At 43.7% G+C, this 288,358-nt stretch overlaps 2 protein-coding genes across 14 annotated transcripts; both read right to left on the bottom strand.

Annotated features, from left to right (window-relative positions):
• Positions 1 to 64,288: 64,288 nt before the first annotated feature.
• On the bottom strand, positions 64,289 to 187,077 carry sorcs1.S (sortilin-related VPS10 domain containing receptor 1 S homeolog). Of its 4 annotated transcripts, XM_018227212.2 has the most exons (27): positions 186,634 to 187,077; positions 158,544 to 158,611; positions 141,062 to 141,161; positions 127,630 to 127,788; positions 126,461 to 126,534; positions 116,877 to 116,941; positions 112,809 to 112,927; positions 111,435 to 111,524; positions 106,720 to 106,899; positions 106,443 to 106,589; positions 101,725 to 101,827; positions 99,779 to 99,855; positions 99,143 to 99,234; positions 95,737 to 95,844; positions 95,532 to 95,649; positions 94,270 to 94,400; positions 91,813 to 91,926; positions 91,536 to 91,707; positions 88,075 to 88,261; positions 84,136 to 84,269; positions 83,882 to 84,005; positions 82,605 to 82,717; positions 81,084 to 81,215; positions 79,783 to 79,882; positions 74,513 to 74,618; positions 74,297 to 74,429; positions 64,289 to 67,156 (listed from the first exon to the last, which is right to left on the bottom strand). In XM_018227212.2, the coding sequence occupies exons 1-26, from the start codon at positions 187,039 to 187,041 to the stop codon at positions 74,297 to 74,299; spliced, it is 3,354 nt and encodes a 1,117-aa protein (XP_018082701.1). In that variant the 5' UTR covers positions 187,042 to 187,077; the 3' UTR covers positions 64,289 to 67,156. The 4 variants fall into 4 exon arrangements, with proteins under 4 accessions (XP_018082701.1, XP_041426688.1, XP_041426687.1 ...); XM_041570754.1 differs by lacking the exon at positions 74,297 to 74,429 and having other exon boundaries at positions 186,634 to 187,076; XM_041570753.1 differs by lacking the exon at positions 74,297 to 74,429 and having other exon boundaries at positions 64,289 to 67,152; positions 186,634 to 187,076.
• Positions 187,078 to 265,349: 78,272 nt separating this feature from the next.
• On the bottom strand, positions 265,350 to 287,772 carry add3.S (adducin 3 S homeolog). Of its 10 annotated transcripts, none has more exons than XM_018227203.2 (15): positions 287,682 to 287,772; positions 274,954 to 275,168; positions 273,544 to 273,682; positions 272,580 to 272,731; positions 272,382 to 272,462; positions 271,710 to 271,859; positions 270,783 to 270,926; positions 270,367 to 270,465; positions 270,105 to 270,287; positions 269,312 to 269,572; positions 269,104 to 269,223; positions 268,889 to 268,975; positions 268,255 to 268,357; positions 267,873 to 267,956; positions 265,350 to 267,340 (listed from the first exon to the last, which is right to left on the bottom strand). In XM_018227203.2, the coding sequence occupies exons 1-15, from the start codon at positions 287,716 to 287,718 to the stop codon at positions 267,069 to 267,071; spliced, it is 2,127 nt and encodes a 708-aa protein (XP_018082692.1). In that variant the 5' UTR covers positions 287,719 to 287,772; the 3' UTR covers positions 265,350 to 267,068. The 10 variants fall into 10 exon arrangements, with proteins under 10 accessions (XP_018082692.1, XP_018082695.1, XP_018082697.1 ...); XM_018227206.2 differs by lacking the exon at positions 287,682 to 287,772 and adding an exon at positions 286,530 to 286,677; XM_018227208.2 differs by lacking the exon at positions 287,682 to 287,772 and adding an exon at positions 281,374 to 281,522.
• Positions 287,773 to 288,358: the final 586 nt, after the last annotated feature.

Below are 288,358 nucleotides of genomic sequence, written 5' to 3'. Positions count from 1 at the left end.
ACTTTTGCCCTTAACCCACTGGAGACTGAGTGGCTAGAGATATACTCCATGAATCTGATGCTGGTTGCACAGAGGGTTAATGTGCCCCATGGGGTCCCAGTATTTATCCTCTGTCCATATCTGACAGTTAATAACCCCCTGTCACCTGCTAAATACACTCATTTCCCTCTTTAGCTGATGTAGGGGCCCATTTCCCTGCTCTGCGTGTTACATACGGACACCCTATAATCATGTGATTGGCAGTTGGATTACACGGCAGTTGCTTATGTAAAGAATTCTTTATCTGCCGACTGCAAGAATTTCCTTTGTACTTGGGGGAGGGGTCATGTGACTAAAAAGGGGGAGCCCAAACCCCTCAAACTATTCCTAAATATTCAGGGCCCCAAGTATAAAGGAATCAGCCAATGCTCAGGCCCCCCAGTGTCACAGACTAACAGAAATAGAGGCTGAGCAGCTTGATGGACACACTTTACTGCACCATTATGTTACTTGCTCTATTTATTCAACAAACATTTACTCAAACTGGAGTGACAATACGATGAGCTTAAAAATGAGGTTAATAAACAAGGTTTTTGAAGAATGAAAAAACATTTTAATATAAAGATTCTGTTGGGGGGGCTGGGGGGGGGGGTATCATTGTCTCAGTTACTCTTCCCAGGCTTTATTGGATAAACGGAACAGAAGTTGCTCCTTCATCTGTTAAAAAAAACTAAACTTTTATATTTATATTTTATTATGTATTTTTAGTTCACTAAACATTATCACTGGTTATTATCACTGGTTATTATCACTGGTTATTATCACTGTTATTATCACTGGTTATTATCACTGTTATTATCACTGTTATTATCACTGGTTATTATCACTGGTTATTATCACTGGTTATTATCACTGTTATTATCACTGTTATTATCACTGTTATTATCACAATTTGTTATCACTGGTTATTATCACTGTTATTATCACTGTTATTATCACAATTTGTTATCACTGGTTATTATCACTGTTATTATCACTGTTATTATCACTGGTTATTATCACTGTTATTATCACTATTAATATCACAATTTATTATCACTGGTTATTATCACTAGTTATTATCACTTGTTATTATCACTGTTATTATCAGTTTTATCACTGGTTATTATCACTGGTTATTATCACTAGTTATTATCATTGTTATTATGACTGGTTATTATCACTGTTATTTTCACTATTATTATCACAATTTATTATCATTAGTTATCACTGGTTATTATCAATGTTATTATCAGTTTTATCACTGGTTATTATCACTAGTTATTATCACAATTTATTATCACTGTTATTATCACTAGTCATTATCGCTGTTATTATCACTGTTATTATCACTATTATCACTGTTATTATCACTTGTTATTATCACTGTTATTATAACTATTATTATCACAATTTATTATCACAATTTATTATCACTAGTTTTTATCATTTGTTATTATCACTGTTATTATCAGTTTTATCACTGGTTATTATCACTGGTTATTATCACTAGTTATTATCATTGTTATTATGACTGGTTATTATCACTGTTATTTTCACTATTATTATCACAATTTATTATCACTGGTTATTATCACTGTTATTATCAGTTTTATCACTGGTTAGTATCACTGGTTATTATCACTGCTGGATATTCCTCTTGTTGCTACAAATAAACACATCAAACCTAAAATATTCTGTATTTCCATGAAGTTAGCGGTTTCATCATTGGAGCAGCTGAGGGTTTAATCTGTGCCTGATGGAAGGAACATCGGGGAGTAATGGATTAGTTGGCAGAGCAATAAGAAGTAATTATCATACACATTCCCTCGGTGCTACTAATCAATATCTTACATGGAGATCAATGTTACTGTGCCTGTGATTATTCCCTTTCCCAATAAATATTTCAGAGCACGACTGTGAGTAAAGTTGTTACTGGAGAGAAATCACTTCTGTTCATTATCAATAAAATCACACGGATCCCTCGACCCAACATTGTCTCACCTTCTCCCATTGGCCAGTTGGGAATGGTCACTCCAGCGACACATTCAATTGTTAAATCTAGGGAAGACAATAGATAAAACTGAATAATTAGACATTTCAGATTTGGGTAGATAATTTAAACCCTAGTAGACTATTTTAGTATTAATGCACATAAACACATGTGCCCTGAGCACTCCCATTAGCACATACTGTATAATGCTGGAAGTATAAATGTATTTATTGTAAAATGTATGTTCTTATCTCTGTGCCGCTCACTTTCCTTTGCACATAATCTTGGCATTCAGCACCTTGGCACCCAGGTAGCATTAGTAGCTCATTACCTACAACAGGTAGAATATTTATATGAAGCACCAACATGGTCAGTAGTAGGGCAAGATGGAGACAGTAGGGCAAAATGGAGACAGTAGGGCGAGATGGAGACAGTAGGGCAAGATGGAGACAGTAGGGCAAGATGGAGACAGTAGGGCAAGATGGAGAAAGTAGGACACGATGGAGACAGTAGGACAAGATGGAGACAGTAGGACAAGACAAGACAGTAGAGCAAGATGGAGACAGTAGGGCAAGATGGAGAGAGTAGGACAAGATGGAGACAGTAGGACAAGATGGAGACAGTAGGACAAGATGGAGACAGTAGGACAAGACAAGACAGTAGAGCAAGATGGAGACAGTAGGGCAAGATGGAGACAGTAGGACAAGATGGAGACAGTAGGACAAGATGGAGACAGTAGGACAAGACAAGACAGTAGAGCAAGATGGAGACAGTAGGGCAAGATGGAGACAGTAGGACAAGATGGAGACAGTAGGGGAAGATGGAGACAGTAGGACCAGATGGAGACAGTAGGGCATGATGGAGACAGTAGGACAAGACAAGACAGTAGAGCAAGATGGCAGAATAGGCAAGATGGAGAAGTAGGGAAGATGGAACAGTAGGACCAGAGAGAAGGTGGGAAGATGGAGACTAGGGGAGAATGGAGACAAGTAGGGCAAGATGAGACAAAGCAAGATGGAACAGTAGGGAAGATGGAGACAGTAGACAAAGATGAACGTAGAGAAAGAACAGTGGGGAAGATGGAGACTAGTTAGGGGAGAGGAGACAGTAGGGACAAGATGAGACAGGCTAGGGCAAATGGACCATAGACAAGATGGAGACAGAGGACAAGACAAGACAAGTTAGAAAGAACTGGAACAGTAGGGCAAGATAGACAAGGACAAGATGAACAGTAGACAAGATGGAGACAGTAGGACAAGATGGAGACAGTAGGACAAACAAGACAGTAGAGCAAGATGGAGACAGTAGGGCAAGATGAGAGACAGTAGACAAAGATGGAGACAGTAGACAAGACAAGACAGTAGAGCAAGATGGAGACAGTAGGCAAGATGGAACAGTAGGACAAAGATGGAGACACTAGGACAGATGGAGACAGTGGAGAGAGTTGGAGACAGTAGACAGGACAAACAAGACAGTAGAGCAAGATGGAACAGTAGGGCAGATGGAGACAGTTAGGACAGATTGAGACAGTAGACAAGATGGAACAGTAGACAAGACAAGACAGCAGTAGAGCAAGATGACAGTAGGCAAGTGAGACAGTCTAGGATGGAACAGTAGGGGAAGATGAGACAGTAGACCAGATGAGACAGTAGGGCATATGGAGACAGTAGGACAAGACAAGACAGTAAGCAAGATGGAACAGTAGACAAGATGGAGATAGTAGGAAGATGGAGACAGTAGGACCAGATGAAACAGTAGGAAGATGGAACAGTAGGGGGGACAAGAATGGAGACAGTAGACAAACCCAGGGAGCAAGATGGAGACAGTAGGCAAGATGGAGAAAGATAGACAAGATGGACAGTGAGACAGAAGACAGTTAGGACAAGATGGAACAGTAGACAGACAAGACAGTAGAGCAAGATGGAGACAGTAGGGCAAGATGGGCAGACAGTAGGACAAGATGGAGACAGTAGACAAGATGGGACAGTAGGACAGACAAACAGACTAGAGCAAGATGGAACAGTAGGCAAGATGGAGACAGTAGACAATAGGTAGGGAAGATGAGAACAGTAGGACCAGATGGAGACAGTAGGAGATGGAGACAGTAGACAAGACCAGACAGATAAGCAAGATGGAGACAGGAGACAAGATGGAGATAGTGGAGACAGTAGACAGAGAGACAGTAGGAAGAGGAGACAGTAGGGGATGAACTAGGCAAGATGGAGACAGAAGGGCAAGATGGAGACAGTAGGAAGATGGAACAGTAGAGGAGAAGTATGTGAAGATGGAGACAGTAGGGAAATGGAGACAGTTAAGGGAGATGGAGACAGTAGGGAAGATGGAGACAGTAGGCAAGATGGACAGTAGACAAGATGGAACAGTAGGACAGACAGACAGTTAGAGCAAGATGGAGACCAGTCAGTAGGCAAGATGGAGACAGTAGGACAAGATGGAACAGTAGGGACAAGATGAACAGTTAGGACAAGATGGAGACATAGACAAGACAAGACAGTAGAGCAAGATGGAGACAGTAGGCAAGATGGAGACAGTGACAAGATGAGACAGTAGGACAAGGACAGTAGTGAGACACGGACAGGACAAGATGGAGACATAGGACAAGTAGTAGACAAGACAAGACAGTAGAGCAAGATGGAGACAGTAGGGCAAGATGGAGACAGTAGGCAAGATGGAGACAGTAGGACAAGAGGAGACAGTAGGACAAGACAAGACATAGAGCAGATGGAGACAGTAGGGCAAGATTGGAGACAGGACAAATGAGACATAGGGAAGATGGAGACGTAGGACCAGTGGAGACGGATAGGGCATGATGAGACATAGTGACAAGACAGAGAGCAGATGGAGACAGTAGACAGTATTGGAACAGTAGGACAGATGAGACAGATAGGGAAGATGATACAGTAGGCAAGATGAACAGAGACAAGATGGAGACAGTAGGACAAGACAGGTAGAGCAAGATGAGACAGTAGAGACAGTAGACAAGATGGAGGACAGGACAAGATCAGTTAGACAAGAGGACAACATAGGACAGACAGTAGAGCAAGATGAGACAGTAGGTGGAGACAGTAAGACAGATGGGACAGTTATGGTAGATTGAGACAGTAGGCAAGATGGAGACAGAGACAGTGAGAGACAAGATGGAGACAGTAGGATGAGACATATGACAGTAGAGCAAGTGATGGACAGTAGGGCAAGATGGAGACAGTAGACAGATGGAGGACAAGATGGGGAAAGACGTAGAGGGACAGTAGTGCAAGATGAGACAGAGGACAAGATGGAGACAGTAGGGAAGATGGAGACAGTAGGGAAGATGGAGACAGTAGGGGAAGATGGAGACAGTAGGGGGAGATGGAGACAGTAGGGGAAGATGGAGTGCAGTGAGCACTGGTGTGATAGTGTATAAGGAAAGAAGGAGACTGTAGGACAAGAATAGTGAGGTTGGTGACTCAGGAAACAGCTTGTGGAGCCCCATAGGGAACAAATTATTTTTATTTTAAGTATTTGTGCTGTGTCCTCTGCCTTCCCTGTTTGACCAACACATGGGGGTGGGCAATTCAATTCACTCATATGAGCTGAAGAGCTAAAATGTTCTTTTCATGCTCCAACTACAATGACCAACACTAAGGAATCCCCCTGTGATAATGTACGAGGCTGCGCAGAGGGGGGGGCTCGACTCGCCTTTAATTGCCCAAAATACAAACAGCCTCAGCTTAAACACTCACTACCTGCTGCTTCTCAACTGTCACTGGGCTTTTATTATTTTATTATTTATTATTATTTGCTATTGGCTCTGTCGTCTGATCTTCCCCCCGTGTGATGATAAATCCCGTAATATGAGCGTAAGCTCTTTATCCAACTGTGACTAATTGTGTTGGATAAACATAAAGACTGTGAGCCCCCATGTAAGGAGCAGGCAAAGAGGAGGGCTCATACATACAACCTCCCCCCAAGACAAAAACAACTGTAGACCCCTTAGTGCCCAGGGTTTGTCTGCCCCATGCACCTTGTCACTAGTGAGGGGATGGGGACCCCCTACATACACCCCTCCCCCACATGAATACAGTGATGTCTAATGCAGGTGGAGCTTTATTCATGTCTTTTACTTTATCCTTTAAGCTCATTCCCATCACCAGCCTTTCCCTGTAAGTTCTCTATGTAGCCCCCAGCCAGTGTATTTCTGCCCCTAATACATCCGCAGAGACCCCCACACACATTTATTTGAACCAATTAAGGTTTAATATGAATACGGCGGATCTGCTTTGGTTCTGATGGACATGGGGCTGAGGGTTTATCTGCTTCTTCGGCTGTTGGTTCCGTTCCACTCGCCTGCAAATATCTGACACTTTGGGGTGCGATGAGATCCCCTGGGCAGGGAGGGTTACGCCATTAAAAATGGGGAATGAACATTAACCACGTGATGGTGGGAGATCAAAACTAAACCGATTGCACTGGATATTCTTCATCTATTTATTTATTTCCTTACAGAATATTTGTGTCTCTTTATGTCCAATTTGGGCTCCAGTTTGTTGGTTGTCCAGAACATTCCCTCTCTCTATATCTGTATTTTTATCCATGAGACGATACACCATCATGTGATCACTCTCCATCCCTGTGTTGTTGATATAAACAGATAAGTACTACTATAGTTTATATAAACAAGCTGCTGTGTAGCCATGGGGGCAGCCATTCAAGCACAGGATACACAGTAGATAGCAGATAAGTACTACTATAGTTTATATAAACAAGCTGCTGTGGAGCCATGGGGGCAGCCATCCAAGCACAGGATACACAGTAGATAACAGATAAGTACTACTATAGTTTATATAAACAAGCTGCTGTGGAGCCATGGGGGCAGCCATCCAAGCACAGGATACACAGTAGATAACAGATAAGTACTACTATAGTTTATATAAACAAGCTGATGTGTAGCCATGGGGGCAGCCATTCAAGCAACAGGATACACAGTAGATAACAGATAAGTACTACTATAGTTTATACAAACAAGCTGCTGTGTAGCCATGGGGCAGCCATTCAAGCACAGGATACACAGTAGATAACAGATAAGTACTACTATAGTTTATATAAACAAGCTGCTGTGTAGCCATGGGGCAGCCCCATTCAAGCACAGGATACACAGTAGATACAGCAGTATACCAGGTACTAACGGTAATGGAGCCATACAGCACAGAATACACAGTAGATAGCCAGATACAAGCTGCTGTGTAGCCATGGGGGCAGCCATTCAAGCACAGGATACACAGGTAGATAACAGATAAGTACTACTATAGTTTATATAAACAAGCTGCTGTGTAGCCATGGGGGCAGCCATTCAAGCACAGGATACAATAGATAACAGATAAGTACTACTATAGTTTATATAAACAAGCTGTGTGTAGCCATGGGGCAGCCATTCAAGCACAGGATACACAGTAATAACAGATAATACTTACTATAGTTTATATAAGCTGCTGTTAGCCATGGGCAGCCATTCAAGCACAGGATACACAGTAGATAACAGATAAGTTGGTAGTAAACAAGCTGATTGTAGCCATGGGGCAGCCATTCAAGCACAGGATACACAGTAGATAATATAAGTATACTATTTTATATAAACAAGCTGCTGTGTAGCTATGGGGGCAGCCATTCAAGCACAGGATACACAGTAGATAACAGATAAGTACTACTATAGTTTATATAAACAAGCTGCTGTGTAGCAATGGGGGCAGCCATTCAAAGGAGAAAAATCTCAGGTTGCACAGCAGATAGCAGATAAGCTCTGTAGAACATAATGTTATCTGTCATCCACTATTTATCCTGTGCCACATAGCCCTTGTTTATATGAACTATAGTTGTGTTTCTGAAGCAAACAGATCCTTTTTTTCCAGTGCAGGGCAACAGTACATGATATTTTCTTTACTTTTAAACACTTTCAGTTTTTGGTGCTACTGTTCCTTTAAGGGGTTAATTGTGCCAGTCATAGGTTGACAGAAACTCAGGGAAAGCAGAATGGGGATTGTGATATTTGAGCCCAAAGTGCTGCTGGAAAAGACGCCAAAGGTTTGGGTGGGGGTTCAAAATATCAATACCTGGAAGAGCTCAAATAATTGTTTTTATATTTATTTGGGATTTATTACAATATTCTGCACTTCTCCCCTGATACGTTGTATCCCTGATTGGATTCCTCCGCTCAGTGTCCCTTTGCAATGTTCCAATTTATACTTTATACCTGTATAGAGACTCAGTCACCTCTTACCCTTATATCCAATGTGCCCAAATGTTCTGAGCCTGACACTGAGCCCGTGCCAATAGCCCTTATACAGCAACACATCTGCCCTGACGGTGCCCACGATGCCCACGAGCTGACTATACCAGTAGTAATGGGCCAATTTATTCGCCAGGCACGAATTTCCACGTTTCGCCACCGGTGAATAAATTCACGTGTTTCACAATTTTTTCGCCGTTTAATTCGCAAATTTTTTGGCGAAGCAAAACGGGAGAAATTGACCCATCACTATTTGCCAGGACATGTCTTCCACTCAGTGACAAATAAAGGTGGACACCACCGCTGACCCGTTATGTTTCTGTCCAGGTTCTGTGTGACCTCACTAATGAGAAGTCAAAGCAGATTCATTGGCCCCTGGTGATGTCACTGACACATTCTGCTGATCTGATTGGCACAGAGATGGGGGAGTCACGCCAGGAGCTGGATGTGATTGGCAGAGACTTGTGCCGGAGCAGAATGTATCATATTAAACTGACTATGTAACAAGATAAATGTCATTATTATTATTATAGTTATTATAGTTATTCTATATAGTTATTATAAATCTGATGGGCACAATGTGTGGCTGAAACACTAATGGGTCTGGTTTAATTTGGAGCCTGAAATGTATCAAATTATAACTTTTTGTTTCTCCATCTTATTTCAGTATTTTAATTTCACGGTTTATTCTTTTATTGGCCCCAAGGTCTGACTGGCCCATCCTTATTGCAGGGGCCCTAACGTTAGTCTGACGGATCAGTGATCTGGTGCAATGGAATCCCCTGCAGACTCTGTTCCAATTGGCTGATCCATTAGTTGGTCCATTTCTCAGTCGGATCTATGGGGAATATAAGTGTAACTATTGTATCAATTCCAACAGCTGCCTTTAATGACACTCAGGGTCCATAGTTACCCCAATGTTTCTAAATAAGCGCTGTCCCCAAAACCCTAATTGACATTCAGTCTTTATCTCTCAGCCACCAAGGAAAAATGGGGGGACCCCCTGATAGTTTTGCCATAAGGGCAGATGTAATGGAAAGAGGGGAAGATTGATGAGGGTTTCATTGATTTGCCTTGAGGGGAAACTCCTTCTTTCCAAGGAAAAGCCTTTAATGAAAGTTTTTGGTGAGTGACCCACAGAGGTTTCCTGATTTTATGGATAAGAAATATTCCCCCTGTGAGGCAGCCGGGTCCCTGGGTCGGTGAGGGGAAGGACCCCCGTTTCAGACATTGGCGCGACGCGCACAAACTTTACTACATTTATGACAATTTTGGAGACTTTCCCAAGTTCTGCGGTGCTGCTGAGGAAGCTCATGAATTTTAAAACCAAAACGATCCATTTAAGTAGGAATTACTGCCTTTTGCTCCAAATAAAAATGTACATTTTGACACCTGAATGAACCGTGGGAAGGAAAAATTCAATGATTTGGGCAGAAAGAAAATGATTTATTGGCAATGACCTCATTTGCCTCCATTGTGCCAGTTCTATAATGTCATTATGTAATGGCTCCGGTGATGTCATCAACATCCGCATTGGAATAAGTGACTTTTGTGCGAGGTGCAGGGAATTGTCTAGTTACTCAGCGGGTAATTGGGCAAAAATAGGGAATTTTCTAATTATATATGGCAGATGCCTTTGGGATTTATTGGCAAATTGGGCCATTTTATTGTAATTATGCAAATGATTATTATTTTTCAGTGGAACAGGGTCCCATAGGGTTCCCCTGCTCAGTGTCGGACTGGGGTGCCGGGGGTCCACAAGAAAACCTGAGACCTTGGCCCCAATCTCCAAATTCATTTTCTTCCACTTCTCACTCAACCTTTTTTCTTGGTAGTTTTTCTTTATATGATATTCTCTATTTTCCATCTATTTGGCCCTTTTGTTTCTATACAGAATTAGGGAATGAACATGAAATTGTTACAAATGCTTAGAAGCAGGAGGGCCCTCGAATGATCCAAAATTAGAAGAAGGAAAAGGAAGTCCAACAGAATTCCTGCAAATAAACGTTAATTCCGAGTGGGGAAATACACGACATGTTTTGGGTACAATACCCCTTTATCACTAACTCCTGGGCCGCTGGGAGTTTTCCTGGTATCCTGGTGGGCCAGTCGGACACTGCCTCTGCTGATTGGTCAGATGAAAGAAGGGTAGAGGATTTAGAGAAAGGCTATTGGCTGAGGAGGCTGCATGGTGTTGGCTGCCCAGAAATCCTTTCATGATACTCATGGCAATGATGGAGTTAATAATCAATCTTGATATTGACAAGTTCATTAAAATGTAATTTCCAGCCCGGTGCAATTACAGCAGATTCACGGGGGAAGAACATTTGTATGTGCGGCTGCTCCTGCTGGAGACAAATTGGGAATATAAATTTGACTTCCCCCCTTGTGTGACAATATAGAAATGTCTCCCAGCCAATCAGCTCTGCCCGTTTGTATTAAAGCTGCGGAACATCTTCTGAACTGGGGCTAAGATCTAATGATCTGACCCTGTGACAGGAGAAGAAATAAATGAGGGGCCCCAGAAATAAGTCCCTGTGGGGTTTAGAGGGAAGAGTGGGGTCAAGTTTGCGCATTGATCGGTCGCATCTCTCGGTGATAAATTGTTTCTATTATTAGCGATGAGCCCTGATACATTGTCATATTAATGGGCCAAATGTTTCTCCTCGTTACCATTTCTCTTTCACGTTATCTCTGTGTGAATTAATGATGAGCAGGGGGTCCTGTATATATTTAGCACTAGGGAGAAACATGATTATAGAGATTTTTATTGTAAAAATACACTTAATTCAAACATAAAATAATATCAGCAAATCAGCAACAAAACCACCCATATACCCTCCGGCCGCAGAGAGAAACATAATTATAGAGGGAACAGGTCGCGCTGTTTGGATCCAAATAAAGTCCTAATGGGTCTCCAAAATTACCACCATGATGTGCCACAGTATCAGACACTGAACTACAACTCCCAGCATCCCTCAACAGCCTTGTACAACTGCTGTCAATTGAACTTCCAAGGTCAGATTTATATATAAATGGTGCAATGCATAAATATATCAAAATACAGATTAATGCTAACCCTATGATACATTTTATGTTTAAGTATTATTTAAACATTGGGGTTCAGTGGGTTGTGTCGGGGTTCTGTAGGGCACATTGGGGTTAAGTAGGAGCTACTGAGGCTTCTGTGATTAGAAGTTGAGAGGGGCCCATGGGCACCAATCTGTGAGTCTTTGGCCCAAGATATAACGTGGGAAATAAATAACTAAAGGGATATTGATGGGGACTGGATGGGGTTAAAGTCACAATTAACAGTTATTTATAATCCCTTATTATAAATAATAATAATAACAGAGCCAATGTCATTTCTCATTTGGCTGTACTTCAATAGATTCTGCCATGAGATTTCTGGTCTTGTTTTTGTTACTAAATTACACTGTGTACATTGCAAAGATTTCATTTTACCATTTAGACTTTTGTTCTTTGTCTAACTGTAACCTATACATTTATAATCATTTGATTTTAGAAAGAGCCAGAACTTCACAATGGAACTGCTTCAGATAAACCGGGACTTTTATGTTTGTGTGTTATTCTCAATTCTACCACTAGTTGGGAGCATTTTAAGCAATGCAGGTGTCAGGGAGCTCTAATCTTGCCCATCCTTCTGCTGATTGCTGATAGGCTGCTGGGAGGAGTGATATCATTCCAACTTGCAGCACAGCAGTTAATAGAGAATGACACAAGTCACATGGATGAGGGCACCTTAGAAACTAAGCACATGTCAATACAAAGGATTGCATATGTAATTTCCATGTTATATTTGAGATGACTGGCTACACATAGGACAGCTCTGTTTTTTTAAATAGGAAAACCCTGGCTATTTGACACTCTCTTCACAAGAGCTTGCAATCATTTCTTCAGTCCATCAAGGGATTTAGAGAAGGACACACAGTCAGTGGAGTTTTGTGCCTCATTGTGGCAGCGACTGGCAGTTATTGAGACTGGCGACTGCCGCAACAAATCAAAGCAGAGATTTCAGGGGCATCAATGTTGGCATCAGCCGCCGCTCTCTCTCTTTATCTCATAACAATATTTCAGCCCTTCAAATAAAAACTGTTTCTGCCGCTTGGGAATGAGTTTTCTGTATTTAAGGCTGAGAGCGTGGCGGCTTGTGGCACCATTGCAGTCATGCGGGGAATCAATGAATATGCATTAGGGCCCATGCATGCGACCCTGCGCTTCACTGCAGCCTGATTGACTGAGAAGTGACTTTCCTGTTCGTGGCTTAAATGTGAAGCTTTATTAGTCACAGGCAGAATAAATGCAAATTTGCTGAGCTGCTCTATGTAATGTAACTGTGTAATTCACTTTCTCCGCAGTGTGGAAACAATACGAGCCGATGGGCGACTGTAACTCACAGGCACTTACACACCCGCCTCACACACATCTACACAGCGACACCTAGTGGCCATTCCATGCACTGTCTGCAGCTAAAGGCTTTTACTACTGCTCCCCCATATAACCCCGTACACCCCATGATTAGTGTACAGATCAGCCCCACAGTAAGAGACTGGTAACCCTGTATTACTATATATATATTTATATATCAACTAAAATAACCATTTCTCTCATTGTTGTGATTTCCCTGTGACCTTTATTTCCTATCACTAATGTCTCACAAACACAACAGTCCTGCCTCGCTTTATGGCTGGACTTATACACAGGCGCAGGGCCACTATTCAGAATCATTGGGCCCCATATTAAAGGAACAGTTCAGTGTAAAAATAAAAACTGGGTAAATAGAAAGTCTGTGCAAAATAAAAAATGTATCTAATATAGTTAGTTAGGCAAAAATGTAATGTATAAAGGCTGGAGTGAGTGGATGTGTAACATAATAGCCAGAACACTACTTCCTGCTTTTCAGCTCTCTTGCTTTCCACTGATTGGTTACCAGGCAGTAACCAATCAGAGACTTGAGGGGGGGGCACATGGGACATAACTGTTGCTTTTGAATCTGAGCTGAATGCTGAGGATCAATTACAAACTCACTGAACAGTTATGTCCCATGTGGCCCCCCTTATAGTCACTGACTAAAGGTGGCCATACACGGGCCGATAAAAGCTGCCGACAGACCGTGTCGGCAGCTTATTGGCCCGTGTATGGGGCCCCGCGACGGGCTTCACCGATCGAGATCTGGCCGAAAGTCGGCCAGATCTCGATCGGATGGGACAGAAAATCCCGTCGGATCGCGGCCGCATCTATTCGTTGATGCGGTCCCGCGATCCGACCGCCCGTTTGGGCATCGTTAGGATCCGATCGTTGGGCCCTAGGGCCCACGATCGGATCAGCCCGATATTGCCCACCTCAAGGTGGGCATATCGGAGGGAGATCCGCTCGTTTGGCGACATCGCCAAACGAGCGGATCTCTCCATGTATGGCCACCTTAACTCAGAGTTAGAGAGCTGTTTTGGGGGTGTGGTTAGATTTTGGGGTGTAGTTAGCTTGTGGGGTGTGGTTAGATTACAGGGTGTGGTTATATTATGGAAATGTTTAGATTACGGGGTGTGGTTATATTATGGGGGTGTGGTTAGATTACAGGGTGTGGTTAGATTATGGGGGTGTGGTTAGAGTATGGGGGTGTGGTTAGATTATGGGGTGTGGTTAGATTACAGGGTGTGGTTAGATTATGGGGGTGTGGTTAGATTATGGGGTGTGGTTAGATTACAGGGTGTGGTTATATTATGGGGGTGTGGTTAGATTACGGGGTGTGGTTAGATTACAGGGTGTGGTTAGATTATGGGGGTGTGGTTAGATTACAGGGTGTGGTTAGATTACAGGGTGTGGTTAAATTACAGACCATAGGCAGACTGAGTTGCCCTCACTATGGAGCACTGCTTTAGGGGTGCAACGTATTACTATGAGGTTTCAGAAAGCCTCTCTTCTTGCGATTACCATAGATTGCAAGCTCTTTGGGATAGTGAAGTTTCTCTTATTGCCTGGATTTTACAGCACCATTGCCCTGGCACTAGCAAACTCTGGGAATATTCTTCTTGTTTGCAATATAAATGGCTCTATAGGGGCCTCAGTTGAAGCCAAGAAGATGATGGGAGTTGTAGCAACAGCTGGAGGGTTGCAGGTTGCACATCAGTGATGTTTATTTTTTAATATGAGATTTTTTTTCATTCTTTCCCCTGAGTTACATCTTCTCATCTTTGCCCCCCCCATTGCACATATAGGGGTTCGACTGCCCCCCACTGTCTCCCACACCTCATTATATTCGCCAGTTTCACAACAAACCCCCCATTTACTTTCCACTGGGACAAACACTGGAACCTCTTTCTTTGTCCCTGAGATAAAGTACTGGGAATGGAACATTTCTCTCAATAGCTGAACATCGAAAAATATCAACTCTCCCCAGTTATTTGTTACAATGAGCCAAGAGGCACAGCCTGGCACTTAATATATTATGGGGGTACAGCTGGCACTTGATATATTATGGGGGTACAGCTGGCACTTGATATATTATGGGGTACAGCTGGCACTTGATATATTATGGGGGTACAGCTGGCACTTGATATATTATGGGGGTACAGCTGGCACTTGATATATTATGGGGTACAGCTGGCACTTGATATATTATGGGGGTACAGCTGGCACTTGATATATTATAGGGTACAGCTGGCACTTGATATATTATGGGGGTACAGCTGGCACTTGATATATTATAGGGTACAGCTGGCACGTGATATATTATGGGGGTACAGCTGGCACTTGATATATTATGGGTACAGCTGGCACTTGATATATTATGGGGGTACAGCTGGCCACTTGATATATTATGGGGTACAGCTGGCACTTGATATATTATGGGGTACAGCTGGCACTTGATATATTATGGGGGTACAGCTGGCACTTGATATATTATAGGGTACAGCTGGCACTTGATATATTATGGGGGTACAGCTGGCACTTGATATATTATAGGGTACAGCTGGCACTTGATATATTATGGGGGTACAGCTGGCACTTGATATATTATAGGGGTACAGCTGGCACTTGATATATTATGGGGTACAGCTGGCACTTGATATATTATGGGGTACAGCTGGCACTTGATATATTATGGGGGTACAGCTGGGCACTTGATATATTATGGGGTACAGCTGGCACTTGATATATTATGGGGTACAGCTGGCACTTGATATATTATGGGGTACAGCTGGCACTGATATATTATGGGTACAGCTGGCACTGATATATATAGGGGTACAGCTGGCACTTGATATATTATGGGGTACAGCTGGCACTTGATATATTTATAGGGGTACAGGCTGGCACTTGATATATTATGGGGGTACAGCTGGCACTTGATATATTATGGGTACAGCTGGCACTTGATATATTATGGGGGTACAGCTGGCACTTGATATATTATGGGGGTACAGCTGGCACTTGATATATTATGGGGTACAAGCTGGCACTTGATATATTATGGGGTACAGCTGGCACTTGATATATTATGGGGTACAGCTGGCACTTGATATATTATGGGGTACAGCTGGCACTTGATATATTATGGGGGTACAGCTGGCACTTGATATATTATGGGGGTACAGCTGGCACTTTGATATATTATGGGGTACAGCTGGCACTTGATATATTATGGGGTACAGCTGGCACTTGATATATTTATGGGGTACAGCTGGCACTTGATATATTATGGGGTACAGCTGGCACTTGATATATTATGGGGTACAGCTGGCACTTGATATATTATGGGGGTACAGCTGGCACTTGATATATTATAGGGTACAGCTGGCACTTGATATATTATGGGGTACAGCTGGCACTTGATATATTATGGGGTACAGCTGGCACTTGATATATTATGGGGTACAGCTGGCACTTGATATATTATGGGGTACAGCTGGCACTTGATATATTATGGGGGTACAGCTGGCACTTGATATATTATGGGGTACAGCTGGCACTTGATATATTATGGGGGTACAGCTGGCACTTGATATATTATGGGGGTACAGCTGGCACTTGATATATTATGGGGTACAGCTGGCACTTAATATATTATAGGGTACAGCTGGCACTTGATATATTATGAGGTACAGCTGGCACTTGATATATTATAGGGTACAGCTGGCACTTGATATATTATGGGGGTACAGCTGGCACTTGATATATTATGGGGTACAGCTGGCACTTGATATATTATGGGGTACAGCTGGCACTTGATATATTATAGGGTACAGCTGGCACTTGATATATTATGGGGTACAGCTGGCACTTGATATATTATGGGGGTACAGCTGGCACTTGATATATTATGGGGTACAGCTGGCACTTAATATATTATAGGGTACAGCTGGCACTTGATATATTATGGGGTACAGCTGGCACTTGATATATTATGAGGTACAGCTGGCACTTGATATATTATGGGGTACAGCTGGCACTTGATATATTATGGGGGTACAGCTGGCACTTGATATATTATGGGGTACAGCTGGCACTTGATATATTATGGGGTACAGCTGGCACTTGATATATTATGAGGTACAGCTGGCACTTGATATATTATGAGGTACAGCTGGCACTTGATATATTATGGGGGTACAGCTGGCACTCAGAGATGGCAGTTGTATCAAGCTGTACAATGGGGTGTATAGTGAGATGTTTCGGGGATCCCGTGTATAAGAAACACCTTCTGACGTTGGACTTGGGTCAGAACACATGGGGCTAATGTTCAGCACATCACTTGCACATCCCGTGTTATTTCCAGGGAAGTTCCCCCCGAGGGGCAGATCTGTAATTACTAAATTGATAAAGAAGAAAAGTGATAAATATTTAATTAGCAACAACATTAACCCTTTCATCCCTTCCCCCAATTAATCCACAATGTGCTGATCTGTCCCGGGGAAACTGTCTCATTCCTTATTCTTTCCTTTCCCCTCATTTCATTCCCTTCATTCTCCTTCTTCTTCTTTAAATATCAATTTTCTCTAAACAGCAAATCTCATTATGGCGCAAACCATCGTTACACGATATTAATCAGCCGCAGTATTGCAATTAACATAACGTTCAGGTCGATGAGTTTTATTGGCCGATTCTCCATCACTGGAACTAAATGAATGGGAATTTCTTGTGGGGGAGGGGCTGTTAAATTCTGGGCCAAATCCGCTGCTTGTGATTGGATATTTAAACATCACTAGCAATTGGCGTCATCAATGGGCTGTTTTTGGTCACTAAAGGCGACAAGTGGATAACCCGGTGTAGGGCCTGTTTAAGGGGCAGATTTGGGAGATGGATTTACCCCTCCTCTACAAACTGAAATAATCTGAGTTTACTCATCAAGCGATCATTAGAGATTGAGTTACAGATATAAGAGAATCCACCAATGAGAACACTTGACAGTGGCCTAACATCAGGGCAACAACCCCACCAAAAAATCCTTTATTTTAAGGACCCAGAGTCCTCATCAACCTCTGTCTGACCCCTCCCCTCATATAGAGCAGACCCCCCATATAACCACAGGGTCACCTTTACCTTTATTGTTATGAACTTAATTACACATGCAAAAGAATCCACCAATGAGAATGTTTCTCACTATAGAGCTAATTACACATGCAAAAGAATCCACCAATGAGAATGTTTCTCACTATAGAGCTAATTACACATGCAAAAGAATCCACCAATGAGAATGTTTCTCACTATAAAGATAATTACACATGCAAGAGAATCCACCACTGAGAGAGAAGTTCCACCACTTGAGACTGCAGATCTGTATCTCGTGTTCCGTGGGGAGTAACATATTTCCCAGATCTAGCAGGGTATCTGCCCCACAGCTGCCCCCTTGGTGGGGCAAAATTTGGGTTTCAATTGAACTGAAACAGGAGAGGGGACGTATATATATGTGTGTGTATATATATGTGTGTGTGTAGATATATACTGTATATATATATATATATATATATATAGGCGGTAGATAGACAAATAGTTGTTGTGCCAGTAATTAAGAGGAGAAGCCGACAGGATTATCCCTGACCCCATTATAGGAACAAGGTGAGTCTCTGTTCTCCAGTGTGAGAGGAAGATTAATGTCACCTCCTCACTGGGTTCATTAAAGCAGCGGCTCCTTCACACTCAACCCAAATAACCTTGTGCCGCACCATCTGCTCCATTAATGTATTTATCTATTAATGTATTTATTTATTAATGTATTTATCTATTAATGTATTTATTTAACTGCATCATTGGGGAGACCCGGCTCCATGTCTGTGTAACATTAATGTCTGACAATTTTACTGAATTCCTTCTCATAATCCAACAAATCACTCAATTGTCAGTGTTTTCTCCTAATCAAATTGGGGTGCCAGTCACCTCCTTGTCTTCCATCCACTGTCACTTCCCACTGAGAGACACCCTTGCTTCTCCCCTCCTCTGTCTCACATCTCCATCATCTCATGTATGAGCTTTATAGTATGTCTCTCATGCACCCCCTTTTCTCCTCTCCCCCATTTGTCTCTCTACTCCCTAACCCCCTTTCCCTTCTCTCCTTCTGTCTCTCATCCCCTCTCCTTTCCTTTTCTCCCCCAACTGTTTGGCCTTACTCTCCCCCATCCTCCCTCTTCTCTCCCCTTCTATATTTCTCCTCTCCCCATTTGTCTCTCTACTCCCTAACCCCCTTTCCCTTCTCTCCTTCTGTCTCTCATCCCCTCTCCTTTCCTTTTCTCCCCCAACTGTTTGGCCTTACTCTCCCCCATCCTCCCTCTTCTCTCCCCTTCTATATTTCTCCTCTCCCCCATTTGTCTCTCTACTCCCTAATCCCCTTTCCCTTCTCTCCTTCTGTCTCTCATCCCCTCTCCTTTCCTCTCCCCCAACTGTTTGGCCTTACTCTCTCCCATCCTCCCTCTTCTCTCCCCTTCTATATTTCTCCTCTCCCCCATTTGTCTCTCTACTCCCTAACCCCCTTTCCCTTCTCTCCTTCTGTCTCTCATCCCCTCTCCTTTCCCCCAGGACAGAACACTATGAGTGGTCACATCCCAGTAAATGACAAGAAGCCTTAATATCCCACTAGTACATGTTTCTTTAATTGATTTTGGATGGTATGGTGGGTGCTAGTCAGGGGTGCACCACACTGTGATTGGACAGAATAATTAGACAGGAATACCCTCTGCTCTGATTGGACCAATGATTTGACAGACGTGAAGCTCCCAGGGACAGGTAGAAGAAGGGGCAAGGTTGGTTGGTTGGGCAGTAGAGTAGAGGGGCAGGTGCTGTTTAGGCCCAATTTGCCAAGTGCTGGTATAATAATGATAATAATAATGATGATGATGATGAGGATGTTCTTTAGGCCTGAGCTGATCTAGAAAGGGAGGAATAAATTGAATAGTGACAGTGAGTTTGCTCTGGGAATAACGTGATGTTTATTAATGTGAGATGCAAAGTCGGGCAGTAAATACAATGAATAATGACTGTACTGTCCAATAGATAAACTGACTGAGGAACATATATCATGTGACAAATGTACTATATAGGGGGGAAAGTTCAGGGCACCAGGCTGCTGGATTGTAAGTAAAATAATAGAAAAAGCCATAAATCCCCCGTCAGGCTCCCGGCCTATAAACTGCTTCAATAGAGGGAACACGAAGCTTCTACATTTATATAAACCTCGTTATTTCACAGCCTGATCTCTCCCCTAATGTGTTTGTGTAACACACCCCGAGCGTGAAATGCTCCAAACTGACTCCTCTCTTCTGCCTCCATCACTAGCCTACCCAGCCCTGCCAGATAAGGTCCCACCTGGATAAGGACAAGAGAGTCAGCTCCTCGCTCAGCCTGTGATTTATGTTAGTTATTGGGCTCCTCAGGTGCCAAGTCAATTTTTTATTAAAGTCATTTCTCTCTGACACCGGGATCAATAGTTTATTTAGAAAATAAAACAGGGGCTTTGGGTGAGAAGTAGCAGAGAGAAGAGAGAAGAGAGAGAGAGAAAAGAGAGACGAGAGAGAAGACAGAGAAGACAGAGAAGAGAGTGATGAGAGACAAGAGAGAGAGACGAGAGAGAAGAGAGAGAAGAAAGAGAAGCCCCAGACCGGAAGCAATGGACCAAACGCAGCCTCAAACCACGAGTCCTTGGGGCAAAGTCACACTGACAGGGACACACTCAATAAACAGGGGCAAAATCTGACCCACCCTCTGGACGGGGGGGGGGTACCCACCCTCTGCCACCCATGCAACTACCCAATGTCCCAGTTGAGTTGGATGTTGCCCCTCACACCCACCACTTTACTCTATAATCCACTCAATACTCTGTACTGCCATTAACTCACCTTTTGGCTCATTTATGTATGTGCAATTTCACTTGCAATTGGTCTTGATTATCCCCCTACAATTTCCCCAAGAATTCCAGCATCAATGCGGCCGAGCACCAAGTTGCAGCAAAATGAATGTAATTGCACCTGTGTGTATAGGGAGCAGTTGGGTGGGGAGCTGGGGTGCAACATGGGCCCTTATGGAATCTCTTATATAAAAAGTCAGACATCACCAGTCCCATGGGGTCGACAGATTGCAGGTTTAGGATTTATAAGGGGCTTTATATGGAGGCAATAGTTTAAGGAAAAGGGAATTATAGAAAGTTTACACAGGAATGGGCCAGGCCCCTGTGCAGCAATCACTTTGGGCAGGAGAAGCAGAAAGTCCTGGGCAGAGAGTGAGAGAGGAACCAGATAAAGAGGCACCAGGGGGTCGTTTATCCCCGGCTCATTCCTCTGCACAGAATGATTTTATAGCAAATGCTCGATGAACTGCTCATTTTATCCCTTTATTGCTCTCAGCGGCCCTGGCTGCAACATCAGGACTTTTGTGTGTAAATAAAATATTCCGAGTAATTTCCCGTATCCTTCACATATTCTGCTCTTTCTCGTAAAACTCCCGTGGGCTCTAATGGACCTTCCACCCCACCGTTGTCCCCACTGGGGGTTTAACTACAGAGGAATCAGACCCTGTCATATTATCCTAAATCTCATTGATTCATACAAATATAAGGACATGTAAATATGAATCTGGATTTCAATATTGGTCATTATCAAACCTTTTGCTTCCCGTAGTTTTCTGTACATAATGTGGGACATAGATCCATTATATTATTCCATTGGGTGATTATGAGCCTGAGCTACAGAAATGTCCTGCTGGAAATCCCATAATCGTATGATTTCTCCTGCTGTTTGAGTTGGGACAGATATTTACAGTTTTGAATAAATTGAATTATTCAGTTTGTTTTCACACCTCTCCCTCTGACTCTCACAGAACAGCAAATACAATGGATTTTGGTCTCGGAGGAGCTGCCCCTCTGGTTCTACAGATTTCCACAACACCGGCTTCCATTCTCATCATTTCGGCTTCACTGATCCGGCACAGTCAGATGTGAACATTACTTTGGTAACAGCAAATAAAGAGCAGAACCTCCCAAGTTACTCAGATTCATTATGTTTTAGCCTTGGACTGAGACAGAGCAGAGGACACTGACACCTAATGTCAAGCAAAGAACAGCCATAGTCACTGTCACAAACGTCATTTTAATATATGAAATAAGCCCCTCATGTTCACTTTGTAGTAATCAGAACCAGACCATGGATGAGTTAAGATACTGTAGTGTATTTAGGAGTTCAGGTTAAAAATAACTGTCTCAGGGCTCATCTCTTAAAGATCAGCAGCTGTATGTAACAATGAAAGGTAGATAGTAAGTTTAATGGAATAGGGTGAAATATTAGGCAACGTTCCTTTTCATTTAGATGAGACAGTAGGACAAGACTGAGACAGTAGGACAAGATGGAGACATAATGGCAAGATGGAGACAGTAGGACAAGATGGAGACAGTAGGACAAGATGGAGAAAGTAGGGCAAGATGGAGACAGTAGGACAAGATGGAGACAGTAGGACAAGATGGAGACAGTAGGGCAAGATGGAGACAGTAGGACAAGATGGAGACAGTAGGACAAGACTGAGACAGTAGGACAAGATGGAGACATAATGGCAAGATGGAGACAGTAGGACAAGATGGAGACAGTAGGACAAGATGGAGAAAGTAGGGCAAGATGGAGACAGTAGGACAAGATGGAGACAGTAGGACAAGATGGAGACAGTAGGGCAAGATGGAGACAGTAGGACAAGATGGAGACAGTAGGAAAAGATGGAGACATAATGGCAAGATGGAGACAGTAGGACAAGATGGAGAAAGTAGGACAAGATGGAGAAAGTAGGGCAAGATGGAGACAGTAGGGCAAGATGGAGACAGTAGGGCAAGATGGAAACAGTAGGGCAAGATGGAGACAGTAGGGCAAGATGGGGACAGTAGGACAAGATGGAGACAGTAGGACAAGATGGGGACAGTAGGACAAGATGGAGACAGTAGGACAAGATGGAGACAGTAGGACAATATGGAGACAGTAGGACAAGATGGAGACAGTAGGGCAAGATGGAGACAGTAGGACAAGATGGAGACAGTAGGACAAGATGGAGACAGTAGGACAAGATGGAGACAGTAGGACAAGATGGAGACAGTAGGACAAGATGGAGACAGTAGGACAAGATGGAGACAACAGGGAAAGATGGAGACAGTAGGACAAGATTAAATTAGGACATGGACATGGTTAAATGAAGGAATGTTGGCCTGGAACATAGTATTTGTACCTGGATAGAGAACTGGCTAAAAGATAGACTACAAAGAGTGGTGGTAAATGGAACATTTTCTAATTGGACCAGTGTTGTTAGTGGAGTACCGCAGGGCTCTGTACTGTGTCCCTTGCTTTTCAACTTGTTTATTAATGACCTGGAGGTGGCCATTGAAAGTACTGTTTCTATTTGTGCAGATCAGACTAAATTGTGCAGAACTATAGGTTCCATGCAGGATGCTGCCACTTTGCACAGTGATTTGTCTAAACTGGAAAACTGGGCAGCAAACTGGAAAATGAGGTTCAATGTTGATAAATGCAGGTTATGCACTTTGGCAAAAATAATATAAATGCAAGTTCTGCACTAAATGGCAGTGTGTTGGGAGTTTCCTTAAATGAGAAGGATCTTGGGGTCTTTGTAGATAACAAGTTGTCTAATTCTGGCCAGTGTCATTCTGTGGCTACTAAAGCAAATAAAGTTCTTGTATAAAAAAGGGCATTAACTCAAGGGATGAAACATAATTGTGTCTCTTTATAGGTCCCTGGTGAGGCCTCATCTGGAGTATGGGGGCAGTTTTGGACTCCAGTCCTTAAGAGGGATATAAATGAGCTGGAGAGAGTGCAGAGACTAAGTGCAACTAAACTGGTTAGAGGGAGGGAAGAGTTAAATTATGAGGGGAGACTGACAAGGTTGGGGTTGTTTTCTCTGGGGGAAAAAAGGCGCTTGTGAGGGGACATGATTAGACTTTACAAGTACATTAGAGGACATTATAGACAAATAGCAGGGGACCTTTTTACCCATAAAGAGAATCACGTACCAGAGGCCTCCCCTTCAGACTAGAGGAAAAGAAGTTTCATTTAAAGGAACAGAGTAGGGGGTTCATCACAGTGAGGACAGTGAGGTTGGGGAATGCACTGCCGGGTGATGATTCAGTTAATGACTATAAGAGGGACTTGGATGATTTCTTGGACAGACATAATACAAAGGCTATTGTGATACTAAACTCTATAGTTAGTATAGGTATGGGTATATAGAATTTAATTAAAAGTAGAGAGGGGTGTGTGTATGGATGCTGGGTTTTCATTTGGAGGGGTTGAACTTGATGGACTTTGTCTTTTTTCAACCCAATTTAACTATGTAACTATGTAACTATGTAACTAAGATGGGGACACTAGGGCAAGTTGGAAACAGTAGGACAAGATGGAGACAATAGGGCAAGATGGAGACAGTAGCACAAGAGGGAGACAGTAGGGCAAGATGGAGACAGTAGGGCAAGATTGAGACAGTAGGGCAAGATGGAGACAGTAGAGCAAGATGGAGACAGTAGGGCAAGATGGAGACAGAAGGACAAGATGGGGAATGTAGGACAAGATGAAGACAGTAGGGCAAGATGGAGACAGTAGAGCAAGATGGAGACAGTAGGGCAAGATGGAGACAGTAGGACAAGATGGAGAAAGTAGGACAAGATGGAGACAGTAGGACAAGATGGAGACAGTAGAGCTCCAGTATCTGGCCAGCAAGTGGCCCCATTTACATAACTCAGTAAGAGGTAGAAGTTCCCCTTTAATCTGACGGCTCAGTCTCTATAATGTATGCAAAGTGCTCGGTGCCTCATTTTTCTGCTCAGTAAATAGCGATGAGGCATTTGGAGAGGTTTATCTCAGAATATTGCGGCACCAGCTTGAAAACCATCAAAAAGCTGGAAATGAGAAGATTAACATATGTTGCTGGCAGGAGAAGAGCAATCAGATAGAGGGGCTTGTGCTGAGAGTGGGGGCTGCGCTGAGAATATCAATGGATATCAATGTGTTTCGCTGGACAGTCGCCATTTACTATTAAGCAGAAGGGTTTATGGCTCTGTGGGGCCCAATCTGACTTCTTTGGGAGAGACAAAGCCGGTTCTGTGGAGCGACAGAGTTTAATTAAAAGTCACAGTTACCAGGAGGGAGTGGGCCGGTGGGGCAGGTTTTTGGGTCCCAAAGTGCCAGTGCCATCAATATGAAAATGACCCCCTTCAATCAGCACTGTAGCAAAACACTGAAGAAGTTCTAATGAGCTTCTCCCTTCTGGACAAAATGATGGACCCAATAAGTTTATTCTGCATTAAGCTCTGTGTTGGGGGCACTTACCTGCTGCTATAATATGAGCCCTGACACATTTGCACATTCAATTTTGGCCAGAGCAACTAGAACATGGGGGAATTGATTTATAGTGATGGGAGACTGGCAGGCGAAAATTGGGTAACTCCTGGGGAAATAGGGGGAGTTGAGAGGTACGGGAGGGACGTGGAGTCTGTGACTCAAGCAATGGGTGGGACTAGAATGCTCTGACTGCAGCTTATAGGGGGTGGGCAAGAATGTGTATTGTTTGCAATGTAGTGATTGGACCTGCTCTAACGTCCCCGGCCTCTAGATGTCCTAAAATCTAAAACACTACTGGAAGATTACAGGGGGAGGGGCATGGAGTCTGGGGCATGAGCAGTGGGTGGGACAAGAACACTCTAATGGCAGCTTAGACTTTTGTTCTCCATTGAGTAGAAGCAGTCACGTAACTGCCATTGAGAAAACCCTATAACTGCCAGGGTCCCAAACGCAGGGTCTGCTGCATGGTAGTTCCCTCTCTAGACCCAACTGCCGGTTTTATTACCAAGTGGCCAGGAGGGAAGAAGGTGACAGTTGCACACTGGGCCCTTCAAAGTTTTGTGGGGAGGTCTGGCCCCTAATAGTTACTGAGCAGGAGCATTGAAACTGGACTTTTGTTTTCTAAACCCAAAGGTATTTTGTTCAAATGTCCCAAAGTTTCTGAAGTTTGGAGTAAAAAGCAGCAGTGACACATGGAATGAAAATCCTTTAGACACAAAGTCTCTCTGAATTCATTAGATAGAAATTACAAAAAAATCTGATTTAACCAAATTTCAGATACAGCGAATGACATTAAAATAAAAGTTCCAACAACTTCAGACATCAAATCTTTCCCTGTAGAAAGGTTTAAAGTGCAAACGTTTAGTCTTTAGTCAATGTTATCTCAATAAACAGGAGTTCTGGTGCCCACGGGCCTTTCCTCAAAACACGGGAATCATAAGTGTCATTACCCTAAACTTAGTGTCATATAATGTAGCCTTTAAATCAACTGATATTGTCACCTTTGTTATAGAACCTTGAGACTCCGCAATGGGTGCCCTTTAAGGGGGATATGATCACTATATATAAATATATAAGGGGATATGATCACTATATATAAATATATAAGGGGATATGATCACTATATATAAATATATAAGGGGGATATGATCACTATATATAAATATATAAGGGATATGATCACTATATATAAATATATAAGGGATATGATCACTATATATAAATATATAAGGGGATATGATCACTATATATAAATATATAAGGGGATATGATCACTATATATAAATATATAAGGGGGATATGATCACTATATATAATATATAAGGGATATGATCACTATATATAAATATATAAGGGATATGATCACTATATATAAATATATAAGGGATATGATCACTATATATAAATATATAAGGGGATATGATCACTATATATAAATATATAAGGGGATATGATCACTATATATAAATATATAAGGGGATATGATCACTATATATAAATATATAAGGGATATGATCACTATATATAAATATATAAGGGGATATGATCACTATATATAAATATATAAGGGGATATGATCACTATATATAAATATATAAGGGGGATATGATCACTATATATAAATATATAAGGGGATATGATCACTATATATAAATATATAAGGGATATGATCACTATATAAATATATAGGGGATATGATCATATATATAAATATATAAGGGGATATGATCACTATATATAAATATATAAGGGGATATGATCACTATATATAAATATATAAGGGGGATATGATCACTATATATAAATATATAAGGGATATGATCACTATATATAAATATATAAGGGATATGATCACTATATATAAATATATAAGGGATATGATCACTATATATAAATATATAAGGGGATATGATCACTATATATAAATATATAAGGGGATATGATCACTATATATAAATATATAAGGGGGATATGATCACTATATATAAATATATAAGGGGATATGATCACTATATATAAATATATAAGGGATATGATCACTATATATAAATATATAAGGGATATGATCACTATATATAAATATATAAGGGGATATGATCACTATATATAAATATATAAGGGGATATGATCACTATATATAAATATATAAGGGGGATATGATCACTATATATAAATATATAAGGGATATGATCACTATATATAAATATATAAGGGATATGATCACTATATATAAATATATAAGGGGATATGATCACTATATATAAATATATAAGGGGATATGATCACTATATATAAATATATAAGGGGGATATGATCACTATATATAATATAAAAGGGGATATGATCACTATATATAAATATATAAGGAGGATATGATCACTATATATAAATATATAAGGGGATATGATCACTATATATAAATATATAAGGGGATATGATCCACTATATATTAAATATATAAGGGGATATGATCACTATATATAAATATATAAGGGGATATGATCACTATATATAAATATATAAGGGGATATGATCACTATATATAATATAATAAGGGGATATGATCACTATATATAAATATATAAGGGGATATGATCACTATATATAAATATATAAGGGATATGATCACTATATATAAATATATAAGGGGGATATGATCACTATATATAATATATAAGGGGATATGATCACTATATATAAATATATAAGGGGATATGATCACTTATATATAAATATATAAGGGGGATATGATCACTATATATAAATATATAAGGGGATATGATCACTATATATAAATATATAAGGGGATATGATCACTATATATAAATATATAAGGGATATGATCACTATATATAAATATATAAGGGGATATGATCACTATATATAAATATATAAGGGCGATATGATCACTATATATAAAATATATAAGGGGGATTATGATCACTATATATAAATATATAAGGGATATGATCACTATATATAAATATATAAGGGGATATGATCACTATATATAAATATATAAGGGGATATGATCACTATATATAAATATATAAGGGAATATGATCACTATATATAAATATATTAAGGGGATATGATCACTATATATAAATATAAGGGGATATTATCACTATATATAAATATATAAGGGGATATGATCACTATATATAAATATATAAGGGATATGATCACTATATATAAATATATAAGGGGATATGATCACTATATATAAATATATAAGGGGGATATGATCACTATTTATAAATATATAAGGGGCAGTAATGAAAGAGAAAGTACAGAGAAAAGCGACTAAGCTGATAAAGGGAATAAGAAGTAAGAAATAAAGTGAGTAATATAAAAGTAATGATGGGAGATTTCCTGGAGAGAAAGAAAGAGCCGCAGTATCGGTGGTTTCAGGGTCTAATTATTGTTCCTCGGTTCAGACTAATTCTTGTCATTAAGAAATAATTTGCAGGTGGATTTACGTGGGGTTTGATCTCATTGTTTCAGGTTATGAGAAATCGTTTGAGTGTCACATTGTAACACACGCAGATTCATTTAAAGAGACATGCCGCCTCCAGGTGTTTATTCGTGGGGATTGATGATTTTGGCCACAATTAGAGGCAGAGAAATGAGGGGCAGGAGAACGACTGATTCATCGTCTCGTTAATATGAATGTGCCGGGGCGGCTGCGGCTAAATTGATATTTATATAAATTCTTTTGAAGATGAAATTAAATTTCCTTGAAAAAAAAGTCGCAATAAAAGAGATGAGAATCTTCGGCTGTGATACCGCTGCGCTAATAAATCTAAAAAAAACCCTAAATTTTAAAAAAAACTTTCTGAAGTGCTGCTGTTAAAGTGATTGATGGACTAGTGAGCAGTAATTACTAAATGTGCTTCTATAGATCCCCTCCGCTCCTATTGATCCTTCCACCGCTGCTGATGAAAAGCTCATAATTCATTTCTTTCTTGATGTTTAGTAAGGACGAAATTATTTATAACTCACTTCCAAATGTCTCGGCCCAAGAAGTTTCAACTCATTCAACTCGTTTCATTTGCACTCGGCGGAGCTTTCCTTTCTTATTGGAACTGGTGACGGCTTTTATATATTCCTACTGATATAATAATACCAATATAATTATTATATAGCGATAACATTAATAATAACGGAAGAAGAGAAAGGGACAGACACAATGACAGTTACACAGAACTATAAACCCAGTGAGAATGAGGAATGAATGGATATTGGGAAGTTGTATCAGGAGTCAGAAGCAGCAGTGCAGAGAAAGGGACAGACACAATGACAGTTACACAGAACTATAAACCCAGTGAGAATGAGGAATGAATGGATATTGGGAAGTTGTATCAGGAGTCAGAAGCAGCAGTGCAGAGAAAGGGACAGACACAATGACAGTTACACAGAACTATAAACCCAGTGAGAATGAAGAATGAATGGATATTGGGAAGTTGTATCAGGAGTCAGAAGCAGCAGTGCAGAGAAAGGGACAGACACAATGACAGTTACACAGAACTATAAACCCAGTGAGAATGAGGAATGAATGGATATTGGGAAGTTGTATCAGGAGTCAGAAGCAGCAGTGCAGAGAAGAGAAAGGGACAGACACAATGACAGTTACACAGAACTATAAACCCAGTGAGAATGAGGAATGAATGGATATTGGGAAGTTGTATCAGGAGTCAGAAGCAGCAGTGCAGAGAAGAGAAAGGGACAGACACAATGACAGTTACACAGAACTATAAACCCAGTGAGAATGAGGAATGAATGGATATTGGGAAGTTGTATCAGGAGTCAGAAGCAGCAGTGCAGAGAAAGGGACAGACACAATGACAGTTACACAGAACTATAAACCCAGTGAGAATGAGGAATGAATGGATATTGGGAAGTTGTATCAGGAGTCAGAGGCAGCAGTGCAGAGAAGAGAAAGGGACAGACACAATGACAGTTACACAGAACTATAAACCCAGTGAGAATGAGGAATGAATGGATATTGGGAAGTTGTATCAGGAGTCAGAGGCAGCAGTGCAGAGAAGAGAAAGGGACAGACACAATGACAGTTACACAGAAATATAAACCCAGTGAGAATGAGGAATGAATGGATATTGGGAAGTTGTATCAGGAGTCAGAAGCAGCAGTGCAGAGAAAGGGACAGACACAATGACAGTTACACAGAACTATAAACCCAGTGAGAATGAGGAATGAATGGATATTGGGAAGTTGTATCAGGAGTCAGAAGCAGCAGTGCAGAGAAGAGAAAGGGACAGACACAATGACAGTTACACAGAACTATAAACCCAGTGAGAATGAGGAATGAATGGATATTGGGAAGTTGTATCAGGAGTCAGAAGCAGCAGTGCAGAGAAGAGAAAGGGACAGACACAATGACAGTTACACAGAACTATAAACCCAGTGAGAATGAGGAATGAATGGATATTGGGAAGTTGTATCAGGAGTCAGAAGCAGCAGTGCAGAGAAAGGGACAGACACAATGACAGTTACACAGAACTATAAACCCAGTGAGAATGAGGAATGAATGGATATTGGGAAGTTGTATCAGGAGTCAGAAGCAGCAGTGCAGAGAAAGGGACAGACACAATGACAGTTACACAGAACTATAAACCCAGTGAGAATGAGGAATGAATGGATATTGGGAAGTTGTATCAGGAGTCAGGGGCAGCAGTGCAGAGAAAGGGACAGACACAATGACAGTTACACAGAACTATAAACCCAGTGAGAATGAGGAATGAGTGGATATTGGAAGTTGTATCAGGAGTCAGAAGCAGCAGTGCAGAGAAAGGGACAGACACAATGACAGTTACACAGAACTATAAACCCAGTGAGAATGAGGAATGAATGGATATTGGGAAGTTGTATCAGGAGTCAGAAGCAGCAGTGCAGAGAAGAGAAAGGGACAGACACAATGACAGTTACACAGAACTATAAACCCAGTGAGAATGAGGAATGAATGGATATTGGGAAGTTGTATCAGGAGTCAGAAGCAGCAGTGCAGAGAAAGGGACAGACACAATGACAGTTACACAGAACTATAAACCCAGTGAGAATGAGGAATGAATGGATATTGGGAAGTTGTATCAGGAGTCAGAAGCAGCAGTGCAGAGAAGAGAAAGGGACAGACACAATGACAGTTACACAGAACTATAAACCCAGTGAGAATGAGGAATGAATGGATATTGGGAAGTTGTATCAGGAGTCAGAAGCAGCAGTGCAGAGAAAGGGACAGACACAATGACAGTTACACAGAACTATAAACCCAGTGAGAATGAGGAATGAATGGATATTGGGAAGTTGTATCAGGAGTCAGAAGCAGCAGTGCAGAGAAAGGGACAGACACAATGACAGTTACACAGAACTATAAACCCAGTGAGAATGAGGAATGAATGGATATTGGGAAGTTGTATCAGGAGTCAGAGGCAGCAGTGCAGAGAAGAGAAAGGGACAGACACAATGACAGTTACACAGAACTATAAACCCAGTGAGAATGAGGAATGAATGGATATTGGGAAGTTGTATCAGGAGTCAGAGGCAGCAGTGCAGAGAAGAGAAAGGGACAGACACAATGACAGTTACACAGAACTATAAACCCAGTGAGAATGAGGAATGAATGGATATTGGGAAGTTGTATCAGGAGTCAGAAGCAGCAGTGCAGAGAAGAGAAAGGGACAGACACAATGACAGTTACACAGAACTATAAACCCAGTGAGAATGAGGAATGAATGGATATTGGGAAGTTGTATCAGGAGTCAGAAGCAGCAGTGCAGAGAAAGGGACAGACACAATGACAGTTACACAGAACTATAAACCCAGTGAGAATGAGGAATGAATGGATATTGGGAAGTTGTATCAGGAGTCGGGAGCAGCTCGGGGGAAGTTGTGAATATTTCACTAGGGATAATCATTACATTTTGTATCTTTCTGTGTCAAAAATCATCTCTTATTCTATTTATTTAGAGCTCCCGCAAAGACTGCGACTGAAATGTAAATGGCAAATTGTAAATAACATTAAACTGCAGCTCCGGCGCATCCGGGACGTGTTAGAATCAAACGATTTATAATGCGCCGTGCAGATTGTGCTGTACTCATTAGGCGCAGCCCTAACTCTCAGGTTTAAACGTATATTAATATTAATCTTTTTATCTGTAGCTGTCTGAGTCTGTTTTTTGGTGGGGAATCTGACTGCCCTTACAGTAAAGAACCCCTTCCTATACTGATGGTGAGATCTCCTTTCCTCCCCACCAATGAATCACTCATTCCCCCTCTCTTGGTAGGGAATCCCATAACCTGACTGCCCTTACAGTAAAGAACCCCTTCCTATGCTGATGGTGAGATCTCCTTTCCTCCCCACCAATGAATCACTCATTCCCCCTCTCTTGGTAGGGAATCCCATAACCTGACTGTCCTTACAGTAAAGAACCCCTTCCTATGCTGATGGTGAAATCTCCTTTCCTCCCCACCAATGAATCACTCATTCCCCCTCTCTTGGTAGGGAATCCCATAACCTGACTGTCCTTACAGTAAAGAACCCCTTCCTATGCTGATGGTGAAATCTACAAGATAGGAATATATAAAGCTCAAGCCTCAAAACTGTTGCTTATTTGTTAGGGTCAGTGACCCTATGTTCACTTTTAGGCTGTAAAGAGGCAGAATCAGAAAGATAATAAAAACATACAATATATAAAATGAAGACTAACTACAAAGGCACTTCTATAACAAGATAAAACGTTATTTTACTATAACTTAGGAAGTTTATAATTCTCTACATCATGATACAATGGTACATGAGGTGTGTACTTCCCCTTTAATATGATAACGTTATGGATTTTCAGAGCAACTGTGGGACGAGGGGTTGGGAGTTAATGGGATAAACTTTCTGTATAACAACCTCCTCCATATCTGTAAACCTGAGACACAGGCAGCCACTGGATGGAGGAGTTTGCTCAAATAAAACTCATTACAGGGTGAGGTAGAAAGTGCAAAGACATGTCCATAATAATCGAATTCAAATAGTCAAATAGTATTCAGTGATACAGGAACAGAAATCCCTTCCCCTGGGTACTAACCCCACTCACCTGTACAAACCCCACTCACCTGTAAAAACCTTACTCACCTGTACAAACCCCACTTACCTGTACAAACCCCACTCACCTGTACAAACCTTACTTACCTGTACAAACCCCACTCACCTGTAAAAACCTTACTCACCTGTACAAACCCCACTTACCTGTACAAACCCCACTCACCTGTACAAACCCCACTCACCTGTACAAACCTCACTCACCTGTGTAAACCCCACTCACCTGTACAAACCCCACTCACCTGTACAAACCCCACTCACCTGTACAAACCCCACTCACCTGTACAAACCTCACTCACCTGTACAAACCCCACTCACCTGTACAAACCTCACTCACCTGTACAAACCCCACTCACCTGTACAAACCCCACTCACCTGTACAAACCCCACTCACCTGTACAAACCCCACTCACCTGTACAAACCCCACTCACCTGTACAAACCTCACTCACCTGTACAAACCCCACTCGCCTGTACAAACCTCACTCACCTGTACAAACCTCACTCACCTGTACAAACCCCACTCACCTGTACAAACCCCACTCACCTGTACAAACCCCACTCACCTGTACAAACCCCACTCACCTGTACAAACCCCACTCACCTGTACAAACCTTACTCACCTGTACAAACCCCACTCACCTGTACAAACCCCACTCACCTGTACAAACCCCACTCACCTGTACAAACCCCACTCACCTGTACAAACCCCACTCACCTGTACAAACCCCACTCACCTGTACAAACCCCACTCACCTGTACAAACCCCACTCACCTGTACAAACCCCACTCACCTGTACAAACCCCACTCACCTGTACAAACCTCACTCACCTGTGCACCTCTGAAGCTCAGCACTGACTCACAATTGCCAGTTTAGGGCTCTGAATTGCTCTAATTAAGCTGCTTGTAGGAAATTGCTGATTTACTGGGAACGCAGAGTTCATTGCAAGATAAAGAATAAAATAAATCTCCCCAAAAGACAAAGAGACCCTGAAATTCCTGAAAATCTATTTCCTACAGTTTGCAGAAACTATCTCCCCAAGTGCACGGAATGGTCTGAAATCCTCATGTTTTGGTTAAAGATTTGTAAAGGGAACTGAGGATTTTCACTAATTCCAATGAATAATGAATTTATTAGAAACTTTCAGCCAATCACAGGCCTCTGTTACAGTTTCCCCAAAATTAAAGTTTAAAGTTGAATGTTTGTGTCTGGTGTCTCAGAGATCCAGGATTTTACAATTTGTTACATTCAGTTGATAAATTTCACAAGGAATTGGAAAAAGTCTTTATTTCTGGTGAAATGTCTGAAACCAACTGAACTGAATAAAAGTGTTTGAAGGTGAACTTCCCATTTAAAGGGGCAGTTGACTTTGAAGTTAACGTTTGGTATTTAATAGAATGGCTTATTCTTTTTTTATAGGTTTTGAATGATTTTCCTTCTTCTTCTGACTCTTTCCAGATTTCAAATAGGGGTCACTGACCCCATCTCAAAAAGCAAATGAGCCCTAAAACTCACTTGTTCACCACATTTTTGTAGAGTCGACTAAAACCCATTAGAACTTTATAGAAAGTGGAAGAAGGAAAAGGATAAAAGGTTTGTTCAGTTTCCCCTTTACAAAAGCAGAAGCGCTTGGCCTGGTGGTGACACTCGTTACACTTTGAAGGCTCCTTGTTTTACTCTCTCATTATTTCCATGTTATTCCTGAAGGCACCCATACAGGCTAGTGCGTAACCATGGCAACAAGCATTGGGTTGTCTGCGGGCAGGGTGGGCACGGTGTGTGTGGGTGTCACTAATGAGGGTGACCTTCTGCCCAGATTATAATATGGCTCAAGATAACTCAGAGACTACAAATCCCATGATGCACAGGGAGGGAATTGCCCCTAAGAAGGGTAAATGCGCTTGTTGCTGCCGCCACATAAGTCATAGTCCTTCTTGCCATTAGCTATTTTTTTCCCATGATGCATTGTGGGCAGGAGCCTCAGCTGCTGATCAACTACTAATCCCACAATGCACTGTGAGGCCGACACTGATGTGGAAATGTGACCCTGACATTTGGGAATAATTCTTCTGTCATCAATAGGCCATTTATATCCATTTATATCCCCCCCCCCGTCTGCAACAAGATCCCCCTTTCCGGAGGGAAGAGAATTGTCAGTAGAAGGTGGAGAGAGAGGGGTGCAGGGAGTTACAAGGGATATTTGCGTTTATCTGACTGCAGAACAGACACAATGTCAAGATGTTTCATTTGTTCTGTAGATAAAGAGAAGCACCAAGTGATCCAATGACCCAGCGACCCAAAAACCCCAGCGTCCCCCTAGAGTCAGTGGTGTAACTTGATGTTACTGGGCCCCACAGCAAATTCATTGTAGGGCCCCCAACATATCCAGAGGTCGCCCTGTTTAACCAATATAAGTTGAAATTGCTCATTAATTGGAACCTTATGGGGCCCCTATACCTCCTGGACCCCCTGCAGCTGTAGGGTCTGCTCCCTCTGCAGTCAACCCCCTGTCACAAGGGAACATTCCCGCTTGCCCCCCAACAATTTGGAAATAAAAAGAGGGACAAAAAAGTTCCATGCGTAGTGTCTTAACATTTTTGACTACACCCATTTTGTGGCTACACCCCCCTAATTACCATGTTCATTTTACAAAATGTTGTCATTTTATAAAAACACATTTTTTCAGTTATTACAATTTTGCTAATGAAGGTGAATTTCCCCTTTAAGCTGTGAGTCTCACTTCTCCCAAGGGACCTGTTATCTTATATTGTTACAATTACTTATTTGCTTATCTCAAAATTGTTACAAAATTATCTTCTCTGCAGCTGTAGCTGTTCTGGGCTCTCTGCCAAAAGCCAATTAAGTTAGAAACATTGTTTCTTTTCTGGCTGTTCAGTGCAGAGAAAAACAGGACTTTCCAGTACAAATGAGGGACTGCGGGTTGAGCTGTCAAAAGAGGGACTGTCCCTCTAAAAATGGGACAGTTGGGAGGTGTGCGCTTGTGTAAGTGCCGGGGCCCGGTTGCCACTTTCCTTTTATTTGACAATAAGGAGGAAAAGCCGATAGATCCGCCAGTGTCTGATTGGATCACAATTGCATCATTTATGGGACATTGAATTCAATCAGAAGTTTGTTTCACATTGGGGAGGGGCCTGATAATTGGATCTCATATTGTCCAGCGCTGACTAATTATCATTATAAATTATAAATGTGCCTGATAATAAAAGAAACTGCAGAGCCTGAAGGGTTAATGTTTCCTCTTTTAGGAGCCCATTTAGGGCCTCAATGTGCAGCTCAGGCTGGGGGAGTCATTTTTGGCCTCATTATTTTGGGGGACAGAAGGGGCCCCACTGCGGGGCCTGTAGGGAAGGAGTTGTATGAAGCGTCAGACTCAGACCCCTCTGGTGGGCAGAGAGTTAATATTGCGACATTCGGTGTAACCGGAGAGAAATCTCCATAGCAATAAGGAGGGAAATAAAATAAAAACAATATTCGAGTGTCTCCATAATCGCATCACATCTCATTTCCCTCTGCAATAAACGTTGTGTCTATGAATCCGGGGCCCATATTTACCACTAGATTTCCCTATTCCAACTGTCAATTACATTTGGTGCAATGCGGCCCTTCTCTCATTGGCTGACAATTTATTTCTATGTCAGGAATGTCCCGGGGTCCGACCGGAGCGAGACTGACAAATAGTCCCCCCAACTGACTTTGCCCCGGTATTTACACAATGAGAAGCAAAACTGGGTGTCAGTAGGAAATAAAGGAGAAACTTTACTAATGAGAAACTGCAGAATCACCTCAAGGCTCACACTTTAATAACCCCCATATCAAAGGGAAACTAAGTTCATAATACATTATATACAGACTATTTACTTTTGTGTTTCTTTCCCTTTAATTCTCTCACCAGGATTCATTGGATCCATCAGTGAATTATTTACAGATAATTTGTCAGTTAAACATCGGATTAATCTTTTGTCAGGAGAGAGAAACCGATTGTATCTTTGTGATATTGTCTTCCAGCCCCTAATTCAACCTCAGCTGAATCCCCCCCTAATCCCCCCCATCTACTTTTATTATTAGGGGTAAGCAAATGGATCACATGTGGGAAAATACTCAAGATGGAGACAATAGGACAAGATGGAGACAGTAGGACAAGATGGAGACAGTAGGACAAGAAGAAGACAGCGGGACAAGATGGAGACAGTAGGGAAAGATGGAGAAAGTAGGGCAAGATGGAGACAGTAGAACAAGATGGAGACAGTAGGGAAAGATGGAGACAGTAGGGCAAGATGGAGACAGTAGGACAAGATGGAGACAGAAGAACAAGATGGAGACAGTAGGACAAGATGGAGACAGTAGGGCAAGATGGAAACAGTAGCGCAAGATGGAGACAGTAGGACAAGATGGAGACAGTAGGACAAGATGGAGACAATAGGGCAAGATGGAGACAGTAGGACAAGATGGAGACAGTAGGACAAGATGGAGACAGTAGGGCAAGCTGGAGACAGTAGGACAAGATGGAGACAGTAGGACAAGATGGAGACAGTAGGACAAGATGGAGACAGTAGGAGAAGAAGGAGACAGTAGGACAAGATGGAGACAGTAGGGAAAGATGGAGACAGTAGGGCAAGATGGAGACAGTAGGACAAGATGGAGACAGAAGAACAAGATGGAGACAGTAGGACAAGATGGAGACAGTAGGGCAAGATGGAAACAGTAGCGCAAGATGGAGACAGTAGGACAAGATGGAGACAGTAGGACAAGATGGAGACAATAGGGCAAGATGGAGACAGTAGGACAAGATGGAGACAGTAGGACAAGATGGAGACAGTAGGGCAAGCTGGAGACAGTAGGACAAGATGGAGACAGTAGGACAAGATGGAGACAGTAGGACAAGATGGAGACAGTAGGAGAAGAAGGAGACAGTAGGACAAGATGGAGACAGTAGGGCAAGATGGAGACAGTAGGACAAGATGGAGACAGTAGGACAAGATGGAGACAGTAGGACAAGATGGAGAGAGTAGGGCAAGATGGAGACAGTAGGACAAGATGGAGACAGTAGGACAAGATGGAGACAGTAGGAGAAGATGAAGACAGTAGGGAACAAGGGAGACAGTAGGACAAGATGGAGAAAGTCGATTAAGAAGGAGACAGTAGGGCAAGATGGAGACAGTAGGACAAGGTGGAGAAGATGGAGACAGCAATCTTTATATTTGTTTCCAGTCCCTCAGTTGTTGCTGAAATAAAGTTCCGAGCTCACGGGCAGCCGTGACTATTAGTGGAATAGTTGGACTCAGCAGTGACGGGAGTATTAGAGTCACAATGTTGGGTTTGAGTTGTAACAACCTCCAGGTTGTGCTGATTATTATGGGATATTGGGGCAGGAGGGGTATGAAATATAAATAATAGAAATACAATGCGCTGCTACAGGCACTGACCTTGGCACAAGTACTGAGCTCAGGTGTTTGGTTTGTAGGGGCAAAAAGTTACATTTCAGATCATATTGGGGGGGTGAGATTGTGCTGAAGGTGAAATTCTTTCCAATTCCGCTGCTTTAGGAGCCGCAGGAATCGGCACAAATGACACTGAATTATGTAAATTGATTTTTGTGGCAGGAGAAGGGATTAGAAAATCAATTGACATAAACAAACATGAAATAATCAGGTACAAGAGCTCAGGCTGATAATACACGGGATATTGTGGCACAACACAGGGGGTAATGTTATCCCACAGCAAATATTCCTTTAGTGCAGAAATAAATACGACCAACAACACAGAGGGGAGACTCCTCCATTGGGAACGTTGTCTGCAATATCCCTGGGGCCCTTCTGGGGAGCCTGAAATGTGGGGGTAACAATGTAACACAAGCTGAAACCATTGAGATCAGTGATGAACCCTCCCCTTGTGCTGAATGGGTTGGGGGGACTTTTCTTTCTCCACAGGCCGGATTTACATAGGGGGCGCCCCTAGGCCCACTACCGTCTGTCGCCCCTGTCCCCTCCCCTTTCTTCATGCAAATTTTCATCATCAATGGGGATTGGCGCATGGGAAATTTAAAAAACGATTGTATCTCCAGCGCATCCCCAGTGTTTTTTAACCAATGTGGGTGTGATTGGGCAGCATGCCTCCCCCGAAAATCCTGCCGCCCTAGGCCCGGGCCTTGGTGGCCTTTCCCCAAATCCGGGTCTGTTTCTCCATCTCTAGAGTCCAACACCCCACCAGCCTCCCATACCCCAAATCACAGTTCTCATCTATAATTAGCAAATCCCTTCCCCACTAATTATCTTTTTATACCTCCAGACATTGAAATAATCTCCCCTCATTGTTTGTAGATTGTTGGACCGAGGACAGAAGTGCAGAAACGGATCGGTACCATTATCCGTGTGTTTTGCACCATTTACACCCCACACCAAGACCCCCATTCTATTTGCTCTTTTCAGACCCACCCAGACTTCTGGATTGGGAGATTTAATCAGCTGTTACTTCATCGTTATGGTGCCGGGTCCGATGCCATTGATAGAAATATATAATATACAGTATATAATAATAATATCCAGTATATAATAATAATAATATACACTATATAATAATAATATACACTATATAATAATAATATACAGTATATAATATAGACTACTAAACACAGGGAAACACTCAATGCAAAGCAGCAGCCGCAGCCAATGGGACGGGCCCTTCTCTTCACTGATGCCATTTTGATGCCAACGTGTGGGCATCTCGGAGTCTCAGAGATTCTGCCACTGTTTGGAGGGAGATTGAAATCAACCCCTTAACTAAGGCTCCTATGGGTTTGTCATTAAGTTGCAAAACCCCCTGCTCAGTCCTGCCGATCCAGACCCACTACCTGCCTGAGACCTGGTGGCCACCTGAGCTCCCCTGGCCCAATCGCAGCTGTGAGGAGAGATGCTACACTATACCCAGTAAGGGGGTCCCAGTAGGGTCTGCCCCCTGATGCAAAATCCCATGGGCCCCAGTCCCCCAGCCAGTACAATGCTGCTCCTGGTTAATTTAATCACTGTGTTAGTTCAGGTATGGGATCCATTATCCAGAATGCTCCAAATTACAGAAAGGCCACCTCCCATAGACTCCTTTTTATTCAAATAATCCAGGTTTTTACAAATGATTTCCTTTTTCTCTGTAATAATAAAACAGTAGCTTGTACATAATCCCAACTAAGATATAATTAATCAAGGATTATTAATTAATGCCTTATTAACAGGCAAAACCAGCCTATTGGGTTATTTCATGTTTGTATGATTTTCTAGTAGACTTAAGGTATGAAGATCCAAAAAAGATCCGTTATCTGGAAAACCCCAGATCCTGAGCATTCTGTATAACAGATCCCATGCCTGTATATGTTTGATGATGCATAAATCATAACTGGAGGGTATATAAGGCCACACCTCTTCTGATGAAGAGCCCTATCAGATAAGGAGGGCGGATCATGAGAATTATGTAGAGAATTTAATTATCTTGTTGTTATATTATTCATTTGTTTCAAGAGAAACTGCTCCTCTGTCTCTCCTAGGAGACCGCTCAGCCTCCCCTCCTATAGCAGCTCCAGCTCCTCTTCAGGGGTGCTCAGTCCGCAGCGTCCCCACCGCTTAACTCAAACTGTGCCAAAGGAATGGATGGCTATGCCTATGATTAAGGGATTGTATCCCGAAACGCGTAGGGCCTTTTGATCCCTGTTTTAGCTTGCAATAAAGACTTTTTTCCTCTTCAAGTGGAGTGCCGTCCATTCCTTTGGCACAGTTTGTTTCAAGAGAAAGACTCAAATTCCACCACCAACATTTAAAATATTACCAACTGGTGTTGCCGGTGCCACTGGGAGTCCAACTGGAGCTGTTCCTACCCACTACCCACTAGGGAACACTGGCACTTTGTATGGTCGTCCCTACAATCCCTACAATCCCTACAATTCCTACAATCCCTACAATCCCTACAATTCCTACAATCCCTACAATCCCTACAATCCCTACAATTCCTACAACACACACACAGATGAGTCCCCCCAGATCCACATCAGTTGGGTAAATATCATCATACTTTGGGTTTTTTTCTTCATTACTCATTGACTTGCTACACTAATTAAAGGAATAACATTAAGGAAAGTATCTGGCGAATATTTATGTTGTCCCCACCAGCCCCACCATCTCAGCGTTTATTGTATTCGCCATCCATGCGCCGTCCCTATCATTTTTTTAATGATGTGATTTGCCCAATAAACAGCAGTGCTGCACCATCAGATACGACTAATGCTCTGATTAACTAAATGCTGCATGGACTTTGTTTCCCTTTCACAGTCTCTATGTCGTTATACAGAAATCAGCCTCACGCAGGGTTAATTACCATAATAAGCCTCGGACAGTGGCTGCAGTGGCTGGCGGGGCCCGGGGCCCAATGTCTGACAAGTAAGTTAATAAAAGAATTAACCGGACATAGGGTGTCTGTTTTCTTCCTATTTAGACACAAACAGTGAGTGAGGGCCCCAGAGCCCCAGATTAATATTTACTATTTGTACTGAGGATTTTCCCTTGGAAGAAACCAATGTTTTATCTAGAAAGGACATTTGAGCTTGAGCTTTCCGTGTCTTCTCTCTGTTCTTCATGAAATTCTGATAAGCGGCTGCTGTGTTTGTATCCGGCGCCGGGGAGCTGAGCCCAACATCAAAATAGATTTGCCCCCGTCTCCCGGCCAAAGAGCCGAGTATGATTAAAGCAGAATAAAATGGAATGAAAGGAATGAGCATGAAAAGAGGCTCTGCCTGCCCCCTCTCCCCACCCCCATAGGACCCCTCATTTGTACAAGGGCCTCAAAATACATGAAATATACACAGAAAGTAATTGGGAGGCACCAGAACCAGCAGCACTGGCCATTAGATTCTACATCTGCACCTAATTAGGGCTTCTAGTAGCCCAATAAGTACCCCAGGGAGGAGGCAGAGGAGGAGGATCAACCAGGACACAATCTGTATTAAAAGTGATGGTTCTGCTGTTCATATTTGGGCCTGGATATTGCTCTGAGAAGAGTATCAAGATGCAGCAGTACTCAAGGATATACCAAGACTAAAAGTAACAAGAAACTACAAAGAGAAACACTACTCAGGGTCAAACCAAGACTAACGTAACACTACACAAGTTTAACAAATACCGAGAGTAACAGTACACAAGGTCAAACCAAGACTCATAATAACAATATTTAAGGTCAAACTAAGACTGAGAGTAACAGTACACAAGGTCAAACTAAGACTCATAATTACAATATTCAAGGCCAAACAAAGACTAAGAGCAACAGTACACAAGGCCACACCAAGACTGAGTGAGAGCACACAAGACAAAACCAAGACTCAGAATAACACTACTCAAGGCCAAAACAAGACTCAGAATAACACTACTCAAGGCCAAAACAAGACAGAGAGTAACAGTACACAAGGCCAATCCAAGACTCAGAATAACACTACTCAAGGCCAAACCAAGACTCAGAATAACACTACTCAAGGCAAACCAAGACAGAGAGTAACAGTATACAAGGCCAAATGAAGACAGAGAGTAACAGTAGACAATGCCAAACCAAACCAAGTCAAACCAAGACTCAGAATAACAGAACTCAAGGCCAAACCAAGAATGAGAGTAAGAGTATAAAAGACCAAACAAATACTAAAAGTAATAGTACACAAAGCCAAACCAAGACTGAGAGTAACAGTACACAAGGCCAAACCATGGCTCACAATAACACTGCTCAAGGCCAAAGCAAAACTGAGAGTAAGAGTATAGAAGGCCAAAGTAAGACTAAGTTTAATCATACACAAGGCCAGTAGAAGACCAAGTGCAAACTGTACATATGACTTAAACAAGATTAAGTAGTAAGAAAAACTAGTAAGTGCATTGTGTACGGCTAAAGCTAGATCTGCCTCTGGGGGTAGGTAAATCTTTCCATAGGCGACAACAGAACTAGAAATAACCTTTGTCTAAATTCCCTGACTATTTCCCCTTTCAAGCTTCATCTAAAGGTCACACAGGTGAGTAGGGCAATTGCATTTGGTTGATCAGATTCAAGTGGATTTTTCCATCAAATTATAAATGTGCTGTTTTGTGATTTAGCAAAAAACCCAATAACCGGCCCAGTTTGTGCACGAGAGGAGGGAGCAGTGGAGCAGCATAATTTCTCCAAATGTTCTGGAATGTACAAATGAGAATCAGCGGCCGGTTTGGCTTTCTATTACTTGCCATTGGTGCAGGAATATCCGAGCCCAAAGAACATGATGATGAGCTCTCAGTGCACTAATGAAGTCCAACTGATTTACATAGAGAGCTCTGTGCCCTCCGAGCTAATGACTTCTCTCCCCACCCGGCAGCAGCTTCTCTCCCAAATCCTCATCCCCGTTGGCACATTATTCATTCCTGGCCACAATATATTTTTAGCACCTGTTTCTGCAGGGACAGACTTTCATTAGGGTGATACACCTGAAATAGCAGAGGCCTTTAACTTCATCTGGGGGGCAATTTGTAATTCTCTTTGGTTAATGAGCCTTTACTTACCCTTTAACTGGCTGACTGCCGCAGGGCTTTAGTTCTTGTCTGTCAGTTTGGGGGGGGGGGTAAATAAATGCAATTAATGACCTGGTAAAGGCCAAAGCCCATAATGACATTGGGTTTATAACTTTCTTAACACTTTGAGTGCTGAATGAAAATGTCCATCTAACCTGGGTTTTTCCATGGAATTTGAAAGTAGATGGAAAGAAACAGAAGCAGCACCAAGTGATGTCTCCGATTCTTGTGCCAAGACTGAATCCTCTCAGAGCTCCAAGGGATTGTGGGTAATAGCAACTGGGGGGGGGAGCAGGAGTTGCAAACAGCCGTTAGGGGTGAGAAAGTATAATATAGGGGCGGCATTGCACCAGTACCCCCAAATATATAAACTGCCTGTTGCTCTCACAATGCAGATCCTTCAACTTCAGGGTGTCCAGCTCTCAGCTTCAGGGACCCTTAGGGCAGTTACAGAAGCCTGAGACATTCCATAATGTACTGGACACATCCACCAGTCCAACCAAACAGATCTTAATGGAAGTGAGAACCCCTCCCCCACCTTAAATTTGCTTTTTAATGATCCGAAACCCTGGGGCAGCAGAAGCCCTGAGATATCAACTGTGATCTGACACAATGACCCCAAGGTGTCTATACATGGGCAGATGGTTGGCCAATATGGTTCAAATCAGCCAACATGTCCAACTTAATTGTTCTTGATCTTTGCTGGTCTGGGATTTAAACATACCCCCCCCCCCAATCCCAGGCCATTAGTGATTTCCCCCCACCACAGGAGATGTATCACCCAACAAGGTCTCTGGTCCATGTTAATAATCCAAATCAGAATGAAACAAAAGCATTTGGGGCAATTTGTTTGGTAATGAACATCTCAGAAAACTTGTTCTACTTGCAGGAAATCAATTCAGATGGTTTATACTTTTACTCCTTCTACAAAGAACTGGTGTATTGACTGTAGCAACCATGACAACCACACAACACTTATGTACATTGTTTCTATGTCATGGGATTGTCGCCGCCTTAAATCTATCTTGAAAAATAACACTTTTAAGGGGGTTCTTTAGCAATCGACCCCCATGAAATAGTCACTCCTCAGTTCTGTGCAACGTTCCAATTGTTTTGTAGGTCACACGCATAACAATGATCTTTTGTGATGACTTTGTTACACACCGACTGGGCAGATACTGTATGTGGGCGGCAATCTATACTTTGTATGTAAATACAGCATTTTCTGTGCCACAGAATCGTATGTCAGAGTCGTAACTCAAGTGCCCCCATAACATGGATATTGGGTGCCAGAAAGTGAGCCAGAAATGAGAGTACATTAAATGAGAGTAAAACCAACAAATTCAGTGGCTCGTGCTGCTCCCCCGGGCGAGATTCTGGCGACATTCTTCTAGTGAGAGGCGATGCTCCAATTGTTCTATTTCCCCTCTGAGACTCATTGTCAGGTGAAAGTCTCTGCTAAAAGGCTTCATATAATTTAGTTACACAGTGGGGAGAAATCCTTCCTTTCCCTCTTTATTACCAATTCTTTTGGGTTCTAAAGAAAAGGCTCAGCCTGTTACCCTAGAAAAGGCCAAGAACCTGTTTCATTCTCCCGAGATCCACAAGATAAGGATGAGACTCTGTCGGGAGCAATGAGGTTCCTTAGTCATCAACAGTTTTAAAAACATCATCAATAAACCTGCCCAGGGGTCAACAGACGAAACCACAACATTCTACTATAAATCATGCAGATCAAGCAACTCTTGTCTGTTTCAGAGAGAGGACCCCAAATCCCTTATACATGAACAGAGGGTAAAGGGAAAAGAAGATAAGGTAGAGAGACAAATGGGGGAGAGGAGAAATATAGAAGGGGGGAGAAGAGGGAGGATGGGGGAGAGTAAGGCCAAACAGTTGGGAGAGAAAAGGAAAGGAGAGGGGATGAGAGACAGAAGGAGAGAAGGGAACGGGGGTTAGGGAGTAGAGAGACAAATGGGGGAGAGGAGAAATATAGAAGGGGAGAAGAGGGAGGATGGGGGAGAGTAAGGCCAAACAGTTGGAGAGGAAAGGAGAGGGGATGAGAGACAGAAGGAGAGAAGGGAAAGGGGGTTAGGGAGCAGAGAGACAATTGGGGGAGAGGAGAAATATTGAAGGGGGGAGGAGAGGGAGGATGGGGGAGAGTAAGGCCAAACAGTTGGGGGAGAAAAGGAAAGGAAGGGGGATGAGAGACAGAAGGAGAGAAGGGAAAGGGGGTTAGGGAGTAGAGAGAAAAATGGGGGAGAGGAGAAATATAGAAGGGGAGAGAAGAGGGAGGATGGGGGGAGAGTAAGGCCAAACAGTTGGGGGAGAAAAGGAAAGGAGAGGGGATGAGAGACAGAAGGAGAGAAGGGAAAGGGGGTTAGGGAGTAGAGAGACAAATGGGGGAGAGGAGAAATATAGAAGGGGAGAGAAGAGGGAGGATGGGGGAGTGTAAGGCCAAACAGTTGGAGGAGGAAAGGAGAGGGGATGAGAGACAGAAGGAGAGAAGGGAAAGGGGGTTAGGGAGTAGAGAGACAAATGGGGGAGAGGAGAATATAGAAGGGGGGAGAAGAGGGAGGATGGGGGAGAGTAAGGCCAAACAGTTGGAGGAGGAAAGGAGAGGGGATGAGAGACAGAAGGAGAGAAGGGAAAGGGGGTTAGGGAGTAGAGAGACAAATGGGGGAGAGGAGAAATATAGAAGGGGAGAGAAGAGGGAGGATGGGGGAGAGTAAGGCCAAACAGTTGGGGGAGAAAAGGAAAGGAGAGGGGGTGAGAGACAGAAGGAGAGAAGGGAAAGGGGGTTAGGGAGTAGAGAGACAAATGGGGGAGAGGAGAAATATAGAAGGGGAGAGAAGAGGGAGGATGGGGGAGAGTAAGGCCAAACAGTTGGGGAGAAAAGGAAAGGAGAGGGTATGAGAGACAGAAGGAGAGAAGGGAAAGGGGGTTAGGGAGTAGAGAGACAAATGGGGGAGAGGAGAAATATAGAAGGGGAGAGAAGAGGGAGGATGAGGGAGAGTAAGGCCAAACAGTTGGGGGAGAAAAGGAAAGGAGAGGGGGTGAGAGACAGAAGGAGAGAAGGGAAAGGGGGTTCAGCCAATCCAAATGAAAACCCAGCCCCATACACACAGCCCTCCCTACTGTCACATAAATGATATATACCCATATCTATACTAACTATAGAGTTTAGTATCACAATAGCCTTTGTATTATGTCTGTCCAAGAAATCATCCAAGTCCCTCTTATAGTCATTAACTGAATCATCACCCGGCAGTGCATTCCCCAACCTCACTGTCCTCACTGTGATGAACCCCCTACTCTGTTCCTTTAAATGAAACTTCTTTTCCTCTAGTCTGAAGGGGAGGCCTCTGGTACGTGATTCTCTTTATGGGTAAAAAGGTCCCCTGCTATTTGTCTATAATGTCCTCTAATGTACTTGTAAAGTCTAATCATGTCCCCTCACAAGCGCCTTTTTTCCCCCAGAGAAAACAACCCCAACCTTGTCAGTCTCCCCTCATAATTTAACTCTTCCCTCCCTCTAACCAGTTTAGTTGCACTTAGTCTCTGCACTCTCTCCAGCTCATTTATATCCCTCTTAAAGGAGAAGGAAAGGTTAAAACTAAGTAAGCCTTATCAGAAAGGTCCATCTAAATATACCAGTAAACCCCCAAAGTAATGTTGCTCTGAGTCCCCTGTCAAAAGAAACACTGCATTTCTTTCCTTCTATTGTGTACACATGGGCTTCTGTATCAGACTTCCTGCCTTCAGCTTAAACCTCATTGCCCTGGGCAAGAGCATGCTCAGTTTGCTCCTCTCCCCCCACCCCTCCCTTCTCTACTGTAATCTGATCCCAGAGCAGGGAGAGACTCAGGCAGGAAGTGATGTCACACCACATTAATACTGCAGCTCCTATCCTAAACAAACAGAGAGTTTCTAGAGCTGTTTACTCAGGTATGGTAAAACATTCTACAGAATAAATATAGCATTCTAGCTTGCACTATTGCAGCTAATCTATTGGCAATAAAATGCCTCCGTAGCTTTCCTTCTCCTTTAAGGACTGGAGTCCAAAACTGCCCCCATACTCCAGATGAGGCCTCACCAGGGACCTATAAAGAGACACAATTATGTTTCATCCCTTGAGTTAATGCCCTTTTTTATACAAGAACTTTATTTGCTTTAGTAGCCACAGAATGACACTGCCCAGAATTAGACAACTTGTTATTTACAAAGACCCCAAGATCCTTCTCATTTAAGGAAACTCCCAACACACTGCCATTTAGTGTATAACTTGCATTTATATTATTTTTGCCAAAGTGCATAACCTGCATTTATCAACATTGAACCTCATTTTCCAGTTTGCTCCATTGCAGAGTCGAGGTTCCTGTTCACCTTCTCATAAAAGGAAATTCAATTATTTCGATGCGACATTAAGTTTACTATAAATTTTTATTAAACAAACAGAATATAATCCTGAGATCCGTGGAATCGGCGCCAGTAAATATCACTGAATCAGCAAATGTTCAATGTTTCTACTCTCAGTAATTGTGTCATTTTCATTTTTCTGCAGAAATCCAGCGTTACTCCATGGTGTTGCCCCTGTGACAGACACCCCCAATTATTCCGCTACATTAACCCAACACAATAGTTTACATATGAAATAAAGGAGCCCTGCGCTGGAGCCGCTCTAATGACACCACATCCGCCACAAACACCATTTATTTCATAATGTCGCTGCAAAACATGGCGCATTAAGGACATTAAGGAGATGGACGCAACGTGTCAGGGTGGGGGGAATCATCACTTAGTCGAGTCAGGGTTCCAGAAATGGAGAGAAAGTTAAGATGATGAACGAATCTCTAGGTGGTGGAATTGTTGGCTCCCACTTATCTCTATGGGGGACCATCACCCCCACCCTTGTCTGATTCTCAACCCAAGGGGGTTAATATGCAGTTGCCCCTCCCTTTGCTGCTATAACTGCCCAGATGCATCTGGGAAGTTTCCCACTAGATGTTGGAACATTGTTACTGGGAGTTGTTGCTGGGAGTTGCTTCCATTCAGCCACAAAAGCATTAGTGAGGTTGGGCACAGATGTTGGGGATCAGGCTCACAGTTGGGGTTCCAGTTCATCCAACAGGGGTTCAGTTGGGTTGCCCCTCTCTTTGCTGCTATAACTGCCCCATCTCTTCTGGGTAGGGTCCCACTAGATGTTGGAACATTTTTGCCAGGAGTTGTTGCTGGGAGTTGCTCCCATTCAGCGACAAGAGCATTATTGAGGTTGACCAGTGATGTTGGGGATCAGACTCACAGTCGGGCTTTCAGTTCATCTCACAGGGGTTCAGTTGGGTTGATGTCTCAGTTCTACCCATTTCAGCAAACTCATGGGGTATTATTGTCCTGTGGTGGCATCAGGGTGGCAATGATGGGGAGGCTGAGAAGAGCCATAATTAAAAGGGTTTAGGAAAGGTTCTGCTGCCCTGATGTTGGATTTAGGAAATGGAGAGAAGCCTTTGGGTCTTGCAGGAGAAGGTTAAGATAAATCCGTTGCAGCAGTCGGAATGAGCAGTGAGCACCGCCGAGTATTCCCATTAGTCTCCAGCAGTTCTTTCTGACTAACCCTCAATGTCAGAAGGACTCGGGCACCGCAGAACCTCCGGCGGCACCAACTGATTTGATTTAACTCATGTCAAGTGTAACATGGAAGCAATTTACTGAGGGCAGAGAGGCTGCGAGTCGGAGTCACGGGGGGCAATGAAGAGGGATTGTTGCTTTAAAGGGAACCTAAGTGAATAAATAGCACAACATTCTCTGCTCTGTGTTTCCTGAACCTCAAGGAAATCCCTGGAAAATCCCATAGTAACGGTTTCTAATGTGCGGCACAAAGCCCCAAGCGCACTGACTGCACCATGGGAACAATACGGGGGGAATTTACTGTTATTAGCAGGATCACAGGTCCCGAATATAGAGACTGGGGGGGCAGATTGCGACCTCTGTCTGAATTCTTAGGGGTCCCCCTAATACATCACTCTTGTCTATGACATCATCATTCCAGTGGGATTTTCCTGGAAACATTAATATAGGCTCAGACTCTGTACCCTAAAATGGGCTTTCCTTAAAAGGGTTAATGAGTAGAATGTGCCCCGGTGCCCTGGTTCTGGTACTTGTCCAATTAGACTGGACCGTTTCTATTCTGCTATTGTTGCTGATGCTGCAAAATCAGCCAATGGGATGATGTTTTATTTATTAGGGGTTTATTATTGGCTCATGTGGCGGCAGCAGGGGGGGGGGCACAGCAATTCTTATTCACCAGAATAATAATGTCATTTTTCTCATTTTATATAAAGAAATGAGGCCAAAAAGCTGCATTTGATTCACACAATATATGTGCCAACATTTTCTAATAAACCTTCTTATTGAGCTGCTGCCTGTGAATTATAGATGGGGATTATATGCGCCCACCCAGTAATGTGACCCCCTGCCGGCTGGAACCCTCACATTCATGTTACTGGGACAGGGGGCAGATTCCTGAAATGGGAAACAGTGAGTCCTACAGACCTGGGAACCCACAGGGTGAGAGAGAATAAAATTCTGTCATAATGTTCCTAATTCTCTGAATTGTCAGCTCTGAGGTCACATCCTCCAGATCACTGGCACCATCAGGCAGAGACTTAGGGAAAATCACATCATTTGGCGTCAGCTGAATTGTGGGAGATTTTTTGATTGAGTTCTTAATACAACAAAAGCTACAGAAATAACAGAGCAAATAAGCAAAGGAATAAAACATATTCACACACAGTAGAATAAAAACTATAACCTGACTATTCACATGCATCACAGACACTGCTCTTGTTGCAGCAACTCTACAAACATCGCAATACAAAGCTGCATTTGCTGCACCTATTTACAGATATTGGAATTGGGCCACCCCCTTCCTTCGAACACATGGATGGGGACTCTCTGCACCTCTATTGACTTTCTTCTCATCAGGGGTTTAAATACAGAAGAAGCAGACCAGGAGATATAGGGGTCCCATGAGACCCTAATTCATATACAATTTCAATGAAAACTGCTTCAACAGTTCAACCTCTAGACATTTTGGTGGCCTGAAAAATAATTTGTATGGGGCCCAGTAATATCTAGTTATGGCTCTGCTTCCCGTGATTCCTCCCACTCATTGTCTTATAAGCCTTCTTTTTGGCATATTTAGTTTTCTGGGGTCCCCCCACCTTAATCCAATTCCCCAATGTGTTTTTAAGTATGGAAAAAAATCACACTTGGTAGCTCAGAAGGGGGGGGTCATCTGAACTAACCCTTTGGGAGACTGGCACCGACCACTAGGTTGCCCCCTCCCTCTTCCCCTTTCCCTCGTGGGCCTAAAGGGAGGTTGTGGGGTTTGGGAGGCCGAGATGGATTATGCAGAATGATTGGGTCAGGATCAGGCACAAGGGGAGTCATCACAACAATGTGACCCGGCGGGGCTTCGGACTCAGGCTCCTGAACTTCTCATCAATTCTTTGCCACGACATGGGACAGGAGCCGTACGCATGGCCAAGCACTACGGGCAAGTTGTGGGACAGTGTTTGGCAACAAGACCTACTCCAAGGCACATGATCACATCACAACTGATACTGAATTGCCTGGTGGAGCCACACTTCCAACATTCCCTGGGCTGGCGGGATAAAAGCAACAGACTAAATCCCGGCCAATGTATGCGGAGCTGGGGGACATTTGCCTACAGTGCACAGGCGGACGTTCTCCAGCTCTCCTATCACATGACCATTAGACTCCTCATTGCTGGAAAACTTCTGGATTTCCCTGCTTTTTAGCAATTCCCTGTACTTCTCTTCGTTCCACAACTGCTTGGCATTATTAAAGGATTCCTTTACTTCCCCCATTCCCTTGCCAAGAAAATCCAGTTCCATCACCAGAGTTTGGGGAGCAATTTCCCTTGTACATTTGTACCGCTCGGTCCCCTTTAAGACTGTTTGCTGACACAGCCGGGGGCTCAGACTGACATGAACCAACATTTCCATTAAGTCCCGGGTTTTGGATGAAGGAATATTTATGGCAGTAAATACATCCCAATCCTCCCTTTATGCACAGGGTAACACAGGTCTCCAATTAAACCCCCATAAATGAAGCCCCTGATCATGACAAGCACATGTGCCCCTCCTACAATTAATGTCTCTTTATTGTTACTGTGAGAACGAGTGCCGACACATCTCCGGCCACAGACACACAGTTTACTTAATTCAATTGCATTAGTGATGGACAAATAAATTCGCCAAGTGCTAATTTGCAGTGAATTTCTGTGTTTCACTGCCGGTGAATAAAGGGAAAATGAAGCAAAAATTCAGTGGCGTAAAAAAGAATTTGCATCAGAAAAGTCGATCTCGTCAAAACCGTCGCACGTCCCCATTATCCAGACGCCCAATGACTTTTTATGCCGTGTCAAAATTTGCGTTCCGCGAATTTCGCGGGAAATGCGATAATTTTTGGGCGAATCAAAATGGGACGAATTTGCCCATCAGTAAATTTCATATTTTAATTAGTCACCATGGACCAATATCAGCGAATCCCAAGAAATGTGTTTAGAATACACCCCTTCATTTCCAGTGACATCTGCTCCCCACACCAACATATATTTCTCTGTGCCCCCCGCAATATCACAGGTCACCCACAACATATATCACATGTTATTATTGTTATAAAAAGAGATCTCAGTTAAGGGGGGCTTCAAAACTTCATCTACAAGCAGACGTGTTGTGTAGAACTTTTCCTTTGAGAGTTCCCTGTGTTCCGGGGTCCCCATCCAATGTCCCTCTCAAATGATGTTGGGAAATCAGTGATATATTCATTTTCTTACAATATATTATTCTCATTTAATATTGAACCCCCGTGCGGTGTCGGCTGCTCAGTCTCATGGCACAGAACTGGCCCATTTCGTCTCATCTGGGAATTTTCGGCTCTGTCTCTTTCCCGAGTTATTTGTCTGCGCCGCAGACACGGGGCCCATTTCTCAGGGAGTCGCTGACACCATTAGGATTAAAAATGATCCCTGTAGCCGCTGGCAATCGATTTATAAAGCCGAGTTCTGTTCCGCCAGATTGTGAGCCCGCCGATCTGTTTGTCACATGAAGATTTATGTCTGGGGGTGGGGGGCTCACATTGTATCTCATTCATCAACCAAGGGAAATGAGGGTCCCTCTGATTTGTAAGCTTCAATTATTCATCTGGGAAACAGAAGCTGCTTTAATTAGTGACACATTCTGTTCTGCACGTGCTCCCTAATAACTAACACCCCCCCAGGTGTGCAATGGTTTCACCCTCTCCTTCAGACAAACACTCCATCCTAAAGGCGGAATGAGGCAAATGTTCCATTTTTAGCTCCTTTGCAAAATATTCTAGAAGTTCCCCAATATTGTGCTTAGAGGTGCCTTAAACACATTTTCATAGGGGTAAAATTCATATATTCACATTCCTGCAGTGGGGCCAAAACAGCAACATGTAGGAAAACTGGGAAATTATTGGCACAGTAAGGCAAAATGGAGACAGTAGGGCAAGATGGAGACAGTAGGGCAAAATGGAGACAGTAGGGCAAGATGGAGACAGTAGGGCAAAATGGAGACAGTAGGGCAAGATGGAGACAGTAGGGCAAAATGGAGACAGTAGGGCAAGATGGAGACAGTAGGGCAAGATGGAGACAGTAGAGCAAGATGGAGACAGTAAGGCAAAATGGAGACAGTAGGGCAAGATGGAGACAGTAGGGCAAGATGGAGACAGTAGAGCAAAATGGAGACAGTAGAGCAAGATTTAGACAGTAGGTCAAGATGGAGACCATAGAGCACAATGGAGACAGTAGGACAAGATGGAGACAGAAGCACAAGATGGAGACAGTAGGGCAAGAGGGAGACAGTAGGGCAAGATGGAGACAGTAGGACAAGATGGAGACAATAGGGCAAGATGGAGACAGTAGGACAAGATGTAGACAGTAGGGCAAGATGGAGACAGTAGAGCAAGATGGAGAGAGTAGGGCAAGATGGAGACAGTAGGACAAGATGGAGACAGTAGGGCAAGATGGAGACAGTAGAGCAAGATGGAGAGAGTAGGGCAAGATGGAGACAGTAGGGCAAGATGGAGAAAACAGGGCAAGATGGAGACAGTAGGACAAGATGTAGACAGTAGGGCAAGATGGAGACAGTAGAGCAAGATGGAGAGAGTAGGGCAAGATGGAGACAGTAGGACAAGATGGAGACAGTAGGGCAAGATGGAGACAGTAGAGCAAGATGGAGAGAGTAGGGCAAGATGGAGACAGTAGAGCAAGATGGAGAGAGTAGGGCAAGATGGAGACAGTAGGACAAGATGGAGACAGTAGGGCAAGATGGAGACAGTAGGGCAAGATGGAGACAGTAGGGAAAGACGGACACAGTAGAGTAAGATGGAGACAGTATGACAAGATGGAGACAGTAGGGCAAGATGGAGACAGCAGGGCAAGATGGAGACAGCAGGGCAAGATGGAGACAGTAGACAAGATGGAGACAGTAGGACAAGATGGAGACAGTAGGGCAAGATGGAGACATTAGGACAAGATGGAGACAGTAAAACAAGATGGACACAGTAGAGTAAGATGCAGACAGTACGACAAGATGGAGACAGTAGGGCAAGATGGAGACAGTACGGGAAGATGGAGACAGTAGCACAAGAGGGAGACAGTAGGGAAAGATGGAGACAGTAGGACAGATGGAGACAGTAGGGAAAGATGGAGACAGTAGGACAAGATGAAGACAGTAGGACAGATGGAGACAGTAGGGCAAGATGGAGACAGTAGGACAGATGGAGACAGTAGGGAAAGATGGAGACAGTAGGACAAGATGGAGACAATAGGGCAAGATGGAGACAGTAGGACAAGATGTAGACAGTAGGGCAAGATGGAGACAGTAGAGCAAGATGGAGAGAGTAGGGCAAGATGGAGACAGTAGGACAAGATGGAGACAGTAGGGCAAGATGGAGACAGTAGAGCAAGATGGAGAGAGTAGGGCAAGATGGAGACAGTAGGGCAAGATGGAGAAAACAGGGCAAGATGGAGACAGTAGGACAAGATGTAGACAGTAGGGCAAGATGGAGACAGTAGAGCAAGATGGAGAGAGTAGGGCAAGATGGAGACAGTAGGACAAGATGGAGACAGTAGGGCAAGATGGAGACAGTAGAGCAAGATGGAGAGAGTAGGGCAAGATGGAGACAGTAGAGCAAGATGGAGAGAGTAGGGCAAGATGGAGACAGTAGGACAAGATGGAGACAGTAGGGCAAGATGGAGACAGTAGGGCAAGATGGAGACAGTAGGGAAAGACGGACACAGTAGAGTAAGATGGAGACAGTATGACAAGATGGAGACAGTAGGGCAAGATGGAGACAGCAGGGCAAGATGGAGACAGCAGGGCAAGATGGAGACAGTAGACAAGATGGAGACAGTAGGACAAGATGGAGACAGTAGGGCAAGATGGAGACATTAGGACAAGATGGAGACAGTAAAACAAGATGGACACAGTAGAGTAAGATGCAGACAGTACGACAAGATGGAGACAGTAGGGCAAGATGGAGACAGTACGGGAAGATGGAGACAGTAGCACAAGAGGGAGACAGTAGGGAAAGATGGAGACAGTAGGACAGATGGAGACAGTAGGGAAAGATGGAGACAGTAGGACAAGATGAAGACAGTAGGACAGATGGAGACAGTAGGGCAAGATGGAGACAGTAGGACAGATGGAGACAGTAGGGAAAGATGGAGACAGTAGGACAAGATGAAGACAGTAGGACAGATGGAGACAGTAGGGAGAGATGGAGACAGTAGGACAGATGGAGACAGTAGGGAAAGATGGAGACAGTAGGACAAGATGAAGACAGTTGGACAGATGGAGACATTACGACAAGATGAAGACAGTAATGGAAACAGGAGGGGAAGATGGAAACATCTAATTTGGACTTTTCCCCTTTGGAAGCAGAAATAACAGAGGACAGGGTAAGAGCAGCTATTGACAGACTTCATAAAAAGAAGGCACCAGCTCCAGACAGTTTAAAGCCTGGCCAGCTTGTACAAAGATAGGCTTGTCATGTGCATCATGGCATTTGCCGTACAAGACACTCTATAAGGGTGGCCATTCCTAGAGAAATCTGATATTTCTACCCTGACTCTTGATATTGGGCTGATCCGATCGTTTGCCCTAGGGCCCAGTGATCGTATCACAATGAGCAGAATATGGGAAGTTGTATCAAGGCCAACATCCATGAACTGATGCTCCAAACCGACGAGATTTTTAAACCTTTCTGATCATTTTTCAGCCAGACATCGATTGGGGAACCTCATGGAAGGGCCCCATACACTGCCCAATAAACTGCCAACTTAATCTGTCAGCAGCTTTTATGTATGGGTGTATGGGGCCCAGATGGAGAGAATTTATAATAAACTGATGTTTCTTTCCAATTAATTCTCAATAAAGACACAATAATAAAGGCTCTAGAATTTCTGTCCATGATCTTCTGTCTGCTAATGGGGGTCACCCCTGTTTCCACTCTCACCCCCAGAACATTTCGCTCCAAAGACAAAACTTTATTGGTTTCATTAGATCTCCCCCAATGGCTCCGTGCTAATGGCTGCACTAATGATAGATGGGCTAATTACGTTAGCAAACATTGTGGGACGGAGTTAATTAGAGGGGGGCAGCGTGTTCATAGACCGTTCCACGTGTGGGGGGGGGGATTATTTCCCTGAGTCTCCAGGTTCTTTGTCTTTAATCACTTCATAGAGAAAGGGAAGGTGTTTGGCTGATACAAAGTGTGGGCCCCGTGTACAGGAGCAGGTACAAAGCAGCGGGGGGCCCCAGAGGAGCCAGACTTTAATTTGATTTCCATTAGTCTCGTTCATTAAATGCCATGAAATGTCAGCGGCGCGGCTCCTGTTTTTCAGAGGAAGCAAATAAAGTTCCATTAGGGCCTCTGTGTTTTGCTTCATTAGTCGTGTAACCCCTCGCGTGCCGCAGGCTTCCAATAAAAGGCAAAACTCCCCCTTCCCCCAATGCTTTTTCCGACATTGCGGCATTTGTCTCCTGCTAATCGTCTGAGTGACTCCGAAATGATATTTTAATTGCAAAGCTAATTGGACACCTTTTACAATTATCCTGTCAGGTTCTTCGTTATGTAATAAAATGAGCCCAATTCCTTCTCAAGTTTTCTCTTCCTGCCACAAAGTTTTTTTATATTTATATAAATATATATTAATGTTACTACCGGAATCTTTACCCAAATGCTGAATTTTTACTTATTGTCCCATTTTCCTTTATTCATGGGGAGCAATACCTGGAGGCATGAGGGCCCCGGTAATGTCCGCTAGTGGAGGAATAATGGGCTGGGGCTGTTTCCATGGTTTGGACCCTGGTTCCGGTGAAACCTTGAGGCTACAGGGTACAATGACATTCCTGACAATTCTGTGCTCCCTACTTTATGGAACAGTTTGGGGGGCCCTTTCCATTTTCAACACAATAGTGTCCCCCATGCACAGTGCCAGGTCCCTACAGAATGGGTTTGGTGAGATTGGAAGAACTGACTGCACTGAGACCTCAACCCAACTGAACCCCTGTCAGATGAATTGAAACCCCAACTGTGAGTCTGATCCCCAATATCAGTGTCCAACCTCACTAATGCTTTTGTGGCTGAATGGAAGAAACTCTCAGCAACATCTTGCGGGACCCTTCCCAGCAACACTAGGGCAGTTATAGCAGCAAACAGAGGGGCAACTCAACTGAACCCCTGTGGGATGGAACCTGACTAAGAGTCTGATCCCCAACATCCGTGTTCAACCTCACTAATGCTTCTGTGGCTGAATGGAAACAACTCCCAGAAACAACTCCCAGCAGCAATGTCCAACATCTAGTGGAACCTTCCCAGAAGCACCGGAGCAGTTATAGCAGCAAAGAGAGGGGCAACTGCATATTAACCCTCTTGGCTTGGGTGGGGAACCCTATCCTTGGGCATTTTGTGCTTCTCAGAATTCAGTACATCTATTTAGACCCTTCCACTCCCAGGCAGGCAGTATCTGTGCTTACAAAGGGCCCCACCATGCTGATGAAGTTGAGGGGCACCACTATTTATGTGGGTACCTTCTGCCTTTAGCTCCAGCGCTAGGTTAGTGTCCCTGCCATTGCCAGGGATATAAGTTTGAAACGAGAATATTTGGGGCAGTAAATATGGAACTGACTGATACTGCTGTGACTTCAGGGCCTCAAGGCACTTTATTTCTGCCGGATTAATTAGGATAATAGCCTCTGGAGTTCAAATTTGGGGTTAATGATGTGGGTTCGGGCAGAGTAATAACGGTTGGTAATTGCGGGCGCTGTGATTCCCTGTAAATATCTCGCTTCTTATTGGCTGAGTGGGAACAGAACAGTGGCTACCATAAAGCTCAGGATATGGTTTGTGCCAGGAACTGGGGGCTTTGAATCCCAGGGTGAGAGTTAATTGTAAGCTCTTATGCCCAGGCTTGTATTCTTCTCTAGTAATGTGTACCAGATGACCCCATTCTGTATAGCGATGTGAATCTGCCGCCACTTAGCACAACAGAATAACTAAAGCCAATTTATCCTTAGAGAAACAATCAGGAGACAATTAAAGGACCAATAAGAGCAAAAAACAGAATAATTCATCAGAATTGACCTACAAGTTGTAAAATCTGTTCTCTGCTATGAAAACAACCCCTCTGCTCTATTGTGTTGGTTCGGAACACAAAGCCCTATACAATAAAACTGTTGCTATTGTTACATAAAAGCACCATGAACTCATATTAGGACAATTGGTGAATATTCATATAACGCAATTCTGTTCTGTGCTGTGATTGGCCCTTTAAAAGGGGGGTTTGGCCTTTCTATGAAAATGCACATTTAGTGGATCAGTGATGTCTGAATATTAACTCAAGTTCAACCTCTTTCCCAGGTAAATCCCACCAGAAGCTCAAAGTTAAAGCCCCTGTCATGTGCCACTGTCTCCATATCGTCCTTTTGTCCCTCTCTTGCTCAAACTGTACGGCTGAACCCCCATATGTGTGTCTGGTGCAGTGGCTGGGGGTACCTGATTAAATTCCAGGTATGCCAGACTTTGGAGAAAATGCTCATTTATTTTTCTAAATTCTACTAGAAGCCTAGTTTGAAGGGCATGTAGGATGAAAAATAGGTTGGAAACATATTTCTTGGCACTGAAAAAATAGCACTTTTATATTTGTGTAGTTTGATATGAGCAAGAGGTGTCACACTGCTTTTCTCTTACCCTACTCAATATCCTGCAATCACCATCTTGTCCTTCTATCTCCATCTTGTCCTACTGTCTCCATCTTGTCCTACTGTCTCCATATTGCCCTACTGTCACCATCTTGTCCTACTGTCTCCATCTTGCCCTGATGGGCAAGATGGAGACATTAGGAGAAGATGGAGACAGAGGGACAAGATGTAGACAGTAGGACAAGATGGAGACAGTAGGACAAGATGGAGACAGAACGGCAAGATGGAGACAGAAGGACAATATGGAGACAGTAGGGCAAGATGGAGACAGAGGGACATGATGGAGACAGAAGGGCAAGATGGAGACAGAAGGACAATATGGAGACAGTAGGTAAAGATGGAGACAGAGGGACAAGATGGAGACAGAAGGGCAAGATGGAGACAGAAGGACAATATGGAGGCAGTAGGATACGATGGAGACAGTAGGGCAAGATGGAGACAGTAGGAGAAGATGGAGACAGTAGGACAAGATGAAGACAGTAGAGGAAGATGGAGACAGTAGGGCAAGATGGAGACAGTAGGAGAAGATGGAGACATTAGGACAAGATGGAGACAGTAGGGCGAGATTGAATCAGTAGGGCAAGATGGAGACAGTAGGACACAATTGAGACAGTAGGAGAAGATGGAGACAGTAGGACATGATGGAGACAGTGGGAATTATTTATAAACACTGGGCACCTGGGCAGTAACACATGGCAACCAATCAGATGATTGCTTCCAGTGTTCAACCTACAGCTGGCAGAAAGAAAGCTAACCAGTGTTTGGTTGCTATTGGTTACTGCCCAGGTGCAAATTTGCCCAGTGTTTATAAATGAGCCCCAGCAAGAGAAGATGGAGACTGATACAGTTAATTACACATTATGTTTCTTGCCCAACCTGTGCCCCACTCAGTCTGTTTAGCTTAGACCCCAGCACTGTTATTAAGGGCCTGAGCTGATGAAAGTAGTACATTACCCACAACTGGTACAAACCAGGTGCATTATGGGATTTCTCATCCCTACAGAGGGGAATGGTGTCAGTCTAATGGGGCGTTTGTCTGTAACTGGTCCCACCACTGCCGCTCTACGATATTATTAATCCAATATGTTATTAGTGATTGTTAGCTTATGTACCCATTTCATTGTCCCCTGGTGACCCTCGTTCAAATTGAAATTCACAGATGCAAAACATTAACCTCTTCATTTCATGTGCAGGTACATCACTATAAACTCCTCCCTATTGGCCGGAGCTACTAAGTGAAGGGGAACCTGAGAACCTGAAGTTATTTTTTGCTGCCTCCTCAGCTGAGTGGCCCTCCTGTGCTGCACTACTACTACTGATCTAGTGATTGAACAGCATGGACTGTGTGCTTGTGAGAAAATGAAAGGTTTCAATATGAATCTGTAGCATTGAGAGCTGTAGTTCAGCAACATCTAGTCTGCAGTCAGCCGCCCCTCGCTGCTCAGTACAGAGGGTCATTTGCCTTTATTTCCAGCTGAGCCATTGGGAGGCGGCATGTTCCTCTCCAGTACAAATGCTCATGATATATTGAAGAAGAAAGAATTGCTTGGGCAGTCGCATCTCGCGGTGCAGCTTTATTATACATTTCTATGGAGAGAGACTGTGCCCAAGTGCCCCCTGGCACAAAGTCATTCATGGATTAACTCACACTTCTCCAGAACCTTCTCTGATTTTGCTGCACCTTCAAAATAACTGTATTGTAACTGTATTGGGGGTGCAAAGGAATGGGGGTTCCTGAGTGGTGAGAATTCTGGAAAGAGTGTTAGTATGTGACTGACTGGGGCAGATCAGAGGAGGGTATAGAGAGGTGGGTTTAGAGAGGTGGGTATAGAGAGGCAAGTATAGGTGGGTATAGAGAGGCAGGTATAGGCGGGTATAGAGAGTTGGGTATAGAGAGGCAAGTATAGGCGGGTATAGAGAGGAGGGTATAGAGAGGAGGGTATAGGCGGGTATAGAGAGGTGGATATACAGTATAAATATAAATATACAGACACCTACATGTAGTAAGTTGAGCAGTTTCTCATTGCTTCAATGGTATTTCTATTTAGATATTTCTAATTCCTGGAGGAGAGTCTGTACCGTGGTCCTACCCTGCCACTATCAACCCTCACCTCTAGCCTGTGATTGGCTGCAAGTGTAGGAAGTGTAATCATATGTCACGCTGTGCTGAGCCTGTGATTGGCTGCTGAAGGGCCCAGCGTTATATATGTCTATAGAACGGAAAGCCCATTGGGGTCCCTATGTGGAGGGGGGGGGTCAGTTTGCCAAATAAGTTGTGGGAACCTGAGACTTTTGTTGGACCCTAAACCCTGCAGAGACACATTGGGATGACTTTGTCCCCATAAAACGTCTCCACTGAGCGGCGGATCTAAAAGAGTCGATTAAATTCCATTTATGGGAGAGTAAAACTCCCGCTGACGGTTAAGACAATTTTTCAAGTCCTTGAGGATAAAGAATCTTATTTAGGAATAAAATATTCAGTCTGAGATGAGTTAAGTGGCAATTTGGCTGCGAGGGGTTAGCGTTGCGGAATCAGATCTGGGGGGGAGGGGATTCAATGGGATTTAATTAGTGACAGAATTCTCTTTGGCCGGGGTCCAACATTAACCCGCAGACATTTCCTCTGTTAATTAAAATACCTGCCGCTTAATAACGAGAAAAACTGCTGCCGAATCAACTGCTGAGCCAACGGGAAATGACCAGCCAATGTCTATGGCTTTAAAGTCTCAGGGCTGGCAGGTTCATCTTCAAATGTCTTGGCCAAATGTTTCCATGTATAAGTTCCCAAGTGATTGACCCAGTCCTGTGTTTCCCCATCATCATCATCAACATCATCAGCACCTATCAGGTTGCTTCTTTCCTATGACTTCCCTTAGCCCTCCTGTTGTGTTATATTCCCCTCATCATCATCACAACCACCACCACCTTCTCTCAGGTTGCTCCTTCCCTATGACTTCCCTTAGCCCTCCTATTGTGTTATAATCCCCTCATCATCATCACCACCACCACCACCTTCTCTTAGGTTGACTCTTTCCTATGACTTCCCTTATCCCTCCTGTGAGTAACAGGGGTTAATGCACTGCTCATAAAGCATCTCTATCTTCCAGCAGGTCTCATATCAAATCAACTGTAGATACTGTACTGATACTCAGTGAATAGGGACTCACTTTCTGAGTGCAGACTCATCCAATAACCCCCCCTTACTGTGCATCTCATACTTCTCTCTCATACTTTGGCTGCAGTATTTGCTCTGGCAGCACAAGGCATCTAAACTGTCCTTAAAAGAACAGTCGGCTTGTGTAAGAACTAAACCCATTATATGCTACAGAGCTTACCTGCTATGTAAGGGACGGCACTATGTTATTATATAATAAGTATATTGTAATTACAATCATTTTCAGCTTGTGGTGTTACTGTTTTAGACATGGGGTACCTAAGATTTTCATTAGCCCAGATGCTAGAGCCCAATTGGTGCCTGTGTAGAGTGGCCAATAATATCCGTCCAGCTGTAGAGACACAATGTGTAGCAGGAGCGCCCTCTGCTGGTAGGAAGGAAACTGCAGCCAAAAACAGGTGAGAGCAGTGAAATGAAGTGCTGGGGAGACTGGGCCTCCTATCAGCTCATGAATTGGAACGTGGGGCACTTGTCTCATTGAAATTCAGAATAAATCTGCTAAATATCATTATCATTGTTTCTAGTGTGACCCTCACAGTCAGACCCCCCTACTAGGATTCCACCTCCCCACACTCCACTCTGATTAAAAAGCAATTCATCTGCATCATCATCATCTATTTATTAATATATTTATTTAAATATCACCGACAAGATACCCAGTGCTTTACATGTCATTTAGTATTTTTATTGTCAAATGGATTTTTCTTTGCCCAGGACCCTACCCCACGGCTGGGGCATTTGTATCCATATCCCCCTCTGATGTTACTGACGGTAATTATTAGTGAGAGCAGGTCCCTTGGGGGGACTCAGTTCAGGGGGAGACGTGTGGTTATGTCTCATCCAACCCCCCTCCCCCCGGATTTCTCCAGACTGACACTGAGATTCAAATGATTCTGTCAAAACAAGGGGGAAGAGTGACAGCTCCTCTCTCCGCTCCGGCAGCACATACATATGGGTTGGTAATGGTTTCACTTGATGGAAATGTATCCGTGTAATCCCAAACATTACACTCATGTCTCTTACATTGGCTGCTGATGATTGGGGAGTAGAAACCATCAGTGACTCTTTGGGTCCCAGTCAGCCGCCTCTTCCCTGTCACTCGGCTCCCAGATTGGAAAGTAAGACAAGATGGAGACAGTAATACTAGATTGAGTGGCAGTAGAGCAAGATGGAGAAAGTAGGGCAATAAGGAAACAGCAGATCAAGATGGAGACAGTAGACAAGATGGAGAAAGTAGAACAATAAAGAGACAGTAGAGCAAGATGGAGAAAGTAGGACAAGATGGAGAAGGTAGGGCAGACGGAGACAGTAGGACAAGATGGAGATAGTAGGATGAGATGGAGACAGTTGAACAATATGGAGATAGTAGGACAAGAGGGAGAAAGGAGGACATGGTGGACACAGTAGGGCAAGGTGGAGACAGTAGGACAAGGTTGAGACAGTAGGGCAAAATGGAGAAAACAGGGAAAGATGGAGACAGTAGGGCAAGATTGAGACAGTAGGACAAGATGGAGAAAGGAGGACATGGTGGACACTGTAGGGCAAGGTAGAGACAGTAGGACAAGATGGAGACAGTAGTACAAGATGGAGACACTAGGACAAGATGGAAACAGTAGTACAAGATGGAGACAGTAGGGCAAGGTGGAGACAGTAGGAAAGATGGAGACAGAGGGACAATATGGAGACAGATGGGCAATATGGAGACAGTAGGACAAGATGGAGACAGTAGGATAAGATGGAGACAGTTGGACAATATGCAGACAGTAAGACAAGATGGAGAAAGTAGGGCAAGATTGAGACATTAGGACAAGGTGGAGACAGTAGGACAAGATGGAGACAGTTGGACAAGATGGAGACAGTTGGACAAGACAGTGACAGTAGAGTGAGAGGGAAAAGTACGGTAAAAAGGAAAAACATTCAGCATTAGTAAACAATTTACAACCTCATACCCTTTTCAGTGCACAAACTCCAGACACAATAATAAGTAGACACAATAATAAATACCAATATGTTTTATTCAAGAATGTCTTTTCTACAAATTTGTGGCAAGGGATGTGACTGGAACATGTTACACATTGAAACAAAATGCTGCCGGACTATAGGGGCTCAATAGCTTTACTCTGCCAGTGGGGGTTGGATTCAGCTCCAGTGCTACATACCCCCCTGCTAGAGGGAAATTCTGAGGTAGGTTTATCAAAGCTCAAGGCTTTGTACCAACCTTGTCTTTTTATTGAAAAATGAAATATTTTGTTCTTTTTTTTTCGTGGCCTCTAAAAAGCAGAACAAGAGAATGGGCATTAGTAAAGCAAATATACTTATATAATACTTTTATATTATAGGCAGAACATCCAGGATACATACACCCTCAATTATATTGTATTAAGATGCTTTACTCATGCCCACATGTATTAGGGTGACTTGAACATCCCTACTCTCGAAGCCCCCTCTCTCATCAAATGAACTTTTAATGAAGTCTGAACATCTCTTAATTGCTTTTTTGTGTTCCACAACTTTGAAATGTCAAAAGAAATCTGTAGAACCCAGTGGGTCACACCAACCTGTAGGTCACAAGACCATTAGAACATTCACAAGGTTAGACCAATCTATTGGCCAACACACAGTTAGAACATGGACCGGCCTATACCAAATCCAATATTTCCATCCACGGATAAAAAAAATATGGACAAAATATGAAAAGAATTCATTAAAATTTTACAAAATATTCAGGTCACTTGAGTTTTTGACTTGGGATTTAACATTTTTCTTCTCTGTTACTGTATTGACATTTCACTTCTTTCTGACTTTGATGTTTTCAACCCAGAATGAAGAGAAAGGCTAAAAAAGGTGATTGTTGGTTCCATACAAACAGAGTTACCTTTGTTGTGTGCCCAGACCATATGACCCATTCCTCTATCTATGGCCAAAATCTGACCAACCTCCCCCATATCACTTTCCTAGAAACACTTTGAGCTTTGATAAACCTTCGTCTTCATCGTCTCTACTCATTCTAAGTCATTCAACAGTCATTTGTGTTCCATTTGCAGAACATGCACAGGAAATAAAACATATGAATAATTGATGGTTTATATTATATATATAGCTATAAAAATCACCTGCACAAATAGTTCTAGCATTTTGGCACATGGTTTATTGATAAATACAGAAATAGGCTGCAATTGTTCCTTTTTTTATTAAATATCGGGTGGGGGAGGGATTGAAATATTTCAGTGTTCTGAGAGAGGGAAATTGGAATGGATGAGGGGATATTTACAATGTCCAGAGTGAAATATTAGACCTACCCTGTATTTTTGCCTTTATTTCCCCCATGTGGCTCTTCATTTGGTGGGACACAACAGCAAATGCCCTTGTGTCTTCCCTACAACCAGACCTGGTCTTTGTTTGAGTGAAGGAAGACGGGAGATATTGGGGCTATACCAGTACTATATACGGATTAATTAAGATGAAATCAGCCCACGCAGGAGAGAATCCAGTGCTGAACCCTCAGGGAATCTGAGTGGAAATGAACAAACTCTGTGATTATTGTGTGTTTGCTCTTAGCATTGGGGATTAGGGGTCTGGCATTTGTGAAACCAAGTCTATATTGACCTGACAAATAAATACAGTAAGTGATAAAGAAGAGAAGGGCACAGTATTGGGTGAAAGGCTCTTAGCCTCTGTGTCCAATGGGATTATCAGCGCCCTATCTGTGTATTACAGAAACTCTGCTGACACACACTGAATACTCTTTGTATCACATCAAGTAAAATAACTGCCAGGCTCACACAATAGCCTGAATATATCCTATTGTGCCCAGCATTTTATGCATTCTCCACCAGACTGACAGGGTTCAAGAACTGATTTTGAGCATCATCCAATTTAAAGGTTTCTATTCTTCCTCAGACAATGGCCGGGGACATTGGGAAATAGAGTTGCTGACAGAGGAACAGCGAGTGTTACAATGGGAGACAGAGAAAGGCAATAATAGCAGAGGAAGGAACCGCACAAGTCTTCATTGCCTCTCACTTGTTCTACATTTATATTTCTTATCTTTCGAGCATTAATGTTGGGGCTGTTCTTGTACCCACAGAGCCACCCAAAGAGAAATCAGATCAAACTGAATGAGTTCAAGTCTTAGAATCCTTTCGTAGGTTGTCAAAACTCACATCCGAACATGATGAGGACTCTGAGATCCTTCAGGAGGTTAATCTTCTGAATGCTTGGGGCAAGTTACAAATATCTGGCACATAAATCTACTTTGGCATCCAGGAGAATCCAGCTCTGCCATCCCACAAACACAACATTACAAAGAGTTACATAAAACTTGAATGTTTGTGCCGCAAGTGATCACCGTAAACGCAAGTTTACAAAAGATTTTCTTAAGTTCCCAGAGATAGTGAAAGTGATGTTACAATGATCCTTTCTGAAGATGTATACATTGCTTTTCTTTTAAAGTATTATATACAATTCTGCCCTATCCACCCACAGTAAAAACATCATCGAACCTACCAGCAGATGACCACCTTAGCTTCTGTCCAGGGCTCCTCAAACTAACATCAACCCAAAAAGGCTTACCCCTTCTTCCTCTGTCTGAGGCACAAAAGATGGATGGAAAAGGGAAAACATGCAATGTTTCGGAAAGGAAATGTATTATCTACAGACACAAGTCGTGTTGAATAGAAGATTCCTAAAAAAGGTGGAACCTGCGTGTCTTGGTGCATCTTCTTGTGCAGGTTTAAAGCTAAAAACCACAGTTTGAAGGATTGTAATAGTCCAGGAGATGATGGGATGTTTCTTTCCCATTCAAACGTTTACGTAGGTTGGGTTGTTGTTTGTGCTTTGTATTTCAGCAACTGTGGAAATACTTCCTGGGATGAAGGAAAACAGCTGGTTAAACAGAGGAGCTGAGGGGACAAACCCCAACACTGGGTATGGATATTTCTAGGTGTCGCATAGGGCTGAGACACAGGGAAACATTAGGGGAAACATTAGATACAGATTAAAGTGAGAAACTGCAAGAAACACTCACACAATACAGAGCTGCCCAATTTTGTTGCCTGTGGAGTCTCCTAATCATTGGTCATATCAAATGTTTTATATGTGAATCCATTCAAGATGCCCCAGATAGGTCCATGTTGCCCATCAAAAAATGAACTGCTCCAGGGGTAAACTCCAAAATGTAAACATGGGACTTATTTTCTACAATTAGTGTAACCCCAAAATATGTATGGAAGTATGGTTGTAGCATTCTCACGTGACAGAGCTCCATGCCAAATAGTTTCAGTGTCTTTTTGGGCAGAGGTCTAACTGCCACCACTCTGTATGTCTGCCAGGGCACCTTCTATCAAATAACATCAGAAAAAAAAAAGATGGACAGGGCTGCTGTTTTCCAATGGACACCCCTGTACCACAGGCCATAGTGGCAGTATTTGTCCAGAGAAACAACACACTAACTAGTTAGCACACAGAGAACACAACATTAGTTGATGTATCTATTACAATATAACATTACAGAGTTTTGAATTTGTCATTTTAATCCACCTAATGCCCTGTCCCAACACAACAGTAAAGGTTTAATTTATGTGTTTATCTTCAAACACTCATGTACTGTAGGCTTAATAACAATGATATAATGTTCTCCTACTTCTTCCCATATCTTCTCCTACATCTTCTCCATCTTGTATTACTGTCACAATCTCACCCTAAAGATTTCATCAACTCCTGTCTCAATCTAGCCCACTGTCTCCATTTTGCTCTATAGAATCCCTCTTCTCCTACTCTTACCAAGTAGATCTTGATCTACTGCCATCATATTGTCCTTCTGCTTCCATATTGACCTACTGTCTCTAGCCTGTAGTACTGATACCATATTGTCCTACTGCTATAATTTTGTCCTACAATCTGACCTACAATCTCCATCCTGTTTTACTGTCTCCCTAATTGTCCTACTGTTTCTGCCATGTGCTTCTCACACCATCTTGACCTACTGTCTCCATCTTGTCCTACTGTCCCATCTTGCCCCACTGTCATCATCTTGTCCTACTGTCTGCATCTTGTCTTTCTGTCTCCAATTTGTCCTACTGTCTCTATCTCGCCCTATAGTCTCCATCTCATCCTACTGTCTCCATCTTGCCCTACTGCCACCATCCTGTCCTATCATCTCCATCTTGCCCTACTGTCACATCATGACTTACTGTCTCCATCTTGTCCTACTGTCTTCATCTTGCCCTACTGTCTCCATCTTGTCCTACTGTCTCCATCTTGCCCTACTGTCACCATCTTGACCTACTGTCTCCATCTCTATTTTACCCTACTGTCTCCATCTTGCCCTACTGTCTCCAAGTTGACCTACTGTCTCCAACTTGCCCTACTGCCACCATCTTGTCCTATTGTCTCCATCTCATTCATCTTGTCCTAGTGTTTCCATCGTGCTCTACTGTCTCCATCTTCTTCTACGGGCACAATTTTGTCCTGATGCCATCATGTCCTCATATAGTTGCTATTCCATGTCATCTTTTGGCCAACAACTGCTGCACTTCAGAGTCCTACTATGTCTCTCAGGCCCTGGGAAATTGCCCTCCAATAAGAGCCATTCTGCCCATGGCCTACAGCAAGCTAAGATTGTGACAAGTTAATCCATCAGACAAGACATCACTCACAATCCTCTTTTTAATGACGAGCAGTTGAACAGAATTAAAACCCTGATATATTTAATTCTTCACAAGGAATGGCTAATTCCTCGGAGCAGCTGGATCATCAAATGCGCAATAAAAATGAATTTATATATCTGAGGATTCTGCTATAGTCTCTTCTTACTAATGAAGGTCAGAACAATTAGCTAATGACTCATTTCTCAATGTCATTGGCTCCATGTTTTCCTCTTCCCATTTCTCATGTGACAAGTGTGAATTGCACTCCGTGCCCAGGACATACACCCCTGTATTTAGAACTAATGACTTAAACACAATATTAGAATTCCGCCCACCAATGTAAAGGTCTCCGAGCAGCAAAAGGGTCTCCCACTCAATATTCAGAGGAGTAATAACGAGTGGATATAATTAAGCACAGGCTTGTTTAGGAAAGTCAAGGCTATTTTTAATGATCCAGGATTCCCAGTGATCCTCTCGCAGCTTCAGCATTTCATTTGTTTTGTCAGCAGAGACTTTACATTGTGGGTGTTTCAGCCTCTGTAAAAGCAGCCGATTATCCCAGCAGGAAATATCAGGCAGCCGCTTCTCTATGGCAGTTTGGAGTCGGCCCTCGGTATTTATCACCTGTAAAGTCTAACAGATGGGAAAGCGCCCGGGGGGAGAGGATATTAATTGGGAGTCTTGCTCCAGCTTTCCATCCCTAACCACAAGAAGCAAATTCTGATTAAGTGAAGCTTAGAATAACGGGGAAAGGTTACAGGCGCATTCATAAGGCTTGTCATCTGCCCTCCTGCCGCACAAATATGTCAATGTAATGAGCTCCAAATCACCATGAAACCAGCCACAGGCCATTGTTACTACTTACATTAACAACACTCAACAAAAAAGGTCCCTCCTGTACAAAAATGCTTTCAACTTTTCCTTTCTAGGAAATTCACCATTTTACTGTAGGATCTACTCACAACTGGATCTACTCTCTCTTATCTTGTAGGATCTACTCTACTTTGTGTCAGTCGGTATGCTCCCCATTTCTCTTTAGGATCTGTTCACTCTCAGTTTCATAGTAGAATCTACTCCTCATTAAGCCCAGGGGTGTTGGTGAGTAGGATCTACTCACTGTTTTGTCACAAGGTGTACTTAACCCTAACCATTATTAGAATGATCTGTTTCCCATTACATCACCCATGCTACATGGAATTCGACCACAAAGTTATCTTTGCATTAATATGATTTGTGGATCTAACCCAAGTATTTATACAGAATGGTTGTAGTCTAAACAACTAGGCGTTCCACCATAAACCTTTATGTAGCATCAGATGATATTATGATGAGTAGACAATAAGAAGAGCCTGTGAAGAAAGTGAGGAGATCCTATGAAGATCTTGTGGTGGAAATCAGAGTCAAGAGGTGGAAAGATCAGAAATCAGGGGTCATTTACGTTTCCCTGGGACACAGGTGGTAGAGTGCTAGGGGGGCAATAGTGCTCCCTTATCATTAACAAGCACTTGTGTCCCAGGGAATGCAGGTCTCTGCACTGAGAACCAGACTCAAAATCGGTTCAGAGAGCAGTGTTAAGGGGAAAAGCCCAGCACTGTGATACCACTTGGCAAAGGGCAATTGGTAGGGGTTATTAATGACTGCAAGTGCAGTTGTGTTTGTGCAGATTTGCCTGCAGTCAGTTCTGCAGTTGCATCAAAATGTGCTCCATGTGTCTCTAAAGTTGCACTCACCAGCACTGCCTTTCCTTTTACCGAATCAATGGCTGCTGTGCTTATTGACACAGGAGAACCCTGGAACTACCTCCATTTCTGGATCAGGCAGTAGCTCCTGGGTTCCCTCCTGGGTCCCCTCAGAGCCCAATGTCCACAGGTGCTGTTCATCTAACACCAGAAATGACATCCCCAGGAGCTATTGCACCAATTTTGAGAATCTAATCATCTGTCATTCTTATTGTAGTCACAAGAAGTCACATATCTATTCCTTCCATCAAAGGTTTTACTCACCAATCCATCCCATAATACAATTCATTATATTACAATATATAACCCTCCTTCCACCTCTTCACTTGCTTTCATCAGAATTCCACCATATGATCTTCATAGGATCGTCACACTTTCTTTACAAGATCTACTCACCATAACATGACTGGACCTACTCACTATCCACCAACAATTCATGTCAGGACTTCCTCACCTTCCCACCAGCTACTCTTCATCTCACACACACACACACACACACACACACACACACACACACACACACACACACACACACACACACACACACAATGCCCCATTTCACCTTGTCAATGTACAAGCCATTCACAATCTCAACTGCTCTACTTCTTGTATCCTAAAAGGTTATTCCATCCCAGGGCAGACTCATGGTTTGTTTATGACTTTATCTCTGATTCTACATGGCATTCCAAGTATTAGTACACCACCACTTTATAGACACAATCCCTTCCCGTGGAACTTTCCAACGCAGAGGGTATGTTTGAAAACTGTGATCCGGATGAGCAGTAAAATTCAGATCAGGTCATCCCACTCCACTGTCTAGTTTTATTGCAGTGAGTTGATCTGCCCTAAGCAACAAATGCAATAAAATGAACGAAGGATGTGTGTAAGTTACAAGCCATTGCAGTGTCGGACTGGGGGGGTCTGGGCCCACCGGGGCTGCCACATCAAGGGCCCCCATCATGGGCCCCATGCCCCCACAGGCCCCCCTCCCGAGCCACAAATCCCATTCTCCCCAAGTCCCCCCCCCCCCCGCACCCACCTGTGCTTGTAATTTCTTCTATCAGGGGGTGGAAGTCAGGAGTGCAGGTAGGTCTGAGCCAGCAGGGCCCACGAGGGCTGGAATATCAAGGCCATTGTCCCCCTCCCAGAAATCCTGCTCTGCCCTCCACATCCCCTGCCGCCTCTACCACCAGCGAGTACCGGTTTGTGTCAGGTGGGGTTTTTGGAGAGCAGGCCATGTGAAGTAGGTCTGGGTCAGGCCCACCGGGTTTTTTCCCGGTTTTCCACCATCTCAGTCCGACCCTGAGCCATTGTTTCTTACACCAGTTGTTACAGTTACTGTAGTGATTCGCTGCAGGAATAGCAACAAGGCACTTTCAGCCCCTAGACACACAGTACAGTGTAATAATGCCTAATGGGATTATTAAAGAGAGAAAAATGCCCAGGTACTTTTATCCAGTGGCATGGAGGGGTTGTAGTACAAGTTACTGAGTAGTGTTGTGTTTATTTAGTGTGGAACTCAACTTCACATTCCCACCCAAATCACATAGCGAGTTCTCACTGGTAATTGGTAATTGGCTGCTGTCCCTGGTGCTGAATCTCCTGTTCCTTCTCACATGGGATACTCTTTTGTACTTGCAAAGACAACAATAATCCTGATTTTCTTACTTCCTTCTGTGTATCACTCCCCTCCACAGACCACAATGCAAGACAATCTAACACAGGAGTGAATCCACCACAACTGCTGTTGGGCTGGCATTGCATAACTGAATATGAACTGGAGGCAAGAGCCCAACGAATCACTCCCAATAGCTGAGATTTTCTGTCCTTCAATGTAATGTCAGAAAACAGAGCTTCCAATTCCCTTCAGCCACTGTATGAACTATAAAACTCAACATTCTTAGCCATGACTGACACTGAGTTAGCTAAACACATAACTGGGGACTCCAAACTTGGTGTCTCTTACTTTACTGGCACAGAAGTCTAAGTCTGCTGAGCAGTGCCTGGGGAAAGGTAAGTTTTACTTGAATGTGCAATTGAGTAAGTTCAGAGCAGAAAAATGGCATTTATGGCATTACCCTTAAAGCATCCCGGGAGCTATAGCCCTGTAAGTGCTCCATCACACTTCTCCAACTACCCAGAGCCAATATAACCCACTTCATTGAAGTGTATTTATTGAAGTGTATTTATTGAAGTGTATCCTGTTTGCATTGAGGAATTATCTCCGTCTTGCTCTGTCTCCATCTTATCCTACTGTCTCCAACTTTTCCTACTATCTACAACTTATCCTACTGTGACTTTCTCTATCTTGTGTTACTGTCACCATCTTAGCCTACTGTCTCCAATTTTTCCTACTGTCTCCAACTTACCCTACTGTCTCTATCTTTTCTTACTGTCACAATCATAGCCTACTGTCCCCAACTGTCTCCATCTTGCCCTACTGTCTCCATTATGTCCTAGTGTCTCCATCTTGCCCTACTATGTCCATCTTTTCCTACTGTCTCCATTTTGACATATTGTTTCCATCTTGGAGTCACCATCTTGCCCTTATTTTTCCTACATACAACTTTTACTATCTTGCCTCAATCCTATGCACTGGTCACCTCACCATCATTATCTACTGTTGTCATCTTGGCCAGCTGGCACTGTAGGTACTTTGAAAACAATGGCAACAGGTGGCTGCAGCAGAACAACATGGTAACAGTAGAGTAAGATGGTTACATAAGGTGATATAGATAATGGCGGCAGTAGAGCAATATGGAAACAGTAGGGCAAGAGTGAGACCGTGGAACAGGATGAGTCAATAGGGCAAGATGGAGACAGTAGGACAAAATGGTGACAGTAGGACAAGATGGAGACAGTATGGCAATATAGAGACAGTATGACGTGATGGAGACAGTAGAGGAAGATGAAGACGAAGAGAGTAAGAGATAAAAGAGAAAGTAGTACAAGATGGAGATAGTAGGATACAATGCAGATAGTAGGATAAGATAGAGGAGATATTTTTAACCATTCAATGAATTTGTTCCTAATAGGGATGCACAGAATCCACTTTTTTGAATTTGGCCAAACCCCCGAATCCTTTGCAGAAGATTCGGATGAATACTGAACCGAATCTAAATCCTAATTTGCATATGCATATTGTATATGCAAATTAGGGGTGGTAAGGGAAAAACATTTTTAACTTCATTGTTTTGTGACAAAAAGTCACGTAATTTCTCTCCCAACCCCTATTTTGCATATACAAATTAGGATTAGGCAGAAGGGTTCAGCTAAATCTGAATCCTGCTTTTAAAGGCCAAATCCTGGCAGAATCCTGAACCGAATCAGGGATTCGGTGCATTCCTAGTTCCTAACTACTCTATAGCCAGCAGCTGGTTCTCTTGTTCAGAGCCCGAGAGCATTCATGGACTTGGGTTTAGCAGTTCTCTGAGCTATTTGCGTTAGTCAAAGCAAGGACAGGACAAGAGGAGAAAAAGCAGGAGCTTTCACAGCACTGAGAGCAAAATAAAGGGGGGATTATGCACAGTGCCCAAAGCAACGTCATTCAGATGGTTTTGACTAGTCACTGGGGGTCCTGCCCAGCCAAGCAGGACTAGTTACTGAGGATATTATTTACCTACGGCTGTGTTTCCAACTTGCCCAGCGGCTGATTTTGAGGGTCAGTGTTTTCACTGTTACTGCCTGGACTGACCACCTCTTGCTCTTTTTCATTCTGCATTGGTGCATAAACATTAATTCCAGGGATTTTCCTAAAAACATCAATAGAGACCATCATTGCTGTTGGGAGGGGTGCGTTGTTGGCACAGAGAGGCTGGAGAAGGACAATAATTACCTTTTGAACTTATAGATGACAAAGACAGACAGTCCCACAAAGACCACGGACAAGAGCATCAGCATTGCAGAACCACTGTGACTGGGAGACAGGTCCGCCAATGGAGCTGCAAGGCAAAGGAGCTTCCATTATTCACTTCTATAGACAAGATCTATTCTGCAATTATTTGCACCTACACCCAGGCCGGCCATGTTGTCTAGGGCACCTGGTCAGCTTGGCCTGATCCTGCCACACCTGCAGCACTACAAACATTATTGAACTACAGCAAAACAGTCTCTGACCATGATACTGTATGTACACCCTCTCCCATTTACTACCCCTTCACCCAATATCTTCTCACCTTACCATTCCCACAATCCCACAGTTACAGCCCTTTTCCTGGGACCATCTTGCAAGGAAAAAACAGCAAAAGCAATTTGGGCCCTGAAATGCAACCCATAACACTTTGCTCCAACTTGCTCTAGTGTCTCCATGTTGCTCTGTCTCCACCTTGTTCTGCTGTACCATCTTGTTCTATTGTGCCCATCTACTGTGTTCATCTTACTCTACTGTTTGCATCTTCTCTTACTGACACTGTCTTTAGCTACCTTCTCCATCTTGCATTTAACATATAAAACACATGGAATATCCACCCATTCTAACAGAATTTTTGGGTTCTTAATTTACAAGTGGGGGAATGTTTTTCATGACACATAGCTGTCCATACATTTTGTCAGGCTAAAACACCACCAGAACCTACGAGTTAATTTAAAGAAGAGCTTCCCTTTAACTCACAAATAAACAACAAGCACTTATTTTATATTTTGATGAAACCAGGGATCTTAGTTTCCATCCAGAGAGAAGCATTTCACCCCAAACAAACTTTCCTCCCTCTCTTGGTGCACAAGACCATCAGTGACCACATCTCCATGGAGAGAGGCATCTGCTCAGATGTTGATGGAATGAGACAGGTTTATTTAATATTCGGCAGCATCTTATTAGCACAACCCGCTGGCACACAATGTGGTGCTACACACAGCGCAGTATCAGATCTGCATGTTGTACTTCTCTGCTCAATTGACTTCCCGCAGAACTCGCATGTTCTTATAAATGCGCATGCATCTGCTTGTCCAGCTGGAGCCTCACAGATACTTTGCATATTAGATAAAATGCTTTTTTTGGCTTCTCCCCTTCTACAGATATTGTGGTTAAATAAAGGAATTTAAAGGGGGATTTAAAGCTGCTAAAATTCTCAAGGTGGAAACATAATTTGTGCTTAATATTAAATGCATTTAATTAAGATTCTGCATTCAAGTTATGTCCTCTGCAGGGATCCGTGTTTGTCACATGTGTCTCAAGTTCCTGAGCCTAAATTCACATGTTCATATAACCAGTAGTATTTTAGGCTTGTCATCAGCAGTTGCTGACAGTGCTCTGGATTTGTAATCAATTGTGCTCTTTTTATAATAATCAGTGTTCTAGGTTTATCATCAATAGTGTTCCAAGTTTGCTTTCAAGGAATTTCTAGGTTTGTCATCGTCATTTTGTTGGTTTGTATATTTGTCACCCGTGCTGAGGTAAGTTTGTCATTAGTGGCATCTTGGTGTGTAATAATGTAGGTCGTCAATAGTGTTCTAGTTTGTCTGCAGTGTTCCAGGTTTGTCATCAATATGTCTATAGATTATCACCAGTAGAGGTCTAGGTTTGTAATAAGAAATGTTCTAGGTTTGTAATCAAAAGTGTTCTAGTTCATCTGTAGTTTTGTAGATGATCACATGTAGATGTCTAGCTTGGTAATAAGAAATGTTCTAGGTTTGTCATCAATAGTATTCTAGGTCATCTGCAGTGTTGCAGGTTTGCCATCAGTAGTTTTATAGATGATCACATGTAGATTTATAGCTTTGTAATAAGAAATGTTCTAGGTTGGCCATCAGTCGTCTTTAAGTTTTATTATCAGGGATTTTCTAGATGTATCATCTTGTTCTTCCCATTGTGTAACTACAAGTGACAAGAGTTTCCAAAGACTTGGTTCATTTATGTTCTTGTTGGTGACACTGAATATTACTGTAAATTATTATGTATAAACTAGCAACAGGTCCACTTTGTAAACGGTTGTGTTTAAATTAATCATTTCAATTATTAAATTAATTTGTTCTCTTCATTTTATGCTGCTTTTGTACATTTTCTTTTTAACAACCTTCCCCCCCTCTCTCTTAAGATCTTCCTTTTGGATTTTGTGTTGCTCACATTGTGCCCTTTGTTCTCACCCTGTTTGTTGCCTTTTAATTCTTCACACAAGTGAAATATTTACATTTCAGTGCAAATTCTGAGGAGGAGATTGTCCCTGGCCAAAACGTTGAATGCAAGAGCTGAACTTTGATTTGTGTTAGTAACAAAGACTAAAGGCTTGAGGAAAAACTACAGGTCCTTAGGTCCCAAGCTGTGAGGCTGAAGAACATTATCCATTCTGCAGCAAAGAGTTAAAGTTCTACATCAGTAACGAGAATCTATTTTATTACTAGTGGAGATCCTGAATTCATATATTAACAGCCAGTTTTGGTTGTTAAGCTATAAATATTCTCAAAAAAAATTGATGTTTGTGAGTGAAGCAGCCCCCGCACATTGCATCTTGCTCTATTCATAAGAAGAAGAGAAGGCAGAGGATGCCCTCTAGTGTCAGAATCTTCTCTTGTGAAGAAACATTTTGAAAAAGACAGAAGTTTCCTCTCAATTCATATTCACTTGACCAGTACAACTCATCTCTGGGGAGCCTTTGGCACTGTTGGGTCCAAAGAGTCTTAACAGGAGGAGGAGGAGGAGGAACAGGTCTCAAAATGTTCTAATAAGTCCTGTGTGTTTGCTTTAACCCTAATCCTGCTGAGAAGGTCTCATGTCTGACCGACCTGATCAGAATGATATTATCAGATACAAACGATATGCACATTTCTAGTGATGGGCGAATTTGCGTGCATTTTTTTTTACGCCGGCTAATTTTCTACAGCGAATTTTTGCGGCCGATTTGTGAATTTATTCGCCAGTGCCCGAATCGTGCAAATTTGCGCCTGGCGAATAAATTCGCCTATCACTATCAATTTTCTCTATTACGCCACAACAAAAATGCTTCTTATGAAACGTCAGGAAGAATTTAGTTCTTTCCTGGAAAGAACCTCCCAGGGGATCTTCGCTGTTAAACAAAGTGGAACAATCCATAGAATTTAGCCCCATGTGGGACTTGTTGTGGTTTCAAAGATATAAAATTACTCTCGACAAGTAGATAAATGGTGCCAGCAATGCCAAAATGGTGTGAACCCCAAACGTGATATATAAGGCACTATCAAGTATTATCAGAGACATGGGAACCTCAAGGAACTATTGGCATGACAGGAAAATGTTTCAACCCAAAGCAGAAGCAAGGGAACTATATACAGTAAGAGACATGAGTACCAATCACAATATAATAATGTTTTTATAACATAAAAATCATGAACATCCTTTATTGTATATCTTTATAAATGCTGCTTAGTGACATCAAGTGACTGGGGTCAAGGGACTAAATGAGCCCAAGGAAGCCCAGTTTGGGCCAGTTATTCTGTTGGCGTCGTTTTTGGTACAACAGCTTTAGTTTTAGAGAACTTCTAACGTTCTAACTTTAAGAAGTAAGAAACCCCTTATATTAGGGTAAAGCTTTCTGCTAGATACAGAGGCAGAAATGTAAATAGTTCTGACAGAGAAATGACCCTTCATCATTGTGGAGGAATTTAGAAGCACATTTCAGGGGATGATGGAATGATTTGGAAGTCATAAGGAAATTTGAAAAAACAAATTGGAGAAGAAATGGATCACATGCAGTAGTCACATTAATTTTGTAAAAACATCAACACTATATCCTATTAATGGAAGAGGTAGGGTATTATTAGCAGCAGTCGCAGCGTCTTTATGGGGGTGCAAACATGGGCCCTAGGCCCAATGAATATAATAAGGCCCTGTAAGGCAGGAGTGGTACAGAGAAAGAGGAGAAGATCAGGGGAACAAAAAAGACTAACAGTCTGGTTAGATGACAAAAGTGGGACAATGTGGAGACTGGAGGACAAAATGGAAGTCAGAGAGCAAGAAGGGGCAGTAGGACAAGATGGAGACAGTAGGGCAAGATGGAGACAGTAGAACAAGATGGAGACAGTAGGACAAGATGGAGACAGTAGGACAAGATGAAGACAGTAGGACAAGATGGAGACAGTAGGACAAGATGAAGACAGTAGGACAAGATGGAGACAGTAGGACAAGATAGAGACAGTAGGGCAAAATGCAGACAGTAGGGCAAGGTTGAGACAGTAGGGCAAGATGGAGACAGTAGGACAAGATGTAGACAGTAGGGCAAGATGGAGACAGTAGAACAAGATGGAGACAGTAGGACAAGATGGAGACAGTAGAGCAAGATGGAGAGAGTAGGACAAGATGGAGACAGTATGACAAGATGAAGACAGTAGGACAAGATGGAGACAGTAGGACAAGATGGAGACAGTAGGGCAAGATGGAGACAGTAGGGCAAGATGGAGACAGTAGAACAAGATGGAAACAGTAGGACAAGATGGAGACAGTAGGACAAGATGGAGACAGTAGGACAATATGAAGACAGTAGGACAAGATGGAGACAGTAGGACAAGATGGAGACAGTAGGGTAAGATGAAGACAGCAGGGCAAGATGGAGACAGTAGGACCAGAAGGAGACAGTAGGACAAGATGGAGACAGTAGGGTAAGATGAAGACAGTGGGGCAAGATGGAGAGGGTAGAGCTCAGGACTAAGTGGCAGCACCTAGGTTAAATCTTATAGTTACAGTGCTGATTTTTAACTCTTTAGAGATTGAAAGATAAAAATAAATATCAGTGAAAAGATTCACAGAAAATGGAAATGGAACCACCTAGAAAGAAACAAATAAATATTTTTATTTTCATGCAAAATCTGAAAGCCAATAAGATGGTGCTGAATATAATTTGAGTTCATTTGGGTTGAAATGTCTGACATATCCAACAAAGTTGCTCCTGTCCCGTCTTGTACAAATACTGACTCCAAAGAGCCTCAATCAGCATTTAAACAGAGACCAATCGGCAGGCAGAAGAGAGAACAAAGGGAGTTCCTCTAAGAATCTCATTACTGATCTACTGTACCGGCGGGTTCCATTTGTGAAACAGAGGGAAGGGGATTGGCTGCTTTGTAGTTACGTTGCCAGAGTCACTAAGAGGAGGGAACAGCGGAGCAGAAAGGAAGGAAACATGTTGAAGGGGTCCCAATTACCTGCGGTTAGGTGTGCGGCGTGTACCAGGACTCGGACCCCCGGCTTCAGCTCAAAATGAGCCAACTCTTGGTGCAACTTGTTGATGAAAAGGTCGGAAATCTATAGAAGGAGAAACAAGGAGATGCATCGTATTCTGAGTGGATGTTCTGAAAATATTCATGGAAATTACAAATGAAACTGGACAATAAATGACTGGGCCACAAGCACTGAGTTGGGTTTAATAGAACTTACACCTACACCTGCTGCTCAAATGACAACTCCCAGAACTCCCAATTACCCGCACCATTACCTCCATGATGAAGATCTGACCACGCACCTTCTCTCAGGGGTAAAGCCCCCAGTCGCCTCATCCCCCATCTATTTGTATTGTGTGTGTCCCACTCTCTGCATTACACACTGGTGCCCATAACTCACCAACTGGGGCAGCTTCTCATTTCCTCAAAACAATATCAACCAATAGCGACTTAAGTTCCATTTCATCATTTTATATAAAGTGCCCCCCACATGCACAATGTCATTGAACCCAGAATATTATTATATTAACCCACAGAGTCTATTAAACCCCACAAACCCTGATCTGACTTTCACCTATTCCTCTTCTCTCTGCTCTTCTTTCATTATCATTTTATTCTCTTCCCTCTTTCCCTTCTCTCCCTCTTCTCTCCCCTTCTATATTTCTCCTCTCCCCCATTTGTCTCTCTACTCCCTAACCCCCTTTCCCTTCTCTCCTTCTGTCTCTCATCCCCTCTCCTTTCCTTTTCTCCCCCAACTGTTTGGCCTTACTCTCCCCCATCCTCCCTCTTCTCTCCCCTTCTATATTTCTCCTCTCCCCCATTTGTCTCTCTACTCCCTAACCCCCTTTCCCTTCTCTCCTTCTGTCTCTCATCCCCTCTCCTTTCTTTTTCTACCCCAACTGTTTGGCCTTACTCTCCCCCATCCTCCCTCTTCTCCCCCCTTCTATATTTCTCCTCTCCCCCATTTGTGTCTCTACTCCCTAACCCCCTTTCCCTTCTCTCCTTCTGTCTCTCATCCCCTTTCCTTTTCTCCCCAATTGTTTGGCCTTACTCTCCCCCATCCTCCCTCTTCTCTCCACTTCTATATTTCTCCTCTCCCCCATTTGTCTCTCTACTCCCTAACCCCCTTTCCCTTCTCTCCTTCTGTCTCTCATCCCCTCTCCTTTCCTTTTCTCCCCCAATTGTTTGGCCCTAATCTCCCCCATCCTCCCTCTTCTCTCCCCTTCTATATTCCCCCCCCCTTTACAAGAGAGATTATTTTATACTTGTGAGAAAGGAAAATGTACCTGAACCAGATCTTCGGAATTCTTCTTATTTTCCCCAGTCTCCCATTGGTTGGGCAAAATGAAGAGTTCGGCAGAGGTGGGAAGTCCGGGAAGGACATCGACTAATATCTGTTGACTGTTTACGCCTGAGGCCTGAGATCCAGATAGAAATGGAGGTGATACATTGGGACTTTACATTGAGTATTTGAGGAGTCATTTAAAGGGGCAAGAGCTCTGGGTGGTGCAAAACCTTTAGGGCCCATTTGTTGAGCACTTGTGGGATTCACTGATCTCTGCAGTTTGTGTCGGACTGAAGTTCTAACATAAAGTGCAAAGAGCATGAGTGTTGGGTGCCCAGCAGTGTTGGCAGTAATTTTGGGATTCCCTATAACCCCGGCACCCCCAGCTTGTCTGAATGACACACTGGGTGCTGCTCCCAGACCCCCCCCCATGAATATAATGTGGGTGAGCGCAGAAAGCCCTCCTGAGCCTCTAGGGTGCAAATTGCAAATTACTGTTAGTAAATTTCCCCCTAATCTATTTGGTTCAATTCAGATCATTCTCACTGGGGACTTGAGCTCTCAGTTTCTATTGGATGAAGGCTAAAGTCACATGAGGCATTTAATTCTGCTGTTCTGGGGTAGAAAATGTCCCTCCACCCGTCACTGCTCCGTGTGCATCAGGTTGCTATAGAAACAGAGAGGGGCAATTAGACTGCTGCTGTTGCCCCGTACGACCCAATCCTGAGCTGCAGGTACCGGGGGGCACAGAGGAGACATTGCGCCTGGCAATGAGGAGCATCAGAGGGAACAGATGTCTTACCCTTATAATAAAATATATTAACAAGAAACTGGCAGAGAAGCAGCTCAGGGATTGGGGGGATTAAGGAGGCAAAATATTAACCCTCAGAATGCTGGCAGCGCTGTCACTAAACTGTGGGGTTAAATACATGTGTGGCACCTTCCTGCTGCTTTGCAGAAATGGTTAAACACAGACTCTGGGCAGCTGGGGCCCCATTCATTCACCCACCAGCTGGATTAACCCACGGATGGCTGGCCCTGTGTTGTGCAGTTTAACTCTCACTGGTGGATTAATTGCCTTCACTTGCCGGGCTGGTCATTCAGGGAGCCCGTGGGCATTTCTATACCCCTCACTCGTTCCCTTTCTGACCATTCCATGGCAGTGTAGGGAGAGAAGATTTCAGCCCTACTTAACGTTACAGAGAGAATTGTCAGCTCCTGAGGCAACAAATCAGCTGCATAAGTGTCACTGGCAAACTACTCCCTCTGTTTCCCCAAAACCTTCATCCCCAACCCCTCCCTCATTTACCCCTAAACCCTTACTCCGGCAACCCACTAATAAATGCACCCCCCTAGGCTGAAGAACATTCACTCACTGCACCGCGTGGCACCCCCTCATGATCCCAGTCTTTGGCCCCTCTGCTTTCTACTTAAACAGGTGCCTGGATTCCATGAGATAATGGTCCTTATTATTGGCTTGTGTAGGAAATAGGAATAAATCGCACATAAAAGTTTAACTTACGGACAGAAGCGATTTCTTAATCACATGACTGATGTCTCGTCTCCATTCGGGAATATCAGGATTATAGTCATCCAGGTTTGGTGAGAAGGAAAGACGCAGGGACTGGAATTGTTCTGTTATATTGGGAATAAAGGAGTGAGGAAATACTGGGAATATGCGCAGTTGTGACATCATTGGGTAAAGAATTGGGAATATCAACCAGAGGAGAAACATGAGATCCACAGTTTTAGTTAACTGAAAGGAAGGAAGAGTGGGACAAGAGGGAGACAGATGGACAAGATGGAGACAGTAGGGCAAGGTGGAGAAAGTAGGACAAGATGGAGACAGTAGGACAAGATGGAGACAGTAGGACAAGATGGAGACAGTAGGACAAGGTGGAGACAGTAGGGCAAGGTGGAGACAGTAGGACAAGATGGAGACAGTAGGGCAAGGTGGAGACAGTAGGGCAAGATGGAGACAGTAGGACAAGGTGGAGACAGTAGGGCAAGGTGGAGACAGTAGGACAAGATGGAGACAGTAGGACAAGGTGGAGACAGTAGGGCAAGGTGGAGACAGTAGGACAAGATGGAGAAAGTAGGACAAGATGGAGACAGTAGGGCAAGATGGAGACAGTAGGGCAAGACGGAGACAGTAGGACAAGATGGAGACAGTAGGGCAAGGTGGAGAAAGTAGGACAAGATGGAGACAGTATGACAAGATGAAGACAGTAGGGCAAGGTGGAGACAGTAGGACAAGATGGAGACAGTAAGGCAAGATGGAGACGGTAGAGCAAGATGGAGACAGAAGAATAAGATGGAGACAGTAGGGCAACATGAACAATGAATGCAACAATTTGATTGGTTGCCGTAAGTTACTGCCAATGGGTAAATTTGTCCAGTGTTGACCACCAGTATGACATGGTCAGTGAGAGGTCAGTTACAGAAGTGGAGACACAACAAACTGTTTGGAACCTGTTGCTTTTCAGAAAGGTGGACTGGTATAATTAATATCATATATTACTACATTTCCCAGCAGCCCCCAGTGATCTCTATGTACTGTGTGTGATTGACTTTAGTAGCCTTTTGATTTTTACCAGGATTTTGTAGTGAATAAGCCCCTCTAGGGACAGGGGGTCTCACACATTATAAAGTCCACTGGGAGGGGTCACCAGTATAATAAGAAGCAACGAAATGTTATTTCCCCAGGCTGCGAGTTAAATCCTTATACTCTGTGCCAGGGGGTGCTGGGAGAGGGGTATCTGAGCTTTAGGCAGGTCAGTGGGACAAGAACGCGCTCACCATACACAGCGATCGTCTTCGTATCCTGCAGAATCTTATTCCCGGCCGTGACCTGCACTGTGATACTGTTCATTCCTTCAGCAGAGAAGGTGAAAGAGATGATTCTCTCCAGGGAAATGATTGGCTGCAAGAGACAGTGACACTGAGTGCTGCACTCGATAGGCCAACTGCATATTAGTCAGTCCAGGAAAGAATAGCAGAGAGACAGGTGGGGGATAGACAGACCCACAAGTGGGTGTTAGGGGAGTGCCCACCTCACTGTTATTGCCCAACCACCAGACGTAGGTGACGGTGCCAACGTGACTCGGCCACAGAACCACCGACGCGTTGATCTCCTTGTTCTTTGTGCTGACGAACGGCACCAGGAGGTGAATGTGCTCCAGGGGGGCTGGGGGGAGACACAGGCGATATTTCCAGTCCAATTCTCTAAACACACTTTTTATTTACTCACAACATGACCCCAAGGGGGGGGCACACATGGTGGGGGGGGTACAGCTGGTGGTTGTTACTAAATAGAGGGGCCCCCTTTCGCTGCACAGGTAACAATGGCTACAGGTCTGTGTCCCCCAATGTGTCCCCCAATGCCCCAGCAGTGACACACGTCGTATTCCCACATTCCCACAAATCACATGACTTCACTTCTGACTTCTCATCCAATCAAAAATCATGTTCAGATGTAACGGTCGACTATTTCTTGTGTCTGTTACACCAGCGGCCCCTGCAGGGCAAGAGCGGAACTGCAAGAAACCTCACTGCACAACTACAGGTACATTAGAAATATGTGAGTCTGTGTGTCTGTGTATAAGTCTATGTGTGTAAGTGTAAGTGTGAGTTTGTGCTCTGTGTGGATAAAAAGCCACAGGGATCAGTGAAATTGTGTTAAACACAATCAACCTCTGCACTTTCTGCTTGTGGGCTGAGCCCCACCCAATGCATCCCTGTGCCAGTAAATAAGTCAGATCTACTCTGTGGAGGTTGGTGCCAATTTGTCTCAAGGGCCAAATCCCTTTGGGGCCCTGAGTGTCTGAAACTGAAACCAGAAGCCTCATTATTACTGGTGAGTGTCACTAACTGCACCCCAGTGACCCCACAGTCTCAACAGCAGCACCCACAAGAAGACGCCCCATTAAAAAGATGGTCATTTATTCCATTTGGTTTGTGGGTTTTTCTGCTTTAAGTAAACTTTTAGTATCTTATAGAAAGTCTCATTCTTACCAACTTTGCAACTGGTTGTCATTATTTATTTTTTATCATTTCTGAATAATTTGCCTTTATCTTCTGACACTTTCACTGACTCCCAACAGGCAGAAGACTTTTGGTTTGTGAGCTGACAGTTTTATTCTTATTGTTACTTCTCTATCCCTTCTCTTTATGTTCATTTCTCTCTCTCTTCTTCATATTCTTGTCTCTCGTTCAAACCACTGCCTGGTTGCTAAGGCAAACAAAACCCTAGCAACCAGATAGCTGCTGAAATTGCCAACTGGAGAACTGCTGCACAAAAAGTGAAATAAGTGAAAAACCACAAAAATTTTTAAATTAAAACCAGTTGCAACTTGTGTCAGAATATCAATGTTATCAATGGTAAATAAAAGATGATCTATTCCTTTAAATCAGTTCTGGCTCTCCCATTGCCTCTGAACTACAACTCCCACAATGCTTTCTGCTCTCCTGGCACAGGATTGCTGGGAGTTCCAACTCGCTTTTAATAATGTGTCCTCTACAGACGGGCGAGGGTATTAGGGACCTCAGAGAAACTCTGTTCCTTTTTTCTGTACTGAGAAAGTTGCCTGAACCTTGTGCTGTTTGTGGGGCTTCCATAGTACAGTGTTCTAGGGCTGCATCAGAGGGAACTCTGGGAATTGTAGTCTGCTCTTTGTAACTTTGTATCCGATACATTCAGTGCGGCTTCTTCATGGAACACAGACCCCAGCACTGCTGAGAAACCTGCACCACTTCAGGGGTGTCTATTTATCTATAGAGAAAGTTGGGGAGGGGGCAGCTCATTCCATAAAGAAAGGTGTTGAGGGGGCAGCTCATTCCATAAAGAAAGGTGGGGAGGGCACAGTTCTACAGTCATATGAAAAAGCAGTTTTTGCAGAGGGACAAGTCCAATATTCTGGAGTCCCCCGACTTGAATATCATGGAAAATCTATGGGATGATTTGAAGCAGACTGTCCATGCTCGGCAGCCATCAAATTTAACTTTGATTTTGTATGGACCAATGGTCACAAATAGCCACATCCAGAATCCAGACACTCATCAAAGGTTATAGGAGGCGTCTAGAGGCTGTTACATTTGTAACTAAGTATTGATGTCATATCTCTGTTGGGGTGCCCAAATTTATGCACTTGTCTAATTTAGTTATGATGCATATTGAATATTTTCTGTTAATCCAATAAACGTTATGTCACTGCTGAAATACTACTGTTTCCATAAGGCAAGTTATATATTAAAAGGAAGTTGCTACTTTGAAAGCTCAGCCAATGATAAACAAAACTCCAAAGAATTAAGAGGGGTTCCCAAACTTTTTCATATGACTGTATATAAACAAATTAGGAATTCTTCCTTATAGCCAGCAGGTGGCCCTGTAGGACCTCAGAGTCCCAGGAATGAGCCTCCAAAACTTCAAAATTCCATCAAACAGACCCTGCCAGGGAAGCTACAGATTTGCCCCCTCCCCCAACTTTCCCTACAGAATGAGCAGCAGACTAATCCCATTGGTTCATTGGTTTAACAAACTAGACATATAGGATATTTTAATGTCTTATAATTCTTTATTATAGAATTCTAGAATACATATATTCTAATTTGGATATTAACATCAGATCCATTAATCAAGTTTATGGAACAACATGGACTTTAAGCCTCATCCGATGGAATCAACTGCAAAAAAGTGGTCCATCTATTTACAAAAGGAATTTAAAGCTATTGATTTACCTAGTTCTATTAATAGTTTTGATAAGCTAATTCTATCTGAAGTTTGGAGGGAACAAAACTTTAGATTAATTCATTTACCATACAAAGGGTTTAATTTTAAATCTAAAAATACTAATTTCCTCAATATCTGCCCAAAATGCGAATTTCCTTCTCCAAACTCTTTCCATCTTCTTCGGGAATGTGAAGAGATAAAAAAATGTTATTGTTGAAAATGACCTAAGTAATATTATAAAATTCCAACATTTCTCTATCACCTCAAGGTGCCCTTTTTGGCTTGACTAATCCTATAGATCTGGGATCATTAGTTCGACAATCCAAAGACTTCAGTTCTGCCCGTATCTCAAAATTTATAAAGTTGGTTTTGGCTTCAGCTCGTAGAGTTATATTTAAAAAATGGATTGAAAAATCTTTGAATTCTTTAAATGAGGTTTTATTTGAGTTAAAAACTCTTTACACTACTGAGGCAATTAGTTATAGAGTTGAAAATATGCAGAATTGCCTTAAATTTATATCCAAATGGAAAATTTTCTTTCAAACATTAGATTCTGTAGAAAGAGTTAAATTCAACATTATTCTTGACTGTTCCATGGATACTTAATAATATGTTATTATATTCGAGCCTATTGGTTGTTATACCATAAGATAATCTGAATGATTCAGCTCAGTGCTATTGATTCTTGCCTATGGTGTTTGTATTATTATGATTTATAGTTCATTTGATTATTTGATGTTTAAATTCCATCTTGGAAAGTGCTTGTTTTTCTAATGAAATATGAATAAAATATATTTAAAAAAAAAAGAATGAGCTGCACCCTCCCCACCTTTCCCTATGGAATGAGCTGCACCCTCCCCACCTTTCCCTATGGAATGAGCTGCACCTTCCCTAAATTTCCCTGAAGAATGAGGGAATTCTGGGGAGGGGCAGCTGATTCCATGAAGATAAGTCTGTTCTTACACATTAAGAATTATTCTTTTTACCCAGCAGGTGGCACTGTAGGACCTCAGAGTCCCAGGAATGAGACTTTAACTCCAAAATTTAAAATTCCATCAAACAGACCCTGCCAGGGAAACCACAGATTTGCAGTATCCGGTAATATCTGGTAATGACCCTTATTGCCCACAGACACCCGGTGCTGATCAGGGTTGCTGGGAGTTGTCAGGTCCTGCTATATAAAGACAGAGACTGTCCCTGGCACAACTAAGGAACGGCCCTGCCCAGCTCGGGGCACAAGAAGGGGGTGTTAGTGAGTCCGTACCTGTTATGTGCAGGTAGAGGAGGGCACTGTCTGAGCCCAAGTTATTTTCCACCTTCACTGTCACTCGGAAGATGCCCACATTCTGATAGACGTGCTTGATGCCATCTTCAGTGGCGCTAAGGTTGGCGTAAGAAGCTGCAATTCCGTCTCCAAAATCAACTTGGATATTTGTTTTATGGACGTCACCCTAAAGGAGGAAAGGCAGAGGGATGAAGAGGTGGCTGGGAGTTGTAGGAGACATTTACTCATCCCTTAATGGCGAGTGCAATGCCAAGTCCTACTTGCACCAAACTGCACATCCCCATGGAAGGAACAGACTCTGCTGCAGTAACGCAGGGGTGGGGTACACTGTCAGCATGAAATAGGGACTCGCAGCCGTAACTGGTGCCAACATACAAGGGACTTTTCCCCAAACTCAATGTATTTTAATTGAAAAAGAAATCTTTATTGATCATAAAATTATAGATTCTTCTTCTGCGTTTTTTCCTATTGATCGTTGTGTCTTGGCTGCCGCCGGCACTTTCCTTTCTCCTCAGTCTAAATCTTAATTTTGTGGCTTTTCTACTTGTTAAACGAGAGAGAATATCGAAGCCGCAGCTGCAATAACAGGGACGAGGTGTTAATTCTCTGACACTCACTTACATACAAATTATATTGATTGCTTAGGGGATTTATACAGTTCAGAGCTTCTAGCCAGCAAATATACAGTATGCCCCAAAATGTTCCAAACCTCAGTGGCTTCACAATAAGACTTGCCCACCCTCATCCCTTACTGACTCCATCTTGCCCTACTGTCTCTATCGTTCTCCTCATCTTGCTATACTGTCTCCCTCTTTGTCTCCTCTGTCTCCCTCTTGTCCTACTGTCTCCATCTTCTCCATCTTGACCATCTGTCTCCATTTTTGTCTTAATATTCTTCTGTCTCCATACTGCTCTACTGTCTCCATCTTGTCCTACTTCCATCTTGCCCTAGTGTCTTCATCTTGTTCTACTATCTCCTTCTAGACCTACATCTTGCCCTATTGTGTCCATCTTGTTCTACTGTCTACATCTTGTTCTACTATCTACATCTTTCCCTGTTTTCTTCATCTTGTCCTACTGTTTCCATCTTTTCCTACTGTCTCCATCTTGTCTTACTGTCTCCATTTAGCAATTCTGTTTCCATCTTGCCCTACTGTCTCTATCTTGCACTTCTTTCAACATCTTGTTATAAAGCTTCCATCTTTCCTGACTGTTTCCATCTTTCCTTATTCTCTACATCTTGTCCTACTGTCTGACTCTTCTTTTTCCATCTCATTCTACTATATCCATGAATGAACTCTCTGTATCTGTTGGATAAAATCTAATTTCTCCAACATGCTGTAGATTTTTATTGAAAAATAAGCAACAAAGAAACATACATTGTCTACATTTTTTTTCTTAATCTTGCTGTCAGGACTATTGTGGATTGAATCCCTGGTCTGCAGGTTGACTGGACAGTGCATTCTCATGCTGAGCCACTGGAGGCAGTTGGAGCTCACACCTCAAACTGTCAGTGTAGATTACTGCTATTCCATGTCTCCACCCCTAATCTCATTGAAGCCAGGTGTCGGTGATCTTATCATCAAGGCTCTATATAAGCCATTACCTTTCTGCCAGCCATTGCTGGATCATTGATTTATTTCTGTGTTCTAGTCGCCTTGTGCCAGTGTTCCTGAAATTACCCAGTCCCTGATTCCTGACTTGTCCTGCTTGTTCCTCTGACCTGTTTATTCCTTGTACCTGCTACATCCTTGATCTGATCTCCTGGTTTGACCCTTCGCCTGTTTCACAGACTTGCATTGTTTGCCGCCTGCCACTGATCTCTTGCCTGTTCCTAGGACTTGTATCGCCTGCCGCCCGCCTATGAACTCTTGCCTGTGTACACGGACTTGCATCAGCCTGCCCCAACCTTTGGTTTGTTATAGTTCTCATTTTACTTCTTATTATTTGTCTTCCGTTTCACCAGCACCAATTGTTTATAGTTTACCATTAAACTTCATTCTGAGCACACTTCCATTTCCTGGTTATTCTAACACGAAACATGGTGTCGCCATGTTACCATGCATTTCGGCTCCTACCTGCCAACCACACACTGTTGGTAGATCCTGACACTTGCCCTATTGTCTCCTTCTATTCTTATTGTTAATATTGTGCCATTATGTACTTACAAACCCTCACTTATTTTGCCTCTTAAGTCAAGAACTGATGGTCTATGTGTCTAAAAGAGAGATCAGTTTCTGGATGGACAAAGTACTATTGTGCCCATCCAATAAGGGAACAGTAGAGTAATCATGATAAGTATGAGACTGATAATCTCAATGGACCTGGGACTGATGTTGCCTCGTTCTTCTCTGCGTTGATCTCCTGACAGACACAAGACTGGCAGAAACTGACTTTATATTGATAGATGAGAAATAGACATGTCTAAGGCACTTGTGACTCTGTACTGTGATCCTGATGGACAGAAGACTGAATTTGGATGGACAGCTGCCTAACCCATTCCCAATCCTTATTGATTGGTTTGGAAGAGGAACTCCCTCCTCCTGAGATTAGCGCAGGGCTATTGATCAGGAAAATAAAGGACACATAGAAAGTTTCTAAAGTTCATATGTTAAAAATATCTAGTATTTGATCTCGTTGTCATGCCTGGGTTCCAGAGTCAGTCCCTGGATATGTGAGCTGCCAGACTAAAAGCATAAAGACAGGAACATCTTATTTGTTCCTTATTTTACTGACTCATCTTGGCCAACTGACTCCATCATAGCCAACTGTCTCTATCGGGTCCAACTATCTCCATCTTTGCCTCTATTGTATTCTACTATCTCCATATTGGTCAAATGTCTTGGTCTTGCCCTACTCCATCATGTCCAAATGGTCTCCAAATTGTCCTACTGTCTCCATATTTGTATTAATCTTGTCCTATTGTATCGATTGTGCCCTACTGTCTCCCTCTGGCCCTACTATCTCCATCTTTACGTTTGTCTTGTTCTACTGTCTCCATCTTGCCCTACTGTCTCCATCTTGCCATACTGTCTCCATCTTGCCCTACTGTCTCCATCTTGCCATACTGTCTCAATTATGTCCAATGGCCTCCATCTGGGCCTACTATATTCTACTGTCTCCATCTTGCACTACTGTCTCTATCATTTCCAATTCTCTCCATCTTGTCCTACTGTCGCCAGTTTGCCCTACTGTCTACATATTGTCCTTCAGTCTCCTCCATTTTTGTATTACTATTGTCCTACTGGGTCCATCTTTGAATTAATCTTGTCCTACTGTCTCCATCATGTCCAACAGTCTCAATCTGGTCCTACTGTCTACATATTGTCCTACTGTCTCCTCCATCTTTGTATTAATCTGCCCCTACTTTCTTCATCTTGCTTTCAGCACTTAGAACCCAACAAAGTCAGTATTATTTATAACAGCTATGCATTCACTACCTCCTCCAACTGCAAAACAAAAGTCACATTATGTCCTTGTTCTGCCGTCAGCTTCCCATCCAGAGTGTTGATTCGCAGGCCATGCGGCGCTTTCCCGGGGCACTGCTGTGGTTTGGCCGTGTACTGCTCTCGCACCCCATCTGTGCAGTTATTGGAGACCACCTTCCTGTAACTGAACGACACAAGGTGACTCTAAGTTGCTCCAGCCACAAACGCATTAGAAAGATTAACAGGATCATTCAGGGAACTTACTGAAAATGAGTCTGACACAACTTACCCAGTGCTGTTCAGGTAGCTCTGCCCGAGGCTGCAGTCTTTGGACAGTGAGGACAGATTGTACCAGAATGCTGGCAAGCATTGCCCATTACTGTGGCGCTCAAACCCATAATCGCTGCAAGACAAAAAATGCGGAAATAGATTGGTACTGGAACTTAGAAGCCAGTGCAATGGTGCATGCTCAGGCCGAATTTGCATAGTGGGCACCCCTGGGCCCACTTCTGTTCATCTCCCCTGTGCCCTTCCCTCTATTCGTGCAAATTTTCATCATCAGGAAACTCTCCTACAGCCGAGATACCTCTCACCCACCCACATCCACCTACCCCTCCTGCTCTCAGACTTACTGTCATGAACCTATAGGCTTTATAGCCATTAACTCACAGTGAGAAACCAACCAAATTACATTAACTTGCTTTGAGCAATCGCTAAAAGGACAAATCATGTTATAGTTTCCACCTTGCCCTACTGTCTCCATCTTGTCCACTGTATCCATCTTGTCCTACTGTCTCCATCTTGTCCTACTGTCTCCATCTTGTGCTACTGTTTTTATCTTGCCCATACTCTCCATCTTGTCCTACGGCCCCCATCTTGCCCTATTGTCTCCATCTTGCCCTACTGTCTCCATCTTGCCCTACTCTCCATCTTGCCCTACTGTCTCCATCTTGCCCTACTGTCTCCATCTTGCCCTACTGTCTCCATCTTGTCCTACTGTCTCCATCTTGTCCTACTGTCTCCATCTTGTGCTACTGTTTTTATCTTGCCCATACTCTCCATCTTGTCCTACGGTCCCCATCTTGCCCTATTGTCTCCATCTTGCCCTACTGTCTCCATCTTGCCCATACTCTCCATCTTGCCCTACTGTCTCCATCTTGCCCTACTGTCTCCATCTTGCCCTACTGTCTCCATCTTGCCCTACTGTCTCCATCTTGTCATACTGTCTCCATCTTGTCCTACTGTCTCCATCTTGTGCTACTGTTTTTATCTTGCCCATACTCTCCATCTTGTCCTACGGTCCCCATCTTGCCCTATTGTCTCCATCTTGCCCTACTGTCTCCATCTTGCCCATACTCTCCATCTTGTCCTACTGTCTCCATCTTGCCCTACTGTCTCCATCTTGCCCTACTGTCTCCATCTTGTCATACTGTCTCCATCTTGTCCTACTGTCTCCATCTTGTGCTACTGTTTTTATCTTGCCCATACTCTCCATCTTGTCCTACGGTCCCCATCTTGCCCTATTGTCTCCATCTTGCCCTACTGTCTCCATCTTGCCCATATTCTCCATCTTGCCCATATTCTCCATCTTGCCCTACTGTCTCCATCTTGTCATACTGTCTCCATCTTGTCCTACTGTCTCCATCTTGTGCTACAGTTTTTATCTTGCCCATACTCTCCATCTTGTCCTACGGCCCCCATCTTGCCCTATTGTCTCCATCTTGCCCTACTGTCTCCATCTTGCCCATATTCTCCATCTTGCCCTACTGTCTCCATCTTGCCCTACTGTCTTCATCTTGCCCTACTGTCTCCATCATGCCCTACTGTCTCCATCTTGGCCTACTGTCTCCATATTGTCCTACTGTCTCCATCTTGTGCTACTGTTTTTATCTTGCCCATACTCTCCATCTTGTCCTACGGTCCCCATCTTGCCCTATTGTCTCCATCTTGCCCTACTGTCTCCATCTTGCCCATACTCTCCATCTTGCCCTACTGTCTCCATCTTGCCCTACTGTCTCCATCTTGCCCTACTGTCTCCATCTTGTCATACTGTCTCCATCTTGTCCTACTGTCTCCATCTTGTGCTACTGTTTTTATCTTGCCCATACTCTCCATCTTGTCCTACGGTCCCCATCTTGCCCTATTGTCTCCATCTTGCCCTACTGTCTCCATCTTGCCCATATTCTCCATCTTGCCCTACTGTCTCCATCTTGCCCTACTGTCTCCATCTTGTCATACTGTCTCCATCTTGTCCTACTGTCTCCATCTTGTGCTACTGTTTTTATCTTGCCCATACTCTCCATCTTGTCCTAAGGTCCCCATCTTGCCCTATTGTCTCCATCTTGCCCTACTGTCTCCATCTTGCCCATATTCTCCATCTTGCCCTACTGTCTCCATCTTGCCCTACTGTCTTCATCTTGCCCTACTGTCTCCATCTTGGCCTACTGTCTCCATCTTGCCCTACTGTCTCCATCTTGCCCATATTCTCCATCTTGCCCTACTGTCTCCATCTTGCCCTACTGTCTCCATCATGCCCTACTGTCTCCATCTTGGCCTACTGTCTCCATCTTGTCATACTGTCTCCATTTTGCCCTGAAGCCTCCATCTCATGTCAATTATTTGCCACTGTGACACACTGGATATTTGCATTTTAGAGATATTTAATTTCCAGAAGTGCAGCTTTGCGTCAGTGAATACATTGAGAGAGGAAAGTTTAACCATTTCCTGACAGCCAGGCGTTACTCACCACTCAAAGTCTGACTCTGTGCACACGCAGGGCTCCGAGGAGACGGCTCTTGCATACTTGCCCTGCATGCACTTGTGCTCTGACTTCCTCTTCCTGTAGGTTCTGCGGGCCCCCATAATGCACGTTTCCCCCTGCAATGTAACAGGACATGTTGGGAGATGCTTTATGTCAGTGTTGCAATACCAGCTACAGCCAGCAGTTTATATCTGCTCCATTTGCTGCAGGCAGTAGGACACAAGTAATGCTTGTGAATAACAGGTCCATCTTGCAACCCTCTAGCATCAACCAACTCCCATAACAACTCCCAGCACCCTCATACAGATATCAGTGTAGTTGCACCTCCCTCAATTTCATTGGCTCAGCAGGAACCATTGGCTTGTGTAGGAAAGGTGGCTGGTTGGTTCCCTTTCTCTGGACCTTGGTTTGTAATTGGCCCAGGCTGATGTTGTGAAGCCTACAATTCCTTGAATGCAACATGGATAAACCTAATAACTAGGCTTATACAGGGTCCATTTGGAGTACAAGGATATTTGTACTGACAAGGAACCCAATGTCAATGCCGTACTATTGCCCACCTTATTCCCAGACTGTGCCATAAAAGCGGAGGTTTATTCCAGGAGTGATTTATGGCTTATTGGTCCAATTTTAGAGGCCAATTCTGGAAATCTGGTTCTGGAGGTGGATAAGAAGGCAGTGCTTCTGGGTTAGCCAGACTCCCTTGTAAAGTGTTAAACTTCCCCATTAGAAATGCTGAGAATGTGACAGGGAGCAGTTTGTTATGTAGGAAACACCTTCCCAATCCATCACTGCCAGGCTCTACAATATTCTCCCCCACGCCGGCCCCCGGCCCCCGGCAACTTGCAATCAAATGTTGACAAGCTGCTCTCTGCTTCAACGTGAACGTGTCAGGCCGGGCTGAATGGAACAGAAGCAAGAAATAGAACATGTACTTATCCACTCTCGTCTGTCTGCTCACACACAAACAATAGCCCCGCTCTCACACTGGAGGGGAGAGGAGTTTCTTGGGGTTCACAGGGAGAGGTCGCTCATCTGAAAATGATTCCATGTTATGATGTAGGAAGCGGAACTCTAGGACATGGGATTCCCACTGCCAAATGACTTCCTTAAACAAATTATTAAAGGTTGAAATATGGGAGAATTTGCCCTTTAAAAGAACATGGGGCTAAACTGGGATGGGGGAGACCAACTTTCCTCCAGTAAATATCCGGTAGGGGGTTGCACAAATGGCCACAGAACTGTACCTGGCTATGGAGCTGCCACAGCAAATAATCCTCTGGGAAACAACGGCGCTCAAATATTGACTTGTAGTCCACTTTCACCAGTTGCCACTCGGATCGATGACTAAAATGGCCAAAAACTCTGAAATGAAAATGGAAACCGGCAGGAATATACACAAGTCAAAGGCCGTTGGATATCAGGCTGATGCGTAGAAAGGGAATGACTTACGTCATAATGAGCGTCTCTTCTCCGGGTTCCCCCAAAACACCATCAACAAACAGTGGAGTAGAAGTAAAGGTGTATTTGCTCCATGATCTTCCCTCATCAAAACTCAGCCTGTGGGAGAGATAATCCACCACACAAACTTGCATTTACAGTTGTCTTCTTCTCTGCAACACCCAAATTCTGCACCACATGTAGGATCTCAAGCAAAACTATATCCAGTATTACACAGGGCTGCCCATTCCCTTGTACCTTCAGCTCCTGCTCTGCTACAATTAGAATGGTATTAAAAAAATATTACTTTTACTCTTTCCCCATCTTGTCCTACTGTCTCCATCTTCTTCTACTGTCTCCATCTTACCCTACGGTCTCCATCTTCTTCTACTGTCTCCATCTTACCCTATTGTCTCCATCTTGTCCTACTGTTTCCATCTTGCCCTACTGTCTCCATCTTGTCCTACTGTCTCCATCTTACTCTACTGTCTCCATCTTGTCCTACTGTCTTGTCCTAGTGTCTCCATCATCTCCTACAGTCTCCATCTTTGTATACTGTCTTCATCTTACCCTACTGTCTCCATCCTGTCCTAATGTCTTGTCCTATTGTCTTCATCTTCTTCTACAGTCTCCATCCTACCCTAAAGTCTCCATCCTGTCCTACTGTCTCCATCTTACCCAACTGTCTTCATCTTGTCCTACTGTCTCCATCTTGCCCTACTGTCTCCAGCTTGTCCTACTATCTTGTCCTACTGTCTCCATCTTGTCCTACTGTCTTATCCTACTGTCTTCATCTTACCCTACTGTCTCCATCTTGTCCTACTGTCTCCATCTTCTTCTACTGTCTCCATCTTACCCTACAGTCTCCATCCTGTCCTACTGTCTCCATCTTACCCTACTGTCTTCATCTTGTCCTACTGTCTCCATCTTGCCCCACTGTCTCCATATTGTCCTACTGTCTTGTCCTACTGTCTCTATCTTGTCCTACTCTCTCCATCTTTGTCTACTGTCTCCATCTTACCCTACTGTCGTCATCTTGTCCTACTCTCTCCATCTTGCCCTACTGTCCCATCTTGCCCTACTGTCTCCATCTTGTCCTACTGTCTCTATCTTGTCCTACTGTCTCTATCTTGCCTTTCTCCTATTGTCGCCATCTTGTCCTACTGTCTCCATCTTGCTCTACTGTCTCCATCTTGCCCTCCTGTCTACATCTTCTCCTACTGTCTTAATATTATCTTACTGTTTCCATCTTTTCCACCTCTGTCTGCCTTGTCCTACTGTCTTTTCTTTCAAGGTATCCCGCTGAGACCATCTACCCCTAATCTTTCATGTTACCCCTCTGTTGCCATTCTTTCCCTACTGAGCTCATCTTGCCCCACTGTTGCCATGTTACCCTACTGCACTGGACCATCTGTAACAAGCTTAGCTCAGCACAAAGGATTTGTTTCAAGGGTAACCAACTCCCCAGAGTCACTACCATAGGGGGATCTCTTGTGAGTCTTTACAATATTTGTGTCTTGCACTTTGTTATTGTGCTGGTGCCTCGGAGAAGTGATTTCCCCACGATCCACACTTAATATATGAGTCACTGAATCACTTTATAGAGGACCTCCCTTGTGGCCCCCCATGTACAGTCCTAGAGCTTTCCCCCATTCCCCTAAGGACAGCAGTTATAATAAGAACAACGAGTCAATCTCCACATGAGTGACATATTCTATTGTGCGACGAGTGTTACCACAGAACCAACATATTCAGTATAGTCTCGGCCCCCTTAATATATTCCCAACTGATCCGAGCAAATAGCAGATTCTGTGGGAAACCTTAGGCAAATATACACAAATATACAGATATTCCTGATAAGGGCAAGGGATAAGGAAGCTGATTCCCGGGTGTAAATAATAAAAACCCTCCAATAACAGAAAGAAACAAGAGCTGCCCAAGGAAATGCCAATTAACACACACAAATATTCACCATGGCAACCACTGACCAAAAATAACTAATGTGATTTTCTACCATATCGGTCTGAGCTCAAATCCCTTGTGAGACTCTGAGGGCTCAGCCAAACAGGACGGGTCAGAGCTGGGGAACCAGGTTACACTTTATTGGCACAATAAGCAGAATCTACAATATATCAATAAATTACAAAAACATCTCCTCTTTGGCCTCATTTGTTCTAGTGCGAAGGGGTCTAAAAAAAAGCTCAGAATAAACAAAAAAAACGAAACCCAGGGACACAGACATTTCAACACTGGCAGCTTGATGGAAAGAACTGATGTGTAAATATTGTGTAATTATCTGTCTATAACTTAATCAGCATAGGAAGGGGTTCTTTACTGTAAGGACAGTCAGGTTATGGGATTCCCTACCAAGAGAGGGGAATGAGTGATTCATTGGTGGGGAGGAAAGGAGATCTCACCATCAGCATAGGAAGGGGTTCTTTACTGTAAGGACAGTCAGGTTATGGGATTCCCTACCAAAATAGAGGGGAATGAGTGATTCATTGGTGGGGAGGAAAGGAGATCTCACCATCAGCATAGGAAGGGGTTCTTTACTGTAAGGGCAGTCAGGTTATGGGATTCCCTACCAAGAGAGGGGGAATGAGTGATTCATTGGTGGGGAGGAAAGGAGATCTCACCATCAGCATAGGAAGGGGTTCTTTACTGTAAGGACAGTCAGGTTATGGGATTCCCTACCAAGAGAGGGGAATGAGTGATTCATTGGTGGGGAGGAAAGGAGATCTCACCATCAGCATAGGAAGGGGTTCTTTACTGTAAGGGCAGTCAGGTTATGGGATTCCCTACCAAGAGAGGGGGAATGAGTGATTCATTGGTGGGGAGGAAAGGAGATTTCACCATCAGCATAGGAAGAGGTTCTTTACTGTAAGGACAGTCAGGTTATGGGATTCCCTACCAAGAGAGGGGAATGAGTGATTCATTGGTGGGAAGGAAAGGAGATCTCACCATCAGCATAGGAAGGGGTTCTTTACTGTAAGGACAGTCAGGTTATGGGATTCCCTACCAAGAGAGGGGAATGAGTGATTCATTGGTGGGAAGGAAAGGAGATCTCACCATCAGCATAGGAAGGGGTTCTTTACTGTAAGGACAGTCAGGTTATGGGACTCTTTACCAAGAGAGGGGAATGAGTGATTCATTGGTGGGGAGGAAAGGAGATATCACCATGGGGTTTGCTGAGACAACATAAGAGACAATGGAGGCCTTGGTAAAGCTGAAACAGTGAGCGGCAACAGCCAGTGGAGTCATTCACCTTCCAGCAGAGAAATACAGAGAGAACACAAAATGAAGATAAACTTTTCTTTAACCCAATCTTCCCCAGACACACTACTTGGCCTGATTTAGGGTTGGCAGTACCCACATCACGCACCACAATCCCCTCAGATCTAAGCTGTGCCGCTCTTACCATAAGTGTCGGATGGGGAGGGACGTGTGCTTCATGGCCACCAGAACCCCCCCTTGGTCCAGGAACAGGACACTGTGCTCCTCATCAAAGATCTACAAGAGACAGAACAGGTCTGAGAAAAGGAAACTACAGAAACATAAAGATCAAAGTCACTTCCTCTTGGGAAAGTTCAAAGTCACAATTTCCATCCTCTTCCCGTGGCCCCTGGGAGCACATCAGGGACAGATCTCTCTGCGCCCCCAGACTTAATGCCCCTTCCACACAAATGTCATAACAACAGACTCTCAGGCATCTCATTGGCCTTTGTTAGTGTCGGTGTTAGTGCTCAGCAGACAGAAGTCACATGACTTTCCAGTGCAATTAATGAGGCTTGATTGAGGGATCAACCAATAGTAATGCATCTGCCCGTACCCCAATATTTTACAATATCCTTCTGTACAAACCCTTTCCCCTAATCAGTGTCGCCAGCAATGTCTTCAAACAATCCCCATCTCATTGGTTATTGTCTATAAACTGTCATCCAATCACAGGCCAATGAGACGGACTGTCACTCAGCAGGTCAACAGCCAAATGTTCTTTATGTCACCCTGTGCTTATTATATATCTATATATTCTGTATACACTGTATATACCCACCTGTCTCCATGTATTGCCGGCGTCTGATGAGATGAACATACTGATCTCTGTCTCTGTCAACTCCGATCCAATATTCCCTGAAACACATTGGAAATATTATGTTAGGGTATATGAATGTCAGCAAATTGGATCCGGCTGGATAGAGATTTAACTGGCAGAGACAGAGAGAATAAATCAAGAGAGACCCCACTGACTGGCTCTTCTGGGGGGATAAGCCTGAGTTCTTTAGGTAGATAATTCTATAAAATAGGTTTCTTGCTCATTTTTAGTGATGGGCGAATTTGCGTCGTTTCGCCGAAAACTTTGCGAATTTTGCGAAATGGTGAAAAATTCGCAAAACGAAGCTGGCGTCTCGTTTTTGACACTGGCGTCCGTTTTTTTGGGGAAAAAATTTGCCGCCGTCCAAAAAACGGATGCCGGCGTCCATTTTCTTCGCAAATTTATTTTCGCAAATTTATTCGCCAGCGGCAAAAATCGCGCAAATTCGTGCCTGGCGAATAAATTCGCCCATCACTACACATTTTCCCTTGAGGAAATTTTTAGATTTGTTTATAAAAGGTTCTAAAACTGTCGGGGAACCTCAGAAATTGAATAGAGAGGTCACTGCTGTTTCATCTGATTTGGGAGGAGACAATACACAGTTGTGCAGTTGATGAGAGAGAAATCCATTACAGAGAAGAGATTCTATTATTAGTGGTATTATTATTATTATTATTATTATTATTATTATTATTATTATTAATGGAAGTTTTGACTCTGAGTCAGATCGGGGGTCTCTGTTCTATATGAGTCGGCACAAGTGATTGACAGTGATACAAAAGGAAAAAAATGATCTGCGGAAATTGTGTTTAGTCATGTGAGACCAGGGAGCTGCCTCTCTCCCACCTGCATTGCCCACCCTGGGGCCAAGACAAACGGAACCCAGACAAATGGAACCCAGACAAATGGAACCCAGACAAAAGGATACCAGACAAATGGAACCCAGACAAATGGAACCCAGACAAATAGAACCCAACCAATTAGAACCCAGACAAAGGGAACCCGGACAAATAGATGCCAGACAAATGGAACCCAGACAAATAGAACCCAGACAAATAGAACCCAGACAAACAGAACCCAGACAAATTGAACCCAGACAAATGGAATCCAGACAAATGGAACCCAGACAAAAAGAACACAGTCAAATGGAATCCAGACAGAAGGACCCCAGGCAAATAGAACCCAGACAAATGGAACCCAGACAAATAGAACCCAGACAAACAGAACCCAGACAAATTTAACCCAGACAAATGGAACCCAGACAAACAGAACCCAGACAAATGGAATCCAGACAAATGGACCCCAGACAAATGGAACCAAACAAAATGACCCCAGACAAATGGAACCCAGACATATGGATCCCAGACAAATTGAACCCAGACAAATAGAACCCAGGCAAATAGAACCCAAACCAATGGAACCCCGGACAAATGGAACCTAGATAAATGTAACCCAGACAAATAGAACACAGACAAACAGAACCCAGACAAATGAAATCCAGACAAAAGGACCCCAGACAAGTGGACCCCAGACATATGGAACCTAAACAAAAGGACCCCAGACAAATGGAACCTAAACAAAAGGACCCCAGACAAATGGACCCCAGACAAATGGAACACAAACAAAAGGAACCCAAACAAATGGACCCCAGACAAATGGAACACAAACAAAAGGAACCCAAACAAATGGACCCCAGACAAATGGAGCCTAAACAAAAGGACCCCAGACAAATGGAACACAAACAAAAGGAACCCAGACAAATGGAACCCAGACAAATGGAACCCAGCCAAATGGACCCCAGACAAATGGAACCCAGACAAATGGAACCCAGACAAAAGGAACCCAGGCAAGTTGAACCCAGACAAAAGGAACCCAGGCAAGTTGAACCCAATCAGGAAAAGACGGACCTGAAGCCACAATAATCCCAGGGGCCGTATCCCGGCTGGCGATATTCCCGGTGGTGTAGGGATTCTCCGACACTTTCAGATGGAGGTGCAGGGAACAGTACGGCTGCAGAGAAAATCAACATGTGAATCAAGGGACAGAGTTGGGCCAACAGGTACTGGCACCCCGGAAAATGGCACCCACTCATGTGTCTGGGGGATCACTGAGGATAAAGTTTGTGGGGGCTTGGGGTGGGGCTGTCACTGTGTGCTTGGGGTTGTGTTATGAAATCTTGGGGTTCAGTGGAATGAGGAAGAGAGGAGATAGTGACCATTTACCTGCACAACCCCCTGGGGCCCCCCATGTCCTGCCAGCAGCACCTCCTTTAGGGGGACCCAGCAGAATAGTCCAAATTGGGTCTGGAAGAGGGGAGGGAAGTGGAGGACATGAGAAAACGAGAACAAGGGAAGACTGGAAGGTTTATACCCAGCACTGTAAGGGTGCAGTCTGGCCAGGAAAGGGTTTTTATCCCAAATGAAAGCTCAGCAGCACCTACTGGACCCCCTGGTCTCACTAGTAACAAATATCACAATGGAGGTTACAGAAACCTCAGTTCTAATTGTATCTATCTGCACCCCCAGAACATTGGGGAATATTGTAGAACCCCAGGTAACCTTGGTGACGGTGGTGCCTACGGGAAACCATCAGTTGTGGTGCCAGGCGACTACTCCCAGCACCTTCAGCATTAAATCATCCCCTGCAATAACACAATGTTACTAGAACAGATGATTCCGCTTCCCGAGGTCGTCCGTGTTCAGAATATTCGATTATTATCATGACATTCATAAAGTTATTAAAATCCTGAGAAGAGAAACTGGCAGACAAGCGCAGCCGCCCCCCTCTCTCGGGAATAAGGAGATGCTGCAAGTGTGACTGGCACTGAGCTTGGCACCAAAGCGTCTAATTAACTGAATGTTTATTATGCCCAGCCGAGAGTTGGGCCCAGGGGGCTAAAATGAATTTTATAATTGCAGGTCCGGGATAAACCAGTACAATTCCAGTACATCCCCAGTACAGTGTGAGTATGTATGATTGTGTTAGTGTGTGTGTCAGTGTATAAGTCTGTGTATAATAATATCACACAGGGATAACAACGTAACACTTGAAAGTGGCTCCGGCCTCCTCCCTGAAATTTCTAATGAGTCTCATCAGGTTAAATGATTTGGACAAGACACAGACTCTGGGCCGACCCAGCGCTGGTTCCACTGAGTCAGATCCACTGAGTCAGAAATGTAATTGTTGGATCATTGTTGAACGTGACAGTCCCAGAGTAATACATGGAAATGTCACATTATTTATATAAAGAGGGAGACAGAGCAGCGGCAATTACACTCGGCTCACTGCCCAGTCTTCCACAGTCTCCCCCAGTATCTCCCAGTCACCCCCAGTGTCTCCCAGTATCCCCCAGTCTTCCCTAGTCACCCCCAGTATCTCCCAGTCACCCCCAGTCTCTCCCAGTCTCCCTCAGTCACCCCCAGTATCTCCCAGTCACCCCCAGTCTCCCACAGTCACCCCCAGTCTCCCACAGTCACCCCCAGTCTTCCCTAGTCACCCCCAGTATCTCCCACAGTCACCCCCAGTCTCTCCAAGTCTCCCCCAGTCTCTCCCAGTCTCCCCAGTACTCCCCCAGTCTCTCCCAGTCTCCCCAGTCACCCCCAGTACTCCCCCAGTCTCCCCCAGTCTAAATATAGTTTGTAAATATTCTATCCCCTGTAACATGGTGTAACGTAACCTCTATGTCTCTCCATATACAGTATCATGTATTTGGGGTGTCAGTACCCTTTGCCTCTCTGTATTTCATGTATTTGGGGTATCAACCCCCCCTGTCTCTCACTGTAGATAAAGTATTTGGGGTGTCAGTAACCTCTATATCTCTCCATATACAGTATCATGTATTTGGGTGTCAACACCATCTGCCTTTTATTATATATATTGTATTTGGGGTGTCATTATAATAATAATAACCCCCTAATAATAATAACCCCCTAATAATAATATAATAATAACCCCTAATAATAATATAATAATAACCCCCTAATAATAATAATATAATAATAACCCCTAATAATAATAATATAATAATAACCCCCTAATAATAATAATATAATAATAACCCTCTAATAATAATAATAATCTAATAATAACCCCAGCAGTGAGAGCATTATTCAGTGTTGCTTAGGGCTGTGTTACACGGGTATTTTGATAATATTTCATGGGGTGCCAAGGTCACCCCCATACAGAGTACCCCAATGTATTATTATGTGGGTCTATTCCGCAGGCACCTCAATATCTGCTGGGTGTGACATATTCAAGGCTCAGCCCCATCTGTTCCGCTGTGACAGCTCCGACAACATGAAATTCCCATTTCTCATTATTTTGTGACAAAATGGATTTTACAAACTGAGAATTTTCTCACCCAGAATAAATGTGACAACAAAACTGAGAGAAACAGATTCATTGTGTCACCCCCGAGAATTGCGAGGAAATAACTGGCGCCTTTTATAGGGGTCTCCCCAACACCCCGGGTTTCTCTGACTTTATACATTGTGACCCCCCCCCCAGATCCCCTGATGAGAGAGGAGGCAATAGAAGTCTGCGGCAGGAAAGGGTTAATGAGAGGACAGCGGCTGTCACTATCAGTTACGACTCCTGACTCTAATGATTTGGGAATTGGTTACAATGTAGAACAAGTTGTTTCCCCTCAGCCGAGTAATAAAACAACATTTGGAGCCGATGGAGAGAAGGGTCGGAATTCCGGGAGGGATAATGGGATAATGGCAGAGAATCAATACTGGGTCCCACGGATACATTTGCTCAGGAGTCGTTATTTAAAGTGACAGGGAAACGTCCCATAACGTCCCACTAACGCTGACACTTTACTTATGGGCCAGTGAGTGGGGGTCAATAGCTGTTGCACCGACGGGCAAAGTTGGGGCTAAACGAGATAAATAAAGGTTCAAGTGATGCACCCCCATATTGAGTGTCAGGGCATGGGGGGCATTCCCTAATAAAATTATTCAGAATGGGAAGTTAAAGGGTAACCAAACACACAGACTCAGGTGCATCACTTGTACAACTCCCATCAGCCAGAGATGCAGGGAGTCCCTTAAAGCGACAGTTCACTAGTGTTGTGTGGCTGGGCCTCAGCCCTGTGGGAGGAAACACACCTGTTGGGCAGGTATTCCCTGTGCCGCCGCACCCCCTCAGCACCCATGTTTTTATGTGAACCCCCAGTGCACAGTGGGGAGATTTCTGGTGAAAGATGAGCAAATAGTGATGACGCCCATCTGTTTGGCCTGAGACTCCTCACAAGCAGAAGCGCAGACAATGCACAAGAGCTGACATATTAATTATTAACTTGCGCTGCCAAACAGACACATGAAAGGGATCAGTTCTACTGGGGCTCCAAAACGGGGGGCTTCAAAGTCATCTCCTTTATATCATGGACTCAGCCTGTATCTTCCACATCTCTCTGTACTGACAGTGTTATATATATATATATATATATATATATATAGTAGCACAGGCCAACAAGGGACACAAATCTCTCTCTGCAAAGTGAACTGAAGTAAAGAACCCAAACTCCCACCGACTGCCCTTTCAGTAAAGAACTCCTTCCTATAATGATGGTGAGATCTCCTTTCCTCCCCACCAATGAATCACTCATTCCCCCTCTGTTGGTAGGGAATCCCATAACCTGACTGCCCTTACAGTAAAGAACCCCTTCCTATGCTGATGGTGAGATCTCCTTTCCTCCCCACCAATGAATCACTCATTCCCCCTCTCTTGGTAGGGAATCCCATAACCTGACTGCCCTTACAGTAAAGAACCCCTTCCTATACTGATGGTGAGATCTCCTTTCCTCCCCACCAATGAATCACTCATTCCCCCTCTCTTGGTAGGGAATCCCATAACCTGACTGCCCTTACAGTAAAGAACCCCTTCCTATACTGATGGTGAGATCTCCTTTCCTCCCCACCAATGAATCACTCATTCCCCCTCTCTTGGTAGGGAATCCCATAACCTGACTGCCCTTACAGTAAAGAACCCCTTCCTATGCTGATGGTGAGATCTCCTTTCCTCCCCACCAATGAATCACTCGTTCCCTCTATTTTGGTAGCGAATCCCATAATAAATAGATATAAATAGATATAGAAAGAGAGAGAGAGATATAGAGATATACAGAGATATATAACTTGTTCTTCTAATAGTTCATTAAACAATTCCACATCAGCATGAAAAGAATAATCATGAAAGAAGATTGTATTATGTATTAAGCTGCTGTGCTCCAGCATTATAAATATACTACAAATCCCAGCATCCTCCTGAAATCCACTTAAACCAGTAAATATTTTAGGCCAACTTATAGGGTAAGGGAACAACGGAACTGCACATTAGTGCAAAGCCATTAACACGCCATGTTGGAATGTGTCTGACCCCCCCCCCCCCGACCCTTATTTCTGTTATTTCAGAAGAATAAATTGGTGGCAGTGCACGACAGCCAATCACAGCCTTGTTATATCCCTAACTCCCACCCAAGTGAATCTGATCACTTTTGTTTCATGAAGACTTCATGTTCCTCGGGGGCGGAGTGTCTGACACATACAGGTTTCCTTCATACAGTGAGGGACCTGTGACCCTTTCATTGACATTCTGGGGGCCCCAGGGGGGAGGAGCTTACCAGCTGGCAGTTGACTGCGTTTCCTTTTAGATCAGAGTCGGGGGCCTGTAGCAGGTTCCAGTCTCTCCCCTTATTGTACGTGATGAAAGTCTTCACTTTGCTGCCAACCTTCTTATTAGCCAAGAACATTCCCTTTATCCCTGCTACCTAGGAAAAATGGGTGCAGCTGTAGAGCAGGTCAGTGAGGGACATGTGGGGTGTGATTGGCACATATAGTGGGGACACACATTTCTCTTCACATTGATACATCTGGGCGGGAGCTGCCATACTAACATACCTCGTACAGGTCGATCATTACATTTCCCTCGGGGCCACGGCTGCTCTTCACATTCTCCAGAGCCAAAGTGAAAAATATCCCCCGCGTGTCCGATATGTAGAGGTTGTAGGTCTCGTTCTGGTTCCACTCCTGAATGGCCACAAACACCTGATTCTCGTCGGTGCTGATAACGTGCATGTCCTGGGGAGACACGGGGGGGGGGAATACTGTCTGTGACTCAAACATTCTGTATTTGGGGTCTGAGCCCCATAACATGTATTGTTGCTTCTGCTCCTCGTGGGCGGGGCCTGTAGCAGGTAATAAGAGGAACCAATTGTGCTGTGAGCCTCTGCCCCAGAGGATCTGACCAAATAAAGTCTCTATTGGACACAAACTAGTTCAGTTAACTAGAAGCCAATTAACTGGTCAGTATTTGGAGGGTGGGAGGAAACTGGGGGAACCAACACAGACACAGGGGGGACATACAGTGCCCTGGCTGGAATTGAAGCCCCCAGTTAAACCTTGTTCCATTATTAGAGATAAAAATAACAGACTAGGGCAGCAGGGGCCACATGATGGCTGTTGTGATGGCTGATTCCGTTAATGCCTTTAAGAATGACTTGGATGATTTTTTTGGACAGACATAATACAAAGGCTATTGTGATACTAAACTCTATAGTTAGTATAGGTATGGGTACATAGAATTTAATTAAAAGTAGGGAGGGGTGTGTGTATGGGGCTGGGTTTTCATTTGGAGGGGTTGAACTTGATGGACTTTGTCTTTTTCAACCCAATTTAACTATGTAACATGTTGCTCCAGTTATTTGTAATATCAGATATAGAATCTGGTCTGACCCATTGTCACAGGTGCAATAACTAGTGGATGGGACTTATGGGGGTACAGTTTGTCCCCACTTGTGCAAGTGATACATCTGCTCATATAATACAGGACTGGGCACCTTGACAAGTGAACTCCCCAGGAATATGTTGGTTCATCTGTTAGAGAGACTGGGGGCCCTGGGCCCTTCAATCAGCAGGGAAGTTTGATCCGTTAGATTTCTCACATTTATCGCCTTCTCATTAGGGGCAGATATTCCCCAGGCACTGGCGCTTGGCTGATAGAAATCCGGTACAGGCTGCGGGACATAAAGGCAGAACTTTCCATAAAGAGCAGAACAAAGTAACTGGACCCTCTCAGTTGTATAAGAATAAAAACCCCAGCGCAGCTTCTCTCCTGCTTCTCATTCCAAAGACTTTTCATTCTTCTTTAAAAAGAGGAATTTGTGTGAAGACATTTATTCATTTGTCTCTGAGAAACTTCAGTATTTAGTCTACAAACAGTTTCCCCTGATAATGCTCGGGGGTAACACGGCCATGGGAGGGGGTCTCTTTGTATCGTCTCGCTCTCTCTCTGCAACATTCAGACATAATCCCTTTCATTCTCATTCCTTATGTTCTCCACGTCATTCATGCGATTCACTGGATGTGATTTTATCCCTCTAAATCTCTGCATCTAATCCCCACACATTGTATTAAACACTGGAGCAGCATTACATGTACATCATATGGATTGTACTACAGACAGACGGAGTATCACAGGGAAGTATTAGATAGAATGGGGGTCATTTATCAACACTGGGCAAATTTGCCCATGGACAATAACCCATGGCAACCAATCAGATTATTGCATTCATTGTTCTACTTGCAGCTGGCTTAAAAAGCTAATCACTGATTGGTTGCTATGGGTAACTGCCCATGGGCAAATTTGCCCAGTGTTGATAAATTAACCCCAATGTGTCAGGGAAGTATTAGAGAGGGTGTATTAGAGGGGAAAGTATTAGATACAATGTATTAGGCAGTATTATTAGGAAGGGTGTATTGGAGGGAAAGTATTAGATACAATGTATTAGGGGGTGTATTGGAGCAATAGGATTAGATGCACAGTGTATGAATATTATCTGCTTTTCAAAGCTTATTAATTGGTTGCTATGGGCCATGGGACCTGGATTTGTTGGGTTAATAATCCCCCCTGCAGTTAATGTACAGGTCAGTGGGGGGTGGGCTGCTCCTGCCAGCGAGTCGGTGTCTCCCCCACAAAAACAAATCTGTTTCCCTGACACTGATATCAAGAGATGATTGGAAAGTGGGTTTGTGTTTCACATCAGCAGAAAGTGTCATCTGTGCTGCCTGCGCCCTGACAGTTACTTTTAATAGGAAAATACGTTTCTCTAACGAGCTGGTGGGCGAGCGGAGAAGTGGCGCCGCGTCTCTGATACTTTGTTTGGAAGATCAGAGAAAATGCTGCTCCTCCGACTGCATCTGAGCAACGGTTCTGCCCCGGACCTTGTTCATCTCTAACGAGAAAGGGCAATAAGGGACGGCAGTTTGGCTTCTGTTTCACTGAGACTTTCAATCAGTTTGTGCTGCTGAGTCTCGGCCCCTTACTGACGCCACCAAGAAAGGGAAACGGTGATGGACATCACAGGCTCAGTTTAGCTCATACACAGAGCAAATTACCCCCTACTGCAAATTATAAGGATATTAGAAGTTACTGAGCATTTCTGTGACCATTGTCTCTGTTCCTAGAGCAGGTAGTAACCCTTCCATCACTCTCTATATATTAGGTACCTATCTAGTGTTACCAATCCCTATTTCTGTAGGGAAATGAGAGAGAGCAGACAGTAACCCTTCCAACACTTTCCTCTTGTCTCTATATATTAGGTACCTATCTAGTGTTACCAATCCCTATTTCTGTAGGGAAATGAGAGAGAGCAGACAGTAACCCTTCCAACACTTTCCTCTTGTCTCTATATATTAGGTACCTATCTAGTGTTACCAATCCCTATTTCTGTAGGGAAATGAGAGAGAGCAGACAGTAACCCTTCCAACACTTTCCTCTTGTCTCTATATATTAGGTACCTATCTAGTGTTACCAATCCCTATTTCTGTAGGGAAATGAGAGAGAGCAGACAGTAACCCTTCCAACACTTTCCTCTTGTCTCCATATATTAGGTACCTATCTAGTGTTACCAATCCCTATTTCTGTAGGGAAATGAGAGAGAGCAGACAGTAACCCTTCCAACACTTTCCTCTTGTCTCTATATATTAGGTACCTATCTAGTGTTACCAATCCCTATTTCTGTAGGGAAATGAGAGAGAGCAGACAGTAACCCTTCCAACACTTTCCTCTTGTCTCTATATATTAGGTACCTATCTAGTGTTACCAATCCCTATTTCTGTAGGGAAATGAGAGAGAGCAGACAGTAACCCTTCCAACACTTTCCTCTTGTCTCTATATATTAGGTACCTATCTAGTACTACCAATCCCTATTTCTGTAGGGAAATGAGAGAGAGCAGACAGTAACCCTTCCAACACTCTCCTCTTGTCTCTATATATTAGGTACCTATCTAGTGTTACCAATCCCTATTTCTGTAGGGAAATGAGAGAGAGCAGACAGTAACCCTTCCAACACTTTCCTCTTGTCTCTATATATTAGGTACCTATCTAGTGTTACCAATCCCTATTTCTGTAGGGAAATGAGAGAGAGCAGACAGTAACCCTTCCAACACTTTCCTCTTGTCTCTATATATTAGGTACCTATCTAGTGTTACCAATCCCTATTTCTGTAGGGAAATGAGAGCAGACAGTAACCCTTCCAACACTTTCCTCGTCTCTATATATTAGGTACCTATCTAGTGTTACCAATCCCTATTTCTGTAGGGAAATGAGAGAGAGCAGACAGTAACCCTTCCAATCCTGCTATAGACAGAAGCCCATTTAAGAAATTCAGCTCCCAGAGGGGGCCCATTGGCTGCTGTACAATTAGGGATCACATGCAGATGAGCAGTTTTATATTTGTCAGACACAGTAATTATATGAAATAATAAATGCAAAAGAGCAAGAGAAAATGACTCCTGATCACTATTAAAGCTCTGGAGTCGGCGCAGAATAATAAGGGACCATCAGGCAAATCTGTTTATGGATTTAGGGAACATCAATCTCAGACGTTTCCTCCTTGACTGCAAGTGATTTACTTGACAACAAATGCAAATGTCAGGAATGCAATTACTTTGCATGCGGCTTCGATCAGCCTCCCGGATAGTGAGTTTAGTTGCCGCTGATGAATCCGCGTGAGGCTGAGCGAAGGGCTCGTTAGGGCAGAGATTTGTGCCTTCGTCTGAGCGTAATGGGGCTGGTTTATTAACATGGAAACTGAATTGCACCAGTGCAGTTGCCCTTAGCAAACAATTGGCAATAAAACACAGGGATAAGTTAGAAATGAACGTACAATACAAATCAGTAACTGAATCACAAACACATACATGTAACATATCAAGGTGCATTACATACATGGCGTGTTGCTACAGAAATCAGCAGAGGCAGAACACAGATGCATCGCTGTACCACATGCACCACATGCACCACATGCAAATGTAACGTCTGCAACTGGTGGAATCTCCATTGAAAACTGAGCTTGTGATGCATGTGGCAAAGTGCTGCATCTGTGTTTTGTCTGGTCTCATATCCTTCATGTTTTTCGTGCCCCTAATATACACAGTGAAATAATGAAAGAGCAAATATGTATCCAAAGCTTCTCTGGGGCACAGACTATACTGCCAAGAGCTTAACCCCGCCCCCGCGGAACCAGCCAACATGCCAGGGGCAGCCGGTGGAGGTGCAGTAGGGACACCTGGGAGAACAAGATGGCGGCTATCATTATTACTCAGTACAGTACCTTTGGCATGGAGTATTTGGGCAGTTTCATTTGTGCAAAGGGCTCCCGTCGGTAGGACACAAAGTAATGGGGTCTTCCTCCTGATGTCAGCTGCAGGGGGAGAAAGAGACAGTTCAGAGACATTAGCTACATACAGAGACGTCTGCACCTTCCCCATTTCAGCTCAGAGACTCCCTGTACAAACCTAAACTGAACAACAGAAAGAAAGATAAATAAAGGGGTGTAAGATGGGGGGGGGGATAATGCCGAATGGATTGTCACTCAGGACCGGCAAGAGTTAAATATGGGCCAAGTGATTTGTTATTGGTGAAGATTGTGGAGCTTTACTGTGTCTAGAGGCAAAAGCACAAAGCTCTGCCCCCCACCTGCCATGAAATGTTCCTTCAGTCTAAGCGAATGCCCCCATTAGCCCCCAACTCCTATAATATCCTTCATATTGTTCCTGTTGAGCCAGCAGGGGGCAGTGCGCAGCTGTTACAGTGAGAAGTGCCGTCCCCTGCAGACTGTACCGGATAAGGACATTGGACTGGCGCTGCCTTTTAATTGCCGGAGCCAATAAGGTCACATTGAGACAGTGCTCAGTAAACAGTGGATTTTCCTTTGTCGTTAAACATCATTAATATTCATGTTTCTACCCAATGAGCTGCTGCGCCAGCCACAAACTGCTAATTGATTATGGGGCATTTGTTATTCTTTGGAGCTTCTTCTAGAACCCAAAGCTATTCCTACTCCTACTACTTATTAACCCCAACACTTCCCATTTACTCTTCCTGCTCTCAATGGGCCACTGAGCATGTGGGGTGCAAGGGGGGCTACTGGTACAAAACAGATTGTCACCTACAGCCTCATGCCAAATATTTCCTGGCACAAAGTCCAGAGGGGCCCCAGGGAGTCAATTAGTGCAACAGAAATGAGCTTTTGGAAGTCTAATGAGAACATGTGAGAGGTGCCACTGGGGTTCAGTAGTGCAGCCCCCATTACTAATTATCTACATTTACTGGAGGAAAAAACCCACGGGTCCAAAATAAACCAAAGGAATCACAGGGAAAATCTATAGGCCCCATAGATATTTAACTGCCTTTAGTCCGGCACAATGGATGTGACCCACGGAACCAAAGAACCGACATGTTCACACAGGTCTGGACTGGGAGTCAGAAAAGGCCCTGGTATTCCAAGTACAAGAGGCCCCCCACCAGCCCACGAATTAGTGACTTTCTACGGCATTTTATAGGAGCCCCAGAACCCACAGATTTCCAGTCCAGAGCAACTTGCCAGTTGACTAAAACAAAGATAATCCGGGATTTGTCCCCATTGACTTCCCTGGGGGGGGGGGGGTCTGCCCTGTAGGATCCGTAGGGATCAGGGACGTCTCACCTGCACAAACACATATTCATCCTGTACGATGAGCGAGTTGGTGTCTATGAATCCCGGGAACGGCTTCCCCCTCGCTGCCTCCGAACAGTTGGACATTCGGCACATGATGTACTGGGCATCTGGGAAGAGACAGGGTTAAATGGGTTTGTCATCAGAACCAGACACAACAGGTTCATCCAGAAATCACATTCCAGGCCCAAGCCCACACATCTCATTCCTAAAGTATGGAAAGAGTTAAACGGGGAAAAAAGGAAGAACTGGGTTAAGCAATTAGTGATAAAGAAAAGGGTTAAATGGGGGACAAAAGAAATGGGTCAAATAAAGAGTGGGGGAATATGGGAATATGATAAGGGAATATGGGAAACAAGGGAATATGGGTAACAGGGTTTTAAAACTAAGGTTGGGGTAAATAATGAAAGGAATAGGTTAAATACTTTGGAAAGGGGTTAATTAGAAGGAGGAGACAAAGGCAAGCTAATTATGAATGAGGAAGGCAAGGTGTTAGAAAGGAAGAGGTTAAACCAACCAATAAGTGAAGATATAGAGTAGATTAACCCTTCAGTGACCGCAACTGACATGTCAAACAGTGTAAAGTAGTTAAAGATTTGCTGAGGCATCGCCTGCCCCCGGGCCCCTGGGCAATAGACAACAGTAGAATGAGGGGTGAGGGAATGTGGGTTCATACAAGGAGCAGAATATATATCATTATGAAGTATTTAGGCAATGGGCATGCGGGTGCCATAGGAATTACTAATTATATACATGGGCATCAGATTTCTCTGTACTGCTGGACACAGAAAGATAAATGGGTTAATTTACTCCTTAATGGCACCATGGGAAGCTGCAATGTGTGCCAATCAGTGCCACTGAGATCTGCCCAATCAGTGCCACTAAGATCTGCCCAATCAGTGCCCACTCATATCTGCCAATCAGTGCCACTGAGATCTGCCCAATCAATGCCCACTGAGATCTGCCCAATCAGTGCCCACTCATATCTGCCAATCAGTGCCCACTAAAATCTGCCCAATCAATGCCCACTGAGATCTGCCCACTCTGGTGCTAAATCAAGCAATGTTCCCACAGGAGGGGGGGAGGTTGGCACAAACTGTACCCAGTCCCCTATACCCAGTCACCTTTCACCAATTTCTTTCATTGGGCAGAAATACAGATTTGGGCAGAGTTCTCCTTTAATTAAGGCAGAAATGACAGGTACAAACAAAAAGAAACTCCACAAACTCATCAATGCCAGGGCCAAGCACAGATCTGTGTTATTAACCCTCTCCTCAAAGGGACCAAGCGCAATGGAGCTAAGTGCACTCTCCAGGCAGATATTAGCTCAAAACAGAACTCAGCAGTGGATCAGAGATACCGACCCACAGTGACTCATGGACAGAATCACAAAGATAGTGACAGAGAAAGAGAATTGAAACATGAAACTCATACATTGTAACCAGAATTGAACTCAGCACTCATGTTATATTATATCTTATTATATTATATCATATGATATGTTATTATATTATATGTTATTATATCATATTATCATATATCATGTTATATCATATATTGTATCTTATTATATGTTATTATATTATATCATATTGTATTATATTACATCTTATATAATATCTTATATGTTATATCATATTATATCTTATTATATTATATCACTGTATATCTTTATATATTATTTTATATATTATTATATGATATGTTATATTATATTATATCATATTATATCTTATATTATTTTATATATTATTATATTATATGTTATATTATATGATATCAAATTATATCTTATTATATCATATCTTATATTATATCATATTATAACATATATCTTATTATATTATATTATATGAAAGTTTCTGCTTCTCATAAAGCACTTTCTCCAGGTCTCGCCCCATCAAGGTGACTAATCACTGACATTGCACTGACCTCTGATCTCTATAGAACAGCCCAGAAGTCATTGATCCAACACTTGGTACCAGTATATAATGTATCTTTCCCTCATCTTTACCCTCCTTTGTTCTGTGTCTGTCTCTTTGTCTGTCTGTCTCTCCTCGCTGTCTCTATACATTTGCCTTGTACTCTCAGCTTCATTGCGGAACCTGGAGAAAGTTCTGGAATATTCCTTTACAGTTATTTTGTTTTATCCAAACGCAGAAGTACAAGTTTTTTTCTTTTATCTCCAGAACACAAAGACTGAGTTGTATTGAAGGAAACATTATTGAGGTGTGTGTGTGGCTCCCCGGGGCCCCTCGGTGCACATCAAGCCTCTGACATTATAAAAAGAAAAGGCTGGCACAGCGGGCACCTTGTGGGCAGGAGATTTATACAGATCATTTAAAGTGCCGAGGCAGTCGGGATTCATTCTGTTCTGTTTATGAGACTGAACTTTAATTGGTGCCCGGGGAGAAGGCGAGCGGCAGAATAAGTTCAGGTTTCATTTACTTCAACAAAAAATAAAAATAAATACCCAAATATTTGACTTGAGATGAACCTGGTGCTTCCCCCCTCCCCCCGACAAATGGGACTTTCTGTATAATGAATTGTCTGTGCAACTTCCCAAATAACAAATATCCAAGCCGGACAAGGAGGTCATGCACCCCAGTTAACCCAGCCCCCGCGTCGCCCCCATCACCGCGTGGGCCTAAGTGAAAATGCACAAGTAACCACATCGACTCACCGAGAAGGACTCGTCCGGCCAGACATGGGGTAGGTCAGAGGGAAGGTGTCTACCTGGCACCCCCAAGCAATGCGTCGTAGACATGTGCCTCTTCTGCCCAACCCTACTTCCAGCCTACAAATATCACTGAACCCCCTCCTATTGCTCCCCCATCTCTATCCCCAACTGCACTTCCTATAAATCTCACTCACCTTCCCCTCTGTCTGGGCAGGGTCCATCTGTGGTTCCTCATTGTGTCTGTGCCCCTCACCTTCCCTCTGTCTGGGCAGGGTCTAACCAGGGTTCCTCATTGTGTATGTGCCCCTTACCTTCTCCCTTGTCTGGGCAGGGTCCATCTGTGGTTCCTCATTGTGTCTGTGCCCCTCACCTTCTCTCTGTCTGGGCAGGGTCTAACCAGGGTTCCTCATTATGTATGTGCCCCTTACCTTCTCCCTTGTCTGGGCAGGGTCCATCTGTGGTTCCTCATTGTGTCTGTGCCCCTCACCTTCTCTCTGTCTGGGCAGGGTCTAACCAGGGTTCCTCATTGTGTATGTGCCCCTTACCTTCTCCCTTGTCTGGGCAGGGTCCATCTGTGGTTCCTCATTGTGTCTGTGCCCCTCACCTTCCCTCTGTCTGGGCAGGGTCTAACCAGGGTTCCTCATTGTGTATGTGCCCCTTACCTTCTCCCTTGTCTGGGCAGGGTCCATCTGTGGTTCCTCATTGTGTCTGTGCCCCTCACCTTCCCTCTGTCTGGGCAGGGTCTAACCAGGGTTCCTCATTGTGTATGTGCCCCTTACCTTCTCCCTTGTCTGGGCAGGGTCCATCTGTGGTTCCTCATTGTGTATGTGCCCCTCACCTTCCCCTCTGTCTGGGCAGGCTCCATCTGTGTTTTCTCATTGTGTATGTACCACTCACCTTCCCCTCTGTCTGGTGGAAAATGATTCCCCACAGAAATAGGAAAACCAATGGATCTAATATTTAATTTAGTGCATCTGTAAAGGTCAAGTTAACCCAACCAAACATTTAGAGACTCTGATCTGCTGACTGCTCCAAGTACCATATTGTCCCTCTCTCTGCACTGAAATCGACTCCAGAACCCATAACTGTAACTAACCTACCAGTGATGCCCCCCAGCACCAGGAACCTGCAACTCTAACCAACAACTGTAGACCCCTCCCCCCATAACCAGGGACAGAGCTGGGAGGTTTTAGCAGAGTGAATTGCCCCCATGCAGCAGCCACGCGGTCCTGTTGTTATGCTCAGTAAGATATTGCTCATAGAGCAGGTTATATACATTTATTGTATATCAGTAGCTGACACCATCACAACAATGGGCCACATGGGCAGTGCCAATATCTTAGCTCCACCCCCTATTCCAGCACAGGTCCAATACTTACGCCCTTCTGCAGTTTTAGTCTCCAGATGCACCAGATCCGAGTCCCGGCTAGAAATGGTCACGGTCCTACAGACAAGAAGATAATGAATTAGGTTTGTGGCACCTTTTAGAGCAGGTCTGTCCAACTGGAGGCTCACGGGCCAGTTGTGGCCTCCCAAAGGATTTTTATGACCCCCCAAAGGCTCTATAGACTATACTGTATGGCGTCATCATTTTCATTTAATCCCTCAAACATTCTTACACAGCACCCCTAGTGCTACAACTGGGTGTAACAGTTCATTGCAACATTACTTTTCTTGCTGATAGTTGAAACAATGGATCAGATGCAATTTAATGATAAAAATGAATGAAGAATGAACCATAAAATAACGTTTTCTAATGGATCTGAATGTGGCCCAATGTAACAGCAGCCAGTTCTCTCCCAGGTCTGTTAAACAGCTGTTTGTGCTACTTTGTTTCAGGAGTCAAAACACATCTTTGGCTTGGCCTGGTGGTGGAGCTACTGAGTGGGATTATCGGGAATATAATGAGGGCTCTGCGGCTTCTTCTCCCCCATCAGAGAAAATGTGGGGTTCACACTAGTGGGGCCCCCCCTCAAGCTCTCTCCACCATCCTTACCTCCCCTTCATCCCTCTCTCCTCTCTATCCCTTACTCTTCCCCATCCCTACCTCCCCTCCATCCCTCTCTCCCCACCATCCCTCTCTCTCCACCATCCCTACCTCCCCTCCATCCCTCTCTCCCCACCATCTCTCTCTCTCCCCTCCATCCCTCTCTCTCCACCATCCCTACCTCTCCTCCATCCTCTCTCCCCACCATCTCTTTCTCCCCTCAATCCCTCTCTCCCCTCCATTCCTCTCTCCCCACCATAACTCTCTCTCCACCATCCCTGCCTCCCCTCCATCCTTCTCTCCCCATTATCTCTCTCTCCCCTCCATCCCTCTCTCTCCACCATCCCTCTCTCTCTATACCATCCCTACCTCCCCTCCATCTCTCTCTCTCCCCTCCATCCCTCTCTCTCCACAATCCCTCTCTCCCCTCCACCCATCTCTCCCTCTCTCCACTCAATCCCTCGCTCCCCTCCATCTCTCTCTCTCTACCATTTCTCTTTCTCTCTACCTTTCCTTTCTCTCCACCATCCCTCTTTCCCCTCCATTCCTCTCTTCCCTTCATCCCTCTCTCCCATCCATCACTCCCCACCATCCCTCCCCCCTCCATCCATCTCCTATATCTGCCGTTTTGTTTTCTTCTCCCTTGAACTCAATCCCTGAAGGGACAGAAACATAAATTACAGGGAAACTCATCAGATTCGCTGTATCCGGTGCCGCTCACTAAGGGCAAAGCTGTGTCTGTGCCATGCACCCCCTCCTGCCCCCCCCAGCAAAGCACCAGTCCTGATGCCAATCTGAGCAATAGCCAGACCCTCAGCTCCCCACACAGCAAGTCAGAAGCTTATTGGCCCATGCACAGGCTATCAGTACAGCTACCCCCAACACTAGAGTGATACTGAGTACATTATCCTATGCAGATGTGCATTCCGCTACTCAGTCAGTTGTGCCGCCCCTGCTGGGAGGCTGTTCCCTGTATCTCCTTAGCTCTGCACTGCAGTAAAGCAAGTGAATGGCAGCATGTGCCAGGGAGGTGCAGATCCTTGGCTGGCAGGTTAATGGGCACCTGATCTGATCCCGGGAGAGAATTGAAGCGCAAGTGATTTGTATTTTTGAGCTTCAGTGAGTCTGGAGATGAGAATATCACTGTACCCATTGCACTGGGGCAGAAATCAATCTCCGTCCCCCGGTGAGAGTAAATAGAAATATCTGGGTATCTGGGCTGTGTCTGCAGCTCCCCTGACCCCCCATCACTGGCTGGAGAGAGAGAGAGGAACAGGTGCCCCAGTTTGTGCCCATTCAGCTGCCAAACACGGGCATTTCCTTCTCACTGGGGCAATTGAGCTGGAACTGAATCCTCTGCATCTGCTTGTGAATCATTTCACCCGACAACAACACCATCACCCCCCCCCCATATGGCCCCTTCCTTCCATCTCTTTATCTTCCGCTAACGAGCACTGGGCACATTCCTAACGAGCAAAATGCTCAGAAATCGGCACCTCATTGAGAATGCACTGAACATTCTGCCGGCTCATTAACTGTAAAGAATCTCAAGCAGAACAGAGATAAAAATGTCAGATACATAGAACATGAGCCACTTACACTAACACCAACAACGCATAGAGCACGTACACTAACACCAACAATGTGCAGATCACGTACACTAACACCAATGCAAAGAGCACTTACACTAACACCAACAATGCACAAAACACTTACACTAACACCAACAATGTGCAGAGCATGTACACTAACACCAACAATGTGCAGAGCACGTACACTAACACCAATGCAAAGAGCACTTACACTAACACCAACACTGCACAAAACACTTACACTAACACCAATGCACAGAGCACTAACACCAACAATGTACAGAGCACGTACACTAATACCAATGCAAAGAGCACTTACACTAACACCAACAAAGCACAAAGCACTTACACTAACACCAATGAACAGAGCACTTACACTAACACCAACAATGTGCAGAGCAAGTACACTAACACCAACAATGCACAAAGCACTTACACTAACACCAATGCACAGAGCACTTACACCAACAATGCATAAAGCACTTACACCAAAGCACAGAGCACTTGCACCAAAAATGTACAAAGCACTTACACTAACACTAATGCACAGAGCACTTACACTAACACCAAAGCACAGAGCACTTACACCAACAATGCACAAATCACTTAAACTAACACAAATGCACAGAGCACTTACACCAACAATTCACAGAGCACTTACACTAACACCAACAATGTGCAGAGCACGTAAACTAACACCAAAAATGTGCAGAGCACGTACACTAACACCAATGCAAAGAGCACTTACACTAACACCAACAATGCACAAAGCACTTACTCCAACACCAACAATGTGCAGAGCACGTACACTAACACCAACAATGCAAAGAGCACTTACACTAACACCAATGCACAAAGCACTTACATCAACAATGCACAAAGCACTTACACTAACACCAATGCACAGAGCACTTACACCAACAATGCATAGAGTGCTTACACTAACACCAACAATGTGCAGAGCACATTCACTAACACCAATAATGTGCAGAGCACGTACACTAACACCAATGCACAGAGCACTTACACCAACAATGTGCAGAGCATGTACACTAACACCAACAATGCACAGAGCACTTACACTAACACCAACAATATGCAAAGCACTTACACTAACACCAAAGCACAGAGCACTTACACTAACACCAATGTGACTCTAAAACCCTGTGCAGCCCTTCAAGGAGAACCATCATAACATGTTTCTTTCTTATCTAAAAACATTATATAAATGTGGAGATCTGACAGAATTTTCCATCTCTTGCAGATATGAGCCAAGCCTGGGATCCCCAGACGATTGTCCTAACTAGAAGGCATACAGCAGTGGTACATCCCAGCACTCCCCCAATCCCAACTTGCCTTTCCCCAAAACTGATCCCTTCCATTCCCTTTATCAGCTTCATCGCTCTTCTCTGTACTTTTTCTATTTCATTACTGTCCCTTATATATAGTGATCATATGCCCTTATATATTTATATATATAGTGATCATATCCCCCTTATATATTTATATATAGTGATCATATCCCCCTTATATATTTATATATAGTGACCATATCCCCTTATATATTTATATATATTGATCATATCCCCTTTATATATTTATATATAGTGATTGTATCCCCTTATAAATAGTGATCATATCCCCTTATATATTTATATATAGTGATCATATCCCTTATATATTTATATATAGTGATCATATCCCCTTATATATTTATATATAGTGATCATATCCCCTTATATATTTATATATAGTGATCATATCCCCTTTAACTATCTCTTCTCCAGTGTAACCAATAACACTTTTCAGCTTTACCACTTATGTTGCACGCAGAGAGAAAGCAGAAAATAAAACTAAATAAAAGTCAGTGCATGTTTTCCCTTTAATTTAATGCCCCTACAAACGATACCAATTGAGCACATAGGGAACAAGGGGAGCTGACGGGTAACTGCAGGTTTCGTTGCCGAGGGAGGATTAGTTGCCAAGTGAATCAGTTCTTTTCTGCTCAGTGAATGACTTGTCGGTGTATTGAATTCAGTGAATCAAAGTGATTTCTATTCCTATTGTTTATTTCAGATCTTTCTATTCTTTCTCTACAGATGCATCACTGTAAGTTTCTGCCAATAAAAGGCCCAGATCAGCCCAGTCCATTGGAGACAAAGGGTTCTCAGTAAAAAGGGGGGGGGGGTGTTTTACTTGTGAATGACAGAATTATGAATATGGGGGGGGGGACTTTGTAGTTATTGGTCCTGGGGAGAGAACCATTATCTGCGCCCCATTGTTATCTGATTGTACCACCATTCAGCTCCTGTGCTGCTTCATTGCAAATAATTCATATATTTACCATAATTATTAACATTATTATTTCTATTATTATTTCTATTCTCAGGGAATTCTGAGTATCACTCATGTATTATAAGGGATAATGTACCCCCTACTGTAAATGATAAGGATATTAGAAGTCACTGAGGGGTTGTTCTGTGACCATATAAAGGCACAAGGCTGCAGGCTGAGTTATACAGGGAACTCTGAGTATCACTCATGTATTATAAGGGACAATGTACCCCCTACTGTAAATGATAAGGATATTAGAAGTCACTGAGGGGTTGTTCTGTGACCATATAAAGGCACAAGGCTGCAGGCTGAGTTATACAGGGAACTCTGAGTATCACTCATGTATTATAAGGGATAATGTACCCCCTACTGTAAATGATAAGGATATTAGAAGTCACTGAGGGGTTGTTCTGTGACCATATAAAGGCACAAGGCTGCAGGCTGAGTTATACAGGGAACTCTGAGTATCACTCATGTATTATAAGGGATAATGTACCCCCTACTGTAAATGATAAGGATATTAGAAGTCACTGAGGGGTTGTTCTGTGACCATATAAAGACACAAGGCTGCAGGCTGAGTTATACAGGGAACTCTGAGTATCACTCATGTATTATAAGGGATAATGTACCCCCTACTGTAAATGATAAGGATATTAGAAGTCACTGAGGGGTTGTTCTGTGACCATATAAAGACACAAGGCTGCAGGCTGAGTTATACAGGGAACTCTGAGTATCACTCATGTATTATAAGGGATAATGTACCCCCTACTGTAAATGATAAGGATATTAGAAAGCCTCCCATCACATTGCTTTAGTGACAATATATGTCAGATGATTAAGATTTTAATATTGAAAGCAAATCATTTGGTGGGGGGGTATTCTCCCAAATGCTGGAGGAATTTCCATCCCACGTGTCCTGGACAACAGGAGCCCCAGGAGTGACATAATAATAATAATAATTCCCTTTATTAAACTGACTATAGAGACGCTGCCAATTCTCATGATCACAAAGAAGTGTAGAGAAGAGAATATAAATATAAATATATATAATATTTAGGGATACACCAAATCCACTATTTTGGATTCGGCCGAACCCCCGAATCCTTTGCAAAAGATTCCGTTGAATACTGAACCGAATCCGAATCCTAATTCACATATGCAAATTAGGGGTGGGAAGGGGAAAAACTTTTTACTTCCTTGTTTTGTGACAAAAAGTCACGAGATTTCCCTCCCAGCCCCTAAGATTCGGATTCGGTTCGGCCTGGCAGAAGGATTCGGCCGAATCTGAATCCTGCTGAAAAAGGCTGAATCCTGAACCGAATCCTGGATTCGGTGCATCCCTAATAATATTATCAGGAATGAGCAATAGATCTAAGTGTGAGGACACAATTAGAACACACACTGAGTGACCGAGGCTGTATTTGCCATGGGGGGTACTTTGCAGAGGAATGTTACTATATAAACCCTAATCAGGCTCAGGAGTAAATGGGCTGCCGTCAATCAAACAATCCCTTTCAACTCCCTTTAATGGCAAAACCTTCATTCTTCGGGGGCGATCCCTTAGTTGGGCACATGACACCTACACTAGTCGCTTAATATCCATTCGCCACACGTGAGTCACGGGCTGATAGTTATGAACACGATGGAACCTACTAATAGATACATCTATTTATTTATAGCCCCCCAAATGTAGGCAAGTCATAATCAGGAACATTCAAATATATCAGAAGAATGTTCAGAAGGAAAGTATTTGACAGCAGTGGGAGATGGGTACAGTCATGGGGCCCAACATGACCCCTGTGGGTAGAAAACTGACACTTCTTTAAAAAAAGGGGGGTAGAGCCAAGGCACAGCGTTCCTACACTTATGGTGGGGTGTAACTTGCTAACGGAGTTCAGAGTCACATGGGATAGGGGTGAATTTGATACTTTTGAAGACTATGGTCCAAATGTATCTGCTCTTCAGCCTACAAAACTCTATAAGCCCCACTAATGAAATGCCAGTGGGCAAGATTTGTTATTTCTCCTGCAAGTTGGACCAATAAATAGAACTTATGTCTACTGTGGTGTTTTCCTTGGGTTTCCATTTAAACTTTCCCTTCAGTCACAATGATATATGAGAAAGTTGGGTTTCTTCATGACTCTATCTCATGTCAAACACCCCACCCACCCTTTCATAGTCAGTGAGGGCTTTTTTTTTATTCCACTACTCCACTGAGGACTGTATATCTATCATAAATGAGCCTTATCTGTCCCCCAAACAATATAACTGGACCTGTGTTGGCTTGTCTTCTTTCATGGACTATATTGGGCTTGGAGCAACCTGGAATTGAGGAGCCCCCTCAATGTGATTGAAATGTGATTGGGTTTAACCATCTCTTTGGCCAAGTCATTTAACATCAGACCTAATGGGTCCAGGTCCCGTGGCAAGGAGGATTCATCTTGAGTGGACTCTATTTGTGTTATACAGTTTAGTGCCATTCAAGTCAAGGATATTTCTTGTTCATGACCTGCACGCTTCCCAGATGTTTATTTAGAACCATCATTAAAGGGAACCTATTTGCCAGGGAACAAATCATTTCACAGGTTCCTGACAATATCTATGGAGCTAATAAGCCATAAATACCAGTGGAATGGCGACGTCTACTCAGGAACGCACAGAAGAACGACTCCGACATTATCTTGTCACAAAATAACCATCACATTGCGCTAACAGGCACAAGATAATGGCGGTGTAATTCAATTAGAGGTCATATTCCCAACGAGAGCTTTATCATTAGCAAATATCTCAGCCTCTGTGTGTTTTGTGCATTGGGAATGGGATTATTGCTGTGAACATCCCTGGTGATTACTGTGATGTAGAAAGAGATCCTGAGGGTAAATGTAAATGTCTTCATAGAACGGGTCACGGAATTCAGCTTCTCGCTCTGTAACTACTTTCTTTTTTTTATTTCATTCACATTGTGATTAAAAAAAGGGAAGTTTGCTTGAAAAAGGGGATTGGGGAACTTTATTCACTTGAAGGCCAGAAGAGAAACTCTAAAGGTTTGTAGAGTGAAAAGCTTTTGTCCCATTTGAAAAGAAGGAGGTTACCAATTATTCCTAAGCATATATCAAGGATTGCACATTACATATGGTTTCCCTAGGCAACAGGGCCAGGATTAGGGGTGCATTACTTCACGTAACCAGGGTTTAACAGAGTTGGGGTGCAACAACACCCAAGGAAGGAACTGAGACTGCAAGATGTCCAAACCATTCATTAAAATTTCTTTATCGCATCTATTTCTATCATTGGCTCCTCGACTTTAGACTGCAAGTTTTGGGAACCGAGACCTCTTATTCTCTTCCTTCATTTCGCACCCCTTGCTTGTTTGTTATTGCTTCTGTCTTGTTCTGTTTGTGCAGAACTTGCTGTTAAGATGATGCCACCAGACCAGGCTTTGATGGGAGCTTTGCCTAAGGACTAGATCATGGTGAGAAAGAATACAGATTCACAAGGGCGAGTGGACTGGGACAACATCATTGACAGAGGACCCCGTTGTGACTAAATGAAGAATGTCTTTTAGGGGTTCATGACTGTTAATGCAGCTGAGAAACAGGTCTTCCTCCTGAATGTGCCCCAAAGATTGACTAGAACTAGACTCCAGCCACCAGGATAAATCTACATGGGAAAATACCAAAGAAGATTCTATTTAACAGTTAACACCCCAAAGGGTTCTTGGGCCCCTATCCCCAACAGTTGGCTGAAGGCTGCCTTAAAGGGACCTTTGGTAAAACTGCTCTGGGGTTGAAAAACTCCACGTAAAATCTTTCCTGCCACTGGGCTCCAGCAGAAAACCCCAGACATTCCCATATAAAGGGGGATACAATTCCCATATAAAGGGGGATACAATTCCCATATAAAGGGGGATACAATTCCCATATAAAGGGGGATACAATTCCCATATGAAGGGGGATATAATTCCTATATAAAGGGGGATATAATTCCTATATAAAGGGGGATATAATTCCTATATAAAGGGGGATATAATTCTTATATAAAGGGGGATATAATTCCTATATAAAGGGGGATATAATTCCTATATAAAGGGGGATATAATTCCTATATAAAGGGGGATATAATTCTTATATAAAGGGGGATATAATTCCCATATAAAAGGAACTTCAACACCATCAGGGGCAACTTTGGGATTGGGGTTGGAAGTAAGAAATTATGTATAGTTAATTGCAGGTTGGAAATTTTAGCCCTAACGAGACGAAATCCCATGTCATTATAATGAAGAACCCCTTCCTTTATTGGTGTTTGAATCCGCTACACCTCTCACGGGTTGGCTATGGGGGTCACTGCTGTGGGCATAATGATACCCCATGGGTTACACCAGCTCTGCATGGATTTATTCACCCAGGAATGAGAGTCTCCTGTACTGCGAGGGTTAACTTGACTCCAATTACCCAGCAGCCCAATTAAATAGAATGGAAGGCAGTTTCATTTCCATTCCCTTTAAACATTTCCCTTTCATTTCTCTTACAATATTTTCATAATGACATTTTTTATTTGGCGGTGCGTGGGGGGGGACACTTTGTTCTTCTCCCCCAATCCTGCGCAGTGGGGGGGTGCAGCAGTCAAATGCAATGAACTTAATGATTCCTTTTAGTGAGAAAAAAATTAGGGTTTCAATTAGCCCCAAAACTGTTAATTTCTCTTAGCAGCCCCCCCCCCCACTCATTATACTTCTCTTACAGGTTTTACTGGCCTGATACTTAACCCTTTACTGGTTGAACCCATTGCAGTCACAAGCAGTCAACAGGTTAATGGTAAATGGAAATTCTGAAGACATGGGGGCTTATTCACATGTGCAAGAAGGTAAAAGCAATCAGACTAGGGTGCCTCTCCCTGGAGCAGTGTGGTGCACCCAAACTCTTGTGACCCACGACCTCTCTGGTAACCCCCCCCCCCCCATCTGCCACCTAATGACTCTGTTGTTTTTTGGAAGTTATAAAATCATTATAAGAACATTTAGCAAAAAGATCAAAAGTAAAAACGTATTTACCAATAAAATCTATTTGGTGCCACAGCCTCACTGAGCAGGAGCCAACGTCGGCCAAATTCTGCTGAGCTGAATAGCTGGAAAAGAAAAAGAGAAAATACATATAATAAATAGGAAACATACAGAACAAGGTCTTCTGTCAACGCTGCTGGGATTTATTGGCAACAACCCCCAGAACAAATCTGATCTGTCTTAAAAGATATCCAAGATTCTGTCACTATCTTCTCCCAGTATCACCATAAAACCTCACTGGTCCTACTTTGACCATTCTGCACATCTGTATTAATATTGTCCTACTGCCTGTCTTGCTCTACTATCTCCATCTTGCCCTACTGTCTCCATATTGCCCTACTGTCTCCATCTTGCCCCACTGTCTTCATTTTGTTCCACTGTCCCCATCTTGTCCTATTGTCTCCATCTTGTACTATTTTCTCCATCTTGCCCTAGTCTCCATCTTGCCCTATTGTCTCCATCTTGTCCTACTGTTTCCATCTTGCCCTACTGTCTCCATCTTCTCCTACTGTCTCCATCTTGTCCTACTGCCTCCATCTTGTACCTACTGTCTTCATCTTGTCCTACTGTCTCCATCTTGCCCTACTGTCTCCATCTTGCCCTACTGTATTCATCTTGTTCCACTGTCTCCATCTTGTCCTATAGTCTCCATCTTGCCCTACTGTCTCCATCTTGTACTATTTTCTCCATCTTGCCCTACAGTCTCCATCTTGCCCTATTGTCTCCATCTTGTCCTACTGTTTCCATCTTGCCCTACTGTCTCCATCTTCTCCTACTGTCTCCATCTTGTCCTACTGCCTCCATCTTGTACCTACTGTCTTCATCTTGTCCTACTGTCTCCATCTTGCCCTACTGTCTCCATCTTGCCCTACTGTATTCATCTTGTTCCACTGTCTCCATCTTGTCCTATAGTCTCCATCTTGCCCTACAGTCTCCCTCTTGTCCTACTGTCTCCATCTTGTCTACTGTCTCCATTACAATGGACATAGTTAGGTTCAGAGTGGGGTCAAAATGGGCCTTGGCATTTAAAGTACACAGAGGCCCAAAAGCCCCTCAGGCATTTTCCAGTTTTGAATGTAAATATTATTTAGTATTTTAACTTCCCCTTCCCCCAGTAGACTAGTTTATATCATGTGATATCATATGGTCAATAAAGTCACCTTCTGATCTATGCTGTAGGCCAGGATCCAATCTTCTTGCTTTGGGTGGAAGAGGAGGCTGTGAATGTAGAAATTGAGCCGATACTTCTGGTAAGTGGCCCCTTCATCTGAACTTATCATCAGACTGCTCTCTAGCTCAGGGTCCGTTAGAAGCATGATCTGCACAAGGACAGGAATGGAATTAGGAAACCCCTCAACCCAATACTCTATCCTGCATTTCACAGTTAGACCAAGAGAAAAATGTCTGTTCTCTAAATCAGGACTATACTAAGCAGGGCTCTCCTGACTGAGAATCATGGGAATTGTAGTTATAAGGGCTAGGGTTATAAAACACAAGCCTGTGAACCTTCCAGCTGATGTTGCAGTACAAATGCTGATACATTAATAGACCATTTTATCCTTTTTTAACCTCCCCTTTTTTTGTGTGTTCCTGGCGCAGAGGGGAATCAGCCATTGTCCCTGCGCCGACTCTGTGAGATTAAAAGCCTAAGATTAAAGAGAACCTTCCATTGTGTGTAATTATGAGACGCCATTCAACGAGGCCCTCACCACATGGAGCAAAACATTGGATAAGTATTATAAACCCAAAATGGGCTAAAATTGCCTGCCCTTGAGTAAACACTTGTAGAACATGGAAAATGTAATGGAAACTACTGGGTGAGTACTCACTGGATATGGACAGAGTACTGGTGGAGCAGGGGGTATTGTTAGTGAGGGAGCAGAGGTTGCCCATGTGCAGAAATGCAGGACTGAGTTGTTGCAGCAGGAAAAAGTCAAAGAATAATATGACACTTTCCAGATTGTTGATCTATAACTTTCTGGATCAACAGCCACAAGTTCTTCCTGCTCAATAAAACAAATACAGATCAAAAGTTACTGCTTGGTACAATGTGGTGAGATTTCTGCCATTTCTAGAGGGACCCTCATAAAAACAGGGGGTGAAAGTTTTGATTCAGTCAGAAGTGCAGGACCCCAGGCTGGACCGGGGCACCACACTAATGTAAATCACGGCTAATAATAATAATAATTGTGAGAACTGATTTTATAGGCAGTGCCTTTAGATGATTCATCTCCTTCTGTACAAAGTCAATAAATCCGACACGGACCCCTGAAACCAACTCACAGCAGCAATTCATCATCTTTTCTGCAGGAAGAAGCGCAACCTGCTCCCTCTCTCCAGTGATTTATGAGCCCGGACCTCTAGTTATGGATCAGAAGCTTCGGAATCACCTAGGCCCCCAAACAGCAGCTTCTCCTCTAGTTCCTCCATGTCTCCTGATCTACGTCATGTCATTATTCCTAATCAACTAAACATTATAACCAATAGCGTCTCCAGAGATCCACAGCCAATGGTTCTGCAGCACAAAAGTCCAGAAAACTAAAAGTATTTATGTATTGGTTGTTGAAAGGTTGTTGGTGAGCTGAAAGGTCAGATTTGCAGGTAGAAAAATGAAAAGAATTTTACCCCATCTGACAATTCAGCATTAACGTTCTGCTGATGTTCTGGCACCTTCAAAGAACTCTACAAATCTTTCTATCCTGTCCCAATGATGAGGCAAACGATATCCAAGGCTTTTGCCAATATTAGTCACCTTGTCTACCATCATACACGCACCTAATATCGTATGAAACTTCGTATGAACCTTCAGATACAGATCTTCAGTTGGATCCTTCTACACTTGTCATGGCCAACCCTCAAATCAAGGCTACAGACCAGGCTTGAGACACTGAGGTTGGGCGACCAACTACTGAGAAATGTGCAGAAAGGACAATAAAGGTCCAACTAGAAGCTCTGAGTAGATGGTCAATGTCTAATCAGAGCACTAATAGTGTCACTTGATTGAACCAAATGGACCATGATTCCCACACATAACTCTGAGATCCAATGGAACAGACCAATCTGCTCAACCACATCAAGGGGCAGATAAGGATAAGAGATGAGGTGGTGGCTTTGCAAGGAGAAGATCATTACCTGCTCTTGTGTCTGAGGTGTCTTCTTCAGTTGTCAGTCCAGAGGGGGAGAAAGGACAGACACAAAGACAACGTTCTAACTAATTGGGGGGGGGGGGGAATTTCACCAGTAGACATGGCACATGGTGGGGAGGTGGAAGCCAAGTCAAGATGGAAGCCAAGTGATGGGTCAATTGTAAAAAGTTCCTGCTTCACCCTTGACTAAGCCAAAGCAGGACAATCAATCAAACAACTAGAAAAGTGGAATTGAATTGGGTTGGAGGATCAGAGAAGACTCATGTTCTGCACACGTTGGACACAGGTGGGGCGTCTTAAAGATGGACTTCATCTGAACCTGGTCATGTTTCCAGCAGACATAAGTACATAAGGCTGCAGCTTATACACAGAGCAAGTTCTGTCTGAAGTTCCCCTGCGACCCAATTGTAAGCAAGTTAACAAAGGCTGCGGCGCCGGCCCAGAGAGGCCAAATCATTATCGTGTCGTTAGACGAGGAACGAGCTGGCACTTGCCATGTTTTGGGCATTGCAACAAAATCCAAATAGGAAAGGCTCATGTCTGAATGGGGATCGATTTGCAGTGACATTTCATTACAGAACGGCCCTCGGCTTCCCATCTTGTAAAACTAATTAAATTTACTTTCTAAGTGAAGAAGGTTCCATTAAAAAATACTCAGAAAGTTGTTTTCTACTTAGAAAAATGGGAACTGGGCCCAACAGGGAAAGTGTAGTGGGGGTGGGGTGGCAGTGGGGTGGCAGTGGGGGGCAGGCCAGGACTGGGATCAAATATAGGTCTTACCATTTCAAATTTTAAACAGCCCCCCATCAGCCCAATAAATGGTAACTGTCTATGGCAGGCCTGGACTAGCAATCTGTGGGTTGTGGCAAATGCCAGAGGGGCCAATGTAAGATGCCATAGAATCATACTTTAGATCAGGGGTCCTCAACCTTTTTCACCCGTGAGCAATATTCATATTTAAAAAGAGTTGGGGAGCAACACTACCATGAAAAATGTTACTGGGTGGTGCTAAATAAGGGTTGCGGTTGGCTATTGGTAGCCCCTATGTGGATTGTCAGCCTACTGTATGGCAATACAACTGGTTTTTATGCACCAAAACTTACCTCTAAGACTGGAATTCAAAAATAATCACCTGATTTGAAACCAGTGGGAGCAACATCCAAGGGGTTGGGGAGCAACATGTTGTACTAGAGCCACTGGTTGGGGATCACTGATCTAGATAATTTGGAAGCAGACATTGTACTTTCCACGGATTCCTTGTGAGAAGAAATATTTTTGCTCCCATGGGACTTTCTGTGTGTACAAGTATCCGTTACTCAGTTAGTAATAATGAGTATTAGTGAGTATTAGTGAGTAATAGTGAGTAATAGTGAGTATTGGTGAGTATTAGTGAGTAATAGTGAGTATTGGTGAGTATTAGTGAGTAATAGTGAGTAATAGTGAATAATAGTAAGTATTAGTGAGTATTAGTGAGTAATAGTGAGTAATGATGAGTAATAGTGAGTTATAGTGAGTAATAGTGAGTATGGCAGCAGCAGCCAGTGCGCATGTGCAATACACATTGTTCCTATCGACATCACTCAGGGATCTGTCTGTATAAAGGATCTGAATGAGGGGGAAATAGAAAGTTAATATGTAGATGTTTTGTTTGTAGGAATATCAGCTCTTTGTGTCACTCAGTGGGAACAGAAGCAGCAAAAAGCATCACGTCATCCCATTTGCTTTTCTCTTCCCCACGGCTGGGGGGGGCTGAGCATTGTTTCCTTGCCAAGGCTGGGGGGCTATAACGGCACGACACATCTGTGCTTCTATTATTAATTCTCTTACTTGCTTGTTATGCTGATTTAATGCAGAAATGGTCAGCGACCCCCAGCAGCACAATGGAAGGCTGTGAGTATGGCAGCACCGGGGGGGGGGCAGTTAGAGTCATTAGAGGGGCTGATGTTGCACAATGATTGCACATGTCACAGGTGAAAGAGAAATAAAACCCCCAGCCCATTAAAAGCCCCAGGTGTTCAGATAAAAGACTTTTCTTGGAATTTCCTTCTTTCTGAACCTTTTAGACTTGGCGACTCCCCGCGTTTCAAATGGAATAATTGGACTCAATTTCCTGTTTAATCTTCATTGTTGCAAAATTTCTTAATGTATTTAAAGATCAGTCCCTGAGCCCCTCCGTTTCCATTGCTCATTGAAAAGAGCAGCTCCAATGGCTTCTATCTCCCCAAATAACCTGACAGGGACCCCACCAATATCACCCCCTGATCACACCCCACAGTGACAAGGACAAAAGGGGCTACAATGGGGGCAAAGGACCAAAGTACCCTCCAAACACTCGTCCAATAATCACTCATTCACATCTGCCCCAATTCCATATTCACTTGTTCCTCTGGCCCTTTCTTCTGCTCACGCCTGGTACTTACAGTGGTGGTCTGAGCCTGGTAGGGCCCCAGATAAGCTGACATTTAGGGCCCACTTTGTGCCCCATATGATATAATGTGATAAATGGTACCTGTATTACACAGCTCTACAGCCAATAGGATTTGTCGTACATTAGTGACCTACTGGGACACTCCCTGGTACCTGATAGGCCAGTCCATCTGTGGGCACCCCTATAAGAATGGGAGCAAAGAGAAGCGGGTTCCCATAAAGGTCAAAAGCAGGGCCACAGCTCCAGTTAGAGGGCCCAGTCTTTGGGGTACCTAGCTCCCTCCACTTCAAGTCTCACCCACACTTCTCATCCACACTATGGACTATATGAAGCTCATCCAACCTGTGTAAAAACAACTAAAACTTGGCTGAACCCCATTCCAACACCGGTGCTGCCCTAATATGAATAGCTTTGCCAACAGCATCTCATTGATCAGACGTCCCTGTATTGCGCACGACATTATGCACTGTCAGTTCTCCATACAGAGGGTCAGGGCTACGGTGCAGTCGCATACAGAGAAGACTGTTCCTTATTAACGGCACAAGGACAAACAGATTGAGGCTCATTTCTCCCTGAGACAAGGATAACGGATCAGCTGTCTGGTACCAACATACAAGGTAATGTTATTAAGTTACTACTTTGCCAGTGAAATGTGGTCTGGAAAGATTTAAGGCTACAGTCTCACATATACAGAGCAGCCAGTGAAAGAGTTAACAGTACAGTCTGACATATACAGAGCAGGCAGTGAAAGAGTTAACAGAGCAGGCAGTAACAAGGCCAACACGAGGCACTTTATGCAGAATTACTAAAACAGACACGATCCAAATAAATGGCGCATTGTTAGAGGATCAATATTTCTTCCCGACTCCCTGAGATCTAATAAAGGGGATTGACTTGAGTGACAGTTACAGGCAGATCAGCTGCCGCTTGATAAATTCCTCCCTATTTTGTGAGATATTCTGACCTTCACTTGCACCAGATCCATCTCGTCTCTCTCTTTATATCCAGCCGTGACCTCATTCCTGAGACATCCAATTCTGTCTCATTCTATTCTCTGTCTCCCAAACCCAAATCATCCCATTCTGTACCCGCAACATTGTCTCTAATGTCTGGGGGGGGGGGGCAAGAAACTATCAGTGACATCATTTATAGAGCAGGAGGGTAAGAGAGTAGTGTCCAAACTGTGTATTAGTGTATATATATATATACAGTGAGGAGACCCTGTGAGTCTGCCATCAGTGTGTGTCTAGGGGGAGCATGAAACAATAGGGGGAGACAGTAGGGCAAGGAGTAGACATTATGGCAAAATGGAGACAGTAGAGCAAGATGGAGACAGTAGGGCAAAATGGAGACAGTAGAGCAAGATGGAGACAGTAGGGCAAAATGGAGACAGTAGAGCAAGATGGAGACAGTAGGGCAAAATGGAGACAGTAGAGCAAGATGGAGACAGTAGGGTAAGATGGAGACAGTAGGGCAAAATGGAGACAGTAGGGCAAAATGGAGACAGTAGGGCAAGATGGTGACAGTAGATCAACATGGAGCCAGTAGGGTAAGATGGAGACAGTAGGGCAAAATGGAGACAGTAGGGTAAGATGGAGATAGTAGAGCAAGATGGAGACAGTAGGGCAAGATGGCGACAGTAGAGCAAGATGGAGACAGTAGAGTAAGATGGAGACAGTAGGGCAAGATGGAGAGAGTAGGGCAAGATGGCAACAGTAGAGCAAGATGGAGACAGTAGGACAAGATGGAGACAGTAGGACAAGATAGAGACAGTAGAGCAAGATTGAGAGAGTAGGACAAGATGGAGACAGTAGGAGAAGAAGGAGAAAGTAGGGCAAGATGGAGAGAGTAGGGCAAGATGGCAACAGTAGAGCAAGATGGAGACAGTAGAGCAAGATGGAGACAGTAGGACAAGATGGAGACAGTAGGACAAGATGGAGACAGTAGGACAAGATGGAGACAGTAGGACAAGATGGAGACAGTAGGACAAGATGGAGACAGTAGGACAAGATGGAGACAGTAGGACAAGATGGAGACAGTAGGGCAAAGTTAGGGCAAAACAAGTTACTAATTATTTGCAAATCAGTTTTAATTTCATCACATAACAAATGATTATGTATCATTAGGTGTCATTAAAAGATAAGAGATGAGCTCTTTCTGGACCCAGCGATGGTGGGATATCAGGTATAGTAGGGAGAGATGTGGGCGCTGTTCGTGGGCTTTTGAAAGGTGCAAGTTTCCTGCAAATTAAATCCAAACAACTCGGTGTAATTGGCCTTGGGCAGCGCCGGTGCAAACAGACTTCACTTCACTCGAGCGCACGACTGACATTTATAAACTCCAACCTGACAGTTTAGTCAATTACCACCAGATTCTCCTTGTTCCGTAGAACTCTGCCCTTTTGGAACCAATTAAAAATCTTCCTCTCGCTGCCTGCTCCTCCCCCAGATAAAACAAGATCCTCGTTATTTTGCTTCTCACAATGAAATCTCTGGGTATAAAATGATTTCTGCCCCCCCCCAGACTGAATGAACCACAAATCAAGGCCTAGGGGTGAATAGGAGAGGGGGATGGGGGCAGCCCGGAATGGCAATCTGTGGGTTCTGCCAAATGCCAGAGGGGCTGCTGTAAATCTAAGTACTGCCAATCAGGATCCTTGCCCTAGAGAGCTTACAATCTAAGTGGGTGGAGACAAATAAGAGGGATACAAGGACTGCCAAACAGGATCCTCGCCCTAGAGAGCTTACAATCTAAGTGGGTGGAGACAAATAAGAGGGATGCAATGACTGCCAAACAGGATCCTTGTCCTAGAGAGCTTACAATCTAAGTGGATGGACACAAATAAGAGGGATACAAGGGCAGCCAATCAGAATGGCTGAGGTGCTGGTTTATACGAGAAATAACAGATAAAGAGATTATGGTGGGATGTAGGGGGTGTAACGACTCAGTTGGGGGGTGATGAGGAACATTTGGAGACACAGATGTGGGGGGGTGCGGAGGAGAGAGAAGATTTGAAAGATAACAGAGAGATTTTGCCATTTCTTATTTGCTAAATGGGGGATAATTGGGGCCATGAGAAGACAGGGAAGAGGGAAAGGAGAGCAGGAGGACTCCAGGAGCAGCAGAGAGTGGAGGGGGAGTCGGGAGAGACTATTTATACAACTCTGGGGGGGAATCACACACATTCTATGAATACACAGCTACAATATTAATGGCATGTTTCATCATGATCCAACTAAGTGGGGAGGTCCCCCCACATGTGATGAAAAGGCCCCATATTTTTAGCACTTTGCACCCATCAGCGCCTATGGGGGCCATTCTGCAGTGCAAAACCGTCCCCTCCCCCTATAAATACACTGCTCTCCATGTTAGGCAGCATTGCACTCATGAGGGAAGCACCTAAGCCCCCCTTGTGCCCCTGTGTAATTTACCAACCAGATGTGCCCTATACTTACAGCCCCCCTTGCACCCACAGATATGAGCTCTGCTCCTTTAAATCAGGCGTGAGTTCAGCAACACCCCCGGCAACTGTGCTTATTGAATAGAGCTACGACTTAGAGTGCTAGCACTTGGGGTCAGTTTATCTTTCAATTTATATTCTATTTTGGGGCTAAATTTGATCTTTCGCCAACCTCTGTGTAACTGTAATATTTGGGGGGTTCTGTCAATTGAGGGATTTGGGGGGCTATGATTAAGTCTATTAGTGGAAGGTGACAGTAGTGCGGCTGGGAGAGGATAGGGGCATGGGGCAAAGGTTAAGCAGTTGGTTGATAGTGAGTATGGGACACATCATGGCAAAAGTTTAAGGGGATGGACATTAACTGCTGTATTTCCACATCTCAGGGGCCCCTCCTCCTCTCCCCATAACCCCCGGGTACCAAACTGCCCTCAAATTGTTCCTGGTTTTCATTCATGTCCTTGAGTCCCTCACTGTCAGCAGCACAAGGATATCATTTATTATCTCTAAGGATGGGGGGGGATATTGGGCTCCTGACTGTTAATAAAGAGCAAGTGAAGGAGACAAGGGCCCGGGACAATGGCGGCCTCAAGGCAATCAGTTGTTGAATCTCACTGGCACAAAGGCTTTCACTTCATTTCATTCACCTTCAGACTCTCTGGTTTCCACACGACTCGGGTCTCTGGGGAATTAAATGAGTCCAGTAAATAATGAAATTCTATTGGATGTTTTATTGACCGAATCACTGACGTTTATCCACCACTTCTGCACTGAAATATTCATTACTAATAACCACTCATTAAATATAGAAATAGATTTCTCTCTAATAGTCAGTGGAGATCGGATGCTCATTATGGGGGCCAAGTAAAGAAACGGGTAAAAATAAGGAACAGAAATCTGTAACTGTGCTGAGTGTGGCCCCAGGAAACTGTACTCAAGGGCCCCGTCTTCTTCTCTCCCACCAGATTCTACTTCCAGCTCCCCTTATTTCCTTTCTATTCACCCCAACTGTTTGGCCTTACTCTCCCCCATCCTCCCTCTTCTCTCCCCTTCTATATTTCTCCTCTCCCCCATTTGTCTCTCTACTCCCTAACCCCCTTTCCCTTCTCTCCTTCTGTCTCTCATCCCCTCTCCTTTCCTTTTCTCCCCCCAACTGTTTGGCCTTACTCTCCCCCATCCTCCCTCTTCTCTCCCCTTCTATATTTCTACTCTCCCCCATTTGTCTCTCTACTCCCTAACCCACTTTCCCTTCTCTCCTTCTGTCTCTCATCCCCTCTCCTTTCCTCCCCCAACTGTTTGGCCTTACTCTCCCCCATCCTCCCTCTTCTCTCCCCTTCTATATTTCTCCTCTCCCCCATTTGTCTCTCTACTCCCTAACCCCCTTTCCCTTCTCTCCTTCTGTCTCTCATCCCCTCTACTTTCCTTTTCTCCCCCAACTGTTTGGTCTTACTCTCCCCCATCCTCCCTCTTCTCTCCCCTTCTATATTTCTCCTCTCCCCCATTTGTCTCTCTACTCCCTAACCCCCTTTCCCTTCTCTCCTTCTGTCTCTCACCCCCTCTCCTTTCCTTTTCTATCCCCCCAACTGTTTGGCCTTACTCTCCCCCATCCTCCCTCTTCTCTCCCCTTCTATATTTCTCCTCTCCCCCATTTGTCTCTCTACTCCCTAACCCCCTTTCTCTCCTTCTGTCTCTCATCCCCTCTCCTTTCCTTTCCTCCCCCAACTGTTTGGCCTTACTCTCCCCCATCCTCCCTCTTCTCTCCCCTTCTATATTTCTCCTCTCCCCCATTTGTCTCTCTCCCTAACCCCCTTTCTCTTCTCTCCTTCTGTGTTGATTGAACAGGTTCCCCTGCAGTTAGTGTGGTCCCTTCACTGGGGTATAAAGGGAAATGATACCCCAACATGTTGCAGCTCCTAATGGGCCTTAAAAGATTTTAATTGTATCCATTCTGATACACTTTATTTATTTATTATTCTATTCTCCCAACTGTTTGGCCTTACTCTCCCCCATCCTCCCTCTTCTCTCCCCTTCTATATTTCTCCTCTCCCCCATTTGTCTCTCTACTCCCTAACCCCCTTTCCCTTCTCTCCTTCTGTCTCTCATCCCCTCTCCTTTCCTTTTTCCCCCCAACTGTTTGGCCTTACTCTCCCCCATCCTCCATCTTCTCTCCCCTTCTATATTTCTCCTCTCCCCCATTTTTCTCTCTACTCCTAACCCCCTTTCCCTTCTCTCCTTCTGTCTCTCATCCCCTCTCCTTTCCTTTTCTCTCCCCCAACTGTTTGGCCTTACTCTCCCCCATCCTCCCTCTTCTCTCCCCTTCTATATTTCTCCTCTCCCCCATTTTTCTCTCTACTCCCTAACCCCCTTTCCCTTCTCTCCTTCTGTCTCTCATCCCCTCTCCTTTCCTTTTCTCTCCCCCAACTGTTTGGCCTTACTCTCCCCCATCCTCCCTCTTCTCTCCCCTTCTATATTTCTCCCCCATTAGTCTCTCTACTCCCTAACCCCCTTTCCCTTGTCTCCTTCTGTCTCTCATCCCCTCTCCTTTCCTTTTCTCCCCCAACTGTTTGGCCTTACTCTCCCCCATCCTCCCTCTTCTCTCCCCTTCTATATTTCTCCTCTCCCCCATTTGTCTCTCTACTCCCTAACCCCCTTTCCTTCTCTCCTTCTGTCTCTCATCCCCTCTCCTTTCCTTTTCTCCCCAACTGTCTAGCTCTCCAGTTTGTATTATCAGCAATCTGGTTGCTAGGGTCCAAATTCCCCTAGCAACAATGCATTGATTTGAATAAGAGACTGGAATATGAATAGGAGAGACCTGAATAGAAAGATGAGGAATAAAAAGTAAAAATAATAATACATTTGTAGCCTTACAGAGCATTTGTTTTTTTAGATGGCCCCTATTGAAAGCTGGAAAGAGTCAGAAGAAGGCAAATAGTTAAAAAAACGATATAAAAAAAACAAGGCCAATTAATAAGTTTTGTAAAATTAGCCATTCTATAGCCTACTAAAAGTTAATTTAAAGGTGAACCACCCATTTAAGGATCAACAGGTTTATAGATGATTAGTTGCAGTACCGCCTCTCACCACTTTCATCCGGCAGCCATTCTTTCCATTGGCAGCAACAGAACAGCGCCACCATCTAATCTGTGCAGCAGGTGTTGCAATACACAGGCTTTTAAAGGGGAAGTAAGGGCTTTGCAGGGAGCTGTTGCCTTTGGAAAGGTTAGAAATGTCTGATTTTATCCCAAATGCCTGCAATTCTATACTGTAACTATATAACTCTATATATATATATATACTGCATGAGATACTGTAAATATGTATTGTAACAATGTAAATGCTATTGACTGCCCTGTAATTATGCCCCATAGCAGCTTGTACTGTAACAATGTCATTAGATAGCGTAGGGTTAACTGTGACTATTTCTGTAACCATGTGACTGTGGTAGAAGTAATTAACCCTACGCTGCCCTGTTACTGTATCATTAGTATCAGTGACTGTCACTGTGAGTGGAATGAACATGGAGGAGTATCTCCTATCTGTCAGTTCTCAGCGTGATGACCTTTAGGCCCCAGGAGTGGCCACTATGAGCAGAACTAATGGAGAGATCCCTGTGGCTGCTAATTACCCGGCATAACATTTAGAGACTCTCCTGCCCCATCAGCGCTGACTCCCGAGTGATATTTATCATTTTGCAGACAAACGAAATCTCAAAAAAATCTCATTTATCTGCAGCCGGTCTCATTCCCAATGCTTGGTCAGTACCAGTTCTTTATTGTCAGAGTTTATTGTAATGGCCACAAATGGACCAATCAGAAACCAGAAGTCCCTCTGTGGCCAAATAAAGAGCCAATAGCCTCATGGTCAGAGATATTTGTCTCATGTTGTTCTCCCCCCCCCCCCAATAATACTCACAAATGGTGTTAAATATGCACAAGAAGTGGGTAGCTTCCCCTTTGTATTAAGTTTTCTATTTACTTGTGGGCAGGAGATGCCATATTGCTGCCTTATCTGAACATTTCATTAGGGAGAACCCAAGGTGCACCCTATGAAACACACTGCCCTGGGGCTGCCATAATGCAACATGGAACATGGGATGGAAAGAGATGTGAGTATGGCAGCTCCCACTTGTACATGAACAGAATTCCACTGAACAGCTTTATATTTTAGGGACACATTTATAATCAAATTCTCTCACGTTTCCCCCACTTTCATGGTATCAACCCCCATTCCATAGAGGCCTGACCAATCCCAATGGTTTATGTAACGAGTCAATAGTCGGCATTTAGAAACCATTAACTCTTTAGTCCAAACTTTCTGCTGCCGCCCCATAGCCCTGACCTGGGACAATATTGCCGGGAGTTGTGGGTGGGACACAAATTCCACTCAAATCCGTCTGAACCCCCTTCCCTGAAACAGGTGAGTAGTTAGTGATGGGCGAATATGTGCGTTTTACTTCGCAGAAATATGTGCAAATCTCCAGTGTAATTAAAAAACATGGGAAAATTAGTGAAAATCCACACGCGTTGGGCGCGTGTCAGAATAATCGTGCGGCATAAAAATTGACGCGCGTCAAAATTTTTCGGACCCCCATTGACTTTAATGAATTTGGACAAAATAGGTTGCGCATATAAAAACGATTTTGATGCACGTAGATTTCGACGCCAGTGACAATTTTTCTATGCGCGCCTGTTTTATCTAAATTCATTATTACATTTTCTTGACAGTTTCGCGAATTTCACCATGAATTTACACCTGCCGAATTTATTGTCCCATCAATAGTGAGTATTAATATTCCCGGGGGGCTGCCAAGGTGCCCCCCACCCTTGCCTTACCCTGAGGGGGCCAATCGGGTTTTTAGAGATGGTTAAAGTTAAAAGATTCTATAAAATATTTGTGCGAGAAAAAGCAGTAACTCCACAAAAAGTCATATTTCTGGTCCCACTTCCCAAACTGATATCCAGGCGCCTCCATCAGCCGCACAAAGTGTCAGTTACACGGAATTGCCTCTGCGCCCCCCACCTCACACTCGGGGGAGTATTTCTATAACAATCATAGGGACTGTACCAAGGGCAGAATAGAACGAGGGGGGCACCAGCCAAACCTAAATAATAGGGGCAGACGGAGCTGCTTTAAAAGCACATTGGATATACATGTAACTGAGAGAGATAGTGATGGGCGAATTTATTCTCCAGGCGCTAATTTGGGCGATTCGCCGCCCGTGAATAAATCCGTGAAACTGGCGCGAAAATTCGCCAGCGTCAAAAAAATTTCGCCGGCTTCTATCCAATTTTTCGCTGTTTCGCAAATTTCGCAGGAAATTTGAGAATTTTTTGGCGAAGCCAAAAGGCACAAATTCGCCCATCACTATTGAGAAATTTTCTTTATATTTAATCCATGAACCTCCAACCTGCAGCCCCCCCACCTGTATCTGAGCCTCAGCCCCCCATCTCTAATGACTCCCCATTGGACACTCATTCGAGCAATTGCACCACAGACAGTTGTGTTATTTCTAAGTAAAAGGAGATTTAGGGGAAACAATTTCCAGGATAAAGTGGTCTCACCTTGCGCTTGTTTGTGGGGCACACGTACAGGTAACTGAGAATGGTCTTTAGCCCGACTTTATCATTCAGCTTCTCGTATGTCCTCCCATAATCCGTTGACCTGTGAAATGAAAGGATTAAAGGGTAACTTCCTCAATTAACAGCAGTCTCGACAACAATGACATTTTTTTCACCCATTATATGGGCATCATTTTTGCGGTGAAAGGTGGTAAAAACTTTTGCTCATCACTATGGTTGCTAGGGTCACGCATCTTAGTGACAAGGCTCAGAAATGAAACCGGCTGAACAGGAATAAGAATAAGGGTAACTATGGCCAAACACTGTGATTTCTGGTTGTCATGTGCCACCTCCTTAGCAACCACAAGACATTTTATATTCCAAACTGCAAGAAAAATGACAAATTAGAAAGCACAAAAAAGGAACTACAAGGAGCAAAGTTATGGGGTAAAATGAGTTTTATTACCAATAAAGAGAGGCGGCACTGGCACAAGTACAGTAAGTGAATGGGGCCACCGGCCAAAAGCAGCAAATCCAAATAAAAATATCTCCCTCCTTAAATCCGATTCAGGCGACGTTCATAAGACTTTTATGTGTATTTATGTGAAGACGTTTTGCATTTTGGGAAACGTTTCATTTAATTTGCGTGATGGATGGGACGGCGCGTCGCTCCCAAATCTCCTTCTTCATCTCGTAAACTTTACGGCCGATCAGTTAAATGCGGCAAAACAGCAATTTCTCTGAGTAGATCCACAGAAATGCGACATAAATCTTTATTGGATTAAACAAAGTCAGGAAAAAGCAGAATCCTAATATTAAAATGCCCCTCCCCCCAATATTTCTTTGCATTTATTAAAGTGGACCCGTCACCCGGACATAAAAATCTGTATAATAAAAGTCCTTTTTAAATTAAACATGAAATCCAATTTCTTTTTTTTATTAAAGCATTCATAGCTGTTGTAAACTCTTTTAAATATATCAGCTGTCAATCAAATATTGCCTACCCCGCCTCTATGCCTAGGCATAGAGGCGGGGCAAACAATTACTTTCACTTTCCATTCAGCACTTCCTAGATGTCATCTGCTCTCTCCACATTCCCCCAGCTCTTTTAACAATTTAATTGTGTAACCAGCGCATGGGGATGGACATTGGGTCCCTGTCTCCTGGTGCACAAACAAGATTCTGAGATGATACAAGACTTGTCTTAATAACAGTGTCCACAAAATGGCTCCTTCCTGGTTACTATAATTATGAGTTCCCAGACTGATGGAAACAATATTCAGATAATTTATACAGTCCAATTAAAGTTCATTTTGCTTGACTAACATGATAAAATAGGATTTGGAATAATTTTGTTTGAGTGATAAATAGATAATTCCGCAATCACAAGAAACACTGGGGGCAAAGTGTCACTTCTCACTTAGGGCGCTGGCACATGTGGCTACTTTTGGGGAGATTAGTCGCCCAGCAACAAATTGCCTCTACTTCGGGCGACTAATCTCCCCGCAACGCCTTCCCACCAGCAAGAATGTAAATCTCCGGCGAGACGGCACTCGGATCAATTCGGCTTTTAAAGGGGACCCGTCACTCAAACAAAATTATTCCAAATCCTATTTTATCATGTCAAGCAAAATGAACTTTAATTGGACTGTATAAATTATCTGAATATTGTTTCCTTCAGTCTGGGAACTCATAATTATAGTAACCAGGCAGGAGCCATTTTGTGGACACTGTTATTAAGGAAAGCCTTGTATCATCTCAGAATCTTGTTTGTGCACCAGGAGACAGGGACCCAATGTCCATCCCCATGCGCTGGATACACAATTAAATCGTTAAAAGAGCTGGGGGAATGTGGAGAGAGCAGATGACATCTAGGAAGTGCTGAATGGAAAGTGAAAGTAATTGTTTGCCCCGCCTCTATGCCTAGGCATAGAGGCGGGGTAGGCAATATTTGATTGACAGCTGATATATTTAAAAGAGTTTACAACAGCTATGAATGCTTTAATAAAAAAAAGAAATTGGCTTTCATGTTTAATTTAAAAAGGACTTTTATTATACAGATTTTTATGTCCGGGTGACGGGTCCACTTTAAGTCACCCAAAGTTTCCTCGTGAGGAAAACAAACCAGAACGCTCTGTAACACATAATTGGCCCAAGACCCTTTGCAAGTGCTGTGTACTGTCTGGATCCTACATTCAGACTAAACTGGGCATGCTCCCCAAATGGCACCCCATTGGCCCAGCAGCATTAACTGTGATTGGCACCATTACAACTCATGGCCACATTGGTCCCTTTAATGGCCCGCCTGCCCTATCATGTGACTGGTCCTTCTGGAAGCTGCCTTTGTGGTGAAGGAATCAAACCCTGTTCTACATTTACAACAGGGGCTGCTCCCTTTCTGGCTTACAAAGTTGGCTACTTAGAATTCTAAATTATTAGTCTTTTTACATACATGGAAGTCCACAGAGACTACCCAGCTGTCCCCACATCTTTCAGTAACCAGCAATAGCATTGCCCAACCCTGGCATCACCCACAAGCAGAACTACTGAATGCCGACTGGCTACCATCTAAACCTGTGATATTGGCATTGCCATGTTACAATAAAGAGCTGCATTCCCTAAAGGAGTTGTGTGAGTCCTGCCCTATGCCCAGGTCTTCTCTCAGCAAGGTGTCGTGACATAGGGAGATGGTGCCTATAGTAACAGTATAGTAGGGAGAGATGGTGCCTATAGTAACAGTATAGTAGGGAGAGATGGTGCCTATAGTAACAGTATAGTAGGGAGAGATGGTGCCTATAGTAACAGTATAGTAGGGAGAGATGGTGCCTATAGTAACAGTATAGTAGGGAGAGATGGTGCCTATAGTAACAGTATAGTAGGGAGAGATGGTGTCTATAGTAACAGTATAGTAGGGAGAGATGGTGTCTATAGTAACAGTATAGTAGGGAGAGATGGTGTCTATAGTAACAGTATAGTAGGGAGAGATGGTGTCTATAGTAACAGTATAGTAGGGAGAGATGATGCCTATACCTTGGCTTAACCTCACTATTGGTTGCTATGCGTTACTAGACCAGTAGGTAACTCTGCACCTTTGATGACACTATATTAGGATTATGGAGGTTACATTCAACACCAGCTCATGTTCCATGGGGGGGGGGTGTTTGTTACATAATGAGTAGGGCCCCCCTGACACACCCCTTAAAGATGGCCCCCAGATTCCCTTGAGAGAAGATGAAGGGATTGAATATAAAGGACAATATGAAGGTGATTTCCGTGGGATGTTTGCAGAGAGTTGGCATTTAAATAACTTCATTATGAGACTGACAGTTTTGTGTGTCCGGGTGCAAATGACATTTTCGTTAACTCTAATCTTCTTGCCGCTGCTTAAGTAGAGTCACGAAATTCTATTAATCCCCCGGCAATACACAAGGAAACACTGAGGCTCCGAATGAGATTTTCAATAGCGAGAGGAACACGAGGAGGATTAGCCTTCAGCATCATAAGAGGAGCCAATTAGATACAGGAATATGGGAAAGAAATCGTTTGTTTGTAGAAAGTCGGCACCGAAACACTTCTGGCTTCTTATTCACGGCAAATCCACGAAACCCAGGCTGGAAAGGGATGGACAGACCAACTGGGGGTTTATGAGGGTCCTTCAAGGTTTGGGGGTGCAGGAGTATAGAGGGGACAGTGGGGTTCCTGACTGATGTACAATATCAATATATGTAAGAGATACAGATCATTATCCCAAGGTTTGGGGGTGCAGGAGTATAGAGGGACAGTGGGGTTCCTGACTGATGTACAATATCAATATATGTGTGAGATACAGATCATTATCCCAAGGTTTGGGGGTGCAGGAGTATAGAGGGGCCAGTAGTAGATATGAATGTATGAGGGTGAATCAGGTTATTACCCCCATCGTAGGAGGATGGGGGGGCAGATAGATATATAGAAGGGCATTTAGGGGCACAGTCTGATGTTGTGGGTCTGGCCGAGAGCAGCGCTGGTGCATGGGGAATACAAATGGGATGTCAGGAGTCAGAACTGACAGTGATGATCTAGAGGTGCATCTGGCACGCGCTGCTCCCTGACATCTCTATGAATAATTCAGCAGTTGCCGTTTCATCATATTTTGGATTTCTTTTCCCATCAAGAAGAAAATCAGAACGAGGCGCCGCTCCATCTCCTTCCCGGGGAGTCGTATTTATCATTGTTTATTGGGACTTTAGGGACAGAGATGAGCAGCCGCCATTCATTCTCCTGACACCGAACCTCATGTCTCTCTAATAGAAATGTCACAGGGCTCAGCATTAACCTCTCAGTTGCTGGAGTTACTGACAAGTGCTCTACATGCCCCTGGATTATTCCCTGAAAGTGCCTTCATTTTATTGCTTTATTTTATAATTTTGGAGTAATTCTGAATCTTTACATTTTACAAATGGGGGTCACTGACCCCATCTAAAAAAACAAATGTTTTGTAAGGCGACACATTTATTGTTATTGCTACTTTTTATTCCTCGTCTTTCTATTCAGGCCTCTCCTATTCATATTCCAGTCTCCTATTCAAATCAATGCATGGTTGCTAGGGGAATTTGGACCCTAGCAACCAGATAACTGAAATTACAAACTGGAGAGCTGCTGAATAAAAAGCTAAATAACTTAAAAACAACAAATAATAAAAAATGAAAACCAACTGCAAATTGTCTCAGAATATCCCTCTCTACATCATACTAACACTTAATTAAAAGGTAAACAACGCCTTTAAAAGTTTTGGGGGGGAAGTTGTGACACTTTACACCCAAAAATCGTTGCTCCCCTTTGTTTTCCAGTTCTCGGGGAGATAAAAGCTGTGGAAATGTTAACAAGGCGATGACATGAGGCCAAACATCCCCCCTCGATACAAAACTGTCAGGAAAAGGTTCAATAAAAAACACCCTAATATTTCTGAATATTTAAATCAACACTTTTTCCATCTTTTCAGATTATTTCCGATATGAAATTTGCCTGAATAGCGACCGCCTTTAATGTGCCAATGAAACGGAGTCTCGCCGACAGTTGATGATCAGTGCCGCCTTTTCTCTCCTTTTCTCTTCCTTTTCTCTCGCTGGATCCACGGAGAGAATTGTATCTCTTCCAACACTTTGTCACCGGGAATGAGGCTCCTCACGTCACTTTGAGATTCTCAATTGCCACATCTGAGAATCTCCAGATAAAAGGGACAAATCTGCTGTGGAACTATAAAGAGACACACGGGGATCAGTTCTGGGGGGCAGTTTGACTAAACATGAGATGTTACATCACACGGAGAGAAAAGACCCTTAATTCCTGCTGCTGCGAATTACACTATATTCTGTATATACAGTATGGCTGTACCCTCATTACACTCATTTATTAGCTCATAACAAGGTTACAGATATATAGAAACATTGGGGTGTCACCCTGTTATAGTTCCAGGGGTACCCAGGGTACAAATAATCACTCACCCCAAATCTCCCCCTAACTGACCTTCAGACTGGGCCCCCTTAGCTCGTAACAAGGTTACAGATATATAGAAACATTGGGGTGTCACCCTGCTATAGTTCCAGGGGTACCCAGGGTACAAATAATCACTCACCCCAAATCTCCCCCTAACTGGCCTTCAGACTGGGCCCCCTTAGCTCATAACAAGGTTACAGATATATAGAAACATTGGGGTGTCACCCTGCTATAGTTCCAGGGGTACCCAGGGTACAAATAAGCACTCACCCCAAATCTCCCCCTAACTGGCCTTCAGACTGGGCCCCCTTAGCTCATAACAAGGTTACAGATATATAGAAACATTGGGGTGTCACCCTGCTATAGTTCCAGGGGTACCCAGGGTACAAATAAGCACTCACCCCAAATCTCCCCCTAACTGACCTTCAGACTGGGCCCCCTTAGCTCATAACAAGGTTACAGATATATAGAAACATTGGGGTGTCACCCTGCTATAGTTCCAGGGGTACCCAGGGTACAAATAAGCACTCACCCCAAATCTCTCCCTAACTGACCTTCAGACTGGGCCCCCTTAGCTCATAACAAGGTTACAGATATATAGAAACATTGGGGTGTCACCCTGCTATAGTTCCAGGGGTACCCAGGGCACAAATAAACACTCACCCGAAATCTCCCCCTAACTGACCTTCAGACTGGGCCCCCTTAGCTCATAACAAGGTTACAGATATATAGAAACATTGGGGTGTCACCCTGCTATAGTTCCAGGGGTACCCAGGGTACAAATAAACACTCACCCCAAATCTCCCCCTAACTGATCTTCAGGCTGGGCCCCTTAGCTCATAACAAGGTTACAGATATATAGAAACATTGGGGTACAGTCACCCTGCTATAGTTCCAGGGGTACCCAGGGTACAAATAATCACTCACCCCAAATCTCCCCCTAACTGACCTTCAGACTGGGCCCCCTTAGCTCATAACATGAGATGTTACATTATATATCACACGGAGAGAAAAGACCATTAATTCCTTAGCTCACAGTCACCCTACTATAGTTCCTGCTCCTTAACTAACTAATAAAAAGAAAACAAGTGAAATAAAAAGAAAATAAGTGAAATAAAAAGAAAACAAGTGAAATAAAAAGAAAACAAGTAAAATAAAAAGAAAATAAGTGAAATAAAAAGAAAACAAGTGAAATAAAAAGAAAATAAGTGAAATAAAAATAAAACAAGTGAAATAAAAAGAAAACAAGTGAAATAAAAAGAAAATAAGTGAAATAAAAAGAAAACAAGTGAAATAAAAAGAAAACAAGTGAAATAAAAAGAAAATAGGTGACACAGTTGTAAGGTCAGATAAAATCCTCCAGTGAATGTAAATAAAGAGCTCAGAGTGGATTAATGTGCTTCGTTATGGATCAGATGTAAATGAAGGGCATTTGATTGATAACGAGCCTCGGAATGAGAAGACACATGTAATAATTATGAGCCAGTTCCCATGGGGCCCCATCAGTCTGACAGTAAATATGAGACCAGTCAGAAACTTCTCCCCTCTGTGATTGGCTCGGAGCTTCCTTCCCAAGATGATAGAGGCAGACGGGCCCTGGGCACTGTATGAACAATATCAGAATGAATAAATCAATAAATAAATAAATGAATAAATAAATAAATAAAGTGTATCAGAATAGATACAATTAAAATGTTTTGAGACCCATTAGGAGTTGCAACATGTTGGGGTATCATTTCCCTTTATACCCCAATGAAAGGACCACACTAACTGCAGGGGAACAATCAACACAGAAGGAGAGAAGAGAAAGGGGGTTAGGGAGAGAGACAAATGGGGGAGAGGAGAAATATAGAGGAGGGGAGATCTGCCCCAAATGTTTCTACTGCAACAAAGTCTGTGCAACAGCAGCTCAGCCTTATGTTACACACAGGGACTCACCCACGCCTTTAATTGGGGACTGAATCGAATCTGAACCCTAATTTCATTACTTTTCCTCTGTGATCATATCCCCTTATATATTTATATATAGTGATCATATCCCCTATTTTATATAGTGATATATCCCTTATATATTATATATAGTGATCATATCCCCTTATATATTTATATATAGTGATCATATCCCCCTTATATATTTATATATAGTGATCATATCCCCTTATATATTTATATATAGTGATCATATCCCCTTATATATTTATATATAGTGATCATATCCCCCTTATATGTTTATATATAGTGATCATATCCCCTTATATATTTATATATAGTGATCATATCCCCCTTATATATTTATATATAGTGATCATATCCCCTTATATATTTATATATAGTGATCATATCCCCTTATATATTTATATATAGTGATCATATCCCCTTATATATTTATATATAGTGATCATATCCCCTTATATATTTATATATAGTGATCATATCCCCTTATATATTTATATATAGTGATCATATCCCCTTATATATTTATATTAGTGATCATATCCCCTTATATATTTATATATAGTGATCATATCCCCTTATATATTTATATATAGTGATCATATCCCCTTATATATTTATATATAGTGATCATATCCCCTTATATATTTATATATAGTGATCATATCCCCTTATATATTTATATATAGTGATCATATCCTCCTTATATATTTATATATAGTGATCATATCCCCCTTATATATTTATATATAGTGATCATATCCCTCTTATATATTTATATATAATGATCATATCCCCCTTATATATTTATATATAGTGATCATAACCCCTTATATATTTATATATAGTGATCATATCCCCCTTATATATCTATATATAGTGACATATCCCCCTTTATTTATATATAGTGATCATATCCCCTTATATATTTATATATAGTGATCGTATCCCCCTTATATATTTATATATAGTGATCATATCCCCTAATATATTTATATATAGTGATCATATTCCCTTATATATTTATATATAGTGATCATATCCCCTTATATATTTATATATAGTGATCATATCCCCTTATATATTTATATATAGTGATCATATCCCCTTATATATTTATATATATAGTGATCATATCCCCTTATATATTTATATATAGTGATCATATCCCCTTATATATTTATATATAGTGATCATATCCCCTTATATATTTATATATAGTGATCATATCCCCCTTATATATTTATATATAGTGATCATATCCCTCTTATATATTTATATATAATGATCATATCCCCCTTATATATTTATATATAGTGATCATAACCCCTTATATATTTATATATAGTGATCATATCCCCCTTATATATCTATATATAGTGACATATCCCCCTTTATTTATATATAGTGATCATATCCCCTTATATATTTATATATAGTGATCGTATCCCCCTTATATATTTATATATAGTGATCATATCCCCTTATATATTTATATATAGTGATCATATTCCCTTATATATTTATATATAGTGATCATATCCCCTTATATATTTATATATATAGTGATCATATCCCCTTATATATTTATATATAGTGATCATATCCCCTTATATATTTATATATAGTGATCATATCCCCTTATATATTTATATATAGTGATCATATCCCCTTATATATTTATATATAGTGATCATATCCCCCTTATATATTTATATATAGTGATCATATCCTCCTTATATATTTATATATAATGATCATATCCCCTTATATATTTATATATAGTGATCATATCCCCCTTATATATCTATATAAAGTGACATATCCCCCTTTATTTATATATAGTGATCATATCCCCTTATATATTTATATATAGTGATCATATCCCCTTATATATTTATATATAGTGATCATATCCCCCTTATATATTTATATATAGTGATCATATCTCCTTATATATTTATATATAGAGATCATATCTCCTTATATATTTATATATAGTGATCATATCCCCTTTATATATTTATATAAAGTGATCATATCCCCTTATATATTTATACATAGTGATCATATCCCCTTATATATTTATATATAGTGATCATATCCCCTTATATATTTATATATAGTGATCATATCCTCCTTATATATTTATATATAGTGATCATATCCCCCTTATATATTTATATATAGTGATCATATCCCCTTATATATTTATATATAGTGATCATATCCCCCTTATATATTTATATTTAGTGATCGTATCCCCTTATATATTTATATTTAGTGATCGTATCCCCTTATATATTTATATATAGTGATCACATCCCCTTATATATTTATATATAGTGATCATTTCCCCTTATATATTTATATAGTGATCATATCCCCCTTATATATTTATATATAGTGATAATATCCCTTATATATTTATATATAGTGATCATATCCCCTTATATATTTATATATAGTGATCATATCCCCCTTATATAGTTATATAAAGTGATCATATCACCTTATATATTTATATATAGTGATCATATCCCCCTTATATATTTATATATAGTGATCATATCCCCCTTATATATTTATATATAGTGATCATATCCCCCTTATATATTTATATATAGTGATCATATCCCCCTTATATATTTATATATAGTGATCATATCCCTTATATATTTATATATAGTGATCATATCCCCCTTATATATTTATATTTAGTGATCGTATCCCCTTATATATTTATATTTAGTGATCACATCCCCTTATATATTTTTATATAGTGATCACATCCCCTTATATATTTATATATAGTGATCATTTCCCCTTATATATTTATATAGTGATCATATCCCCCTTATATATTTATATATAGTGATAATATCCCTTATATATTTATATATAGTGATCATATCCCCCTTATATATTTATATATAGTGATCATATCCCCTTATATATTTATATATAGTGATCATATCCCCTTATATATTTATATATAGTGATCATATCCCCCTTATATAGTTATATAAAGTGATCATATCACCTTATATATTTATATATAGTGATCATATCCCCCTTATATATTTATATATAGTGATCATATCCCCATATATATTATATATAGTGATCATATCCCCTTATATATATATATATAGTGATCATATCCCCTTATATATTTATATATAGTGATCATATTCCCCTTATATATTTATATATAGTGATCATATCCCCTTATATTGTTATATATAGTGATCATATCCCCTTATATATTTATATATAGTGATCATACCCCCCCTAACTGTCTCTTCTCCAGTGTAACAATCCCAACTTGCCTTTCCCCATAACTGATCCCTTCCATTCCCTTTATCAGCTTAGTTGCTCTTCTCTGTACTTTTTCTATTTAAATATAAGAAGGCAGAACAAATAAATTCAAACACATAACATGGGAGGGCAAATAAAAGGTGACAATTTCCCTTTAAACCATTGTTACATATTTCTCCACTGATACTTTGAATATATATATATTTGGGGGGAGATTTATCAAGGGTCGAAGTCAATTTTCGAAGTAAAAAACGAGGTCAAAATTTGATTCAAATTGAAAAAACTTAGAAAATTCGACCACTCGAAAATCGAAGTACTGTCTCTTTAAAAAACTTTGACTTCAACACTTCGCCACCTTAAAATTGCGGAATTGCTGTTTAGCTTATGGGGGACCTCCTAGAACCTCCTAGAAGTACTCAAATTCGATGGTCGAATCTTGAAGTTTTTTAACTTCGAAATTTGATCCTTGATAAATATGCCCCTTAGTGTGAAACAAGAGGAAATATTGGGGAAGGAATGAGCATGTGCCCCTTCAGACTCACCCCTGGATTTGCCCTGTGAGGACTGAAATAAAGGGCACAATAAATGGCAATATTTATAAATAGAATAATTGCACATTTCACGTTGCTCTAACGACACAAATTCTCTGTTTTGCTCCCGGCACAGAATCCTGAAACTTCTCAGCTGCAAAGTGAATAATAAAGTGAATAATAAAGTGAATAATAAAGTGAATAATAAAGTGAATAATAAAGTGAATAATAAAGTGAATAATAAAAGGCAGTGCCAGGCCCTGGGCACAGAGTGGCAGAGATTGTGCTATAGAAGCAGCAGAGAAATAATGCAAATAAAGCGCAGGCAATTACAATAAGAGGCGCAGTTTAGTACATAGGCGCAGGTACGGCAGAAACGAAAGCACTTGGCGAGCGTTAAACTGCGTCTGTAGGATGGAGATTTCAGTAAGAGCCGGGTTAATTACAGCTAATTACATGACAGGCTAATGAAATGGGCGGGGCCAATTCTAGGAGTTCAGAGGTGAAGATGACTGGGGTCGATCTGATTGCTGCACAGAATTGGGGGTCATTAGCTGCGGAAGCCACAGATACTAAAGAGAAAAGCACATTTAAATGGAAGTATTTCCTCCTGAATTGGGACCTGGGCCAAAGGGTGGCCCCTGTTAGAGTGATGGGGTGGGATAGGGGTGCTTAGAAAAATGACTCCCAGAATAAAGGGGCTGAGAGACACCCTATACTTCTGCTGCCCCCCATCTGCTCTCTCTCAGATTTATTATAGGCTTTAGTTCTTGTATATCAGAGTCTTGTGCTGCCGACCAGACCAAAATCACGGGCCCTAGAATCTGGCCAATATCATGGGCCCTAGGATCTGGACAATTTCTTGGGGCCAATATCATGGGGCCCTAGGATCTGGACAATATCTTGGGGCCAGAATCATAGGGTACTAGGATCTGTCCAATATCTGGAGCCCCTACAGTTACACTTAGACATAGATATGGATAGACAGACGGAAAGGTTGAATGGATGGGTTAGGTTGAAACACTTTTATTAGCCCATGTGATCTCTATGGGAATGATTTGAGCCAATGGGACTGGAAGAAGCAAGTTGCCTCCTCTTTGGGCAGAAAAAAGAATAAATTGACCTTTTTGCAGCTGATTTAACATTGTGCAAATCACTTTATATCCAGCGAGACGCGAGCGACACAAACGTTCGGGTTAATGAGGACAATGGGTTTATTGAGCATTCGCTCTCGGCCTCAGATTCTCTTGGACGGAAAAACGAATGTGACAATGTCCAACCAGGTGTGAATATTCAGACACAACTCCCGGCATCTGTCCTGCCCAATTCTGCACTTTCAGCTCTTTTGGGCCTAATTAACAAGAGCAGATGTATCAGTGTTACTTCCAGTGATGTGATCATCTCATAAAGATGTTTAACAGGACCTGGAGTTCCAACCCTAATGGGTCAGTGAATACCCCCCCCCCATAATCTACTGCCAGTTTTAAATGCATAATACACCCCTGAGTTTCTACTGAGTACCCCCCACATGTTGGAACATTTATTAATGTGTTTATTATTATTACTTTATTTCCTTTCTAATAAGCAGCTACAGAGGTGACTATACCATTGGCGCAGTAGGAAGGTCATCGTTGGGCTGGTTCCTTTTGGGAGAGCAGCTGATGTTACCAAAAATCCCCTTTAATTAGTGTGAGAATGAGCCCCCATGGGAGCCCTTGACCCCACAGAGAGTTGCAGATAATCCTGACCCCCAGCCAATGGGATTTTTATTAGGCAGAGGGGCAGACATGGTACAAGGGTGGTGGGGTGAAGTGTTTCCCTCTATGAGTTTCACATCGGAAAGAGAAAAATCATTGATTTTTATGATTAGGAATAAAGGCAACGGCCTGGAAACGATTATCTCTTTAACGACACGGATTTGCTTTTTATTCACTAAATATCTGTCGCTATTGCTCTCACGTGACGGGAGTAAATTGATCCAATTATGCTCAGCTGCTCTTGCAATGGCCCATTTACCCCACAATGTGATACCACAGAGTCAATGGCCCGTTGGGTGGGAAGCTTTATTGAGGCCCCGGCCTGGACGCCAAATGATCAGTGATAAATGATGACACGCGTTGAGCTGAGATGTTACAATTAAAGAGCAACTAGTTGGTTACTTTGTTTCACCAACCCGTGGAGCTGCTGTGTGTGTTTAGAGCTACAGTATTAGATGATACCTGAGAGATTAAGCCCTAATGGATCTCTGCATATGTGACCCTGACACTGGGGGAGGTTTGTGGGCATTTAAGTGCCACCCCAGGACCATCATTATATCAGCTGCATAATAACAAGTGTTACTGTCAATGACACACGTGCATCACAGCATGATCTACATACATGTTGGTAATTGGGGGGGGGAACTCAAAGGAGCACCTCCCAAGGTTCACAGGCAAACTTTTTAAAGAAGATGTTGGAGCATATGTATGAGCAGCCTCCACCCAAGACCTTTCTTCAGGAGCAAACCCTTTCCAATGGATAAGATATAGAACTTTACCACTGGATCATCAAGGCTCCATGATATCTTCAAATTCCTAGTGAGGTAAGGTAAATAAAATACATGAGAAGGATCCTAAAAGAATGGCCGAGCTTAGGAAATGGCTGATAAAGTCTGAATGCCAAACCTGAAATTTTGGGCAAAGATGACAACATTTATCTGCAGCTGCTTTTTGAAGAGCAGAAGATCTACTGAGTCAGTTTAAGGACTTGGAACCATTTATCTTCAAGGTTTTGGAAGTAGGAACATCAGCAATGTCAAGGGTAAGAGGATAAAAGTTATAGACACAGAAGAATGGCATTGACATTGTTATGCACAAATTCAGCCACTGGTGGTAGTTTGACCCAAATGTCCTGTTTCTAAGAGGTGAAGCAACAGAGGACATTTCTAAGGAGTGGCTGGTTCCTTCAGCCACACCATTACTTTGAGGGTCATAAGCTTAAGAAAAATTAAACTTAACTCCAAGTAATTTAAAAAACAGCTCTGAAGATCCTGGAGGCAATGGAAATTGGATACTGAAGAACTAATTGGTCAGTAACACAAAGATCTCCTTGGTGTCTATTTGACCTAAATCAAGATCAGATTGAAACATTTTTAGTAAAGTGAACCATTTTGAGCACCTGCTACCAGAATGGCTGAATGAATTTCAACAACAAAGTTCACAGCCATGTCAATCCAAAGTTGATTTGGAATATGCAAGTGAAAGAGGAGACAAAAAGTACATTTTAGGGGTGGGATGGGATACAATGGTCTGTTTGGCAGCAATAGATTTGGATTAAGCATCTTCTTCCTCTCAGAACCAGGCTAATAGGAAATTACAAAATTGAGCCTTGAAAAGAAAAAAGCCCAAATTGCTCTTGTGATCCATGAGGATAATTATATGTTCAACAGAGCCTTCCAAGTTCAACAGCAAGTTCAACAGCCCACAGTAAGGCCCACAGGAGAAAAGGCCTCCTGGTGATACATATCTCATTCATGGCCTGTAGACTGGCCTCTCATAGATGCTGAAGAACCTGTCTACCCTGATGGTTCTGTTTTGGAAAGAAAAAATAAAATATAACCCAAGTAAATAACAATTGTATCCTTGGAATACATTCAGCATGTCCAAAAATTCATAGCTACCGAAATAGTGCAGGAGTGCAAGGCCTTTAGTGATACACAAGGTTAAAGGCTGCCATTTTTCTTTTGGCAGAAGAACCCGTCTCCAGAAATTGTCAATTAGATGTTCTTCTAAAACCCTTGGCTACACGTTCCTCTGCATAATCTCTCATGGACTGGGTCTGTGGCCCTTGGAGAAGTGGAAGCTGAGCCCTTACATTATACCACTAAACCTAAAACTGGGATTGTGAGTTGTGAGGACTGGACTAGAGACACATTGGGCAATGGTGAATGAGCGACTCTTGTTAATTAAAGGGAATCAGGGGAGGAGAAGGACAAAGGCTTCCAAGCAGGCTGTGGCTGAAACGAAGAGGGAAAATGAGGGGTTCCATAAAATCCTTCATCCAACTATAAACTGAAAGTCACAGGGGCTTTAATGAGTAAATTAATATGACACCTCCCCTGCTCAGAGTGCTAATTAATTGCCTTTGTGAGTAAATTGCTACACCCTCCAGACTACAGACAGTAGCAATTAATCTCATTAGCGCAGCACCCAATCAACTCTCATCTGCCTCGGAACCCCCAATACAGAAGCAGAGATGAGTGAGCTTAATACTCCATCTTCCATCATATACCACAGGGGGTGTAAGGCAGGTTGGGCACCCCTGCCCCAAGAGTTCGGACACTTTATCAGGGAGGTGCTGGGGTGGCAACGAGGAGAGAGATTCACAGCCCTGATGTGTTGGGGGGTTTGGATAAAAGGGGAGCAGGCCTCAATATGTGGGTTCTGGCAAATGCCAGAGACGCTGCTATAAGGTGCCATCGAAAATCAGTATTTAGTGGGCTGGTGGGGGCTGTTTAGGCTTCTGTGCGTTTTGAATGCCAGGGCCTATTCTGACTCCCAGTCCAGACTTGAAGGGGAGAATGTGGTGATGTTACAAGAGGTTAAAGGGTAAAATCCCTTCCCTCTGTGCTACTGGTGCCCCACTGGGGGGTCCGTATTCCCGGCTCCAGTTACTGCACATGATATGGGGGTAACACTGTGACAGCTGCTCTCTATACAGGCAGTTAATGTAACATGCAGAGAGACGAGAATATCAAGGAGTGAGATTATTTGCACTATTTTACATTACAGAGGGAGATTTTATATCCCTGACGCACAGATACAAAGAGAAAGTACAGAAAAGACTGGAGGGAAACTTTCCCTTTAGAGTTGGACCCATTGATCTGCCGGTTTACTGTTGCGCCGAGAAGCTCAGACATATTTAAGAAGCTCTTTGTGGCGGTTGCTGTTATCAGAGTGACATTTAATGTATCAGACGCTCAGATAATCTCCCTCCTGCACCAACACCCACCGCCTCGGCATTAACCTCCCTCTCTTGTTGCAGAACTGCCGGCAGGTGAGACTTTCCCAGCTAATAACCAGCTTATAACGGCTAATAACCAGCTAATAACCGGCTAATAACCAGCTTATAACCAGCTAATAACCAGCTTATAACCGGCTTATAACCAGCTAATAACCAGCTAATAAACAGCTAATAACCTGCTAATAACCAGCTAATAACCTGCTAATAACCAGCTAATAACCAGCTAATAACCGGCTTATAACCTGCCTGATAAACCTCTGTCTCCTGCGTGGGTTCCACTTGAGACTCAGTTCCACATAGAGACTGGTAGTGTGGCTATAATTTCTCAACATCATAAGGGGCAGTTTTCAATGGCAAACTGTCTAATGATCTTGATCTGTCAGTGTCCTAATGCTCTGATTGGCTGCAAGTTGCTCTTGATCTGTCAGTGTCCTAATGCTCTGATTGGCTGCAGGTTGTTTGGTTTTCCAATTGGTACCACCTCACTGCAGAGAATTGACTATAACATTGTATAATGCATTTTCCTAACCCCAGCCTGGTGGACTTCTAGCCGAGTATCATGCAGGGGGCAATGCCGAGGAGCACCCCCAAATATAAGGAATAAACAGCATTTTGGCCCAAACTGAAAGGCAAAGGGCTATTACACTACACCCTGGGGCTCGGGGGAGTCTCAGCACAAGGGGGGCTTGTCTAAAATTCCACAACATATTGTAAGGTAAACAGTATATCATAGATCTGTTGTACAATATGCAACATATATAAGTTCTGTGCTTTACATTCTGCACCTTCTGCCTTTTATATTCATTTAAAGGGGAAGTAAAGGCTTAACATAATATTGGCTCATTAATAAAATGACTATTCTCATGTGCTCCATCCAGTTGGAATTAATTGGGAGAGGGTAGGGTGCAGTGGGATGGGGCAACAGCGGATATTTTTTCATTTTCAGTGGCCAGTGCAGCCTCTGCCCCATGGAGCTTGCAGTCACTTCATTCTCTGTTTTATATTTACGATCTCAAAGAGTTAAAGACTCCCCAGAGTAATGATGGAGGTTCCTGACAAAGCCCCAGGACTGAATATAAGAAGAGAGAAGACGAGTAGCCCAAAGAGACCTGTCATGAGCCCTGCTACATGGCTAATTACACACAATCCCCCCCAGTCGGAGCCCCTCATGTTTCAGCATCGGTGCAATTACAGTTTGTACCCACCTCCACAACGAGCTCTCCGTGATGCTCCCCAGGTTGTAATCGTACAGCTTTGTCAGGATCAGAATCACCTACAGGCAAAGGGAGAGAAATCACAGTCAGTCTCATACAATTAATGTCTGGGAAGAGCCCAATGGAACCGATCCAAGGAACCTACAGGCGCTTTAATGGGAGTGGGATGTAAATAAGTCTGAAACTGACTGGCTCCTTATTAACCCCGACCAACCGCTCCACTTACAGTAAATCTCTTCTTTATGTAAATATTCCCACTCATTATTCTCTCCTATGGCAGCTCCTTCCCATATCCATAAATACAAATATAATACTCTGTATATACTTATGTACTGACTCCCATTTACACTGAGGATAATAACTGAGATGTAGAAATACCATAAGTCTTTTTTCAAGGGAAAATGTTCCTAAGAAGATTTGCACGGAAATTTCTGGCCAATCAGAAGTCAGTTTTCTATTCAATATCTGAGGTTATATCTCTGTTCTGATAACTTCATTGTTTCCTATGAGGGAGATCGGTGGCCGGGAGCTGGCAGTGTAATCTGACAGTTGTGTCCTGAGCTGAGACTCCCTGCAATGTGTCAGGGCTGCGGGGAATACATCATATTTGCACATGTCTTTTCACTACTCGCTGTACAGAGAGGAAATTATTCCATGTGAACCTCGGGTTCTGACCAATGCTCTCTTTCTATATCAAACAATTTGCTACATGAGTTGATCGATTTCTCAGCAGCATCACAGGAATCCCAGCAAGAACGTATCAGCTGGAGCTCAGGGAGCATGCTCAGTAGGGCAGGACAGGGGTGTTGCACCAATGGGGGAGTTGAGGCCTCAGACGGCAGCACCCAACTGGTTAACAGGGGCAACAAAATGCAGCTCATTGTAACTTATCCCACAAACATCCTGCACCCCTGGACCCCTAGAGCCACATGTGGACCCACAAAAAGGTGAGGGTGTAGGGGAGGGGCAGCAGAGGGTCCAGGATTAATGCATCACTTGGAATAGTTCTATTTAATGGGGTCCCACAGCCAAAAACTTTTTTTTTCTTTGCATAATGAAGGAAAATAGCAGGTAACAGGCACCAAGCAATGAACCACTTCTGACTCCATACGGACTGGGCCCTTGAGTGACAGACCTGACTGGTGGATCTGGGTCACTGAATGGAGATGTGACTGTTCCAGTGATGGATTTGGACTTTACATAAAGGGTGGGCCGGCCGATTGGGACTACGAGGAAGGCTCAGTTCTTCCCTAAGATTATGTACAGAGCCCCCTAGAGCTGACTGGGATTCACAATAGGCCTTGACATTCCAAGTACACAGAGGCCCAATCAGCCCCCCACCAGCCCACGGAATAGTGACTTTCTGTGGCAACTTATAGCAGCCCCCCTGCCATTTGCAGAACCCACAAATCGCCATTCCGAGTTACCCCACACCTTAAGCCTTTCAGCACTATCCTCTCCACAAACAGTTGCCCTCCATAAATACAGCAACAATGGCTTATTGACATCTGGTTGCTCGGCTCAGTGACCTTAGCAACCATCAAAGAGATTCAATGTGAGGCTCAAGATCTATATTATAGGTTTTGTTTTTGTCATCCCTTCTTTCTGCATTTCTTTCTAGCATGTGCCTAAATGCCTGGTGGTTGCTAAGGCGGCACTCACCTGGCAACCAAGAGTCAGTTACATAGAAATCCTAAATGATTCCAATCATATAAAACACTGAGAATGTCCCTGTCCCCTTCAAGCTAAAAGTCAGGACTGAGATGTGAGACCTGCCCTGTATTCACCTATTATTCCAGCAAAGGGTATTTCCATGCTTCTTGTATCTCTGCTTTACTACAAACAGTAGGTACAGTGAGTGCCAGTCTGAGTGCCAGGCCGAGTGCCAGTCTGATTGTCAGGCCGAGTGCCAGTCTGATGGCCAATTGAAACAGTGACACGAAGGTGGTGACGTATAATTGGCTGTGACTCAGTCCAACAAATTCATTGTTTCCTCGTTGGTTTCTTGCCACTCGCAGCACAAGCCAATCTCATTCTCTAACACTGGGCAACTTGGGCAGTAACCCATGGCAACCAGTCAGTGATAAACTGCAAGAAAAGCAATAGAAAACATTGGGGCATCCAGTAGGTGTTCTGAGGCTTTCCAGAACTGGGGTTCAAAGAGGGGTAACTGAGAGAAAGTGAGGGGATGACATGTGGGTGAAATTGCAGGGTAAGACAGAAGCAGTAATAAAACCCATGTGTTGTGCCTTTACATGAGCTTAATATGAACCTGATTTTTCAGTGAATGGGTTTTATGGATATTATTTCAAGTCCTCAGCAGCCACATACAGATATTTTTATTGGATTCTGCTTTCTGTCAGTAAGCGGATCGGGCAGTGAGAACTGATAGTGAGAAGTGACAGCAATGGATTGAAATCCTGACATATCAGCACTGGAAAAAAAGTCATTAGGGTGAACTTTCCCTTTAAAAGAGACCCAACGAGGCAAAACAGCTTCTTCATGTGACCCAACCATGAGATAATTCAGAAGCCTCGGTACCCCCATGCCGGCCAGTGAACCCCCCAGGGCTAAGGGTGAAATAAGTGGGTCTCAGTGCCCCCCTCACTGGCTGTCGGATCTGTGTTTCCCCTGCGCCCAGACAATTAGCATGTGATGAATAACAAATCATGCGGCTGCCGCAATATTTAGTGGAGCCATAAATCAGCCTTTCCCTCCCTGTCACCAGCACGAGACATCACTTGGCAGAATTAATGAATGGTGCCCGGGCAGCAGCGCCAGTACAAGGCAGATAAGAGCGCGGCGGGTGAGTAATGCGTCTGCTCCTGCCCCCCGGGGAAAGGAAGAGAACAATTAAATGACGGGGGGCTGGGGTAAGGGCACATGCTAAGATTGGGGGCATTTAGTTGTCTGGCAACAAATCGCCTCTTCTTCGGGCGACTAATCTCCCCAAAAAGCCTTCCCACCAGCTACAATCTAAATCGCTGACGGGATGGCACTAAGAGCACTTCATCTTCTGAAGTCGCCCGAAGTTGAAGGAAACTTCGGGGGACTTCAGAAAACGAAGCGATCCGAAATTCTCCCCGTATCTTCCCCTGTGTCTCTGCCCTAAGCCTCATCTTATTTTTCTGCGGCCGTAGGAAAAGGAGGACCTGCATCTTCTTTTTCTTTTTTTGTCCATTCTTTCTTTATTGTTTTTATAAAGGGAAAAAAGGTAGGGTACAGAAAAGAAAGGGGTTTCTAATAATATTAAAAAGTAAAACAAAGTTATTTGAAACAATTAAGCAGCAATAAGTCATTGCTAAGACTCTACTAATGAATCAACGACCATGTGAATAAACTTACCTTCATTTCCATAGGTTTCTAACAGTAATAATTCCCAGCCTAGAGCAGTAACATAGTCATCATTTTCTTTTTGCCACTTAATCATTCGCTAAAGAGTTTATCTACTTCCAGATGTTTCTATATTTATCATGTAGCTTATGGGTTAACTATTCCATACGTCTTTCTACTTCTGATATCCCTTCTGTGTATGTGAGACGGGCGATAAAGAAAGATATAAACTATGAAGCTCTCCCAACCTATAACAACCCCAGACATACAAGCCAGAGTTTAGCCCAAGTATGGAGAAAGGCTCCATTGATGGAGGGCTAAATGGGATAATAGAACTACAACAATAAGTGATTTTATTAGAGACAATAGAATGATAACATTAGTTGAAATACAATAAAGATGGGGTACTCACCCCAGAGACAATTGGGGTTCTAATCAATTGAATGGGTATATTCAAGCAAACAAATAAAGCAACTGGAACAGGCCTATGACTCCTTGTGACCGCTCTATACTAATAACATCAGATACAGGTATGGGACCTGTTATCCAGAATGCTTGGGACCTGAGGTTTTCCGGATAACAGATCTTTCTGTAATTTGGATCTTCAGGATTCGGTTCCGGATTCGGCCAGGATTCGGATTCGACTGAATCCTTCTGCCCAGCCGAACCGAATCTTAGGGGCGGGGAGGGAAATAGCATGACTTTTTGTCAGAAAACAAGGAAGTAAAAAATATTTTCCCTTCCCACCCCTAATTTGCATATGCGGATTCGGTTCGGTGGTATTCGGCCGAATCTTTCACGAAGGATTCGGGGGTTCGGCTGAATCAAAAATAGTGGATTCGGTGCATCCCTACTTAAATCTACTAGACGACCCTGTAAATATTGAATAAACCCAATAGGCTGGTTTTGCTTCCAATAAGGATTAATTATATCTTAGTTGGGATCAAGTACAAGCGACTGTTTTATTATTACACAAAAAAAAAATCATTTAATAAAAAAATTGGATTATTTGGATAAAATGGAGTCTATGGGAAATGACCTTTCCGTAATTCAGAGCTTTCTGGATAATGGGTTTCCGGATAACGGATCCAGTACCTGTACAAGCAAACTACTTTCAAGGGTTTACAAATGACTCATTTCAGCTATTCCACACAAGTCTATGCATTTCTGCAAGATAACTATATGGGATAGTTTGTGGAATTTCATATTCAAATCTATTCCTAAATCATCGAGAGCCTCTAAAAGGACAAAGGAGAAAACCTATAAAGTGAATACACAATACACAACTGAAACTTAGTAAAATGTTAGTGACATCTTCTAACAACACCCATGAAGGTTCCCGTATCCCTATATTACCTGAACTATAAGTAACTACAGCTAATAATCTGATTGAGAATCAAGCTTTAATTGTGCATCTCCTTTTTCAGTGTTGAACTAGGGGTGGGCTGCTATTTGAGGTACCTGCCTGGTGACCCCAAACTTTGTGCCTTAGTCAGGTGCCTCTTCTGCCGACCCCTAGTTCCGACCCATGACACCTGATTCTTATGTTACAAGTCCATTACAGGTTCCAACACAACCCACAAACTTAAGCTGTTCTAGGCTCCCATTATCCAATTCCAGGGGCCCCTTGGGGTTCTCTAGTTCCAATCCAGCGGCACCAGCCTGGGCTTGTGACTCAGTCTCTGCAGTTCTGGGACTGATTTAGAATCCTGAGATGTAAATGTTCTGTTTAGCCCAGAAATGTCAGCACTGAGTCGGATCAGTCTACTGAGGCTTCATTTGTAAGAAACGAGATAATTGCTCTTTAATCGCAGCTTTTAGTGCAAAACTCCCAGCGCCCTGCGCGCAACTCCTCCTCCCCCCTAAACTCGTCTCCTACTAAATGTCACCTCTGACTGTCACTCTTTACTCATCAGTCTCTTGTTCCCACTCACAGGGGAAATTCAATGTACAAACCCTGAAAAGCAACATGTTGGTGGGCTGAGGGCCTGGGGGGCAAACACAAAAGAGTCAGGGGAATTAGGGAAAAGAGCTTTGACTCGGCTGGAAGGACAGAGTTGAGTTGCAGGAAGTTTGGGAGGATTTAATGGATGACGAGGAAGATGATGAGGAACACTGTTTGGTGATCAGCTGTTTGAGCCCTATTTTATCCCCCATCCTTATAAAAGGGGGGGGGGGGGGGGTAGTGAAAGCTGTTGCCACTTACCCCAAGTTTACTTTTACTACACTGCAACTGCCACTAAATTCCCTCGTGCCGGTAAGTTCATCAGATCCGGATCTAGGGGGAGGCAGTGGAGAGGGGAGGGATAGAAATGGGGGGTTGGTATGGAGGGTGTGCTGGGGAGTCATGCTGATCACATAGAGGGTGGGGGGGTAGTCAGGTAGGGACTTGGGTGCCAATATTACTGGACCTTGCTCTAACATTCATTACACAGCACCCCAATAAGCACACAGTGTACCCCAATACCCCTGTACTATACAACAACATTCTCTGAACCCCCCAGAAGGCAATGACATATAGAGGCAGTGGCATCTCAGCTCTTCTCCTTCCCAAGTGCCCTGAGCATACGGCAAGTACAGTCTCTATATCCCGGGTGTACAGAGCGGACACACAGACACACCCTGGCAGGGCAGAGCTTACAGGGTTAATGGGGGAGGGGTGAGTAGTAATTCCATTATATTATATCAGTGGCACCCAAACAACTCAGTCCAACAGAACATGTGCCCAGAACAGCTGATAATGCGATTTCCCAATGGGCCCAATGTGCACCCCGGGAATAGGAATAATATGGGACCTCTCTCCTAATCTCTCGTTACATCAGAACGGAGCTCTGGGACTTACTGGGGTAGGAAAAGTCATTTTTATAGTGAGTTTTATTGCCGGTAATTTGCAGCATAGCACAGCACTGTCACTAAGTGAGACGGAGAATCAAAGGTTGGAACTGGGTCTGACGGTGCCACCTTGTGCCATGAGAACAAAAATAAACTTGAGGTACACAGAACAGCCAGTCGCTGCCCCCCAACTCGCCCTTCTATTAACCCAATGAGTTATTAAGTCAAGTCTCTCCTCCCCTCAGCACATTCTGGGGGTCTGTCATGCCTACAGCAGGAGTGGGCTTTCATTAGGGAGACAGAAATGGGTGCTGTAGGAATCAGGACTTCTTTTAGTTAATTGTGGGACACCAGAACCTCAGGTTCCACTTTAGACTCCTCTAGGGAGAGATTTAGCAGAGGTCTAGTAATAATTACAAGTGCTGTTGGGTGAGAGACCCTTCAGGGAATAAAACTGGTAAAATAAAAATAACTTTACAGCTTCCAAAATCTCCCATTAGTCCTGCACAAGTGTGACATTCCCCCAGGCCCAGAACCTAAACCAAGATACAAACAGGTGAGTGTAGGGTTAATGTTCAGACCTTTCTTTAATATTTAGCTGCTTGCGGGGGGGGGGGGGGGGGGGAAGGGCACTAGAGAGGCACAACTTTCAGCTCCCCACTTTCTTACCATTAACCCTTCCTACATTCTCAACTAATGAGGAATACAGTGTTTGGGGAGAATCATATCCTGAACACTATTGTCTCCATCTTGTCCTACTGTCTCCATCTTGTCCTACTGTCTCCATCTTGCCCTATGGTCTCCATCTTGTCCTACTTTCTCCGTCTTGTCCTACTTTCTACATCTTGCTCTACTGTCTCCATCTAGTCATGCTGTCTCCACCTTGCCCGTCTGGCTCCATCTTGTCCTACTGTCTCCATCTTCCCCTACTGTCTCCATCTTTTCCTACTGTCTCCATCTTGTCCTACTGTCTCCATCTTGTCCTACTGTCTCCATCTTGCCCTATGGTCTCCATCTTGTCCTACTTTCTCCGTCTTGTCCTACTTTCTACATCTTGCTCTACTGTCTCCATCTTGCTCTACTGTCTCCACCTTGCCCGTCTGGCTCCATCTTGCCCGTCTGGCTCCATCTTGTCCTACTGTCTCCATTTCGCCCTACTGTCTCCATCTTGCCATATTGTCTCCATCTTTCCCTACTCTCTCCATATAGTCATATTGTCTCCATCTGGTCCTACTGTCTCCATCTTGTCCTACTGTCTCCATCTTGCCATATTGTCTCCATCTTTCCCTACTCTCTCCATATAGTCATATTGTCTCCATCTGGTCCTACTGTCTCCATCTTGTCCTACTGTCTCCATCTTGCCCTACTGTCTCCATCTTGCCATATTGTCTCCATCTTTCCCTACTCTCTCCATATAGTCATATTGTCTCCATCTGGTCCTACTGTCTCCATCTTGCCCTACTGTCTCCATCTTGCCCTACTGTCTCCATCTTGTCCTACTGTCTCCATCTTGCCCTACTGTCTCCATCTTGCCCTACTGTCTCCATCTTGCCCTACTGTCTCCATCTTGTCCTACTGTCTCCATCTTGCCCTACTGTCTCCATCTTGTCCTACTGTCTCCATCTTGTCCAACTTTCTCCATCTTGTTCTACTGTCTCCATCTTGTCCTACTGTCTCCGTCTTGTCCTAATGTCTCCATGTGAATGAGGGTGTAAGTGTCCATTAGTTTATGGGGGAGGAGAATGGCTGCACATCTGTTACATTAATGCGAGCAGGCAAACTGCAACAAGAGTTAGGGAGTTGGATTAAGTGCAAAGAAGGTGTTCGTGTTCGAGTGGAGCGATGAGGCAGCCCCAGCGCAGGGAGTTGTCACTCTATACAGCAAACGACCTGCTCTATACGTGAGATTGGGGATTAAGCTCTACGGTTGCGCCGGCTCAGCTGTGATTTGGAATATCTTTGCCAAGAGACGATGCTCTGAAAGCAATTGGGTCTGACACAGTCATTTGCTTCTTCTCTTCATATAACAATAATAAAATATATGAAAAAGTTTCAAGAAAAAAGAATATTCTAAGGTCCCTGACATACTTGAATTTAATTCTGCAACCACCCCCTCCCAAAATAGAGCCAAAAATGAAAGCCAGCCAGCCAGGCCATTGGATTGTGACTTGTGTTTGTGTCCCACATGTTTGCACACCCACTCCTACACACACAGTGCAGCCTGTATATATATATATATATGTATCAAAGAATAGCCCAGTTAGGCTCTAGTCAGTCTCTGCACACAGGAGGTCATAGAATAAAGCTCAGCAGATAAACGTCACTAGTACAGGGGTATAGTTGCCCTTTAATCCTGGATACAGATGTGGAGCAGTTTGCAGGGCTGACACTTAATGAGAGAGCGCTGGTGGCCGGGTGGCAGTTGCACAGAGAGGCAGATAGGGAACAGCTGGGAAGGCAGCGGATCATTAAGTGGCTGATAGATAAGGAGCTAATTGTTGGGAATAGAATTGATGGGAATAGAATGTTCTGTATCTGTCAGGGGAATCTCCGTGTTCTGTGCGGCCCCTTCTGTCTGCGCCGTCTGAAATCTCTCTCCTTGTCGTGCGCTAAAGGTTAATGGGAAGGGAGGGGGTGTTGGTACCAAACAATCCAAGTCTGATCCAACAGCTGCAGCCCTAGCGCTCATTCTGTGCAACCTGCACCCCAACAACTCCCTGCATCCTCCCAGCATCCTCCCTGCATCCTGTCTCCATTCTGCCTGATCTCACACACTGGCCATGTCCCCTTCATACACACTTTGCACCTTCACTCATTAGCCAACACTTTGTGCCACTCCATGAATCCCTACAGCAACACCATCACCTGCATTATAGGAGTATGTAGCGCTGACAATTGTGTCTTCCCCCAGGAACATTGTCTGCCTTAAAGGAACAGTAACACCAAAAAATGAAAGTGTTTTAAAGTAATGAAAATATCATATACTGCACTGGTTAAACTGGTGTGTTTGCTTCAGAAACACTACTATAGTTCATATAAACAAGCTGCTGTGTAGTCATGGGGGCAGCCATTCAAGCACAGGATACACAGTAGATAACAGATAAGTACTACTATAGTTTATATAAACAAGCTGCTGTGTAGCCATGGGGGCAGCCATTCAAGCACAGGATACACAGTAGATAACAGATAAGTACTACTATAGTTTATATAAACAAGCTGCTGTGTAGCCATGGGGGCAGCCATTCAAGCACAGGATACACAGTAGATAACAGATAAGTACTACTATAGTTTATATAAACAAGCTTCTGTGTAGCCATGGCGGGATTTGAAAAAAGGCTATATATCACAGGTTAAATAGTGGATAACAGATAACAACATTATGTTCTACAGAGCTTATCTGCTATCTACTGTGTATCCCTGTGCTTGAATGGCTGCCCACATGGCTACACAGCAGCTTGTTTATATAAACTATAGTAGTACTTATCTGTTATCTACTGTGTATCCTGTGCTTGAATGGCTGCCCCCATGGCTACACCTGAGCTTGTTTATATAAACTATAGTAGTACTTATCTGTTATCTACTGTGTATCCTGTGCTTGAATGGCTGCCCCCATGGCTACACCTGAGCTTGTTTATATAAACTATAGTAGTACTTATCTGCTATCTACTGTGTATCCTGTGCTTGAATGGCTGCCCCCATGGCTACACAGCAGCTTGTTTATATAAACTATAGTAGTACTTATCTGTTATCTACTGTGTATCCTGTGCTTGAATGGCTGCCCACATGGCTACACCTGAGCTTGTTTATATAAACTATAGTAGTACTTATTTGTTACACACGGAACTCTGAGTATCACTCATGTATTATAAGGGATAATGTACCCCCTACTGTAAATGATAAGGATATTAGAAGTCACTGAGGGGTTGTTCTGTGACCATATAAAGGCACAAGGCTGCAGGCTGAGTTATACAGGGAACTCTGAGTATCACTCATGTATTATAAGGGATAATGTACCCCCTACTGTAAATGATAAGGATATTAGAAGTCACAGAGGGGTTGTTCTGTGACCATATAAAGGCACAAGGCTGCAGGCTGAGTTATACAGGGAACTCTGAGTATCACTCATGTATTATAAGGGATAATGTACCCCCTACTGTAAATGATAAGGATATTAGAAGTCACTGAGGGGTTGTTCTGTGACCATATAAAGGCACAAGGCTGCAGGCTGAGTTATACAGGGAACTCTGAGTATCACTCATGTATTATAAGGGATAATGTACCCCCTACTGTAAATGATAAGGATATTAGAAGTCACTGAGGGGTTGTTCTGTGACCATATAAAGGCACAAGGCTGCAGGCTGAGTTATACAGGGAACTCTGAGTATCACTCATGTATTATAAGGGACAATGTACCCCCTACTGTAAATGATAAGGATATTAGAAGTCACTGAGGGGTTGTTCTGTGATCATATAAAGACACAAGGCTGCAGGCTGAGTTATACAGGGAACTCTGAGTATCACTCATGTATTATAAGGGATAATGTACCCCCTACTGTAAATTATAAGGATATTAGAAGTCACTGAGGGGTTGTTCTGTGACCATATAAAGACACAAGGCTGCAGGCTGAGTTATACAGGGAACTCTGAGTATCACTCATGTATTATAAGGGATAATGTACCCCCTACTGTAAATGATAAGGATATTAGAAGTCACTGAGGGGTTGTTCTGTGACCATATAAAGACACAAGGCTGCAGGCTGAGTTATACAGGGAACTCTGAGTATCACTCATGTATTATAAGGGATAATGTACCCCCTACTGTAAATGATAAGGATATTAGAAGTCACTGAGGGGTTGTTCTGTGACCATATAAAGACACAAGGCTGCAGGCTGAGTTATACAGGGAAGTCTTTAGCATATGGTTTTGGCTGCGGAGCTAACAGGGGGGCTTAGCTTCTGTTCAAACAAGATTTGGGAAGGAGAGACTGAAGGAATGGAAGGTTGTACAGTAACAGTGAGTGAGGGGTCGTGCCAGTCTATATAACACATATAAATATATCTATATATATAACACATATATAAATAACACAAGACTCACTGTTGGGCCCTCAAGAACCCAGGACTTTTCCTTCCAAAACAAAGAGGGAAATAATCCGATTTGAACCACCAGGCTAATCCCTAGCAAATTTATAATCCAAATAGCACAAATATGAATAAGTGGAGCAGTTTAATCCCGGGGGGCACAGTGACTGCCCTCACATATTAGGGTGCACAGCTGTAAGTGAATGGGACACGGGTGAACAATGACTCAGACAGCTCAGCAGATTCTCTAATTTAATGCACAGAATGTGGAACCAGCTATTGGTGCAACTGGGAGAGAGTGGGGAGCAAATTAGGAACAACAATGAGGCAAAACAGTGAGAAGGGGCCACAATTGAGCCCCCTCTGGTGCCGCACAGGATTTTCTATGGAAGCTCCTGGAGTGGAACGAGCTGAGAAGCGGCTGCTCCGTTGCAGGGAAAACTCTGACAGTTTCAGGGCGTCAGGATGAGGAGACGGAGCTGAGAGGGGCCCCTGGGATAGAGGAAATGTGTTAAGGGTTTGAATCATGAATATATTTATCACTCAATCCGAATCCTGTCAATTACACTCAGCTGAAAGGGCTCTCGGTGGGATCTCAAGGGGCTTCGTCTTCATTCTGTTGGTCACGGCCTCCTCGTCAGCACCATGAACTCTATTATGGGCTCAAAGAAGCCGTTTTACCCTGAATCTCATCATTTCATCAAATAGAAAATTCTCATCTTCTTACATTGCCTCCTCTTCTATCTCATTCCTTATTGGGGTCTTCACAGCTCTGATCTTGCCCCCTATCCTTTGCCTCCACACTAATTCCTTTAGGAACAGGATACATTATATTCATACCCTGCATGTAAATCTACATGGGAACCAGACAGCAAACACTCTGTGAGCCAACTCTTGAACAGATGTACCCAGACTGCACCAGGGCTCCTAGTTTCTGGGCGGTGGTAAACGATATGTCTTTGGGGTGAAATTGGGGGTAACACTTGCAGTGTGTTCCATAAAAGCAAGCAGCGAATTGAAGAAAAGTGCGGACAGCAGGTAGAGCAGACAAGATGGTATCATTAGGAGAAGTTGGAGACAATGGAACAAGATGAAGACAGTAGGACAAGATGGAGACAGTAGGGCAAGATGGAGTCAGTAGGGCAAGATGGAGACAGTGGGACAAGATGGAGTCAGTAGGGCAAGATGGAGTCAGTAGGGCAAGATGGAGACAGTAGGACAAGATGGAGACAGTAGGGCAAGATGGAGTCAGTAGGGCAAGATGGAGACAGTAGGGCAAGATGGAGACAGTAGGACAAGATGGAGACAGTAGGACAAGATGGAGTCAGTAGGGCAAGATGGAGACAGTGGGACAAGATAAAGTCAGTAGGGCAAGATGGAGACAGTAGGACAAGTTGGAGAGAGTAGGACAAGATGGAGACAGTAGGGCAATATAGAGACAGTAGGGCAAGATGAAGATAATAGGACAAGATTGAGACATTAGGACAAGATTGAGACATTAGGACAAGATGGAGACAGTAGGGCAAGATTGAGGCATTAGGACAAGATGGAGACAGTGGGGCAAGATGGAGACAGTAGGGCAATATAGAGATATTAGGACAAGATGAAGACAATAGGACAAGCTTAAGACATTAGGACAAGGTGGGAGAAAGAAGGGCAAGATGGAACACAGTAGAACAAGTTGGATTCAGTGGGGCAACATGGAGACAGCAGTGCAAGGTGGAGACATTAGTAGAAGGTGGAGACAGCAGGGCAAGATTGAGAGAGACAGTAGAACAAGATAGAGACAGTAGAACAACATAGAGACAGAGGGCAAGTTGGATTCAGTAGGGCAACAAGGATACAGCAGAGCAAGGTGGTGGCAGTAGGGCAAGTACCCAAAAAATGACACAAGTGGTGAGAGCAGGAAATCTAACTGTACATTTGTGTGACCCCTCTGCCTGGGTTTTTGCCCAATCAGCCTCGGGTGAGACTGCAGTAGAAGTAAATCATCCAAAATAGGGAACATGATCATATGAAAATTATATGAAATTATATTTAAGTGCAGGGGTCACCCTTCTCCTTCTGAATGAATCATCCCAACAGATGTCTACTCACCCCATGGGTGACCAAACTAACCCTCTTTGTTTCTGGGGGCTGGACCTATGCCCTAAATACATAAAATTACCTGTCTCCATGTTCATTCATTAACCCTTTATTTGCTGTGCAATATTCAGAGAAATGGAGCATGGAAGGAGCCGCATGGGAAGATGCACTGTAGCTTTAAATGTGCTGAATAGAAAAAAAAATTTCGTTAGAAACTGCAGAGTTTTAGCAGCTTCATTGTATCAATTATTTAGAGAACAGTAATGATTAATTAATCACGGCAATATTGTGTACCGAGAATGGGGCTGTGTGTTGATCCAAATGGAACGAGTCAGGCTGATAATAGAGAGGCCACAGGATCAGCCCCACGGGGAAAGGACCCGGCACTGCTCTACACTCACTGTGTGTTTATTTACTCCCTGCAATCAATGGGGGCACAGGACGTTTAGGGGTTAAGGTAAAACAATACAGATCCCCCACCTGCCATACACCTATACACACACACACCTATATACATACCTATACACACACACACACCTATACACACACCTATATATACACCTATACACACACACCTATATACATACCTATACACACACACACCTATACACACACACCTATATACACACCTATACACACACACCTATAGACACAAACACCTATACACACACACACCTATATACATACCTATACACACACACACACACCTATACACACACCTATATACACACCTATACACACACACACACCTATACACACACCTATAGACACACCTATACACACACACCTATAGACACAAACACCTATACACACACACACCTACAGGTATACACACAAGTATAGGAGAAGGAAGAGGAACTCCAGCAGAATTACTGCAAACAACTTTTTATTCCAGGCAGTGGTATCAAGTGAATAAAGGGTATTGAACCCAAAACATGTTGTGTTTCCCACTGCCTGGAATATAAAGTTGTTGGCAGTAATTCTGCTGGAGTTCCTCTTCCTTCTCCTATACTTGGATCATTTGCAGCAGTTGCAGCACAGAACAACTAATAAGGAATTGGACGCATATCATTTGGAAAAGCTGTGCTAACCACCATCCCCCTCTTCTATTTGGACCTACACACACACACCTATACACACACACATATATATACAAACCTACACACAGCCAATCCTTGTGGAGTTTTACTGATGTTTCAGCCAATCAATGATGTGGAAAAATATTTATTTAAAAGCTTTGATCCAAATGTCAGAAAGAACATGTTTTCTCTAGCGCTGCCCTTAGTGTGTCCTTTCCTGCACTTACACCCCTTACTTCTCACATTTAATCATCCCCACAGCATTATGAACCCCCACCCCCCACATTACAGCAACTCTAGATCACCCTTTCTCCGTATTACAACTTTTTAGGGATCATCGTGTCCTACTGTCTAAATATTGCTCTATTGTCTCTTTCTTGCCTCACTGTCTCCATCTTGTCCAACTGTCTCCATCTTGCCCTACTGTCTCCATCTTGTCCTACTGTCTCCATCTTGCCCTACCGTCTCCATTGTGTCCTACTGTCTCCTTCTTGCCCTACCGTCTCCATTGTGTCCTACTGTCTCCATCTTGCCCTACTGTCTCCATCTTGTCCTACTGTCTCCATCGTGTCCTACTGTCTCCATCTTGCCCTACTGTCTCCATCTTGCCCTACTGTCTCCATCGTGTTCTACTGTCTCCATCTTGTCCTACTGTCTCCATCTTGCCCTACCGTCTCCATCGTGTCCTACTGTCTCCTTCTTGCCCTACTGTCTCCATCTTGCCCTACTGTTTCATCTTACCCTACTGTCTCCATCTTGCTCTACTGTATCCATCTTGCTCTACTGTCTCCATCTTACCCTACTGTCTCCATCTTACCCTACTGTCTCCATCTTGCTCTACTGTCTCCATCTTACCCTACTGTCTCCATCTTGCCCTACTGTCTCCATCTTGTCCTACTGTCTCCATCTTGCCCTACTGTCTCCATCTTGCCCTACTGTTTCATCTTACCCTACTGTCTCCATCTTGCTCTACTGTATCCATCTTACCCTACTGTCTCCATCTTGCTCTACTGTCTCCATCTTACCCTACTGTCTCCATCTTACCCTACTGTCTCCATCTTGCTCTACTGTCTCCATCTTACCCTACTGTCTCCATCTTGCCCTACTGTCTCCATCTTGCCCCAGAGTGTCCCCATAGTTCTGCTGTCTCATTCTCCAGTCTCCATGTTGCCCATTTTGCTCTACTGACGAGGAAGGCACAACTATTGTATAAGGAGGAGGTGGAGTCTTTATTCAGTACAGTCAGTGCTTTATACAGTCTATGGGGGCGTCCAGTCATAAGAATAAAACAATGGGCCAAATGAGCAATTGTTGCCCCATTTATTAATTCCCGGTGGGATAGGATAGCCTGTGCCAGCTGAAGGGGCTTCTATTTTGGGAGCAAAAGCCTCTTGTCTGATTTAATTCCCAGTCAGATTTATCTCCAGTGTGACCTGCACCTTCAGACACCGATCCACTCAGACACGTCAGACCTCGTCCAGACACTGAGCTGGGCTCCAATCACAGCCATGGATTTTGGGATTTTACTTTTCAGTGACTGTTTCAATGGGAAAAAACACTGCACTGTGGGAAACCCATAACAATTAGGTTTAAAATTGCACTTGGCTCAGTCCACTCCTAAATGAGCACTTTTATATTATCGATTAATTTATTCCTACATCTGGTCGATCTAATGACACAACTAAATGGTCTCAGAATATCAATGTCTCTCCTGATTCTGAAAGTTGATGAGAACATGAAGTTTCCGTTGAAGGGACGTCCCAGAGAGTTGAAGTCACACGAGGATTCACGGGCTGTGCCAGGGCCCATTGAGCGCAGAGATTAACTAGAGAAATGATTTGATTTCAGGAATTGCTCCTCAATTAAGTCTCATCTCTCTAACGAGTGTCTATAAAGTGTTGCCTCCCAGATACAGTTCTCCAAGGTCAACTTTTCATGAAGCTTCACTTACTCTCCCCAAAGCTTCTCGCTGCCAATCTCCTATTGAACGTTCCTTTAATGGCCGGCTCTCAATTACCTTTAATTACAGGACAAATCCGACTTTTAATTAAATATAGGTGAATCCTCTCATTAACGGTTAATACCTTCAGAAAGCACTTACACCGAGTGAGAGGAGCCAGTGAGTGAGGAGAGGGAATATATTTCACTGGGACACTCGCCTGCGGGGGAAGATAAATGGCCACAGGGCTGACAATCTGACTTGTGCCGCTGATAAACAATAAGTCATTCTGGGCCTCTCACATTTATTTTATCTGAAAGAGAGAAATGGCCCCTCGCATCTCCCCAGTGTCTGCAACAGATTTGTGAAACGTTTACAGTAAACAGGGTCAATAATTTGTATTTGGGACAGAAGTGTCCTTACTGGGCCCCAAGATCCAAATTGCAGCCACACCATAATTATTTGTACCAGTGATACATTGTAAGAAGCACATGTAAAATTATTTCATTTTCATTTCATTCACAGATATTCTCATAATACTGAGGTAATGGAATAAATGATCAACGTTTCCTCCAGGTCTAGTAACCCATGGCAACCCATCAGCAGAGCAACCCCTGATTTAAAGCAAAACCCTCATTGGGTGTTTCCTGCGGTCAGTTCAGTTTTCCTGCGACAAATGCAGAATTGTTACAGTTTATCACTCGTTACATCACCTATAGCTTTATTATAGGCCTATTATTAACCCTACCTAGGCTGTGCCTTAATGGCAGCTGCTCTTTCCACCAGGGTACCCCAACTATGTGGCGCAGGGGAGATTTTTGGGGAGCTAAACTGAAATGCTGAATTAAGTGGGAGTAACCCCCGCACTGCTGGTTACAGAGAATCTCAGGCCGGTGTGCGGCAGTGAAACAGCAGATCAGGCAATTTAGTGGTCGCTCGGTGCTTCTCATTCCAGTCGACTTCAAGGTGCAATTACTCCAGTGATCTCAATCTCATCCAGGCAGAACAATGGTCCTGCATGGGCACAGGTGGGTAAATGGGCACAGGTTGGTAAATGGGCACAGGTGGATAAATGGGCACATGTGGGTAAATGGGCACAGGTGGGTAAATGGGTACAGGTGGGTAAATGGGCACATGTGGGTAAATGGGCACAGGTGGGTAAATGGGAACAGGTTGGTAAATGGGCACAGGTGGGTAAATGGGCACAGGTGGGTAAATGGGCACATGTGGGTAAATGGGCACAGGTGGGTAAATGGGCACAGGTGGGTAAATGGGCACATGTGGGTAAATGGGCACAGGTGGGTAAATGGGCACATGTGGGTAAATGGGCACAGGTGGGTAAATGGGCACAGGTGGGTAAATGGGCACAGGTGGGTAAATGGGCACAGGTGAGAGGAGCCAGGGGCCAGGGCTGAATTTTTTTCAATTTCTCCATAAAACTCCACTTGTCTCAGAGCCGCAATGACTTATATAGTCCCCCCCCCATCACTGCCGAAAGGGACAAAACAAAGAGATTTCATTCCTCACAAGATAAAAAGCTTTTTGAGGCCGTGATTAAAGGGAGCCCACATGTGCCCTGGAAGAAACAGATGGAGAGAGGCTGCGCGTGGCATTCTGGATGGGACTCACCTCTCATACGAGATCATTTCGTTCCATTGTTTCCAGCAGAGCCATTGATCAAACCCACATTAGTGAGACATCTGCTCGTCCGTCCCATAAATAAGTGACATGTCCCTCCGGCTCTCCCCGTGCCACCGGCATGTGTAACACCACCAGCGCCACTCACTCATAATTCTGCCCAAATCACTGGGGACACAAGGGAAAGAACTGGAACTGCGCAAAAGGTTTTTAAAGCTACAGAACATTCCACTGAAACCATTCAGCAACACAAAGGGGTCGATTTCTCAAAGAGTGAAGTTAGAGATCTCCATCTTCAGAGTGAAATTCAGCCTCTCTCATTCATTTCTATGGGATTTTGAAAGGCGTTTTTATCAAAGGATGAACTTTCACTTTCACCCATTGACATCATCAACTGAAAGTTAGACAGGTTAAAAAAAGTAAAAAAGTTGAACTTGATGGAGTCTTTTTTCAACCTGACTTACTATGTTACTATGTTACTGTGTTACTGTCTGTGTGTATATAATATGGGGGTTACATTGTACTTATGTTTATTACATACATTTGTCGCTGAGTCGAAGCAGCAGATATAGGATAATTGGTGGATAAATGGATGAATTGGACTCAGTAGTCAGAACCAGCGCCAGCACAATACGGAAACTGGCAGAGAAAGTGCAGTTCTGACCCGTCTGAGTGTCGCTGTTGGCTGATTTGAAGCTGAGAGATTGGGAATCTGTTCATTATTTTAATGGGCAGAATCAGAGTTTTGATGATAATTTGCTTTTTCTCCGGGTTTCCGGGCAAATGGCAGACAAAGAGCCAATAAAGCTACAAATGATCGGGGGATGGAATTGATGTTACACTCAGTTTGCTCCCAGAATGCTTTGCAGCAGGTGCATGTGGGTACAATGGGGGGATATAATGGGGTATCTTTGGTACAGTGGGTCCCAGTCTCTCACTTGCTCCCCTGAGCCCAATTATAGAATATTCACATTGATGTATCGAGCAGCATAGAGTGAGCTGTTCCTAAAATCCATTCTTATGTGTTGGGGAGAAAGGTTTGTACAGTGGGTCCAACTCACACTTATCACCAGTCCCCCTCCTTGTCCTCCTTAGCAACGGGGCGTCTCTATAGGTCGTGGGGCCAGGACATTGCTTCATTGTGTCCCTCTGTCTCTTCACTCTAATGTGCAGAACTCATTTTCATAACTGTCTCGCACACTCTCTCTTCCACTTTCTCCCACTCTACCCCACTCCACGCAGGAGTGAATACATTTAGCATAGCAGGTTGGGGGTGTAATGAGTGATTGGGGGTCAGTGTCTGTAGGTTCATATAAGAGGAAAGGCCCAGTGTCCGTCTGTCCTGCGTTACTGAAAGTTGCCCCCACATATTTACACTGGGAGACAAGTATTGTGTGAGCATCACCTTCACTTCCAGGCCCTGTAGGTTTGGGGTCAGTTCTTTTACAAGTGTCGCTGCAGAATATCCCCCCCCCCCCCGTTGGTTGTGCCCGGATTTCACTATTAATCCAGCACAATATTGGCAGTCGCCATATCAAATGGCAGTTGCTCAGGCTTTGGCTGTGATGTCGCAGTCATTATGGAAATGCCGAGGAATCGCTGATTTCAGCCCTTTTCTCTCTTCACATAAATTTGGGAATAAGTTTCTGTTTATTCAGAGAGATAAATGCACTTGGCTCCGGCGCAACCATAAAAGCAGAGGAGCAGCATCCGGACATGAGGATATTATTGAGCAGTGCCAGATGAACTGTAACCTCACACTGCACTGAGGGAAACAGTATGGCAGCTCCAGTACTTACACTATGGCAGCTCCAGTACTAATCCACACGCTCACACTAGAGGCGAATCCTATTCCAGTGTCATTATGGGATGGAACCTGTCTGTACCTACCCCTAAGGTGAGTGTGTACCTACCCCTACAGTATGTCTGTATGTAACCCTGTAGCCGGCCATAGACAGTATATACAGATATACAGACCTGCAGCTTTTCCTATTGTAGAGCCCTAACTCCCGACCTGCCACTAACCATTCAGATGAAATAAAGTAGTAAAAGAACAAATGAGATGATGTTCTGGCAGTGACACAATTGTAGGAAATTTATATCTGACAAATAGAAGTGACAGTCACTCAATGATATGGTCAGACAGGCAATACCTGCAGAGATATTATCATTAGCGACAGAAATCTTCTAACTTGTCACCTCGACATCGACTAAACTACAGATCGACATGGAACGAAAAATGACGGGACAATCCACTCCTTGTTTTATGTTTGTACATTTTCTACTCGCTGCAGCCTCCACTGATAACAGCTACAGCCATGACTCTGCTGGGAGAACCCTATTCTGCTTGTTAATGGGTAGAGCCTCAACATCTATTCGACACTAGAATAAATAAGAAAGACAAGTTACAAACTGCCCCATGATTTGCACTGTTTGCACCACATGCTAACACCACATTTCAGAATTAACTTCCCCTTTAACCAGTGGATACACACAGGGTGGGATCAATGGAGTGGTGGGCAGGGGAGGAATAGGGGAAGGGTAGGTCCATTTGTTTGTTAGTATAAGATCAGAGGTAGGTACAGGTGGATAACAGAGCTTGGTGCTTCTATACATACAGATTTGTACTGCAGACCCTCCTCTGCCACAAACAAGACAATTTCAAATATATTGTGTGTAAAGCAGCTAATAACTGTCAGGAGATGCAGGGAGTTGTAGCGCAGATTGGGCTCCAGTAATCTTCCTCCAACCCCCGGGGACCTGTTTCTCTCTATGCGATGTTCCAGCCGCACGGAATTGAGATGTACAACCCAACGTCCGGATTGGAGGCTGAATTTATGTCTCATTACAACGAGCGCAGGACTCTATGGATCCGCTGATTTCACTGACACGATGGGCTGACAAATACGTCCCTGCCTGAAAATGGAAACTATAGCACAAAGCTAATGATAGGATTTAATATGAGGGTGACCTACTTGCCCTTTAATCCCGGGATTATTATTTATTAGACAAAACGGCTCTAAAGTGAGTCTGACTCGCACCATAGACATGAGGCCTTTATCTTCCAAAGGGCCAATGAGAAGCTCAATTAATATAATAACCCACCTGTCCCAGCACATATTATTTTATTATTAGTAAATTCACTGGCACTAACTATTATATATAGGCACCCCCATATATATACACACAGACAGTAAGTGTATAATATATAGACACCCCCATATCATATACACCCAGACAGTAAGTGTATAATATATAGACACCCCCATATCATATACACACAGACAGTAACTGTATAATATATAGACACCCCCATATCATATACACACAGACAGTAACTGTATAATATATAGACACCCCCATATCATATACACACAGACAGTAACTGTATAATATATAGACACCCCCATATCATATACACACAGACAGTAAGTGTATAATATATAGACACCCCCATATCATATACACACAGACAGTAAGTGTATAATATATAGACACCCCCATATCATATACACACAGACAGTAACTGTATAATATATAGGCATAATAATGTTGTGAGTGTGAGAGTATCAAATTATACAGGGCTGAAAGTGTTAACATCTATACCAATGGTAATCTGCCAAGGATGCAGTTATTTGGTTAGAAATAGTTCCAAAAGTCCAAGCCCCTCGAAATAAACTCCCAGAGCCCCTACACCCACTCACAGAGACCCCCATAAACTCACACTAACATACACACACACACACACTCACTCACACACTCAAATACACTCACTCACACTCACATACACTATACATGGCCTTAATGGCAAATTGTGTCTGTGTCCAGGGCAGATTTAACCCCTTGCTGAACGGCAGAGAAATTGCATCTTGACTGTCGGCTCCAGCATTTGGCTCCGGCACAGAAGTTATTTACCCAAAAAGTCCTTGTGATAAAACACTGGTTTGGCAGCGAGAAAGTGACGCTCATTAATGACTTCCATTTGTCTCATCAAACGACTTTGTGTGGAATACGGTAATAAAGAGATAAATATTTCTTTTACTCCCCAAACTGACGAGTCTCCCGAATACCCTCAAACAGTCTCCACAAATCTGCAGGTCAAACCAGAGAGAGGCTATTTAACCCTTTCAGTGTTATCTAGTGCTGATCCATTTCATTTCCTTGTCCTTCCACTTATTGTACTGTGTGTTAGCCTTGTTGGCCAGTCACATGGCACAAACATAACAAAAAGCTGATGATTATTTTTATATGGGTTAATTATTATTAATCACCTTTATAGCATTTAACTCCGCCCCATGCACAGCGCACAGGCTGTCTATGCCACACCCATATTTACCCACTGGCCATGAACCCTATTCAGGGCGGTTCTTCTGCAAAGAGGGGGAGGAGCCAGAGGAAGATGAGTCACTGGGTCTGATGTTCCATGTGACACACAGGACTTGGTGACCTCACCAGCTGGGGGGGGTGAATGTGGCCAGAACTTGAGCCGGGCCCCAATCAAGGGCCAACATGTTCTTTACTAAATATTAACCCACTGCCTCCAACCTCCCCATCCTCCATTAGTCAACAGGGGCACCTCCAGAATGTAAAAGATTTAACCACTTAACTGCCATAGAACCTATATTCTAGGCTACCAGTCAAGATCAAAGAGCTCTGGCGTTTGTAGGGTTAAATGAAAAATAGGGCGAGGATGAAGGAGCCAATGTTGCCCATGAATCCCCCTCCCCATTCACTGTATCTCTGATTCTGGCAGGCGGATGCACGAGAGTCATTTATTTCAACTCAGCTTGTGCCAAAGTAAAGCCAGTGAGGCCCAGTGCCCAGTCCGATTGGTGCCAAATATCCGCTCTATTCACTACCAGGGGGAATTATGGGCCGGAATCAATCAGTAGAGGAAAAACTTGTAATGAAAACTTGACCAGTCACAATATTTTATGAAGTTTTCCTCCAGCTCGATGAGGGCACATTAGTCACCCAACTCAATGAGGAACAAGTTAATCTCACAGGAGCACGTTAGTCGCCCAACCAGTTGAGAGGCATGTTAGTCGCCAACCCAATGACAGGCACGTTAGTCGCCCAACCCAACATGGGGCATGTCAGTTGCCCAACCAGTTGAGAGGCACGTTAGTCGACCAACCCAATGAGGAGCACATTAGTCGCCCAACCAAATGAGTAGCACGTTAGTCACCCAACATAATGAGGATAACGTTAGTCGCCAAACCAGTTGAGAGGCATATAATTTGCCCAACCCAATGAGGAGCACGTTAATCGCCCAACCAGTTAAGAGGCATGTTGTTCGCCCAACCCAATGAGGAGCACGTTAATCACCCAATCAGTTGAGAGGCACGTTAGTCGCCCAACCAGTTGAGAGGCACGTTAGTCGCCAAACCCAATGAGGAGCACGTTAGTCGCCCAACAAGTTGAGAGGCACGTTAGTCACCCAACCCAATTAGGATAACGTTAGTCGCCTAACCAGTTGAGAGGCATATTAGTCGCCCAACCCAATGAGCAGCACATTAGCCACCCAACCAGTTGAGAGGCATGTTAGTCGCTCAACCCAATGAGGAGCACGTTAGTCGTCCAACCAAATGAGGAGCATGTTAGTCGCCCAACCCAATGAGGAGCATGTTAGTAGCCCAACCCAATGAGGAGCATGTTAGTCGCCAACCCAATGCCGAGCACGTTAGTCGCCCAACCAGTCGAGAGCCATGTTAATAGCCCAACCCAATGACGGGCACATTAATCAGCCAACTCAATGAGGAGCACATTAGTTTCCCAACCCACGAGGAGCATGTTAGTACATTAAGTTTATGTATTTTGTTTACATTTGTAAAATGCTGATTTTGCCCCCTAAAACCTCAGATCCATATAACGCTGATGTACAAAGAGAACTGGAGGGGAGATCCACTCAGAACTAATGTTCTGCCATTCAGCCGAGTGCACAATCTCCCCGAGCGCCAGTTGTACAAGATAAGAGCATTTGTGATGTGTCCCTAATGACATGGACCCTGGGATGTCAGGTGGAGCCCCCTCCCTTCCTTACATTAATCTCCTGCCTATCCAGAGAGAAGCACTTTATCCCCCACTATATCCTCCACTATTTACAACATAGATCATTATTACTTTCAGAAAGTCAGAATTGAGTTAAGTGCCTCAATCTCCTCCTCTGGGGAATTAAGTTAAAGTCAATCTAAGAGTGAAGCAAAACACGTTTAAACTGGGGTCGGGGACAGTTCTCCCGGTAGTTGTTCTTAACTGTCACTTTCTTGTTTCTGCTCTCATAACCCTCAGGGTTAAATCATCTCCAGCACATCCCATGACCCCCCCCTCGGGACCTCCTAAACCAGGAACCCTGCCTTAAATGTCTATTAGTTATTGATGGTCTAATGTCACCCTTGGGGCTCCTGGGCATCAGGCAGAGATTAAACTGTGGATAAAATGCTTGTGCCATATTGTGCCACACAAGATCATCTGAGCTTCTCCACTGTCCCACCTGAGTTCTCTTTGTCTTATCTCTGCCCATGCAGTAGCCACCATCTATACATCAACCAAATCACTGGCACAAATATCTACCTGTGCAGTAGGACAATGTGCAGACAGTAGGAGAAGGTGGCAATATAGGACAAGATGGAGACAGTAGGACAAGATGGAGACAGTAGGACAAGATGGAGACAGTAGGACAAGGTGGAGACAGTAAGTCAAGATGGAGACAGTAGGGCAAGATGGAGACAGTAGGACAAGATGGAGACAGTAAGTCAAGATGGAGACAGTAGGGCAAGATGGAGACAGTAGGACAAGATGGAGACAGTAGGACAAGATGGAGACAGTAAGTCAAGATGGAGACAGTAGGGCAAGATGGAGACAGTAGGACAAGATGGAGACAGTAAGTCAAGATGGAGACAGTAGGGCAAGATGGAGACAGTAGGACAAGATGGAGACAGTAGGACAAGATGGAGATAGTAGGACATGATGGAGACAGTAGGACAAGATGGAGACAGTAGGACAAGATGGAGACAGTAGGACAAGGTGGAGACAGTAGGGCAAGATGGAGACAGTAGGACAAGATGGAGACAGTAGGACAAGATGGAGATAGTAGGACAAGATGGAGACAGTAGGACAAGATGGAGACAGTAGGACAAGATGGAGACAGTAGGACAAGATGGAGACAGTAGGACAAGATGGAGACAGTAGGGCCAGATCCACACACGACCTGTACCTGTGTGTTCTCACACAGGTACAGGAGGAATATACTTCCCCCAAGTGACCCATGCCCAACCCTAATCCTAAATGATTGGCTGACATTTGAGCCTGAACTCACTGAAATAGTGCTCCACCCACATATCACTATTACAGACCCACTGAGACCACCAGTACAATTGAGGCCACACATACCTGACACTACTATACAGAGCCACTGGTTATAAACAGAAGCCAAAGCCCTTCAGTACTTTATAAAACAGAGATACTCAGTAGTAATGTACAAGACTCAGAATCAATGTCAATATTGAGGCCAGAAACACAACAAAACTTGTAGTAATTATGATTTGTTTTTAAAACACAGATACTCATCATTACTATACAGTCTCACAGATACTCATCATTACTATACAGTCCTACAGATACTCATCATTACTATACAGTCCTACAGATACTCATCATTACTATACAGTCTCACAGATACTCATCATTACTATACAGTCCTACAGATACTCATCATTACTATACAGTCCTGCAGATACTCATCATTACTATACTGTCCCAAAGATACTCATCATTACTATACAGTCCTACAGATACTCATCATTACTATACAGTCTCACAGATACTCATCATTACTATACAGTCTTACAGATACTCATCATTACTATACAGTCCTACAGATACTCATCATTACTATACCATTCCAAAGATACTCATCATTACTATGCAGTCTCACAGATACTCATCATTACTATACAGTCCTACAGATACTCATCATTACTATACAGTCCTGCAGATACTCATCGTTACTATACTGTCCCAAAGATACTCATCATTACTATACAGTCCCACAGATACTCATCATTACTATACAGTCTCACAGATACTAATCATTACTATACAGTCCCACAGGTACTCGTCATTACTATACAGTCTTACAGATACTCATCATTACTATACAGTCCTACAGATACTCATCATTACTATACAGTCCTACAGATACTCATCATTACTATACAGTCCTACAGATACTCATCATTACTATACAGTCTCACAGATACTCATCATTACTATACAGTCTTACAGATACTCATCATTACTATACAGTCCTACAGATACTCATCATTACTATACCATTCCAAAGATACTCATCATTACTATGCAGTCTCACAGATACTCATCATTACTATACAGTCCTACAGATACTCTTCATTACTATACAGTCCTGCAGATACTCATCATTACTATACTGTCCCAAAGATACTCATCATTACTATACAGTCCCACAGATACTCATCATTACTATACAGTCTCACAGATACTCATCATTACTATACAGTCTCACAGATACTTATCATTACTATACCGTCCCAAAGATACTCATAATTACTATACAGTCTCACAGATACTCATCATTACATACAGTCCCACAGATACTCATCATTACTATACAGTCTCACAGATACTTATCATTACTATACCGTCCCAAAGATACTCATCATTACTATACAGTCTCACAGATACTCATCGTTACTATACAGTCTCACAGATACTCATTATTACCATACAGTCCTACAGATACTCATTATTACCATACAGTCCTACAGATACCCATCATTACTATACAGTCCCAAAGTAACTCATGATTACTATACATTCCCACAGATACTCATCATTACTATACGGTAAGATACTCATTACTAGTATACAGTAAGACATATACTAAGGGTTACTAATATACAGACAGATACTTATTTCTAATATACAGAAAGATACTCATTATTACTAATATTCAGACAGATAGTCATTATTACTAAACAGTCAGCGGCAGATACTCAGTACTACTTTATAGTAGGAGAGAGACTCAGTAGTACTATACAGTCAGATACTCATTACTAATATACAGACGGACAGATACTCAGTAGTACTATACAGTAGGAGAGAGACGCATTATTATTATACAGTAGGAGAGACTCAGTAGTACTATACAGTCAGTGCCAGAGACTCATTACTAATATACAGTAAGACACTCATTATTATTACTATACAATAGGAGAGAGACTCATTATTACTATACACAGTGAGTGAGATACTCATTACTAATATACAGTGAGGGAGACTCATTATTACTAATATACAGTCAGTGAGGGACTCATTGTTACTATACAGTCAGTGAGACTCATTATTAATATACAATAGGAGAGAGACTCATTACTAATATACAGCAGGAGAGATACTCATTACTAATATACAGCAGGAGAGATACTCATTACTAATATACAGCAGGAGAGATACTCATTACTAATATAGAGTGGGGGAGACTGATTATTAGTAAGTGGGTGAGACTCATTACTAATATACAGTGAGGGAGACTCATTATTACTATAAAGTCTGTGAGACTCATTATTATTATAGAATAGGAGAGATACTCATTACTGCAATACAGTGAGTGAGATACTCATTAGTGCTATAGAGAGACTCATTATTACTAAGTGGGTGAGACTCATTACTAATATAGAGTGAGATACTCATTAGTACTATAGAGAGACTCATTACTAATATACAGTAGGAGACAGATACTCATTAGTACTATAGAGAGACTCATTACTGCTATACAGTGAGATACTCATTAGTACTATAGAGAGACTCATTACTGCTATACAGTGAGATACTCATTAGTACTATAGAGAGACTCATTACTGCTATACAGTAGGAGACAGATACTCATTAGTACTATAGAGAGACTCATTACTGCTATACAGTGAGATACTCATTAGTACTATAGAGAGACTCATTACTGCTATACAGTGAGATACTCATTAGTACTATAGAGAGACACATTACTGACATACAGTAGGAGACAGATACTCATTAGTACTATAGAGAGACTCACGCTGCTGTTGTGGCCGGACCAATGGACCATCGCCTGGTTATGGGCCGAGTCTCCGGTGAGGGAGAAGCTGTTGGTTTTGAGCTCAAACTCCTCCGCCCGGAACCTCGTTCTTCTCTCCGAATCCTCGTCCCTCATTGCGGTCACTTTGTCGGGATTCCTCGGCCGATTCCCGGAGATCCAGTCCTGCTCGTCCGCCCGAGAATCCTCAGTCCTGACCCAGGTGAGTCTGCGACCCCCGCTCTTCCCTCTGTTCCCGGTGTCTCCTCTCTGTTCCCCAGCGCGACCCCCCTCCTGACCCGACCCCAAGTGATTCTGCCGCCGGACCGTGAGGAGACCCGAGGGGTAAATGAGGCGCCCGCTGCCCCCCCAACTGCCCCAGAGAAGCAGCAGCACCAGAAGCCCCCACATCCCTCCCCCTCACTCCGACTCAGACTTTAACTCCGACTCCAATTGCGACTCCATCCGACTTTGTCTGAAGCACCAGCGACAGCGACTGTCCGGCCCCAGCGCCAGTGTCGCTCCGACTTCTTCTTCTCAACTGTCAGACACGGGGAGGGGCAGCCGGGGGGGGGCAGAGCTGGAGGGGAGCGGGGGGGCAGTTGCTGCTGCAGCAGGAGGGGGGGCGGGAATGTGGGGGGAAGAGAGAACAGGTGAGTGGGGGGGGTAAGAGGAGGATGTGCAGGTTTGGGGGAGTATGTGGGTGGGGGAGAAACTGGAGAGAATCCTGTGGGGGGGGGGGACATGACAGACCGGGGCAGATAAACTGGGTATTTGGGAAATGTGGGGGGGGGGGTATCAGAAACTTTGTATTGGGCACGTGGTGGGGGGGGGAGTTGGACAAATGAGAAGAGTTGGAGCCAAAGCATAAATAATAGAGAGGGGGGGGACAGACCAGTGGAGCTGAGGGGAGAGGATTGTACTGGTGGGGCAGTGTGTGGGGGGGGGTGAGATCAGAACTGGAGCAGAAGTGACACAGAGTCAAGTGAAGTTTAACAATGGGACCTCTTATTAGATAGAAATTATTAGATAGAAATTATTAGATATCAATTATTAGATAGAAATTATTAGATAGAAATTATTAGATATAAAGTATAAGGGGCAGTAACTTGTCCTTGAGCCAATACTGGGGGCACTGGGCAACAAAACTGCATCTGATGTGGGCAAAAGAGGTGCTGACCCATTATATTATATAGTGAATAAAGTAGCCCCTCTTGTAAAATATAAGGATAATATAAGTTACCGAGGAGTTTCATGACCATATAAAAGTACGAGGCCGAAGGCTGAGTGTTTTTATACAGGTCATGGAACTCCCAGGTAACTTCTAATATCCTCATATTTTGCAACTGGGGGTACTTTATTTATTTTAATACACAAATTTAAGTGAGTCATGTGACAGAAATGACATCAGAACTCACCGTTTATAACTGATGACATCAGAACTCACTGTTTATAAGGATATAATTTACAGGATATTCATGGCTTTTGTGTATTATATTATATTACACTTTATTACATTACATTATATTATATTATACGTTACATTATATGACATTATATTATTATATTACATGATGTATTACATGAGAGTGAATGGAGGGGATTCTGGGGACAAAGTAAACAAGTCACAGGCTGCTCCAATAGTTTCTAGACCTTGGGATGTGCAGACCAATCAGAAGTCAATATGTTCCTTTTCCATTAGGGTTTTCCTCCAATAGTCAATGAGCTTCTGCTCTGCCAGATATTGGTCGAGGGCATCGTATTGGCCAAACACAACTGTCAACTCAAAGTGTCGACACATTGGCCAATAGAGTCTGACAATTAAGCAAATTATTCAGCCAAGTATTGGGCCCTCGGGGGCGGGTCTGGGCTGAAAACAATCCACTTATTTGTCAGGCAGGTCCCACTATATCAGGTTCATGAGGTCCTTGTCCAATAGGGCTGCTTTATAATCTGCTTGTTGGGCCCCCAGCCAGACATGCACCAAATTTATTGGGTCTCTTTTATAGTATGGGAAGTGCTGGGGGGGGGGGTAACTATCAACTGCCCACGTGCACTCACAGCTGGGGTTCTGGGAATTGCAGTTCAGTTGCAGAGCTGTAGTGATGTGACAAATGTCCATTATTTCTGCTTCCAGTCATGTGACTCCAGCTCAGTCCCACCTAGAAAAGAGTCCTGAGTCTGGGTCTCTCTGTAATATGGACCACTGCTTGCTAAAACCATTTCAAACCAGTAGGATTTATTTGCCCCCAACATAAAGCTACACTGAGTAGCCCCTGCCCAGTACAGGACAAATCAGCCAGAGATGAGGCATATTATCTAATAATAATAATAATAATAATTGTCTAATAATAATAATACTAATTGTCTAATCATAATACTAATTGTCTAATAATAATAATAATAATATTTGTCTAATAATAATAATTGTCTCATAATAATAATAATTGTCTAATAATAATAATACTAATTGTCTAATAATAATAATAATAATTGTCTCATAATAATAATTATCTAATAATAATAATAATAATACTAATTGTCTAATCATAATACTAATTGTCTAATAATAATAATAATTGTCTCATAATAATAATAATAGTCTAATAATAATAATAATAATTTTCTCATAATAATAATTGTCTAATAATAATAATTGTCTAATAATAATAATTGTCTAATAATAATAATTGTCTAATAATGGGGAGATGGGAAATGTTTCTTATTTTGTGTGTGGGGGGGGTGGCATTAGTTTCACCAGTATAGCGTATGGAGGTGTCAGCAGAACCTGCTCATATATAAGGGGGGGGTGAGTACAAAGTGCCGAGTATCACACGCCAGGGAACGCTGTGAATTATTTAGCGCCGATCACATTAATTATTAATTAGCGTCTCGGGATTATGGGGATTTGTCACTTTCCAACACATTTAAACAATGAAACCGCAGAGGAGTTTTGTGATGGGAGGGGTTCAACCCCTTGTGAATATGAATATGACAGGGGGTGGGGTACCCCTCTCAGGCCCGGACTGGCAATGTCTGGATTTGGGAAAATGGCAGAGGGGCTAGCACTCCATTCCTGTGTGTGACAGCTGCCACCTGTATGGACACTACACAGAGGGGGAATACCAACAACGTTTTATGGAAGTAGATCATAATGGGACAACATCACTAAAAGTAGCCCTCGTATTAGTAAAGTATGGGCATTACTGGTATATACCCTCCTGCTCTATATACCCTCCTGCCAGGACAGTCTCCTGCTCTATATACCCTCCAGCCAGGGCAGTCTCCTGCCATATATACCCTCCTGCCAGGGAAGTCTCCTGCCAAATATACCCTCCTGCCAGGGCAGTCTCCTGCCAAATATACCCTCCTGCCAGGGCAGTCTCCTGCCAAATATACCCTCCTGCCAGGGCAGTCTCCTGCTCTATATACCCTCAAGCCAGGGAAGTCTCCTGCCATATATACCCTCCTGCCAAATATACCCTCCTGTCAGGGCAGTCTCCTGCCAAATATACCCTCCTGCCAGGGCAGTCTCCTGCCAAATATACCCTCCTGCCAGGGCAGTCTCCTGCTATATATACCCTCCTGCCAGGGCAGTCTCCTGCCAAATATACCCTCCTGCCAGGGCAGTCTCCTGCCAAATATACCCTCCTGCCAGGACAGTCTCCTGCCCTATAAACCCTCCTGCCAGGACAGTCTCCTGCTCTATAAACCCTCTTGCCAGGACAGTCTCCTGCTCTATATACCCTCCTGCCAGGACAGTCTCCTGCTCTATATACCCTCCTGCCAGGACAGTCTCCTGCTCTATATACCCTCCTGCCAGGACAGTCTCCTGCTCTATATACCCTCCTGCCAGGACAGTCTCCTGCTCTATATACCCTCTTTCTAGAAGAAAGAGCAGGGTTGGGGGAGGGGGTTTCGATAGATGGCAAACAGGAGAGTGAGTGGCATCTGTAGGATTTGCTTTGTGACACAGGTCTGACTTTATCAAATATTTATCAAAACCAAAATTCATAGATTGTAAGCTCTTTGGGGCAGGGACCTCATTCCAACTGTATATTTAAACCCGATATAGCTCAAGTTTCAACATGTTTTCAGCACAATTCAAAGGGTTTTGTCTGAGCTCAGCCTTCTGTTCTACTACAGAGTAAGTCCTGTAACACTCACTCCAAAGGACCATATAATGAGGAAAATAACTGATTAATCACATGTCATGTCTTGGATTCCCAGATATCAAAAAATGTCCATGTATTAATAGACAATAGGCAGGTAACTAGTTAATATAGGTCTGTCCTGAGAGAAGTTTTAGGTAACAGCACAGGAGGGAAAAAAATAGAAATGCTGACAGTTAAAATCTGGGCTCTTAAAGTTTTTGCAAAATCACAGTAGACAGCACCAGTCTTGAAGATTTGTTTAAAAAAGCCTTTATTGGAACTTCATGGCTTTATCATCTGAACAAACGCAACAACGTTTCAAGCCGCATGGGCCTTTATCAAGTAAAAGTTATCTTAAAGTTTTTGCCACATGTAGTGAAGTGTCACCTGGGGCAGAAGTGGATATAAGTGTCAGTGTGTAAAATGTTCTCTGTACCCAAAAACACCCAACATTTACCTAATCGATTCATTTCCCTTCCCTAATATCCCCCTGTTGTCTCCAGCCCCCTCTGTGGCCAGAACCTAACAATGCAGCAACACTCCATCTTCCAATGCGGCAGAACATAATGCGGCTTCACACTCATTCCTGGTTGCTAAGGACACTCCGCCTGGTAACTGGACAGGGGCTTACATTCCATAATGGGGGGGGGGGCAGAGCTATAATTCCAACTTAAAAAATGACAATTAATAGCAAATTGTCTTTAATGTTTATAATATGATGATAGTGTTTTGCTGAAGGGTGAGCTGCCCCTTTAATGTGGGGCTGATATTGCAGTGGCGCAGCAGATAAATACCCCCCATGTGACTGTTCATTACTGCTGGTTCCCATTCCCCATGGAGTTAATTACAAGCTCTTTGGCCACCAAACAACATAATTATGTGGCATCTTTTGCAGCGGAGGCAGAAACACAGTGAAACGTATGAGCAGCGAAGGGGAGAGAAATGCGTCCCATGTTTATTGTTAATTTTACTTTACAGGCTGCGGGGAGTTTGTGTAGTGAGTTCAGTACCAACCGCAGCTCCTCTGATTTACACACTGAGCCTACAGGAGCCATTTATTCTGCTCTCTCAACTCTTTTGGAGCTGCCTGAGGGGGGGCAAGATTCTGGGGTACAGGGTAAATGATGTATTTTTGGGGCAGGCAGGAGAGCCTTTCCTAAGATAATGGCAACCTATGGAATATACCCAGGCCCAGATGTGTGGAAAGACCCCCATGGCCCAGGCCTTTTTAGGGGGCGACATGGCACCCAAAGTGATCTGAAGCTCTGGGGCTGCTCATGAGAAACAAAAGTTTTTTAACATTTCGAGGGATTCACTGAATTCACTATTTTGGATTCGACCTAACCCCCCCCCCCCCCGAATCCTTTGCAAAAGATTCTGCCGAATACTGAACTGAATCAGAATCCTAATTTACATATGCAAATTGGAGTGGGAGGGGGAAAAACCTCTTTACTTCCTTGTTTAGAGACAAAGAGTCACTCGATTTCCCTCCCCTCACCTGGTCTGTAGAGGATTCTGGGAGCTGTAGTTGAAATGAGCGGCACCTAAAGATCTGCTGAGTCTGTTGATAGCATAGGAGCCTGTCGTTTATGGGAACATGAGGGGGGGGTTGGGTTATCCGAGTTTTGACTATAAGGTGGTCCTGTAGTTCAGCAATAGTTAAAGTGGATGGAATCCCTGTATCACTGTATCTACTGAGCAAAGCTACACACATAGAATTGCACCACTGGCAGCACCTGGGAGGTTGGAGGTGGATATGTGACACCTGTAATCCCCCCTCTCACCCACCTCTCACCCTCCTGCAGTGATTTATAATGACTATTCCTCTGTGAGACCCCCTGAGCCTGGGGGTGATGTCAGTGAAGCTGCCTGAGCTGGGGCTCTAATTAGGGCCCGGGGGAGACAACAGAGAGGAATAACCAGATCACCTGCAGCAGGAACAGAACAATAGAACCCGGTTCCTTTAGTTCCAGAGCTGATTCAGTGAGTGTGATGTGAGTCCAGAACAAGGGGACCCAGAGTTGTGTCTATAGGGGCCCCTCTAGAAGTGACTTCTGAGCCTGTGGCAGGAAAGTAATGAAAGTAACGACTATTCCCATCACCTGCCCCAACCTCAACGAATAACCTGCCCAGGACCAGGGGAGGGGGTTGTTTATTCCTACTGAACCTGAACTCGGGGCCCCGCGCCTTCCCGTCCCACAATCATGGGAAATTGTCTTTTCATTAAGTCGGAAGCAAAACAAACAGAGACAGGAGAGATCACGTGTCCTTAGCAATTACTTTTATTAAAGGGGGCAGGGAGCAGCCGAATAAGAAATGAATTGCTCTAAATAACAGCCCCCCAGTGGCCCCCCCGGGTGGGAAAAACAAAAACCGACTGCAATTTAATTTGTCCACAGCACCAGCCTCCTCAAGCCACAGAACAAGTGTTTATCCTGCTAATGTCTGGGCTAAACACTGCCCCCCCCGATACCAATAGGGTTGCCACCTGGCAAGTAAAATGCTGATTGCTGACAATGTTATTAATATGGAAAGGAAGGAGGTGCTGAACCCCAATTCAGTTTAGAGCTCAGAGCTGGGACCCTGATCCATCTTTGGGTTCCCATAATAACCCTGTTAGTGTGTCCCTCCCTGGGGGCCAGACAAAGACCAATCTACATTTGGACCCAAAAATCTGAAGAAGCAACAAGATTAAGAATCTGCCCTAGGCCGGGGCTAATAAGCAATAAGGGGGGAGAGGAATGAAGCCCAAACACGCTGATTTCTTTGCTTTACACTCCTCAGGGGAGGGATCATTTAGCCTTCAGCCAATCATGAGTGAGTGTGTCACATGATGTCTCCTTCATTGCCCTACTGTCTCCACCTTCTCCTACTGTCTCCATATTGTTCTACTGTCTCCATCTTACCCTACTGTCTCAATCTTGCCTTACTGTCTCCATCTTGTCCTATTGTCTAAATCTTGCCCTACTGTTTTCATCTTGCCCTACTGTCTCCATTTTCCCTACTGTCTCCATCTTGTCTTACTGTCTCCATCTTGCTCTTTCTCCATCTTACCCTACTGTCCCCATCTTGTACTACTGTCTTCATCTTACCCTACTGTCCACATCTTGTCCCACTGTCTGCATCTTGTCCTACTGTCTCCATCTTGCCCTACTGTCTGTATCTTACCCTATTGTCTCCATCTTGCCCTACTGTCTCCATCTTGTCCTATTGTCTAAATCTTGCCCTACTGTTTTCATCTTGCCCTACTGTCTCCATGTTATCCTACTGTCCCCATCTTGTCCTACTGTCTCCATCTTGTCCCACTGTCTCCGTCTTGCCCTACTGTCTCCATATTGTCTTACTGTCTCCACCTTTTCCTACTGTCTATCTTGCTCTACTGTCTATATTGCTCTACTGTCTCCATCTTGCCCTAATGTCTCCATCTTGTCCTACTGTCTCCATCTTGATCTACTGTCTCCATCTTGTCCCACTATCTCCGTCTTGCCCTACTGTCTCCATCTTGTCCTATTGTCTAAATCTTGCCCTACTGTTTTCATCTTGCCCTACTGTCTCCATGTTATCCTACTGTCCCCATCTTGTCCTACTGTCTCCATCTTGTCCCACTGTCTCCGTCTTGCCCTACTGTCTCCATATTGTCTTACTGTCTCCACCTTTTCCTACTGTCTATCTTGCTCTACTGTCTATATTGCTCTACTGTCTCCATCTTGCCCTAATGTCTCCATCTTGTCCTACTGTCTCCATCTTGATCTACTGTCCCCATCTTGTCCCACTATCTCCGTCTTGCCCTACTGTCTTCATCTTGTCTTACTATCTTCACCTTTTCCTACTGTCTATCTGGCTCTACTGTCCATCTTGCCCTACTGTCTCCATCTTGTCCCACTATCTCCGTCTTGCCCTACTGTCTCCATTTTGTCTGACTGTCTCCATCTTTTCCTACTGTCTATCTTGCTCTACTGTCTATCTTGCTCTACTGTCTCCATCTTGCCCTACTGTCTCCATCTTGGCATACTGTCTTAGTCTTGTCCTACTGTCTCCATCTTGTCCTACTGTCTCCATCTTGCCCTACTGTTTCCATCTTGCCCTACTGTCTCCATCTTGCCCTATAGTCTCCATCTTGTCTTACTGTCTCCTTACTTTCTATATTGCTCTAATGTCTCCATCTTGTCCTACTGACTCAGTCTTGTCCTTCTGTCTCCATCTTGTTCTACTGTCTCGGAATTGTATTACTGTCTCCATATTGCCCTACTGTCTCCATCTTGTCTTACTGTCTCCATCTTTTCCTACTTTCTGTTTTGCTCTACTGTCTCCATCTTGCCCTACTGACTCAGTGTTGTCCTACTGTCTCCATCTTGTTCTAATGTCTCGGTTTTGTCCTACTGTCTCCATCTTGCCCTATTGTCTCCCTCTTGCCCTACTGTTTCCATCCTGCCCTACTGTCTCCATCTTGCCCTACTGTCTCCATCTTGCCCTACTGTCTCCATCTTGCCCTACTGTCTCCATCTTGTCCTACTGTCTCCATCTTGTCCTACTGTCTCCATCTTGTCCTACTGTCTCCATCTTGCCCTACTGTCTCCATCTTGTCCTACTGTCTCCATCTTGATCTACTGTCTCAATCTTGATCTACTGTCTCCATCTTGTTCTACTGTCTCGGTTTGGTCCTACTGTCTCCATCTTGCCCAACTGTCAGATAAGGGGGTTCCAGATAAGGGGATCCCCGTTCTTTTGGTTATAAATTACACTCACAATATAACTATTAAACCATTTCAGTGATTTCTTCAACCTTAATTAATTGATCTCATTAAATTCATATAAAAACTGCAGTTTTCACATACGTAATGAGATCAATTAATTCAGGTTGATGTATTTATTGCTAATGATTGTTTCTCCTGCAGCAGCAGCGACATCCTCTTAGGCAGAACATTTGCCCCTCCCCCACGTACCCCATTGTGAAATGTTTTATTTGAATCGATCATTTAATCTTAAAGGTTTAACATGTTCCCCCATTAAAAATTCACATCAGTCTCACATCCCCCCTACATTTCGGTTAGATCAGTCTCATGTCCTTCCCTGCATGGCATTAAAGGAGAACTAAACCCTAAAAATGAATATGGCTAAAAATGTCCTATTTTCTATAGTGAATTTATTGCACGAGGCTAAAGTTTGAGCTTGTCAATAGCAGCAATGATCCAGGACTTCAAACGTGTCACAGGGGGTCACCATCTTGGAAAGTGTCTGTGACACTCACATGCTCAGTGGGCTCTGATTGGCTGTTGAGAAGCTAAGCTTAGGGCTCGTCACTAATTATCCAGCAGCAGAAAATGAGCTTCCCTGGCTGTAATATAAGCTGATGCTACAGGTTTGCTGATTATTCAATTCTGATGCTAATTGCACTGGTTTCTGTGCTGCCATGTAGTAATTATGTGTATTAATTACTAATCAGCCTTATATTGTGACATTTCTATTCTATGTGTACTGTATATTGTGAGTGGCTCCCTAAGCTCAGTAAGTGACAGCAGCACAGAGCATGTGAATCAGTGAATCAGCAGAAAAGAAGATGGGGAGCTACTGGGGCATCTTTGGAGACACAGATCTTTACTGCTAAAGGGCTGTGGTTGCCTTGGGCTGGTACAGAAGCACAAAACATCACGTACAACATTTCTAGCTACTTCTTTAGTTAGGCTTAAGTTCTCCTTTAAGATGAGTCTTACGTCCCCCTTGCGTGACATCCAGCAGAGCCCAAGGTCAGATTTGAGAACCCAGAGGTGACTGTGACTCCCTCCTCTGCTAATTGTGCAATAAAATAGAATTTATGGGGTGGTATTGGCCGTCGGGCAGATTTAGGGGCTAATTACGGGATGTTATTTTGCAAGATTGTGTTTATGTGTTTGGGCCGGTAAATCACTGGCTGTTCATTACATAATCCCGAGCTGCATTTCTCAAGCTAAACTGAAGGATCCAACAAGTTCATGTATAAAGTGCATTAAAATGGCGAGACGCGGGCGCGGCACTTTAGCGCCAATAAAACGACTGTAAAACATAACGTTGTGTTTATTTATGGCTGAAATTGGCTCAGTAAATATTTGTCTAGTGGAATTTGGATAAAGTGTTTGGGGAGGAGGGGCAGTTACTCAGGGCATTTATTGGCCAATTAAGCTGCCTGGCCCCCGAGGGTAGTAATGAGGGGGCTACAAGCCGTCTGGGGTGTGTCCTGGACAACAGGTTTATTTAGATACAGTTTAGATGCTGTTCTGCGCCATGTTGTGTTTCACAAGAGGGGCCCCCGCACATAGGGCCCAAATCATCAGCCAATCAAAATATAACATAAGAGGGGGGTCTCTGCAGCCCCCAATCCCCCTGACTGAGTATGTGACTGTGTAGGTAAAGGAACATATGAATTTTGTGCCTGTGCATTTGCTATCAGCTGGGGGTCTCTGCAGGACAAATGGGGGATCCCTCATTTCTGTGTTACCCAGAAGCCTCCAGTCTGTATCCAATGCTTCTGTGCATATGCCCCGCCTCACTCTCTGATTGGCTGTCCTTGTTATGAACTTTATATGGTTAAATATTCATGAGATATTAACCTCAAAGAGAAATATAATTAATGGATATTCATAGAATGTGTGGGGAAATGATCTCCATGGCCCAGAAGCCTTAGCAACTTACTGACCCCTAAATAAATGACCCCAGAGACACTGGCATCGTAGCAGGAGCCCCAATCTGCACCCTGGCACCAATGTGGTTGTTTTACTTGTAGGGGGGCCCTGGCCACCAATGGCTTTTTAGAATTCACGTCTGTGTGGCTTTTTTACTGTGGTGTGGGGGTACATGGGGCCTGTGGTTGGGGTGTGTTGGGTCTGGGTGTGGCCTATAGTAGGGGTGGGCGGAGCCTGGGGGTTCAGAAACTAATTATGGCATCCATTGCGCCTCTGCTCAGTACGTTGCACCTCATGCAGGAAAGCGGGTGCAGTTGGCATTTTGGAGCAAGTACAGGGGGGGACAAGTAGAGACACAAGAAGCAGCGCAAATATCATATAAATGTGCAACATTAGTACTTTACAAATGAGCTTTGTTATATAGAGTTTAGGCTGCCAGTGAGTCTAATACACAGGGGCTTGATCCACAGTGGGACCCCCCTCCTGCACTGGCTGCACTCAATTGACCGGCTGAGCAACCCCCCCGTGAGTCAGTCTGTAACTCGCAGTCTGTGTGGCCTCTCAAATCAATTCCCACTTCTCTGACCCCCGTCTAATGAAATTAATAAATTTCTCTTGTTTTCCACTTGCCCCCTGAGTCCTGACTGGGATTATTGGGATCAGTTTATTTTCTGCTTTAGTACAAAACAGACCTTGGCCTGAGCTTTAGGGCCCCCCCCCCCGACTGCTTCTTCCTCCTCTTCCCTCAACTCTAATGAGATGGGAGCCCCCAGTTCATCTCTCGCTCGTCCCAATCTCTGCAGCTCTGCACCACTCGCTCAATAGTCTTTGTATAAAGGATCCTCCTCGGGAACGTGACGCCGCATCCAAACTGCCGCTTGATTAGGGGGCGAGCGAATGGGCAGATGTGAGCGAGGCTGTAACCCTTCCACTGCCAGAAACACTCCATTCTACCCCTTTACTGGCCGCTCCCAGTATCACTTGTCATAATGTGTCACCCCCATATCATATACACCCCCATATCATATACACACAGACAGTAAGTGTATAATATATAGACACCCCCATATCATATACACACAGACAGTAAGTGTATAATATATAGACACCCCCATATCATATACACACAGACAGTAAGTGTATAATATATAGACACCCCCATATCATATACACACAGACAGTAAGTGTATAATATATAGACACCCCCATATACACACAGACAGTAAGTGTATAATATATAGACACCCCCATATCATATACACACAGACAGTAAGTGTATAATATATAGACACCCCATATCATATACACACAGACAGTAACTGTATAATATATAGACACCCCCATATCATATACACACAGTCAGTAACTGTATAATATATAGACACCCCCATATCATATACACACAGACAGTAAGTGTATAATATATAGACACCCCCATATCATATACACACAGACAGTAACTGTATAATATATAGACACCCCCATATCATATACACACAGACAGTAAGTGTATAATATATAGACACCCCCATATCATATACACACAGACAGTAAGTGTATAATATATAGACACCCCCATATCATATACACACAGACAGTAACTGTATAATATATAGACACCCCCATATCATATACACACAGACAGTAAGTGTATAATATATAGACACCCCCATATCATATACACACAGACAGTAACTGTATAATATATAGACACCCCCATATCATATACACACAGACAGTAACTGTATAATATATAGACACCCCCATATCATATACACACAGACAGTAAGTGTATAATATATAGACACCCCCATATCATATACACACAGACAGTAAGTGTATAATATATAGACACCCCCATATCATATACACACAGACAGTAACTGTATAATATATAGACACCCCCATATCATATACACACAGACAGTAACTGTATAATATATAGACACCCCCATATCATATACACACAGACAGTAAGTGTATAATATATAGACACCCCCATATCATATACACACAGACAGTAAGTGTATAATATATAGACACCCCCATATCATATACACACAGACAGTAATGTATAATATATAGACACCCCCATATCATATACACACAGACAGTAACTGTATAATATATAGACACCCCCATATCATATACACACAGACAGTAACTGTTATAATATATAGACACCCCCATATCATATACACACAGACAGTAACTGTAAATATATAGACACCCCCATATCATATACACACAGACAGTAACTGTATAATATATAGACACCCCCATATCATATACACACAGACAGTAAGTGTATAATATATAGACACCCCCATATCATATACACACAGACAGTAACTGTATAATATATAGACACCCCCATATCATATACACACAGACAGTAAGTGTATAATATATAGACACCCCCATATCATATACACACAGACAGTAAGTGTATAATATATAGACACCCCCATCATCATATACACACAGACAGTAACTGTATAATATATAGACACCCCCATATCATATACACACAGACAGTAAGTGTATAATATATAGACACCCCCATATCATATACACACAGACAGTAACTGTATAATATATAGACACCCCCATATCATATACACACAGACAGTAACTGTATAATATATAGACACCCCCATATCATATACACACAGACAGTAACTGTATAATATATAGACACCCCCATATCATATACACACAGACAGTAAGTGTATAATATATAGACACCCCCATATCATATACACACAGACAGTAACTGTATAATATATAGGCACCCCCATATCATATACACACAGACAGTAACTGTATAATATATAGACCACCCCCATATTCATATACACCACAGACAGTAACTGTATAATATATAGACACCCCCATATCATATACACACAGACAGTAAGTGTATAATATATAGACACCCCATATCATATACACACAGACAGTAAGTGTATAATATATAGACACCCCCATATCATATACACACAGACAGTAAGTGTATAATATATAGACACCCCCATATCATATAACACACAGACAGTAAGTGTATAATATATAGACACCCCCATATCATATACACACAGACAGTAAGTGTATAATATATAGACACCCCCATATATACACACAGACAGTAACTGTATAATATACAGACACCCCCATATCATATACACACAGACAGTAAGTGTATAATATACAGACACCCCATATCATATACACACAGACAGTAACTGTATAATATATAGACACCCCCATATCATATACACACAGACAGTAACTGTATAATATATAGACACCCCCATATCATATACACACAGACAGTAACTGTATAATATATAGACACCCCCATATCATATACACACAGACAGTAAGTGTATAATATATAGACACCCCCATATCATATACACACAGACAGTAAGTGTATAATATATAGACACCCCATATCATATACACACAGACAGTAACTGTATAATATATAGACACCCCCATATCATATACACACAGACAGTAACTGTATAATATATAGACACCCCCATATCATATACACACAGACAGTAAGTGTATAATATATAGACACCCCCATATCATATACACACAGACAGTAACTGTATAATATATAGGCACCCCCATATCATATACACACAGACAGTAACTGTATAATATATAGACACCCCCATATCATATACACACAGACAGTAACTGTATAATATATAGACACCCCCATATCATATACACACAGACAGTAAGTGTATAATATATAGACACCCCCATATCATATACACACAGACAGTAAGTGTATAATATATAGACACCCCATATCATATACACACAGACAGTAAGTGTATAATATATAGACACCCCCATATCATATACACACAGACAGTAAGTGTATAATATATAGACACCCCCATATCATATACACACAGACAGTAAGTGTATAATATATAGACACCCCCATATCATATACACACAGACAGTAACTGTATAATATATAGACACCCCCATATCATATACACACAGACAGTAAGTGTATAATATATAGACACCCCCATATCATATACACACAGACAGTAACTGTATAATATATAGGCACCCCCATATCATATACACACAGACAGTAACTGTATAATATATAGACACCCCCATATCATATACACACAGACAGTAACTGTATAATATATAGACACCCCCATATCATATAGACACAGACAGTAACTGTATAATATGTAGACACCCCCATATCATATACACACAGACAGTAAGTGTATAATATATAGACACCCCCATATCATATACACACAGACAGTAACTGTATAATATATAGACACCCCCATATCATATACACACAGACAGTAAGTGTATAATATATAGACACCCCCATATCATATACACACAGACAGTAACTGTATAATATATAGACACCTCCATATCATATACACACAGACAGTAACTGTATAATATATAGACACCCCCATATCATATACACACAGACAGTAACTGTATAATATATAGACACCCCCATATCATATACACACAGACAGTAACTGTATAATATATAGACACCCCCATATCATATACACACAGACAGTAACTGTATAATACACTGCCTGGCAAAAGTATTCACCCCCCTCTTGGCTTTTTACCTATTTTGTTACATTCCAACCTGTAATTCAAATGTTTCTTAATCTTATTTTATGTGACAGATCTGCACAAAATAGTCTAAGTTGGTGAAGTGAAATGAGAAAAATATATAAAAAATAATTTAAAAAAAAATAAAAAAAAACTGAAAATTGGCATGTGCATATGTATTCACCCCCTTTGCCATGAAGCCCCTAAAAAATCCCGGTGGAACCAATTACCTTCAAAAGTCACCTAATTAGTGAAATGAAGTGCACCTGTGTGCAATCTAAGTGTCACATGATCTGTCAGTATAAATACACCTTTAGTGAATGGCCCCACCACTAAGCAAGAGGCATCACACCATGAAGAACAAGGAGCTCTCCAAACAAGTCAGGGACAAAGTTGCTGAGAAGTACAAGTCAGGGTTGGGTTAAAGAAAAATATCCAAATCTTTCAATTTCAATCAAAACCATCATCTTCAAATGGAAAGAACATGGTACCACAACAAAGCTGCCAAGAGAGGGTCGACCCACCAAAACTCACAGAGCGCGGGGCAAGGAGGGCATTAATCAGAGGCAGCACAGAGACCACAGGTAACCCTGAAGGACTTGCAGAGTTCCACAGCAGAGACTGGAGTATCTGTCCATAGGACCATAATAAGCCAAACACTCCATAGACATGGGCTTTATAGAAGAATGGCCAGTAAAAAGCCAATCACTTAAAGTTAAAAATAAGAAGGAACGTTTTGAGTTTGCCAAAAGGCAGGTGGGCAACTCCCCAAATGTATAGAGGAAAGTGCTCTGGTCAGATGAGAGTAAAATGGAACTTTTCAGCCCCCAAGGAAAATGCTATGTCTGGTGCAAACCCAACACATCTCATCACCCCAAGAACACCATGGCCACAGTGAAACATAGTGGGGCAGCATCAGGCTGTGCTGGGGAGCTTTTTCAGCAGCGGGACTGGGAAACTTGAGCAAAACCTGTGTCAGTCTGTCTGTGATTTGAGACTGGGACGGAGGTTCATCTTCCATCAGAACAATGACAGAAGCCAATGACAGAAGCCAATGACAGAAGCCAATGACAGAAGCCAATGACAGAAGCCAATGACAGAAGCCAATGACAGAAGCCCACTGCTAAACTGCAACACTCAAGTGCTGAAACAGGGGAAACATTTAAATGTGTTGGAATGGCCGAGTCAAAGTCCAGACCTCAATCCAATTAAGAATCTGGGGTCAGACTTGAAGATTACTGGTCACAAGTGAAAAGCCTCCAACATGAAGGAGCTGGAGCAGTTTTGCCTTGAGGAATGGCCAAATATTCCAGTGGCAACTCCTAGAGACTTATCCAAAGCCACTTGCAGCTGTAATTGCCACAAAAGGTGAATCTACAAAGTAATGACTTTAGGGGGGTGAACAGTTATGCACGCTGAAGATTTCTGTTAGTTTGTCCTATTTGTTCTTTGCTTCACAATACAAAAAGAACCTTCAAAGTTGTAGAATCTTCAAAGTTGTTGTTCTGTAAATGCAATGGTGCAAACTCTCAAACAATCCATTTTAATTTCAGGTTGTGAGACAACAGAACATGCCATGGGGGGGGGGGGGTGAAGACTTTTGCAAGGCTCTGTATTTGTGCAGCAGGAGTCCGTTAGCATTAGAAACTCTGACAGGTTGAGATGGGACGGTCAGGTTGGCAAAACTGTCAGGTTTAGGAACTTCAAGTAAAATTTACTTACAAAAGCAGAACTATCAGTGAAAAACGATCAACATGACCCATAGGTAACTTTCAATGTAGATTCATATTTTGAAAACAACATTTTTAGTGTCAATATCACTTTAAGGACTGATGGGGGTTTGGTCTTATTCCTCTGGACCAACCGATAGAGAGTTATGAAAGGGTTAAACTGACAGGGAGGTGCCCACCCAGCCTTAATCTTTCATTGCTCTTACAGACAGAATGGAAGTCTGAGTGCCAGTTTATTGGGCACAATTACTCAACAAAACTTGTTGGAATTGCTTTATGCCAGCGCATTAATTAAGTCCAATTGAATGAGTTGCCAGCGACTGAGACACATTTCATTGGCAGTGCCATCCCTCAGGGACGGAGGGTCATTATTGCACAGAGATATTGATGGGCACACAGCGTATATTTATGTTTAATCACATTGGGCCGTAGCTTTGGGCTGGAGCCAGAGAGACGCGCTGCTTGGGGTACTGGTTCCAGTGGGTAGAACACTGACAGAGGGCACAGACACTGGCACCAATATACAAGGGCAGCAGTGGGGTACAATGTAATAAAGGGCACTTGTTGGCAGCTGTGGCCCCTGAGCAGCAGGTGTATTCAGAGGGAGACAAGGGGGGCTCTTGAGGGGTCATAATGTGCAGGAAACAAAGGGCAAGAAAAGGTGCCACCCGCCATGTTTTGTGCAATTGGCACCCTGTCCTCACATTGAATTGGTTCCAGCATTTCAGCTCCAAATTGGAGAGCAGAGACCTATGTGTCCCCGCAATTAGTGAGGCGCTACCTGCATTCAGTATTTATCAGGGGTTGGAGATGTCCCTTGTCCTGCTGTGAGCTCTGTCTGTTGCTGGTGCAGTCACAGGGCAGTTTGTGCAGTAATTGGTTAATTGTCCTGTGACTGCACCCAAGGTCCGGAGCTTAGGGAAACAATGGAATCCCCCACAATAGTAAAACAAATGTAGTTTTTATTGTCGCTGCTGAACAACAACTCACAGATCCTCCCTTCTGCTCTGTCTGTATCTCAGGTAGAACAGATAAGGAGGAGTTTCCTATACAGGGATTAACTGGAAGGGGGTTATTTCTTCCATGGAGGCACATTAGTGCCCTAGTATATAAGAAGCCATGGTTCAGTTGCACTGATAACAAATATCCCAGACTGGGTGTCAGTAAGAGTATAAGGAGGGCAGTTTAGGGGAGCCCCTTTATTTACCTTACCCTAGGGGTGCCCAAAAGGTAGATGGGGATCTACCAGTAGACCTTTAGCTGGGGATCAGTAGATCTCAGGACACTGTCAACAAACAGCTTGTCTATATCACCCTCCTGTTTTATTCTTTTCATTCAGATATTTATTATGTTATGGTTACACAAAAATAGTTGTTTGTTAAATATAACAATATACATTCTCTCTTAAATCAATATAATAGTAAAAGTAATATTTTCCATGGAACAGAATACTAACAACGCTTTAATGGATGAGGATAATACCAGTCCAACACTAAAAGTAGATCTCACATTAGTTAAGCCTGGGGCACTGCTGCTCTACCCTGTTCCTTTGCACATTCAATCCACAAATAAAGCTGCCCAGTGATTGGCTAACTAGGAGTCAGTGGAGGATGTTCTTATCCAATATCGACTGAAATGGACCAGTCAGATCCATGGGGGAAATTGTCGGGAAAAGTTTAGAATTCTTGATGTTTTTGCTTCATGACGGAATCTTCAAGAGAAAGTTTAGAAGAAAGTCTGACAAATCCCCCCACTCAGCTCCAGTTACTGCGACAAAAGTGAATATTTCATGAGTCGCATTTCATCAGTTGTCGGGTTCCAAATGCTGAGCGCTGTCTCTTTAATTAGTGCAAATCCGGCACAAGAGACGGCAGCACGGGCGCAGGGAGGGCAGATCTGGGCGCTGATTTATTATTTATGGCTGTTTATGATCTCAGTTCTAAGAGACGCACAGAAAGGAATCTGATGCGACAAATCACAGGCTGCGGTTAAATCCTATAAAGCTGGCAGTTTAATTGTAACTGGCACTCGCTATTCTCTTGGCGCTTGGGTAGGGAGTGGGGGATAATGTGCGTGTGGGCATGAATGGCATGTGGGTGCTTGTCACAGAGAAAGTCTCTCAGGTTTAGATTCTTTTCATCTTTCTATCCCTCTCTCAGCAACACATTGGCACTGGCTGTTCTGCACAAAGAACAAATGTATCTGATCCTTCTCTTTATTTACATGAGAGGGAACAACAATGGGCACAGTGTCACTCCACAAGCACCAAAAGGGGTTTTACAGGGAGAGCTGGGAAGTGAATCAGGGGTACAGGCTGATACATTAGATAGGTACAAGGAAGGGTCGGATGCTTTATTCACCAGTAGCTCCTCCCAGCAGACAGGAGGGAGCCAATGAGATTAGAGGAGGGAAAGGGGTGTTACAGGGAGAGCTGGGAAGTGAATCAGGGGTACAGGCTGATACATTAGATAGGTACAAGGAAGGGTCGGATGCTTTATTCACCAGTAGCACCTCCCAGCAGACAGGAGGGAGCCAATGAGATTAGAGGAGGGAAAGGGGTGTTACAGGGAGAGCTGGGAAGTGAATCCGGGGTACAGGCTGATACATTAGATAGGTACAAGGAAGGGTCGGATGCTTTATTCACCAGTAGCTCCTCCCAGCAGACAGAAGGAAGCCAATGAGATTAGAGGAAAGGAGGTTCAATGTTAAAGGAGGAAAAGGAGTGTTACAGAGAGAGCTGGGAAGTTGTGGGAATCACATTCTGCCAGATATCACTTCTCCCTGCACTGGGGCACAAAACTGCTTTTATCACTACCCTATACCTGTCTCACGCTCCATCAGCTCATATATTAGGGTCCTTAAATCCTCAATAATAGGGTCCAGCTTGCACTGAAATCATCTCCTTCTTTTTATTGATTCAACTCTCCCACATTAGGGCACAAGGCATGGGCTGCTGGCACACAATCTGGTTAGATACCGTTAATGCTTAACCATATGGTGCCATTGAGATGTTTGAGGGAAGGTGGAGATTAATTCAGCAAAACAATGTCAAATCCCATTCTGCACATATTCTGATACAACATGTCTCTGTAGTAATAGAGGTGGGGTCGCTAAACTGGCACTGCCTGTACCCCAGACCTGTCACCCAATTGAAACATTTGGCACATTATAAAAGGAAAATACAGAGACAAAAGAGACCCCCAAACTGCTGAGCAGCTGAAATCCTGTATCAGACAAGAATGGGCCAGAACTCCTGCAACTGCTCACTTCCCGAAATGGTTACAGAGCGTTGTTAGAAGAACAGAAGAAGAGGGGGTGCAACACAGTGGCCCCTCACACAACTTTTTGGAAACGTGTTGCTGGCATCAAATGCAAAAAGAACTAATATCGGAAAACAATTGCATTTCTCAGTTTCAGCAGTTGATCTTTTTTCTTTGATCTATATGCCATGAAATATTGGGGTTCATTCAGTGATATATTAATGAGTACTTAGTAAAGGTAAGTACTTCCATTGAGTGTAGATACAGGTAGGTACTCCCAGTGAGTGTAGATAAAGGTAAGTACTTCCAGTGAGTGCAGATAAAGGTAAGTACTTCCAGTGAGTGTAGATACAGGTAGGTACTCCCAGTGAGTGTAGATAAAGGTAAGTACTTCCAGTGAGTGTAGATAAAGGTAAGTACTTACCTAGTACTTAATAATTACGCTCCCTGTTCTGAGAACTTTTATACAGATCATGAAACATTCAGTTGACTTTTACTATCATTCTATTTATTAGGGGTATTTTATTATAATGGTCACATGACAAACACCAATTAGAAGGATTTCATTAATAGAATATTCTGGGCTCTTGTGTATTATATACAGATATATCTCGCACGTGTAATTATACTTCACCATGTGACTGCTGAGGAACCATAGGTGACCCAGTGGGACTGATCAGAACCTGTGATACATGGTACTTGCCCTCTCACAGAGATTAAGAGTCCAATAATGTTGCTGTGAGACCCCCGGTAACTAAATATTCCCTGCAGGAAAGTTCATGACTGGGTATTAAACAGTCACATTGGGATCTATTTACTGAATGATATGAGTCTCCTTTATTCCTATAAATAGTTAAATGCATGTGCTGTGGAGTCAGTTCATTGAGGGGCAAGAAGACTTTGCCCCTCCTGCCCTTGTCACTGAGCCCTGGCATTTCTCGATATGGAAGTTGTCGGATTTTCTCGATTTTATGGAATTTTCATACATTTAGAGTCATTTTATATGTAATTTAAGCAATTTATATAACACCTGGCTACACAGGATTAAGAGTTCACATGGCCTGGAGCAACAGTCCCCCCCTGTTTGACCAATCAGTATTAGGTTATAGAGGAGCAGTGGGCGGGTCCTCGCTGTCCCTTCCCAGCATTCTCAGCTGCTATAACATATGGATCAGGGACCTGCATTCGCCTCATTTAGGGACTGACCACATGAGGGTTAACCCTTCCCTTGCCCCCTGCCTGGTCCCTGGTAGAAAGGGATGATTCTGGGGCTCCTTAATTAGTGGGGGGATATTTCTGTACATGACAGCTGGTGATTATTGGGCCAATGCAGAATGTGTATCTGCAGGTTAGGGGCCCCACGCTCTAACAAGCCTCGTGCTTAATCTTTCCAATTCCACATAAGCAACAGGCGCTCAAACCTCCCCCCCACCCCGGGAAATTCAGCAGCTGCCCAATTACTGCCCAATTACTGCCCGACATGCCCAGCGCCTCCCAATAGCCCAAAGCTTCTGCTCCTTCTATTCTCAGTCTGGAAACAAATCCTGTTCTGCAAGTTGAGAAATGATGTCCAAACATTGGGGGGAAAGCCAGGGGAGCGGCTTGAATTGGCAACTAATAATAGCCCTGCATGTGAACTCCAGCAACAGCCCAACTAGGGCCCCTGACAAACAAACCTCTGAATGAAACAAATTGATCCTGGATTTCTTCTGCTCTATCCAACTGTCACCTGTGTGTCACTCACCTGCCCTCCCACCTGCCATAGACCCCCACAACCTTCTCTGCCCTCATTTCATCCCTCCTAATCCCTCTGGGCCTGGAATACTAGAGACTTATCATTGGATCAGAGGTCGGGATTATATATATTCTATACATTTCTATAGTGATATTTAATAAGGATTGAGCCTTGGATCTTGCGGCCTGAGTGGTTCAATGACGACTGGTGTTTCTTTGTCAGGGGAACACTGCGCGGCTCTAAATAAATTCCGTAGCAATAAAAAGTGAGAAATTAGTGAAGAATAAAGTCCATTTGAGAAGAGCCGGAGGGAAGAAAGACATAAATGCTGAAATTTCTCCTGAGCTGTAAAATCATCATTTATGACATTGGTGCAGCAGAAACCTCTCCAAATGGAGCCAATAAAAGATGCAGCACAAAGTGCCCCTTCCTTACTGGTTATTATGGCCTTTTATTTATAGAGTGTCAGCCCCTTCCTGCAGTGCAACTAATGGATCACCAGGAGCCTCTCACCTCTTTAAATAAATATCCCCCCAGTCCCCCCGATGTGCTCACTTTACATGGAGATCACTAAACCCTCAGCATTGCACCTGCTGCTCTTGTGAAACTGCAACTCTCCAACTCAGGCAGGGGTGGGTAAGACTGTAACAATGGCAACGGCCAATCAGAAAGCCCAGTGGTTACCCCTCCCCCCCAGGCAGAGGAAAGGAGCCCCATGAATCACCCCCCTTGAGGCAGAGGAAAAGAGCAGGGAGTTATAGTTGCACAATGAGCAGAATGAAATGCGACTGCAGATAAAGTGATGCAGCGGCTGATTTCCCAGAGACAAATTGTGTTCCCCCCATGCCAGTTTAGTGGCTAGTAAAGAATTTCTTCATGTTTAAGTAATGGACGCAGAGCTGGCAGTTCTTTCTATCCGAGCATAAGATTAAAGTCCTCCCCACAGATTTCTGATTTCTGACCCCTCCAACCAGCAGTGCTGTAAATTAGCTTTTTAGTAAAGGGCAACTGATCCTCATGTGTTTCAGGCTGACAACGGGGACCTAGGAGCCCCAACCTTTATATCTGCTTTGCAGCATTGGGGGGCAGCATTCACCTCACCTCCAGTAAGTGAGGTCTGGGGATAGTGGTGACAATGTATCAACTCTCAGCACATTTGTATTTCATGCCCACACACACCCACATTGTTACACCACTTCCACAGGAAGTAGAGACAGTCACATGAGTACCAGGAAATACACTCCCCGTGCAAAGGAAGTAGAGACAGTCACACGAGTACCAGGAAATACACTCCCCCGTGCAAAGGAAGTAGAGACAGTCACACGAGTACCAAGAAATACACTGCCCCGTGCAAAGGAAATAGAGACAGTCACACGAGTACCAGGAAATACACTCCCCCGTGCAAAGGAAATAGAGACAGTCACACGAGTACCAGGAAATACACTCCCCCGTGCAAAGGAAGTAGAGACAGTCACACGAGTACCAGGAAATACACTCCCCCGTGCAAAGTAAGTAGAGACAGTCACATGAGTACCAGGAAATACCCTCCCCCGTGCAAAGGAAGTAGAGACAGTCACGCGAGTACCAGGAAATACACTCCCCTGTGCAAAGGAAGTAGAGACAGTCACACGAGTACCAGGAAATACACTCCCCCGTGCAAAGGAAGTAGAGACAGTCACGCGAGTACCAGGAAATACACTACCCTGTGCAAAGGAAGTAGAGACAGTCACACGGGTACCAGGAAATAGACTCCCCTGTGCAAAGGAAGTAGAGACAGTCACACGAGTACCAGGAAATACACTCCCCCGTGCAAAGGAAGTAGAGACAGTCACGCGAGTACCAGGAAATACACTACCCTGTGCAAAGGAAGTAGAGACAGTCACGCGAGTACCAGGAAATACACTCCCCTGTGCAAAGGAAGTAGAGACAGTCACACGAGTACCAGGAAATACACTCCCCCGTGCAAAGGAAGTAGAGACAGTCACGCGAGTACCAGGAAATACACTACCCCGTGCAAAGGAAGTAGAGACAGTCACACGGGTACCAGGAAATAGACTCCCCGTGCAAAGGAAGTAGAGACAGTCACGCGAGTAGCAGGAAATACACTCCCCTGTGCAAAGGAAGTAGAGACAGTCACACGGGTACCAGGAAATAGACTCCCCGTGCAAAGGAAGTAGAGACAGTCACACGAGTACCAGGAAATACACTCCCCCGTGCAAAGGAAGTAGAGACAGTCATGCGAGTACCAGGAAATACACTCCCCCGTGCAAAGGAAGTAGAGACAGTCACATGAGTACCAGGCAATACACTCCCCCGTGCAAAGGAAGTAGAGACAGTCATGCGAGTACCAGGAAATACACTCCCCCGTGCAAAGGAAGTAGAGACAGTCACATGAGTACCAGGAAATACACTCCCCCGTGCAAAGGAAGTAGAGACAGTCACACGAGTACCAGGAAATACACTCCCCCGTGCAAAGGAAGTAGAGACAGTCACATGAGTACCAGGCAATACACTCCCCCGTGCAAATAGACTGCACGATGTAGGAACTGGGGTGAAGAAAGGCTGATGTCAGTACTATCCTTATGTTGGGGTAGGGGTTCCCTATACGCTCTGTTGGGAGAGAACTCTCTGCAGTGGACCAGCACAGGGATCCAAAAGCTCTAGGGGTTGTCTGTATCAGATGATGGGGGGGGGGGTGCTTTCTGAATGAGAAGGTGAAATTGCTTTTTATTCTGGGGGCCCCATAAGGTAATGTTTTACCCTGTGACCTGCCCCCACACATTTTGGAAGCGTTTAGGTTCTCTATTCTCAGAATGTGGCCCATACTCATGTTCTCATTACTGTGGTGCTGGGACGGCCCAGAGTCAGGTTAAGCTGCTCAGTTTGAGATCCGAGACAAACACAACCCCCCTGGATTGTTCTGGGCCCAAAGCAAGTTACTGATTTCTGGTTCTGGCTGGTTCTGCTGTAATTGAGCACTGGGAGAAAAGGAAAGAGAAGAACACAAGTCAGAACATGGGCTTGGAGAGTCCGACTCCCCCGGGGTTCTTGGGTTTGCTGGAAGTTACACAAGAAACTGGATTTCCGAGGCTCAGGTTAATGCTGCCAATGGGGAGAAGTCAGTGCTTTTGGGGCAGGGGAAGGAGACTGGCCAGAACCCGACTAATATTCATTATTCAGCTGCACATTCCCAAAAGGACTCATTTGTTTCGGATTTACTCCTGTACCATGTGATTACGGCTGCTGAGCTCTGGTGCCTCCTGTATCGGATCCAACTCTCAGCACCAGCCTCACTGCTCATTCCCCACACAGACCCGGGAGTTACCGACTCCCTGCAGACTATCAGATTTTTCATTCAAAGTTCTGAACTTTCTTTCAGTGTTTCTGTAACATTCACATATATAACACCCGGGGGGCAATATAGTCGGACTGTAAGTGTTTGGGGCCCAGACAGACGGGCCAGGGATACAGTACATTGGGCATTGGACACACAGTACAGAATGATATTGCCCCTAGGGAACAAATATTCCATGTTTTAGGAACGGGCTGCTTTGTTCCCTTTAATTAATCTCTCAGGATTTCTGTTCCGACTCTCACTCTGATGCTGACAATGAAATTAATAGCAACTTGTTATTAAGTGACAAACATCAATCTCTCGACTCTGTAATAACATCCCCCTAATTAGCAGCTCGTGCCTCGTTATCTTAGCGACAGGCTCTGCCATAGAACTGCCATTATATCACAATATCCTACAATATCCCATTTATATCACTTGGCCCTTCATTGTCATGCAAGTGGGGAGGCAGCTCTTACGGGGTCTTATCTGTCTGTCATCTATCAGAGGTATTAAGTTTTCTGCTAAAAACACAGAACAGAAATAGTTGTCATTTAAACTGATATTAAATCATTACTGTTCTCAATTTATTCCCTTAAGGAGTAAATGTAGAAGCACCAAGAATCACCCTATGTGGCTTAATATAGAGGTAAAGAAGTTAATGGGAAAGAAGAGAAAGGCATTTAATAACTACAAGTCTGTTGGGACAGAAGCTGCATTTAAATAACATAAACACTATAATAAATGTTGTAAAACAGCAATCCTGAAGGCAAAGATAGAAAATGAGGAGTGCATTGCGGCTGAGGCTAAGACTAACCCCAAAAAGTTTTTTGAGTATATTAATAGTAAAAAGATACAGGTTGAGGGTATTGCTCCTTTTAATAATGGAACCAGTATGGTTGTAACAGATACAGAAAAGCTCTTTTCTTCAGTGTATACAATAGAGGAGTCTGAGTTCCCAGGCTCACTTTATAACTGTACTAATGGCTCAGCGCAATCTAGTCAGTGTCTGACTCAGGATATGATCCATAAAACTTTAATAAAAATTAATGTAAACAAGGCTCCAGGGCCCGATGGCATACCCCCCCCCCGGGTTCTAAGAGGGGTTATTTCAGTTTTGGACCAGCCCCTATTGCTGATTTTCTCAGATTCGCTTTTATTTGGTATGTTGCCTATGGATTGGAGGAAAGCTGATGTCATTCCAATATTTAAAAAGGGATTACGATCTCAGCCTGGCAATTATAGGCCAGTAAGTGAGGGAATACAGGGATAGGGGAGATAGCTCATAGTACAAGTTGATCCAGGGACTGGTCCCATTGTCATTTTGGAGTCAGGAAGGAATTTTCCTCCTCTGAGGCAAATTGGAGAGACTTCAGATGGGTTTTTTGCCTTCCTCTGGATCAACTGACAGTTAGGCAGGTTATATATAGACTTACGGTTGAACTTGATGGACGTTTGTCTTCCTTCAACCTCACTTACTGTGTTACTATGTCTATTATTGATCTCTTATCTATCCATTATCTATATATCAGTCTATCATCTATATATCTACTATCAATCATCTAGCTGAATCCGTCTCATCTATCTGTCTGTCTGTCCAGCTGTAAATGTAAGTCTGTCAGGGTCGGGAGTTGTAGGGGGTTTCTGGTTGGTCAAAACAAACATATGTTCTTTCCTCATTTAGGGGTCCCTAGACTGCTCAGTATGTGGGGGTCTCTGTATCTGATGGAGATGCATCTCCTGTACCTGAAATCTCTGCTTTATTAAATAGAAACTCGCTGTTTGTACCAGGATTGAGGTTTTCCTGAGTTAGGGGGGGATTTCATGGCAGAACAAGCACCACTAGGTGGAAATTAATATTCATTTTCCATTGATTTCTCCCATTTGTCATTTTCCTGATTTTTCCCCTTTATCCTCATTATCTCACTCATTCTGGTGCAGAAATTCAAACGCAAATCAACTGCCCACAAATTAGAAACTTGGCAAATTGAAACGTGGTTTTCTTATTGTTCTTTTCTGGGATTTTGGCAGAAATGTCTGAAACCGAGTGAAAAGACCCCAGTGTAACCTGCACTATAAGTCCGACTCAGGGAATTGGGGGAGATTTAGAGCAAAGGCACAAACACATTTATTTGTAAGGAAGATACAAATCCTAAAGGCCACTGGTGTAACTACCTTAGGGGCACCCAGCACTCGTGTAACCTTAGGGGCATGTGACCATAGTTACCCTAATTACCCTGACACCTGACCTGTAGAAATTTGCATACTGCTACCCAGAATTCCCCAGGACAGAAAAATATTAAACTCCACTATTGTTCTTATTATGGTGTCACATGTTCTGTGCAGGTTTCCCCTCAGAGCAGGCGCATAACGGGGGGCGACGTCTCGATTAGCGAGTGTGAAAAAGGTTCTTCTCGGTCTCTAACAACTTGTTGCTCAGATCATAATAACTGATGTGTTATGTGCGGCTCCAGGCAGAAAGGTGCCAGAAAGAACAAATGATCATAGGATGGAAAAAGGGAGTCTGGGCAGCTTGTGAAATATTGTATATATTGCAAAAGGGAGTCTAGCAAGCTTCTTAGATAAATGTTACAAAGGGAGACTGGCTAGTTAGTTAGATATTACAAAAGGGAGACTGGCAAGCTTATAGATAGACGTTATAAAAGGGAATCTAACCAGCTTATTAGATAGACATACAAAGTGAGTCTGGGCAGGTTGTTAGATAGATGTTACAGCTTGGTCGGCTTGTTTGATAGAATCGCCTGGTACCTGGGGCCCCCCATCATTTATAGCTAGAATATGATTGGCTGCAGCTGCTCGGCCCTTTCTGTGTTATTCTATAGAATATACATTTTTGCAGCAATTTCAGGTTATTTTGTGACTTATAAACTTTATTTGGAGGTGAAATCAGCAGACGTGTAGTTTATATAACGTGGCAGAAACCTGAGGCAGTGAGCGTGGGGGGCGAGTATCACCCTGACATTTCCACTGGCTGCTGTCTGACCTTCTCTCATCCTCTTACGTACATTACAGGGCGCTCTCACACCCCCGGGGCTTTAACACTCTCTGCCGATACCACAATCTCTTCTACTCAAGGAAAAAGGTCAATAAAGGAAATCTGTTCTGAAATGTCTCAACTGCTCAACGATCTCTATCGGCTTCCAGTCATAGCAACCAATCAGCATGGGTCACGTGTTCCCAGGAGAGCTCACAATCTAATTAACTAATGAGCATCAATGATTTTGTTTTTAAATGTTTATAAAGCAACAAGTCTGGGGGCAGTTAGTTACTGTATATGTTCCCCTTTAAACTCAGTGCATTCCTAGTCTCAGATTTGGACCTTTTTTTCTGTTCTACAGGAACCCAGTTAGCAGACGAGTAGTCAGCACGACTCTCACTTTCTTCCTTAACTGGGAGCACGTTTTCCAATGGTCACTTTCCACTGGTTAAACTGGTAAGGAAGTTAGTCCAGCTCCCAATACATTTCTAAATAAAAAAGCCTTTATTGGTGCAAGGGCATTACAGCTAATTAGGCTTTTTTATTTAGAAATATATTGCCTACAGGAACCCAGTTCCGTTGGATCAGAACCAAACTATAGGAACCCATTCAGTACTTGCCCCATAGTGACACTCAGTACAGAACAGCACGTGGCCCAGTTCCATTGGATCAGTAACAAACTATAGGAATCCATTCAGTACTTGCCCCATAGTGACACTCAGTACAGAACAGCAAGTGGCAGGGTGATTCAGAGGCCCAATTACAGGGGCGACTCCTGTGTTTTTTCCCCATTACAGAAGCAGTGAGGCGAGTGTGGCATTTGGATAGAGAATTAACGGCAGTTGTTTAACAAGCAGAACATTATTTCCTGAGCACATTAATCCCACTGTTTCCCCTCAGATTCAATCACTGACTCCCAGCGCATATTTAATGGGCATTTCATTCCGACATTGGGGAAAAGGACAAGTTGGGATTTAATTGGCTGCTCTTTAGGATCAGCACAGAGAATGAATTGGAACAGTTATTGCTTTGTCCTGACCCAAGCAGAGAGCCGGGCCACACAATTAATATAAATGCAGCTACAAACTTGTGGGCATCAGGGGTCACTCACTGCCACATGGGGGTCACTGATTCCTACTGGAACCCAATGGGGCTTTTAATTACACCCCTTCCCCACAGCCAGATCCCAATTACCACATTCAGTTTCTTCATATGAGTCACATGAAATAAAACCTCATTAATGACAGTGAGAAGCACAGAGAACTATAGGAATCTGAAGTGAAACTGCAGGAAGTGAAACTGCAGGAAGTGAAACTGTAGGAAGTGAAACTGCAGGAAGTGAAACTGTAGGAAGTGAAACTGAAGTGAAACTGTAGGAAGTGAAACTGTAGGAAGTGAAACTGAAGTGAAACTGCAGGAAGTGAAACTGCAGGAAGTGAAACTGTAGGAAGTGAAACTGTAGGAAGTGAAACTGAAGTGAAAACGCAGGAAGTGAAACTGTAGGAAGTGAAAGAGTAAGAAGTGAAACTGTAGGAAGTGAAACTGTAGGAAGCGAAATTGTAGGAAGTGAAACGGAAGTGAAACGGAAGTGAAACTGTAGGAAGTGAAACTGTAGGAAGCGAAACTGTAGGAAGCGAAATTGTAGGAAGTGAAACGGAAGTGAAACTGTAGGAAGTGAAACGGAAGTGAAACTGTAGGAAGTGAAACTGTAGGAAGCAAAACTGTAGGAAGCGAAACTGTAGGAAGCGAAATTGTAGGAAGTGAAACTGTAGGAAGTGAAACTGTAGGAAGTGAAACTGAAGTGAAACTGCAGGAAGTGAAACTGTAGGAAGTGAAACTGTAGGAAGCGAAACTGTAGGAAGTGAAACTGTAGGAAGCGAAACTGTAGGAAGCGAAACTGTAGGAAGCGAAACTGTAGGAAGTGAAACTGTAGGAAGCGAAACTGTAGGAAGCGAAACTGTAGGAAGCGAAACTGTAGGAAGTTAAACTGCAGGAAGTGAAACTGCAGGAAGCGAAACTGTAGGAAGCGAAACTGTAGGAAGTTAAACTGCAGGAAGTGAAACTGCAGGAAGTGAAACTGTAGGAAGTGAAACTGAAGTGAAACTGCAGGAAATGAAACTGCAGGAAGTGAAACTGTAGGAAGTGAAACTGAAGTGAAACTGCAGGAAATGAAACTGCAGGAAATGAAACTGTAGGAAGTGAAACAATAAGAAGTGAAACTGTAGGAAGTGAAACTGTAGGAAGTGAAAAAGTAAGAAGTGAAACTGTAGGAAGTGAAACTGTAGGAAGTGAAACTGTAGGAAGTGAAACAGTAAAAAGCAAAACTGTAGGAGAGAATAGTGGGGGTTTAGTGGCAGATAAAGAAATCACTATAGAAGTATCAGTAATATTTCGCTGCCATAGTCCTATTGTTATCGGGGGGAGGATCCTGTCAGCGCCGGGGGAGGATCCTGTCAGCACAGGGATAATGAAGAAGCGGTGACAGGGGCTCACGCGTCTCTCAGACAAGCGACGCTTGAAAAAAGACTTGTCAGTAGAACTAGTGGTTCTATCTGCGTCGGCTGAAAATCTCTCGTTTGATATTGAGGGAATTTCTTTCTGTCGGCACCTGCAGAACCATCTGTAGCCGGTGGAGCCTTTGGGGAAATAAATGGTTGTTGGATTGAAGAAGCAGGGGCCCCATTCTGACTCCCCAGGCAATGGGGGGTTAAAATAAGTTTCCATTGAATTAAGACTTCTCTGATCTGCGGCTTGTGCATGTGGAGCACTGGAAACTGCACAGACACAAGTGGAGGAAACATTTGGGGGGGGTCGTCAATAAAACATTTCTATTGAACTGAATCCGGGCTGAACACAAACTCACATTACACACGAGTGTCAGACAAACCCAATAAACCTATAGGCTGCAAAAGCTGCACTGCTGGTTACCCCTGACGAGCAACACTCTCCCATATTCGTTATTAATAATGGAAACCCAGCTGACCAATAAAAATGTTAAAAAAACATGTATTTGTGAATTGTATGAAAGTCCCTCAGTTGACACGATACAAAGGGTTAATTGCAGAGAGAACTTCCCCTTTAAGTTTGTGCAAGTGATTCAGATGGGGGGGCTGGGGGCAGCAGAGTGGAGCGGCTGTAGAATTAATTACATTCAGGTTTATGGGACAATAAAGAGATAAATAGAAGCCCCGGGATCAGTCAGACACAACCTCACATTCAATTGCTCTGACTTCAATTAAACAGATGTCAGTTTGGGGGCTCCCTGTCAGTTAATGATCTCTTCTGTGGGACCCTCTCTCCTGTACCCCCCCCCTGCAGCAAAATGTAGAGACGTCAGTGAATCCCTCACATTGTGTCACATAAAGAGACCAAGGCCCCCCGTTACCAGATGGAGCTGTGTGACCCAAAGCCTGAGACAAGTCAAATGTTCCCTGTTCTATAGGAATAACCAGTAATAATTATGTGATTAATTAGGAACTGAACATCATCAATAAACTGAATTCTGTATTTTATGTTAAATTGCCATTTGTGGCTTCCCTTACTAATGACCTTTACTATTGCCCTGCCTGCTACTAACTACTAGTACTGTCCTTCCCTTCCCCTGTAAGCTGCCATTACACTGCTCTAGTCCCACCCACTGTTTGTGTCACAGACTTTCTGTTCTTTCCCCTGTACCAGCACAGTATTTAGGTCCCCCCCAATGCTTGAGTCACAGACTTCATGTCCCCTGTAAGCTGACAATTTAAAGACTCCCCGTCAGTCCAGCTAATTGACAGCTTGAAGAAAGGATCGAATGCCTTTTTAGCCAGGGAGGAAACTCAGCGTTACTGAAATTAGTACAGTACTGGTCCAATTGCATATTGCACTCCTCTCATTGTATCTGTCTGTCCCTTTCTCTGCACTGCTGCTTCTGACTCCTGATGCAACTTCCCAATATCCATTCATTCCTCATTCTCACTGGGTTTATAGTTCTGTGTAACTGTCATTGTGTCTGTCCCTTTCTCTGCACTGCTGCTTCTGACTCCTGATACAACTTCCCAATATCCATTCATTCCTCATTCTCACTGGGTTTATAGTTCTGTGTAACTGTCATTGTGTCTGTCCCTTTCTCTGCACTGCTGCTTCTGACTCCTGATACAACTTCCCAATATCCATTCATTCCTCATTCTCACTGGGTTTATAGTTCTGTGTAACTGTCATTGTGTCTGTCCCTTTCTCTGCACTGCTGCTTCTGACTCCTGATGCAACTTCTTAATATCCATTCATTCCTCATTCTCACTGGGTTTATAGTTCTGTGTAACTGTCATTGTGTCTGTCCCTTTCTCTGCACTGCTGCTTCTGACTCCTGATACCACTTCCCAATATCCATTCATTCCTCATTCTCACTGGGTTTATAGTTCTGTGTAACTGTCATTGTGTCTGTCCCTTTCTCTTCTCTGCACTGCTGCTTCTGACTCCTGATACAACTTCCCAATATCCATTCATTCCTCATTCTCACTGGGTTTATAGTTCTGTGTAACTGTCATTGTGTCTGTCCCTTTCTCTGCACTGCTGCTTCTGACTCCTAATACAACTTCCCAATATCCATTCATTCCTCATTCTCACTGGGTTTATAGTTCTGTGTAACTGTCATTGTGTCTGTCCCTTTCTCTTCTCTGCACTGCTGCTTCTGACTCCTGATACAACTTCCCAATATCCATTCATTCCTCATTCTCACTGGGTTTATAGTTCTGTGTAGCTGTCACTGTGTCTGTCTATCACTGTCTGTCTACAGTATATTCTCTAACCTGTTGCTTCTGAGTACTGAATGTAACAGTTAAACCTTGTTCCCAGATGTTCCATAACATTTCCTTCAGTTCCTCTTGTCTAGTTGCCCAGGGAAAGGTCATAAACCTGTTCGGGGTGAATGTGATGTTGGTGTTTGAACAGTTTATTAATGAGTCAGAACCTGCAGTGTTTCCTAAGTTTTGCAAAGATAATGAAATTATTTGCAGTGCAATTAACCCAAGTGTCAGGTGACCTTTGCCAGTCTATTGGCTGTTTTAATTTGTCAGCAGCTTGTGATGCATCTGAGATTAGATTCTGTGCTGAGTGAGAAGAAAGTTCAATTCCAAGGAAAGTTGTGGTTTCTCAAAGTTCTGCAAAAAATAACTATTTCTGTCTATGACCCCACACCCATTCATTTATAAAGATGGGGCACTGTAAGTTCTGGTTCTGGTTAAAGACCCTCAAGGTAAATCCAGTTAATAAGCTATACTTTAACCCTTTTAGTGCCCCTAAATGTAGAATCTATGGAGCCTGCATTATGAATCCCATATTAGTGGTGCTGAAGGTGCTCAGTATCGGCACAGGTTTATTTGCACCCATCCTACACCAAGGGACCTGACCAGTGCACACAAAGGGTTAAAGGAAGTCTTGTAATTACCAGGAGAGACAAGTGCCATAAGTGAGATCCCTCTCCAGGCGCAGGGGCCACAATAAAGTGACAGATAAAGGATTGGTGGACATGCTGAAGCGACTCCTGAGTACAAATAGCAGAGATCACCTTGCACAAATCAATAGCCACGCTCAGGAGGAGAGGACAAATTGCCTAATAGTTGCCAGTAATAGGGCTGCTGTGTCTATAAGTCATCCCCAGCCATGGGCTGTTGATAGAGCAGTGAAGGGCCTCACCAATTTCCCTGCACTAATAAACTGCTCAACAAGCTCCCAGAGAAGGGAGAGAGAGTAATTACTGCTCCTGAGTCGCACCCAGCAGTTCCCACTAAATCATCCATTTGTGGCTCGGACTCGCTCAAGGCTTTTGTCCAACTCCCCGATCCCCTTTCTCCCTGAGGTGTCATCATTAGGGGCTTTCTACTCCCAGCCGCCTGGATAACCTGGGGATTAATGCACCAGCGGGGGGGGGGGGGGGTAGGAAGAAAGATACGCTACTCAGTTACACGGTGCTGCACAGCTGGTTCAGACTGAGAATTAAAATAGGCCCTGGCATTTCAAGTACACAGGGGCCCAATCAGCCTTCACCAGCTATAGCCTCTTACAGCACCCCCATCACACGACTCCCCAGATCAGATGTGGCACAACAATTAGAATAAGAATAAACAGAAAGTGCCTGGGTCTCAAGCCAACACAAAGGGCTACACTGTATATTCCTGCTGCTTTGTGACAAAAAACATTGTGATTTCTTTGCTCCTTAAATGTAACTCTATTAGACCCCTCTTAGCATGAGCTGTATATACAATCCATATACTGCCCACAGGCATCAAGCTCATTGGGAGGCAGGTGGGTGACGGGTGTGGAGCTACAGAGTTTATGGGATGTCAGGGAGTTGCACATTCAGAGCCCAATGGGTGCACAGAGCAGAAGTTTATTCTATATCCTATTACACCACCTTTCCCAGGTACCTGATCCAATAACAGGAGGAGGGGGGTATATATGAGATGAGCAGCAGTGCAGTAAAGCCAATAACACCACATTTCTCATTAAATCCAATGATGAGTTTAGGCCCCCCCGGATTCCTAAGGCTCAGATTTGTGTCATCCATGGAGTTTACTTCCTATTAACCCCATAAGCATCAGTTTCTGTTCTGCATCTCAACCTTCTTGTTATTATAGGGGATTCATTGATTAATAGGGGTAAAACATCAGTTTAAATCCTGGTTCCCCATAAATCCTTCTCTGGCTTCATAGGTCAGCGGGTGGTGCTGTTCTGCTGCAGTGTATGGGATACATGGGCCATGGCAGGATAGTGGTGAGAAGTGGAACTGCAACTGATCATCTGTAAATCTCTTTATCTTGACTTATAGGGGAAATCTCTCCAGACTGAGGCTCCTTGTGATGGGGGAGATGAATTACCTGAAAGAAAATTACCTGGCAGATCCCAAATCCACAGAGAAATCAATATTTTATTTATGTAACGGAGTTGTTAAATCCAGGGGCCGAAAAGAATAAAGCCGAGGAAGGAACCTTTGACTTGACGGCGCAGAAGTGGATCACACAGTTAATGTCGCCGCTGCAGAGACGGGAATAAAGCCGAATGTTCTATGATGGGGATTGATCACACAGGCAGTTATTTTAATGAGCGCTGGATCAGATCAATGAACGACTTGATTTTTATGAAGAATAAGTTGAAATACAGAACATGAATTCCTCTCGGGCACTAACGTGGGTATTTGGCACCGGCGCTATTTGTCCTGAACCAACAAACACATTAACATTGTTACCGGCGACGAATTCATAAAATATGAAATAAATGTCTCTCTGCTTGTGTGGCTGCAAGTAATAAAGGGAAAACTAAATTACACTAAACATAACCTTTCCTTGGGCATTCTGTGACCCCCCCCCCCCTACATTACAGGACAATAAGCCCTTCCTCATTGTGTATGTGCCCCTCACCTTCCCCCCTGTCTGGACAAGCTCCATCTGTGGTTTCTCATTCTGTATGTGTCCCTCACCTTCCCCTCTGTCTGGGCAGGCTCCATCTGTGAGTTCTTATTCTGTATGTGCCCCTCACCTTCCCCTTTGTCTGGACAGGCTCCATCTGTGGGTTCTTATTCTGTATGTGCCCCTCACCTTCCCCTCTGTATGGACAGGCTCCATCTGTGGTTCCTCATTCTGTATGTGCCCCTCACCTTCCCCTCTGTCTGGGCAGGCTCCATCTGTGAGTTCTTATTCTGTATGTGCCCCTCACCTTCCCCTTTGTCTGGACAGGCTCCATCTGTGGGTTCTTATTCTGTATGTGCCCCTCACCTTCCCCTCTGTCTGGACAGGCTCCATCTGTGGTTCCTCATTCTGTATGTGCCCCTCACCTTCCCCTCTGTCTGGGCAGGCTCCATCTGTGGTTCCTCATTGTGTATGTGCCCCTCACCTTCCCCTCTGTCTGGGCAGGTCCATCTGTGGTTCCTCATTCTGTATGTGCCCCTCACCTTCCCCCCTGTCTGGACAAGCTCCATCTGTGGTTTCTCATTCTGTATGTGCCCCTCACCTTCCCCTCTGTCTGGACAGGCTCCATCTGTGGGTTCTTATTCTGTATGTGCCCCTCACCTTCCCCTCTGTCTGGACAGGCTCCATCTGTGGGTTCTTATTCTGTATGTGCCCCTCACCTTCCCCTCTGTCTGGACAGGCTCCATCTGTGGGTTCTTATTCTGTATGTGCCCCTCACCTTCCCCTCTGTCTGGACAGGCTCCATCTGTGGGTTCTTATTCTGTATGTGCCCCTCACCTTCCCCTCTGTCTGGACAGGCTCCATCTGTGGGTTCTTATTCTGTATGTGCCCCTCATCTTCCCCTCTGTCTGGGCATTATGGTAAGATTGCAGCATTATGTGGACTTATGCCAACTGGTTTGTTGCCCTATGTGAGCTGCAGGGAGATGCAGTTGAATCCATGAATAAAGGCGTATGAGCGGTACCATTAGGAGCAGGCGGCACAACACCGCAGGCCTTAATGAGATAACGCACGGGAGAATCAATTTAAACACAGCTGCCGAATAAATCGTTAAGGGTGAAACAGATGCAGCATCAGAGCGGCACCCACAGAATCACTGGTAATTGGAAGATAAATTTAATGTTCCATCTGTTCCCCATCAGCTCGCCCCCCTTGTGCTCCAGTTCAGCAGAATTGTGACTCGCTCAGCGTTATTTACTGTATTTCTTCCTAAACAAGAATTCAGTATGGCGAACCCTGATTCTCCAGGGACGGAAGGTGCTTAAAGGGCAAGAGAATTACCTTAACCCTAATACAGAGGATAAAAGGATTTGCCGAATATTAAGCTACAAATTTCCTGGGACAAAGTGTGGGATTTGCAACCTTCGTGTGCGTCTTTGCCCTAACCCTCCTCTAACCTAATCCTTTAACCCCTAACTATCCTCTGATCCCTGAGTAGAGACAAATCAATTTCTTTGCTGCTGCAGAACAAACATATGTACATTTAACTGTAAATAAAATGTGTCCCCTTAATGGGGTTACTGGCTCTTTAATTGTGTGGCCACAGCTGCTGCCCTTGCCAAGGGCCCCCAATAAGATTTGGCCTCACAGGCCGACTCCATCCTTGTAAAACCTGTGCCAGGCGTCAGCTCCCAGGGCACAATCCTGCTGACCTGTCACATTGATTCAATTATCCACCAAACATTCGCCTCCCGGGCCCCAGGCCCCTCTATACAGGATTGATGGCCATTAAATGACAACTAAGTCACAAGCAGTCACAGAACAATTGGTAAACAGAATTGGATCCAATGCTGCATTTTTACTTCTGCAGTAATTCCTCCTCCTCCTCCTCCTCTTCGTTAGGCCATTAGCAGTGATGGGTGTTGTGCCTGCTGGGGGCCCTTTAATTTACAGTCCAATCTACATCTCTCCAGCTATCAAAGAGGATGATGGGACTTGTAGTTCAAATACAGCTGCACATCCCTGATACAAAAAGTCACTTGTACAACCACAAGTGCAGTGAGAAAAGTGCAGTTTTGAGCACAATTGCAGAGTTGACGCACAAGCAGAGATGCCAATGGGAGGGTTGGAATGGAGCACATGAGATTGAGTTTGGAATGAGACAACTGGATCAGAGGTGGAGCTGGGAATGTGAGACCTGGATCAGAAGTGGAGCTGGGAATGTGAGACCTGGATCAGAAGTGGAGCTGGGAATGTGAGACCTGGATCAGAAGTGGAGCTGGGAATGTGAGACCTGGATCAGAAGTGGAGCTGGGAATGTGAGACCTGGATCAGAGGTGGAGCTGGGAATGTGAGTCCTGGATCAGAGGTGGAGCTGGGAATGTGAGACCTGGATCAGAGGTGGAGCTGGGAATGTGAGACCTGGATCAGAAGTGGAGCTGGGAATGTGAGACCTGGATCAGAAGTGGAGCTGGGAATGAAGTGAGCTGGAATGGAGACCTGGCGAAGTTGATGAGACCTGGATCAGAAGTGGGGCTGGGAATGTGAGATTTTGGAAGCTGAAAATCTATTAATTACAGCTGCATTCCAGAGCTCCTTGTCTCCTTGGATGAGGGGATCCAATCCCAATGCAGATTTCCCGGACTTATTCTTAAAGGACCAATAAGGTTACAGCAAATCTAAATAGGAGAAAATCTACCATGCACCGAGCTGATGTGCAGCACACTGAAAGCAGGGGGGCCCAGCTAATCAAGTAAGTGAAGCATGGCCGGGCCCCCCCTAAGACACAAAATCCTGCAGGCCCGAGACAACTGTCCCCCCTGTGACCCCCTGATGGCGGCCCTGCGCACAGGACTCTACCCTAGGCACGTGCCTGTTCTGCCGACCCCTAGTTCAGGCCCTGAGTAGAGACTTGTACTTGGGAGAAGGGTACCGTGACCCCCGCCAGGGTCTGAGCAAAGTTCTACACTGGGAATCTGCATCTGTCATTAACTAAACACCTTCCCATCAGCCACCTTGGCGCTTCCGGCAACAGGACGAATGTGCGAATGTGGTAAATTGACTGAGAATGAGACTCAGAGATAAACAGACCCCTACAAAACCAAATTGGCCAATATTTAAATTATTCATAAAATCCTTGGGCTCAGGGACATCTCGAAAGTGTCCTTTGAGTGTTATTAAAGGGTCAGAGGTGGGGGCAACTTCTTGGCCTAAAGCAGCAACAAATCTCATGATCCGTCAGCAGCTGAAGGTCTGTAGCATTGACTGAATGTTCTTACTTTCCCTTTAAAGCTCCCACTAGAGGAAAGAGAGGCCAGAAGTGCCCCCGTATAGGGAATGTGGTAGAAAGGGTTAACAAGTGCGATTACCATGCGTTTTATTTTACAAGAACATTCCGTGTGGATTCTCCCAGAGTCTCAAAAATCTTCTATTATCTGGGACACGGTGTCTGGGGAAAGAGTGTGTTGCACCCCCGAGTCGGCTAATGAGCAGCAGCTGCGACTGATACAAGGAGCCCCCCAAATCCTCCTGGAACACGACTTCCCGTCACTCACTTGTGACCTAAATTTCTACTTGTCTCCCCAGTCACTCGCAATTAACTGTGACACTCGCCAGGTCCCTGTAGGGCCAAATCAGATATTATTAGGGGGATCCACTGTTAATCTGTGTGGCCCTGGGATGATAAGGGCCACACCATCCATTATCCAACTGTCAAACTGAATCATCAAACACCAAATCTATTTTATTTATCACTTTTCATGTTCTCCTAATTGCAAATTCCTTCTGTGAATTCACCACCTCCTTGGTTTTGGGGCATCAAGTCTGAAACTATAGGCTCAGGGCCCATTAGCACATCTTTATTACCCTGTCTCTCCCCCTTTACCAATTACAATTGTATCCCCTCGGCTCCCTTCTTCTCTCCTTTTTTTGTCTTTCATCCCCCCCCCTTAATTTTCTTTATTGTTTTTTTTTTTGGCTTACCCTCCCCCATCCTCCCTCTTCTCTCCCCTTCTATATTTCTCCTCTCCCCCATTTGTCTCTTTATTCCCTAACCCCCTTTCCCTTATCTCCATCTGTCTCTCATCCCCTCTCCTTTCCTTTTCTCCCCCAACTGTTTGGCCTTACTCTCCCCCATCCTCCCTCTTCTCTCCCCTTCTATATTTCTCCTCTCCCCCATTTGTATCTCTACTCCCTAACCCCCTTTCCCTTCTCTCCTTCTGTCTCTCATCCCCTCTCCTTTCCTTTTCTCCCCAACTGTTTGGCCTTACTCTCCCCCATCCTCCCTCTTCTCTCCCCTTCTATATTTCTCCTCTCCCCCATTTGTCTCTTTATTCCCTAACCCCCTTTCCCTTATCTCCATCTGTCTCTCATCCCCTCTCCTTTCCTTTTCTCCCCCAACTGTTTGGCCTTACTCTCCCCCATCCTCCCTCTTCTCTCCCCTTCTATATTTCTCCTCTCCCCATTTGTATCTCTACTCCCTAACCCCCTTTCCCTTCTCTCCTTCTGTCTCTCATCCCCTCTCCTTTCCTTTTCTCCCCCAACTGTTTGGCCTTACTCTCCCCCATCCTCCCTCTTCTCTCCCCTTCTATATTTCTCCTCTCCCCCATTTGTATCTCTACTCCCTAACCCCCTTTCCCTTCTCTCCTTCTGTCTCTCATCCCCTCTCCTTTCCTTTTCTCCCCAACTGTTTGGCCTTACTCTCCCCCATCCTCCCTCTTCTCTCCCCTTCTATATTTCTCCTCTCCCCCATTTGTATCTCTACTCCCTAACCCCCTTTCCCTTCTCTCCTTCTGTCTCTCATCCCCTCTCCTTTCCTTTTCTCCCCCAACTGCTTGGTCTTACTCTCCCCCATCCTCCCTCTTCTCTCCCCTTCTATATTTCTCCTCTCCCCCATTTGTCTCTCTACTCCCTAACCCCCTTTCCCTTCTCTCCTTCTGTCTCTCATCCCCTCTCCTTTCCTTTTCTCCCCAACTGTTTGGCCTTACTCTCCCCCATCCTCCCTCTTCTCTCCCCTTCTATATTTCTCCTCTCCCCCATTTGTTGGAAGTAGAACCCGCATTCCATGACCATAATTCTTGTGTGATTGGTGCCAATTCGCCCACAAACTCACCAGCTACAAATAAAGTGACTGGGCAGTGCCGGCGTCTGATGTAAGAAATTGTATTTTCAGTAAATTTTTCACTCTCTTGGCCCAGAAGGTTCTGAATAATCCAAAAGAATTTGGAGAGGTCGCACTGGTATTCCTTCATGTTGCCAAATACTGCAGGACTGACACCTAAGGGGCTTTTACTGGGCATCGCCACCATCTATTTAACCTTGGGTGTTGTTACCCCAGGGGCAGAGCTATTTATTTGTTTTTTTTAAGATCTTTCAGTAAAAGTCGTGCAAGTGGGGCTTATTCACATGTGAAAAGAAAGACTTACACTCGCACACCCTGGCCGTCCAGACTTCAGCGATTCCCAGGTGCTCAATGCTAGAGGGAATGGGCAACCTCAGAAACAACGTAGAAATAGGACACACCGGCACAACATGGGTAATTCCAGCAGGTAAAACCTTGCTCGTTTATTGCGGATGCAACGTTTCGGGGCGTGACCCCTTTCTCAAGCAAGCTTATTCACATGTGCCCTGTTGATTAAACAATGAGCCGAGGGGCCCAATGTCTGGCTGAACCTTCTCTGGCACTGAGAGCAGAGCCCCCCCTGGGGCACAAGACAGACAGGTATTACAGCACTGGCCTCTAATAAGCTTGGGAAGTTACAGGATAGGGTTAAATCATAGGATTCTGGCATTTCAGATAATGGGGGTGCTGCTGAACCCACGCACACTCAGCATCATGTGAATTAAACTGCCCAGGGGCCCGAATCACACCAGAAGGAAAAGTGAAACATTAACAAGGGGGTTTCCTCGGGGAGCAGTGCAAATAGGTCCAAGGGGGAGGCAGAATCAAAATCGTGTACTTATAAAAGACCCCCAGGTTAAAACGGTCCCAGGAGGGCCCCCCACGGGTACAATTATCTGTGCCAGTCCAGCTCTGCCCATGGGAATCCCCGTCACTCTGTTACATGTCCAGAAAAATCAGATCAAGTCACAGTTTTCAATTGAGGGGGATGAGAATGGATTGCAGTTTCCCCTATTTCTGCCTGTTCAGTAGTTGCCCCTGCTGCTAATTCACGCCAGCTGTTCAGCAGTGGGGGCCAAACAGTGTGGGGTTCATGGGAGTTAGGGCCACATTTACGTTGGTAACTACTGGGTTCCCCCGGCATTTTAACCCATACAGGTGCTCCACAGAGAGATCCACAGCAAGTAATTTTATGTATGTGGATCATCTGGAATTCTGGGAGGGAATGTTGCATTGTGGGTAAAAAAGACAAGTGTTGCTGATTGTTGCCCCACTTTAATAAAAGACATTCTGTTTCACTGCCTTTCAATAAAAACATGTTTCCCAATTATTGTGATTCTTGCATGATTCCATCACCATGACAACTGCATCATGAGCTTCACGTTTCCAGCAACGGCTGAAAGGTTTGGCCTTTGTGTTACCCCCAAATGCTGGGCTCTTGGCGCGGAACATGGGATAAAAAACAGAAATCTGGTGCTGCGGGTTTGGGATCTCTCACACCCCCTGTCTGTGCTCAACCAGTGCCAACTCCAGAGCAACAAGCACAACTCTTGGCTTCATTCCTCATGTAACCCAACTGCATCCTGGGAAATGGGGGCTGCTCTGTGTAATGATCTCCCCTAAAATACTGCCCATTACCCTGATATCCTGCCCCACTACCCCCTGCGGTACTGTCCCACTACCCCTGACATAATGTCTCACTATCAATGAGCTCTGCCCCACTATCAAAGAGATACTGCCTCACTACCCCCTGAGATATGGCCCCACAACCACCCAAAATACTGCCCCACGAGATACTACCCCATAAGAGAGCTGCTTCCACTGTGGCCCCTTTTTCCTGGCCGGGCATCAAAGCAAAAACGTGCAGCAGCCACATGCTGTGTAGAGGAGGGGGTGTTGCAGTTCAGTATCAGAGGGTTGTTGACCCCACACCTCATTAACAGAGGGAAATTAAGCCCAATATTGTATCTGCTGCTAATTTGGAAAACTGATACTATTTCATTATCCCACCCCCCACTTGGGACCTTTTGAACCCTAATGCCAGATAAGATGGGGAACAATGAATTTGGGAAAGAAATGTCAGTCACAAGAGCCAATGAAGTTTTTACCTTGGGAAACAAATTTCGGGACTGCACTCGGCCCAGTGTACTAATAACGCTTGTGGACTGGAATACTGTTTTGGGACTAGTCTATCAGTGCCCCATCTGGTGGGCAAACAGAAACTCTGCAACAATAAATAATTCAGTTGAAATTTAGGCTCATAATCTGGCACTGAGATCACAAAAGACTCTTCATAACTATTTACATCTTGTTTCACCATCTCCATCTTTCCCTACTGTCTCCATCTCGTCCTACTGTCTCCATCTTGTCCTACTGTCTCCATCTTGTCCTACTGTCTCCATCTTGCCCTACTGTCTCCATCTTGTCCTACTGTCTCCATCTTGTCCTACTGTCTACATCTTGTCCTACTGTCTCCATCTGATTCTTCTATCTGCATCATGGACCCATACCAGCTTATTGTGCAGGGATATTAATTAGCTAATTAGCTCAGGATCAAGCACAGTAAAAATCAATGCTTTGATGCCTTATCCCATATCTGGGAATCAGCACATTAATAAATAGGTGAGTAATAAATAGGTGGTGCCACACAAGCCACTTACCTGTTCTGATGCCGGAGCCAATTTAATAAAACAACCCCATGTGGCACAAATGCATTTCCCAGAGTGCAAATTCTCTTACATGAGCCAAATAAATCTCCCCCCACCATCATGTTTCCCCCCAGAAACAACAACATAAGATTGATTTGTGCCCTTGAAACGCAGAGCTTGACGTGTCCCCACCGCTGCTTGTGAGTTGCCTCAGGCACAGAATAGTGTTGGCAATAAGGGGGGCACATGAACCAAAGACCATACATTGTTATTGTGTGTGAGTCACTGTCTGTCTGTTTCTCTTCTTTTCTACCAATGGATATTGGGAAGTGGTATCAGGAGTCAGAAGCAGCAGTGCAGAGAAGAGAAAGGGACAGACACAATGACAGTTACACAGAACTATAAACCCAGTGAGAATGAGGAATGAATGGATATTGGGAAGTTGTATCAGGAGTCAGAAGCAGCAGTGCAGAGAAAGGGACAGACACAATGACAGTTACACAGAACTATAAACCCAGTGAGAATGAGGAATGAATGGATATTGCGAAGTTGTATCAGGAGTCAGAAGCAGCAGTGCAGAGAAGAGAAAGGGACAGACACAATGACAGTTACACAGAACTATAAACCCAGTGAGAATGAGGAATGAATGGATATTGGGAAGTTGTATCAGGAGTCAGAAGCAGCAGTGCAGAGAAGAGAAAGGGACAGACACAATGACAGTTACACAGAACTATAAACCCAGTGAGAATGAGGAATGAATGGATATTGGGAAGTTGTATCAGGAGTCAGAGGCAGCAGTGCAGAGAAGAGAATAAGGGACAGACACAATGACAGTTACACAGAACTATAAACCCAGTGAGAATGAGGAATGAATGGATATTGGGAAGTTGTATCAGGAGTCAGAAGCAGCAGTGCAGAGAAGAGAAAGGGACAGACACAATGACAGTTACACAGAACTATAAACCCAGTAGGAATGAGGAATGAATGGATATTGGGAAGTTGTATCAGGAGTCAGAAGCAGCAGTGCAGAGAAAGGGACAGACACAATGACAGTTACACAGAACTATAAACCCAGTGAGAATGAGGAATGAATGGATATTGGGAAGTTGTATCAGGAGTCAGAAGCAGCAGTGCAGAGAAGAGAATAAGGGACAGACACAATGACAGTTACACAGAACTATAAACCCAGTGAGAATGAGGAATGAATGGATATTGGGAAGTTGTATCAGGAGTCAGAAGCAGCAGTGCAGAGAAGAGAAAGGGACAGACACAATGACAGTTACCACAGAACTATAAACCCCAGTGAGAATGAGGAATGAATGGATATTGGGAAGTTGTATCAGGAGTCAGAAGCAGCAGTGCAGAGAAAGGGACAGACACAATGACAGTTACACAGAACTATAAACCCAGTGAGAATGAGGAATGAATGGATATTGGGAAGTTGTATCAGGAGTCAGAAGCAGCAGTGCAGAGAAAGGGACAGACACAATGACAGTTACACAGAACTATAAACCCAGTGAGAATGAGGAATGAATGGATATTGGGAAGTGGTATCAGGAGTCAGAAGCAGCAGTGCAGAGAAAAGGACAATGTGAAAGGAGTGGATATTGGGAAAGGGTTTGATTTTGTTTCATACAGTTCTGGATGCAGTTGCCCTTTAAAGCTGAGATTATGATGGAGAGAATGGATATGTTTTTGGAAGGACTAATGATAAGGAAATGTAAATTGGGGCAATACAATAGTTACATGTAGTGAGGAGTTGGGAGGAGGATGAGGGGAGACAAATGAATGTGAGTTTGGTGCTGCGGGGGGATCAGGCAGTTGTATATGTTGCTGTCGCGCTCTAGGGCCCCCAGAGAATGGAAATAATGTGATTTAGTTTTTTCCCATTGTCGGGAAATCTCGGGTGTAACATCCAGGCAGCCTGGGTGAAATGAGATTTCTTTCCATAGAATAAACGCTTGTTTGTGCTGAGGGATTGGGGCAGTGAGAGGGTGAGACGCAGCCCAGAGTTTTATTAAGAGTCGCAGCTTTTATTATCCCAAACTGGCAGGATAAATAAGCAAAGCCGCTCCCGTCCTCTCCCTCCCGGTAATGAAAGGGATGATGGAATATTTCTGCTTCACTTTCTGCTCCGACTTTAATGTGTTTGGGGAATATTCCAACAAGTCGCACAATGTTTCCTGCGATTTATTATGTTGTGAGACGACACAGGGCTGTTGTGTGTCTGTGTCTATATATATATATATTATACAGTTACTGTCTGTGTGTATATGATATGGGGGTGTCTATATATTATACAGTTACTGTCTGTGTGTATATGATATGGGGGTGTCTATATATTATACAGTGACTGTCTGTGTGTATATGATATGGGGGTGTCTATATATTATACACTTACTGTCTGTGTGTATATGATATGGGGGTGTCTATATATTATACACTTACTGTCTGTGTGTATATGATATGGGGGTGTCTATATATTATACACTTACTGTCTGTGTGTATATGATATGGGGGTGTCTATATATTATACAGTTACTGTCTGTGTGTATGATGATATGGGGGTGTCTATATATTATACACTTACTGTCTGTGTGTATATGATATGGGGGTGCCTATATATTATACAGTTACTGTCTGTGTGTATATGATATGGGGGTGTCTATATATTATACAGTTACTGTCTGTGTGTATATGATATGGGGGTGTCTATATATTATACACTTACTGTCTGTGTGTATATGATATGGGGGTGTCTATATATTATACACTTACTGTCTGTGTGTATATGATATGGGGGGTGTCTATATATTATTACAGTTACTGTCTGTGTGTATATGATATGGGGGTGTCTATATATATACACTTACTGTCTGTGTGTATATGATATGGGACTGTCTATATATTATACACTTACTGTCTGTGTGTATATGATATGGGGGTGTCTATATATTATACACTTACTGTCTGTGTGTATATGATATGGGGTGTCTATATATTATACACTTACTGTCTGTGTGTATATGATATGGGGGTGTCTATATATTATACACTTACTGTCTGTGTGTATATGATATGGGGTGTCTATATATTATACACCTTACTGTCTGTGTCTATATGATATGGGGGTGTCTATATATTATACACTTACTGTCTGTGTGTATATGATATGGGGGTGTCTATATATTATACACTTACTGTCTGTGTGTATATGATATGGGGGTGTCTATATATTATACAGTTACTGTCTGTGTGTATATATATGGTGGTGTCTATATATTATACAGTTACTGTCTGTGTGTATATGAGGTAATTTTTAGGGCAGAATCAATTTTGCAGTCCTCCATTATACATTCCCATGCACATCGTATATTTCCTATATAATGAATTAGCTCTAATATCAAGGTCTCCTACATTATCACGAGAAACCCCTGTGTCTGGTTTCAGATCTGAAGTAAATAGGAATATTGTGGGACAGATCCAGAGCTAAGAGTGAAGCCATGAGGGGTTCAGGGAGTGGGTTTTCTGACAGTGGAACCAGGTGGGGTACAGGGAGTGGTTATTCTAAAAGATTTGGCACAATCCACACATAAATTAATTTGCAAATATAGGTACTGTATGGTTACTGTATGCGTACGGTATGTTTATTGTATGGGTACTGTATAGTTACAGTTTGGTTACTGTATGGTTACTGTATGTTTATTGTATTGGTACTGTACGGTTACTGTATGAGTACTGTACGGTTACTGTATGAGTACTGTATGGATACTGTATGGTTACTGTATGGTTACTGTATGGTTACTGTATGAGTACTGTATGGTTACTGTATAGTTACTGTATGAGTACTGTATGGGTACTGTGTGGATACTGTATGGTTACTGTATGGGTACTGTTTGGGCACTGTATGGTTACTGTATGGGTACTGTAATGTTTTGGTACTGTATGGGTAATGTTTGGGTGTTCTATGTGCCCCAGCACATTTTCACAGGCTGAGAAATCAAACTTGCTCTAAATTTTGTTCATTTTGGAAGCAGTTAAAAATGAAGAAGATCTTTCCTGTTATTTCTCAACGTTTGTCAGGCTGTGGGTGTTGGGAGTATCAGGGAACAATGAAACCCACTTTTATATCCTCTGCCTCAATTAATGGACTTGCTGAAGCCACGAGCTGTTCCGGAATCATTAGCCCACGGGAATCCCTCAGCGAATGAAGTGATTTCACACAAAAATTACTTATCTCTTCCTTCTTAACTGATCCAGTTCTGCCGACCCGAAACTCAGCTGCTTCAATTCTTTCTTTCTGCCCAGAAACTGGAAATGGACAGGGAGTCTGCAGGTTTTAATGAAATAGACTCAAACCTCATCTTCTCCTCTGCCATTGTCCCTGGGTCTGCTGTCTGCATCCAAATCTCCCTTTTATCTACTCAAAATAAACATTCACCAAGTGTCACTCACTGGACTTCTGAGTGTCCTTAAATAACATGAGTTACCATTCCAGCAGATTCACTTTCCTATGGCTTTTCTTGTATTATTCTACATTTTCTGTCCGTGTATATATCACCTGGGGGTTACACCATTCCATATTATACAGTTACTGCCTGTGTCTTCAGATATGCTGGTTTGCTGTATCCTTATGATTTACTGTAGGGGGTACATTATCCCTTATAATACATGAGTGATACTCAGAGTTCCCTGTATAACTCAGCCTGCAGCCTTGTGTCTTTATATGGTCACAGAACAACCCCTCAGTGACTTCTAATATCCTTATCATTTACAGTAGGGGGTACATTATCCCTTATAATACATGAGTGATACTCAGAGTTCCCTGTATAACTCAGCCTGCAGCCTTGTGCCTTTATATGGTCACAGAACAACCCCTCAGTGACTTCTAATATCCTTATCATTTACAGTAGGGGGTACATTATCCCTTATAATACATGAGTGATACTCAGAGTTCCCTGTATAACTCAGCCTGCAGCCTTGTGCCTTTATATGGTCACAGAACAACCCCTCAGTGACTTCTAATATCCTTATCATTTACAGTAGGGGGTACATTATCCCTTATAAAACATGAGTGATACTCAGAGTTCCCTGTATAACTCAGCCTGCAGCCTTGTGCCTTTATATGGTCACAGAACAACCCCTCAGTGACTTCTAATATCCTTATCATTTACAGTAGGGGGTACATTATCCCTTATAATACATGAGTGATACTCAGAGTTTCCTGTATAACTCAGCCTGTAGCCTTGTGTCTTTATATGGTTACAGAACAACCCCTCAGTGACTTCTAATATCCTTATTATTTACAGTAGGGGGTACATTATCCCTTATAATACATGAGTGATACTCAGAGTTCCCTGTATAACTCAGCCTGCAGCCTTGTGCCTTTATATGGTCACAGAACAACCCCTCAGTGACTTCTAATATCCTTATCATTTACAGTAGGGGGTACATTATCCCTTATAATACATGAGTGATACTCAGAGTTTCCTGTATAACTCAGCCTGCAGCCTTGTGCCTTTATATGGTCACAGAACAACCCCTCAGTGACTTCTAATATCCTTATCATTTACAGTAGGGGGTACATTATCCCTTATAATACATGAGTGATACTCAGAGTTCCCTGTATAACTCAGCCTGCAGCCTTGTGCCTTTATATGGTCACAGAACAACCCCTCAGTGACTTCTAATATCCTTATCATTTACAGTAGGGGGTACATTATCCCTTTTAATACATGAGTGATACTCAGAGTTCCCTGTATAACTCAGCCTGCAGCCTTGTGCCTTTATATGGTCACAGAACAACCCCTCAGTGACTTCTAATATCCTTATCATTTACAGTAGGGGGTACATTATCCCTTATAATACATGAGTGATACTGTAGTTCGCTGTATAACTCAGCCTGTAGCCTTGTGTCTTTATATGGTTACAGAACAACCCCTCAGTGACTTCTAATATCCTTATTATTTACAGTAGGGGGTACATTATCCCTTATAATACATGAGTGATACTCAGAGTTCCCTGTATAACTCAGCCTGCAGCCTTGTGCCTTTATATGGTCACAGAACAACCCCTCAGTGACTTCTAATATCCTTATCATTTACAGTAGGGGGTACATAATCCCTTATAATACATGAGTGATACTCAGAGTTCCCTGTATAACTCAGCCTGCAGCCTTGTGCCTTTATATGGTCACAGAACAACCCCTCAGTGACTTCTAATATCCTTATCATTTACAGTAGGGGGTACATTATCCCTTTTAATACATGAGTGATACTCAGAGTTCCCTGTATAACTCAGCCTGCAGCCTTGTGCCTTTATATGGTCACAGAACAACCCCTCAGTGACTTCTAATGTCCTTATCATTTACAGTAGGGGGTACATTATCCCTTATAATACATGAGTGATACTCAGAGTTCCCTGTATAACTCAGCCTGCAGCCTTGTGTCTTTATATGGTCAAAGAACCCCTCAGTGACTTCTAATATCCTTATCATTTACAGTAGGGGGTACATTATCCCTTATAATACATGAGTGATACTCAGAGTTCCCTGTATAACTCAGCCTTCAGCCTTGTGCCTTTATATGGTCACAGAACAACCCCTCAGTGACTTCTAATATCCTTATCATTTACAGTAGGGGGTACATTATCCCTTATAATACATGAGTGATACTCAGAGTTCCCTGTATAACTCAGCCTGCAGCCTTGTGTCTTTATATGGTCAAAGAACCCCTCAGTGACTTCTAATATCCTTATCATTTACAGTAGGGGGTACATTATCCCTTATAATACATGAGTGATACTCAGAGTTCCCTGTATAACTCAGCCTGCAGCCTTGTGTCTTTATATGGTCAAAGAACCCCTCAGTGACTTCTAATATCCTTATCATTTACAGTAGGGGGTACATTATCCCTTATAATACATGAGTGATACTCAGAGTTCCCTGTATAACTCAGCCTGCAGCCTTGTCTCGTCTCGTATAAATGTCAGTGTATTTTTAACACTTTCCAAATGTCCTAAATAATTGATAATGAAGTGACAAGGAGGAGGAGGAGGAGGGGGAGGAGGGAAAGTGAAGGGAAGCAGACTTTTATGAGGACTTGTGTTGCTGCTCTTCAAGGTCAAACTGAACTTTATTTTCTTCCATTGTGATTGCGGCGTGACTATGCAATTGGTCACTGCACTAATATATTTAATTTTCTACTTGTCTAGTACGGCCCCCCAGCCTGTTAACCATTTCACATTGATTATTGGAAAGTGACTGGAATAAAACGTCTTCTGGGGGGGGGAGGCAGAAAGGGGCCCGAGGGGAACAACAGTCCCTGAGTTCTGCCAAATGGTTTGACCCAAAGCAAAACAAACAGGACAAATGAGAATGTGTTTTCCCAGACGTCGGCTCTTGTTTTCCTTCCCTGGTGCACCCCCCCAACATTGACATTTTTTTTATTTCATCATTTTAGCAGATTTCTCAGTCTATTAAATGGCTGATCCTGCGCTTTCACAATATACAGACTTTTATGTCTGCCAATAGGTTTCTGCCCACAAAGCAAAACTGCTGCAAGGGGCACATTTATATAGGTGAGTAAAACAACCCTCGTCGTCATCATCATCATCACTGGACTTCACTAAGTAACATCACTGCTACACTGCTGAGTATTAAATGTGTAACTCAGGGAAACAGTATAAAGTTGTTCAGTAACATTCTCTTCTTCCTGAACTTTCCTTTCACTTTAATGGAGCACATGGGGTTGGGGTACAATCCAGCACAGAACCAATTTTTGAGACCCGGACCCAACCCAAACTCACAACCCATGTTTACCATGCTTGGACCCGCTACCCTGCCCACAACGGCCTTATCCACAACTAGTCGGCCACCATTATACAGGAAGTGCTGTTGCTATGAACCCAAAGTATAGGGCAAGACATAGACAGTAGGGCAAGATGGAGACTGTAGGACAAGATGGAGACAGTAGGACAAGATGGAGACAGTAGGACAAGATGGAGACAGTAGGGCAAGATGGAGACAGTAGGACAAGATGGGGACAGTAGGACATGATGGAGACAGTTGGGCAAGATGGAGAAAGTAGGACAAGATGGGGACAGTAGGACAAGATGGAGACAGTAGGACAAGATGGAGACAGTAGGGCAAGATGGAGACAGTAGGACAAGATGGAGACAATATGGCAAGATGGAGACAGTAGGACAAGATGGGGACAGTAGGACATGATGGACACAGTTGGGCAAGATGGAGAAAGTAGGACAAGATGGGGACAGTAGGACATGATGGAGACAGTAGGGCAAGATGGAGACAGTAGGACAAGATGGAGACAGTAGGGCAAGATTGAGACAGTATAACAAGATGGAGACAGTAGGGCAAGATTGAGACAGTAGGGCAAGATGGAGACAGTAGGACAAGATGGAGACAATAGACAAGATGGAGACAGTAGAAAAAGATGGAGATAGTAGGACTAGATGGACACAGTAGGAGACAATGGAAACATTAGGGTAAGATGTAGACAGTAGGGCAAGATGGAGACAGTAGGGCAAGATGGACACAGTAGGACAAGATTGAGACAGCAGTACAAGATTGAGACAGTCGGTCAAACTGGAGACAGTGGTACTAGATGGACACAGTAAGAGACAATGGAAATAGTAGGGTAAGATGGAGACTATAGGACAAGATGCAGACAGTAGGGCAAGATGGAGACAGTAGGGCAAGATGGAGAAAGTAGGGCAAGATGGAGACAGTAGGGCAAGATGGAGACAATAGGACAAGGTGGAGACCGTACGGCAAAATGGAGACAGTAGGATAAGATGGAGACAGTAGGATAAGATGGAGGCCATAGGACAAGATGGAGACAATGGAAACAGTAGGGTAAGATGGAGACAGTAGGACAAGTTGAAGAATAGTAGGGCAAGATGTTGACAGTAGGGGAAGAAAGAGACAGTAGGGACAAATTGAGTGCCACTTGAAACCTACCTGTGACCTGGGTGCTAGTTGTAAATTCAAATTACAACTTCCAGAATTCCCTAAAGGCATAGGAGCTATAGTACTAGGGGTAGGCGATATGACTGTACTCATATAACTGCGGTTGGTGTGAGTGAAAGTTAAGATCTGTTGGTGCCAATAGCAGCTTTATATATATTGTATATATAATATTATGATATTGTCACTCACATTAGAGCTGAGCACAACGAGCGGCGACTGCATTGCTGCTAAACACATTTTATTGGTGCCGCCTGTTATAAAATACAACCTGTTTTATTCCCAGGCCCCGCTGGAAGGAACATGCATTATATCACACAATAAAGGCCTCACAGGGACATGTCCCAGCCAGATAATGCTGTTAGTTCTGCCGAGGAAACATTTCCATCCATGCGAGAAGAATTGCGCAATGCAAATGCTGGCACTGGAATCCAAATACTGGCACTGGAAGCCAAATACTGGCACCGGAATACAAATACTGGCACTGGAATCTGAATACTGGCACTGGAATCCAAATACTGGCACTGGAATCCAAATACTGGCACCGGAATCCAAATAATGGCACTGGAACCCAAATAATGGCACCGGAAGCCAAATAATGGCACTGGAATCCAAATACTGGCACTGGAAGCCAAATAATGGCACTGGAATCCAAATACTGGCACTGGAAGCCAAATAATGGCACCGGAATACAAATAATGGCACCGAAAGCCAAATACTGGCACCGGAATACAAATACTGGCACTGGAATCTGAATACTGGCACTGGAATCCAAATAATGGCACTGGAATCCAAATAATAGCACTGGAATCCAAATACTGGCACTGGAATCTGAATACTGGCACTGGAATCCAAATAATGGCACTGGAATCCAAATAATGGCACTGGAATCCAAATACTGGCACTGGAATCCAAATAATGGCACCGGAATCCAAATACTGGAAATGGAATCTGAATACTGGCACTGGAATCCAAATAATGGCACTGGAATCCAAATACTGGCACTGGAATCCAAATAATGGCACCGGAATCCAAATACTGGAACTGGAATCTGAATACTGGCAGCGGAATCTGGATACTGGCACCGGAATCCAAATACTGGCCTGATCATGGTCAATATGATTGGTTGAGAGGACATATAAAGTTTAATGACTCTTGTGATTGGCTGGATCTCTGTGCTCTATGGCTGTCAGTAGAAGTCCATCCAACCGACCCAATAAAGAGATTGAAGAGACTTTTATAGTGTGCAATTAAGAGCAAGTCCCTGGCTCAGCTCGTTAGTATTCCCCCTGCTAATCAGATGGCTCAGTAATAAGGGATTAGGCAGTTAGGAGAATGGCAGCGACAGCAAAATGTGAGGTTTGTGTGCAGATCTGGCAGATCCCGGGGGGCCCATGAAGCTCATTCACCTTCCAGGGATTTGCATTTCATTTCCTTATTGACAATATTGAGTGAGTGTGGGATTAGCAGTGATACCAACCTTCTCAGCAATTACCCCCCAACCCCAGTGCTGAAGGAATCCTTGTTAGATCTCTGCAACACTAAAGGTGGCCATACATGGGCCGATAAAAGCTGCCGACAGACCGATGGGGTTATGATTTGGACACTCTCTTCTTAGTCAGCTCCGTTTTTTTCTGTTTTCTCATATGGTTTTAGTGAGTAGCCCAATCGTTTGCTTTACTAGGAATGAGAGCTCTGTAATGTTTCTATGTAATATTGTAGAGTTGCCTATAAAAGGAGCAATACTCAGTAATGTACTGAATGTGAGTTTTAAGGCCATACATCTGCACTAGTCACATAACAACTGCAAATTTAAACTATTTCCATTTTCAAACATCTTGGAATATATCGTCCTGCTGATCTACATAGAGAAAACTCATTGAACTTTACCCCTGTGATAAAACATTGTATACTTCTGTGACAAATACTTCAATTCTGCTCTGAATGTAAAAGACAGAATTGTCTCTTACAAAACTTCATATAATGTATTTGTTTTTCTATTGCATATGAACCTGATTAATGCTTTTGCTTATTTGTTCTGTAGTTTCATGAGCTTTTGTTGGGAGTTTGTATCATAGAAGCTGTGACTGAAAAATACTACACTTTTATCAATATATTTAGTTCAAACATTTGTGCTACCGAAACCTACCGAACTAGATATAAATGTTGATTTTACACTTTTTTTCTGGGGGCAGATAAATAACTTGTATGGGGTCCCGGAGTTTCTGAGGCAGCCCTGCACATGTAAAACTGCAGAAGAAGGAGGTGGCTTTATCTTTATGTAGAGACTGCATCACTATATATTGCTTTAGTTCCCCTTTAAAGAAATGAATCAATCAATTCCTGTAGGAATTGGATGTCACTGGAAGGGGCCACAGGGCCAGTATAAGAGGCAGAGAGTGGAATTCCAAGTGGCTATTTATGATGCTGAAGAGTTGGCAGTGAATTATCTCCACTCACGGGACATAATATACCATTACGGGCAGAAATGAGAAGCCGCTGATTCAGACCCGTCTCAGAGGTTTGTTCTAATCCCAGTTCTGTGGCGCAGACACAACAAGTGTTACCAAAAGTGCTGAGTTGTAATTAACTAATCAGCGAAATGATTAACCCCTCTCACCTTCTCTTTCCATGAGCCATGCGACTTTAAATTGCCGGCTTTTCTGTATTGACTGCTGTGCTAACTGAGCTCTCAGAAACATTTCATACTGTTCTCACAATGCCCTAAAATAATGTAAAACTATATTTCTAGTGAGGAAAAAGTTAAAGAGTATTGTGACAAGTAACAGAAGCCAATGTAGAGAAGCAGCACCCGGCCGGCAGCCCTGTGGCCCTTGCTGAGCAGCACAGGGGCCACTCGGAACCTCATATCCCCAAGCGCTGAATGAATCTGACGGATGGGGGGCTAATCTGGTTGAAGGATTCATTTTAGGAATTGGAGCCATAAATGTTTCTGCAAATTTCAAATCATAAATACCCAAAATGAAATGAACTGGAATCAATATTTATGGGATTTTATGTAGCAATTGGATCAGCGCCCAATTAGAATAAAACTCCAGTCAGACTCTTTCCCTTCATCTCTTCCATGTAACTCTTTCATGTCTGCTCTGTATTTGGGGAAAAATCGTGGTCAGGGTATTACTTATTAGAGGGACTGTTGGTCCCAATAACATCTTATTTTTAAAATAAAACTGAGTTTGGGGCCACAAGTTCTTCTCCGAGAGATTCGTCATTAACCCACTCTTTCCCAATGTTTCCAGAAGACTGGAGGGAATTAGGAAGAAGACTTGAGAGCCCCCAAGCCTGTCCCCAGGACAATAATTTAGGCCCCAACAGAAACCACAGTTATTGCCCTGTCTGTTAGGCTTCGTGGGCCCTGTGGAGCTTTAGGGCCCTAGGAAGATTGTAATGCTCCTGAGAACCACCAACCTATCAATAAATACCATAGGGGCCCAGATTAAGCTTGTGGTTCAATTTTTTAACTGGCTTGGAATTCCTTATGCCCCTTTTTTTTATTATTTCCCTGCAATAGCAGTACATTAATAAGGTGTTCATCCTCACTACACCTATACCCCCTACCAATAGTATAAGGATATAGACGTATGCCATAGTGATGCACTACAGGGGACATTTAATAAAGCCACTGACTGAGCTTGGTGGTTGCTAGGGGCCAAAGGAAGGGTTGCCATGAGACCAACCAGGACTGACCTTGAGGACATTGGTAGTAGAATGTCCATGATCTACACGATGACATCACAACTCAGGCAGAAAAAGGACACATTGCCCAGAATCCTCCTGTCTGTATCTCTAATGTATCATGTCATCGCTTCTACCACTTGCTCACAATAAATGCACCCCATAAACCTCCCTCTATATATTGGGGTATATGACGGGGCCATTGAACCCTATGCTCAGCCCCATTGCTTCTATGCAGCACATCACTTAATCTCACTTTACTGCTCGTATCACAGACATTCACGTCTCCATTGTATTCCGTCCGACACGGCAGATAAATTCTCCCCAGAATTAACCGTCTATTGTTTCCTATTTCTCATTCCACAAACTTTTATTTGACTTTGATCCAGAGTTAATAATAGGAAAAAGTGAAAATGGGAGATTTCTTCCAGGATTCATTGCAGCCTCTTGTCTCCACGGTGACGCTAATGTGTAATCAGAAATAACTCGCGGATTAAATTTATTGGCCGAGAGATAAAAGCCACATTAAATACCTTGTATCGAGTTGGAGGAGAAATAAAACTTAATCATGGGTGATGAGAAGCTCCAATTTGTTACTTCGTGCCACCAGCTCCATGAATCAGACGGGGAAGGATCTGATAACCAGAACCAGCAACACAGAGAGGGGCAATTACACAGAAATAATCCTCCTTTATATCAAATTCCTCCCAAACACCCACCCCTTCCAGCTCCAAATCTGGTGCCACCTCTAAACCAATTAATTATCAATCACTCCTGCCCCCGATTTAATGATGTTCTCTAGACCAGAGTCAAAGGCTGAAATAGGGAGGGAGAGACCACTAAGCCATTATTCAGGGGGCTACACCTGTCAGGGTTTGTTCTGTCATCAGCTACACATTATATAATTAAATGGCAGTAATGTAGTGAGAAAGTACAGAGACGAGCAACTAAGCTGATAAAGAGAATGGAAGGGATCAGTTATGGGGAAAGGCAAGTTGGGATTGGTTACACTGGAGAAGAGACAGTTAATGGGAATATGATCACTATATATAAATATATAAGGGGATATGATCACTATATATAAATATATAAGGGGATATGATCACTTTATATAAATATATAAGAGGGATATGATCACTATATATAAATATATAAGGGGATATGATCACTATATATAAATATATAAGAGGGATATGATCACTATATATAAATATATAAGGGTAGATATGATCACTATATATAAATATATAAGGGGAGATATGATCACTATATATAAATATATAAGGGGATATGATCACTTTATATAAATATATAAGGGTAGATATGATCACTATATATAAATATATAAGGGGAGATATGATCACTATATATAAATATATAAGGGAATATGATCACTATATATAAATATATAAGGGGATATGATCACTATATATAATATATAAGAGGGATATGATCACTATATATAAATATATAAGGGGAATATGATCACTATATATAAATATATAAGGGGATATGATCACTATATATAAATATATAAGAGGGATATGATCACTATATATAAATATATAAGGGGATATGATCACTATATATAAATATATAAGAGGGATATGATCACTATATATAAATATATAAGGGGATATGATCAGTATATATAAATATATAAGGGGATATGATCACTATATATAAATATATAAGGGGGATATGATCACTATATATAAATATATAAGAGGATATGATCACTATATATAAATATATAAGGGGGATATGATCACTATATATAAATATATAAGGGGGATATGATCACTATATATAAATATATAAGGGGATATGATCACTATATATAAATATATAAGGGGGATATGATCACTATATTTAAATATATAAGGGGATATGATCACTATATATAAATATATAAGGGGGATATGATCACTATATATAAATATATAAGGAGGTATGATCACTATATATAAATATATAAGGGGAATATGATCACTATATATAAATATATAAGGGGATATTATCACTATATATAAATATATAAGGGGATATGATCACTATATATAAATATATAAGGGGGATATGATCACAATATAAATATATAAGGGGGATATGATCACTATATATAAATATATAAGGGGATATGATCACTATATATAAATATATAAGGGGATATGATCACTATATATAAATATATAAGGGGGATATGATCACTATATATAAATATATAAGGGGGATATGATCACTATATATAAATATATAAGGGGATATAATAACTATATATAAATATATAAGGGGGATATGATCACTATACTGTATATAAATATATAAGGGGGACAGTAAGGAAATAGAGAAAGTACAGAGAAGAGCTCCTCTTCCTGCTCCTCTCACATCTCTTCCATCTGCTCCTCTCCTCACACTTCTCTCTCTCTGTTCCTCTCCTGCCATCCCTCCCTCTCTCTCTCTCTCTCTCTCTCTCTCTCTCTCTCTCTCTCTCTCTCTCTCTCTCTCTCTCTCTTTCTCTCTCTCTCTCTCTCTCTCTCTCTCTCTCTCTCTCTCTCTCTCTCTCTCTCTCTCTCTCTCTCTCTCTCTGCTCCTCTCACAGAATGTCTCACTGCGGGACACAGATCATTTCAGCTCCTTGTCACCTGTAACAATGAGAATTAAAGTAATTGTGCCCAGGTAACGGCTTCTCATTTCATTCTCTTGTACAGAAGTGACAGTTTTGCTCAGGGATGAGACTGTTCCCTATAGAAATGTCTGCCACTGTAACTCCTTCATTGCTGAACTGCTGAGTTTTACCTGTGGCCGTGGCCCCAACTCGGAGTTCCTGGGCCAAACACAGAAGTGGCAGTTAATGGAAGCTCAGGTCCATAGAATTGAGGCTCCAAAAGCCTGATTCCTCTCATGCCCCTGCAGTGCCCACCCAAGCCCACCCATCACCCTAATGAGTAGGATTCACATCCCACTGAGCACCAGGCTGAAGTGAGTCATTCCATGTAACTCTCCGCCCGGGGGCACTGAATCAATAGACACAGGAGACAATGAGGCCCCCCTATATTGTACATGTGAAGGGACAGAGTGTTTGGGCAGGTTCCATATTAAAGGGACAGGCCAGTGTGTTTGTGAGTGAGGACACGGCTGGGACAGCAGTGGAACATACAGTAAAGTTACAGGAGGTAAATCCAGATTTTCTGGGACCATTTCAGAACCTTCCTTGGTGTCCTGTCGGCTGCAGAGGGGAACATGCATTAAACAAGGCAATTCATTGGGGGGTTCTCCCTGGCTCGTCAATCTTTGCCTAAATCCATGCAAATTGGCAAAGATACAAAACTCATTGGGACCTAATTAACAACACTGGGCAAATGTTCCAGTGGGCAGTAACCCATAGCAACCAATCACTCAATTTCACTTTATTCAGCCAGTTGCAACAATATGATTGGTTGCCATGGGTTACTACCCAGGGCAAATTTTGCAAATGTGTTGCTCAATGACCCCTATTGTTTTGGATCCAAATTTCTTCCTCTGGGTCCTGCACCCTGTACCACGGCCCACCCTGTAGGCTGCTATTGGCCAGAGGAACAGGGAGATTGTGATGGAGGGAAATCTGTGTCAGACCTTATGTACACAAAGAAATGTGCCACTGCCATGCTAATTTGTGTATATGACATCACTGAGCATGGGTTACAACTGATGACATCACTGAGCACAGTTTAGAACTGGTGACATCAACAAGCATGGTTTAGAACTGATGATATCACAAGCACAGTTTAGAACTGATGTTGTCACCGAGCACAGTTTAGAACTGGGGACATCACCAATCACGGTTTAGAACTGATGATGTCACTGAGCACACTTTAGAACTGAGGACATCACCAATCACGGTTTAGAACTGATGATGTCACCGAGCACAGTTTAGAACTGGGGACATCACCAATCACGGTTTAGAACTGATGATGTCACCGAGCACAGTTTAGAACTGGGGACATCCCCAATCACGGTTTAGAACTGATGATGTCACTAAGCACACTTTGGAATTGATGAAATTACTGAGCAAGGTTTAGATGATGTCACTGAGCTCTCCTCATAGGGATTTACATCACAGGGAACATGCGGCTCTTGTTTATAGAAATGCTAATTATGTGGCTCTTTAATTAATATAAAAGTGAAGTGATCTTGATAACGACCTAGCAAATGAAACCTTTTGTATAAGGAATAATGTTAATTCTGCAGATAATTCCTCATTATGTGCCGCTGCGTTCCGCTCTCACCACTTTCCACTAACAATTATTCCTTAATTACTTCTTCTCTTTATTGGTTACACATGGATAAATGGGAAATATTTTCTCTGCTGGATACACTAAAAATCTTATTTTTCCAACTCAGGTGAGAACAAAGTTTTACCTTTACTTTGTAGTTGGAATTTCAGAAACAATATTTAACATTTGGGGTCTAAACTCCCCCCAGGGCTTCTCCCTCGCTGATATTCATTGGCTGCCGGGAGTTGGGATCTTTTCTACTTTATTTATAATCTTGTTACCTCATTTATTCTTATTTATTCACTTTCGGATTCGTGTAACGGGGGGCTCCTATGTAACTGCTCTATGATCTCACTAATCATTATATTTGGGAATGGGGGTTAGTAACAGGTGATTAGGAAACAACTGTAGGAAGTTTGTAGCAGCAGGAACATGGGGTGTCAGTGCTCCCCATATTTGGGGTTTATGAGAGGCGTCTATTGCTGATGGCTGCTTTGCCCCCTCACACTGAGTAGCACCTTCCTGCACCTTGAAAGTCTCCCCAGTATTCAGTCTTTTCTCAGCCTGACTCAGACTTAGCTCATAACAAGGCTACAGATATATAGAAACATTGGGGTGTCACCCTGCTATAGTTTCAGGGGTACCCAGGGTACAAATAAACACTCATCCCAAATCTCCCCCTAACTGACCTTCAGGCTGCACCCCCTTAGCTCATAACAAGGTTACAGATATATAGAAACATTGGGGTGTCACCCTGCTATAGTTCCAGGGGTACCCAGGGTACAAATAATCACTCACCCCAAATCTCTCCCTAACTGACCTTCAGGCTGGACCCCCTTAGCTCATAACAAGGTTACAGATATATAGAAACATTGGGGTAACAGTCAACCTGCTATAGTTCCAGGGGTACCCAGGGTACAAATAAACACTCACCCCAAATCTCCCCCTGACCTTCAGACTGGGTCCCTTTAGCTCATAACAAGGTTACAGATATATAAAAACATTGGGGTGTCACCCTGCTATAGTTCCAGGGGTACCCAGGGCATAAATAAGCACTCACCCCAAATCTCCCCCTAACTGGTTTTCAGGCTGGGCCCCTGGGATGTTTAGCAGAGGAGTGGGCAGGGTTCAGGCCACAAACAACAAGCAGGTAAACTCTGTATTAGTGAGTATTTATCCTTTTTTAGGGGAGCACTGACTACGCCCAAGTGAAATGTTAATCCAAGGGAGGCCAGACCTGGAGGTAAAGTTCTTTCAGATATAAAACTGGAGGGCCACAGGTTGGGGCCCCTTCTGTAAACACATGAGGAACAAAATTGGTTTTGGTTGGATTTCCCCTTTATTAAACAATCCAGCAGCTTGTGGCTGTTACTGTTTTGGAGCTAAATCAGATGCCGCTAACCCCTCTAGGGCGGAGTTATCCCTTCTGGTGCCTGCAGGGGGCATTAATTATCCAATCAGGTGTTTGTGTACATTTATTATTGCAGGAGAGTTGGGGGGCATGGGAGGGGCACAATTACCCATTGAGCTTCACTGCACAGTCATTTGTGACTAAAGACTTTGCGTCACTCAGCGGAAGCTCAGGAGTCGCACTGCCCATAACCCACTTACTGCACGTGGTGTTAAAGCCCTGACACACACACGTATGAAACACGGCTCCCTCCCTCACATGCGCCACATGTAAAGATCAAACTCTGATATTTGATGGTTCAATGACGGTTGTGCCGGCGGTTCTGAGGCTCATTCGTCACCTCCCCGGGCAAATAATCGTCTGAGATGCGAATGCTGCATCTGATCAGAAATCTCAGAACTAATCAGCAGAACCTGAGGGCGGATCAGAACTTTATCTGTTCCACCTTTTAATGGCGCTGTCGGATCATCATCATCATTTATTTATATAGCGCCAACAAGATACACAGTGTTTTAGTCTGATGATGAGAAGCGGCGCCCCGACTCCTAATGAGACCCGGGGCTGGAGGCAGCGCTAATGGGCTTTATCCTGACACCCCGGAACGCTCGTTAACCAAGTTCTGCTCATAAGGGTGATCATTAGCAGCTCGACGCTAGGAAAGATCCGCTCATTAGTCACATTCATCCACCGCTGCTATTTAAGGATTAAGAAGGAGTGACCATAGGAAGTTAAGATGGCGGCCGACATTGGGGCGAGCGATTCCCGAAATTCCCAAATAAATTTTACACAATTGTTAATGAGGGGTGGCCATATGGTGCAGGGTGGACAACGGGATGGAGCAGTAAGGGGCCGGGCAAGGGATCTAATGGTGGAGGAGGGAATGGTTAATTGGACTTCCCAACTTCTTCACTTTGGCTGGAGGAAACAACCTGTATGTCACATCAACTGCATTTGATACTACAACAAGTCATGTAACAACTCCCCGCAACCCTAGACACATTGTTTAATGCCTTGGGATACCTTGCGGGTGTTGGCCACCTTGTGCCAGGGCCATAGGCCACCAGGACCAGGTAGTAGGGACCATGAACCAAGAAGGAAGTAGACACTGGGGAGCAGGGTGAATAGACAAATGTTTGACAGTGTGATGCCAATCCTCTAGTTACAATGTGATGGTTAAGTAATTCTCTATTACCTGCATCTTCATTTCGTTCACGTGGGGTAGGAATTTCCCCTACTGTCTCCATCTTGTTCTACTGTCTTTGTCTTTTCCTACTGGACCCACTTCCTCCACTATCTTCATCTCACTTTACTGTAACCATCTTGCCCTGCTGTCTCCATCTTGCCCTACTCTCTCCATCTTGTCCTACTGTCTCCATCTTGCCCTGCTGTCTCCATCTTGCCCTACTCTCTCCATCTTGTCCTACTGTCTCTGTTTTGCCCTAATGTCTCCATCTTGCCCGTCTGTCTCCATCTTGTCCTACTGTCTCCATATTCTTATACTGTCTCCATCTTCTTCTATTGTTTTCGTCTTTTCCTACTGGACCCATTTCCCCCACTATCTTCATCTTGCTCTATTGTCTCCATCTTGTCCTATTGTCTCTGTCTTCTCCTACAGTCTCCATTTTGTCCTACAGTCTCCATCTTGCCCTACTGTCTCCATCTTTTCCTACTGTCTCCTTCTTGCCCTACTGTCTTTATCTTGCCCTACTGTCTCCATCTTGATCTATTGTCTTGATATTTCCCTCGTGTCTCCATCTTGATCTATTGTCTTGATCTTTCCCTACTGTCTCCATCTTGCCCTACCATCTCCATCTTGTACTACTGTCTTCATCTTGTCCTACTGTCTCCATCTTGCCTACTGTCTCCATCTTGTCCTACTGTCTCCATCTTGTCCTACTGTCTCCATCTTGCCTACTGCCTCCATCTTGTCCTACTGTCTCCATCTTGCCCTACTGTCTCCATCTTGCCCACTGTCTCCATCTTGTCCTACTGTCTACATCTTGCCCTACTGTCTCCATCTTGTCCTACTGTCTCCATCTTGTCCTACTGTCTCCATCTTGTCCTACTGTCTCCATCTTGTCCTACTGTCTCCATCTTGTAATACCTGCTCCATCTTGTCCTACTGCTGTCTCTACCTTGTCTAGGTGTCTCTATCTTTCCCTATTATATCTTCTGTATATATATATTTCCAATATGACAAGGGTCCTCAGGCAAGAAGACAATGCAGCCCTCTGCACATTAAGTTTAATCTTCTTTATAATAAACTTTCAGACTTTCCCACATGAGGTTTGGGTGTGGGCAACAAGTGGGGTGTTGGTGCGGGCAGGGGACACAGAGCAGCCATAAGTGGGTGTTTTGTTGTCAGAGCTGCAAATATAGAGGAACCAGGGCAGAAGAAGACATTGTTGACCTCGGCACTGAACTCTATTAGCCACATGGTGGGTTTGTACATTAAGTAAAATCAGGACCCCCCCCCCCCCGACACTGGCAGTGCCACAAATACTCACCCGCAGGGGTAATATCTGAGTAGAGCTTAATGTTCTATATGAGGAGTCTGATCTCAGTGATTTAGCTCTTTCATAAAGTCGGGAATGGGCCAGTTCTTTCTCCTCAGGACTGGAGATATGAAGCTCATTAAAATACATTTTTGTGATTAGACATTGAAGTGCTAATTGGGTTCTAAGATTGGAATCAGGGGGAATTTATTTCATTGCTGGATCATTCAGAAATGGGTCTGAATCAGGCAAAGTGATTATTTCAATTCATTCTGCTCCGAGAGCCTGGAAAGTCTTTATTTACTCTGAGAAATAACGGCGCCGAGATTAGATCTGCCAGAACCTTATTCATTGGAGCCTTGTGTGGGGTGTTGGGCCCCTGGCACCCATCACTCATTCTCTAATAATGCAGCACAGCAGGGTGGCTAAGGGCAAGGGCATGCTGCATGCTGTACTGCATCCAAAGCAGCCATGCAGGGCTTACATGCGCACCAGATATATAATAGGTACAATATATAGGTATATATATATATATATATATATATATATAAGGATATTTAGTGCATAGGGTGCAGCAAATTAAATGCCAAATCATTGTTTTCCATAAAAAAAGGAAAATGAATGTCACAGAAACAGATTATTGCCCTGCCCCAGGGGATCCCAAGATTCAATGTGGTTCCTCACATGCAAGTGGCGCATTCCATGACACATTGTGGTTTATTATGGTTTATTATGGTTTATTGTGGTTGTGTGACTGTCACTTCAGAGGTGCAGCGAGTGGAATGAGTGGAAATGCACCAAGAAGCAATAAAACAGAATAAGAATAATATAATCCCCCCACTATAAGGTTAGGGTTGATGTTTGAGTTAGAGTTAAGATTAGGGTTAGGTGTTTCAGTGTTATTGTTAGGTTTAGGTGTTTGGGTTATAGTTAAGATTGGGGCTGGGAGTTTTGGATAGAGTTAAGGTTAGTGTGAGGTGTTTGGATTGAGTTAGAGTTAAAGTTAGGGTTGGGTGTTTGGGTTAGAGTTAAGTTTAGGATTGATGTTTGGGTTAGAGTTAAGGTTAGGTTTAAGTGTTTGCATTAGAGTTAAAGTTAGGGATTAGTGGTTGGGTTATTGTTATAAATTAGGGTTAGGTGTTTGGGTTAGAGTTAAGGTTAGGGTTGGGTGGTTGGGTTACAGTTAAAGTAAGGGTTGGGTGTTTGGGTTAGAGTTAAGGTTAGGGTTGGGTGATTTGGTTAGAGTTGGGTGGCTGGGTTAGAGTTAAAGTTAGGGTTGGATGTGTGGGTTAGAGTTAAGGTTAGAATTGATGTTTGGGTTACAGTTAAGGTTAGGTTTAGGTGTTTGGGTTAGAGTTAAAGTTAGGGTTGGGTGGTTGGGTTACAGTTAAAGTTCGGATTCAGTGTTTGGGTTAGAGTTAAGGTTAGGGTTGGGTGGTTGGGTTAGAGCTGGGTGGTTGGGTTAGAGTTAAAGTTAGGGTTGGATGTTTGGGTTAGAGTTAAGGTTAGAATTTATGTTTGGGTTAGAGTTAAAGTTAGGGTTGGATGTTTGGGTTACAGTTAAGGTTAAGATTGATGTTTGGGTTAGGATTAAGATTAGGATTGAGTTTAAATTAGGGTTGGGTGTTTGGGTTAGCGTTAAGGTCAGGGTTAGCTGTTTGGGTTAGGATTAAGGTTAGGTGTTTGGGTTAGAGTAAAGGTTAGGGTTGGGTTTAGGTTAGGGTTAGGTAATTATGTACAGATATGTAGGGATTATGGATATTTACTTACTTTATGTATAAACATTCTCTTGGCACCCTCCCCCCCAAACAATGTGGTGGGTTCCTCTGCATTCGAACAGCACCACAGGAACCAGTGTAGTCTCAATGTGTAGTCTCAATGTGTAGTCTCAATGTGTAGTCTCAATGTGTAGTCTCAATCTCAATGAAAACAAAGTTACAGTCCCAACTGTGTCATTCCCCAGCCCAATAACAATAATAATAGTTGGGGTAAAATCAGAGTCCATTTATTTGCCCCTTAGCGCTCTTGCATTCTGCCCAGAGTATGGATTTAACCCATTAAAGGGAATGTAACATTTGCATTGCTTTATCTCCATTGCACAAAGTCAATGCTCAGAATTCCACTTGATTGTGAGCTCAGTAACCCCGCACAGTGTCAGTATCTAAGGCACAGGGAGAGTTGGGGGCACTGGTTGCCGAGCCTTAGCGGCTCATTGTGCCTTTTATGTGAGTTCTGTGTTGCAGTCAATTTTGGAATCAGAATCCCTGATGGATGTCACAATGGGCGAGCTGCTGTCAGTTATAGATATAACAAGTGAGCAATACCCCCAATACCTTGTTATAGATTCTCTGGTGCTGGAGGGGGGCTCGCTGTATGAAAAGACCTTTTAGACACCAAAAGTATTTTTCCCTTTTGAGGTATGAAAAAAATAGTTTTAACCCTTGTACTGCTTATAGCACTAAATTACAGTCTTAGGCCTTGTACTGGCAAATATCATACAGAACTATTATAACCCAGAATAAACACCCATTGGCCTCTTCTACCCACAGCTCTGATACCCCCAGGGGAGTTACCCAATATACAGCTCTGATACCCCCAGGGGAGTTACCCAATATACAGCTCTGGTGGGGGAATGGGAAATAGATCACATGTGATGTAACAGAACCCAGGGAAACCCCACCCTTTACTGACTGGGTTGGAGCAGTGAACTGGTTACACACACTGTACAAGGGCTTGGGGAATTGGGGGAGACCCCATGACTGCTGGGGGCCTGGGGGAGAGGGGGGTCCAGATAATCTGCTGTCAATGCACATACAGAGATTGGGGCAAATTAACTGTCTAAAGCCTTGTCCTAATAATAACTGTATATTTGTCTGACAGACACATTATCAATTAAACTCAGGATTTCTATCCAACTTCTAATCCCAGATATTCAGCTCCAGACTGTAGATCCAGCCCATGGGAACAATTTCTAATTAAAAGCAAAATCCCAATAAAGACAATGTCAGACGGCCGCATTGTTTTCTGCATTTTCTCCAATTTAAAGGGTAAATAACCCGAGTCGCAATTAAAACTTATACATATATGACTGCGGCTGTTCATGGCACATTTGTATTTAATGGTCGATTCCCTGAGGATAATATTCAGAATTGGGTCATTGAGTTAAACTGTATCTGTCGATTTCCTGATAATTCTGTGACAATAAACATATCCTAACATTCCTTCTGGCATCCTGATTGGTCTGTTTGTGGGTCACGTGACTCAGATCTTTGTTATTTCCAGTTGGTTTTATTTATTTGTTCTGACATTTCTTATTATGAGCAGCCCCCAAATCTACATTTGTCCGATCAAAAAACCCCAAAGATGAGCAGTTGCCCCCATGTTGAATAAATTGCCCTCCATACAGTTTGCCCAGGGGTAACATCATCATCAAGTGCACCCCAAAAATAGATTTGACACTTGTCTTGTAACCAATAGGGGGGTCATCTCTAGAGATGTGGGGCTGCTCCCAAATACAGGACAGCGTATGTGGGTGCAAATCATAGGCCCATTGAGGTCCCACAATAGAAATAATTATGTGTTAAAGGAACTCTATAGTTAATGTCAAAAAGCCACAGCCTGAGGAGTTTATTGGCCAGAACTGGGATATGAGCAGTGGGGCTTCTATACAATATATATATATATATATATATATATATATATATATATATATATATATATATATATATATATATATATATATATATATATATATATATATATATACACAATAGACAATATACAGAATATTAGGACCTGACCCCCCCTATTGTGACCAATCGGAACATTTTCTGCCATTGGCAATTATTGATTTTAGTGAGTAAATACCCCCCTGTCCTTGGAGAAGAGGCAGAAGGCAGGAATCACCCAATCAGACAGTCGTTGACTAAATGACCCAATTCTGGTCAATATCAGGTGGACCTCAGGATAATTCAAATATTTCTGTATTTTGGGTAGGGGTATAAACTGGGGTAGCAGGATCATCTTGTAAGACACAATCCCTATTCCCTGTATCCACTACCCCAAAATATACACTGGAGCTGAAAAGTCAACTTCCACTTAAAGGAAGATAATAAGTTCTGTGTAAACAAACCCCTCCCTTCTCCCAGTGTCAGGCTTTCAGTTAAGGAGAAGATAATTTTGTATTATCTGCAGACTGGTCATTTCATTGGCTGCTTCCCCTCCTCCCTTAGTTGTTTGGAAAAACCACAAGGTGTTGGAAAGGAAAATCACTTTTAGTTTCAGTCTTTGCCCTGTGCAACAAATAAAGGACAAGTGAATTATAGATATATATTATAGGGCCCCCGTGGCCGCCCAGGAGCAGGTGTAGTTGAAGCTGATCTGGAAGTGAGTATATTCCTGGTTGTTAACTGTCAGGGCTGAGCTGGTGTTGCACACACGGGTTTACTTGCCCTTTAATATCCGATATTTGCAACCTAGAAATAATCAGAACGAGTGCATGGGGGGTATTTACTAAAGCACTGGGCTTGTGGCAACTTGCAGCTTCAGCTCGTAGCCACGAGGCCCTTTAAGTCAATTCATTTCAGAGCTGTAAGGGTTAATGTGTCCCCTTGGAAACAGCAGTAATTAAGCAGCCAGTCAATTAATGGGCCTAAATGCCGGGTCCTGTTATTAAATCAGCGCCGGCCGATCTATAATTGAAGTAACAAAAACGATCCATCAATGGGCAATTATTTTACAGATGAATCAATGAGTGGGAGTTTGTCCGACCTTCCCGCACTCGCTTCCAATTAAGAGCCGGACACTCAGTGAATCCCAATTGCAATTAATGTGACTAACGAGACTCCGTGTAGCGGCTGAAGCTTCGATTCCCTCCAGTTGGATTTATATAGACGCACAGATATTATCGTATGACACTAATTTACGTACGATATTCGGGGCATTTATGGTGGAAAACGAGATGACTGATAACGGCAGAAGACTTGGATATCGCTCGGCTCGTCAATCGGGTTGGATGGAAAATTTTGATTGGTCTCCTTCTAAGGCATCAGAACATGGGCCATTGTTAGTGCTGAATTGTCAGATCCAGGTAGAATTCTATTGTTTCTGTATCTGATGATTCAGCTCTACACGTGTGTATTGAAACCAACCATCTTTCTTGGAAACATCGTAATTGTAACGTCTATGGACCCCCTCAATCAAATCTCACCCCCCCCCCCCCATTCCCTTCTCTTCTGATTTCTCATGTTCTGGTCAAACAGGAGGGGCACAGGCAACATTATGAGATTCCTGCACTGCTGGTTACCACTCACAACTCCCCTGCACTGGCACAAGCGGCTCCTACAGGCGGGGGGTCCGATGCCAACCAAGGACTAATGACCAATCACAAGAAGTGGTGCCCCCTCCCGTCAGCTCCAGAAAAGAGAACGTGATTAGGGCAGAACAGTTTTGGGGGGCACTAGATAATCAGCTCTTTGGCCTATGTACCCCACCCCAGGAGTCAGTTCCCAACTCAGTGAGTACAAGGGAGGGGGGTCCTTACAGCATTGGATCTATAATAAATAGTAACAGGAACGCTGAAAAAAAAGGGGCTTCTACAGACTGACATGAGCCCCCCAACTTACTGAACACTGTTTGGCCCCTGTATCTCTCTGCTCCAGACAATGGGGGGAACGTGGGCGTGCAAAGAGAAGAGAAATGGGGCAAGAGGGTTGGGGGGACCACAAGGAATAAAATCTTTGTGTCATCTGGAAAGTCCCAGGGAATCAAAGAGATTTTCATACAAATTCAGTAACTCAAAAAAACCTTCCAAACTCATGTCAAAATGGAAAACATTCTCATATAAATCCCATTGAAATCCCATTGAAATCCCATAGAAATCCCATTGAAATCCCATAGAAATCCCATAGAAATCCCATAGAAATCCCATTGAAATCCCATAGAAATCCCATTGAAATCCCATTGAAAGCTGTAAAATACCAGCAACTCGGACACATGACTGGAATTAATCAGGACAAGATCCTCCCAGAAGTGAAATGATTTCTGTATTTAATGTACTTGTGTGTTTTGTTTTCTTTCTCTTTTCATTTTCATTACTGTTCACATGAATTATCCTGTATATGGATTTGTGTCATTACTCATTGTCATTGTTCCTGTATCATTCATTAAATAAAATTACAAATTAAAAAAAAAAAAGGGATTGTCCAATCAAATTGCAAATAAAAAAAAGAGCAAATAGGTATAAATCCATCTGATCTGCCTTCTTCACTCCCAGACATTAATCCGACCAATCACAGACTCAACTTCTTACTAAGAGTTAATATCAGTAACCCTTTGTTTTCCCTCCTGTTAAACAGGCACCTGACCTATCTAATGTATCAGCCTGTACCACTGATTCACTTCCCAGCTCTCCCTGTAACACCCCTTTCCCTCCTCTTATCTCATTGGCTCCCTCCTGTCTGCTGGGAGGAGCTACTGGTGAATAAAGCATCCGACCCTTCCTTATACCTATCTAATGTATCAGCCTGTACCCCTGATTCACTTCCCAGCTCTCCCTGTAACACCCCTTTCCCTCCTCTAATCTCATTGGCTCCCTCCTGTCTGCTGGGAGGAGCTACTGGTGAATAAAGCATCCGACCCTTCCTTGTACCTATCTAATGTATCAGCCTGTACCACTGATTCACTTCCCAGCTCTCCCTGTAACACCCCTTTCCCTCCTCTTATCTCATTGGCTCCCTCCTGTCTGCTGGGAGGAGCTACTGGTGAATAAAGCATCCGACCCTTCCTTATACCTATCTAATGTATCAGCCTGTACCCCTGATTCACTTCCCAGCTCTCCCTGTAACACCCCTTTCCCTCCTCTAATCTCATTGGCTCCCTCCTGTCTGCTGGGAGGAGCTACTGGTGAATAAAGCATCCGACCCTTCCTTGTACCTATCTAATGTATCAGCCTGTACCCCTGATTCACTTCCCAGCTCTCCCTGTAACACCCCTTTCCCTACTCTAATCTCATTGGCTCCCTCCTGTCTGCTGGGAGGAGCTACTGGTGAATAAAGCATCCGACCCTTCCTTGTACCTATCTAATGTATCAGCCTGTACCACTGATTCACTTCCCAGCTCTCCCTGTAACACCCCTTTCCCTCCTCTAATCTCATTGGCTCCCTCCTGTCTGCTGGGAGGAGCTACTGGTGAATAAAGCATCCGACCCTTCCGTGTACCTATCTAATGTATCAGCCTGTACCACTGATTCACTTCCCAGCTCTCCCTGTAACACCCCTTTCCCTCCTCTAATCTCATTGGCTCCCTCCTGTCTGCTGGGAGGAGCTACTGGTGAATAAAGCATCCGACCCTTCCTTGTACCTATCTAATGTATCAGCCTGTACCACTGATTGGCTTCCCAGCTCTCCCTGTAACACCCCTTTCCTCTAATCTCATTGGCTCCCTCCTGTCTGCTGGGAGGAGTTACTGGTGAATAAAGCATCCGACCCTTACTTGTACCTATCTACTGTATCAGCCTGTACCCGATTCACTTCCCAGCTCTTCCTGTAACACCCCTTTCCCTCCTCTAATCTCATTGGCTCCCTCCTGTCTGCTGGGAGAAGCTACTGGTGAATTTATTTATTGTAGTGATTTATTGTATCATCCCCATATATATTTATATATATTTATCATATCCCCCTTATATATTTATATATAGTAATCATATCCCCTTATATATTTATATATAGTGATCATATCCTCCTTATATATTTATATATAGTGATCATATTCTCCTTATATATTTATATATAGTGATCATATCCCCTTATATATTTATATATATATATTGATCCTATCCCGCACATATATTTATATATAGTAATCATATCCCCTTATATATTTATATATAGTGATCATATCCCCTTATATATATTTATATATAGTGATCATATCCCCCTTATATATTTATATATAGTGATCATATCCCCTTATATATTTATATATAGTGATCATATCCCCCTTATATATTTATATATAGTGATCATATCCCCTTATATACTGTATTTATATATAGTGATTATATCCCTCGTATATATTTATATATAGTGATCATATCCCCCTTATATATTTATATATAGTGATCATATCCCCTTATATATTTATATATAGTGATTATATCCCTCGTATATATTTATATATAGTGATTATATCCCTCGTATATATTTATATATAGTGATTATATCCCTCGTATATATTTATATATAGTGATCATATCCCCTTATATATTTATATATAGTGATCATATCCCCCTTATATATTTTATAGTGATCATTTCCCCCTTATATATTTATATATAGTGATCATATCCCCCTTATATATTTATATATAGTGATCATATCCCCCTTATATATTTATATATAGTGATCATATCCCCCTTATATATTATATATAGTGATCATATCCCTTATATATTTATATATAGTGATCATATCCCCTTATATATTTATATATAGTGATCATATCCCCTTATATATTTATATATAGTGATCATATCCCCTTATATATTTATATATAGTGATCATATCCCCTTATATATTTATATATAGTGATCATATCCCCTTATATATTTATATATAGTGATCATATCCCCTTATATATTTATATATAGTGATCATATCCCCTTATATATTTATATATAGTGATCATATCTCCTTATATATTTATATATAGTGATCATTTCCCCCTTATATATTTATATATAGTGATCATATCCCCCTTATATATTTATATATAGTGATCATATCCCCCTTATATATTTATATATAGTGATCATATCCCTTATATATTTATATATAGTGATCATATCCCCTTATATATTTATATATATAGTGATCATATCTCCTTATATATTTATATATAGTGATCATATCCCCCTTCAGGGGTGTGACTATAGAGGAAGCAGACCCTGCGGTTGCAGGGGGGCCCAGGAGTGTAGGGGGCCCAGTGAGACCCTAATTAATTAGCAATTTTAATATATCTTGTAAAAATAGGCCAACTTATAAATATTTTGGGGCCGTAAATTTAATATCTATGGGGCCCAGTAACAACTAGTTACGCCACTGTCCCCCTTATATATTTATATATAGTGATCATATCCCCCTTATATATTTATATATAGTGATCATATCCCCCTTATATATTTATATATAGTGATCATATCCCCTTATATATTTATATATAGTGATCATATCCCCTTATATATTTATATATAGTGATCATATCCCCTTATATATTTATATATAGTGATCATATCCCCTTATATATTTATATATAGTGATCATATCCCCCTTATATATTTATATATAGTGATCATATCCCCTTATATATTTATATATAGTGATCATATCCCCCTTATATATTTATATATAGTGATCATATCCCCTTAACTGTCTCTTCTCCAGTGTAACCAATCACAACTTGCCTTTCCCCATAACTGATCACTTCCATTCCCTTTATCAGCTTAGTCGCTCGTCTCTGTACTTTGCCCCTTTTTACAGGGGTAGCGTAACCCCTTATGATGTTATTTTTGCACTGAACTCGCTGTAAATGAAGGGCAGAGTTTCTAATGGAAAATTACATTATTAAGTGTTTCCTACTTTGCAAGAGGTGCCATTGGGGGAGGAGACTGTTCCCATTGGCTGTCTGACCTATTTAGTGCCAGTTACTTATTAGGAAGTGAAGTCACATGGTACAAGGGGCCCCCACTCTCCCAATCATTGGCTTATAGAGGAAAAGAGGGGCCCCATGAGGCACAGGGTGCGTAACCCTAATGGGCAGAGGGGAAATGGCTGGTGTGATGCTGCCACCTTGTGGTCAAACTGTAAATGGATTTGCCTATTGGATTCACTTTCATTGGTCCCAGTGTCAGTTACACCCAGTGCCAGTTTCACCCAGTGCCCATGTAACTGAGCCAGTGAGTGGTACAAGGAGCCCCCTGCGCTTCCCCTGGAGCTGAACTTGATTGGCTGCTCCTCTCATGTTACACGTGTTGCGCCACCCCAAGGGCCCCAGCTGGATACGGGGCTTCCTATTATTAGGACCTTCCTTACTATAGGGATTCCCTGCAACCTGCTGCCCCTACTGATCTACAGTGTAAAGCTGAAGCATTAACTCCTCTCATGCTACAGTCATAGCACAGGCAATGAAAGGGTTAATCAGTTAATTACAGAGGGTAACAGTCCATAGATTATGTGCCCAGGTATTTCCAGTTATACAATGTGGCACTGTGACCCCTGGGCTGTGTATGGACAGTGTGTACCCCACGTGGTCCCTGCCCCCCCCCCCCCACATACTGACACCTACACAATATTAAATGTTATAGGCTGCTAAAGGGGAAGTAAAGTATGTGTTTGGTTTTCTATGTTTCTTTCAGGTTCATCAGTGTTGGTACTGACTGCACAATCACTTCCCGCTACTATAAACCCAGTGAGAATGAGGAATGAATGGATATTGGGAAGTTGTATCAGGAGTCAGAAGCAGCAGTGCAGAGAAGAGAAAGGGACAGACACAATGACAGTTACACAGAACTATAAACCCAGTGAGAATGAGGAATGAATGGATATTGGGAAGTTGTATCAGGAGTCAGAAGCAGCAGTGCAGAGAAAGGGACAGACACAATGACAGTTACACAGAACTATAAACCCAGTGAGAATGAGGAATGAATGGATATTGGGAAGTTGTATCAGGAGTCAGAAGCAGCAGTGCAGAGAAGAGAAAGGGACAGACACAATGACAGTTACACAGAACTATAAACCCAGTGAGAATGAGGAATGAATGGATATTGGGAAGTTGTATCAGGAGTCAGAAGCAGCAGTGCAGAGAAGAGAAAGGGACAGACACAATGACAGTTACACAGAACTATAAACCCAGTGAGAATGAGGAATGAATGGATATTGGGAAGTTGTATCAGGAGTCAGAGGCAGCAGTGCAGAGAAAGGGACAGACACAATGACAGTTACACAGAACTTTAAACCCAGTGAGAATGAGGAATGAATGGATATTGGGAAGTTGTATCAGGAGTCAGAAGCAGCAGTGCAGAGAAGAGAAAGGGACAGACACAATGACAGTTACACAGAACTATAAACCCAGTGAGAATGAGGAATGAATGGATATTGGGAAGTTGTATCAGGAGTCAGAAGCAGCAGTGCAGAGAAGAGAAAGGGACAGACACAATGACAGTTACACAGAACTATAAACCCAGTGAGAATGAGGAATGAATGGATATTGGGAAGTTGTATCAGGAGTCAGAGGCAGCAGTGCAGAGAAAGGGACAGACACAATGACAGTTACACAGAACTATAAACCCAGTGAGAATGAGGAATGAATGGATATTGGGAAGTTGTATCAGGAGTCAGAAGCAGCAGTGCAGAGAAAGGGACAGACACAATGACAGTTACACAGAACTATAAACCCAGTGAGAATGAGGAATGAATGGATATTGGGAAGTTGTATCAGGAGTCAGAGGCAGCAGTGCAGAGAAAGGGACAGACACAATGACAGTTACACAGAACTATAAACCCAGTGAGAATGAGGAATGAATGGATATTGGGAAGTTGTATCAGGAGTCAGAAGCAGCAGTGCAGAGAAAGGGACAGACACAATGACAGTTACACAGAACTATAAACCCAGTGAGAATGAGGAATGAATGGATATTGGGAAGTTGTATCAGGAGTCAGAAGCAGCAGTGCAGAGAAGAGAAAGGGACAGACACAATGACAGTTACACAGAACTATAAACCCAGTGAGAATGAGGAATGAATGGATATTGGGAAGTTGTATCAGGAGTCAGAAGCAGCAGTGCAGAGAAGAGAAAGGGACAGACACAATGACAGTTACACAGAACTATAAACCCAGTGAGAATGAGGAATGAATGGATATTGGGAAGTTGTATCAGGAGTCAGAGGCAGCAGTGCAGAGAAAGGGACAGACACAATGACAGTTACACAGAACTATAAACCCAGTGAGAATGAGGAATGAATGGATATTGGGAAGTTGTATCAGGAGTCAGAAGCAGCAGTGCAGAGAAGAGAAAGGGACAGACACAATGACAGTTACACAGAACTATAAACCCAGTGAGAATGAGGAATGAATGGATATTGGGAAGTTGTATCAGGAGTCAGAAGCAGCAGTGCAGAGAAAGGGACAGACACAATGACAGTTACACAGAACTATAAACCCAGTGAGAATGAGGAATGAATGGATATTGGGAAGTTGTATCAGGAGTCAGAAGCAGCAGTGCAGAGAAAGGGACAGACACAATGACAGTTACACAGAACTATAAACCCAGTGAGAATGAGGAATGAATGGATATTGGGAAGTTGTATCAGGAGTCAGAAGCAGCAGTGCAGAGAAGAGAAAGGGACAGACACAATGACAGTTACACAGAACTATAAACCCAGTGAGAATGAGGAATGAATGGATATTGGGAAGTTGTATCAGGAGTCAGAGGCAGCAGTGCAGAGAAAGGGACAGACACAATGACAGTTACACAGAACTATAAACCCAGTGAGAATGAGGAATGAATGGATATTGGGAAGTTGTATCAGGAGTCAGAGGCAGCAGTGCAGAGAAAGGGACAGACACAATGACAGTTACACAGAACTATAAACCCAGTGAGAATGAGGAATGAATGGATATTGGGAAGTTGTATCAGGAGTCAGAGGCAGCAGTGCAGAGAAAGTGACAGACACAATGACAGTTACACAGAACTATAAACCCAGTGAGAATGAGGAATGAATGGATATTGGGAAGTTGTATCAGGAGTCAGAAGCAGCAGTGCAGAGAAAAGAATGAATGGATATTAGGAAGTTGCACAGAAATAGATGAAGGTTACACAGGTGTGGCTTGGACAATAGAAGTATATAACAAATGTTTTTCTATAAAACAGCATGAGATAAAACAGATGGTGAATACAGTAAAAGTGAGTTAATAAATAGTAACTGTCCATTTATATCACTTTTTATAGCGACTATGTGACGTGAGCATTAGAAGAAATGGTCTGACAGTTGGATATAGATGTGACAGTGCAGGGGGGGGGCAAATAGAGGAGTAAGAGAAACTGTTGTAGTTTTCTCTAATAAGCCTCTGTGTATTACACTGTGTGTCAGTATATTTATTTATATATTTATATAACAATACAGTAAACCCCCCATTTTATGTTTTTCAGAGGAGCAGAAGAGCAGAGGTCCCTGGGTGCTGGGCCTATAATTGAGCTGCAGATTATAAGGGTGGGCCCATATGTACAGAATGTTCTGGCCCCCACAAGAAAGAGAATTTGGTGCAATATTAACTCTTTATTACAAAGTACAGAATCACTTGGTAAAATACAGTTTCTTTGTGATTTTGCACAAATTAGCGACACGTCTAGTTGCGATTGGTCGTCTATTTCTATGTTACATTTCTCCGGTGGCTCATACAATACACAGAGCGGCGCCAGCGGGAGAGAGAAGGTGCGACTAGTGGAACCTCGCCAGTCCCATAGAATCTGATAAAGACTCTGAATTTATATCATAGAGATATAGAGTAGGCCCCTCCCACAATGGAAAGGTTTGTCACTGAGCAGTAAAACTCCAGCATCTGGCGACCCCTTGAGACCGTGGGAAATGTTTTTTTATATGGAAATAATTCCTAGTGCGGCAATGCACCAGAAATGCAACTCCCTGCACCCTCACTGGGAATCTGACCTGCGGACAGTTAAAGGGGTGGTTCACCTTCAAACAACTAGTCGTTTTCAGTAAGATCACAAGAAATAATGACTTTTTCCAATGACTTTCCATTTTCTATGTGTCACCGTTTTTCTAATATTAAGGTGTAAACTGTCATTTTTCACCTTCTGAAGCAGTTCTGGAAAGGGGGTCGGCGACCCTGTAAACTGTTCTAAATTGATACATTTAGTTGATCCATTTCTAATCATTGTCCCTGCTGAGCAGAATCCCTGAGTTCCATTACAGGCAACTGTTAGACTTGATACAATAGTTACTAATACTCTACAGATACTGCTGAGAAATGGATCAACTAATTGTATCAATTAATTGTAACAAATTGAAACAAATTGTAACAAATTGTAACAAATTGCAACACATTGTAACAGTTTAGATTCTGCACCTGAATTACTGTCAGACTCAAACACCAGAGACACAAACATTCAACTTTACACTTAAAAAAGAAATAATGGAAAGTAATTGAAAAAAAGTCTTTATTTCTGGGGAACAATCTGAAAACAACTGAACTGAAATAGTTGAACATAAATGTTTCCTAATGGGGCTCCTATTGGAGTGTGGGGTCCGTTACCCACAAGGCTTTGCCCAGGGGACACTCAATTCTGTCCCTCGTCCAATGACAAGACTTCTATTTTAGTGCCCAATCCACCAATAGGAAGACACCAGTAACACAACTGGGCAGGAATCTTTGGTTCAGTAAAACATTTCTATTTGCCCCATATCCCCAAAGCTGAAGGCCCCCCAGCACCAGGCACAGGCTCCACCCACTATTTGTAAATAGCCCCGCCCCATTCCCCCAGAATCATGGCCCTGGGCGGAGCTTGTCCCGGGCAGTGAAGGCAGCCCCCCCCCCCCCGTGTAAGGCAAATAAATGGCACATTTCTCTCTCAAGAGACATTTCATTAACTGATAAAAAAAAACTAAAATCATGTGACCCCTGAAGAATGGCCCCGGGGCCCATAGAAAGGTGCTGATAAAAGAAGAAATGAAATAAAAATGTATAGCGGTAACAAGTATCCATGGGCTGCCACTCCGGAGTCATTAATGCAAAGTTAGAGGAAAGTGATTGGATAATGAGCCCCTAATCCAACAGCCAATGAAGATCCTTGTGTCTCGGCCAGTCTCCTGCCCTGTCTGCACTACTCCCGCCCCAGTATATTATTCCTAATATCTTCCTCATTAACTGGGATTATGGATTATTTGCTCATGGGAAACCAGTGATCCTTCTTTTGCTTCCTTTATTTTTAAAGGGGAAATTTACCTCAATATAAAAGAGAATGGAATTCTTGCATAACCTCCCCATATCCATTCCCAACTCCCATTGGGTTTATAGTTAAGTGTAATTGTTACTGACAGCAGTGTCTGTCCATCCTTTGCTATTTCTACACTGCTGGTTCTGACTACACGGAGCATGAAAACAATGTGTAGCATTCAGCTCCCCTCCTGCCAAGTCTCCATTTCCCACAATGCTTTGCACACTCCTGGGATTCTCCTTCTGTTACCAAGATGATCAAGCTCAGAACATGTGTGACATTGTATCAGTGGTGCATGGAGTCAGGACCAGCAGTGCAGAGGAACCATCCACCTCAATTAATAAGTGCCGGCACTCACCCCAGGTGGGGACATATTTGGTAATGTTATTATAGCATTGTCCCCACCCCAACAGAGGTACGTTAATAAAGAGGGATGGGGTGAAGCTTTTTGGACATTGGGACTCCCAGCACCCTCTGTAAGTAACCAATGGGCATGCTGGGGCCACATACAGATACAGAGGGAAAGCTACTTACAGAGGATGCTGGGAGTCCTAATGACATCCGTGCTGGACAGGACACTGCTGCAGCCAATAGCAATATACGGGGGACAAAGACCCCCTTAGACTCATACTGGGGGTGCACTAACTGCCCCCTCTTGGCACTAACTGAACTCCCAGCACCCTCCGCAGGCCACGGCTGTTCCATGTAAGTGGAAAATGGATGTAGAGAAGAGATGGGGAGCACTAACCTCTGCAGCACAGGGGCCCCGGGGAGAGAGACCCTGGGAAGGGCCCAATACGCTGGTGTTCCAGAAAGACCAGGAAATGAAGCAAAATTTGCCAAATTCTGTGCAATGAGACCCAGGTGCCCCCAACACTGGAGAAGGGGCTGAACCTGCTCCCCAAAATCTGTCCCCAAGTGACCGTTAGGCCTCCAGCTTGTCCTTCTTTTTGTTCTTCTTCAGGAAAGACGGGGTGCGGAATTTCTTCTTCTTCTTGCTGGGGGATTTGGAGGGTGAGCCCTCGGGGGTTAAGTCCCCTTCAATACTCTTGTCTGAGGGTCGCACTGTGATCTCCAACATCTCCCCCTCATTCATCTGGCCGACCTGCACCCTCGGATCCTCCCCGTGGCCCCCGATCTCCTTCCCATTCACCACGGCCAACAATTCCGACTGGAACATCAACTCCACCACTTGTTCTGCAACAGTCACACACTGGGCTCAGTCTCAGAAAATATCAGCAGCAAACAGTACCGCCCCCGAGGAGCAGATTACACTTCATAATAGCCGGAAATACTCCCTCCCCCTAGGAACACAATGGGCTTAATCTCAGCAAATATTAGCTAGATACACTCCCACCCCTGAGGAGCAGATTGGGTTTAATTTCACTGGATTGTACCAGAAAATACTCCCACCCCCAAGGATCAGATTGAGCCGGAACTACTCCCTCTTCTGAGGATCAACTTTGAGCTCCTCTTAGGAGCAGATTAAACAAAATATCAGTAAATAGTCCCTCGCAAGGAACAAATCGAGCTACATATAAGAAAATACATCTTCTGCCAAGGAAAGCATTACATTAAATATTAGGTTGCACCTTCTCTGCCAAGGAACAAATTACATCAAATTTTAAGCAATTGGTCCCCCCAGGATAAGGATTATACCAAACATTAACTTCCCCTCCTTACAAACATATGAGTGTTACGTAGGGATTAGACTGGCTCCCCTAATTACCTGTACTGATTACTGGCGTCGGGGTTGGGGACTGAGTTATTGCGATTGGTGCAGCATCCTCAAGGGTTAATTTGGGATCAGCATCTGTGGGGTTAAGATGGGTAAATTGCCATGCAGAACTCCATGCAAAGGCTACTGGGGAGCAAGTGGCCCCGAGGCCCCTCTATGCAACCAGTGGCAAATGTGTAAGTAGTAGCAATGAAACATGAACTCTTTAACTAGCAGTGACTAGAACTACAGAATAATACCCTGAGCTGAGCTTCCAGTGGGATGCTGGGAAATGTTGGTATGCGAAGGGTCGCTTCATGCAAAGCGTGTGAGGTTAGAGATTTAATAGGCAGAAAACAACAGAGCAAGCAGGTAGGAAGGGGTTACTGCTCACCTAGATCATCGCTGTCCAATCCCTCAGTCTCCTCTTCCAGTAATTGGCTGAACGGGTTGGGAGGGAGTGGGGGAGCATTTTCGTCTTCTTCAAACTGATACTGCTGTAAAGGGAAATGAAATGAGTAGAAGGGGTCTCAGATCTGATGTAAAGATGGAGATAGGAGCAAGAGTAAAGCAGAAAGAGGGGCTGGCGGCTAACGGTTTCCTTTTACTGCTACTCAATAAACGGATCAGAACCAGTGTTTCTCAGTAGAGAATAAATGCAGGTTTAACTGGTCCCTTCACATCAGTACAAAAACACTTCATGCTCTGGAAATCCGTGTGTAGGAGAGTCTGCTCTGGTTCCTAAATCAAAGCTGCTCCTGGGCTCATAATGAGACAGTTGTTCCTACAGACGAGTGTAACCAGCCAGATCCACTTGCTGCATTCTACCTTGTCTCCACTAGATGGTGCTATGAGACAAGCGCTGTGCTCAGAGGCAGGTGAAACATCAATAGTGACAGCAATAGAAAAGAACCTGTGCAGAGACAATGTACAACAGGGGCTGATCTACTGGACACTATGGGGTGTTAGTACAAGAGAAGTAGGTGAGTGGCGGGGAGAATAGGAAGAAACATGTGAGTGTCACTTACAGGACTCGCATTCTCCACCACAATCCCAGACAGATATTGAGACTGCGGCCCGGCCGTCTTTAGGTCAAATTGATTCTGTTCCCGGATCTACTGAGAGAACAATGGTCACCCCCAGTAGGACACCCTAGTCTATGCACCCCCTTTCCTCCCCATATGCACCCCCTTTCCCCCCCATACACACACAGACAGTGGGGGGGGTTAGAAAGACAAATGACCTTGTTCCTGGTCTGCAGGACGTGGGTGGGGTTGGTGTTTAGTGGGACAAACTGGTTGGGGTCTTCTATTTTGATGGGGAACCCACTGCTCGTCTTATTCTGCTGCTCGGCCTTCATCCACTGGGGAGTGAGATAAGAACAAGATGTCAGTGTAGAAGGTCTAGTCTCTATACTCACTGGCACGTATAACGTATATAGGGGATCTCACCATGATCTTGGTGCGGGGGCTCATCTCCCCACTGTACGACTCCTCGGGGACACGGACCCTCATGTAGGTGTTGGGGGAGTTGAGCCAACGAGTTTTCTCTCTCTGCTGCTTCTGAGCGATGAGTCTCAGGGGGGAGTGTTGCATCATGGGATCCTCGTCGAATGAGAAAGCCGTGACAGTTGCCGGGATCTCCACTTCGCTCTTGTGCCGGGGCTTCTCCCGAGTCAGGGGGCGTCTGTAGGAATAGCCCGTGCGGTAGCCCTGGGGGGGACAAGCTGATAACAGAGGAGCCAATCCAGTGTCTCATTAGCTGGGGACCTGCTCTGTGGCCCTACAAAACATTTAATATGGCTGAATAGCTCAGCTGAATGACAGTTTGTTGTGATACTGCCATTGTTTATTCAGCATTGGCCACATTTATGTCACAACCCTCAGTTACTAAAGCACTGGCAGTATGGCAGCACCCGCAGCTACTTTCTACTTGTATGGGATAAAGGGCAAGAAAACAATGGAAACTTTACCTGAGATGAGACACCCACCCTATGGGCCCTCACATGTTCCTGCTGCTGTTGGTTCTACTTACAGACCATAAAGTGGAAATACAGACTGGACGGTAAGTGATGAGGGTCATATTCAGTCAACTGGTTACACCTCAATTCTCAGGGACACAATAGGTGGAGTCACTCGGGTGCCACAGGACAATTGAGCAGAACCCCCAGGGACTATGCGGCACCGGCACTGCTTGAGTTGCCTCCTGATTGGCTGATCTCCCCATTATAGACAAGAGTCTCACCAGATTATCCAGCATTCTCATGAGGGACTCAAACTCCAACTCCCCGACTTTCCACTTGTGCTCCCCCTCCATGTTTACTCCGCCCCCTCCATTCGCAGCAACGCAGTAAGTGGTGGGTTTGAATTTCTCCAGATCCAGTAACACCAGGTTTTTAACCCCTCCGCCTCCAGCCAGTGCATGAACCTGCGGGGGGCACAGTGTGAGGTCAGTGGAAAGAGACAGAAGTGCTGGGGATTAGAGTGTCTCCCCCTGCTGGACATACCTGCACCTCACAGGCCAGCTGCACATTGTATATGAAATGAAACGCTTCCTCCAGACTCTCCCCCAGGGCCAGGACCCCATGATTCCTCAGCACCAGAACCTGCACAGACAATGGACCATCAATGAGTAAATGTCTACTTCCCCTTGAAGGTCCCAGGTAGACACTGGCACTCACGGCTGGTGCAAGTAGGGATAAACCCTTGTATAACCCCGAAACGTTGCACATTTGCAAATAAATATGCTGCTTGAACCAGCCGTGAGTGCCAATGTCTACTTGGAACCTATTTGTCTAGGAGGGTGCCGATCCCCCCAACATCGTGCACCAGGCGTTTAATTTCTGAAGGTCAGGGCGTGTGAGTGGGCCATACTATTCAGCATTAGTTCCCCTTGAAACCAGATCCCCTGAGCAAATAATACCTTAGCGCTGGTCCCAAGCACCTTCTGCAGCTCAATCCTCTCCTCCTGCTCATCCAGAGACCCCTGGTAATTGTAATAGGCCACGTCCCCCAGCAGCAGGGCCTCCTGGGATATGGGGAGGATTCCACACTTCATAGAGGAGACCTGGAAACAACAATCATAGAGGCACAATAATGAGAGAGAAGCAACAAGAACCATAGGCTTTGTCATCGCAGCCCAACAACAGGAGCCCAGGAGCAGCTGTGCAAGGACCATTGCAAGTCTATTGCTTCTCAGGAACATTCCAAGCTCTGCCCACAGGGGGCGCTGAATGCCAGTTTCTGAGATTCTCTGTCAGTTTCAGTAACAATAAGAAAAGCTTCTGTCTGGGGCTTCAGTTTTCTTTCATTGTGGGTTAGTGATGTAAACTTTATCTGCACACAGACTCTATACATAGTAGAGTATATATATATATATATATATATATATATATATATATATATATATATATATATATATATATATATATATATATATATATATATATATATATATATATATATAATATAGTATAGTAGTATATAGTACAGAACACACACACATTGTATTTACAGAACACAGATACAGGTATATCTATAAAATGTGTCCCTCCCCGGGGCAGCAGGGAAGCCCACTGACTGTACTGGAGCCACCTACCTGTCACTGAAGGGTAAATTAACCTTCAGATTAGATTTGAGCAGGAGACAGGCTGCTATAATAACAAGCTATTTGGTTGCCAATGTCACTGGCCTTAGCAACCAGTGTTTGGAATGAGACACTACAAAATAAACAAATAACCTGGAATATTAATTATAGAATATTCCCCTTTGGATAAGGGGAACAGCGACCCACCCCAAATCACTCAGATCTACCCCACATGGGGCAGGAGGCAAATATTCCAGTACTTACGGCAGCAGTTGCGGGCGTGCGGATGTGGACGACACAACGTACATCCGGGCGAGTGGAGTAAATGGCGGAGTGTGGGCTGAAGCCAGAAGGGTCGACCTGCAGGTTTGTGCTCCCCTGTTCTACCACCTCCCCGATTATGTTCAGCTTCACCTGCAGCAGCGAGTGCCAATAGTTGGACAGGGGGAATCAGGGGTGGGGGTGACACAGAGATAAACACAATATTTGGGAGAAGTCAGAATGGCAGTTGTAAATGCAGAGCTAGAGCTGTATATAGAATCAGTAAGGGTGGAGCAAAGGGTTAATAAAAGGGGTGGAGCCAGGCAGCAGAAAAAAGGGTGGAGCAAGAGCAACAGATACAAGGGCTAGGGGTGGAGCCAGGCAGCAGAAAAACGGGTGAGGGTGGAGCCAGAGCAGCAGATACAAGGGATAGGGGTGGAGCCATGCAACAGAAAAAAGGGTGGAGCCAGAACAACAGATACAAGGGCTAGGGGTGGAGCCAGAGCAGCAGATAGAAGGGCTAGGGGTGGAGTCAGAGTAGCAGCTACAATGGCTAGGGGAGGAGCCAGGCAGCAGAAAAAGGGGTGAAGGTGGTGCCAGAGTAGCAGATACAATGGCTAGGGGTGGAGCCAGGCAGCAGATACAAAGGGTGGAGTCTGGGGGGAGGCTACTTACCAAGTTGGAGGCTGAAGCCTCGGAGAAGGAGAGACCTCTGGGCATAATGAGGATGTGATCTTGTTCCTTGGTGACTCTCACCTGCCAAGCGCCAAACACAACATGGCGGCATTAGAAGTGACGTTTCCCTGCGCTCAGCACCAGCCAATTGAATTGCACATTTTATTTGTATGGTTTGATTTGTGAATACTGACGCACCGTTATATAGGCATTGGCCAGGTGTGCCCACCCAAACAGATCCGCCAGTCGGTACATGCCGGCCAGTTTGCAGCGCGTCAGCCTCTCTCCTTTGCCCATTGTGGCTTCCAGGATGGGGTGGATGTCGTTAATTGGGGTGACCATCCCCACACCTACAAAACAGGAGGAGGTTAGAGAATGAGCCTCACTCATAGGATTGGCTACTCCCTCTGGCAGAAACATGGACTGACCAGGGGCTTCCCCAGCACATAAACACATACTGTATATATATCTATATGTACCCATGCCCTTACCCACAATGCCACACCTGCACTAAAGGGGACACAAACTTCCCCAACAATAAATATACAAAAGGGGCCCAAGCAAAAAGGGGCCCAAGCAATTGTAGGGGGGAGCGGGACTTACCATGTGGCATCAGACTGGGTGTATTTAGAACTGCCAGTATCCCTGGTGCAGCCAAACTACAACTCCCAAAATCTGTCTCCAGTGGTACAATTCCTGGCAGGGCAAGGAGCAGTGTGGCATGAGCAGATTAGGGGCACCTGAGGGCCAATGTCACCCCAGGGAGTGCCCAGGATATTCTTCTGTATTGTTATGACCCACCGCCTGTAGATATAGGAGACTGGCAGGAAAGGGTGCCCAGCCCAAACTTATTATATCTCTGTGCAAAGTCCATTGTACCTTCCCAACTGCTTTTATGAGCTGGCACAGTCCTGCAGGCTTGCCCACTCTCATGACAGTCAGACACCAGAGGGCAGGGAGCTTGGGGTCAGGGCAGTTTGGGGTGGGGTTTCTAGGGGTCTGCTGCCTAATTCCATGTACTTACTCCTTATTAACCCTTTCCTGTGCACTGTGATTTGATTTAGCAGAATAGGGAGGCCCCCCATGTCGTGCCAACCCCCCTTCAACCCATGCCACAATAAGAAGAAAAAGACACTTCAGATACAAAAAGGGCCCAACTTACCAAATTGGGAGGAGGAGAAGCCAGAGAGGGAGCTGGCGGTTATATAATCGGAAATCTGCTGCAGCGCCAGTAACTCCGTGGGGGTGTTGCCCTTAATCATCTGGTCTTGGATCAGAGTCTCCAGATCATCACGGAAAGCCTGTGGCACAGGGAGGTAGAATATATATCACATGGCGTGGCATCACCCACATGTATAGAAGAGCAAAATGCACCCAAGCCTTAGGGCATCTCAGCTTCCCCTTGAAGCTCACCAGTAGTAAAGAGGAAGGGCTGAGATGCTGCATGTAGAGCAGATAATGACTGTGCCCGTTGCATGTAGAGCAGATAATGACTGTGCCCATTGCATGTAGGGCAGATAATGACTGTGCCCGTTGCATGTAGAGCAGATAATGACTGTGCCCATTGCATGTAGGGCAGATAATGACTGTGCCCGTTGCATGTAGAGCAGATAATGACTGTGCCCATTGCATGTAGCGCAGATAATGACTGTGCCCGTTGCATGTAGAACAGATAATGACTGTGCCACTGCCCCAGGGAATATTCTGGCTTCTCAGGCAGGTGAGTCTCAAGTGCAGGTCAGGCTGTGCAGACGCCCACATCACTATACTGTTCTGCACCCATACACTCACTTGGAACAGATACCCACTGGCATATTGACCCCACACATGGATCGTGTATAACTCACAGACAAGTCACATTCCAATCTGCCCAGTGTCACTTGAGAATATTTGATAATTAATAGGAACAGAGTGCCAGCAGCCCCGCATGCCCCGACCCCAGGGGGGACAAGTGAGAGTCTCATTAAGAGACCCATGGATGGGGGATGGGCAGGAGGCACAGCATCTCACCCACTGCCTCATGGGCACAGGAACTCACAGTTACACATTCCCCAATGCCACAGCTCCTGCCAACAGAGAGCAACCTTGGGGCACATAAAATGCTCTAATCAGTGCAACCCCCAAACATTAACCCCTTGTACCGACAGGCTACGGCCTGTGACTCATTATCTCCCTCAGGGGTTCAGCAATAAGGGTGAGTGGGGGTACAATAGAACAGCTCAGGTGATATGTGGGTGCCACCAAGTTATCAGCCCAGTTGGCTGAGCCGTGGGGGACTGGCCACCTTGTTGCACTCACTAGTAATCCGACAATACAACTTTATCCTGTACATCCCACTAAATGGTTAAAGTTTGCATATGCAAATTAGGGGTGGGAGGGAAATTGCGGGACTTTTTCCCCTTCCCAGCCCTAATTTGGATATGTATATGCAAATTAGGAATCGGTTCCGTATTTTTCCGAATGTTTCACAAAGGATTTAGGGTTCTACCAAATCCAAAATAGTGGATTCGGTGCATCCCTAGATAAAGCTCTTGGGGGCTCTTGGGGGGATTAGGGGAGCACTGGAACTCACGGGGCTCTTTAGGATGTGAGTGACCCTCTTCTTCTGCTCCATCATGTTGAAGTCCTGGCGCAGGTCGGGGGACATGTTCCTCTCGCGGATGTAGCCGGGGTCATTCTCATTGATACGGTCAAAGTAGCCCTCCTTGTGAGGCATGCTGGGAAGGGGCGGGGCTGTGATCACTCCTTGGCTGAGGGTGGAAGTCATGTTCAGTCTGTGGGTGTCACCTGTATGGGGGAGAGTCTGAGCTTAATAACCATTAAATCATATGGCCCACTGCTCTGCACTTATTTCCTCCACAGGTTGCCGGGTGCTGACAATGGGTGCCCCCCGCTGCTTCTACAACTGCACCCTTATATCTATATATTCTATACATACACTGCCCACAACTATATACTCACCTGTATAGAACATACAGACACAGGCCAGTGTGGGAGGAGCATATAAACCAGATGTGCCCCTCCCAGACCCCCTGGCCCATTCGTTTTACACTGGAGCCGGTCACATGGTACAGGAAAGCATTGGGATTAAAGGACCAGAAAGCCACACACACACACACACTGGCCTTGCACACTCACCTCTCCCCTAGTGTTACTCACACGCCTGCACCTTGAGAACTCTGCTCTAAATACAGCTCTGCAGGGAGTTATTGCCTTTCAGTCCATCCAGAGGTTTTCCCACGGGTCCTAAGCGCTGAGATGTTGTACAGGTTCCCCCCTAACAAGGTCACCCAGTAAAGTAGCCAGGCCCACTACCCCAGACACACTGATGCCAGTCCTGATTGGCAGCACCCAGCAGGGATCATACGGGGACACCACACAGGGACTGCTCAGTTCTCAGTACTCCATGGGAGGAAGGGTCCAAATCTGCCCCAAAGGGTCCAATAACCCCACAGCAGTCCTGCACAACAAGGCAAGAGCTTCCCATTAGGGGCAGAATTAGTCGTAAACCCTTGTGTTTGGACCCCCACAGAGAAGTGCAATATAGGGGTGCCGGTAACCAGGGTGCTGCCATATTGCACTGGGGCAGAACTAGAAACAAGTCTTTTCCCTTTAACCCTTGTGTCTAATAAGGAGCCTCAGCCCCCAGCTCAGGGGCCACAAAGAGACGGAGCACAAGGAGGCACAGGGGCTGCATCGCTTCTCTCTCACATACGGAGCAGAGGGGGCACAGGGGCTGCAATGTTAAGATCTGGGCCAGGACTCGGGGTCACACGCAGAGCACAATGTCACCCCTCCCTGCACTGCCGCATGCAATGAGATGAGGGTTTGAGGGTTTCCATGGAAACGCAGTACAAACAACAGTAGCCCTCCTGTCCAATGTGACACAAAACAGAGATTTCTTTGTGGAAGGGACACAGGGCTCTTGTACCAGTCACTCAGGGGCCCATGAAGTCACGTCATTGCACCAAGGGGTTAACACTTTCCCACTCAAATAAACTGCCCCTAGCAGGGTTATTATTATCCCAAATCTGCCCTTTAACTGGGGGACAATGTCATGCAACTGCATTTGCCAAAAACAACAGCGCAACCAATTGGCACATCCGGAAGGTCCCCGGGCATTTGGCTCATGCCACTCGCACATAAAAGGCCTTTCACAATGGGGCAACACTGGGCAACACCATGTCCCCTTTATCTCTCATACAGCAGCAAAGAAACCTTCTAATTAAAGGGCAACTAATCCTGCCCTTTGCTGTGTGCACTGCTGCTCTCATCTCACATATACTAGCAGTAAAGCCCCCTGTACAAATTATAGGCTTCATTCTAACAAGCGCACCCCTTCCACTGGAGAGAGACCCCTGTGGCTCACACTCTATTCCCAGTTTATGGGGGGGTGTAACTGGGAGCTGCTCCAAGATCGGCTCTTCCTCGGCTCCCATCAAAGGGATTTTACTTCCCGGGGGCTGTGCAGCTGCCAGTTCTCAGGCTGCAGGAAGGACAAACTGCCATTTCTATAAATCTTATGGCGACTGACCAATGGCTACACACAGCTGGAAGGCCCAACTCGCATACATAAAATACATACAATACATACAATACATACAATACATACAGGAAGTGCAGAGTGCAAACACAAAGGGTTCCCTGGCGATACCAACCCCAACATGGCACAGAGGAGCCGGCACTTACCTGCAACATAGAAGGGGGGCAGTAGGTGAGGGGAGGAGAACAATAATCCTGCAGGAAGTGGTAAAGGTAAATTCCCTTGGGGCAATAACTGACGTCCCCCTCACTCACAGGCCTTAACACCACTCTCATGGGCCTCTGGCAATGTCAGTCTCAGTTACCCCTTTCCTGCCCTATAAGATTCCCGGCCTCAAACACTGTGGCTGGGGCTAGTGGTTACTTCCCTGGTGTGGGCCCCCCAGTGGAGCCACGTTTGTCACTCAGGGCTCCATATAGGAGGCAAATGGAGAGCAGAATGAGGGCCACAGACATGAAACAATGTACCCCGGGGGCAGAGGATCACACAGGGTTTCAGGGAGGGCACTTGGCTGTGGAACTGCACAAACACACAGTCCATTTCTGGCACAGAACTAAATGTCAGGAATCGCTTCCCCTTTATTACAAACAGCTGGAGTATCAAGTACTTGGGGATACGCCCTAATTAACCCCTTGTGTGGCTGCACAGTGCACTGATCTCCCTTGCTAAGGAGAAAGGCTTGCTGCTCGGGTGATGAGGGGTTAATGTAGTTTATCACTTTCCCATTCTCTTCCTTTCCAAACAGGCTGGAGCCACAGGGGCCCCTAATCGGCCCCAGAATTAAGAGAAAATGAAGCCTGAGTGAAAAATGATGCCCCCCATACCTTATTATATGAGAGACTGAGATCAGTGGGGGCACAGAGATGCCAGTGGGCAGCATGAGACACACACACAACTATACATTAAGCCTCAGAGGGACAGGCATCAAGGCAAATGAAAGTGCCAGTTGGTTTCCCGGGCAGACCCCGGTGCTGCAGGCTACACTGAATGACTAATTAGCCATGTGGCACAGACACCCTCTCTCCTCCCTTTGGGGGAAGATGGAAACTGAATGTAAACTAAAGATGGGAAAAAACAAGGATGAACGTGTCAGTCACATTGATGCCACATGTGATTTATCCATTGGGCACCCCAAAAAGAACAATGGAACTCCCAGCCCCCGTGAGATGCAGCTGTGGCCCCTAGTGATGCGCATTCCGTGCAACTGCCGCTTCCCCAGGAACATAATAGCGCTGCACATTTCCTGTACTGGGCTGTCACTGAGTAAACAGAATTAATAACAATGGGGCTGAACACACACTCAGCTCAGCCGCCTTTAGGCACCGGGAAGGACACGGGGCACATCCACAGAACCCACCCGCCAATCTTGTAACTCAAGTGCAGAGAAATGTTTCTGGGGGCTCTATTGGGCCATGGAAAGAGGGGGGTACAGATCACACAAATTACAGGTCATAGCACTGGGGCAGTTCCCATGAGATGAGAGCACATCCCACTCCTCTCCTGAACTCCATCCGCCACTTCCTCGGCTGCTGCTGCACGACTAGAGGTCAGCACACAAGCAGGGGCCGGGGGGCAGCAGGAACGGAGGGAGGAAATGGATGAGACCCACATATCAACAGTGGCCAGATTAGAAGCCCCCGCTGTCACTGTAGGGCCCCCGAATTCTAATAAACCCCTGCTGGGCCTGCAACACTGCCAATGAGCAGAGGAGACAAGTGAATGGCTGGCAGAGCATGCTGGGAATTGTAGTGCAGCATCACTAGGATAAACAGAGCTATATGGCAGCACCATACTGATAATTCATTCATATGGGGCCTCCCTACTCCTGGCAACCCCACCTGCCCCAAGCACAACATACATCCTGGCAGCCCTTGCATTTGTATATTTTGGGTGGGGAACATTCCATTTCCTCAGTGTTATTCCCCCACCCACTGAGGAACATCGCAACTGGCCAGGAAAGCAGAGATAACATGGCTATTAGCTCTCAGCAGCTTACAATCTAACAAGGCTCACCCAAGGCCAACACAGTCTTCCCTTATATTACTGAGAAACATACACAATGCCCGGGGCCCCATAGAAGCAGACAAGGGCCACACTGCAGCAAGAACACTTGTTTCATCATTACCAAAGCCTCTGGCACCAGAGGGGTGAGATTCCTCAACCTAAGATACTTAGACTGCAAGCTCTTCAGGCCGGTGGCACAGGCACTGCTACCATGGGACTAACAGCAGGAGCAATTAGTGCAAATTACCCAGGGGCAGGAGCCCCCCCACAGAATAGTATTTAGTAAAATTAGGAAAGTTAGTACTTTAGGTTTAGTTCTTGCCGATCTCCTCACAGTCTCTCCACTTCCCAAGAAGTCTCCGAATACAACAATTGAGATCAGCGCCTATGGCAACAGAAATTAGAAACCATATGGTGTAATACATTCAATTATATGGGCGTCACCCAGTGTTCTAAAGGATTATAGGAGTGTCCACTTTACACCTTTAAACGGCACAATAGAGATTAGACGTTTCCGCGTTTGGTTCAAGGGAACCTCAACCAGTTGGCCGGTAAATAGGCATTTTGGCTTGAGCATTGTGGTTGAGTGGACAGTAGCTGGTGCCTCAGATCAGTGGCTGGGCCTTAGATTATCAGATGAGCAATTAGTACAACTCGCACCCCTACACCCTATGGACGGTGCCTCTCAGTAGTATTTATACATAGGGTGGGGGGTGTTGGCAAGCTGAGGGGCAGAGGAGGAATGCAGCGAGTGTTACATCTCATGCCCATGTCTGGCTCCAGGTCAACTTGCTGGCTCGGGTGTCATATCCCCCCACCAGAGACCCCTAGAGCACATTCTATTCAGATTTACCAGGCACGGGGCCAAATATGTGGGTACTCTTTGCTCTATTCCTTGGGGGGTAACGATTAACTGCACTGGGAATGGCAGGGGGGCCCTGGAGAGTGTCTATTGCACCAAGCTGACAGTCCATAGACTGTACTTCTTGCTGATCTGCGGGACAGAACCCCTCTCTCATCTGGGGGGGGGGGAGAGAGAGAGAGATGGCGCTAGCAGTGCAGCAAATGGAGAGCAAGTAAAGGACAAGTAAAGGACATGGTGGATCTGGAGAAGAGAACAGGGTTAGTTGCCACAAGCCTAAAGCACACGGCAAGTCAGAGTTGTACAGAAAGTTCAGCCTGTCATTAAGGGAAGAGAAAGAGCCCCCAAAGCAGGCACAGAGCCCTCCACTCCACAGCTGCAAGAGGGGCCACTGGGGGAGGGATGTGTGTAGACCTCTGGTTACAGTGAAACGGGGTCCCCTCAGCTCCAGGGAGTCACAGTGGTACAGGAGCAGCCCACCCTATCAGCCCATACAATGTGTCCCCCACCCTCCATGGACCCCTGTGAGGAGTGAAGTCATTAGATGTGGTCCTTGCACCCTCAACCCACTAAGCACAAGGGGCCCCTACTGGACTGGAAACTGCAGAAGAGCCAATAGGAACCACTTACCCTTCACACGCCGATGGAAATATCTCCAGAATTCCATAGCAATTTGTACCCAATAACTCCCCCCGCACCGTGCATCAGCCTAGTGGCCCTGGGGCCCCAGATCTAAATTCCATAAATAATCACGGACTCCGCTCCTGAGGCTCTGGCTTTCTGATGATAAATGAAGCAGAGAATAGAGGGGGCGCTGAGCCCCTAATCCCATCTGGGAAGCTCCGGTCACTCGCACCAACACCTTCACTCACTCACCAACACACACTCACCACAAACACTCACTTGCACCAACACCTTCACTCGCACCAACACACACTCACCACAAACACAAACTCACACTCACATGTAAATTAGAAGGTAAGTGGGAGTTTAGGCTCATGGGGGGGAACGACAGCAAAAGGATCAGACAAACTATTTGTTACAGCTGCTGGTGTGTAATTACACAGGGGGGTTGTTGTGTAAAAATAAGTGTAAGAAATCTTAATCTCTGTATTGGCACCTGCTTTATATTCCCATGATTGTGGAGTTCCAGGCCCATCCCTTCATTAACTGCCCTGTGGGAGGGGTTAGAGCTAATAAAACCCCGACCCTGGTACCAACCCAATAACCAACCCAATAACCAATCTAATAACTAATCTAATAATCAGTCTAATAACCAACCCAATAACCAATCTAATAACCAACCCAATAACCAATCTATTCACAGGAAAGACAAACACTTCACCACTTCTTGCTGAGCAAATAATCCTTTATTTTAGCCACGTTTACCAGTCCAAGTACAGAACAACATTTCAGGGGCCTGATGAATTGCTGGTCTTTCTGTGAATAAATTGTTCAATGTGGATGTGGCACCCTCCCGTATGTAACAACAGCTGAAGAGTAATTAGTGCTCCCCACATCCCTTATTTACCAACCCAATCATCCCACAGAACCCCCAAGGCTGCAAATGAAGTGTCACTAACCTGAACCCCAGAAAGGCGGGGGGGGGGTACAGGCAGATCAGCAGCGATGTCCTTGCACAGAGTCAGGAGTAGATTTGGGAGTAACACTGGGACTGTAAATAGAGTCAGTCGGCTCCACCTTCTCCCTCCCCAAATGCCTCTCCCTCTGTCTGTCTGTCTGTCTGTCTGTGTCTCAGCCCCAAACTCACTGTCTCCCCCCCCCCAGCACATTTATCCGACAGGCCCAGAATCTGCAGGGGGGGGGGAGTGATAGGGAAACTTATCTCAGGGCTGGAGCTGCCACAGGACTATTTTCCATTTGAAGAATACAAAAAAAACATCCCAAATCTTCCGGTTCATTCAGTGGGGAAGTCAAATGCCAGGAGTGCGCCTGGTCCTGTCTGGCACATATAGCCTGGCACAGCTGAACTGTCCGGCACATATAGCCTGGCATTACTAAACTGTCCGGCACAGATAGCCTGGCACAACTGAACTGTCTGGCACATATATCCTGGCACAACTGAACTGTCTGGCACATATAGCCTGGCACAACTGAACTGTCTGGCACATATATCCTGGCACAACTGAACTGTCTGGCACATATAGCCTGGCACAGCTGAACTGTCTGGCACATATAGCCTGGCACAGCTGAACTGTCTGGCACATATAGCCTGGCACAACTAAACTGTCCGGCACATATAGCCTGGCACAACTGAACTGTCCGGCACATATAGCCTGGCATTACTAAACTGTCCGGCACCGATAGCCTGGCACAACTGAACTGTCTGGCACATATAGCCTGGCACAACTAAACTGTCCGGCACATATAGCCTGGCACAAATGAACTGTCCGGCACATATAGCCTGGCACAACTGAACTGTCTGGCACATATAGCCTGGCACAAATAAACTGTCCGGCACATATAGCCTGGCATTACTAAACTGTCCAGCACGGATAGCCTGGCACAACTGAACTGGATAGAATCCCATATCCCAGTGACACCCCAAACTGGGACACAACATGCACGAGACCTTCCTATCGGTCCCCATCCTCCCCCCCAGACAGGAATGCCCTTTAGCTCACCCTCCCACTCAGCTCAAACTAATGTGGTCCCCCCTTGCCAGGGCAGGGCCTGGTGATACCCAGAAACACACAGGATGCCACGTGCTGCAAGGCAGGGCAACTGGCACAGCCCAAGAGCCGGGAGAGGGGTAGAAATGCCAGTGCCCCCTGCCCAGCAGCCCTATTGGCCCATCATTGCACTATATCATGTGGGGGTGAGGGTACAACTAAGGGCTGTGGAGGACCTTTCGCTACTGCCAGTTGGGCAGATTCCTGGCGTGGGTATAAACAAATTGCCATAACAACCTAGTGCCGTGCAGCCACAGGAGCAAGAAGATTGGCTGATCTCTGCTCGCACTTCTGTGCCCCCCAATAATAAGCCCCAACTGACCATCTTCAACGTAGGCCCCACCCTGCGCCGTCTCTGGACCAGCCTTTCCCTGACTGACAGTTGTGCTGGGACGGAAGGAGATTAAACATGGAATGTATGGAACAGGGTGGGATTATGTGAATAAAGGAAGAGAGATCATACACTGAGATACTGGCTGCCCCCGTGCTGCACAACAACAGGAAACCAGCAACATCCACCCACAAACCCCCACCCTGAAACCACTAACCACCCAGAAGTGACCAGTAACCCTGGAATTAAGGCACTCACATATAGCGGCACAATGGGGGCCCTGGGCTACTCAACATGTGGGTTCAAAATTAGACTGAGCAGCACTGGTCTCCTTTCATCTCCCCTGAATATAATGACATTTATATCCTTAGTGACAGCCCCCCGTTACCTCCACCGGCACAAGATACTTGCACCCCTGCGCTTCTCCCCCAAGATAATCGTCCCCCAAGATTCCTGCGCTTGGCACAAACCTTTATCTTTTCATAGAATCTCACAGGATTCAGAATAAACAGATCTTAAATAAATATCATTTTAATTTCTAAATTCAAAACACTAATAAAAGGGGCGAGTACCAAACCAGCAGAACCTTCCTCCAGTCCCAGAGCAGCACAAGAAGCGGAATATTTGACCAATGATGGGGCTGAACAAACACATGGAGCAATACAGGAGTAATGAGGAAAGGACATTGCAGAACTACAGGCAGATGCAGCAACAGGGTCTGTTTCTAAAGTAACCCATGGGCACAATGGCGCTCCCAAGAGTCACCCGAGGACACAGTGGTATTTCCAATACAGTCACCCGAGGGCATTACATACGGCACCCTCTCCTTATAGCGCCCTAACTGAATACTGCTTCACTAATCTTTGTTCAGAAAACACCCCGGTACTCAGATGTTCCTGGAAAATAAAAAAACATACCCATGTTATCTTTTTTGTTAAAAGTAGAGTAAATTATAATGTAGTGTAAGAGGGGTTTCCAAACTTTTTCATATGACTGTATACAGAAATGACATAGAGTACATAGTGACAGTAACCAAGGGAAGGTGAAGGGGGTCCTGTCCAAAAGAGCTTACGATTTAAAAGATATACGCGCATATAAAGATGTGTACCCTATAACATAAAGCTGGTGAACTACCCTGTCAGCTGAGGAGCAGAAGAAGAAAGTATGGGGAACATACAGCAATCATTATAAAAGGCCACGTGAGTAATGAAATACAGACGTCAAACAGATCTTGTAACCCGTGACAACCAAGAAGTTGAAACCAAGCAGCTGCACAAATGGACTAGAGTTGAATCTCATAGGCCATTTATAATACAACAGCTGCAGCCCATGCGGTAAAGCAGCCCATGCAGCCCCTGCGCCTCCTGAATTGCAACGAAGCACAGCTCTAACTTTAATGGCTGCCGAGTGGGGCCCCCTAGAACCCTACGTCTCCCGACTCTGTATTCTAAGGGACACCCACGAGCCACCCACCCCTCCTGTATGTGTCTTGGGGTACAACTTGCATAAAAAGTGGGCAAGGTGCAGAAATCATGGTACTTTCGTCAGGCTCAGTTGCTAAGCGGGGTGCAATTTTGGGTGAAATACTTGCTACACCCTCTTATCTGTTATCGAAGGGATTAAGCAAATCATTTGGAGAGTGAATCAGTCATCAAGAGAAAGATAGTGAAATGACTGAATAAAAATGGTACAGATATGGGACCCGTTATTTGGAAACCCATTATCCAGAGAGGTCTGAATTATAGTCCCATAGACTCCATAATAATTACATTAATATTATCTTGATCATATCTAAGATACAATAAACCCTTATTGGAGGCACAGTAGACTTAAGGTATAAATGACATAAAGATCCCTTTTACAGAAGACTCCAGGCCCTGAGCATTCTGGATAAAAGGTCCCATACTTCCACAGCCACGGGGACTGAATATCGATGAGAAAAGACTGTAACCCTAAACAGCAATAGCATGAGCGGCTATAGGGGGAAAAGACACACAATGGGGTCTTTGAGTCCCACTCGCTACACAGTGGCCCAGCCTGCAGGTGTCCCCTGGAAGTGTCGCATGTAAATTCGCACAGTTGGTGCAAGGATGTTACATAAGAACACGCCAGCACTGTAACTGCGCGGAACATTCGGGCACAATCCAGTGAATGTGCAATAGGAAAGATTCCCATGACTGAACAACTGCCATCTCTGTAACACAACTGACAGTGGCACCATAGTCGCAGTGCTAGATACAAGCACAACACACAAAAGGGCCAACCTGACCGATACATCACACTAAGGGTCTCAATCTGTGGGGGATAGAAAGCCCACCCTCTGCTGTGAATACAGACTGAAAGGAGGAATGCACTGCAGAACTAACACTCCATCCTGTGTGTGCCAGGGCCCCCGAGGGCACAAGTACAAGCAGTGCCCCATCCGCAGAGTGGCAGGAAGCTGAAGTCGTGGGAAGTCAGGTGCCAACCAGAGTAAAATACATCCTTTCAGTGAATGCCCATTGTGCCCATGCCAGCTGGCACCCACATCTCACAGGAGGGGGTTGGACAGAACATCATTTTACACTACATAAAAGTAACTTGGTGTTCCTTTTGTGGTTCTGTTTGGGGCAGCATGAATGGAAAAGAACACGAGAGTCAATGTGGTTTACCCAACAATCTTCCCATCTGTCAGTTCTCCGGGGCTGCTGGGAGTTGTAGTTTAAGCCACAGACTGGACTCCCCTAAACATCAGGAAAGGGCAGAAGGGCCAATACTAAGGGTAAGTTTTGGTGGGTTGTGCAGTGCTGCCACATCTGCTTCCCATTAGCGGAACTGGAAGAAAAAGAGAAAGAGATGGGGCCACACCTGTTTATCTCTTCTAGCACTTTAACCCTCTATCTGCCAGCAGCACAGACCCACCATGCCATCAAGCACCACTCTGCACCCACCTGGCAAACGCTTTTTGGGGACCTTATGCCAACATGGCGCCTGCTGTGCCAACAAATGAGCCCACGGTGTCAGTAAAAGGGCTGATTCTCTGCCCAATACCTCTTGTTGCCAGAGATGCCCCTTACCTGTGGGTGCCAGTAGGCAGGTGTCGGCAATCACAGGCCAAAGCACACCCATGTGTGGCCCCTAGGAATAGATTGGGGGGGGCATTGGCTGAGCCATCAGACTGATACTGCTGAATGCAAGGGAAATAGACTACACATAACATCACCTGGAACAGGTCCGACCAGTATCTCTGCTCCATGCCCCCTCTCTGTGCAGATTGTCAGCTCCTCTGTTCAGTCATGGCCAAAGAGACAACTGGCATCCTACGTTGTACTGATAGGTTGATTATAAGCTCATCTGGACAGTCCCCATGCAGGCCTAATCTGGTAACAGCCAAATGACTGTCAGCTCTTCAGTAGAGCAAAGTGATGGACAGAAGGTTGTGTTGCACCAGGCAGAGCCGTGGCAGAGACAGAAACAGGGGCCAGTGCAACACTGACTCCATGACAGTAAATCAAACTGAGCCCCCAGAGCAGAGCTGCAGCCTCTGTGCCCAGAAAATGCCCCCATTGTACCAGTATCTGGCACTGGAGAAGCCATGTGATCCCACAAAATCCCTAGGGGGCCCACACAGCAGCAAGGAGCAACCCCGGTGCCACACACTTGAGATTCATAGCAACCAGTTTACCCCTGAGCCAGTCTCCTTATACCATAGAATAAAGGGCAGTTTACTACTCACCCCCAGGAAACACACACAGGATCTGACTGCATAGAATTGAGAAACATTCCCAACTGCCCCTACCCTCAGGAACCCACTGGGCAGAACGTTACAGGGCCTGACCGGTGCCACCATAGAAACCCCACGTTCCTTCTGAATCATGAAACAATATGGCAGCTCCCGCCCACATGGATTAGCAGTAGGCACAGGAGGGGTTAAGTACACAGGCCAGTAAATCAGGTAATTGCCCCAAACACAGTAGCTATTACCCCATTACTAATGAGTACTGGGAGTATTTTGCACAGGCTTATAAAGCAATGGAAAGTGCCTCCCATGCCAACCCCCTGCTCGGCAACATGGCAGCACCTACACCCCCACCCACTCAGGTGGGACCTCGGCCATATTTGTACCTTGTTCCACAACTTGGACTTAATCATGGAAAATATGCAGAGGATCATGGGAAACAGCTCTGTCCAGACTACAATTCCCAGCATCCCCAGCCAATCAGCAGCGATTCTCACCTAAAACTGACAGGCCGAAATCATAGCCATGTTTGGGTCCAACTGGCTGGAAACAGCAGCGACAAATCACCAATAATAGGGGGTTGATGCTGTCAGTATCTTATCCCAAAAAGAAACCTCCAAGTGTTGGAACTGGTGAGGCAAATCTGGGGGAGGGGCAGATAAGTCTATTCTAGGTGCATTTCTCAGTTATTTCATATATATATATATATATATATATATAAAAATAAATATATATATATATATATATATATATATATATATATATATATACACTGTATACACATGGGTGCAATCATATAATACTGACAGGCCCAGAACCCCACTTCTCTGGCTCCAACTTCCAGACGCCCTAGAAATAGAAAGCATGGCCGTCTCACACCCACAAGTTCTGCTCGTGTAGCTCAGGGGCTCTCAGTGTGTTATTGCCACACAGACATCAAGGGTTAATTTACATGTCAATTGAGGGGTTAATTTTAATCCTGAACCACTAATCTGTGCCCTTATTCTGATAACTGGCCCCACTCCCAACCCCTTCACTCACACTCACTACAAGAGAACCTTCTTTACCCCTATAATAATGTGGCCCCTCATTAGTATAAATGACAGTCAGCTCTGCTACCTGAGAAGCCAGTCCCACCCTGCGCCTCACCTGTGGGTTCAGGCCTGAGAGGAAAGAGGCGGGTCATATCCAGACTCTATGGCTCCATACTGCCCCCTTGTGTCAGTTCTGGGATCATTGCTCTCCATGCATTTGACTGTAGCTTCTCCTATCAGGTGACTGTGTCTCTGCACTGCCATTGGTCGGTGTGTGAGTGCTCAATGCTCAGTGGCAGGTCATTTTTGGTTCCAATGATTGGGGAATGATGACAAAGGTTTTGCCTGGGAATTAGATTGGCTTTGGTATTGGTGGTTGAGCCCTACCCTCGTCGCTGCTCTCCATTGGATGAGGCCGTGTGGCTGCTTTGCCCCTTGGGATTAGGGTGACAGAACCCACACAGCCAGTGCCTTATATCTCCCAAACCTTAAAGGAACAGTTCAGTATAAAAATACAAACTGGGTAAATAGGCTGAGCAAAATAAAAAATGTATCTAATATAGTTATATAACCCTAATTTGGTTACTGTCTTTTTAAATAGCAACTTACCCTTGGCAATCCAGGGGCCCTGAGTCCCTTTTGCGTATGAAAAGTACCGGCAACTGGGAATTACATTGCAGTACCTCCACCTAGTGAACACTAGGGAACACACCTCAGGGGGATTCCACTAGGAATAATAAAACACACTGTTTGCAAATGAACAAATATAAACTTTATATAAACTGCAGTAAA

The sequence above is a fragment of the Xenopus laevis genome, chromosome 7S (assembly GCF_017654675.1).
Source record: "Xenopus laevis strain J_2021 chromosome 7S, Xenopus_laevis_v10.1, whole genome shotgun sequence".
NCBI lineage: Eukaryota > Metazoa > Chordata > Amphibia > Anura > Pipidae > Xenopus > Xenopus laevis.
This window is presented reverse-complemented; position numbering and strand designations above follow the sequence as displayed.

What these genes read in the sequence shown, in the direction of transcription:
- sorcs1.S (XM_018227212.2), bottom strand. Translation starts at nt 187,041, where the DNA reads ATGTGGGGGCTTCTGGTGCTGCTGCTTCTCTGGGGCAGTTGGGGGGGC. An exon ending in GACTAAAACTGCAGAAGGGC is followed by an intron (nt 112,928 to 116,876) that starts GTAAGTATTGGA and finishes GTCTCTTCCCAG; the next exon opens with ATGCCCAGTACATCATGTGC. An exon ending in CGCCGCACACCTAACCGCAG is followed by an intron (nt 74,619 to 79,782) that starts GTAATTGGGACC and finishes TTTGCCTTGCAG; the next exon opens with CTCCATTGGCGGACCTGTCT.
- add3.S (XM_018227203.2), bottom strand. Translation starts at nt 287,718, where the DNA reads ATGACCCGCCTCTTTCCTCTCAGGCCTGAACCCACAG. An exon ending in GCACGCCCGCAACTGCTGCC is followed by an intron (nt 270,927 to 271,709) that starts GTAAGTACTGGA and finishes TGTTGTTTCCAG; the next exon opens with GTCTCCTCTATGAAGTGTGG. An exon ending in ATTGGACAGCGATGATCTAG is followed by an intron (nt 267,957 to 268,254) that starts GTGAGCAGTAAC and finishes TTAACCCCACAG; the next exon opens with ATGCTGATCCCAAATTAACC.